Genomic DNA, 277,107 nt, shown 5'->3' on the forward strand with positions numbered 1-277,107 from the left:
AGAGCTTTCCCTTCTCAACACACTCAGCTCGAGGCACAGCCACAGCCAACAGACTGGGCATCACTTCTATTGTGCTCCACAAACAGCCCCCAGTCCTGATTTACAAACCAAACACCAGGTTTTCCTCCTGCCAGCATGAGAAAAGCCATCAGAGCTACAGAGGAAAGTTCCACCCCAGCCTGCCTCACCTACGAAAGAGGACAAAATCAAACATGTTGCTCTGGCTGCAGCCAGAAAGCTTCATCCTCCCTCTTGCCCGCAATACTGATTGCAAAGGATGAGCCTCTTCTTGCTCAACCATCACTTCGGATTGCACAAACAAAGCACCCAATTCCCAGGAAGCTGATCATCCTCCTGCTTTTCCCCTTGGCTCTTTGGAAAAGGCAGAAGCCCACCTGGCTGTTTCAAGGCAGAATCAAGGCATGAACACCTCTGTGCTCTGCCTCACCACGCGAGTGCAGTGCTAAGGACTGCAAAACCTTGGGCACAGGGGGGAGCTTGAGGGCCTTCACTGGAATTGGTGGTTTGACGTGGTCATAAGGAAACCAGCAAAGCTCACTGATGGCCCTAAGGCATCTGAGCCAATCAAAACAGCAGCCAAGTGTGAAGAAATGGAGGAACCTGCAAGAAAACACAGCGAGTTTGGCCTGCTTGGTTAGAGAAATGAAGTGATGCGGATGGGAAGAAGCAAAGCAGACACAGAGTGCACTGAAACCTACTGCTCCCCATCTCCTCCTGGATGAGGACGTGTCCTCTGGGTCAAGGAGCTCCTGAGACACAAGTTGTTCCAAGGAAGGACTGCTTTCAGAGATGGACAAACGTGTGCTTGCAGAGATCTGCTCCTAGCACTCCATCGTGCTGCACACAGAGCTGCTTGGGGAAGAGGAGCGACGAGCAGTCTGCATGAGCCCAGCAGGCCTCCAAAACCAAGGTGAAGATGCTGCCTTCCTCACACACACAAAGCAAATGCTGCAGACTCTTCCCCAGAGCCCTGGGACAAAGTTCTACTTAGACTTCACCTCAAGTTTAAGCTGACATCGGGTATCATTGTAAGAAATGACCCTGCTGTCAACCACAGAAAAGAAAGCTCAGCACTGTGCTTTGAATACAGAGCCTCTAAAGGCACGGAACCAGAAATGCTGCCTCCATTTCCAAATGGAAAGGACAGGAGAAAGCAGCATCTTGCAGACAAAGGGCACTGCAGCACCATGGCTGTGTCAGCAGCCTGCCCTCAGCCTCCTCACACCCTGCACACGCAGCAGGGCCTCGTATCCCCGCACCTCTGGAGCTCCTCAGCATCCTGGTCAGCTTTAGGCAACGTCCTGCAGCAGGCAGAAAGCCCAGCATCACTAAATGACACGGCTGATGGATGCTCTGCTTCAAAGGCAAGCTACTCCCTATGGAGAAGCCTCTGCTAATAAAATAACCCAGAACACAGCCTGTGTCAGCAGCTCTTAACCTCGGTGCCAGCAGCTTACCCCAAACACTCACAATAAAAGCCACCAGCGATGACATCTTCCTCACTCCCTCCTTTCCCTCCTCGCATACCAAAACCTCCATGTGGTTCCCAGGGAATTCGCCAACCACACTCGCAATTCAACTCAGCTGAAGAAGGAACAAAGTCTTGTTGTGTTTGTTAAAGACTTTCCCTTGAAAGGGGGAAATTCTGGTTCACAACGAATGCAATCAATGCTTTGGTAGGAAAGAGCAGCTCAGGGCATCCTGCGACTCGGAGCTGCAATGCTGAGGCCAAAGGGAACCTGAAGCTGAAGGCAGCAATGAGCTGCTGGAACATGCAGCATGGTTTGTGTGTTATGGAGCTGTGACAAACACAAGGGCACAGACAGGCAGATTTAGGAGGCCTGGAACTGAACTGGGAGAAACAAGGTGTGTTATCCTCTGCTTGGAAACACTGTGGGTATGGTAAAATGAAACATGAGTGCAGTGTCAGCCAGGACAGCGAGCAGAGGGGTACAGCAGTGCCAGTCTGGGCTGTAGGACAAATGGAGAAGGAAAGAAAGAGCTCTGCAGAACACATCAGAAAGCATTCCCTCTTTACAGGGGCTGTGGATGGTCCCCAGCAGGCTCACACTGCACCACTCTGCTCACCCTCACCCCAGCTCCCACAAGGGGCAGCAATACTCCTTCCATCTCTGCTTCCAGAGGGTCTGAGCTCAGCGAGGAACCGACCCACGTGGTGCTGCAGCCCTGGGATGGGACAGGACACGACTGCACCCAAGCAGCATCCTTCCCAGCTCCTCCTTCCCAGCTCCTCCTTCCCAGCTCCTCCTTCCCAGCTCCTCCTTCCCAGCTCCTCCTTCCCAGCTCCTCCTAGGGAGGCAGTGAGACAAAAAATGAGATCCTCCACAGCTTATAGATGCTGCTTCCAGACGAGGCAAGCTGCTGCCCTGCACACGCAAGCTGCACGTCCCTCTGCTATCCAGACCTTCATGCTGAGCTCACTGCAACGTTCCTAGAAACACACAGGCTTCCCAAGGGCTGTTTGTCCCACAAGGATAAAGCAGGCTTCCCAAGGAAGGCACTGCTGCCACGCTCCACACACAGCAGCTTCCAGCACTCCCACATTCCTTCAGCTGGGATCAAGGCAGCGATCAGCAGCATCAGTTTGAGCAAAAACACCCAGACCTCTCATAAAAGTGCATTCAGTGGAGAAGGGCACTGGGAAGAACTGGAGAGCCTGTGGGCACAGGCAGAGCAGACAGCAGGACGGCAGCGCTTTCAGCTCTGAACCATTCAGCCTCCCTCTGCTGGCCAGAGCGAACAGCACAGCACTAAGCAAGACATTTCTCGTCTGATTTCTTGGAACTACTTCTGGGCATTCTACAGAAGTGACTCTCACAGCAAGCAGCACAAAAGAACATTCAGGAGTTCCCAGACTTTCACAAGAGCTCGTCCATCTGCCTGGACAGCGAGCAGGAACCAAACTGTAAAGCAGACAAAGCTTCAGGCAAGCTGAGAGCCAAGTGAAACAACTGCAGCTTGAGTTCCAAACAAGCCAAACCCTGAGACATTTCAGCTTCAGGGGACAGGAATGCAGGACACGAATGCATCGCCACCATCCCAAGGCTGCAGCATTCACTCAGCTGCTTCCCAATGAAGCCACCAAACAGCAGTGAGAAACTCCAGCCATCCTCATAGAGCCACCAGAGAGGTCAAACTGCAGCAGAAAGAAAGCCCAACTCATTTCCTCCCTGGCGGATGTGACAGGGCAGGGGCCCTCTGCATGTAACACTGAGTCAACAGCAAAGCTGGCGTTTGCTTTGTCTATCTACAAGAATCCCTCCTTGCCTGTGAATTCCAGAGATGGATGACTAAGTTTCCTTTGAGAGAATAAATGCTTTCCTACTCAAAACTCCTGCACCGTGGGGTCACACTCCGATGCTGCACCAGGAGGAGGTTTGGGCACGCTGTGCCTGCTGCTGACCCTCAGCACACCGCAGAGAAGCTGAGCATCTCTGGGGAGGAGCCTTCAAAATGCAACTGGAGAGATGAGCAAAGATGTTGTACATTTGAACAGAACTGCTGTGTTGCCTGTTTTCATATCCTGCCCACTTTAGGGCCACTTGCTCTCCAGCAAGGCCACCCATCTGCCTCCTTCCTTCCCCCACGTCTCCCCCATTCTGTCACTCTCCCTTCTTCTCTCCCATTTCCATTCACCATTTTCATTGCTTTCATCCCCCTCCATTCTGCAGTGCTTCTCCCCTCACTGGGATCTGCCCCTTTCTCTCACTGTCAGATGCACAGCACACCACAAATCCCACTTCCTACAGCATCCCACACAGCAGATTTCGGATCGCATTCAAAACCTCAGCTGATAAAGGAGAAATCACCACTTTGGGACAGGCTGGAGAGCACATGAAACCACGTGAGGTCACACAGAGATCAAGTTCACATGTAAAACTGAAGGAGAACCTTCCCTCTGCACACCTTGCAGCGAATTCTGCCTTACAGGCTTCCTGCACACACCACAAATGCTCGAGTATCAGCTGCAGCACACGACTGCCTTTGGTGGGAATGTCTGTGCACTCAACGTTCCATGCAAACTGCATGACAAAAATGAAGAACCGAGCTGCTGAGGTGAGCAGCTGCAGCTCCTGACTCCGTTCCTCAACTGCTGCGTGGAAAATTCCCCGCTGCTGAAACTAAGGAGATGATCAGGAAACTTGGCCAGCACCCAGAAAGCTGTGCTAATGCTAATTTGTAGTGACTGTTCTGACCAAAATACGGCAGAGGGGGTCGGGTGGTTTGAACGGTCACTGAGTTTGGGTAGAATTTTCAGCCCTCCAGAGAACAGACAGAGGGGGACGGGGGGCTCTGATGTGACGCAGCCCAGCTGAGGGCTCAGCCAGGAGCAGCTCACTGCCAGCAGGAACACAATGACCTGCTCTGCATCCAGAGGGGAGCACCAGCAGTCATAGACTTAAATTGCTGCAAGGGAGATTGAGGTTGGGCATTAGACAAAGCCTTCTAACAGGAAGGATAATTAAGCACGGGGCTAGATTGCCCGGGGAGGGACAGGAACTGCTGTGCCTGAAGGTTTTACAAGCAGTGGGAAACATCTGTCACACTGATCCTGCTCGAGGTAGGGGGTGGATCAGACAGCTTGCCAGAGCCCAGCTCTGTTTCTCAGCCATTGCCCGGAGTCCCCACCGCTCTGTAAGTCCAGCATCTCTGAACCAGGAGCTGCAGGACTTCATAGAACTGAACACAACACTGACAAGTCTGGGATTTACAGCAACCCAAGGGCAAGCTGCTATGAGCTCTGCCTGCCAGGACAGCGCCCAGCTCTGGCAGCACACATTGCACCCCAAAAGGAGCTCCTGCTTGGGCAGCACACAGCCAGCCCCAAACCCACCCACCAGCCCATGCCTTCAGACCTCCCCCCCCTCTCACACACCTCCCCTTACCTTTTTAACAGTTTCCTCCTCCTCCTGGCGTTTCTCATAGTGTGAGAAGTCATCGAAGATGGACGTGGTGTGCTTGTAGGTGGCAATGATTTTCAACACCTGCTTAGCCTTTTCCAGAGGCACCTCCTGAGTGTCCCTGGAGTTGGTCACTGGTTTATTCTCGTTGTTCTCTAGGCGGATGTGCCGCAGCTGGCTGTTGGGAACGTCCTTCACAAAAATCCACCTGACATCAAAACGTCCCTTCCACTTGTCCTGGGACCACACACCCGCACACGTGTTGTAGTCCACAGCAGATTTCATTTCTGCTACTCCGCAGAAGTGACCGCTACCGTTGACGCTGAACAGTAAGTAAACGGGGCCCTTCCCATTCATGGAGCGGTAGGCAGCGTCCAGTCTCTTGTTGCCGTGCTCTGTGCTGCACCAGATGTTGTATTTAATGGAACGGTGGATATCGTCCTCAGAGTAACTCTTAATGATGAAAACCCGGCCGTGCTTCGGGTTCCAATCAAAATCCTTGGGGTTGTAGTTGTTGATGGACCTCAACTTCTCCAGCACCGGGTGAGGTTCCGAAGGAGCCGTCCCAGCGCCGGGCTGCGCCGTTGCCACCCCCGCTGCCCTCCGTGCCGTTCTGGCCGAAGGCGCCGCCGCCGCCGCGGTTGCGGGGTGCGACCCAACGCGCGGGCTGAGCTGCCGGCTGCGGGACGGGCAGCGGGGCGGGCGGCGGAGGGGGCAGAGGCTGGGATTGCTGCCCACCGGGAGCCTGGGCCGCGGGAGGGCTGCTGTTCATCTGCTGAGCCGCGGGCTGGGGGGAGGCCTGGGGGGGCTGCTGGGCCACGTTCTGCACTAAGGTCTGCGAGGGGGCTTTCGTCACCGGCCCTTTGTTATCCCAAGTTCCTATATCCATGTTGTGTTTGATCGGAGGCGGGGGAAGACTCGAACCTGCCATGCCGTTCTTGGTCTTCAGCTTGGGCTGCTGCTTAGCTGGCTTGCTAGCGATGTCAGCCCAGGACGTCGGCTTCGGGGGAGCGATCGTGGCCGGAGGCAAGCTGTTAGATGCCACCATGTTGCTGGTCATGGATCCGCTCCCGACGGCCGAACCCACAACCTTGGGGACGTTGCTGGCCACGTCCGTGCTGCCCAGCTTCAGGGCTGCCATCCCCTGGTCAATGGTGTTCATCCCCGGAGCCTTGTTGAGAGTCTCGCTGGCAAAAGCGGACTGTCCGTCGATCATTGCCCCCCCCAGGGAACTGGGGGCATAGGCATAATTGCTGCTGTAGCCGGAGCTTTGAGTGGATTGTCCCTGAGAACTGTTATTCCCCCAAGCCGAAAAGTCAATCCCGCTTGGAAAGAAGTTAAAGCCGTGCTGCCCAAGGAACGGAGTGCTGCCAAGGGCCCCTGGCTGCCCAAACATGGCATCTGGGAGGAAGTGAGGCTCCCCGTTGCTCAGCTGTCCGTAAGAGGTTAGGTAGGGCATGGGGGGATCGCCCCCCGTGGACCAGGCAGCCTCACCCAGCGAGTAGGAGAATCCAATGGAGGGGCTGTAGTAGTTTGGTAAGTAGGAATCGGACATTGCAGTGTATGCATTGTTCTGCAAGAGAAAAACGAGCACTGAACAGTTAGGATGAGGAGAACAAGCGGGCAGGGACCAGGACTAAGGGCCACCTCTGGCTTCCCGGGCCCTAGCCTTCCCACCCTGGGGCTGAGCCCACAAACAGGCCTGGCCCCAAGCACCTCTGCTGCTAGGGGCGCTCCCACAACGGCTTCGCTGCCCCCAGTACGAAGCACAAAGGCTCAGCACGCTCCTCACACTGAGATCAGAGCACAGTTTTAGTGCGCCATGCAGCGCGCACACTGGGCTGCCCAGGAGCTCCTGCTCAGCTCTGAGAACAGCACCTTACCTCACGCACGGATATCATCTTCTGCTTTTCCTCTCTCTATAAAAGAAGGCTTTTCTCACCTGGGTAATGCACGTCTCACAGCTTATTTTGCTGGGTGTTTGATGAAGGGCTTGGAGGAAGGAGGTGGAGAAGGGCAATACGGAGGGCAAAGGTCCAGTGGCACTGCACTGCCAAAACCACAAACATCCCTCGCTGCTCTTAGCACAAGCCCCTTCCTTGCACTTCCTACAGCTTTATCCTGACAATCCACAATTTGAGAGCTCCAAATACCCAAGAACTTGCAAACAAAACAGGATTTAATGCCAGAACGCCAGCTGCTCCAGCGCTGCAAGCACACACTCAAAAATACCTGAAAACAGAGAGCAGTCAGTAGTGCTGCACTGGGAGCCCTTTGCAGCACAGGGACCTCTGCAGCACAGCAAAGCAGGCTTTGGTCTCCCTTTTAACATCCAAATAGCCTTCAGGTTACGAAAACAAATGTTTAATTTTACAATTAGGAAACTCTCAGACATGACTAAGGTTCACTTACATGAAAAACATCTGTCATTCAGCATTCAAACCAACATCCCCCCGGGGAGCTGTTCAAGCCACACTAATGGACATTATCATCCAGTAACGTGAACCCGTGTGCAGACAGCCTTGTGCTACACAGCAGCTTACATGCCAACCCGATGCAGATGAGATGAAAAGTCAGCTTGGGTTCCCATTTAAGAGCCTGGCTCGCAGCAGCTCTGCTCCATTTTTTGTTGAATCACGTTTTCGTGCGCCAGGCGCAGCTCCCACAAGACTTCACACCATACTGAAGCCTATGGAGGCTCCCAAGATGGCTCTGGCCTCCTCCAGAAACAGTTTTACCTCTCCACCATCCACTGAGTCAAAGGAAAGCAACAGGTTTGGGGCTGGGCAGCCTCAGCCCTTCCAGAAAATCAGCAGGAATTATGGTAACGCTGCTCGGTTCATCGCACGACACGCTGGAAAACTTCCTGTGCTGCGTGAAGCTCAGAGTTCCTGCAGCCTTTGTTTTCCCAGGGAAGATGGCACAGAAGTAAAACTATCAACTCTTAGCAGGGTACAGCTGTAGTTTCCAATTTCTGCAGCTATGCTTTGCTATCAAGCACACCTCGCCCTGCTGCACTGGCACAAAGACTGATCGGTATGCAAATAAGCCTTTTAACTCTCTTCATTAAGACTTCTCGTGCAGTTAATTCCTCAAACTCACTATTCCTCTGCATCTGCACCTCAGACAAGGAGGGTTTAAGCTTACTGACTCCTGGAGCTGAGGAATCCCTGTGTTCCTGAGCCTTAAGAACACACAGCAATGTGATTCTGCAGGGCTGACAGCTAAGAGTCACACCTGAAACTGCAGCTCTCCAGCAAAGAGCCAAGAAACTTTACCAGGTGTCACCTGGTGTGAGCGCAGGCAGCTCAGGTAGCAGCTCTGAAAGCACCTGCATTACTCTGCAACAGTTGGCTGAGTTTAATTCAGAGCCTCAGCTCCCTCCCCCTCGCCAGAAAGGCACACGTGTGACACTGCTGTCACAGCCCAGCTCATGGGCTTGGCAGCTCCGCCATCCAAACTGAACCCCAGCTTTTTGTTTGCTGCCCACTGAGGCATCAAAGGACGGGTGAGAGCGACGGGCAACGCAGTGCAGTGAGAGAAAAGGAGGCAAAGTCACCCTCAAGTTTCACCCAACGTGAACACAGAGGTTTTCCCTCACTGCTGCTGCATTCCCACAGCTCTGCTCCCCCTCCTCAGCTGCTGTCCTTTCTCACGACACCCTGACCAGTTTGTGACACACATGCACAAGAAGAAACTCAATGTTGAGAGGTGGCCCAAAATGGAGTAAAATACCACTGGGAAAAGGAAGCAGCTCGCTTTATTCAGGGGTGGAGAAAGCAATCACACCTCTCTCCCTGTGCAACTCAGATTCAGGCCTGTGACTTGTTTTAGGGAGCTAAATAGAGCAGAGTTACTTAACGGACAGGTGGAATGCCCAAGATTGTGCAACAGCTAACAGGTCCTTACAGAGCACAAGCAAGGAAAATACCTGTTGAGCGTTTAACTGAGACAGAAACCTGCTCATATGTTCCAACAAAACATGAATCACAAGTATCTGAAACGATGCACTGACTAGGAAAAGTGATTAAAAAATACAGAAACAAAGCAGCTTTTTTTTTTTAACCAGTCCCAACAGTAAAGGGAAAAGAAGCCAAGAGAATGAACTGCTTCAGCCTTACTACAGATGTTTATCTGTAATGCTTGTAACATCTAATCAGCTGAACTCCATCTGTTGTGTGTCACTCTCCTACTGCTCACAAGACAGAGCAGTCAGCAATGGAGCTGATCTCAAACAACAACTAAAAAGTATCTGGAAACCTGGCTTTCAGGAGCTGCTCACAAACTCCTCAACTCCTAACTGAAGTTCTAAGAAAGTCCCATCAGCCCTGATGACAAGAGTGTTCTGGGAGGTGAGAAATGGAGAAAGCCCCATGACACACATTTTCTGTTTCCTTGGCAGAGACAGGAGAGCACAGATAGCATCTTCCAAATGCCTCCACAGCACGGCTGCATCTCGTGAAACAATTTCACAACGCTGCACAGTGCATCTGCTCCACAAAGAGCCACACACAAGCAAAGAAACAAAGCCAAAGCAACACAACTGAAAGACCAGAAGCAGCAATTTCAAGACAGCCAACAGCGGGCTGAACCTCAACCATAGGAAGCCCCAAAAAGGAAGACACAAGAAGTCACCAACAGCTCCAGCCCTCACCCACGAGTGCAGCTTTTGCTGGGAGAAGCACGGGGACACAAACAGGGGGCGACGAGGGGAAAGCTGGCAAGCAGCAGAGCGCAACGGGCACGGCAGAGCTCCAGCAGCTCAGCTCACTCACCGGCCGGGCCTGAGGGCTCAAGTAAGGCTCGAAGTCGTCGTCGTTCAGCCCATCCTTCTGATGCACGGAGCCGTTTTGCACTGAGGAAGAGATGCGCGGCGTTAGGAAGCGCTCAACAAGCAGCAACACGACCGACCGCCTCCTCCTCCTCCGGGCCGGCCCCGGGACCGCGCTGTGCCACCACACGGCGGGCAAAGCCAAGCCAAGCTCTCCTCCGCACACAAACTCTCCCCGTGAGCACTTTTAAGGTGGTTTTTTTTTTGTTGTTTTTTAACGTTATTTTCTCGGCCCTTTTCCCGGCTCTGCTCCCCCCGCGCCCATCCGCACCGCCCGGCCCCGTCTCACCTTTGTTGCCTTGGCCTTTGGGTCTCTGCGGAGGCGGCATGGAAAGAGAAGGGAGAGCGGTGAGTGAGGGGAGGGGCGGCCGCAGTCGGCGGGAAGGGAAGGAAGGGGAGGAAGGCCCGGCCCGGCCCGCGCCCCGCAGCTAGGCCTCAGCCGCGGCCTCGCCTAGCGGGCCAGGCCCGGAGCCACCAAGGGGAGGCCGGGGGGCGGCGGCGAGGCCCCTACCTGCTCCAGGAGGCTGCTGGCCGACATGGCTCCGCGGCGGAGCGGCTGCTGCCGGGGCGGGGCGGGGCGGGGCGGCGGGCGGCAGTGGCGGCTTTGTCCGGGAGCGGGCGCGGCGCGGCTGCTTGGCGGACTCCGACTCGCCCGCGGCGGCTGCCTGGTTGAGGCGACGCTCTAGCCCGCTCCCCCCGCCTCGCCTCTCCTTCCGGCCCGCGTCTATGGCCCAGGCCCGCCGCCTCGCGCCCACACGCGCTCCCCGGGCGTCACGCGGCACCGCGCGCGCGCCGCGCTCCCAGGCACAATGGCGTGGGGGGGGGGGGGGGGAAGGAGAGCGGGCGCGGCGCATGCCGGGCGGGAGGAGGACCGGCACAGCGCCCCCTCGTGGATGGGCGGGGGAGAGCGGGCCGTGCGGTGCGAGGCGCTCTTAAAGGGCCACGCACGCCATGAAGGGATGCGCTTTGCCAGCCCCAAAACAGCAAATCCCAAATCCTGCTACAGACATCTCTCTCGGGTCCAGCGATTCATCACCCTATGATTTAAGTTCCCTGAGCTCACTCCATCCCTACTCCGGAATGTGCAGGGGTTGCCCCCCACTCAATGCCCTCAGCCCTGCTCCTGCAGCAACCCAAGTTTCCGGGGGGAGGGAGGAAGGCAGTGATGGGGGGCCACGGTGGGGCCTTGGTGCAGGGTTAAGGGGGTGGGAGACTGCATGCAGAGCCCCTGCAAACTCAGTGCAGCAACTGCACCCACAGTGATGGGTTGCACCTGCAGCACACACAGACCCTGCACCCCTCCTGCCAGATAGGGGCCCCGAAGCCCCATAGAGGAACCCAGTCCCCCTCCCCTCCCCAGCCCGAGGAGCTTCTCTGTGCTGCACCTGCAGCTCTGTAAAGAGTAGTGCAAACTCTGCACTACTGCTGCCTCCAAACAAACCACCTGAGCCCAGTGCCGTTTTTCCTTTTAATGCAAAAAATAGCCAAACACATCTTCCTCCCCCCCTCCCCCCGCCCTCCCCAGGTGTGTTTCCTTCGCTGTTGTTTTGCTTCATTCACATTTCCAACCAAACAGCTCCCCTCACCCCCCTCCCCCCATCCAATCCCCCAGCTATCCCTATTGCCTTCTGCTGGGAAGAGGAGGAAGGAGGGACCGCAGAGGTGCACGCACTGTCCTGGCGATGCACCGCTCCTAATCCTGCAGAGAGATTATAGGAAAAAAATAATAATAATACAAAAATAAAACCACCAAACGAGTAGCGACAAGCACGGAGCGGCCCCAGCACGGAGTGTAAACGGGACCGCCCCGATCCGATCCGGAGGCCGGCGCTCCTGGAAAGCGACAGCACGACATGCTTTGCACGCCCCACCGTGGGGAGGCTGTGGTTTTAAGCTTGAGTTGTTCTTTTTGCCTTTAAGCAAGTGAAGTGATCGGAAGTGTCCAAGCAGTGTGTGTAGCACCGAGCTCAGCCAGGCGGGGAGAGGGAAGGGCAGAAGTGCTGCGGGGAGAGAAGTGCAACCCAGAGCGGGACCGGGGCTCTGCAGCTGGCGAATGTGGGCATGGGAAGGGAAAGCAAACAAATAAAAAAAAATAGAGATATAAAAACAACGTGTGTGGAGGAAAACACAGCCAGCGAAGTCAGGATTCCTGTCTTCTTCCCCCAAGCAAAAATAATAATAAAATAATAATAATAATAATAATTAAAAAAAAAATCCCAGCTGAGGTGACAGTGAAAAGTCCAAAAGAATTCCCTTCCCTGGGCAAAAATAAAAATACAAATGAGGTACCTGTGCCACCCCTTCCCGCAGTGCCACCAGCACTCAGCCACTGGCTATTGTCTCTGTGACACCAAACCATCCGGGCTGCAGCAGCCCTGGGGCAGAAGCACCACGCTCCCAGCACTGGGAGCCCTGTCCCATCCCTCCCGGTGGGGTTTTCAGCAGAGATCCAGTCTCTCCACGACCCTACAAACAGGCAGTAATGTTCAGTGCTCCGTGGAGGTGGAGCCTTTTCCAGGTCTCACGCGTTTCTCCAGCTTTTTTTTGTTTTAAAAAAAAATTATATATATATATATATATAATATGTACAGTACAATGAAAATATCCATGGAAACAAATGGGGCGGCTGGAAAGTATGCTGAACAACAACAAAAAAAGCCCAAAATAAAACAGATTCCCAACTCTTTCCCGAGCTGACGCTCGCTTTTCCCACTAGTCCTCCAAAACCACGATCTCCACGTTATGCACGTGGTGCTGGTGGTCCTCCACATCTCCTACCACTTTCTCCTCAGTTCTCAGCTCTGTTTCCAGGATCACAGCTTTGCCCTCTGACTCATCTGCATCCGCCTCGGGGTCGGGCGCCGGGTCGATCTCAATGATGGTCTGCCCGTCGTCTGAGGTGCCTTCCACAGCCTGGATGGTGGAGGTGAGGCCGGATTCCATGGCCACCAGTTCCACGGGGTTGACCACGGCCGCCACGTTGGCCAGGGCACCTCCATCCTGCATGGCAGCAGAGCTCAGCAGCGCCAGGCTGGAGGACGGATGGAGGGTGACGGTGTCGGAGGAGCTGGTCTTAGAGGAGGACACCACGGTGGCGTATCGAAAGAGCTGAGAGCCTGAAGGCAAAGTGTGGACAGTCACCGGGCTGGAGCCTTGGCTGATGGTCGCCACGGGGATGTTGCCCACTGAGAACTGCTGGCCGACGGGAGCGATGGCGATGGGAGAGATGACCGTGAACTGAGGCTGCTGGATGGGGGTCGAGGGGCTGAGGACGGTGGCAGAGGCCGGGCGCTGCAGGCGGGGTCGTTTGGGGGGCTTTGGAGCACTGACGGGCATCAGCACCACGTTCTGGATGGTTTGGGACTTGGCCTTCTGGTCCTTGGCGAGTTTCTTCTGCTCTTCCAGCTGCCGTTCCAGGTCTGCAAAGAGAACGGGGAAGCTGTGCGTGGGGCTGGGAGCAGCAGGCTGTGAGTGCTCCGAGGGGCTCCACCAACAGCCAGCCCACCCCAAGGAGGAGCAGGCACCGCTCCACACCGCTCAGCTACTCCCACTGCCAAAAGGACAGGCACTTCTGTCTCCAGGGGAAACCCACCCACGGGGAATGGACATCCCCTCCAGGCAGCAGGAACTGGTGACTGAGCACGGCTGGATCCCCCAGAAGCCAAGCCCTGTGCCTGGAACAAGGAGCAGAGCTCAGACATCCTTCTCCGCCCTCATCCGTATCAACATCAGAAGCCAAAAGCAGCACAGTAATTTCATTTATCCAGGGCAGTAGGAGACTAGAACACCCCAGATAAGACCTACAGGACACAGACAGGAGGGAGACACATCCACCAAGCAGCTCTGGGGAATCCAGGTCAGGTTATTGGCTTCAGCTCAGGGGAGACACCAGATAGCTCCACGGCGAGACAAGCAGACAGCTCAGCACCACGCAGACAAAGAGTTTTATGAGCTTGGGTGCAGCACTGCACTGCCTGCGGCTCAGATGACTGCAGCACAGCTCACAGCTAGCAGCAGCACCTATCTGCTAATGCCAGCTGAATCAGATCGTGCTTTGGGGTGCTGAATGCCCTGAGCACCTCATCTCTCCTAGGAAAGGATACGAGAAATTCCACTCAAGCCTTAGGATGGAAAGGGGTTGGTTGGGGTACATTTGTTTGAGGGCTACGTGGATTGAACAAGAATGCAAATACAGTTTGTTAGGTGCTGTGTTGAGGAAAGGTCACATTGGTTCCCAAGGGTGGGATGAGAAGCCAGGGCACTGACTTTACCTGCAAGTGTGTAAAGAAACTGTTCTTCTCCTTGCTCTGTCTGGTTTTTCCTGTTGTCCAGAACCTTCTTGACTGTGTCCATCAGGCCAAACGTGTGAGCAACGTTGTTTAAAACTGCAGCATCTGCAAGAAAAGCACAGGGGAATGAGTGCCTGAACCCACAGGGGGCCAAGGGCCTCAGTCAGGAACTCAAAAGGTGCTGTGACCAAACCAAAAACTTTCTGCTGCTTTTTGTAAAACCATTTCTGTTCTTCCACATGTGCTGGCTGACAAGGGCAGAGCCATCTCTCCTTCATCCTTCAGACATCCAAGGACTAAATAAGTTCATTCACATGATAATGAAAAGGAAACAGAGATGTGTCACCCAAGCGGCTCAAAATTGCTGCAAAGTGAAAGCATAATTTGCAATCACACAGATACAAACCAGATCTCCACCTACAAACCATCACCCCATGCAGCTGACGGTGTCATTAATGTGCCAGCTCCACCAAAAGCTGTGCTAAATTTCTATTATAATCCACTGACTTCAACCACTCACAGCTTCCAAAAGCTGCCACCTACCTGACACAAAGATTCACCAGCCCAAAGCTACATGAGAAGCAAAAAAAACATCTTGGGTAAAATGAAGTTTGAGGTTGCATGGTTGTTCTCCTCGAGCATCAACAGGCCGTGCTGCCAACCCTGTGCTCACAGGGCCACGAGCTGAACTGGATAAGGGAACGGATCCAAGTCAGAAATAAGCCTCAAAAGGGGAGGGAAGCTATTTTGAACCTGTTCCCTCATCTGGTTCAGCTCCAAAACAAGCTTTTTTGGCACAGGTGAGGATGGAACAAGAAGTGAGACTGCAAGACCTGTTTAAATTCACAGTCATGAAGAAAAAGTGTTTGAGTAACTCCAGCCCAAGCAGCACATCCAGGCAGGCTTTAACAAGCACCTGGAGCTGAGGACAGTCATCCAATGGGCTCCTCAAGCTGCCAGTCAGCATGCTGCAGGAGCAGGGCAGCACGACGAGTCCTTCTGCCTCACAGTGGGGTAAATGAATGCACCCCTCATGGTTGGGAAGGCTGAAACCACGCTCAGGCTCAGCTTACAGAGCCCAGCCGGCAGGAAGGAACTCACCATCCTGACCCAATAGCTCTACATGCCATGGCTGGACTCTTTCACTTGTTTTCCTGCAGCTCCCTTTCGAGCATTCTCCCCATGATGAGGCTCTGGCTCATCACCTACCTGTCATCTGGAAGGGAGATTGCCCCAGCCTCTGCTGGACACCTCTCAGCACTTCTTCTATCTCCTTCTGGATGTTGCACACAACCTCTTCCATCAACCCCACATCAGCTATTCCCTTCCAGAACATCAGCGTGTCCTCTGGCACAGAGAGAAGGCAGAAGTCAAACATACAAGGATTTGGCATTTCCCCACAGGACCACCTTAAACCTATGCCATGTGCAGCAAGCTTTTTGGCAAGAATAACTTTGCAAAATGACTTCTAATTTGGCCATTTGGGGTGGACAGATCCAGGAAGCAATTCATTAACAAGTTTTCAAACTGCACCAAGACCTCCAAGGCAACGTTTCGTTGCTTCTATTCATCTTCCCAAGATGCAGAGCTTAAAATCTTTTGAGGAAATTCCTCCTCAGCTTCTGTACTGATCCTGAGAGGGAGAGCAAAGCGCTGCAGCCAGAGAAGCCAAGAGAGCTGACAGGGTACTAACAAGGCTCTGCTCGCTGATGGTTGCAGTCTAGCTCTGGGCTGGCAGACATTTACATCCTCTAAATGAACAAAAACCCCACAATCCTCACTGTAACTGCTAGCAACCGATCTGAGGGATCAGCCCCAAGGTCGAGGCTGAAGTTCCACACTGCCTGCAAGTGGCTGGGAGCTCTGCTTGGCAGGGAGTTCTGGGATGGCCAAGGGGCAGTGGGACAGCTCCAGCACTACCTCAGCTCTCCTTATTTCCAGGATTTTCACCTTCAAAATGTGAGCAGAAGGAGAGAAAACACCCGAGGAGCAGCCAGAGCTTACCTGAGATCTCATCCGTGTCCTTTTTCATGCCCTCCTCAGTGGCCATGGTGACAGCAGCTGTCAGAGCAGAGTTCCACTCGATCCCCTCCTCCATGCTTTCCTCGGACAGTGCGATCTGGGTGATGCTCCCTGCCAAACAGGCAACATCAGCCCTCTCTGCAGCACCAGCCTGGAATCCCTGCTTGGCATTCCGCTCCCCTGCCCTTCTCAGGCTCCTTTTCACTCTCTTGGTCAGGTTGGTTCTGTCTGGCCTCTTTCAAACAAATCAGCTACAAGCAAGTAATGCTGTTTCTCATTGGAAGTACAATTGAAGCTCTGGGGCTTCTGGAGGGAAAACCACGTGCCCAGAAAAAACAAACTGGAGCTTTTGTAATAAAGGAGAAAGGGATCAGAATAGAGAGACAGAGAGCAAGTCTCAGCCCAGCCACCTTTCCCCTTCTGCATCACCAATAGAGTGCTCTGCACCTCAGACATACCCTTATCTCTTAGGAAATGACACAGCCTGAGTCCACGCTAGTTCATACACATGAAATGTATCCAACTTGATCTTAAGTTTTTGGATCAAATTTCAGACACCTAAAGCAATATCCAGCCACTGCAATGTTTTCTCATGTGCTCACAGAGCTTTCCAGGAGATCTTCCTTAGCTTACAGACAAGTCTGCCATCCCACCCCCCCCTCAGCCTTATATAAAAGTCACCACCCAGATGAACGATGTGGTATTCTTCTCCTTTGACCTCTGCAAAGAGATCATTTCCTGTTGCAAAGCATGTGATTAGCTGAGAATTTGTAGCTGGAATGGCAGTCAAATCAAGCCTTCAGCCACTGTACTCTATTTGCTGAGCTCCAGGTGACGTGGAACAGGCTGCCTGGAGTCACCAGCATTAGCCCATGCCATGGCTTTGTTACAGAGCCTACCATCAGCTGAGGTTGGGGTCTGCACCACGCTCTGCTGCCCCGGCATCGGTGCTCTGGCGCTGCTGATCAGGAGATCAAACTTGGTGCTTCGGCAGGTGTTGGTGCAAACCTTGTCATGCTGGTAGAAGTCGATCTGTCCCGAGTCCATCATCTTCCTGTGCAGGGAGTGGGAGAGAATCAGACTCAGCTAAAAGCTCAAACTGGAGATGAAAGGGAGTTTTCCACTTTGGCCACGGGAAAGATGGAGAAAGGGGAACCCTGTGCCATTCTTCCACACAAAACTGCACAGCTTTCAGATGGGATGCACAAGCCAACCCCCAGCTTCACACACATCTCCAGCCATCCCCTTCCCACCCCCACATCCCCCAGGTGGGGCTGTTACTACTCAGGATGAAGAATCCTGCCCTGTAGAGCAGGATCTCTCCCCCAGAGATGCTGCAGGGAACAAGAGCCCCCAGGAGGTTTCCTGACAAAGCTCCTGCTTGGGATCCTGCAATTGGACACAGTGGTGCAAGTCACCTCAGCATGATTCCTCCGAGACGGATAGCCCTCTTCCAGTCCTTTAGGGTAGACTTCCCAGCCAGGTGAACAAAATGCTTCGGGCTGATCAGTTGGTCATTGAACTGACAATGAGAGGAAAAAAAAGCTCAGCAAACTCAGAGTAGCATTGCTTCAGAAAACTGTGGACATATAACTAGAGCCAGTCCAGTTCATCTAAGCCCTTCTGCTCAGAAAGAGAAGCTGCTTTCAAATTCTTACCAGTTTTGAATGCCTAAACACATCAGTGATTCTAACTCCATGTTTGTGAGGACAGCCTGCCAGTCATTGGCATTCAAACCACACAGCCCTAGCCAGGAACAGCCCTGCAGGCTTTTGTACAGAGCATGAACCAAATGGTCTCCTTCTGTGAGAACACACAGTCATCTCAGAGATTGTTATGGGAGCTGCCTACGAAATCAAATCGACCAGCAGACACTTGGTATTCGCTTGGGCATCTGTTCCATCCTATTCCAGCACCTGAGCTCCTGGTGAGGGTCAGCCCTGGACTGCTGTCACTGCAGAGCCCTGTGACTCAGCCTCAGTGCATCAGCTGTTATGTGAGCACACTGTCAAATGGGGAAAGGTAGCAGCACGATTCCTCTTCTTGGTGCAGCCTGCTCACTGAGGAGCTGACAGGAGTGGAGTATTAGAGCACCAAGGGAAAGAAACAAGGAAGAAAAGCTCTGGCAGATCTCACTACGCATTCCTGCCTTCAGCTCCAAGTCCCTCCACGAGAGCCAAATACAACTCTGCTTTAAGCAGTAGCCAAGAAATATGAAGTGAACGAGACCTTCAGCCCTTATCCCACTCTTTCTCTCCTTCTGCTCATGCTAAAACCAACTTCAGCACCAACAATCCAGCACGCTGCAAAGGTAGAGTCGCTCAGCTCCAAGGCTCAGATGAAAAACAAACAGTAAGGAAGTGCTGTGGAGATTCAGTGCCAGTCCTGGAGAGCAGAGAAGGAATCTGCTGTGAAAACTCCATTACCTTCACGCACTTGACATTAATTCCTGGACAGACGAACTTCTTCCAGAGCAGGATGGCTTTGCTCTCCCCGCAGGTGATGGGATAGGCAATCTCAATTTCCTCGTTTGTTTCAATGGTGCTGGGGTCTGAGGGAAGAAAGGGACAGATGAAACTTGCCACCCAAGAGGCTCCAACCCCACACATTGAGAGCTGAAAGCCCACAGGCTGAGAGACCTGCGCTCTTGTGACCAAAAGAAGGGACATTCCTAGCTCAGATCAGTCCTGTTTTAGCCTTCTGTTGCTCTAACAGCAAGTGACATCTGCTTTTTAATACAAAAAGGAAGCTCGTCTATTTGGAAAAAGCAGGATCACATCTGTAAGGGGAAGGTCAGTGAGAACAACCATATGGAAAAAACGCTCCAAAATCTGAAACATGCATCTCACAGATCTCTTGGAGCCTTGGTTTCTCTAGCAGAGCCATCAGCTACGTGCTCATCAGAACTTCTCCACTGCTAGATTTTGCTAACGCTGCCAGAAGAGCCCCAGCCACACAGGAAGCACAACAGCAGTGAAGATCCAGCACCGAAGGCCAGGGGGCTTTTCCCACTGCTCCTCAGGAGGGCAGGGTGCACACAGAGCCTCTTTAGAACGCTCAACCCAAACCTGTACAGGTATTTGTTCTGCAAAGCACAGCAATCAGAGCGCAGTGCAGACACAGCCACTACCCTGACAGCCCTCCTCCCAGCTGCTAGAATCTGCACACCGAGGCTACAGCAACATCTTGGCTCCCCGTGACCCCATGGGAGCCCTTACCAAGCACTGCAAGATAGCCAGGATCTCAGCTCCAAGGCCAAGCAGTAACAGCTCTCTTATTCCAGAGCATGCCCAGACCCTGCACCCACATCCACAACAAGAGCCTAGGGAACAGCATCTGCAAGGGCAGAGCCAGAGGGAAGCCCCACGAAGCAGGGACACCTGATCAGCCCTGCAGAGCAGGGATTGCCCCACGCCACGCAGCCACTCACCGATCCCTTCCTCTAGTTTGTGTATGGTGTGCGTTTCCACGGCCACAACAGCAGCACTTGCCTCTGAGCCCTCCTGGTAAATCCTGTTGGGAGAGCATCCATGGATAAACAAGTTATTCAGATCATGGGAATTTAAGATTCGTGGAAAATTAAGATTCATAGCGCAGGGCTCAAAATCTGGCTTGTTTCTTTCCTCGAGGGACGTGCATTCTGTGCTTGATGCGGATTCAATCACAGTCATTTTTTGGCACAAAGGCACGATGACAGTCCCAGGGACCGACACAGGCAGAGGCACTGCCAGCACCACTGACACAGCCCTGCAGGACGCTTCCCTCGGCCTTTTCCTTTGATTCCTGACACAAGCAGTTACCACAACAACAGGAAGCAGAGCTCAATGGTCCAGGATTTCCCCTCCAACCCTGTGTGACATTCTGTAGCATCGGTGACTTCCCCCAGGGATCACACAGGGCTGCTGTCAGTCCCACAGCAACCCTGTTTTGCATATACTGCCAAACCAGATCCGTGTATTTCCATCCTATAGGAAGAAGTGCCTGCTGGCAGCTGCTTTAGAGTGCTGCAAGATTCCCCCCGACACCCTGGCATCATTGCATTGGAGAGGATCAATAAAAACCAGCACAGAGGTGCATGCAGATTTGCAGGGCACAGACCACCGCGTCAACCAGCTGCAATGCTGCAAAATCCCACCTGGAGCTGAGAAAGGGTGATGGGAAAGGACAGACACAGGGCTGGGCTGCCCCACACCCGCTCCCCACTGCCAAAGCCATGCAGCTGCAGTATGCAGGGGTGGCACCGTGCAGCCGCGTCTCTGCAGGACGACTTCAGCCCTCGGAGGCTCTGCAGTGCTCATACACAAAAACCCTTTTTGAGTTACGCCTGGCGAGGCTGCAGATGGTTTATTCCCCTCCGTTATCAGCACGGAGCTGGAAAATGCATTGAATTGCAGCCCCCCCTCTTAAGCGCCCCCCCTTAAACCCCAACCATCACCACGCCGGCGCTCGACTCACCCTTGCTGCACCGGCTGGAGCTGAAGGATCACTTGGGTTTTGGTATCCTCCGGGTTCTCCCCTTCGTTGTTGTCACTTGGTACAACCACCACATCACCCACCGGGACGCTCACTTCGGCATTCGCCATCTCTCACATGAAGCCCACCAGCGGGGGGCAAGCAGAAGGGGGGGCTGGACTGCAGCAGCCTCCCGAGCACCACCGCCTGTGTGCCAAGGGGGAAAAACCCTGTAAGCATCATCCCCGGGTCCCACCGCGGCACACGGCGTGGCTCCGGGCTGGCGGAGCAGCCTGAAGAATGGAAGCAGGCGTTTTAAATTCACCACCAGAGAGACAGCAGGTGCCTGTCAATGCACGCGAGGATTTCTCCCCGCCTGTCGAGCACCATTGCTGGGATCATCGCATCCGGCAGCACCGTGCAGTCAGGCGGCCACTAAAGCAGAACTTCCCCAGCTAGGGAACAGCCCAGCCCCGCAAACCGCACGTGAGGTTCTGGCAGCGGTACGGGAAGGACAAACCCCAGGGCCGGGCTTCTGCTGCAGGGAAACGCTCCGAGCATCGTGCCGGGACGGCCCCCGCTGCGGGTTGGAGCGGTGCGGATGTTGGCTGTGTTCTTACAGACTGCTTCACAGCAAAGCACAAAGGTGGTTTTGTTGCAGCGGGAGCAGCTCGGCCCCGCGCACCCGGCTCAGAGCCGCGTCCCACCGTCCAGCCCCACGGCCGAGCCCGGCTCCTCGCGGGAGGGGCAGCGTTCCCTGCGCAGCCCCCAACACCACGAGCGACGCGTCGCAGCTCGGGGCCACGCGGGGCCAAACCCGATCCGCACCGAGGAGGCGAGGACGAACGCAGGGCGCGCTGCGGCTCCGCGCCGCGACACGAGGGCAGGCGGGGACGCGACCCTCGGGACCCCTCAGCGCCCAGCCCACCCAAACCCGGGGGGGGGGCTCAGAGAGCCCGGGGACCCCCCGCGGCCACACATGGCCGAGCCCTCCGTGCCGCCTCCCCTCCCGGGGCGAGGTAACCCCGGTAACCCCGGGCCCGCTGCAAACGGCGGCGCCCCTCAGCTCGGGGCTGGGGGCTGGGGGGCAACGCGCGGACGCAGCGGGGCGTGGCCGCCCGCGGGAGGGGCGTGGCCTCGCCCCCCCTTCTCTCCCCCCCAACCCCCCCGCAGGCGGACGCAGCGGCGCAATTCCCCCCCCCCCCCCTCCACCCCCCCGCGGCGCGCGGCGCCCGCCCTCGCGCCGGCGGCGGCACGTACGGCGCGACGCACGCGCCCCCGCCCCGCCCCGTCGCGCCGCCGCCGCCACCGCCTCCGCCGTCGCGTGGCCCCTCCCGGCTCCCGTAGCGTCGCCGCCGGGTCGGCCCTTACCGTCGTCGCCCGAGCGGCCGAGTCCGGGGGCTGGGAGCCGAGGGGGGGAGGGGTGGGGGAAGCGGGGCCGGGCAGAGGGGAGCATGCGCACTGAGCGCCGCGGCCTCGGCCGCCAGCACTTCCGGCCGCCGCCTGTCTTAAAGGGGCCGCGCCGCCCCGAGCCGAGCGAGGCTCTCGGCCGCCCCCAACCGGCGGGATGCCCGCTCTGCTCCGTCCGAGTGGCGCCGAAGCTAGCCAATGGCGGCGCGGGGCTGGAGGGCGGCGGCCAATAGGAGCGAGGGGGCGGGGCGGGGCGGCCGGTGGCGGCGGCGGCGGTGGCGGCGGCGCCGGGAGGATGCGGGCGGGCGGAGGGGCGCGGGCGCTGCTCGTGCTGCTGCTGCCCCGCTGCCTTCTGATGGGAGCGCGCCCGGCCGCGGGGCAGCACGGTGAGTGCGGGCGGGAGCGGAGGCAGAACCGGGATGGACTCCCGGCGGTGCCGTCGCGCAACGGCTTCGATGTCGGTGCCGGCGATCCCGCCGCACTTTGAGGTTTCTTTCTTTGGGGGTGGCCCGTCGGTGTCCCCATTGAGATCCCCCATTGATGCTCCTGTTGAGGTCGGGTTCGGGATTTACTTTTTGGGAGGTGACCCATTGATGTCCCCGTTGGTGTCTCCGTTCATATTGCGTTCGGGGTTCACTTTTCTGGGGGGTGACCCATTGACGTTCCCCATTGATGGCGCTGCCCTTGCAGCCCCCCTTTCCCACCCTCCCTGCCCCGCATCCCATCCGGTGCTCCCGCTTTGGCCGCCTTCCCGTCCCGTCCCGTCCTGCAGTTTCCCCTCCCCGCAGGATTTGGCACGGCTGAGGGTTTGGGGTTTCGTTTCCCAGCAGATGAGTGGTGTCTCCCCCGCCCCCCCCCCCCCCCCCCCCGAGCCCTTGGGGGGCTCAGCGCTGCTCCCCCCATCCTCGTACCCTAGAGGTGCTGTCCCCCCCACACGCACATGGCAATGCACAGAGCAGACTTTGCCCGGGGTCTCCGTGCTGCTGTGAGCTTTCCAGCCGCATCCAGACACGGCTTTGTCCATTTCTGGGGCAGGAACTGAGCGCTTTGGTTGACACGACCCAGTGAAAACCCCTCTAACGCTTTTGTATCTGGATTTTGGGGGTATTCTGCCATGTAAAGCCCCTTTGTGGCGGGTGTCACTTTGAGGACACGAGGGACACAGTGGTGACTGGGCGCTGTACAGCCCTGTGGGGTTGTTTCCTCCAGATCCCCCCCCCCAAATCAGGGTCCTAAAAGTAAAGGGGTGGCACAATGATGTCTGCAGAAGGGAAACTGGGGCTGTCGTGGTCTTGGGGGCCATCCCCAGAGAGGTTTGAAAAAGGACCCATATCCCTATGGGGCAGCGCAGCATGGGGAAACTGAGGCACGGAGAACAACCCCACTCCTTTGCCTTCATTTAGGGGACGGCTGTGGCCACACAGTGCTGACAGCACAGAGTGGGACGCTGAGCTCCAGGAACTACCCCGGCACTTACCCCAACCACACGGCGTGCCATTGGCAGCTGCGGGCCCCCCCGGGCACCTCCCTCATCGTGGCCTTTGGGGACGTCGACTTGGAGTCCTCGGAGCACTGCACCCACAGCTCCCTGCTGCTGGCCGACCCTGAGAGAGGCACTGCTTATGGTAAGGGGGAAACTGAGGCAGCACAGAGGGGTGCAGATCGCGTTACATAAAGCCTTCGCTAAGGAGGGGATCAGGGGAAATCCGGCTTTTTAGCTGATTTCATCCTGAGGAGGATTGGGGGGGGGGGGGCTGGAGATAGCCAAGGCGACCCAGATGGGAGCAGATGCAGCTGCTGATTAAGTAACTTTGCCCAAACGTTTCCAGGATTTTCCTGGAGAGATTGAACAATTTGACAGCACCCGGTGGGGAAACATTTCCAGGGGGGAGAAGTGGCAGTAGGGTGGGACGGCCCCAATGGGACGGGATGGGGTTGCAGAGAGGGGGTCAGCCACGCGGCCCCATTCCCAACAGCACGCTGCCCACCCACCCAGCATTCCGGACCCCCAGCCTCTTTCAGTGCCTTTGCCATTGGGATGGGGCCAGGCAGGGTCCCACCAGTATCTGCTGCTGTCTCTGGAGTGATCCCAGCTGGTTGTCGGGAAGTGGCTGACTCAGAGCCGGCTCCTGGCTCCCAACCAGCATCACAGCCTGACCCTGCTGCCCTCCCCTCGGGAACATGCTGGGGTCCTGGGGACCGTCCCCATCCCTGGGACAACAGCAGTGCTGCTGGGAGCATCTCTGGGCGCCTGGAGATGGAAGCAATGCAGAGCAGCAGCACAGCCTGTCCTGTTGTGCCCTCCGTCCATCGGGAAGGGTGGACAAAAAGAGGTGACACCTCTTGTCCCCAGGGATACCTCTTGTCCCCATCTAGGCCTAGGGATGTCCCCAAGGAACCCATCTTCCCTGCTAAGCTGAAGTTTTAATCAGAGAGATGGAGACTGCAAATCAATGTGGATTAAATGGGTCGCTGCTCTGGGGGATTTAGGAGAAAGCTTTGGTGGCTCCTGTGGAAGGGGGACGGGTGGCAGTGGGGAGGGGATGTGGACCCATTCTGCAGCCCATCCGTGCGTGCCAGACCCACAGCCATTGCCTCAACAAGGGCTGCTGGCCCCACGGCTGCTTGCTCCATCCCAGCTGGGTGCAATTAAGAAGCTCTTAGGAGAAGCTTGCCGGGAAGCAGCAGGAGATGACCCAGCTGGAAGACGTGACGTCAGCACATTGTCACTTTGTGGCTGTGGGGACACTGATGGGGCCACCCTGAGCATCCTTCCTAGCACACACATCCGGGGAGGTGAAGCCCTCAATCCGGGTCCCTGTGTCCACTCCCGGGGACCCCAGTCCTCCCCAAAGCCCCATCCCTCCTGCAGGGCCCTATTGCAGGAATGCTGTCCCTGCCGCCCCGCTGCTGGTCACCAACTCCAGTGCCATCACCGTCCTGTTCAACAGCACCAGCCATCGCTCAGGACGAGGCCTCCTCCTGTCCTATGCCAGCTCGCAGCACCCAGGTAGGGAGGGGGGTTGTTCCTTGAAGGTGCTGAACCCCCTTGGCTGTGTCCCTGTCTGTATCAGGGGCGCAGATAGGGGTGCAGGGAGGTCTGTGCTCATCCCAGCGTGGCTCTCATTGCCCCCAGTCCCCTATAGCCCCCATTTTCCTTGCCTGAAAGCTGTGGATGTGAGAGAGGGAATGGCAGGGAACTGGGAACCCTCAGACTTGGCACCCCCAGGACAGCTGGGGCCACAGTATCAAGCTCTGCTGCAGACAGCACTGTGACCAAAGAGACACTGTACCCTGTTCCTGCAGACCCAAGGAGAAAAACCCACCCCTGGAACAGGATTTGGTTGGGAAGGGGACAGAGATGGGGGTGCCCCAGGGAGAGCTGGGTGCTGTGGGGGTCCCACACAGCCCCTCACCCTGGGGCATCCCTGCCTTGCAGACCTGATCTCCTGCTTGGTCAGAGGTACCCACTTCTCCCAGGAGCACGTCAGGTGAGCAGCTGGCCCACCAGCAGCCTGTCTGAGCAGACCACGGCTCAGCATCACTACCTCTCTCCATCAGTCCTTTCCCCATCCCACTCATCCCGTACATTTCAGTGTGTACTGCCCTGCTGGCTGCAAGGACATTGAGGGGGACATCTGGGGCAGCACGAAGGACGGCTACCGGGATGTACGTACAGAGCCCTGCTCTCCTGGGAGGCGTCCCCCGTGGGTGCCCTGCTGGGGACTGTCCCCAACAGGTGGCTGTCTGTCACCTGTCACCTCCATCCTGCTGCCAGTAGGTGGAGGGAGGACAGGTTCACCTTGGGGGGGGTCCTGGCTGCTCTGACCCCACGCTCCCTGCAGACCTCAGTGCTGTGCAAGGCAGCTGTGCACGCCGGGGTGGTCGCCGACGAGGCGGGTGGGCAGGTCACCCTGTCCCGTGAGAAGGGGATCACGCTCTACGAGTCGGCCTTCGCCAATGGGCTGCACTCCAAAAGGTGGGCACAGGGGTCCCAGCTGCCACCCCCTCAGTGTCAGAGCCCCCCAGCTGGGTTTTGCTGGGTCTTTGCCCTACAGGACCATTCCTGACATCCCCCCCTTCCCTTCTCGCAGGGGCTCCCTCTCTGAGAAGCGTCTCCTATTCCACAAAGGTATTTTCCCATGCATTCAGCCATCATTTTGGCTGCACGAGGAGGCCTTGCTGCTGTCCAGGTCCCCAGCTGTCACCTCACCTTGCAGCCTGCGGCGATGCCCTGGAGGTGGCCGCCTTCAACGCCTCATCCTGGTGGCAGGAGGTGGACAGGCTGGGGCAGGAGCGGAGCTGGGCAGCTGAGCGGGCAGCCCTGGGCACCCCCAGCCCCTCCTGGGCAGCCGAACCCAGCACCGACACTGCCTGGCTGGAGCTGGACCTGGGCACCCGCAGGAATGTCACAGGTCAGCTGGTGGATGGGGCTGGTTGTTGTCCCCATGCCGCCTGGATCACTGCTCAGTTGGGTTGTCTGTCACCTGTCCAAACTGCCCAAAGAGGCTGCAGATCCCCCCCCCCCCAAACCTGTGACTCCCAGGAGAGTTTGGGGGCTCCTCGTGCCACCCCCTGCTCTGGTTGTACTGGTGCAAATTGGGATCCGGACAGCATCGGTCCTTCGTGGCTTTTTCCTGTCCTCATTTTCTTCCTTCCCCACCGCAGCCATTTCTGGGATGAACAAGTCAATATTATGCTCTTGCATCTGGTGCCAGCGAGCGCCTTTTGTTCAGCCAAACCCGCCGCCAACGGGGGCTTTGTGCAGAGGCCGGCAGGAAGAAAATGGGGACATTGTGAGACCGGGGGCCGGAGGAGGGAGGAATGCAGCCGGGGTTTATCGGCTCCTTGGGGCAGAGTGGGGGATGTGGGTGCCCAGGAAGGAGCTCTGGGGGGGTTGGGGTGACATAAGGGCGCATCCTGCCCAACAGGGATCATCACAAAGGGATCTGCTGAGATATATGACTTCTACGTGACGTCCTACCGGGTGTCCTCCAGCCGTGATGGGAAGAACTGGAGACCCTACAGGGGCAGCAGTGGCCGGGAGGACAAGGTGGGCACGGGGGCAGCAGGGTGGGAGCAACCCTCAGCCTGCAGCTCTGCGGCCATCCCTGCCCTCCCCAGTAGGTCTTTGAAGGAAACGTGGACAGCCTCGGGGAGGTCTCCAATGCCTTCATCCCCCCCATCACGACCCGCTACCTGCGCATCACACCCCACAGCTGGCATCAACGTGCTGCCTTGAAGGTGGCCCTGCTGGGCTGCCAGATGGCACGAGTCCGTGCAGCACGGCCCTATGGTGAGCATCCCTCGTGCCCCCGGGGACCTCCAGCTCCCAATGCTCCCAGCACTGACAGCACCCGCTCTGCCCTGCAGTGCCCAGCGTCCCAAAGGAGGTCCCTGCCCACATCCCCATCCCCACCAGCCGCCCGCCTGGCCGCACACCCATCCCTGGCATCGCCCTGGACCCTGAGAAGGCAGGTGGGTGCCAGCACACAGGGGCTGATCCTCATCCCGTTGTTGGCTCTGGGCAGTCATGTTAATTGTGCAGCTCGGCTTACCCAGGGTGGGCTCTCAGCACCCAGGGGAACCAAAGGTGTGGAGGTTTCGGATGGTGGACCCAGGTGCTGATGCTGTTCTCTCTTCCCAGACTCCACACTGCTGGTGATGCTGCTCATCGGCATCTTTGTCCTCCTGTGCTCCAGCCTCCTGCTGCTGGGTTTCCTCTGCTGCAGGAGGAGGTGGGTCCCAGCCTATCTCCCCCCTCCCCACAAATCATGGGGTTTGTGGGGGGCTCTGTTAGGCTGCTGGCTTCATCCTGGTGGATGCCTCTATCACAGGCAGCCCCTCACCCGTGTTGTGCTCTCTCCCCTTGCAGGAAGCCAGCCACCGAGCTGAACTGCGGGCTCACGAAAGGTAACAACTCCCACTCACTGTGGGGGGCTCAGAGAGGTGCTGGGTTCAGGTCAGATGCAGCTGGTTGAAGGCTTGAGCTCAGGCTCCTTCCTGCTCCTCCTAATGTCCCACTCTGGGGGCACCTCCATCCCCAAGGGCATCCAGAGGTGGGGGGAGGCAGGCGTGTGATAAATGGGGGTTTCTGCTCTCTGCCCAGGGCAACCCAAGCTGGAGGCAAGCCAGGTGTGCTCCCTGGGGAGCCTGCCACCCCCCGGATCCACGCTGCCCTCCTTCCCTGTGGTGCTGGGGGACCTCAGCCAGACCCACTCACCAGGTAATGGGAACACAGTGATGGGGCAGAACGGACCCACATCCCTCCCACTGCACCCTGCTCCATCCCCTGCCTGGGATCCCGAACCTTTGCAAAGGGAGAGCCTGGGAGTGCGTGGGCATTAAAGGTGGCCAGAGGGCACTGGGGCAGAGGGAAGTGTGGGGTCTGTGCCCACCCGGGGGTGGACATGGGGCCACGTCCCTCTGTGGGGCCGTTCCCTCTGCTCCGTCCCCATCTCAGAGCTGCGTTCCCCCGCTGCAGACTACGCCGAGCCGGATGTGGTGCAGGTGAGCCCCAGCGGCCAGTTGGCCTCGTCCACCTTCAAGCCTCCCCCTGACGAGAGCTACACCCTGCCGCTGGTTGTGAGCCACTACGACGTGCCGGGAAAACACCACGAATATGCAGAGCCTCTGCCACCAGAACCCGAATACGCCACACCGTTTGGTGAACCCGAGCACGTCGGCACCCGCTGGAACCCCAGCGACACCGCAGGGCTCCCCGCCTCCCCGAGCCGTGCCGGCTCCCCAGGCTCCCCCCCAGCACGGTACGTTGCTCCCCCGTTGCAGCCGCCTGGAGTGAGCGCAGCCCCCCGGGTGGAGCGGACTGCCAGCCCCCACGGGGAGGGGCTCCCTGCGGAGGGGTCCGACGCTCAGCAGCTCGCAGACTGTCCCTTCTCTCACGTGTACCACGAGGCCTGGTGAGGCGGCAGAGAAGAGCTGCCCACCCTCGGGGATGGAGCCCCGCCCTGGGACTTGGGGGGGTTTTATACCTGAATCCGCACTTTTATTTAAATACATACATATATATATATATATATACATACATGTACGTGAGCTGCTCCGTCAGCTGCTGTGCGAGCGCGCTCACGCAGGGCTCAGAGCTGGGCAGAAGCTCGGGGCGCAAAGCGCGCAGCCGCCATTGAGAACCCGGCCCACAGAGCGCTACGGCGGCGAGCAGCGCGTGCACGCGACGCCCCGCCCCCACAGGAGCGGCTGCGGGCAGGCCCGCCTCCCATAACAACACCCCACGTGACCCCGCCCTGCCGTCCTGCTGCTCTTCGCACCGCTACCCCGGGGCGCCAGAACAGGCGGTTACCGGCGGCCCCTCCCACAAAAATTGTGCTTCCGAAATCTCTTGATGTCGATTCCGCGGGGGCGGCCGAGGCCCCCCCGTGCCACGCACGGCAGAAGCCCTTTTTAAAGGCGAGCCTCCGCGCTGCGGCCACTGAGGAGCAACAGGCTCCTCTCTAGCTCGCGGCGAGTCTCGTTGTATTTCCTCAGAAGACAGACTCGTATACGTTATTCCCTACCTTTTCCCCTTCGAATTTCACTGCGCTTTTGGCCGCTTTTGCGTCTTTTTTCCTTAAAATACCGTTTCTCCCCCCGCCCCATTGGCCTCGGAGCGCTATGCAAATCGCGCGGGGCATGCTGGGCCCCTCCCGTCCCCGCCACGACTCTGCTCACGCGCAGAGCGCCTCGTCTTCTGATTGGCGGCCCCGACAGTACTTCCGGGTGGTGCCCCAGAAGGGCATCCGGTGTGCGCGGCGAAGGGAGCGCAGCCGGCGGCGGGGCCTCGGTCCGCCCGCGGGGCATGGGGAGGTACGGGGCGAAGGGGCCGGGAGCGGTGCGGGGTGAGTGCGTGGTGCAGCCGGCCGAGCTGCAGCCGGTACCGGCGGGGCTGAGGCTGGCCGTGAGGGGCAGCGCTGGCCTCCCGTGTGCCCGGGATGTAAGTCCGAAAGCGGGACGGGGGCGCTGAGAGCTTCGTTTGATTCTAGACGCTAATTACAGCTGCGAGCGGCTCCGCGCTGCTGCGGCCCCGCTTAAGGAGCTGCGGAGGATCGTCAGGAAGCGAATCGTGGTGTTAATTGAGGCCACGCCACCCGCTGTAAGGAAAGCACGGAGCTGCCCTGCAGTGCTCCCAGCTGGAGCCCCAAACCCAGCGTCTGCTGATGTATTTCGGGGGCTGGAGCTCCTCTGCTGCGTGTTCCTATGGGTGTTCAGCCTGGAGAAGAGAAGGCTCTGGGAGGGCACAGTGCAGCCTGCCAGAGCTTGGAGGGAGATCGTAGACAGGAGAGAGAGCGGCTTCTGACGTGGGTAGACAACGATAGGACAAAGGGGAGTGGCTTTAAACTGAAAGAGAGAACTAGGTTGGGTGAGCAGCACGTCCCAAACAGCTGCAAAAGAAATTCACGGATGGAATGTGTGCTGCAGTGTGGTGAAACTGTTTCCTGTTGAGATGTTACGAGGGAATGGGTGACACGGGAAATATCTGGTGTTCCTGTAGGAATGAGAGTGATGTGGAAGAGGAGGAACAGAGAGTAGGTTAACGCTGGCTGCTGACCCCGGGAAGGCTTTGGGAAATGGCCTCTCCGTTCGCTGGGCCCACAGCAGTGGCTGATGTAATTAAAGATCTAGACACGCAGATAGCTGTAAGTAAACTGCGTGAGCTTGCCTTGAGTTGGCATGCAGGACTGGTGGGGACCTCCTCATCCTGGGTGTTTTGCCTTTGGTGATCTTAAAGGCACACAAAAGGTGCCAATAAGATCGAGAGAGAAATGTGCAAAATGACTTTATCCCAATAAAGTGCATCCTGGCCCAGGGATTCAAAGCACTGCACAGGCATCGCCTGCTCCCCTGCATGGCAGGTGAGGATTCCTGCTTGGTGGACGCGTAAATGAAGCATGGGAGCAAATGGCCTCCAGCCAGCCTCTGTGCAAACCCTGGCGTGCAATGAAACACCACTGAGGGTGCTGAGATTTGAGCATAAGGGCCTTCTGCCATTGACTGGGTTCAAACTGAGTGAGCTGGGAATTTGCTGAGAGCCCTACAGAAATGTGTCTCAACATAAATTCTTCTAGAAGAGCTCCGCAGTGCAGCAGTGCATGGGGTTGTGTTGCAGTGAAGCACTAAAACAGCCACCGTCTGAGCGTGATTTTTGTTTTCTGTATGAATTAATCCAAACTAACAGCTTGCTGTGCTGAAGGGAAGATCTCTGTTTGTAGCTGAGACAGGAGACACTCTGCTCATCGGTCTGTATGTGAGCGTATTGCATACAGCAGCTCTGGTCTGTCCATGCAGTTGCTTGCAGCTGACAGTGTGAGCAACCACAGGCACGTGGTGGTGACCCCACCATGAGATCTGAGCTGCAGGTTGTGCTGCCAGAACCCCCTCTGGCTGCCTGTTAGGTTCCCTCACTGTGGCTTTTGGTGTCCTGCTGTGGGAAGCCTCATCTGTGTTTCCTTTCTTGTCACTGCTCCTTAGAACTGGGGCTGAGCTCTGTGTTGTGAAGATGGTTCTGGATTTCAGGAGGGGGGATTGCTGCAGAGCAGGTTTGGAGCAAAGCACTGCTGGAACCGAGACCTCCAGCATAGAGAGCCTGAGCTTGGTTGTCTTCTGGTTTGGGCTTCTGCCTCCTGGGTTTGTGGAGGATGGAGAGTGACCATGAATGGGGCTCAAGCCTGCTGTGCGTTGCAGTCTGGGCCGTGTCCTTAGGGGACTCTGAGCACAGTTTCACCCTCAGAGCTGCCTGCAGTACGTGTGAAGTGGTTCAGGCAGGCCCTGCTATGAGGCTGAATGCACGCAGGACCCAGCAGGGCGAGGAGCCACTGTGGTTTCAGCATGCTGCATGCAGCTGCTGTGCTTCTCAGGGAAAAATTAGTTCCCCAGATAGCAGGGAATGTTTTCTAAACATTCCTCTTCCTTACTGTGTCTAGAGACCTGCTCTGTAAACTCTGGGTCCTGTCAGTAGCCCCCTTTGGGTCCCTGCTCTGTTTGCTGACTGTCTTCTGTTTCTCTCTGCAGTTGATCGGTTTGGGCCCCCACAACCCCAAGAAGAAGCAGGACCTTGACAAGCTTTATGATCTAAAAGCTAAAGCCCAACAGATTATGAACCAGTTTGGCCCATCTACCTTGATCAACCTCTCCAACTTCTCCTCCATAAAGCCTGAACCTGCCAGCACCCCCCCTCAGAGCTCCATGGCCAACAGCACCGCCGTGGCAAAGATGCCCGGCACTCCCAGCGGAGGAGGGCGGCTCAGTCCTGAGAGCAACCAGGTAAACTCAGCCCCAGCTGCAGGGGAGATGCTCACAGCTCTTACAACTGCTCAGCAGTGGTGAAATTCCCGATCTTTTGACACATTTGGGCTGGGAGGATGCTGCCTTCTGCCCTGCAATAATCCAGCACTCACGTGTGTCTGTTTGCCACTTGAAATGCTGAAGGTGATGAGCACTGGAGCGATGGAAATACTTCCTTTGTGTCCTGGACTCAAAATCAGTCACTGGAACGTTGCTTGCATTTGCCTTTTAAGATTTCTTATTATGCCTTTGTCCTCTCTTGCCAGCAGCCACACTTCAGCCAGGGGCATTGTAGTGCTGGTTTAGTGCAGGAGAATCAGTCATCCTGGCCTGCTGCTCTCTGCTTTCTGTTCAGAGCAGCCACTGGTGCTTGAAAATGACTCCTTAGCACTTGATGTTTCTTATCTGCCCTTCCTGAGCTGTGTCAACACGTGTGACTGGGGTCTCTGCTTTGTGGGGGAGGAGGTCTTTCGTGGCCATGCAGAATGGGCAGTTGTTTGCTGAAGCAGCTCAGTAAATGGTTCCTCTTTCCTCTCTCAGGTTTTAACCAAGAAGAAATTGCAGGACCTGGTGCGTGAGGTGGATCCAAATGAGCAGCTGGATGAAGATGTGGAGGAAGTAGGTACCAACCCGTGGCAGGGGCTGCAGAAAGAGCAGATCTGGGGTTTTCCACAGTCCGGTGGCCCTTTGCCCAAAGCTGGGAGGGTTGGTTTATATTGCACTGCCTTCAGCCATCCACGTCTCTGCTTCCCAGCGTCCAGAAAGGTTTCAGGGAAGCACAGCAAACACCCTTGAGACATCATCTTCTGAGGCTTTGTTTTCATCGTTTCAGCTGTTCAGTGCTGGTAAGAGCTCTTTTTGTCCTCGCTCTGTGGCAGATGCTGTTGCAGATCGCCGATGACTTCATAGAGAGTGTGGTGACAGCAGCCTGCCAGCTCGCGCGGCACCGCAAGTCCAACACCCTGGAAGTGAAAGATGTCCAGTTGCACCTTGGTAAGGAGCTTCCCCTCACCTGAGAGGTGGCCTCACACCCAATGCTGGGGAGAAAACACACCAGAAGATCCATTGCCCTTGTAATAAGGGGAAAATCTGCCCCCAACCCCATCCTCTCCAAGTGGGTGAGGTGTGCTGGCACGTTCTCTCTGTTCCAGAGCGTCAGTGGAACATGTGGATCCCAGGCTTTGGTTCAGAAGAAATCAGGCCCTACAAAAAAGCCTGCACTACAGAAGCTCACAAACAGGTAAGAAGCCTTCAGGAACGTGCTGAGAATCACCTGGTAGAAGCCTGGTGCAGGTAAGGTGCCTTTGGGCTCCTGGCAGTGGTGAATCTGTAGCCTCTTCCAAGTGGTTTGGACTTGAAGTAACTTCTGGAGTTTCCTCATTGGTTTGTGCAGAGGGGATTGAGTGTGGCAGCCTGGGTGGGAAGGGTTAAAAAGCAGCTGAGAGCATTTTTGGTTGTTGGAATGATGCAATGCAATGGAAAGCACGGCAGTGACAGCAGAGTAGCCAAGTCCTAGGTTGCAACAAATCAACAGCTACGGGCACAGCAACAAAGGAAAGAAGCTGCTTACGTTCAGAAGGCCTCAGGTATGCAGGGATCTGCAATGAGACACCCTCACCTCCACTGCTAACCTTTAAATGAGCTCTGGGAAGGGGTGGATCTTCCAGTCACTCAGGTGCATTGCGTGCAGCTGAGCTTCCCTGGGCTGGCCCTGCCTTGCACCGGGTGCTCAGTCACTGCTTCAAGCCATGACTTGCATTTCCACTACAACTGTAGCTTGCACAGACACCATAGGAATAATTGTAGGTCTGCAAAGGCCACAAATGAGCACAATGCTGAGAGCTTGCCCTGCCCCTCCTGGCCTGATGCTTCCTGTGCAGGTGGTTAGAAATCAAGGCAAGGCCTGGGGTTTTCTTCCCAGGATGCTAAAGAAGGACTGGAGGAGGCAGGATACCTGAGGAACTGCCTGGGAGAAGTCTTGTGGCCAGTCCTGTCTGGGATGCAGCATGTGGTGCGAGTAACCAGAACTGCCACCCTGCGTTTGCAGACCCATGCTGCATGGTGCAGAGTCACTGTGGCTGGATGTGGTGTCACACACAGGAATCAGTGCTTTACAGCAGGCTTTGGCTCAGCTTCCTTGGGCTTCTTTGTACCCACAGGCCAAGGCTGCGCTCATACACTGTGAGCAGCACAGGGCACCTGCTGTGTCCTTGTGTCACAGGTCTCAGCTGCCTGTCACCGTAAGGTTAAACAGCTGCAGCAGAGAACCTGCAGTCATCTGTGATTTCAGCTGTGACTGCAGCTGGGCAGCTGGTTTTTTCCCCCCCTTAATTTTGCTTTAACTGAACTGGGTGATTGCTTTTGAACCACGAGGCCAGAGGTGGTGCAGGAGGAGCCCTGCAGGAGCTGTTGGAGTTCATGGCTGGTATTGCAGCTCTCCTCCTGGAGCTCGGCTGGGCTCTGGTCCCTCCCCTGCTGCTGCTGCTCTGCTTTGTCACACAGCCTTTGCAGCCTGGGGGGCTGAGTGGGGACACGCAGACGTTTCCTTTTCCTCCAGGGCTCTGAGATTCAAATGGACCTGACAGACCTGTGTGGAAACAAGACAGGCAGCGCCCTGAGAGAACCCGAGATGGGTTGTTGTGCACAGCTGCTCTCAGGTCGTTTTGCAGCAACCTCACCTGAGACTCAGCTTCCCACATTCTTCTCTTTCTTCTTACAGAGAATGGCACTGATTCGCAAAACCACCAAGAAATAACGCCTGGGAAAAGCTTGAGGTGACACCGGTGCATTTTGGGATCCCTGCCTCTCACTGCAGCCTCTGCGATGCCACCCGTGGGATATTTTTGTTAATGCTTTACAGAGAAGCATATATTTTTTATTAATGGTGCAGCAATATCTGACTTTGTGAGGAGATCTGCCAAAAACATTCTGTCCTCCTTCCCCCGTAAGAGCGCAGCGTATCTCAAAGCAAAGACTTTTATTTGTGACTTGAAAGTGGTTTATCGTATAAGTGATTATCTGAGGAACAGAGCATTTGATGGTGTGTGTGGGACAGTATTAGAAGCATCTGTAGAGGTTTTTGTTTCCTCCTTCTGCCCCTCCCCGCTCCAGTACTTTGTAATGTCAGTGTTTATATAAATACTTGCGTTTGTTTTACATGAATAAAGAAATTATTAATCTAAAACCAAGGGAAAGAGGCAGCTGTGGGGCTTGCCTGGTGTCTGCGTGTGAGATCTGTGCTGGGCTTTGAGCTGATGGTCTCTGCTCTGCAGGCAGGGCTGTGCCCGCCCTGTGCTCACTGTGCCAAGGGCTCCTGATGTAGTTCAGCCTCTGCTTGGCTGCAGGTAGGAGGAAAGTGGTGGCTGTGGATAAGAGATGAGTGCATTCACAACGTGAAGAGTCACATCCCAGCATCTGTTCTGCCCCAACTGGCACACAGCAGAGAAACTACGGCTGCTGTGGGATGTGGTGGGGAGGGAAAGGGCAGCTCTGCGTGCTCCCTGCAAAGAAAGGGAGGTTGTGGACACTGCCTCACTGCGGAGCTCGCTGCTGGGGCTCCAGGGCTGCCAGCACCCACGGGTGAAACCCACTTTGTTGATACTTGAGGGCTCCGTGCAGCTGGGCAGCCCGGGGCATGCAGTAAGTGCGGCTGAGGCCGGTCTGACCGGTGCTCGGGAGGGAGAGGCAGCTCCTGGGGCACAGAGCTGCCGTCTGTTCCCAGGGCTCTGCCCAAAGCGTGGCTGGGTGCTGCTGGGCACAGGACACCATAGCATTCTCTGCTCCATAGTAAAACGGGTTTGGGACCCGAGGGCACAGGGAGGGGCTGCGCTCGCTGTCTGGGAACCGCTTTGTAAGGGGGGAGAACAGAAGAACGGGGCTCTGGCACCTCCCTTTCCTCAGGAAACGGGGCAGGCGGTGGGGTGAGCAGGGGGCTGTTTAACGCCATCACTCGCTGCTCCTCCTTCCTCGGCACCCGGCAGCGCCCAGCACCTCAACGCCCTCCTTAGCACGCGCATTTCTTCTGCTTCTCCTTCTTCGGGCACGGTGCTGGCAGCGGCACGCTGCTCTTCACCCCGTCCCACGCCTCGCACGGTGCCAGCAGCCCGCTCTGCAGCGCCCGGTAGATGGCCACGGTCAGCATCTGGAACGCCCGCGTCACATCGCTGCCGTCCTTGGCTGAGGTCTCGACGTACTGCACGCCCAACGACGCCGCCAGCCGCTCCGCCTCCCTCCTGCCCACCTTACGTTCCCCCACCAGGTCGCTTTTGTGTCCCACCAGCAGGAAAACCACGTGGAAAGGTTGGATGGTGTCTGTCACCTCCCGGTGCCACCGCCGGACGCTCTCGAAGGACGCACGGTTGGTGAGGTCGAAGAGCAGCATTGCACCCGCAGAGTTGCGGTAATAGGAACGGGTGACAGACCTGGAGCACGACCAGAGGTGGGGTGAAGGGATCCCCTTCGGTTGGAGCATCCCTGCCCCACCGCCCTGCCCCCCTACGACCAAGGAGAACCGGATCGTTCGATGTACCGATCGCCCCAGGCAGCTCCATCACAACGTGGCGCACATGGAATGGAAGCATTCCCATCTCAGATGTATTTTTCGGGGGGTGCAGCCAGCAGCACCAATTTGCTCTGTTTCCCAGTGGGACAAAAGGGAAACCAGCGCCACGCTCTGCCCATGGACTCTGGGGTGCAGGGAAGCTGCTTTGCCCTGATCCCAGCAGGATCCCCAGCCTCTCTCCCGTCCCCCTGCAGCTCCAGGGGCCCACGGGCTCCTTTGGGCCCTCTGCACTTGGATGCAGGGCTCAGAAGAGAACCCTAAAGGCCACCTGAGGGCAATGCCTTTAGCAAAGGAGACACAGCCCTAGCAGGGCGTCCTCAGGATCCCAGCCCACAGGAATCCACCTCCCCCTGCCTCCCTGCGAGCAAAGCAGGACCCACCTGAAGCGCTCCTGCCCAGCCGTGTCCCAGAACTGCAGTTTGACCTGCAGCCCCGGCTCCAACTCCACGAACTGAACGTAGAAATCCACCCCCACCGTCTGATTGACGGCATCCAGGAAAACCCCCTCGGTGTAACGCCGCAGCAGGGACGATTTGCCCACCGTCGAATCCCCCAGCATGATCACCCGGAACTGGTAATGCCACCGCGGCTCCATCGGCTCCCAGCACCCCGCACCCACTGCGTGCTGGGGCAGGCGCTGCTGCTCCTCCCTGGGGTGTGGGAGGCGTTCCTGGGGATGGGTGGCACAGAGGGGGGGGGGGGGCTGAGGATCACCTCCCACTTTGCTCAGCTCCATCCAGCTGTGGGCACCAGGGGGTGTTTGGGTGCCAGCCGTGCTGTGGGGCGCAGCCCTGGGACGCTGTGGGTCTTTAACTGATGTGGAGATGCGTGCAGAGCAGTGGGTGATTCTCTCTCAGCACCTCCTAAAGCAGAGCATCTCCCCCCTCTCCCCCCCCCCAGTCACAGCTGTGGGGCACCAGCACTTGGCAGAGCCTTTATTTCCATGCAGGAAACATTTGGTTTTGGGTGCTGACCCTTTGCCAGCACTTCAGGGAGTCCCACACTACAAAGCCTTGCCCTGCCAAGCCTCTCACCACCACTGGGAGGATGCTAAAGCACGGTCAGGAGCTCAGCCTCAACTCCACAACACCCAAAAGTTGTCTGCACAGCCCCACAAAGCCTCCACGTATCCCTGCCAGGCAGCCACGCTCACCTCTGCTGCACAGAGAGTCCTGGGGCCCCTCAGCATTCTTTAGGGAGCCTTCCATTGGAATCTCCTCGCAGCCAATACCACCAACACAACCCCCTCCTGTGCTCCAGGGCTGCACAGAGAGCTCAGAGACACACAATGAAGGAATGCAACCATTGTGGGCAGCTGTCGTGTATAAAGGTGGCTCTTGATGATTCAATATTAATGAAGTGCAAACCTGTCTTTCATGATATCTCACAATCGTTCTCCAAAGTCACTCTGATACACAGAGCGCAGATTCAGAGGAGCAGGTGGCTGCTGCTGTGACAGCCATTTCAGTCCTACAGCTGTAAGGGCTTTAGCAATGGCTCAGCCTCAGTTTATCTTTATTCCCTGGAAATCTACTGAAGCAAAATCACCACCATCTTCACCTTATGATAGAAAAAACTCATTATGCCTTGCATTCTAAGGCCAGCAGCAAAGCACTGGTCAAACTGAGAACTGGAGGTGACTTGAAGTCCTGGCTTCCATTCAGAACACAGCTCTCTCTGTGCCTGAGCCTCAGTTGCTCCAGGGTGCACCACAGGCTTTCCAGGGCGCCCCACTACTCCAAGGACTCCCCTTTGTACTGTAGGCCACAGCAGATTACACCCAGAGCTCCGTGGCATTTAGGGCACCCTACAGACCTTCCAGTGTGCCCTAAAGGACTCTCAAGACCCCCATGGTACCCAAGGCCCCCCTAGAATACCTTCAGAGCTCCTCAGTGCCCAAGCTGCTCCTCAGCACAATCCAGCAATCTCCAAGAACCACCCAGTGCTCTCCAGGAAATCCTCCAGTGCTCCCACAGCTCACCAGTGTGCTCCAGAGGCTTCCTAGAGACCCTGGAGGCCTCCCAGAGCCACACACCGTGTTCCAGGGCACTGTCACAGCTCCTCAGGGTGCCCTCAGGTGCCCCAGCAGCTTCCCAGTGCATTCTAGAGTGCAGCAGAGAGTTCATAGAGATTCCTGGAGAAATACCTCCTCACTGCTAAATAAAACACGTTGAATGATACAAGGTCCATCCATGAAGTCTTAAATTTATGGCAAGAAACAAAGGCCATTCTGTCATGCAATCATGATAATTAGTGAGCTAAGAAATACCCAGGAGAGAGTAAAACCAGCCAGCAGCCTTCGGATGCGACTGCAGGGTTTCATCACTTCCTTCCATTTGATTCTCCCATCAGGTTAGGCAAAGTTATCAGGAAGACATCCTTCAGCACTGTGAACCCACGGCCTGCCAAGCACAGAAGACCTGGGAAGCATTGCTCAGCCTTCTCAGCAGCTCTGCACCACGCTCCAAACAGGAAGAATTGCACGTGTGACCTCTGTGGAAATGGTGATCATTTATATTGCAACAAAAAAAAGTAAGTTTTAATGTGACTTTGAGTAGACAGAAAGAACATCATCCAGCAGCACTCACTGCACTCTGTAGAAGATCCTTAGCCAGCCATCAACACCAAAATACAGAGGAAAAGGAACTTCCATCTTAAAAAGGGTTTTTTTCTCTTAAATGTAACAACACCTGGAAAACATGTCAGATCCAGAGGGTCTTTCTTAAGTGTCCAGTGCAGAAAATTCCTAATAAATAAAAGTGGCAAAAGGTTCAATCCTTAGGAAGGCAGCTACTGTAGAGGAAATTTTGTGAGCTTAACACTTTTGCTTACGGAGCCGAATGACCGTAACATCATTTCTCCTTCAGAGTCAGATCTTCCTCCTTTAGGGCAAACTTTCTTCTCAAGACTTCTGCTATCAGAACAGCAGGGTCTTCCTCCTTTGCAGAACTTCGGTTTCTACACAGAAGACACAAACACAGGGTCAGGAAGGAGAAGGGGCCAGCTGCTGGCTGCCAGCCCTGACACCCGCAGCTATTTCTCTGCAGCGTTCTGTGTTGGCTTCCATCACCTGCAGCTCCTTGTGTTGGATGAAGGGGGCATTCTGCAAACCTCAGCATTCAAACCTCAGCATTTTTGGTCAGTTGTGTTCATGGCACCAAAAGCAAAATACAAATTTGCCCATTATTAACAAGCTCTGTCCCTGCAGTACAAACAAGTGCTGCTTGTTTTGTCTTTTTGTTCCTTTTCTCTTACAAACAGATCATGGAATTGCAAGGCCTATTTCAGTTTCTTAAAAGCTGTTATCTCTCATAAAGCCATTAAGTTGTAAAGCCATTAAGCTTATTTTGATTCCTTAGGGCCATGCAGTCTATCCACATGGTTTAAGACAGACTGTAAAAGTTGAAGTGCCAATATTTTGGAGGTAACTGTAGTACACAGCTGCTGTTGCTGGCCTCCAGCCTTGTGAGCAGTGTTTTATCTTAACCCACCTGGGCTGTTCACAGCCCTGCTCACCCCCTGCACCCCTCATGGGCAGATATGACACTACAAAGAGATGCTCCCCCCTGAATCGTGGGCATACAGCAGCACCAACAGGCAGGTGAATACAACAGCTGGTGCTGGGGAGCAATGGAAGGCAATGATAACAATGCTAATGCCCTCTAGCAGGACAAGAGCACAGTTATAAGGGTATTTGTTAAGATTAAGCCTAGAAAGCAATAGAGAACGTGGCTCACCCTTTCTAAAGGCTGGTGACAGCTCGAGAAGAGCACAATCTCTGAAGAGAGACATTGCCCCCTTGGCTGCTAACACTTAAATGAGGGTAAGGAGGACCCAGGGTCCAGCCCTTCCAGTCACTCAGACACACTGCTTGCACCTGAGTTCTGTCAGCCCTGCCTTCTCACCTGGTGCTCAATCACTGGTTCAGGCTGTGATCCAGCAATCCTCACACAGGTGTCTGCAATGATCTGACAAACAAAAGTAGAAGGAAAAAAAAAAAGGATGCCAAACTTTGAAAGAGAAAATAAAATCAAACTTACAAGTCTTTGCTCTGCTTCATCCTATGAATGTCTTTTAGAATGCCCATCATGTCTGCAAAACTGCTGGCCTTGGAAAGAGACACAGAATCCTCCTCATCAGGATCCTTTGGTTCTGCTTTGTAGCACTCGGATGCAGAACAGAGCATGGAGACTGAGGGAAGCTCGGGGCTCTCCAGTTCTGCCTCCTCCTCTGTGATGTCACTGATGACAAAGGATGTCGTGGATTGGAAAGAGGGTCCAAAACAATGCAAAGGAGAAGATGCATTTGAACTTCCTGGAGACAATACATCAGGGGTGAAGGAAGCAGAAGCTGAAAGAGAAAACAGGACAGGCGAAAAGATTAAATAGTATTTTATATTTTACTTTGGTTTTGTTTTCTCAAAGCAACAGAGCACAAACCAGGGGCACCACGAGCCACCCAGCCTTCTGTTATTTACAGAATAAAAGTAAGGAAATCATCACAGCCTGTGTGTTACCCTCCATGGCCACTCCATTTCTTATGGCACGGCACTGCAGCACAAGACAGAGATGTCCTTGGTTTATTTCTCACTGAAAGAACCTTCCTGCACTGAAAAAAACCCCAACAAAACAACCCTGCAGTTTAATGCCCTGACACCCGTGGCCTCAACACTACGCTTGTCAGTAGTTATTAATTGCCAGCTGAGAGATTTCTCTAACAGTGCAAAAGCAGATTGCACAACGTTTCTTTTTTGACATCCACCTTTCTGAAACGAGCCTGCTGTGCACTCCAGATCCCTGAGCTCCAGTTCAGCCCTAACCCATTCCTTCCCATATCAACTCAGAAGACACTGATCAGAACAGTTCTCACATGGCATCTGCTGAGCAGGCACGTTGCTGAGTTGAGGGCAGAGAGGAACTGAATGATTAAACGAGTTTTCTCCCATCCAGATCTCTAATCTTCCTCATCATTACTTTTGGTGAATTTTGGCCCACAGTGTGCCCAGGTGGCCAAGAGGGCCAACAGCATCCCGGCCTGCTTTAGAAATGGTGTGGCCAGCAGGAGCAGGGAGGTGATCATCCCCCTGTACTCAGCACTGGTGAGGCCGCACCTCGAGTGCTGTGTTCAGTTTTGGGCCCCTCACTACAAGAAAGACATTGAAGCCCTGGAGCGTGTGCAGAGAAGGGCAACGAAATGGTGAGGGGTCTGGAGCACAAATATGAGGAGAGGCTGAGGGAGCTGGGATTGTTCAGTGTGGAGAAGAGGAGGCTCAGGGCAGACCTCACTGCACTGTACAACTGCATGAAGGGAGGCTGTGGTGCAAAAGGGTCTGGCCTCTTCTCCCAGGCAAATGGTAGGACCCGAGGAAAGGGACAGAAGTTGTACCAGAGGAGGTTTGGGTTGGATATGAGGAGAAACTTTTTCTCTCAGAGGGTTGTCAGGCACTGCAATGGCTGCACAGGGAGGTGATGGAGTCGCCATCCCTGGCAGTGTTCAAGAGGTGCCTGGATGAGGAGCTACAAGATGTGGTTTAGTGCTTGTGGTACTGATAGGAATGGGAGGGGGGTTGGACTGGATGATCTTGCAGGTCGTTTCCAACCTTGTGATTCTGTGATTCTGTGAAAAAGAGCTTTTCTAACTTGCATGCTGGACGGCTGAGAGCCTGGGGAGGGGAACAGCAGGGAATCTGCCCTGCTCTTAATTTCTATTTCTTTGTTGCTCCGAATCAGAGCAGTGAGGGAAGGGGACGCAGCCCCTGTGAAGCACGCATCTGTGACAGCCTGACAGCCTGCAGAGCTGAGGGCAGCGCGGCTCCTCGCTCCCATGCACACAGCAGCATTCCACCACGAGCCCCACAGCTCTGCTCCACGTTCAGAGCTTCTCAGCCGCAGAGAACAGAACTGAAAATGACCAACCATCAGAGCTGTGAGGCCCTGGGGCTCCAGCCATCGGCCGCCTGCATTCCACACATCACCAGATGCAGCCCCAGCACACAGTGAGCCCTGGTGCTGAGGGGAACCTGGGACCTGTCTGCTGCTGGATGCAGGTAAGGATGGTTCTGAGCCACTGCCTCCCCCACCAACAGCTGCAGGACATCAGCTCGAGTGGTGCACGACTTTGTTTTGCTGCTTTAAAGTAATGGGAAAATTACAGATCCTTCCTTTCCTCGCAGCTGTGACACAACTGGCATCTTGGTCACTGGCCAAAATATTCTGCATACATGAGATGCAGCCTTTAAGAACTGCCTGCAGTTCAATTCCTGCAGCTCGCAGAACTGTTTGTTTACCAATGTATTCCAAGCTGTGAGACCAACTATCCCACTTTCTGACTGCTCCACAAATATATCCAAGTACTTCTGGCCTTGCTGGCTTCCACACTCAAGCAGCCACTGCAGCAACACACCTCGTGCAACTACTAGGATTTGGGCTCTAGCAAATATCTTCTCCTTTCCAGAGCTCATGTGAACTGTATGCACCCTGTATACCCACACAAGGAAGGCCATGAAAGGAAGAATGAACTCACAGCTCAGTTTCATGGCCAAAACATGAATTTTATCACGTTTCCTAAAAGAAATAATAATTAATAAAAAAAAATAATAGATCAGATCAACCACGCTCTTCCCCAAGTACTTTCTTTGTTACATAAATAGGGCTATGCTCACAACAGAAACAAGTGCTGTTGGTCTCTCCTCCCCTCACACTCATAGTCAGCTTGGCAAGAATACCCCATGAACTGCCATAGAGCAAAGTCGTTGGGATGGAACAGCCTGCAGAACACATGCAGTCACAAAGCAACACCTGGTCCTTCTGAAAAAGAAACAAGATTCCTCTAACGAAATAAATGCAGACATCTGGACAAAGAACCAGCACTGAGTTGGCATCACACCAGCAAGAGTGACAGGCCTGCTGAACAGTAACAAGTCTGCTCCCTATGGAGGAAATGACATGCTTCACTCATGCAGCCCTTCTCATTCGGCAGAAGAAAACTCCTGTGCTCCTACCTGGCCCTGCAGCGACAATTTTAGCTATCTGACTCCGAAGGTGACTCAGCTCATCCTGGAGCTCCGTCGTTCGGCTCAGTGCAGGTAAACCAGGCTTCTTCAAGGCCAGCAGCTTCTCTTCCTGCTTCCTCAGGTTGGGGACTGAAGCATTTCGCTGTATGACCGTGAAGGGACTCGGTTTCCATTTGTGTTTCAGAGGGCGAGTGTCGCTTCTACGAGACAAAGACCTGCCAGTCACTGATGGACCCGAGCCCCTCTGCAGCAGAGCTCAATCTCCCTGCCCTCCCTTGGGATGGCAAAGCAGTTCAGCACAATAAATCAAACCGTGCTCCACACCCTGTTTGGATGTGCTGTGCCATCACACCGCTGTCTCTCTGCGTTGCAAGGAATGGAAAGTCAAAGAAATCACAATCAAACAGCACAGACAAGGCGACGTGGCACAGGGACAGAAGTCTCTGTGTGCTCCCATGGCTTCAGATCCCATCCCTCCTGCTAACTGTATCCCTGTGCTGGGTGCACAAGATCAAGCACCACTTACCCATTAACTTCTGCCTCTGATTTAATCTCTCACAGGATAACTACTGCTGTTGTCCTGCTTAAAGGACACAGGTTTCACTGAACAGCACCAAACTCTCAATGTCCCAGGAAAACCAGGACTCACTTTGAGTGCACAGTGCTACAACAAGAGGCAGTGGGCACTAATTGGAACACAGGAGGCTCCATCCAAACATCAGGAAGCACTTCTTTACTGTGTGGGAGATGGAGCACTGGAATGGGCTGCACACAGAACTTGTGGAGCCTCCCTTCCTGGAGATGTGCAAAAGCCATCTGGGGTACACTGCTGGAAATCCCTGCCTGAGCAAGGGATGACCTCCAGAGGTCCTTTCCAATCTTAACTACTCTGTGATCCTGTGAGCTCAACCCTTCAACTCCCTAGGCTGAAAAATACCATGAGCTGGAGCCTTGCTCTGCTCAGATGTTTCAGTGAGTAAAACGCAGCACAAGCCCTTAATGCTTTGTGAGCATTCCTCCAGGAAACCTCTGTGTTTTTCTTGTCCCTTGAGAAAAACATCTTTGAACAGGCATCACATCAGCCCTCAAGGTGACCAGAGATCATGAGAGCAGATCAATTTCTGGCCTGTGCTACACAGAAGAAACCTCTTTATAAAAACAAGGGTCAACAGACACAAAGATGAAACCAACCTGACTCGGGCATACGTTTCTTCATCATCTGCTGCTATCCACCCAATGTCTGCCAGGGTGGGGACAGGAGGGGCATCATTTAAATAGAGCTCTGAAACATTAGGTAGAACCTACAAAGAAGAAAATCACATGAAGGTAATGGTGGTCCTGTCTCCTGAAGCCACTCTGGATTTGTTACACTCTGTCAGAGCTTTTCTCCTCTACAACAAGCCAGCCAACAAGTTTGCAACACTGTTTATCCTATGGAAATGCAGTGCTCCACTGCCAACGTGTGCCCCAGTGTTACTGTGTTCTGAGTCTAAACAGCAAAGCAGCCAAGGGATATTTGATACTGCTGAACACGCTGCCTAGGCCACGTGCAACACTTTGTCATTACACGTCCTTGACCTCAAAGAGTTACACAAGTGCTTCCATTAGCCTTCCTTACTGCTTAGGAAACAGGCTCAGCAGCTGCACGAGGCCACAACACAAAGCAGAGGTTCAGCAGCACGTTTCTGCCTTCCCAGCTACCAGCTCTCCAACTCTGCACAGGCATTACTGTAGGAGGTGCTTTCCTCAACGTTTACCAATGGTCATTTACAAGCACAGGAATTACACTAGAAGAGAAAAAAAACCTTAAAGTTAACTATGCAGCTACACAAAAGTTTTGCAAGTGTTGGTCTGCACACACCTGGTTCGTGGTTCAGCAGTTCATGAGTGACACAATGAGATCAACATGTAAAAGTAGTTCAGATACACTCCACTTATAGTAAATAAGTGCTCATCTGCACCCAGAACATGTTAAGCATATCGTCCCAGCAAACAAGCCTGCCACAAATTACCCTTATTTTTCTCTGTCTGAATGGTGTGCTGGCACTGAGCACAGACACATCAAAAATGAAGACCTGATCCACAATCTGTTAAAAGAATGGGGACTGACATCTGGAAACAGCTGCATGTACACTTCTCCAGAGGCTCTATCTCATGTCCGTAGCACGACGTCAGTTTATGCTGGCTGAAAATTATCCTGATGTTTTCTTCTACTTAGTCATGCCCCCATAGTGTGTGGTTGCCTTATTTTCATTAAGCTTTATTTATTTTTATTTTATTTATTTGAAAGAAGGAGGAGAAAAGAAGTTGCTTTGATTTGTCTTCTATGCCAGTGAGTATGGAGGGGGAATAATGTAAGGCATATCTTCCATTTGTTTGGTTGTTTTTTTGAGACACCATTGACTGAACATTGCTTCTGCCTGCAGTGTGCTTTTGGTATACAACAAGGAAGTTTCTCCTGTGGAAACTATGCTGGAGGTGTTCAAGGCCAGGTTGGATGGGGCCCTGGGCAGCCTGGGCTGGTATTGAATGTGGAGGTTGGTGGCCCTGCATGCAGCAGGGGGTTGGAGATTCATCATCTTTGAGATCCCTTCTAACCCTGGCCATTCTGTGATCCTGTGAGAATGCCTTGTTTTGCTCCCTACCCACAACCACCAAACTCCTTGTGAGCACGCTTACCTCAAAGGTGGCTCTGGGACAGGGCTTTAAAGGGAGGTTGGATCCAATCCTCCTGACGACGCTGCGCGCCGAGCCGTGGGGTTTGTTCTGCCAAATGGGGATTGTCTGAAAGAAGCCGTATTGCACAATTAATATTCAAAGTCAGCTGTCCTCTTTACGACCTATTAAACTGGGAGCTGTCATACGTTATCTGATCTCTGATTTTCGATTTGCTTGAAGATAGTTTTAATTAGGAATATGAGAACCTACCAACAGCTAAGGTTCTAATGCCATCAAACTGTGCTTTAGTCGAGCAGCGAGTCAGTTACTGAGGGGCATTTTAAACACAAGTGCACTATTTCAGGACTGAAAGCTACAAGTGTTCAGGAACAGACACTGAGCAATAGATAAAAACATGCTGAAAGGAGGAAAACCTTATGTGAATGGTCCAGAAGAAAAATGAAGCCAGAAATCACATTTAAAGGAGGTACCTTTAATTCCACGACCTTTAAAAGCAATGCTGACAGAACTGTGAACAATTCTTGAACAAAGCATCAAGTCCATTCAATGTCTATCCAAACTGAGAGCCCTCAATAACAGTCACAGGGAGAATCTCCAGAATCAGTGTTTTTGCAATCACTGGCTACTAATTAAACTGATTCAAAACAAGTTCTGTCTCTCTTTGGTTGTTCTCCCTCCCCCAGTTTTACAGCTCTGCCATTGGCGTTCTGACAGGACACTGCACAGCACCGGGCATCAAACACCACAACGAAAGCCAGGAATCCAAACAGCTTATTTTGCTCAGCTCACCACCAAACCCATTAAGAATTTATCACTGCCATTTGCTACGCGCACAAAGCCTACAAGCTAACCTTAAAATAGCAGTTACATCACTGTACTGAAAAGTCCCTGTGCTTCGAACTGAACGCCCGGCAGGGCAGCGCGCGGGGAGCGGTGCCAAGAGCACCGCGGAGCTGATGGATCGGTGATGGCGGTACTTACGGACTCCGTTGCCATATCGGGCACCGGCAGCTCGTCAGCGGGGCGGGATCAGGGCTGCGTGCTGCGGATCCCGGGGACGCGCTCCGGCCTCATGGCACGCCGCTCGGGACTGCGCCGCGGGCTTCTCGCTACAAGACAGCGGTCAGTGCGCTGCAGCGCTGCGCTCTCCCGCACCGGGGCCGCGCCAACAGCCACCGAGCCGGGCCAAGAGCGTCCCCTGCGCGCTGCCGAGCTCCGGCGGTGCCGCCTGGCCGCTGCCGGCACGAAGCGGCGAAGTCACCCAACCCGATGGAGCAGAACGCGCCGCTCCCGCCCGCCGCCCCGCCCTCACCCAGCGCTACCTGAGAGCGGAGCCGCGCCGCGCCCAGCACCGCCCCTTCACCGCCCGGAAGTAGAATGCGCACCGGAAGCGAAACTCCTCCGCGCACTTCCGCTGCGGCTCCGCGCGCATGCGCCGTGAGCCCGTAGGCAGCACGTGGGATGGAGCGCACCCCCAACACCCCACCCGGCGTTCTGCAGGCAAGGACTGAGCGAGGCTGAGCTGGTGGGATCGGTTTAAGGAACGCGGCTACAGGCGGCCCGCACAGCCCGTCACACCGAGCGGCACCGGCGCACGCAGATCCAGAGGCGGAGCAGTGCTGCTTTCCCACGAAGTGCTGCTGGCAGACATCAGCTCTGACCCGTTTGTGGATTTAAGGCCAGAGCGTCACGAAGCACAGGAGATCGTGAAAAGCAGCATCGCCCTCCCCCTTTGGAATATCACAAGCTTACTGAAAAATATAGTAAGATTACAAATATAAGAGAAAACGCTTGGCACGTATTAAAAAAAAAGTCCTCAGCTAACAGTTTCTGTCCAGAGCCCATTCACAGCAGTGGATGGAAGGTGACAGGTTGATTGGGATGTCTTATGGTTCATGAGATAACACGAGGACACTGCTGAATCCAGGATTCTCCACATTGCTCCAGGCTAAGGATGGCTGTTTGGGCTCCTGCTTCAATTCAGCCGAATGCCTTCTTGCTGTGCTCACAGCACCAGGGAGAGGGGCTCCGGTCCCTCCTCTGCCTGCTGCTCCCTAGCTTTGCAGAACTGCTCCTGTACCTGATTCCCCAAGCCTTAAGGAGACAACCCTGAGTTGTTTCAGCCACTGCTCTCTCTGGCCCCTTCTACTGCAAAACCAGTCAAAAGAGAAATAAATGGAATGAATACACGTGTGCTGCTTTGAAGTCTGCGGCTCCAGACTAAGAGGCTAACAAAAAGTGAGAAACGAACAGAAACCCTCAGGTGAAGCTCCTGCTGTAAAAGCTGTAAGAGCAGATAACACTAAAGCAGTGCTTCCCAAGGTGCTGGATGGAGGTAGGCACTGTGCTCTGTTGCTCTTGCCTTGATTCAAAGTCCCCAGAAGGCTGAGCTGCCATGGTGACTTGACTCCTGGTCTCTTTAACGCTGTCTGGAGGCTTTGACACTTTCCACAGCCACCACTGAAAGCACTGCCTGTATGTAATCCAAACCTGTAATTACTGCAGGCCACTTGGAGGGTTAGAAAAGTGTGGAACTAATGCATAGTTAAAAAGCCAATACTAGGAAACATCCCACAGGTAATTAATCTCACTTAGAGCAATTAGCTACACTACACTGAGTTGTTCAGAGGTCCATCTAAACTCAGCCTGATGACCTCCAGAGATCCCTTCCAACCTCTTCCCTTCTGTGGTTCTGTGAATCGTGACCCCAGCATCCCTTCCAGGTCCTGATGCCCAGAATGAAAGTACCCCCCTTTCCCCTAACTCTGGATTTGGTCCAACAAAACTGTGCTTCAGAGAGCAGAAAAGTATCAATTGAAAGGGCTGCTTGCAGGCATCTTTTGAAGATGGTTTGTCTCACCTATTTACAGGAATGTGCTTAAAACACCGTTTCTTTTACTTTTCCTTCCCTAAATTTCACTCACTGTGCAGTCAGCCATTGGTACAGAGGAGGAACAACTGCTCAGGGTGTTTATAGACAAGAGCAATTGGCGCTCTGTCTGAACAGTTTCCTCCCTGGAAAATGCTCCTGGCAGTTTCTTTAAAACTGGTCCATTCTAAACCATCCAAAACTCTCACATAAGGCTGAATCTCCCCTTCCTAAAGGTAACTTTATCACGGTTCATTATTCAGTATGACTTGAGAAATCAGAGCAAACATGCACTGAGTATTTTGTCACTGCTGCCGACACACTGGGAGAACAAAGCTCTCAAAACAGGTGGGGTGGGAGTAGCTTTGGTCTGAATAGGAGGGGGGCACAGTTCAGTACAGTGTCCCATTGCCTGTAGGCAACACCCTAGGACAGGTGGAGCTCACTGCCAGAGGCTCTGGCCCTTATTCCCCAAGTTAACCCATACCTGACATCTCTGAGCTGCACCACACCTCCAATGCCCCGTTCTCCACTCCTAGTTGCACCACATCAACCTCACCATCTCCATCAGCTGCAAAGACTGTGAGCGATACAGCTCTTGCACCACGTCGCTCAGGATAACCATCCCAGGAAGCTGGGAGGAGGCTACTTCAGAGATCAAGCTACATCTTCCTACTTCCACGCCTACACATTATCAGCTACAGTCCTTTACACACAGGTTGCCACTGCTGTCAAGAATGCTGTCACAAAGAACTGGGATCCACGCCACAGAGCAGCCTACAGCTCAGTGCTGCTGGCAGGAAGCTCGGCACACACCAGCTGCCCAGGGAAGAGCTTGCTGTCTGCACTGGATTCTGTGCACTCGCCCACACAGCATGGATGTGCATCATGATTGTTCAGTCATCACAGCAGTGCTGTTCTCTGTAACTCAACACACAGTCCTTGAGATCAGATGTTTCCTGGTGATGCTTGGTATGGCTGTAAAAAGAGTTTCATCCCAGAGTCTGAGCAGGAGGAGGAAGAGTATGGGGGTGGGTGGCAAGATGTATGCACAAAGAATGTTTATAGATCCAAGTGTTCTCACTCCTGTAAAAACTTTCCTGAACTCAGAAGGGCAGATGACATAAACTGGTATCACTTGGAAGTTTAGCCTTGAACCAACATCTCCAGATCATCCATGGAAAAGCCCCCGTTCTGGAACTGTCTGCATCTTAACATCAGTGCATGGCACAAAGATGAGGAAGAACTGCTGCAATCGAAATGGATGTCTGAAGTGTTTGGCCAACTCCATGAGGCATTCGGGTGCCTTTGGTTTTAGTTCTGCAAATAAGCTTTTGCTTTTTGCAGTCCTTCCTTAAGAAACTGGAGGTAAGTTGCAGTAGAAGGGTCATCAAAATTGGATGAGAAACTAAAGATACTACTTTCAACATCTTCAGGCTTCATAGAAGTAATATCCAGGAAGTAGTTGGCATTGATGTGGTGAATCTAGGAGAGAAAACAGATGAGAAGACTTTAAAGGCCAGCACAATCTCCCATCCACTGCCTTGGCCTTTAGCCATGACACAAGACTGCAACAACTCTGAAAGAATCTCAAACACTTTGCAAATGCTAATTCAGCATTGAGGATTCGGGTTTCTATTTCACAGTCAGACAAAGATGAGCAAAAGACAACGGTCCATTCTTTCCCTTGAGAGTGCTGACCCCTCATTTAGGTTAAGAAAAATACAAAGGGGATTGGGGAGAAATCACACAGGTGTGAAACTTAGCAACGAGTGCAAGTCAGCACATGGCAGCCCAGCCATGCTGACTGCTGGGGTGCATGCTATCAGACCAGCCTACATGCAAAACCAGCACATGTGTTTAAAATGTCTTCCATTCCCCAAAGGAAATAGGAGAGGGGCCCACAGAGTCCCTGTGTCATCCACAAGAACAACACACAGTCCTACAAAGCATTGAGGACCCACAGAATGGCTGAGGGAGCACGGCATTCAGGCTCTGCAGATGAGAGTACATTCAGGTGGGGAGAACCAAGGAAAACTGAAGAGATAATGATCATACCACCGTGCCATTGGGAAGGCAGATGATCATCTCCACAGGGAAGTTGTATTTTTCAAGGTGCAGGTCAGCCAGCTTGCTGTAGAACTCGTTCTCCCTGTTTGTCTGTAAAGGAACCCCAAAGAAACACACTGTATACATCGAAACTAGCAGAAGAAAGCAGGAGGAGCAATCCTAACATGAGAGCCATTCTGTAACATGGTGGCTGCCAGCATTTTCATGATCTGCTTTATTATTCCCTTGCAAGTGTCCCCCTGCCCTCACACTTCTGCTAAGCTTTTCTCCTCCAAAAACAAAATCATCCCATTACTGGCAGTTCCCAGGCACATCAACAGTCCAACCCCAGCTTTTCCCAGCATCTCCAGCTCTGTAACTGACCCCTGCTTTCAGCAAAGGCCGAGGGATAGACTCATGAGTGGGGAAAGGTGCAGACAGGAGATCCAGGAGTATTTGGTTAGTGCCTGGGTTACAGAGAAGTCAACCTGCCAATAGCACAACAAGCCCTGGACAGGGCTTAAAGCATCTGGGAGCAGTGAAACATGTGGTTTGGTTTTTTGTACCACCACCATGACAGAGTGAAAGGGATGACTGTGCTATTTTCTTAGCCAGCCTCTATCTGGTGTTTGTTCTGCCACTGGTTACTAGAACACACAAGGCTTGGAACCAAAATCCCTCATCTGCACAGGTGTGATCTCCCCTCTTCTGCCAGCACCTCTGTGCCAAGCACCACCTGCGTTCACCAGCACCAAACACAAAGAAAGCAGAGGGGCTGTGACACTCACCTGCAGCTCTTCCAGCTCCTTTACAAGTGACCAGCTGCTAATGAAGCTCTCATTCAGCAGGGCGAGGATGGGCGAACTTTCCAGGACGGTCTCCCGGAGAGTTCGCCCCGAACCTGGCACACAAAGAGGGGCACAGAGTTGTTTGCAGCTTCCAGGCTGATTATTGCCACGATTCATGCCACTGCTGAGCTGTTACAGCAGCTGCCTTAGGCTCCCCCTAACCTGGCACACGGTCTTATTTCCCCTCTGCTGACAGTTTTCCATAGCTTACTGCTTCCAGCATACACTGCTGGTAAAGAAGACTCACCAGAGCAGATCCCACCCACCTGCAAAACAGCACAAGGACCAGGGCAAGAATGTCACAGGGGCTGACAGGGCTGGTGCTTTTCAGAAAAGATCAGAGCCTGCACACTCACCCTGAGTGCCTCCTGCTTTTCACACTAAGCGGAGCAATCTGCCTGGAGAGTTTTTAAGGGCAGACAGGACAAAGATTTCCACACCTCTCCCAGATGTTTGTCCCCTCTTCTGTAGCACACAAGTTATTGGGCACATGGAGGAACAGTCTCACAGCAGCACAATTGCAGGCCCACGCCTGGCTCTGGCTTCTCCCATGCAGGTGTCAGGGACAAAGCAGAGAGCAGCGTCTCTTTAACTCTGCAGGTGCTGCCTCTACCTCAGCAGACTGAGAAGGGAAGAGGGAAGATCAAATCCACAACTTCCCCTCAACAAAGGCACCTAAATGACTGAGTCACCTAAGGCTTTTCTCTAATACATCTAATTTTACCACCGGTATCTAAGCTCTGATCAATAATTCCCCACTTCCAGCCCTTTTCTATCCAGGCATATTCAGTACCAAAATAAGTAACATAACATTTACCACTGGCTCCCTACCAGCTTCCTGACACTCAGCCCTTCTCAGACCCAGAATGAGGTACATCATTCCTCCAGCTGTTGTGGGAGAGTCCCTCACCTCAGCAGGACTGGTCATCCAGGGCACCCCACAGCAGGATTGAGTGCACCAGCTTCTTTTCTGCTTTTGCTCTCTCAAAAGCTTCTGTGAAGGGAAGATAGGAGACCTGGAGACAGATAGGAGACTTGAGAAACAAAGAACAGCTTATCCCAAATACAAAAGGGATCTGAAGGAACCAAATCTTCCACACCCCAGAGATGGCCTACAATGAGCTGCAGCAGTTCCTGTAAACCAAAGCAATTCTAACTGTGGTGCTCTCCCCGAAGGGGATTTTTATCTTCCCTCACCACAGAGTCAACACGAAGCAGGGAGGCACTTCCATGGCAAGAACAATCTCTTTTCCTGCTGACTTTCAGCTGGTCATCTTGTTACTGCTGCTCAAGTAGAACGCAGCAAGGCACAGCAAGTCTGAAGCATTAACTGTGTTACCATGTTACCCATTCCATTCCTTTAGGAAACCTTCAGGAAGATAGAATTACCCTCAGGTCTGACAAACAGCTGAGGATACAGTGAGACTGTAACAAACCCCTCACAGCAAGTGGGCTTTTATTTGCACAGCCAACTTCACACATTGCAGACAGCCTCCAGATGTGCCTCTGCAGGCTGGGAAACCTGAACTTGAGATATTTATCACAAAGTCTCATTGAAACAGCTTAAAAAATGTCTGAGAAGGACCCTGCACAGAAAATGTTCCGATAACTCAAATGAAGGGAATTTTATCACCAATTCAGCAGGTGAAAGTGAGACTTGCAAGCTCAAGGAGACAGTCAGGGGAGCATTCCTCAGCCAAGGAAGGAGTGACAGGCAGCTGCCATCTGCTCCACAGGCTATTGTCATATTAAATAGTTTCTATATATAACCCAGTGCTATAAATCACTGTAGGATGCAGCAGCATAGGGAGCACACACTGAGTTGCTCATACCACTCTGAATGCTGAGCAGGTTGTGGCCTCTGGTTTCTGCTGGTCCTCAAAGTGACTGAACATCTCAGTAAAAATGACCTGCCTCAGTGAAACATGCCAGTGAAAAGCACAGCCTGTTTCTCACCTTCTTAAATGGATACATGGCCACCTCCAGCTTCTGGGCTGCCTCTTCCCAGGAGATTTCCTGCTGCCAGGTTATCTCTTCAAACACAAACTGAATAGGCTCCCCTGAGGGATCCCTGCTGTCAATCACATTTCCATTCTCATCATAGATCACAGAGGGGATTGAGGGCCCCGTGGATTCCAGCTCCATCTGCAGGAGAAGAGGCTCAGAGTCAGATGTTGTAGATATTCAGCTATGGGTTTTTCTGTATAGCAGGACGGGATAAAGATGCAAATTAAGACTTCACAGCTCCTAATGAAGACAGAGACCCATCTATCCTGGAGCTGCACCTGAACAACCGTAGATTTGTTTTACTGGGAAATAACAAGAAGGCAACTTCATTTCTGTCAGTTATTGTTTGCCTGTGCTATCTAGATTGGAAATGCATGAGACTTGTTCATCATGTGTTGCCATCTTCTGAGTGGAGATTATTGACTGTGGCATATCAGACCCTCAAAATGATTAGAATCTGCAGAGCTAATCTTGTTCACACAGTCAGCAAAGTCCTTATGCAGTCTGTGCCTATAGGCACAAGAAAGTGCAACAAAAAAAGCTGTTCAGGAGCTGCCCTGTAGCTCAGGCTCCTGGTACAATGGAAACTATTTTCTAAGTCTGTTTTCACTAATTTTGCTGATTAAAAATAAATATGGAATCGAGTTCAGGAGAAAATGGGACTGTTCAATTCAGGTATTCAAAATTCTGACTCATGTTTCCTGTCCCAAGAACTGGGATTACCACAGAATAGAGGAATAAGCTCCCGCAGTGTCTGAATCCAGACACACTGTTGTACACACAGCCCTCTGGGCTCAGAGCCTGTGTCCAGCTCCCTCACCCCTTCTGCCTGTCAGCCAGCTCTTTAAAAATAGAAAAGTTCATGTGAGTCCAGGAGGTTAAGATTCAACCCACAGGGACCAACAGGGGGGTGTACAGTCATGTTGCTGCAAAGGACATACACAGATCAACAGAGAATATATTATTATATGGAAGCATTCAACAGAAAGCTCCAACCAGCAGGGATAACTGAGGTTATGCAGCTCAGGCACACGGCAGCACAAATCCTTGCCAAGATCCAGCATGCACACAGAGGACCGAGTGTGGTTACAGACCTGAGGCAGGTAACCTATATCCACTTCCATGTTGCTGCCTTCACTCGCTCCATACAGCCACTCCATATCAACATTCAGAGACCTGCAAGGTGAACCCAGAACGTTCAGCCACCCAAGGCTAAAGCTGTGCATGGCAAATCCTGATGTTCTTCTTCAATGGCCTGCACTGAGGCTCAGAACCTGGAGGTTCCTAGAGATCACAGTGTTTCCTGCACAGGATCAGTGATGGTGGATCCCTGCTGGCTCAGGGCCCAAACACCCACCCAACATTTCAGGCAAATGCATTCATACATTTGAGTAGCATCAGACTAAAGCAGACAGAGGTATATTTGCACATCCTTCCCTGCCAGCACTTAACTTGCACCTTCTGATCTCTCTGAACTTTTAAAAGTGTTTTTTTGGTTTTTTTTTTGGAAGCAAAAGGCTTTTTGTAAGGAGTTCTGGCAGAGCTGTAAGCGTCTGCTTGCTCTGCTGAATGTGCTGACAGAGCCATAAGGACAGAGACACCAGGATTTTAAAATGTAATTTTCTCTCCTGCCATCACAGGCAAAGAGAATTGAGGCTCCCTTCCCCTAGAACACTTCCAGCTGCTTGCCAGAGAGCAGGAATGAGCTGGTGTGAAACTACACCATAAAATGAAATGACAAGCAGAAATGTTTTGAAGCGTGTGCATCAGACTCTGCTGAACTCCAGGGCTTTCAGCCAGGCACTGAGATCATCAGGGGCTGCTGCCTCTTCAGACCCCTTCCAGCTCTCCCCATGCTCCAAGTACAAAGGGACAGTTCCTGGTGAATGAATCAGACCCTAAAATAAGTCAGGGATTCTCAGTAACTGCAGAGATGCATTTGCTGGTATTACAGGCAACTGTAAAGCTCATTTCACTCAGATTTTCCAAGGAGTTGGCTGAAAAGCATCAACTCATCCAGCTGACACCCAAGGAGCCTTTGCAGCTTACAACAAGCATTTGACTTCTCCAAGTGTCCTGGCCAAGCAGGGGCTGCAGGGACAGGGCAGAGGATCACAGCCAGCCTGAAGCAGTGCTGATAATGAAGAGGCTGCTGTCTGTCTCCAGGGCAATATCTCTAGGAAAGCTTAAACTCACCACTCCCTTGTGTCTTCCCAAGTGGCTGCAGATACCTCCCTTCTGAGCTGGTGTGGCACAGTACAGCTCAGACTTGGATTCTCATTACAGTCAGGTTATACAAAGACATCAATCCCTAGCCCCATTTACACCCTGTGTCTCCTGTGATCTCTGCCCAGCTTGTCCCTCCCTCCCTCCTCAGTCCTTGTCCTTCTCTGCCTCTCCCAGGCCTGATGCTCTCCCCTCACACCTGTTGATAAGCAGAAGTATTCCTGAAAAAACTGCATCAGATCCAGTTTAGGGAACTGATAGTTTGGTTCTACCTACAGAAAACACGACAACACTAGCAGAGAAGGATGTGCAAACAAAACAGAAGCAAACAGCAAAACTATCAGGCATAGAGCTCAGACTGCAGATTTGCCTTTCCTGTACAGGCCAGGACAACCATGCACTGCAGTGCTCTGCTCAGGGCTGTCACTGCACCCATATCTTCAAATAAAAAGAGCCCACCAGCCTCCTTCCATGCACAGTCTCCACCTCTGCTTTGTACAGGACAGGATCCCAGAGTCCCTGGGCTTCATTTACCACAACCCTCAGGTCTGTTCAGCACACAAAATAAACTGCTGTACCTCTTGTTAGGGACGAAGAGCTTAAACTCTCGCACATGGGAAGAATCCTTGGAGAGGACAATGTAACCTGTGAACTGGCCTGGGGAAAACCAGAAGGGGAAATCTGGTGGCTCGTTCAGCTGGAACTCAGCATGGATCCTGAAACGAGATGGGAGCCATCAGCTCCAGAGCTGGGAGGAAGGGATCGTGCACTGCAAACAACAGCAGAGAGAAGTGATCTGCAGGCACCAGAAAGTACAGCTGCAGGAGAGAGGTTTGGTTCAAAAAGCTTTTCATGTCACACAACAAAGAAGGTAAAACTGGAGCAGATTCCCAGGGTCAGCAGTGTCGTGGGTACTGATACCTTTTGGAAGTGGGCAATAAGTGTACATCCAGCAAGGATGAATTACATTATGAGCCCCTGAAACACAGAAACAAACTCAGATGCCCTCAGTCTGCCTTCCAGTCTAATTGGGCAAGTAGCAGTTGTATTTAACAAAGACAGTAAAACAATTCTATAGAATTCTCCTTTCCCTTGGAGAAACGCTCTGTCTCCCCTCTTCCTCCTCAGAATTTCAGTCAAACACTGCAAAGTGTGACAGCATACTGGCTGCTGTCCTGCACCTGGGCAACACCACGCATGCTGTGACCGTGGGAGAACACAGGTGCCATCTTCAGGCCTCAGGAAAACATCACACAGCTGCTCCCACCCAACTCCAGCCAGGGCACATCTCTAGTCTGGGCACAGCACTGCACACAGAGCACACACAGAGCACACACAAAGCACACACAGAGCACACACAGAGCACACACAGAGCACACACAGAGCACACACAAAGCACACACAGAGCACAAAGCACACACAAAGCACACACAAAGCACACACAAAGCACACACAGAGCACACACAAAGCACACACAAAGCACACACAGAGCACAAAGCACACACAAAGCACACACAAAGCACACACAAAGCACACACAAAGCACACACAGAGCACACGCAGAGCACACACAGAGCACACACAGAGCACACACAGAGCACACGCAAAGCACACACAAAGCACACACAGAGCACACGCAGAGCACACGCAGAGCACACACAAAGCACACACAGAGCACACACAGAGCACACACAAAGCACACACAGAGCACACACAGAGCACACACAAAGCACACACAGAGCACACACAGAGCACACACAGAGCACACGCAGAGCACACACAAAGCACACACAGAGCACACACAGAGCACACACAAAGCACACACAGAGCACACACAGAGCACACACAAAGCACACACAGAGCACACACAGAGCACACACAGAGCACACACAGAGCACACACAAAGCACACACAGAGCACACACAGAGCACACACAGAGCACACACAAAGCACACACAAAGCACACACAAAGCACACACAGAGCACAAAGCACACACAAAGCACACACAAAGCACACACAAAACACACAAAGCACACACAAAGCACACACAAAGCACACACAGAGCACACACAGAGCACACACAGAGCACACGCAAAGCACACGCAAAGCACACACAAAGCACACACAGAGCACACGCAGAGCACACGCAGAGCACACACAAAGCACACACAAAGCACACACAGAGCACACACAGAGCACACACAAAGCACACACAAAGCACACACAGAGCACACACAGAGCACACACAGAGCACACACAGAGCACACACAAAGCACACACAAAGCACACACAGAGCACACACAGAGCACACATAGAGCACACACAGAGCACACACAGAGCACAAAGCACACACAAAGCACACACAAAGCACACACAGAGCACAAAGCACACACAAAGCACACACAAAGCACACACAAAACACACAAAGCACACACAAAGCACACACAAAGCACACACAGAGCACACACAAAACACACAAAGCACACAAAGCACACACAAAGCACACACAAAGCACACACAAAGCACACACAGAGCACACACAGAGCACACACAGAGCACACACAGAGCACAAAGCACACACAAAGCACACACAAAGCACACACAGAGCACACACAGAGCACACACAGAGCACACACAAAGCACACACAAAGCACACACAGAGCACACACAGAGCACAAAGCACACACAAAGCACACACAAAGCACACACAAAGCACACACAAAGCACACACAGAGCACACACAGAGCACACACAAAGCACACACAGAGCACACACAGAGCACACACAGAGCACACACACAGAGCACACACACAAAGCACACACAGAGCACACACACAAAGCACACACAGAGCACACACACAAAGCACACACAAAGCACACACAAAGCACACACACGCTCTCTGGCACATCGCAGCCTCCTCCACTCCCCTGAGATACGCTACAAAACACAAGTTCGCTAAAGGCTGGCCCCGTGCCCTTACCTGAATGCTATGGTGTAGTAGTAGGTGCTGATGGCTTGGATACAGGCCACGGATCCTTGGGGAGCAAAGCGGGTTTTGACGAAGGGGCGCGGGTGGAACATGCTCAGAAGCCTGTGGATGATGATCTATGGCAAGAATTGTAACAGATAAGAATGACAGCACCTTGCCTATCGCAGATAACAGGTCAGATGCAGCCCCAAAACAACCCCCCATCAGATCAGCAAGACAGGAGACTTGCTGTGACTTGAAAATTAGCTTGGAGTCCTACCTAGCCATAAAATAGAGGCTTTCTTTAAAAATAAATCCATTGCCCATGTTTTTTAAAGCTATTCCTGTTGTTCACGAGATTCCATTATCCCAATTGGGTGAATGAACATGCTAAACTGATCCACGTATCTAATCAATACTCCTTAAGAGTGAGTAAGCAATCAATTAACACAGACTGTGAAGATGTATCAGCTATGTGATCAGGGACACCTATTGGGGCACCCACACTGGCTTTACAGCCAGACTAAGAAGTCATAAAGCAAAGTGGAATTCCTCCAGTCAGCCTTACAAATGACAGATACCCTGAGATGTTGCCTGCTTTCAGTTTTTACTGAAATAATTCAGTTTTTACCCCTGATTTAGAAGACAATGCTCCTGGCTGTACCCTGCAGCCCTTTTGCTGCCTTGGAAAGTCCAGGGAGACAAGCAATAGCCTTGTCCATTCAATTTATCTGGGCTATAAAGCAGTACACATTCATACAAGCCACCTCTCAGATGTATGGGAATCAAATTTCGTATCTCACCTCTTTGCCTTTGGGAGGTGGAGGGTAAAACCTGTTGTTGGAAAGATATCCAGTGAAGATGTTCAATTCGCTAGGAATTATCCACCACGGATCACCAAGATCCAGTTTATTCTTCGGAGGAAGAAAGGCTTTAAACTGTCTGGCAAGCATCACACTCCTAAGGGATGCAGGAGCAGTCCAATTCCTCAGCCCAGAAAGAGCGACGTGAGAGATCTGTTAAAAGACAGCATCAGAGCCCAGCCTTCAGCCCTCACACACACAGCAATGCTGATGGATGTAACTGTGCTTAAGAGGAGAAAGAAAAAATAATAATAATCATATTTTCAATTCTTTGCACCACCCTGAACACCATCAAATAGTTCTGTCAGCTTTCAGCTACGTGAGCAAAATGGGAGGCAGTGAACAGGGCACAACATCACTGCTTGTGGTGGAGCCACCTCTGGTGTCTGCTTCAAGCTTCCCAGGAAGAGCAGAGCATTCATTCCTTGGGACACAGTGGGGCTGAATGCACTGAAAACAATACAACACTGCAGAAAGCTGCAAGCTTCCTGGTCAAAGCACACAGCTGGACAAAAACAACGTGATGGGTGAACAAGTGGCTGCCAAAGGGCTCCAGGAAATGGGGTCACACCAGGCTGGTGGTCAATCACTGGTGGAGTTCCATAGGGCTCCATTTTAGGGCCAGTTCCCATTGTTTCAATCACTGACTTGGGTGCAGGATTTGAAGCTGAGTGAGTCTGCAGGTGGCACTGAACTGAGAGAAGATGCTGACTGTCTGTGCTCATTCCTGGTGATGCTACCAGCCCACAGTACATGGTTACACTGGTATTTCTGGCCCTACACATCCTGCAGGATACATACTCCCAAGAAACCATCTTTGCTCTTCGTCATCGTTTCCATGACCAAAGGCTGGAATTTAGCCACAATGGACAACGTCTCCCCGTTTGGATCAGGCACATCCTCTTCAAAGTCTGAGACCGGAGTAATTCCTAGACAAGGAGACAGGAATTAAAGCAGCTGTTTCCCCTCCCTCCCCTCTTAAACCATGGTGAAGTGATTATACATTTTTCCTGGCTAATCTAGGAGCACTGGGAGCTCCCCAGCAGCCACTACACTGCGTGCAATGGGGAACCCACCAGAACTTGCAGCCACACCTGGCTTTTGCTACATGACTTAAAGGGGAGCCCTTCTTCCAGTGGGTGACACTTTAAACTCCACGGCTGTTAAATACTCTCATCTAATCTAGGAGGGAAAAGACACGTGCTTCAGTCAATTCATTAAACATAAGCAAGCAACTCTGTGCATTTCAATTGTACTGTTAAGTTCTGCTGGATGTTATCATCACCCCCTGCTTGGCACCACCAAGAGACATTTGCTATGTGCTGATACAGCTCCAAACACAACCTCTCACAGCTGCTATGAGAGAGAATGCTGCAGCAAGAGAAGCATATGATTGAAATAGGATCCACTAACAGTACTGGCCTAGCCTGGGCTGAGCTGTATTTGTTGCATTTATCCATCCCAAATCTCCTATAAGCTCCAGACAAAGTAACTTACATGCTCTGCTAGGCCAGAAACGGGACCTTTAGTCTTATAAAAACTGAACTTTGTGAAAGCAGCATCTAATGCTCAAGGCTTTTCATGAGCAGTCTGTCTTCATGTAAGCAAGATCCAAAACAGCACCCAGAAGAAAAAAATGAAGACATCCCTAAAAATTGCTTGTGCTCAGTCTGTGCAGAGCGAGCTGTGCATGGCGGGCAGGAACGCACCTGTCAGCTTCTCAGCTATCGGCTTGAACTCTTCTGGGCTGAGGTACAGATCGTTGTTGGTGTCCAGAGAAGAAAAGAGAAACAGCCCCTCGCTGCCCAAAGACTTCAGCGCCACCTCCTGCATTGGGAAGAAAGGGGAAGTGAGGATCACCCCTACCTCTCCCAGAGGCACATATTCGCATTCCTTCCAGGCCACAAGCAGTGATGAAATGAACAGATTAACATCCCTTGGCAGGATTTTGCCTCCTGTGTCATGACTGGGCTAAGATTTTGGCTCCTTGCTCCACAGGTATCACTACCCACCCGTACATCAGGAACCACAACTCGACCACCTCCTCCAGACACTCCTGTAAGATCCCTGTGCCTCAGTCTCTCCCTCTGTAACACTTGGTGGGACAGCCTGTAAAGCCCACGTAAGGTGCCCCAATGGCAAACAGCAATGACGCGTTGAAATGCAAAGTCTCACTTGAAATGGCCCCAGAAAGGCTAGATTCTGATAGACTTTTCCACTCTGCAGCATTCGTTATTGATGGAAAAACAACAACGTGCAGGCAGGGTGAGAGAGCTCCACATTGCTGTGAAGGAAAGGACAGCAAGACAGACAAGTGGCATCACTCACAGCCAGCAGATCCCACCTGGCCTCTCATTTTGGGGCAGCTTCCCCTGCCACACCAATAAACACCTAAAGGACAAATACTGTCATCTGCTGTTCAGTTGTTTATTGTTTGCTGCACCATTACCATCCCCACAGCTCCTGAACTAGTTTATTTTCCTGTCTGTTACCTGCCAGTCAGAAGCAGCAGTAATGCAGCCCAGAAGGCTGTGCTCCCATCAGCTGCAGCAACAGAAGCACTTAAGAGCCTGCCAGGGTGGTTTCAGGACTGAGCAGATAAAAAAGTAAAGATACTGGAATACAAACCAGAGATCTGGACTCAGACATGACTGAATAAAGGCAGTAATACAGAACATAGAATGTGGAGAAGAGAGCATAGGAACTACGCAGCTGCAAATAGGAGTAAAGAAACATGAGGGTTATTTATCTACTGAGAGGAGCAACCCATTCAGGAATCCCCATGTTTCTAAAGCCAAAACCACACCTTTATTCCCCAGATGAATGGGGACAAACAAACACGGGGCTCTACATAACGTTTTCCTGAGCAGCTGCGCTGTTAGCTGAGAGCCAGGTGACAGGGTTATGTCGTGAAGTGCTGGACCAGGCTCCAGGGCTTGCTTGGGCATGGCACATCCTGCACCATCCTTACAGTGCAAAGTGCACAGGCTGTGCACAGTGGCAACCTCCTCTGCACAGGAGGCCATCCAGGCTGTGTGCTAAGCTCTAACGAGACAAGAGCATCCTAGGCCCATCGATGATTCCCTGCTGATGAATCTTTCAGAGCCTCCCTCTTCTTTTGCACTTCACAGAGACGGACCTCAAGGGATGGAAGGCAAATGAGCAACAAAGATTTGATCTGGTGAGACCACCTGCTGCTGTAGCTTAGGAAAACGACATGATCATTTGCTTAACAGGGCTGGAGGCAGAAAGAGGATCAGTTGTGGAGGATCAGTTATGCCCCACACATGCAGAACATTTCTGAGCAGCGAAGGCAGCAGAATATGAGGAAGGGAATGTGGGTGCCAGGTGTTAAAGACATTACCATCTATCAGTCCATAAGAATGGAGAGCATACTTCAATAACCAGAACCATGTGCTTTAAGCAAAGCTGAAGAAAAGTTAAAAACTTCGTTCTGTTCACCTTTTCTCTGATCTCCAGCACTGCCCAGTCACAACCTGCCACAACACCGATTCCAGTGCCACCAACCCCTGGCTGCCTTCACAGCCCACTGGGAGCCAACAGCACCTCAGCATGGCAACCATTGCCATCATCACCCTGGTGACCATCTCTACCACAGTGGCCTTCTCAGCCCCACGATGGAGCCCTCAGCACTGTGATCACCAGAATGTGACACCAGAATGTCAGGGATTGGAAGGGACCTCAAAAGATCATCTAGTCCAATCTCCCTGTGAGAGCAGGAGCACCTAGATCACGTCGCACAGGGATGCACCCAGATGGGTTTTGGATGTTTCCAGAGAAGGAGACCCCACAGTATCTCTGGGCATCCTGATATTAACCTTACTATGATGAAGTTTTTTTTCTCATCTTTATGTGGAACCTCCTATGTTCCAGCTTGCATCCCTTGTCCCATCACTGCATGTCACTGAGAAGAGCCTGGCTCCATCCTCCTGATGCCCTTTACATATTTATCAACATCAGTGAGGTCACCCCTCAGCTTCCACCAAGCTAAAGAGACCCATCTCCCTCCACCTTTCCTCCTACGGGAGATGCTCCACTCCCTTCATCATTATTGTGGCTCTGCGCTGGACTCTCTAAAGCAGTTCCCTGTCCTTGAACTGAAGGGCAGTGATGGACCCCTCAACCTCGTGATGGCCACCTCAGCAGTGCGAATGTCACGTCAGCACCATGAGGGACCCCTCATCCCAATGATGGCCACCTCACTGTGTGAACGCCACCTCAGCCCCACGACAGACCCTCAGCCCCATTATGGCCACTTCATACGTCCCACTCTCCCTCATCACGGACCCCCCAGCCCCGCAGCTCGCTCACTCCAGTCCAAGCGCCCCTCAGCCCGCTTTGCTCAGCTCCCACCACAGCTGCGGGGCGGCCAACCGAAGCCTCGCTTTCCCCTCAGCCCCATCGCGGATGCGCTCCGCCCTCCATTTCCGGAGCGGCCCGACCCGCCGTCCCGTTACCTGCTGCCGGGCGGCCTCGGTGTCTCGGTAATACTTCACGGCGGCCAGCGCTGCCAAGGCGGCCAGGGCCAGCGCCAGCCGCGACGGAGCCGCGCCGGGAACCGCCATGGGCCGAGCGCTCAGCGGCGCCGCTCCGCCATGGCCGCGGCGGGAGGAGCCGGGCTGAGGGAAGGGCTCCGCCCGCAGCGCGAGGCCCCGAGGGGGTGAGAGGGAAAAACGGAACTTTGTGTTTGGCAGCTGCTGTGCTTTGTCGGGTTGCTCAGGTTGGAAAAGACCTTCCGGATGATCGGATCCAACCGCAGCCTAACCGTACGTAACCCGAACAGCGCTCCGCTAAGCCGTGTCCCACAGCATCGCATCCAGACGGATTTTGAACGCGTCCGGGATGGTGACTCCACCGCCTCCCTGGGGCGCCCGTTCCGGTGCCCACAACCCTTTTGTAAAGATTTTCCTGATATCCAACCTAAACCTCCCCTGGCGACACTCGAGGCCGTGTCCTGTCAGCACGAGCCCAGCCAGCCCTGCTCCCGCTGCAATCCCCTTACAGATAGCTGAGGATACAAGCTCTGCCCTCAGCCTCCTCTTTTCCAACCTAACCCATCCCAATTTCCACAGCTGCTCATCATAAAACCTGTGCTCCTTTCCCTTTGAACAGTCAGTACAAGTTTCACTTGTGTTGCTTTCACAGGGATTGAAGGCCCATGGCCATAATGGCTCGGTCACTTTGCAGCCACAGGACAATTCTCACCTGCAGTCTGAATGGAGCTGCTGCCATCCCTGCTCCTTGCACCTCGGTCGTCTTTGGGTCCTTCCCACCACCCTCACCCTTGTTATGGACATCAGTGACACCACAAACTTTGACACACTGAGTTCTTTGTGCTCCTCTGGGTGGTTGTCACATTGCTCCTTAGCACTCGATTGGCCAAGAGGTGTATATTTATATATTTAGTCATTTTAATCTTTTCCCTATCAGTCATCTGCTCTTCCCTACATGCAGTCCTGCACTGCACTGAAATCTTCATTGCTCAGGAAGATTTAGTGCTGTGTTTTGGTGCTGCAGGGTTAGCACTGCAGGTTGGTTGAGCTCCCTAAGGGCAGCAGGAAGCAATAGCATTTAATCTTGAGAAGCTTTTGCTGTTTTGTAAGCCTTCCTAATCATTTCTGTCTAAGGAGTGTTTTGGTTAGAGAGCGAGACTGAAAGCCATGAAGAAGGCAGTGTGAGCTGCTCAAGGAAGAGGCCGGTAACCCTGAACAAAAGCCATGAGCGTGGAGTTGTGAGAAATCCCCAGGACCAGCAAAAAAAGCAGTGCGTTTTCATAGGAACAGAGTAGTGCTGCACACAGGTTTGGACTGGGAGATAAGTGGCTGGGGTGACAGCAGTGCTGGTTGACAGCAGTCTCAGTCTGAATCTATTCTGGGGTGCATTAAACACAGCACAACCAGCCACTCAAGAGGAGATTCTCACACATTTACCATTGGTCTGGCCTCACTTAGAATACTGTGTGCTGTTCTCAATTTAAAGAGGGTTTTAAGATGCTTGCATGTGTCCAGAGGAACACAGCAAAGCTGGTAAAAGGGTAGGAATGAATGTCCTATGAGAAGCATCTGAGGACAATGTGTGTGAAGCTTGCAGGAGAGGTTGAGGAATCACCTCACTGCTCTCCACAACTTTGTGAGGAAGGGAAGCATTCATCTTTCCTCCCTGTTATCAGCAGCAGGATGCACAGCATGGCACAAAGCTGTGTTAGGAGAGGTTCAGATTGGACATCAGGAATAACTTATTTACTATGAGGGTACTTAGATACCAGAACTGACTTCATAGAGAGATGGCTGTCCACGATTAAGAGGCATTTGGAGAACGCTCTTCAACGTAATTTAACTTTGGTTCAGTTCCAGGGTAGCCTGCCAGCTGGAAGGGACCTACCAACAAAGATTATTGAGTCCAACTGAAACTATTCTATTCTAAACACTATGCACTAGAATGCACCCAGTAGAATGGGGCACCCAGTAACACATAAACAGAGATTATCTACCACTCCAATCAGTGCTGTTACATCTGCATGGCAGAGGGAGGGAGCAGAGGGTTCCCTATAGAAAAAAAGTGTTCACAAAACTCTATCACTGTTTTTTGCCCCATCAGTCTAAGAGCACAGCTTGGGGGCCATGGGGAAGAAATGGGAAGAATGGAATTAACAAAGCACTGAATAATGGATTGGAATAGAGACGATGCTGATTGAGTTGGTCTCCAGTTAAGAAGCTGTGCTTTAAACTTTCCTTGACTCACCAGGTTGGACAGAGAGGCGTAGAGAGCTTTAGTTTACCTCAAATAACCTAGCAAGTGCTTTTAGAGCATAAACTATAACAGGATGAGACAGCTCTGAAACAGGATAAATATACCTGAGTGTCTGGGAAATGAGCAAGAGGTGACATGAAATGACAGACCCTGCAGATGGAAAAGGAGACCTGATGGAGTGGCTGGCAGAGCCAAAATGGTATCGTGTAGATAAGAAGCAGAGAGGCTCATTTTATAGCTGAACCATTTCCAGCATCATCAGCAAGCATATAAAAAATGACAGAGTTGAATTATTTGGTAGGAAGAAGAATGAAAGACAAAAGGTGAAGTAATTCAGGGCATCTGCTGGGAACCAATTCTCCTCAAAGGAGAACAAAACCAACTTCTGGCTGTGTGCTGCTGGTTCTTGAGATCACACATTACAGTGCTGAGGAGGAATTTCAAGTATTCAGACATCTGCGGCCCACCCAGACACCCTTGTTTCAAAGGAAATCCTCCTGATAGAGAAATAATGAGGAAGATTTGCATCATGAAAATTCACCCAGCAGGGAAATACTGTCCTGCATTCCTCTGCTCCCAGCAGGGAGAGTCCAGACAAAAGTAAGAAAAAAGAGCTTGGTAGCAGAAATGGCAAGCTTGTATTGAGCTTGTTTGGAGTAGAACAGGTTTTCTGTACTCAGAACACACAGAGCACCTCCATGTTCCAGAGTGGCATGATCTGAGAGAAACCCTGTCCTCGTTTAAATTTATGGCCTCATTCCCATAGCCTGAAACTTGGCCTGTTCTAAAGTCAAAGCGATCCTTACCTAATGGAAAGCAGCACTGAAGTCGGAGCTGTGCCCACAAATGCACAAAGTACCTGGACACAGAACAGCCCCTGAGGCAGTGAGTGCTGGTCAGCCTGCAGCCCAAAAAACCCTTTGGAAAGCAGGAAGGAACGGGGAGCATTGAAGTCTGGCTTCACATGGGGCCTCTCAAAGGGAATAAGAATTACTGAGATGCGTTTATTGCAGCTTGCGTCTCACGGTAGATGCAGTGTGACACAGAACTACACAGGCAGATGTGGGAAACACATTTCAACCTAGAAAAGGAATGGGCAGTGAAGCTGCAGTGTGAAGTTTGGTTCAGACATTTCACAAGTAGAAGAGTATGAGCCAACACCTCCCGAATTCCCATGTGCTTGCATTCCTCGCTTGCATTTTCAATCCATTCCAGCAAGTCACTCACATGGGCTCTCTAGTCAACAGCATTGACAACAGCAAAATGCATTGACAATCCTTATTGAAAGCATTCCTGATTCCATTCTAATCACCTGTCTCCATACAGAATGAAGCCACAGACCCAATGCAGTGAGAAGTAACAGCTGGAACTTTGTAACTGCCAGCTCTGGTAGCTGGAGCTCAATGCATCACACATGAAACAATCAGATATGCATTTATTTTCTGGTTTGCTTTGTCTTATTCCTCTGTACAGTCAATTGGCAACAGCCAGCTATTCTACCAGTTACTAGTTTTCATCTCCAGCACGTGATGGAGCTTTTATCAGAACTCCATTTAAAGGACATTCCCTACAGACATAAACCAGGATCACGTTCTGATGCTGAAAGTCAACACAATCATCTCAGTTCCTGAATCTGAATGCAAGAGAGGAAATAGGAAAGAACCTGGGCTGATACATTTCCTGCTAAGGTGACTCTAAAGTACAAAACACCATGCATCAACAGCATAACTGAATCACAGAATCACAATGGTTGGAAAACACCCTTAGGATCATGCAGTCTGACCATTAACCAATCCCCACCACACTCATTAAAGCACAGCCAAATCATGCACCCAACGTGGGGCATGAAAGCAGAAGGCAGGAAAGCAGCCCAAAGACACCTATCTTCCCATATCATCTCTGTTAGACATTTACAGTGAGATCTCTGGTTCGTGCATAACACCCTATTAATCTGCTTGAAGTATGAATATCGAGGGGTTTCCCATGTGGACAAACACCAAAAATCCTCCCACTCCTACCTAGAGGGAAGCACACGGAGTGGGTGCAGGATAAGAGCTGAAAGCCCAGAACTGAGGGTCCTGCAAGCATCCAAGGCTCAGGGCGCTCCAAGGAGTGAGCAGAGAGCAGAAGCATTTCAGAACAGCACCGAGGCAAACATTTCCATTACCTGCATCGCTGTAGGGCAGAAGAATCCCAGTTGTGGCTCAGGGCCGTGCCTTAGAACAGAGCTGATCCTTGGAACCAATCTTTATTCCTGCTAAAGGCAGGCACGCTTAATGCAATGCCTGTGATTAATCCACTGACTTGAGTGACTGACTGTAAGCACGGCCAGAGGTGCCTGCAGAACCTCTTTTTTTGTGACTGGTGCCAACCTCCACACGAGTGTCATGGTAAGCAAACTTAGCCATCAGTAAGCTTTACATCAACAGGCCTGAGCTGAGGAAACTCTCATTGCCAATACAGCCACTGAACTGCAACAAAGCAGCAGCTTTCCTCCCTAAGTGTGTGCGACTTTACTCATACCAACCCTGCTCACTTATGTGGAAGAGAAGAGCAGTTTTAACCCTGCACCAAGGATCTGTTCCTAAAGGAAGCCAGAAATACCCTATGGGGAGTTGTGTTTTACCTAACACTGTTGTGAGAGGCTCCAAGAGCACATGTTTCAATGTATGGAATTCCCTCGATCCATTATCAATATTATCTGGGCTCAGCTGACTTCCCAAAAATCAAATCCCACAGATAAGACAATTAATTCCCAATACGTTTATTTACCAATAACCATTCCTCTAGGCCAAGCTTGCCAGTCCACAGTGTTACCCAAGGAGCAGAGATAATATCTGATAGCCTTATTTCTCCTGGGCAATTCACAACCATGGATTTCAAAACACGTCTTTTGTTCCCACAACTTGCTCCAAGCAACTTCAAATGGGGGAAAATGCTCCAACTTGGAGCTGTGCAGCTTTGCAGGGGCCAGAAGAAAGACAGGCAGGAGCAAGCATCCCACATCCAGCCCCAAACTGCTAAGCAAGGGCTCGCAGGGACTCTGCACAGCCATCTTCTGCTCAGCCTCACACTGAAGACACATGTGGTGAACAGCAGGGACATGCTGAACAATCCAGCTTCAATTTTTTACTCACTTTTTCTCCTATTACTTCATTCCAGAAGCCAACTTACCTGGGGGTTATTTATTTTTTTGCTAGAAAATAAGGTATCAAGTAGAACTCCTGCTAACTGATAGCAGACTGCATACAAGCAATTGAAGAGCGGTGCAGATGGGAACTGCTGTCCATATTCTGGCTAGATAACACTGGAAATCAACAGATCTGGAGAAACATTCCTGAAACCAACCAGCATTGTCAGCCATCTCAACAAGCAATGTAACAAGTCTTTGGCATATGGCTTTAAAGTAGGATCAACCCAGAAATGCTTTTTATTTTACAAGACTTATATTCCATTTCACAGATTTGACTATTACAGCAGTGGAATTATTACAAGTGATTCGTAACACTTAGTTCTAAATAAAAGTAGAAAAGCACAAAAATGATAATGGAGAGTTAAATGAGATATGATGGGTGGTAAATGTGTTTTAAGAACACAGGGAAAAAAAAAAGTATAAAAATACATCAGGATAAAGAATTTTGCTGACAGGTTTTGCTTCAGTTACAGTTTTGACACCACTTAGAAAGCACAGTCTATTGAAAACTGTTAATTAGAAAGGTGATAATTCCAACGGTGTATAAAAGGCAAAAATGAAACAAAAAATGAGAGGAGGAGCGTGTGTGTGTTGTGGGGAAGTCTGTTCTATGGAAAACTTCCAGTCCTTTGGCCACTATAAAGCAAAGTCAGTGGATTTCATATAAATTCTCTGTAGAAAGGAATGTCTATGAACTGTGTTCAGTATGGCCCAGAATAAACATCTCATTATCAGGCTATTAGAGCTCCTCACAGAGGAAAATAAGGTGCTTACTTCATGGTTTCATCTTCCCAATAGAATACTGTCCGGAATTGGACTAGTGCCCCAAAATACCATTTCAGGAACAACACAAATTCCTTTAATGGAAAGGAAATGCAGTAACCTGCTGATGCTGTGGGAGCAGGGTGCTGGGCAATGGCCTCACTATTGCACGCTTGCTTTAGCTTTAAAGTTTGAGTGGTTGACTGGCAGGGGATGAGCCTCTGTGTTGAACACCCAGTCATCCAGAGACAGCACGTCATCTTCACAGAACAGAAGATAGAGGTACCTGCAGCCATCAGGGCAAGGGGAAGAAGATGGACACAAAGGCAGATTAAAAGGAGCTCAGGTGGGACGCTAAGCATGCGCAAGAGAGCCAGAATGCGATGGGGCTGCTGCTCCCAGAGTGTGGTGACAGCTTTCCTGACAGCCCACTTCATTCCCTTGCTGAAAGCTGCCATCCCCGGAGGAAGCACAGCACAATGGTGCGAGCACCTGTGCTCAGCCACCCCACAAACGCTACCTCAAGCCACCACCAGAGGCAGATGTGCAGCAAAGGAACAGCAAACCCACGGCCCAGTCAAAGCTCCCCTTTGTGCAGGGCACCAACCTGACTGAGGGGACAGCTGCCACTTAAACCATCACAGCTTCCCACTCCTTTTAGAATAGCTCGAATGGCAGGAAGAGTTCTGTAAACCTAGCACATGAGAGTCCTGCAGACTGCCTCTAAAGCAATAGCTGGTCATGAGGAAGCTACTAAAGCTCTTCCACACCCGTATCCTTGGCTCAAATTTCCCCACAGAAAGTTAAAAACTTTTCTGAATAGAGATTTATGCTGGCAAAGTTGTCGATCTTGCAAGAACTGTGGTATTGTGACATGACCTTTGTGATACCAGACTTACTTCAGAGTCTCTGCAAGGAAAAAACTCTGTTGCATGTTGTCATGGGTTGGGACCGTGGTGTAAACATCTCGGATGCCAGAAAAACCAGCCTCTACTCTGCAGTGTTTTTCCAGAGCCTGAGAAAGGAAAAGAAATCTCAGTAACACGTGACAGCATGGACCAGCACGTTAATCATGGGCTGCATTGAAAGTCCACTTTACAAATCAAATTCAGAGTTTGTAGCAGCTTCTGCCTGTCACTGAAGTTAACTGGTGGTTACTCCAGCCTGCAGGAATAAAGCTAGCTCTAATGCAATAGCAAGAGAAACATAAACTGCCTCAGCTGGGTGACTGATTGACCTTGACATTACACACAACAAAAACAGATCTCAAGTAGCAACTCCAGCTGCCTGCAGAGTCTCTTTTCCAGGGCACCAGATGAATGATGGTTCTGCCACTGAAATGCAGTCCCTGCTACAACGCAGGGCACGAGCTAGGAGGAGGTGAAGGACTTTCTGGTTGGGAAGTTGTAGAGGGAAGAAGACAATAAGACAAAGGGCAAAGCCAGGTTTGCTGATTTTCCCTGGTGAACTCGAAACCAATGGTTCAGAGCACTCCAGGTACAAGGCTGACTCCTTTTTGCAGAAAGCTGTCACATCAACATCAGGTTTTGCTGGCTGCAGCACTCTTCTCCATGAACTTCTGCTGCTTTGACTGATTACATTTGCTACAACCAGCAAAGAAGCTGCACTGAATTGAGCTATTTTGCTTACTTCTGCCCCACTGCAAATGTTTCTCAGTCCCTCACGTTTTAAGTAACTTCTACTCTTTTTCCTGACTTGAAGGAGAGATTCCTGTCAGAATCCAGCACCTAAAGGGAGTTTTCCAGCCATACCTTCACGACCTCCCAGCCCCACTGCCTGTACTTGACATCATGTGTCAGCCTCCACATGTACACGTAGCTTTCCACCACTTCTGGGCGCAGGATGTAGTAGCGCTCGCTGAGTCTGGTTGCCATGGCTTCGGTCCCAGCATCAAAACGAAAGGCTTCAGGGCCAAGTTTGGTATCTAAACAAAATCACACACAGTAATAATCAGTTTGAGCAAGCAAGTAAACAGACTTCAGGTGCTTTTATGCTGTTCAGGAGGCAGACATTTGACTCAGGCTTGCATGAGGTCAGTAGAGGAGATCAATCATGCCTGTGTACATGCGTCAGAGTTACTGCTCACAGTCTGGCTACCATTTAAGCTGAGGATGAAGTGTTTCTGAGGGTGAATACAACTGAAAAAGCAAAGACCTGGACCAGATTTGAGGGGAGAGAGCAGAGTTCATCACTGCCAACAAGGCAGGATCCAGGTGAGAGCACACAGAGAGGCTGAGCATTTCAAAGAGAAAAGTCAAACCCTGTGACTGGACCTGCCACCACTGAGACACTGATGCACTGCTCCCAGACTGGAGAGCTGTTGTTTCACAGTCACCAGTAGAGCAGATTGAGACACTGCAACTGCACTGGTGCATGGAAGCTATAAGGGGAAGCACCTGGGACCTGCAACCACTTCCTCTACCTTTCTTTCTTGTCTACTGACAGCCTTAGAAAAAGGACATCATGTGGATAGGAAAAGCTTAATCCATTTCACCGATATTTCATGAATAAAACATTGCAAGCACCTTGATTTTTTTCGAGTGCCCCTTATGCAAAGCTCTCAATCTCTCACAAACATCATCTACTATTCAAATCATGCCTTCAAGACCTACTTATATCATCATGCCACATCAGGCTTCTCTTGCTGCACCTATACACTTACCACATGGCTGTGTTTCAGGCAGTCATTTCATTTTTATACACACTTTGCACACTTTCTCTGGGCCCTCCTATCTACACAGGGATCTAATGGTGTCTGCTAGTTGTGCTATTTGCTGAGAGCACAGACACTGCACACAATGAGCCTGCAGAGATGACAGCACTGTAATCAGTGTGGGCAGGCCTGCCATTGTCCTTTTTATGCTGATGGATACTGTTAAAAGGTGAAAACTGGCTCCAGGCACTCACAGCCAGAGGATTTTTAGTTCGGGTGATTTGCTTTATTTCTCTAAGTGCTGGGGGGAAAAAAAAAAGACCACTAAAAAAAAAAACCACCTGCTTTATTTGCAAATATAATTTCAGGTTAACCTAAAGCTTGTTAGGTAAGCGTGCCAGACCACAACTGCCAATACAGTCGTGCTGATTTGGTGAAACAATCTTTGCAAACAGTGCAGACAGGATGTGTTTGACAAGGTCTTGGAAAGGTGACTGCTGCTTTTCTGCCTGCAGGCTCAGAAGAGCTACAGAGATGCTTTCAAAGAAAGGAGCAGAGTCCAAAGCAAGCTTATCTTGCTGAAAGCCCTGTGGGCAGAAAATTTACCCAGTCTCTCATTCATTGCCAGTCACTGCTCTCCCAAAGCACTGACTGATAAGCACACTGTGTAGGTGAAATACATTGTACTGGACTTGTGAAAATGAAAGACTTAACCAGTCTCTCCTTAAACAGCAGGGAAGGGATAAGTCATTTCATTTTTCCAGTTCCTATCAGCAGCTGCAGGTCTCCTGCTGGTCTTCTCAGCTGCTCTGCTCCATATACTGGGACACCTTGCAGTTAATCACTGTTAATCTCCTATTTCTGTTTGCACAGAGATGTGAAAGGATAGACTTGAACTGTAGTCTTGCTGGGAGAAGGTTAGTTCTGGGACTGTTCTGGGAGGCAGGCCTACAATTCAACTCTGGCTTCATCTCCCAGCTCTGCCACAAGGGCACACATCTGTCTCTCCCTCTGTTCCAGCCTTCTGCTATGCAACATACAGTTTTCTCTTCTAGATAAAAAAAAAGTGAAAATAAGAAGGAGGGAGGAAGATGTTGCTGATGCACCAAACTCTGTTGCAACCCTCTGCCACATGAAAACGGGGTCTCTCAAGCTGCAGACTCTTCCTTGCTAATGGTTTTCAGGCAGCCCACAGGTTTACCTGAGCGTGCGTAAGACTCATGACATGTGTTTGTAATTTCTGCAGCGAGATCCATGTAGTGTTGCTTCCTCTCTTCTCCACCATGCTCAGCTCCCAGTGCTATCATGCCCCCAGAGAAGCAAGCCAGGTGGCCCATTTTGTGGTCCAAGATGCCGCCCCTCCATTCAGCGATGTAGGTCAATCCTCCCGCAGATTTTTTGACCAAATGCTTTTCTATTGCCTAAGGAGATGAAAAGCAAGACTGTAGAAGACTCAGTGGATCAGGTGAGGAGTGAATATCAGATGAACCCAAAGACACACAACACTCAGCAGAAACAATCTGATGGACGACGTCCCCCACCAAAGACCCAGCGCTCCAACCTGCTCCTTACCTCCAGTGCATCATCATACATCTTTTTTGCTTCAGAGTCCTTCTTGTCTGACATCAGCCACGATTTGATGAGATACTCATAAAAGCTGTCTCCAAGCCCTCCAATAGAGACATGGTCTGCGGTGGGAAAGCCAAGAAAGAGCTCGGGTTCAGGACATGCAGTGTGTAGCTGTGCTAACAAGAGCAAATAACCACATCCTAGTTGCTGTCTTTTCCTTTCCTCCTTTCCAGTTTTCTCAGAAGAGTTTGGACATCACTTCTTAAGAAAGGAAGAAAGGTGGGAAGTGCAATCCAAAGAAAACCATTCCTTGCCTTTATAAAACATTTTACCAGTTCACCGAAGCCATTCGGATGCCATATTTTCCAAGTTATTGGTACTACAACTTGGAGATGCTTCTCGTTTATGAAGCAATCATCATAAATCCCCGTCCCATAAACAAAGTGCAGTGGCAGGTACTGACAGACCTCTGCCTACACAAAGCTGCCAGGTGCTGACTGCCTGCCTCAGGAAAAGGAGAGCACATGTTAGATGAGCTATAGATGCCAGAAACGGGCTGCTGCAGGGACCTCCAGGTTCTGCCATTGGTATTCCTGTCTCATAGCTGGATGGGAAAGGCTGCTGGAGCATTAAAACGATAGTGTCAGGTGTAAGGATGTGCACAGGGTATTTTTCTTCTGGAAAACTCCAATTTTCAAGGCTACCTTGTTAGATGCTTTGACCTCAGCCGAGAGGACGCTAACAAACTGCACACTGACACAGGAAGGACAGCTGCAGGTTTCTGCCTGGCAGGGAACTGCTGGATTTATATCTTTAAACCACACCACAGAGGAAAAAGCAACAGCAATTCTCTGAAGCAGCCAAGAACTCCCCTTCTTAGAAGAACAAGAGAAATTGCCCCCCATGGACTGAACAGTCCCTGTTAATTAACTGTGTCTACCTCTGTGCCTGCACGCTTCCTCATTTTAAATGTAAGCAGGTGCAGCAGAGTTTTGGAATTAGCTGCTCAGATTTTGATTTCTCCTTTTATTGTACATATCTGATGCCCCCAGGCTTGTTCTAACTGCTGTCCTGCCACTAGGAGAGATCAACAGCCACGCGTTTTCCTGACCTTAAAAGCAAACACCAGTATGTCCAACGATCCATGGAATAATCCATAGCACAACAGTGAGATCAGGCACATGGATCCAGGAGGAAAAAAAAGAAACAAAAGAGGACAGAGTATTTACAAACAACGGCTGCACGGTGCGTCTCCAAAGAGATCTCTGTGATCTTAAGTGTGTCGCTATAAAACCACCAAAGCAGGAGCTCTGGTACATAATTACTTTCCATATGGCAGCAGCTCTGCCAGCATTTCCCTCCGAGGCGCCGTGCACAAACAAATCCTTCCTTTCAGCAGGGGACTGCGCCCTGATATCCTGAAGGGAACAACTGCAGGTACAGCACTGCCTCTTCATGTAGGATTGCTGCTCAGCCAGGTCAAAGATTCGCCTCTTAAGAAAATCACTGCAATTCCAAGAAAAACATCTTCCTGCAAAGAGCTTTAATGATGAGAGAAAATGAGAGTCTGGCACCTACAGGGAACATCTCTGTGGCAGACAGCAGCTGCCTCCCCACTTTGGCCCTAATCTATCTTGCATCAGCAACGTTGTAGATGCAGAAGAGGCTGATTAGCCTTTTCTCTCACTGGAATATGAATTCAGACCACAAATGTCACATTATGAGCAACAGCCACAGCAGTCTGTGCTGTAAGTTGCCCCCATGACGTGAAAGCCTAAGAGAATGAACACCCATGCTCATTTTGTGCAAGTTTCCATCCCCAGAAAGAAATAATCAGAGGCTACTTCTAATAAGCTCTGAGCACCAGCAGGCAATGGGCCCATCTGTATGACAGTAAGGAACAGGAGTTCAGAGTTCAGCCAAATTCGCAGACAGAAATAGAGTTAATGGTAGAAAAGATGAATCCTGAGTATCAAGCTGAGTATTTTAGACATCTGAATTAAAAGCACAGCTCTTCAGTTTCCCAAGGATTCAATCACGATGAGTTATGGCAACAGCAGATCGAAGAGGCAGGCACTCCTCCTCTCAGCACCAACGAATAGCAGGCATTAGGGCTGCTTCTGGGGAGGTGTCACATCAGCTGTTGGGAATAGCACAAAGGAAGCAGCACTGCAGGGGTGAAGTAGAAGACTGGAAATTGGTTTTTCAGGTGCAACATCTCACAGCAGCTCTGCAGAGACGAATGTGGAGGGAAAGCTGAACTGCTTTGGAATGAGTGGGAAGATCAATCCTTGGGACAAACACAGAAGCCTATTTTCTTTCTTCACAGACAGAGCTGGTTTAACAGACGGCTGCACCCACTCAAGATACTTTGCTGGGACACTGCTCAGCCAATCTCTGACCCTGACCATCGCTTCCTAAAACAGAAGCACAGACCAAAATGCACCATGAGCACAAACTGATACCTACGCTGCACCCAGTTCCCCGTCACCGGGCTGAGAAAGTTGGGATAAAGGCCCTGTGGTTTCTCCACCCTTTTCAGGACTTTACGGATGTTGAGCACCTAGGAGAGATCAGAGGCAGGAACCGTGTTACTTCTCTGCTGGAAAGAAACAATGTCAGTAGTGCTCACCATCGCTGAGAGTTCTGCCACTCACCAGTGTCACCCTTGGCTGAGCACAGCCCACAGCACTGCAAACCATGCAAGCAGAACCTCATGATGTGGTTCTGCAGTGAGAGACCTTCCTGCTGCACTCCTCAGTGCTGTCCAGTTCTGTGGGATTCTAACAGTGGTCCTACAAACCCTGCAAGGCCCCAGTTCTGCAACCATCAGAAGCAGTTTCCCAGCACTGGGTCAGAAAGAATCCCAAAGGAAATGGATGGGAGGTGGAAGGTGATTTCATTTTTCAAGACAGAAATGGACAGGAGCAGCAGGGATGAGTGACTCACACATACTTACATTCACCATGTGGTCACTCCATGAGATGAGCTGGTGCCTTCAGTTTCAACAACCAACAGCCCCTTTTATATGCTCGAGAAGTTTTACACTCCAAAGCCTCTCTTGGCTTCACCCCAATTAAATCCAACAAGCCTTTCCCATAAGGGACATCATTAAATGAGAAGCAGCATAAATATTCTACTAAAGCCCACAGAGCAGCTAATATGCTCTATAAACCTTTTATAAAATCAGACAATCTGTGCGTAAAAGCTGGCTACAGACTGCAGTTGATGCTTCCAACCAAGTCGTCAGGCTGCATAATATTTACTGAATTTTTGTAGCACGGTGTTTGAATAAAGACACAGATGGATTTCATTCCTGCTAAAATCACACAAGTCTCAAGCTGCAAATTAATGAGTTGATCTGTTTCTCTGAAGTCATTTCCCACAGGATGAGCTGTTTGAGCCCCTATCATCCTACGTTTTCTCTCTCAGAGGGTATAAAGATGAATGGCTCACAAGCTCTGCAGCACACAGCAGACATGGGCAGCTCAGGGGAGTCCAATAGAAAAGTTCTGTCCTTACAACTCCACGGGTGTAAGAGACAAAGAGGAAAACATGTTACACTGGGGACAGTGGCTTGGTTTGGCTCAAAATACCACAGTTTGAACCTGGAATACAGATGCAATTCTGGCTGTCAGCGTCACATCTTCTTGCACTCGTGTTTTCAGTGCTCACTTCTCCCTTCCTTCCTTACAGGTAATGGAAAGAGGCAGCTGAAGGGGCCAGCAGCAAATGTAAATGCTCAGAGGAAACATTGGGGTTAATGCCTTACAGAGCCAATGGGTGCAATGGACCCACGAGAAGAGCTCTTAGTGACCCTTTTAGGGAGCTGGTGCATAGGATGCTCTGAGTCTTGTGACCTTTGCACCCTGCAGGATAGAAGTTTCCAAACTCACGTCCCACTCTGGAAGGTTTCTGCTCTGCAAGCTGTATTGGTGCTGGGAAGAGGGGAGAGCTGCCATGCTCCCTGCTGCAGGCAAACCAAAGTGCTGCTCTACTCCAACCCTGCCCCACAAGGATGAAGTTTCCAACGATGGGGTTGGGAGTACTTGCCTTTTCTGCAAACACTGGGTTGCCAGAGAGCTCGGTGAGGTGCAGGAATTCTAAGTGCAAGGTACCAAATTCTGCTAAGATGCTGCTTCCGGCAGATGCCCAACCCCAACTCCAACTCATGCCGCTGCAAGGAGAGAAAAGGAAGCCTTCAGTGCCAGGAAAACACAGTCAAAGCCTGAGGTCACCCCGCTGCCCCAGTGCAAACCACACCTTTCCTTCTTGTACTCCACTGCCCCAGACTGCAGCTCTGCAGCTCTCTGAAAGCTGCACAGACCCTGAAGGTGACCTCACGGCCCATGGGTCAAAATAGCCTCTGCAGGTTCTTGCTGAGGGAAGTGTGGCTGAGCTACCTCAGAAGCAGCATGGCTTTTATTTTCACTGCTCTCTGCAAGAACTGCTTGTGGTTGGTACAGATGAGGCAGCACATTTCCAGTGTTTCTGGGGGAGAGCAGCAGATAGCATCTAAAAGCCAGGCTATGAAAACAGAAGTGCTTATGTTGTTCACGAGAGGCTAAAACCAACGATCTTTCTGAGGCAAAAAAGGTTTCTCCTCCATGTCATGTAAAGAAAACCATTCCAGGTCCAGAGCAGTTTGTTTCACCTCCAGGCAAAAAAAGCTATTAGATAAGCAATATGCTCCCAGCCTCAGGCAGCTCAGTCACTCACTGCCACCCACCAGGCTTCCCTCCAGAGGGTCAGGATGCTCTATGACCAATTTTTGCTTTGAAGACATCACAGCATATTGGGTACCCCAATAACATCAGGTATTAATGGATGAAAGCGTTGTGGATGGGCTGAAAGGCTCAGAGTTCTGCCCAGAGTAACATTGGTGTGAGGGACATGTTGGAAACATCTGCTGGACCTGGCAGCGCTGTCCCTAGGATGAGTGTACTAATGAGTGTACTAATTGATCCCTAATTGCTCAGTGCTCTCTTACGTATCACCAATTTCTGCACTGAAGGCAGACTGTAACAAGTATGACCTCACGAGCAAACTGCTTCCTGAGCTAGTTTAGATGAGAGTTCAGAAGCAGCTGAATGAGGCTGTGTTAATTGCAACAGCAGCTCTCTGGGATCACAGTGGCTGACAACCCTCCCCTGGGAACTTCCACCCCAAAAAATGCAGCAAGCCACTGCCTGCAGGGACCCTGCTGCCAAGAATCCAAGCTCTGGGTGACAAATCACAGTAAAACTCAGGGAGAAGTGGTCTGGAGGAAGCAGAGCATGTCTGCTATTTGCCCTGGGGTTAAAGAACAGCCTAAAAATGACCCCGTGCAGGAAAACATTTTTTCAGCATTAGACTAGACAAACTGGATCTTCATACGTGCCCTGTTTTACAGCATCTCAGAAGAAACCACCTTTTCAAGGATCCTCATCTGCAAGACAAAGGAAGGTGCTTCTTCAGCCCCTTTTCCTTAAACACTGCCCAGTGCAGCAACACCAAAGGCGACTGTACCATCTTCCCTCAATTCAAAGCAGCAAAACGGTGCCAAGCCAAAAGAGAGACCAGGAGAGGAGGGAGATGAGGAAGGATTTGGGAACGCAGAGAGCTTAGGGAAGCTGTGAAGAAGAGGAGCCAGGGAGCTGGAACAGGAGAGAAATCAAAGCTAACACACAGTGCAGAACAGCAGCTTTTAGAAGATGATGTACTCCAGGAGCTGGCAGACAACGTGGCAATCAGACTGCCAGGATGGAAACCAATATCCTCTATGGGATACGATACTGAAGCCTGTGTGAAAACACATGGCCATAGGGAAACCCAGCACTGGGGAGGGGACAAGAGGAAAATGCCCTGTGAGGTGTAGGAACAGAGAAAGGCAGCTCGCTATAGGAAGAGGGGATGGAGATATCTCTCTATTTGGGTCCTCAAGAATTGACTTAAAGCCAACTTTTGTTTGTTTCACATTTCTGAACACCGTTCCTACCCACCTATGAAAGCTACCACCAACAAAAGCCTACACATGCCACAAGACCTGTGCTTTCGAGCTGATGAGATCTCTGCAATTAGGATCTGCTTGGAGATGTCAAACTGGTGAGGCAATCCCTTCTTGCCAAACTCTTCTGGGCTCTGGCTTGGCCCTGACATTTGGGTTCTCACAGCATCACTTCTTTGCTCAGTTTCCATTTCCCCACGCTATCTCAACCTGAATAACTCCCTCATGGCCTCTGGCTGTTCATCACGTTCCAGCACTAGTAAGACAACAGATTTAGCTCACGTCATCCTTACTGCTAAATCACTTGTCACTCCAAGCCCTCACAGCAGGTTCGTAGCCCTGATGCCAGAGCTCATGCCAGTAACATGGCGGATTGCAGGCTCGGTTTCATTCTTATTTTCTTTGCACTTAGAAAAGGTCATCAGCAAAACATTTGGGGAATGTCTAGCCAGATACAGATGGTTTCAATTGTCTTCACAAAGGGCACGGGAGGATTTGGCATTTCTGTGAAAGGTTAGTCTATGTCGAGTCCTTATCAGTTACAGAAGAAGCAAAATGTCTCCTCTGTAAAAAGAGACCAAGTCCTGGTGGCAGTGGATTGAATTTTCAGTAGAACGACATGCAGATGGAACAACCAAAGGGTGACAGTGGGATTTAAGCAATGGATCACCACGAGCCAAACATCTGACAGTCTTGCACTTCACAGATGGGAGCCAAACAGGAGATCTGGGCTGAGAGATGAGTAACGATTTTCATGGCTGCTGTTCTGAGTTTTGCAAGAGGGGAGGATGAAAGGTTTTGTTAACCCACATTTCCTGCTGTCTGTGCCTCAGCTGGCATGCAGCTTTTAGCCAGGGGAATTTGTCAGTAGGCATCAAGAACCAGTGAGCCCTTATTGGCAGGGAACAATGTCTGCTGGTGGGAATCAGAGACTGGAAGTCTAGCCTGCAAGTTTGCCTCTCTTTTCCAAGCGTCCTTCGACAAGCCATTTAACCCAGTTCTCCTAAAGCTCCCCTCCAGCAGGAGGCCACCACCTACCTGAAATCAAATGCTGTGGCAAATCAAATGCTGTTGAAGGCTACACACCTGGCTGAGTGCTGCCAGCAGGGAGAGAAGCAGAGGATCAGTATCTCTGCCCTTTCCAGCAGCAAAAAAGTCAGTCAGTCCCATCCTGTTTCTTTCCAAATCTCTACAAAAACTGAACCTGGATAAATTCATATGCATCTGATTGGGTACACTGCAAAACAGACTACAAATAACCTTTCAAAGAAAATGAGAATGAAGAAAATGCTACTGCAGCAGGGAGGCCTGCCAAGAATTAGAGGAAGAAACTGTGGATAGTCCAACATTAATAAAACACAGCTGGCTTTGAGTCACCTGCAGTCTCTGCCAAGGCACTTCTTGGTTCTGAGCTGGCAAAACAAATGACCTCGAAGAATCTGCACTAGAGGGGGGGCAGCTCTGAGAAGGTGCTGCTGCTCCTGCTTGGGTGCTGGTCTTTTACATTCAATAATAAAATGACATGCTTGTAAGGACACGTGTCTTGCCTGCCCAGATTTATGACGCCACGTGGGATACCAGTGGGAGTGTTAAAAGCTGGCAGAAGTTTCTCTCCGAGTTGCAGAGCTTTACTCTTGAACACCTGTTAAGGGAAAAAGAGAGGATCAGTGTCTGATGGACTGCTCACCAACACCAGTCACCTCGGATTCTTTCAAGCCCACCTGTTCAAACTAACCATTATAATAAACTAACAGCACTGTACACCATACAGCTCTACCACTTCACTCACAGATCCACTGCGTGATGGATGTGAACCAAAAGTGGATGGACTCAGCTGTCTACTGAAATATCCTCCAAAAACTCCGTTCTCAAGTCACCTGCCAAACCCTCAAGCTGTATGAGAGCACACAGAATGCCCCAAATACCCCAGCAACAAATTTCAGTGATCTGAACTGACCCGAAGGCTGTTCTTTTGGGACAAATCCCATGATTTTCCCAGTGTGGAAGTGCATGCTGAATTAAAATCAAAATACATCTTTCTAGGGCGAAGCCCTGTCAGATTTACAACATGTTTGTCTACCTGCTGTTAACTCTGGACACAAAAAACACAATTTCCAAGGATCAATCTTTAGCTTGCAACTCAGTTCCATGAGGGATTCATAGTTCTATGGCTAAGCTGTTCCCTTCCCATTCATAATGCCTGAGTTTTTGAGCTTTCAAATCAAATTACAGCTTATGGTGCCTTGCAGCACGAAATCATCATACATAATTATTTTGGAACAAACTGCTGTAAGCACTAATCTTTGCTCCAGAGCTTAGTCCAGATCAAGAGAAGCTTGTAGGTGACTTAAGAGATAAAACAGAAGCCTTTTACCTCTACCCCCCTCCTGTATCAGCCCAAGCTGTCACAGTAATTCCAAGAAAGAAGGAATTTACTGCTCCAAAATTACAGCACTGAGGAAACCTGAGCTCTCCTGGGGGCTATCAGCCTACTGATATGCTTACAAGGAAGTAGGGATTTGATTCAGAAGTCAAAACCAGAAGACAGGGACTTGCATTTTGCCAGGATGAACCTGGTGAGTGTATGGCAGGTGCTGCCCTGGCTGCATTTCCAGAGGTCACTGCTGGAGTTCTACGGTTTAACGTGGTTTTTTTGCTGTTGACCTGAAGCCTGCTGAAGCTGTGACTGGGCATGGCCTTGAGTGAGGGCACGAGAGAGTCTGGGCACTTTGAGAGTTTGCCCAGACAGGAATTACAGACAGAATTCATTCCTGGAAGTCATTTAAATGCAACCCAATTAACAGTGTGGCTGAAAGGATCAATGGTGCCACTTTGCAGCGATGAACCGTCCCATCCTACTAAAACACAGTCAGCATATGGCACAAGAGCTAAACTCTCATTTAATAGCCAGTCTTACAGCTCTTTCACTCACAAAACTCCCCCCATGGAGCAGAATTGTTGCTTCCTTAAGACTTCTGCAGCAAAGCAATGACCTCTTAATCTCCCTACAGCCAGATGTAAAATTCCAGTCTGGTTGCATTACAGAACAGATTACAGCACTAAGTCCTCGCCTCTGTCAGGATTGAGAGAAAGAAGGGAAGTGGAAGTGAGAGCCTCCTGCTTTAACCAGCACTGCAGGAGGAAGGCAGCACCCACGAATGGCCGCTCCATCACAGCACAGTGTGGGCTCAGCCCCAGCACCAGCACACTGCATGGAGCTGCACCACTGTCACAAGAGCTGGCAGAACATAGGAACCCTGCCTGGCAGCTTGACAGGCCCTCCTTCCCTGTGTCCCAAGGCACTTTATCTGACAAATAAATGCTGCAGACTGTTCAGACAAAGTTTGGAGCAATTGCCACTGACCAGTTGCCTTCCTTTGGTTGGAGCAGGACTCGGAGTGATGTTTGATGTAATACTGCCCACTTTAGAATACAGAGGAACAGCAATAAACACAACATCACTGCAAGTGGCATTTCAGTGGGGAGCAACGTATCCAAACTGCTCACCAACAGGAAAAGCCTGTGCAAATGAGCCATTCAAAGCAATTACACGAGAATTAAATATGAGTGGCGTTTCAATATACACAAAATCAACAGGTTTAGCCTGCTGTTATGGTGAGATCATCTGGTGCTCAGAGAAAAGCTGCTGGAGAAACCTTTCAGTTCAGTCTTGCTAACAGTGTGATACACAGAGCTGCTGGCACAAACCTCTTCTCCAGTTAAGTAGTACGCAGCCAGCAGTCCTCCGATGTAGCGGATGTTCACCTCGAACAAGGATGCTTCTCCATTCTGAAAACACAAAACGATACACCTGACTGCCAAGGCCACACACAGAAATAGCAGCTGAGGTGAGCAGACTGCAGGCAGATCCTCAAGTCCCCCAGTGCTACTGCAGCACACCTTCCCATCTCAATGCACTTTGTTCGCTCTACAGCGATAGCAGGAGCCCAAGGGGAAGAGAAGCACCCAAACTGCCCATTCATCTCCTGCTAACAATATCTAAACCAGTTAAGGAGGATTTATTGCCCAGCCATTCAACTCTGTCTTGGATTACACTTTGCAAAACTCTACCAGAGGTGTGTTTTAAAGAACAAACTGCACAGCCACGTGGAAGAACGCTCTCTACTTTTTGGTGAAGACTGCATCGCATTCAATAGACCGAAGCACTTCCTGCACAAGGAAGGTTCTGTCATTCAAGGACTCAGCCCAGTTTGCAGGATCAGAAAGGCCCACAGTGTGCATGCAGTCCTGGGCATGCTTAGGGAGAGACAAACTGCATCACAGCCATCTGCACCAGAAACAGCAGACAGAGATGGATACGGTTCACTGAATCAATCACTCAAGAGCCACTCACCTGGAACAAGTGTTGCTCTACCCACCCAACCGACCATCAGCAAATGTCAGAAGGACTGCATTCAAAACAGAACACGGGCTCCCAGCTGGTCGGTCTGCGTGATAAATGATTCCTACCCACATGCAAATGCGTAAAGCCGCAAAACGGAAAGATGTTTTGCCAACACAGCACTTTCAGTGAGCAGGGCAAAGTGAAGGGACACCCAGCCCTGTGCACCAGGCTGTTCCCTCTGCAGGCTACAAACCAGAGCAAACGCTCCCTTGAGATGACACCTGAAATGGCAGGAGGCAGTGCAGGGCACCCAGTCTCAAACTGGGCCTTGGGAGTCCCTGCCTCACTCTTTGGGACTGTCAGAGCCACTTGCACAGAACAATTTTGAATTAACCTCTCTGCTCCTCTCTGCTGGGCTTTCTGACACCACCAATCAACCCTCAGCATTCATCCTTGTCTCTGCAGATCAGCCTATTCCACAGACTAAGATTAAAAGCTTTTATGAGATCCAGATGAATTATTTCCCAGTTGATTTTGTCCCTTGTTTATCGATTTAGTAACGCTGAGAGCATCCACCCAATTTATCAAATGCAGTCTTCCTTTTATGAACATGTGAGAATGCCAGTCGTGCCCACCCACACGATGAGGCAGCTGCATGCATTTTTCTCCGTGGCAGACAACGAAGCTGGCATTCAAACAGAAAAGCTGGAGCTGTGGTTTGATTTGAACACTCTCTGTATTCCACTGATGAGATTCCATCAGCTCTCCCGGGAATCACAGAATGGTTTGGGTTGGAATCGACAGCAGTGATCATCTGTGTAGCTCTTTCCTTCAAACCTCCCCTCCTCAAACTGGGGTTGGACACAATGATCTCTGGAGGTCCCTTCCAACCCCTACAATTCTGTGATTCTGTGAAATGACTCTTAAAAAGGCTCTGCAATTAGAACTGGCCAAACACGCAGCGAGGCTTCTGTGATGCAGACGGGCGCTCCCAGTAATTGACTCACCACATTCAAGTCAAAACTCTTCTCCACCCATGTTTTTGCTTCTTGGAATTCCTCCTCCAGTTCCATGATGTACAGAGTATCTAAGGCATCTACCACCGTAGCTCCTCGAAGACCTCCTGCAGTGCAAGCAGAACAGTGTGATGAAAGCACTCTTTTTTTTGTCTCTACATGATTCTGCAGGAGCTGAGACAAGCAGGCCCTCCTAGTCCCAGCAATGGGGATCTCTGGATGGGACCCAGAGTGACCACAGCCTCGGCTGAGATCTTCTGGGAGGACCTGTGAGCTCTGCCACCCAAAAGATATTGCTCTGAGAAGTCAACTTTCAAAGGCCCGATCCTGTTCAGAAATAACCTCCAAAGAACAGCTCAAGATCCATACTCTGAACATCAGTCATGGCTGCAACCCTTGGACTTGTTTCTCAGCTCGTCTCAGACAAAACGTTCAGGCAATTCCAATTCTAACCTTTGCTCAGCTGCAAACCCCAGTACAGCCTCTTCCTAATTCAGTCCTAAGCACAGCCCTCTTCTGAGGAAAAAGAACCACGTTTGCACTGTGCAGGAGCACCAGGACGGGACTCTGATCATTGTATCCTGATGCAGTGTTCATTATCCAGGGCACAAAGTACTTTTCCACCACATCACAACCCAGGGTTTCCCATTAGCACAACACGCGAACCACAGCCTGAGCTGTGGGTGCCTCTGGGGATGACAGAGGACATGGAAGACAGCAGTTTGCTGTCTTTGAAGCTTTGCTGTCATCCCGCAGTGCAGCAGGGCCATAGCATGGTGATGTTTTGATTTGGCTCCCATCAGCTCCTTTGTCTGCCTACCTGACTTTAAAACACCACCCCGCATTCTGCCAGCAATCCCAACCTGCCCACACCAGGCTGGCACTTCTGCAACACCTTCAGTTCTACTTCAGCTGTAGTTTTGTTTGAGAAAGAAACCCAACTAAGGAACGGCTGCAGAGAAGAGAGGAAGGCAAAGGCATGTCATAAATCTTAAGTATTTGGCTTTTCTCACTAAAAAGTAACAGTGTCTGATACACATCACACCCTCACCCAAAGAAGGGCTCAGACCCTCCCATCTCTTGCAGGGTTCGTTTATGCTTTCAGCTCTCGTATCCTGTGCAAAAGGCATCCTTGCCTTATTTTGTTGATGTTACAAGCCTGCAGTTTTGACACTTTTCAGCCAGTCAGCACATCATTGCTTTAATAAAAACCCAACCAAGACTTCACTGCTCAGCTACCGATTGCTGGATTTCGGACGCTGTCTGCATGAAAAAACAGGGACTGTGGAGAAGAGATGAAGGCAGTCTCTAGAAATCCATTTATTCCTACCAGGCTTGCAAAATGTTCATCTCACTGGAGCTATCTTCCAGCATGCAATAGATGGAATCAAATAGCCACTACATCAACTGATGGTTACGAAAAAAGTCAACTGAGCTGAGGTTTGTGTGGTGTGTTTTCCAAAAGCAGCAATGAGAGCAATGCTGCAGTCAGAGCTCTCTTTATCAACTGTAATGCTTCTTCAGTATTAATGATTATGTCTTCATATATATATATATATTTATATATCAAGGAGAGAAACAGCATGGACACAAGCAAAATGTTTCACAAAGAGAAGGAAGGGCAATAGTGCCAGAGGCACAGCCTGTTACTGCGACCATTCCAATAACACTAATTGGGTCTGTTTAATTTGATGATATTCCTTCCAGGTCTCTGCTTGGACTTTGTTTCATCAGATCACGACAGAGCTCATGGCACAGTGTCCAATGGCTGGGGCTGCACTCAGCTGTCCAAGGGCAGTGCTGCACACATCCTGGCACGGTTGTTAGATCACACACACAGCCATTGATAACGGCAGGGATATTTGCTTGCTGTGCTGATTGCTTTGAGAGATGTTAAAAAAGAATCCCCTTTCACGATCTATACAATGCAATGCAATGGATATAACCAAAGGGGAAGCGGGTTTGGAAGGAGGAGGAATCAAAACCCAGCATCACTTCTGACTTTTGCTGACACTTCCCTGCCCAGCAGCTGCTTCCACCCTCATTGCACTCCGGCTGAGAGGGTTCTGAAGCACAAACCCTCACATGCAAACCTCGCAAAGGTGCCCAGAAAAGGTAGCAGTGACATTTAACAAGACTCTGTGTCTGAGTTTCTGTCTGCCTCTATGAATCTCAGGTCCTGTGTGCCAATAAAATCCTCCCACCCTGCTGATCCTGCTGCACAGCTGGCTCAGAGCAGAGCTACACCTTGCTTGGAAGAGGCAGGTCACAGCACAGCTGGTGGCCAGCAGGACAGCATGTGCCCAGTAGACAAAGCTCTGGGATCCTCATGAGCTCCTACATTGCCCCATGAGAGTGCATGGCCATCGTGAATGGGGAGGAGGAAGCTTTTGGTGGGGACCAAGGGAAAACTGGGAGCTCAGGCAGAACAAGGTGAGGCTTGCATGGAGATCACGGTATTTTTAAGTGAAGGACTTTGCAGTATGGCAGCAAGCACCAGGGGCTCTGCCTGAAGCTCCATCTGTGGGAGAATGCAGCAGCTCACGGAAGCAACACAGACATTCATCTCTATGGCCCCTCAGACTGAAGGAGGTCCCGTACCACCGCGTCCCAAGCTGCGAGCATTCGCTCTTTTATGCACGAGAAGAAAGGAGACAGCCATGTGTGCAACAAGGCTGCTCTGTTCCCACTCCCACCCACCCAGGGCGATCACCATCCATCCCCTCACTTGTGAGCACTGCCACAGCAATCACGAACAAACGTTACATTAATTAACACAACGCCTGTGAAAGGTGCAGAATGGAGCGTGCTGCAGAGAGAAGGAGGCATTGTATGTCCCCCCTGGAGCCTCTGTGGGAACACACTGTGATGTCAGCCAAAGAAGCCAGACTGTTCAACTGACACTATCTGAGAGGGGCCTTTGAAACCACCCATAAAGCCCACAGCAGCTCCTCCCAGTTTGAGGTCCATCAGCTGAATAGAAGGCCTCAGGATCCCCTGCTCCCACTCTATCCCTGACTCCTTTCTGGTGTCTGCTAGCTCAGGTACCCATTAAAGCCACCAGCAGCAGGAGTCTGCAGGACAAAGCACGCTCCCAAAGGTTCACTGTGAGGTTCAACACACACTCAGCAGACCAGAAGGGCGATGCTTTGGAAGACACACATCAAATCTCAATAAACACGGTCCCCTGGCACATGCACAGGTTTCACCCACTTGCACATCTCACAGCCCTGCTCCTTTTTCAGGCTCCCAGCAAGCCCCTGTGGGGAGGAGAAAAGGAAACAACACCCTTCTCTATGTGTGGTTTAAAGGAAGGCCATAAAAGGCAGTCAGAGGTGGAGAACACCAGCCCACCACCTGCCAAGCATGCAAAGACCAATTACAACCTGAAAAGCACTGCAAAGCACCAAGCTGGGACTTACACCAATGGTGGGAACTCAACTGCTGTTGCATCTGTGAACCTCCTTACAGCTACCCATCATCAGCAAATCAAACCCACCAACTCAGGCACAAACAGACCAGTGAAACACACCCACAACAGAAACTTCACATTTGATCATTAGCAGATTAATGAGGGTTTACATCCGACTTGGTGAAGCTTTCAAAAACCACCAGTTCCACATGTGTAATCCAATGGAAGCGACCACATCCCACCTGTCTGTGCTTACCAACCATGGGACTGCTGCTGGTTGTGCTGGGATAGGTCCAAGCGCTGCTCTCACACCACAGGAGAGCTGCTCCATTACAAAGAGGGCAGGATGAAAGTTTTTAAGAGGCAAGAAAACCTGCTGTACAGAAGGCAAAGAATCACCTCCTGTCAGCAAACCATACCCTTGGTTTTCCTCTCCTTTGGCCTCACTGCAAGCTATGCAGAACAGAACACAGTCACATCAGAGACAGCCACAAGTTTTTATACAGCTTCTTGCAGCCAAGGTGAAAACCTTCAGCTCAAAACAACCTCAGTCTCCACTTCTGCAGCCTACAGTGCAAGGTGAAGCACACAGCACTGCACAGATTTAACAGCAACTTTGTGACCAAGGAGCAGAGAGCAAAGGACAAAAGCCAGGGAAGAGGGTCAGAAGTGGATTCCGGAGAAAGAAAAATGACAAACAGACTGCAGAGCACTTGCAAAAGCATCCAGGATATTTTCAATGCGTTCCCTGAGCACCAGGAAACAAACAACAGTTCTGACTGAGTTCAGAAAGTGGTTCACCTTCCCTGGCTGTGCTGCTGCTCCATCAGTTCCACCCACCAAAGCGCTGCCTGTAAGTGAGGCAACCTCTCAGCTTGCAGGTGTTGGACCCTGAGCCTCACACCATCTTGTCAGCTGCCATCCCAAAAAAGCCCCCCTGCACACCTGTAAGTGGGAGCAGGGCCTGCGGCCTATGGCTGCTCTAACAAGGTGTCAGTGACTCACTGACAAGGGAAAAGAGGATCCTGAGGCAACAGAGTGACTCACCAGCAACAAAGCATGATTCATTCACCTCCATCCTTCCTCATAGACTCTGTGTTAAGCAGAATGGACAACAGCAGGCCCAAGGAGAGGGGACAGTTGGTGCAGCAGCTAACATTTCAGGATCTCTCTCCAGAATTGCACAAAACATTCCTGCATGCTCTCCTCCCCAGGGGATTCCCAGCTCCAAAGAGCTCTCCTAGCTAATGGACACCGCTTTGCAGTTGCACATTCAGGGGGTCAGACAGCAGCCACTAGCCCAACCAAGTGGTGGTGTGCTCCAATGGGGCATACAGGAAAGCTGAATAGGGGCTTCTTTTTCAGGGAACGTAAGGATGGAACAGAAGATAATGAATTAAGAGTAAAACCAGGTTGGATGGGGTCGTGGGCAGCCTGATCGAGTGGAAGGCGTCCCTGCCAGGGGCAGAGCAGAAGCAGGTTAAGGTTTCTTCCAACCCAAACCATGCTACAGTCACACTACTGGTACGAACTGCCACAGAGACAGATGGAAGCCCCAGATAACCTCAGCATCACAGCCACCCAGGAGGCAGTGCCAATGCACCAAGACACTACAGCAAGCCAAGAAGCTGAAGAACATTGTCTCTAAAGTGCTGGAGACAGAGCCCAGGGTGCCCTGCCATGCCATGTGGCACATCATTCGTTATGAAACTTCTCAGCGAAGAAAAATCAGCTCCTTCATTTCCAACAAAGCCATTTACAATTCTATATATCCATACAGGAATGCATTGTGCCAATGCTTGACATGAAAGGTACAAACCATGAGGAAGCCATCGTACTTCACCCTGCATACAGCAGAGTTGTGTAAGGGCTACAGGACAGAGTGTCAAAAAGCTTTCTGCTAATTTTAATCACCGAGTCTGCAAGTGAAAGGCAAGAGCAAGAGGGGATGGAACTCAGATCAGTGCAACGCAGACCCAGATCGAAAACGAAAGGCCCCGACTCCCACTGTTCCCATGTCACATCACATTTGTCAGAACAAAAATTAGTGCTGAAATCTTGTTAGGAATAAGAATTAGGATGCAGCTCTTACCAAGTATGACAAACCTGTTAACTATTCAGGCACAGAAGACTCCAGTCATTAGTGGCTATTTATTTCCACCTCTCGGAGAGTTGGCAACACAGGGCAAAACAGGGCAAAACAAGAACGAAAAATACTGAGATCTCTTCTTCTCATCATGCTGGTGGTGAAGGCTTCAAAAGATTGAACCAGCTTTGATGAACATCAGTGCCTTGTTAAAACAGCAGTCTGACAAGCAGTGGTCTCTGAGCGCTCCTTTTCTCGTTCCCTTTGGTTCTTTTTGAACATTTCTACTGCTTGGAGACCAGACTCAACGTCTGACATCCGTGTGGAGGTTTGTGGTGGCAGGGAGCCGTGGCCACACAGCATCACAAAGGATGGAAAAGACCTCTAAGATCCCCCAGTCCAACCATCCATTGACCACCACCATCCCCCCCCTAAACCACATCCCTCACTCAGTACAACATCTTGAGCACCTCCAGGGATGCTGACTCCTCACCACACAGCTTCTGGATTGTGGACAACGGCAGAATTTCTGGGGGAACCTTCATGCAGGCTTCTACACATCTCAAGGTGATCTCAGCAACAAGATCCACGGTGAACAGCTCCTTGAAAACGTGCTCTGCAGTGCACATTTACCAGTCCTCTCTGTGGGATGCTCTGGATCAGACAAAATGAATGGTTGGAAGCCTGGTCCTTCTGAGGTATTGATCTGTATTTAGGTCAGAGCTCCCTACCGGCTCTGGACCACTCTCATTATCCACTGTTATTTTTTAACCTGTAAACTTGATAGCTGTAACACAGAGTAACTTTATTTTCTTTCAGGTGAACCAAATCTGAGCAACAAGGAAGCAGCAAGGAGAGAGAAAGGGGACATGAAATTAGTTCAAGAATTAGAAATGATCTGTTCCTTAGCAGCACAAGCTTAAAAATGAAAGGTTCTTCAGGCCTTCAGACAACCTCATCTTTCTTTGCTTTCCAAATAAGGCGCTGCACCTGGACTTCACAGAAAGGAGGAGAAGAAAATAAAGGTGTTTGGCATTAAAACGAATTGCTCATCACAGTAATGGTCCTTCAGGTAGTTACTACCTCCAGTGGAAAGAATGACATAGTAAGCATCTATTGCCAACTGATCATTAAGCATTTAATACCTGGCAGCACCCAGTTTAATATTTCTCCCCCGATTTCTCCAAGCCCTTTTTGACACTTAGTGATCCTCCAACAACAGGTGACACCCCATCATCAGGCAACGCCAAATTCCCCAGTGCTCAAATCAAACTGTGTCTGCTTGTGAGTGCCACAGAGCAAGAAGTGGTTTGCCTGAGCCTCAGGAATATAATTCTCAATTCAGAAGAGCTACTGCAAATCCACTCTGTGTGTGTATTCAGTTTCCCATGGCACAGATTCTATTGCAGGCAGACTAAGTTGGCTACGCAGAGCTCAGTGGAAAATGGAAAGCAATACTTGCTCAAATGCTCCTTTGGGAAAAGAGGTTTTCTCCTTTGTTTTGGTTGTCGGTGAGCCAGCAGGGATTGCTGTGGGGAAAAAGAGGTAATTTGACAAGCAAGGAGAAATTCTGGGTAAAACAGTTCAAAGAGGTGAAAGGGAAGATGACAGCAATACCAGTGGGCAAAACACTGTTGCTCTCTTCTCTTCTGGATGCTTGAAATTAATTTCAGGCTGATTAAAGGTAACCTGATTATGTGTTATTGATTGCTTTGTCATATACCTCCTTGAGGACATGCATCATTTACACGAGGGGCCCCAACAGGCCTATTAAAATAAACACACACATTCTACCTGCAACTATTATCCATGAACTTTGAGAGATATAGGCAGCAGTTAATGAGCAGAGGCCGCTAATTGATGTTAGAATTCAAAGGTGAGACACTTCATTATAATAAAGGAGAAGGTGCCCTTCTACCTTCCCATCACACAGCCCAGAAAGCATCTATGGCCAAAGCACTGTGACAACACAAGAGGGAGATGGTCAGAGGTAAGTCAGGGCAGCACTTTCCCTCAGCAGATGAGACTCATCCTGGAGAGGCTCTGCAAAACAGACACTGCCTTTGTAGGCAAGGCTCTGAAATCTTACAGTTTGGGTTTTCACCCACAGCCCAGGTGAACAACCATCGCTTCCCATGGTGTGCTCACAGAAACGCTCTGGCCCTTAAACAAAGTCCAGTTGTGAGAGCACGCTTCAGAGAGATAAGAAATTGCCTCTTGTTTCAAACTTGGGTTTAAAAGGATTTCTTATGCTGTTCACTGTGAAACTGAATGGAAGGATCTGCAGCACCTGGACACCTGCTTTCAGACCAGATACAGTGAAGCTCTCATTACTGGTCATGAGTTGAGCTAGGTGAGCAAGGAAAGGATCTAAATACATACTGTTTGTGAATGCAGTGGGTCTGGAGAATGCACATGGTCCATTACCACATCCAGGCTGATGAGCAGAAACACACAAAGCCATTTCAACTTGGAACTATCTGTCCATATTCCTTTCTCCTCCCATTAGGGGAAAGTCACACCAAGAAGACAGCAGCTGAAAGGCTCCAAATGCTCGTCAGTGTCTTACAGAACAGGATTATGTTTCAAGATAGCCCTGAAAACTGGGAACATCTTCTGAAATAACCAGGATGCAATCCGATTGGAACACAAAGTATCTCACCCAGAGGGAAGAACAAAGCCTAAGGAACAAATGGTTAGACAGCACTCTGCAAAGAACGATGCCAGGACTACAGCAAATAACAAATTCAGCTCAAGTCAACATTGTAATGTTGCAAAAGGAACAAGCCTCACCTCAGGATGGGTAACTGGGGTTTGCTGCAAGTGATGCGTGGAAGGGCTCTTACACTCCATGCTGGTGGAGCCTCAGCTAGAACAGAATCCAGGTCAAGAAACACAGGGGCTCATGTGGAGAGTTTGGAGGGAAGCAAAAAGCAGGAGAGCAGGGTCAGACACCAGCAGGGGTCATAAAACCAAAGCATGGGGGTAGAATGGTTCTACTGAGTTCCCAACATCTGGTATCTTAGGAACGGCTTGAGAAGGGAAAGACTGAATGTTCCTTTTCAGTTGTGATTACTCACTAAGGTGGATGGGAATTGCAGGTGAGCAGGAAACCTCGTGAAGGTGCCCTCCTGGAGATGCACCAAAGCGATGCTGAAGAAAGGAAGTGCTACACAGAATGCTTTCTGATCCACACAAACCCCCAAAGCTATCTTAGTGACACAGCACACTGCAGTACAATTTTGGATGTACACAGAAGTCAGGAAATTAAAAGGGTTGGTTCCCACAGCAACCAGGATGCAGCCTGCCAAGAGAGAAGGAATGTTCCAGCCTAGTCAGAAAGTGATAATTTTAACACCCACATGGGGCAGCTTCCACTTCCAGGTGCCTGAAGGAGGGCCTCAATGAGGGCAATGCAAGTTCTCTGCTCTCACCTGTAGGGAAAAGCTTGATCCTTCGTTTCCTTGAGCCCCTGCTTTCAGGACAAAGCACAGACTGGAGTTTAGAAATCAAGGTATGACACAGAGAAATCATGATGTGAAGAGCATCACCTGGAATGCTGCGCTCATGGACCACGCTGCTCTGCAGTGCTCACTGACCGGTGCCTTCCTGCCCTCCAGCTCCATGAAGAAATGGAATTCCTATGTAATCAGACACTCAAATTAAAGCACTATGGCTAGAATTAAGCATAACTTCGGTGTCCTTCATTGCGTGGCTCTATCAGAGCAAGGATAGTCTGAGCACATTTAAATTAGTACGGAAACAATCTCTGCCTTCAGAACTCTCTCATGTAACACCTTTATTTTCCAGCACTGATCTTTTTCTCATTATTTCTATCCGGAGCTGCAAATACAGTTTCGGGGTGTAGCAGGTTGGGTTTTTTTGGATAATCAAACATCACAAGAAGGATGAATGATTTTACTAAGCCCTGAAAATCCTCCCAGTTTTTGCACACTGATGCCTCCAGCGAAGGCTAAGCAGTTTTCCTGAACTTATACAAGAAAGACATCATCCCTGGTGAGAAGAACAATCTTGAGGGCTGAAAGAGTACTTTGAAAAATTATAAAGGTCCTCAAATGAAAAATGCCCACCCCAACACACAGACCCAACTCTGAGAACACTGAAACCCGAAAGCTGATGCCCTATGGGATGATGTATCCCTGCTGATCAAGAGAGGTAAGAGACTTCCCTCCTCCCAAAAGGAGCAGGGATGAAAAACTAACAATACCAGAAATGAGAACTTGGCAAAATTACAGAAAAGGAATTTCTGCAGCAGAAACTGTTTTAAATGCAATCTCCCGAAGGCAAACAGAAAGCTGTCAAAGTTTAGCAGTAATTCGGATGAGGTTGGTAATGAAGGCGGCAAGAAACTTCAGCAACAGCACGAGAAAGTGTGTGATAAAGCAGTTCAGTTCTAAGTGGGAAATCCAGCACAGCAAAGCCAGGTCTGAACCTGTCTCATCTCTTCAGAACTTTCAAGAGTGAATTAAAAACAAAGAAAATAAATGGGTTTTCTGCCACACAATTTAGAGCTGCCCATCCCCTCTGAATAAATGAGGAAAAACCAAACACAGGAGGGTAAGATAAGGAAGCCAGAAGTCTCTGGATACTTCAAACATAAAGAGATGCCACTGAAAACATGGCTTTTAATTTTTAACTCGTTCTGCTGCTGGTGGCAACGTGTCTGCAGGTTCACCTCTGCAGCAGGAATTACATGTAGCATCCAACGTTGACACCAAGACGACCAAATGCCCTCAGCTCTTCTGCAAGACGTGTTCTTTCCAAGGCAGAGGAGCTGCAGTGTTTGTATTCAGTGCTGCATATCATCACCACCCAGCTGGCACAGAGAGGTGCCATGGAAATACCTGGGCTGGATGCTGGACGTCAGCTCAAGCCAGCTGGAAAGGCCAACCTCCACCCTGCATTTGCTGTAGGGTTGCCACCAACACCTCCATAACCCAGAGAAGCAGCAGGGCAGGCCAGCAATGCTCACTCTCAGTTGGCCGCCTTTTAATCACACGCTCAATAACTCTGCAGATGAGACAATTATTTCTGCATAATTAATGCCTGGAACGAGGCGCAAACAACACATATATGGGCAGCATTAAAAAAGAGCCTAAAGACAAGCTCGTTGTATCCTTCAATATGTTCTCCAGTTAGTGCAAAAAGGAGAAATCTGTCCCAGCCCATCCACACAGTGAGAGGAAGCTGCCTCCACAGCTCCTCTGTGCTCCTCAGCATCTTGAAGAGAGGGCCCAAAGAACGCTCTCTAAGCACAGCTCCAGAGGATTTTGTCCCTTCTGTTTTTATTTGATGCTCTATTGGCTGTTTTTCCTATTTTTCATTTGTTTGTTTGTTTCCTGATCCTCCCTTTTGCTGTTGTGACAGATCCCAAGACGCTGTCCTACTTTCAGGCCTCATTAAACTCAAAACCCTGCTCGGGGTCAATGGGAAGTTCATTAAATTCGTGAAGGAGCACGGGATGATGAACAGTTTTACTGAGGTAATGTGAAATTTGTTCCACTTCTCACCAAAAACAGATCAAACCTTTGCCATCCAAACTTTGCAGCTGTTTTCATATCCAAAGAGCTGAAGAGAGACTGCAGATGCAAGCACAGACACTGGAACGTGCAGCTGTGCTTTGCATCTTAGGCCAGGACTCGTCCCCCAACTTTGCTTTTATTTTCTAAGACTTAAATCTCAGTCTTCAACTCTGAAGGGACTTGAATCTATTTGGTCCAAATCAAACGTTTTCAGGAACTGCTGAACACAGCAAAGCAGATCTGGTCCACGTCAGCCCCAGAATAAGGATGTTAACAGCAAAGGTGTTTGAAGAAGCCCACAGGACAGGATGTGACATTAATAGTGCTTTTGTTTTTCTCCTGTTTCAACTTTTCAAATGAGCATTTCAAGCTGTAATAAACACGTAAAAGCTTTCACTATTTTGGTCTGTTTTGTCTTCGAGCTCCTTCAGGAATTTTGACACAAAGAAAGAAGTTGCAAAGCGCTTAACGAAGAGCTGAACTTAATACAAATTCTCAACTGTGGGTATTCTTGGGGTGGAAAAAGAGGAAGGGAAAGAAAGAATAAACCCCAAATCACTGCTCCTGACAGAAGTGAGACTGTGTAAGTGCAGCATCTGGGCACATGCAGCCTATGCAACACAGTGCTCACTTCCCAAATCGCATTCTCCAGCCCCCCCAGTAACTGTTAACACAGCTTCTGTGCAACTTACAGACACCACAACCAGATGTAATTAACTCTTCTGCTATCTCTGCAGGAACAAAAGAGACAAATGCCTCATCTGCGGCAACAGAAGGACTTGATAGTGATGCCACAAGCAGAACCCACAGGTTTTTCCTCCCAGAGCTGTGGTTGAACTGCAATGCAGCCCTTCTTCCTCTGCCATCTCCACCACGGGATCTCCTCAGCCAAGCAGCACTGCTGCTCTTCATGTTATGAACACCGTGGGGGACACATGAAACTATTTCCTCCTTCAGACATCCACTCACACACATCTCAAGCTCCCCTAAGCTAATGAGGCTCCTACAGGAGGCTGCATGTCATACGACCCACATTAGAGAAAGGCTGGGACACCTGGAGAGCATCACGTCAGAATGAGCATGAGAACAGCACTGCAGTTATGCAAGTGGCTCACAAAGAAAAAAAGTACTTTGCTAAAGAGTAGAATTATGCAAGCAACCACATGGCATAAAGAGCCTGAAATATTCATTCACTCATTCAATATTTCATGGAATTCACATCTTGCTCAGCAGCGGAGCAATGACAGAAGAAATGCTCAGTTTGGTCAGGTCCTGATGTGTATAAACTTAAGCAAACAGCAGCATTGACAGATTTGGACCGACTTTATGTTTTAATAAACATACAGCTTGGTTTTAACATTACTCCTGGATGCGTTTGGTGCCAGATCTGCACACGGAGATGATGCAGGTTGAGCACTCTGCTTATAGGAAGGAGATTGCCAGCAAAAAGGCACGGGCAGGGAACTCCTAGCAGCATCACTTCATAAAAATGGAAGAAGCACCTCACTGCATCGCTGAGAAAGGAGTGACATGGACGTGTGACCTTAAAAACGAGACGAGTTCACAGTGAAATGGATGCAGAACTCACCAAACATGTTACCAATGTGGCCATTCTTAGTCAGAGGTCGCAGCTCATTCTTTCCCAGCGCATACTGCTTGTAGTTATCCCAAGCGAATTTCATCATCTGCAAAAACAAAAACTGAATTATAGCACTGAACTAAAAGTTTTCAGAACTTCAGTTCTGGGAAGGAATGATATTTTCCCAGATGCTGCTCGAACTGGCAGCCGACGGCTCGTTAATTATAACATCCTTAATCCTCATGGAACACTAAATGAATGGGGCTGCATTCAGCACTGTGCTGAGCGGTCTCAAATTCAGCTCTCCTGGTGCATTTCTGAAGTACTGCAGTGTTTAACACACCAAGAGCCTGCTTTTACCCTACGCCATGCAAACCAAGCTGGAATTCTGTAAACGTGCCTCAGGCTCTGAATGATCAGTGTGCACTGGAGGAGCGCTGGTGTTTTGGAATGGTCATTAAAATGGACTAAAAATGGAAGGCTGAACCTGATGCACACCTAAATACAGAGGTGTTCATTTCTGAGTTTTCACATTTCTTTATGATACTGACAACAGAAGTCAACTGAAGTGTAAACCCAGCCAACCCCTGCCCTCCTGACAGCAGAGACACGTACAGCTTTGGCAAAGAGGGACACAACGTGTCCAGTACCGAGCAAGCAGAAAAATAAAATGGTCTTTAAGGACTGCAGAGCAGCTTTCCTTCTATTAACAGAGCACTTTTACAAGGAAGAAAGAAGAGATCCGGGGCACTTGGGCATCTCCCCATCAAAACTCAGAAGTGTTTTCTTTCCAGAGGCCTGCAGATGGGCTGGGTGTTTTCTGAGGACCCCTTCCAACTCAAGCAACTCCTTCAGGGCTATATGAGCCATCCTGCCCACGCTCAGCACATGAACCTTCCCTGGAGGACTGCAAGGTTTGTGTGCGTTCCAACACACGCACCAGCACAGCTTTTCCTCTCCTCCTGCCCCTTTGGCTTCATCTCTCGGTGGAAAAAATTAAACCTCTCTTCAGCTAGGAGAGACCAGGATTTGTCAGCTTCTAAGGGCTGCTTCAAATAAAGCTCCCTTTTATAACACACAGCTCAGCTCTGAGCAAGTTCAGCCCTAGCATCTCAGTGCCCCACGTATTCTTTGACTCAGATAGCAAAGGGAAGAAGGCAGCTTCAGAAAACCAACTGCATTCTTCTCCAGCATCACTCAACAGAGTTAAAGAGTCTTCGAAAATCCTTCAGGCAAACAGGAAACGTGAGAGAACGCAACAGTTTAAAACAAATCTTGGAGTGATGCTGCCCAGCAGCTGTAACAGCATTCACTGCTGTATTTCAGGACCAGAACACATAGGTTACTTTGGTCTGAGGTTCCCATTGTCATTTCAGCTCTTGCTTTTGTCCTTCTCTCTGGCTGTGTGTTCTACAAACCCAACACAGCCTCAGGCACAGCCCTCCTTCTTCAGCACAGGCACAGAACGTCCATCTCCATGTTTCATAGCAGAATTCCACCCAGCTGCTCACCTGAAGTCATGGAAAACATGCACTGATGGACAACATTCAGACTCCCACAGTGCCAGGAAAAGGAATGGGGGACAAACCAAGTCAGCCTGGGCTCTGAGCATTGACAGGGGGTGTCAATCAGTCGCTCACATTCACTGCCCCGAGGAGAAGAAGTAATGATGGGGAAAGGAAGAAACCCTCCATAAAATGCACTTGAATATACACCAACCATCTGCCTCAGGATATTCATTTCATTTCCTATAGACTTGGTTGGTTTTTTGTCGGTTTTTTTTTCTTCAGTGGCAGCACTATTCCAAATGGGGAGCTTTCTTTCTTTACCATCACAACAGAACCAATCTGTAAGGAACCCTGGACTCAGCTTCACACTGCAGCTTTCTGCAGGAAAGTTGTTTTGTCTTCTTCCATAGAAATGACAGGGCTTGCACACAAGAAAGGAAATAGGTGGGCAACCTTTTGGGGTCATTTTTCTTCTAAATCAGAGCCTAGGAAGGACTCACCCTTCCCGCATGAGGACAGGATGTGGAAACGACTACTTTGCTGCACAGAACTCCTCACACTGTAATTCTGAGTCAGCATCATTTTAAGCCAAGTAGGAAATTTCAACTTATTTCCTTCCCTCGCCAGTTCTAACCCCTTCATTTGAGAAGGTCAGAAGGCCCTTCCTCAAAGCACACAATTAGCCCAAGCTGCATTTTTCAGGTACAAAAAGTCCCACTATGAAATGCTTCCCTGGGCTGTAGTGCCTTCAACCTTCCTGCCCTGTTCTGTCCTGCACTGCTGATCAGGCACACAGAGATGGATGAGGCTGGATGTGCTGCCTACTCATACTAAAGGGCTGTCAGTTTTCCTTTGCTCACTGCTTCTTAACCCCATGCATTGGAGAGGCAAGATGCACAACACGGCGCTTGCATTTTCCAGGACCCAGCTCTCACTTTGCTGGCAAAGTGATCCAGAAGCAGCAATTGGAAAAGTTAAAAAGCACAAAAGCATCCGTGTCATTCTGCTCCTTCTGCTTTCTGCAGTTGTCTTTCCATTGCAAATTCAGGAGTACATCTTCCAAACCACCAAAGAGATTCATCACGTTTATGCAAGTGGGGACTTCACGTTTCTAAGCTCTAAGGGGGACTGAGAAGTGCTTTGCAGGATTTTTTTCCTGCCAAGTCTCTAAGCATCAAACTGAAACAGAAGGGGATGGAGCTGAGATGTGCAAGATGGAAAACTGCATGGTACATCCTCATAAACAAGGTATATTTTATGCCTTTCTAATCATGACAGATCAGCACACATCAGCATTAACATGATGCCATTTTAGATGTGAAAAATGGCACCAGAACCACGAAAATCACAGAGACTGATCCATAATTTTAGGTTCTGTTCTCACTATGCTGCCTGCCATCTAACAGGCAGTAGTCCCAGCTTTTAGCTGATTTACAGCAGAAGCTTCCAGAATCATCACAGAATGGCTGGGGATGGAAGAGACCTGCAAAGATCCCCTTGTGCCAACCCCCAGCTCTAGGCAGATGCCTTCCATTAGGTTTCCCATCCAACACCCCATCCAACCTGGCCCTGAACACTTCCAGGGATGGGGCATCAGCAGATCCCCTGGGCAGCCTCACACCATCCTCACAGAGAGGAGTTTCTTCCCAACATCTAACTCTAAACCCCCCCTCTTTCAGCTTTTCTTTCCTCCCCTGCAGCTGCAGAAAAGCCAGCTGTCACACCAGCTCCAAATCCAGGACCTGCTCTTTCCTATTTCCTCCCCATCTCCCTGCCAGCTGCCCCACAGCCCTGCTCAGACCCTGCTATACAATCTCAGATAGATTCCCCAACTGGGTTAAAAAGATAATTTGACCGATGATAATAGATCCATAGAATCCTTAGAGTGGGAAGGGACCCTTAACAGCCATCTAGTTCCCTAGCCATGAGCAGGGACATCCACAGCCCCATTAGGTTGCTCAGAGAACATCCAGCCTAGCCTTGAAAGTCTCCAGGGACCACTTTTATCTGCTGTTTTTTTCAGTATTACTTCAGAGTTTAAAATACCCACATAAAAACCACGTTGGAAGGCAGCTAGAATTTATCTGCAAATCTGCAACAAAGCTGAGCTACCTCTCAGCTGCTTTTGCCATCGTTCTACCCAGCTTGTCCTTAAACACAAACCAAAACCTCACGTTTCCATACCCAGAGCCCCAGCCTGAGCACCCAACTGCAGCCAGGTGCTCCAGCTCCTCCTAACAGTTCTACAGCACAACTCAAACCCTTCTTCACCGAGGGACATTTATCTGCCTGTCATTTCATGCTGGACGGTAAACAGATATTCTATTTTATTTGCTTTAGTCAGGACAAAAGCAAGGCCAGCAGGCTGCTCTGCACTGGAAGAAAGGGAGAACAGCACAGAGTAGCCCAGTGCTGTTACTGTCAGCAACAAGGACAGAAATAGAACTCAAGAGTCTCTTCCTGACGCACAGTTTCTGCTAGGAAAGCTGAATGGAAGAGAGAACAGAAAAAACAGAACCAAACTAGCTCCTAATTAAACTCTTAATGCAACTAGATTTAACCATGTCAAGAGGGAAAAAAAAATAATCATCATTTGATGGGACTATCTCAGGCATTAAGACCCAGCTGGATCCAGCTGCATCTAAATCTGGAAGCATCTCAGCAAGAGCAGCTGATTCTGCAGTTACAGTCCCTTAACGAGGTGCCGGGCTGTAAGAGGATGACAATGGGTTTGAAACAAATTTGCAAGCCTGGACCAAAGCACAGGGCACCATATAGAGAGGAGAAAAGCTGTAGTCTCACCTTCTTCACTTCACAGAATCAGAGCTTATAAGAAAGCTTATAGAAACAAAAGTTACTTGTGCTCTTGGCCCCTCCAATATCACCAGCTGATTTCCTCCACGCTTCTACAACAGATCAAACACCTGATATTCCACAATGCAATCAAAGCTGATGCCGTAATAACAAAGGCAAACTTTGTTTATGAGCGTGGATAGTGACAGGACAAGGGGGAATGGTTTTAAGCTGAGACAGGGGAGGCTTAGGTTGGATATGAGGAGGAAGTTTTTCACCCTGTGGTGAGGCACTGGCACAGGTTGCCCAAGGAGGCTGTGGATCCCCATCCCTGCAGGCATTCAAGGCCAGGCTGGATGTGGCTCTGGGCAGCCTGGGCTGCTGGTTGGCGACCTGCACACAGCAGGGGGTTGGAGCTGGATGAGCATTGTGGGCCTTTGCAACCCAGGCCATTCTATGAAAAACAGCAGTGATGAAGATTCCTCTGGCCCTACGCTTAGGCTGCTGCTCAGACACTTGCTGTCAGGATGTTCAGAGGACTTGCATGAGATTGCACTCTGTGATGTACAGTTTGCACCCAGAGGAACCAACTCTCTTAGTCCCATCTGCAGTACAACAAAATGCTTTCAGAGGAAGAAGATAGCAGAATGCATAGAAGTAACAGCAGAAAGCAGGACATGCATTACCAAGAGGGTATTTTAAATTGTGAGAACATACCTATGAGCCACACCACACTGTGCAATGCTAGGCTCAGGAATTACTGCGTGTGCTGCTGTTTCCAAGAGGAAAGGTGCCATACATCCACATGAATGCCTACAAACTTTCATGCACAAAGAGGCATAGCAAGCAAATGTTTTGCCCAGCACTACTGCAACGTCGGAAACCATTACCTTTACAGGCTAATGTGATGCTTCACCTCACAAGCTTATTTTGCTAACAGTCACGTGTCAGTAGATGCCTGTCAAACAAGCAACGATTATTTCCACTGCTGCTGCTGGGGTGGATGTACAAAGGCAGGCAGGCAGAACCCGAAAGTGAGCAATGTGCTTTGTGTGATGATGTTCCATGGGTTCCTTTCTTAATTATAGGTTGGACCGCTCGGTAATGGCTTTTCTTAGTGACTACTACTTGATTCCAGCATGCTTTGAGGAATACCTGAGCAATGAGTTGGGCAGTGATTGTACTTCTACAAATGTCACCTTGAAGTTCCCCTCCGGAGCTCTGTGCATGCAGTACAAGTCATGCAGGAACCCCCCAGCTCTGCGCTGTACCCGCAGGCTGCCTTAAGGCTTCCTACATCTCAAGTTCATCCCTTCACACACACACACAGTCTTCCTAAATCCCAGTTACACGCAAAGACTACAAATTCTCTTCAGAAGTGACCAACATTCCAGATGGATTACATACAACGAGCAGCTGAACCAAGCCAGAATCCATCTGCTCCTCACCAAGTACCCCCACATTCATGGGCAAGGTGGGTGGAACCACAAACACTGAGCAAGATTGCTTTTCCAGACATGCATTACGACAAGGCAAGCCATTTTCACGTTCCCTAAAGACACCATCTGAAAGAGATTCTCATTTCTGGAGAGCCAGAGCCCAAGGGGATGCTCTAAAAGATGCTGTTGCCATCACTAATCAAAAATGGGCAGATTGCAAGGAAAAAAAAATGGCAGGGATGCTTTTATTTTCTTTCTAGAAGGAAAATAATAAAAGAAACAAAACAAAACAAACTCATCTGTAGAAGGTATCGGGCCTGTCTGTTGGACAGCCTGGGGGACAGATGTCAAACAGATGAATTACAAAAAGAAACAGAAGATACAAAGCTTTGTACTCCTGAGCTTTGGATGTGCGACCACAACTGGCGTGCGTTGTTGGTATGGAATATAATTGCCACCAGAATGACTGAACAGGGGCCAGAATCTGTGCATAAATCTGCCCCTGAGCCACACTGAAGTCAGTCAATAAAGCCTTCCATGCCCACAGCAAAAATATCCATACAGTCACTGTGAAGCATGGTTATGAAAATTACAGTGCACCAGGAGGCTCTGAAATCAGCAGCCCAGAGCTCTAGTGCAGCTGAAGCCAACATATCCAAAGTGTTTTCATATGTAAAAAGTGAAACCCGCCCTTACAATTAAGCACATCCTCTCTCAGGAAGGAGAGATTCTCAGCCTGGGACACAACAAATCGCTTTTGAACAGGAGAGAGGTGGAACTCAGCACAGGGAGCCAGGTGATAAACAGAAGTGATTTACGTCACAGCTTGAAGCGCAGCCTCAGCCAATGAGGATCTCAAATAACTGAACCTTTCCCATCCTTTAATCAGGAAAAGCAAATCACAGCTTTGAATGGAGCTTTGATCCACGCTCTAAGAAAGGAGTCCTTCTACATTGAGGGGAATAAAAAGAAAGGTTAGCACAGTCACAGGTTCACTCAATGGCTCAACACACATTTCATTATTTCCATTTCAGGACCAAGTATTTGATCTTTCCTCCCAACACTAACAAATTGTGAATTGCTTGACACACAAATGACTCAGAAGCCCAAGAAGCACAGAGTCATAAGCAGATGAGAGAGCTGAAGGAGGAAAGAAAAAAACAAAGGGTAAATACAAGAAGTACCCTGCATCACTGCACACAATGTTCTGCACTGCGAGAACTGACACAGGAACAGAAGAAACGTGTCTGAAAACTGTCTTCGTCTCAGCCCAGCCACTGGAAAAGGAGAGAAGAGGGAAGTGCAGAGCTGCTGGCACACCTGGTGCTTTATCTCACTATGGGATGGCTTAACAGGAGAGACTGGGAGGAAGAGTTGAGCTTCACCATCTCTTGCTTGATCACCTGCTGTCCATCTGTCTTTGCAGTCCTTGCTCAGAGGGACAGATTGAAGTCTTGCTGTCCTCCTCCCCTTTCAAGAGCTACCTGTGATTCGAACTTCTGAAGATAGGAACAGAGCAATTCTTAAGCATTAAGTAGTCAGTAGAGATTAGTCTAATGATTTATCAAAGGTAATAGCTAATAAAACCTACAAGAAACTCAGTCACAGCCTTCCTACAGCTTCTTGTGCAAAAGTACTTGAAGAAATTCCTAGCAAGTTTACTAGCCAGAAGCTGATAAACTCTTTCAAGAGACCCTCAGTCAACAATAAATCACACAAATGAGCTTGCAAGGACTGGATCTTTAATAGAAACCGAGTTGGTGGAGTGGATGTTAGAATGCTGCTGGCAGGATGAAGAGGAATCACTGTCACACAGCCTCCCATCACAAGAGGGACCCGGATTTGGCCCCAGCGCCATTCCAACGCTGCCTCAGTCAGCTGTCACACGAGCATCACTAACCCAGCAGGCAATGACCTCCTGCTTGTTGGAAGGCTCACAACACTCAGAACAAATGCCTGATAGATAAGATAACCAAACACAATTATGACATTTCAAGACTGAGGCACCTTAATATGGTAAGGCTTTCAAGAAAGCCAAAACAGCACCAAAAAAATCACGTTAATGCAATTAGAGAAATCAACCTGTTCTGAAGCATCGCACAGACACTACTGCGGCTCCAATTCTAAGCACAGACTGCCCAGAGCCATGCTGCTCCATAAAATGCTCTCCATAAATGGGAGTTAGGTCACTGATTTCTGCAGATGCTCTTAGAGAGGAGACGTCCTCTGGGAGGAACTGACCATACAGCCTCACTGTACAGCATCACCCCATGCAAGTATGCAAGTGCTGTTGGAGAAAGAAATGCTGTAGAATTTCTGAATCTCTTCCATCAATTATCTTTGCAGCTTCCCTCCTGCATCATTCCACACAATAACAAACAGAAAAAACACAACAGCTGAAGGAGCACCTGACAGCAACATTGCCCTCTTTTATGTTCTTTGGCGGCGAGGAAGGGAACGCTGCTCAGGACTGTCAGAACCACACGCTGGAAAGGCAGCAAACCAACAGCAAATCACTTTCCACCAAAATGCAAGTCCTGAGAACGTTTCTATTTTTGTCAATTACCTCTAGTGACAAACTGTCAAGATATTTGCGTTTAGAAGACTGATCTACCTTAGTATGTGCTTGCTAATCTGCAGCGATGCAGAATAACTGCGTGCATGGGCTCTGACAGCTTTCTCTCCCCTGGGATCTGATTATCAAAAGCAAACACATCTTTAGAGCAGCGTTAAAAGAGGCCAGCAGACAGCAAGGGGAGGCAAATGCAGGTGAGGACGAGAAGAAAAGCAAGGATGAAAGGAATTGCTGCGTAAAACAAATGGGTTTCAGTATTACCAGTCCTGGAGGACATGAAGGCACGTGTCAAACCCTAGAGCTCTACTCCAGAGGAGGAGTAGAAAAACTGACTGAATTTGGCCTGTCTCCCCATTCAAAAGGGACAAAGGACACTGTCAGGTTAAAGTATGAGGTATGCTCTGACATCAGACAAAGAAACTTTCCTTTTGTACCTGAAGAGTAAAAGAACCATTGAATCTACTTTGCCACTCGCATTTTTTTTCCTCCATCTTCGTGACTGGAAGAAAGCCAGCTTGTTCCAATGCATCCACAGACACTTTCTGGTCCAGCTGCTTGCAGTGGTTGCTCTTAAGCACTAGATGGTATTAACAGGGTTGGTATAAAAATACTTTACAGTAATGCTGTTCTCTCTCCCCACCGCTTCCTCACCTATGAGACGCACAGGAGCACGACTGCAGGAAACAGTCTGCTCTGCTTCATCCATCATCAGCAAAACTGTCAGCTCAGCTCCAACAGCAAAACCTTTATTACTTGTTATGATGCGAAAGGCAGAAACCACACAGTATGGTTTTCCCAGATCTGAGGCCGAGTTTGCAGTAGCAGCAGTCGGAGGGGAAATCATTCTGACTTTTCACTGAAGCAATTTGATCTGAAAATTGTTGAGAGTGAATAAATATGGAATCCCACTGTGGCGTTTTTGCAGTCACTTTCTGACTACAAACAGCCTGTTGTAGTTGTTGTCTTTTGAATACCTGTTATTAGCTGGTTTTTGGCACATGCTGTTGACACATACGATGTGCTATTCCCTCTGAAGCCACGCACGACTGATTACAGAACTAATACATTTTCGGGCATCAGTTTAAGAGGTGAATAATCAAAGACATCTTTAAAATTTCCCAACCTCCAACATGGGGAGGTGGTTATTTGCTTCTATGGAAGTTTTCTGCAAGAAGTCTGAGTGCCCACCTCACTCACAGCTGCACCTCGCAGGCAATCCACCAAGTGACCAACAACCTTTTGCAGAAAACAGTCCATGCAATACAGGTGCTTTCATTTTCCTTCTCAGGAAAACAACTGCTTATCGATGCCAGACTTGTCTTTATCAAGACAAATTGAACCTAAGAAGCCTACAACTCTGCTAAGTTACCCTCCAGTGCAAACAAGAACACTTACATGCACATGTCAGCTCAGCTAATTGCAGTACTTTCTCCTAACAGGCTTCAACACCTCATTTAAACTTACTAATCTACTTCCTCTCCATTCTGTACCACCATTAAAAACACAGCACTCAAAGCACAGAGTCGAAGAGGATATGTACCCCCTACTCAGAATCAATCTGCAGACAGCTCTGCTGCTCCTACTGCTGCCTAGAGCTCTCCCAGACAGCAGCCAAGTAGAAGATGCTGCAGAGGTGAATTTTACACTCCAGACAGCATTATATTTTAAGCAGAATAAAATCTAGCAGTAACACATTAGTTGGCAGTTTACACATAGCCTCAACACGACAACCACATCCTCTTCTTTGGTAGAGCACCAAGAAGTTTAGGCGTGGGGCGGTGAGGAGGACATTCTGAAATCACACCATTACCCAGGTTGGAAAAGAGCCTTAAGATCATCAGGTCCAACCATCACCCAGTGCTACCCAGTTTGCCAAACCATATCCCTGAGCACCACGGCCACACGTCTCTAGGCTGGACTCCAGCACCTCTTTGGGCAGGCTGTTCCAACACCTGAGCACCCATTGTGCAAAGAAATCTTTCCCGATACCCAAAGCAAACCTCCCCGATGCAATCTGAGGCTGTTTCATTGGGTCTTGATAAATGAGAAAAGAGACCAAACCCCTCCCTGCTACATTACTGATGAATTCCCAGGGCTTCTTGCATCACAGCTTTGCGCCTGTCCATGATTTTGATTTATAACAACCTGTTCTGGAGACAATAACTTAACACGTAGGGCTTTTTTTGCTATAAATTACTCTGCCCTTCCAACACAGAACTGCTCTTCCAGCAATTTGAACACATTTCCTGCATATTTCCTGTGCCCAAAGCTACATCATCACATTTCATTTCCTCCTGAAGAAACACTATCAGAATACCTTAAATCAATGAGTTTTTATCTTAATCACGCGTGTGCGTGACCGCACTCTTCAGTTCAATGGACTAGAATAACCTGCTGGAAGTTTTCAGTAGCCTTATGTCATTGTGCCTGTTCATCTCAAGCCAGAATGGGAGTGCTGCAATTGGATATCGCTAAGAAATCTACAGAGGAAAGAGAAACAAAAACAACCATGCATTATCACTTTTTTTTTTTTTACTTTTTTTTTTTCCCCCCTTCACTGTGGTGAAAAAACAGAATCTATAGTTCTTGGTTAACTGGGTCACGGATTGCAGTGCAATGTCTGTAAGGCTGCCAGGCTTTTACGCACCAAATGTGGGCACGGGGCCAAGCTCTCCCCTCCATCACACCCACGTCACCCTGCTGACGACGGTACCAGCCTTGTCAGGGTCTGAACGAGCACAGGCTCAGGACTGTAAGCATTGCCCTGAGGACAACTCCATCAGTACCAAGCGACAGAACAGCCTACAGGACAGTCAGCCTCAAGCCTTATTGAATCACAGAATGTCTGAGGTTGGAGGGAATCTTAAAGATCATCTAATTCCAACCCCTGCCATGGGCTGGGTGCATCCCACCAGCTCAGGCTGCCCAGGATTCCATCCAACACGGCCTTGAGTGCCTCCAGGGATGGGGCATCCACAGCTCTGGGCAGCAGTGCCAGTGCCTCACTTCCCTCTGAGTAAGGAATTTCTTCCTAACGCCAAACCAAAATCTCCCATCTTTCAGTTTAAAGCCATTCTCACTTGTCCTGTCACTATCAGACTGTGTAAGTCAGTGCCCCTCCAGCTTGTCCTCCCTTCAGTACTGAAGAGGCCACAGCGAGGTCTCCCAACAGCCTCCTCTTCTCCAAGCTAAACAAGCCTAACTCCCTCAGCCTTCCTTCATAGGAGGTGCTCCAGCCCTCTGATCATCTTCCTGGCATCCTCTGGACCCGCTCCAACAGCTCCATATCCCTCCTGTGCTGGGGGCCCAGAAACGGGCACAGTACTGCAGATGGGGCCTCACGAAGGCAGAGCAGAGGGTAAATCCTCCCCTGCCCATTGCCACCCCTCTGCTGATGCAGCCCAGGGTACTGCCAGCCTTCCGGGCTGCAAGCACACATTGCTGGCTCACATCCAGCCTTCCCCCACCAGAACCCCCACATCCTTCTCCGCAGGGCTGCTCTCAAGGAGCTCATCTCCCAGTAAAGCCTTTTCTCCGTGACCACGAAGGCGCATCCATCTGTACATCCCCACAGTCGGGCACAGTTCCATCATCTCCCACCAGCTTTCACGTTTTCAAACACCACATCTCGGGTGGGAACCTCTTCAACAACCACATAATCACGTTTCATTTTTCCCCTTGAATAACACTAAAGCTGAAATCTCCCCTTTTGCCTGAATTCAGTGCTTTCCAGCCTCACGCTGTTACATTACCCTACGTTACCCTAAGACCAAGAGGTGTGTGTGTGTGTACACAAACATCACACCTGCCAGCATGTCATGGGAGCAGCCCACAGGCAGAGATGCTCTCCCTTCTCTAACTCATCACCCTCCCTGGATGGAGAAGGGAGAATTGAAGGCGATGGGGCCTGGTTTGGGAACTGCAAGATGAGAGAGGTGAGGAGCGTGGGCTGACAAGGGATGATCAGGACAGGACAGTGGAGGGATGCATGGAGCGACTGAGTGGGCAAGGCGGTGAGCGGGACAACACAGCTGTGAGGTGAGGATGAAGCCTGATGGAGGAGGAGAAGCAAGGCTGCAAGGGTGCCCAAGGAAGGGGGATGAAGGGTAGGAGCCAGCACAGGGGACACGAGGCTCTGAGGTGAGGGCAGGGCTGGGGCACGATTCTGTGAGGAGAACGGTTCGTGCAGTCCTCACCTCTTTGATCTTCATCTTTCGGGCTCGGGTGTCGGGGTCCTGGTCGGGCCGCTCACCCCGCACCGGGTGCCGAAGGCTTTGACGGAACCGCTCGTAGTCGAAGTGGAACGGAGCTCTCGACTCGCGGGGAGCCCCGGTGCCGACCTCGGCCGGGCGTTCGCCATCGGGTCCCCGCGGGCGGGATGCCGGGGCCGTGTGTGCCGCTGGGGCGGCGTTGCGGGCTCGGAGCTTCTCCCGAAGGCGACGCGGGGCGGCGGGGCTGGCGTGGCGGGGCTCGGCGGCGGCGGGCGGGCTGCGGGGCAGCTCGGTGTCCCGCGTGGATGACGATGATGAGGAGGATGAGGAGGACGAAGAGGTGGCCCGGCGGGGCAGGAAGAGGCGTTTGAAACGAGAAGAGTCAGGCAGGAGGAAAAGGGCCCCGAAACACAGCGTGAGCAGGCCGGAGAGGAAGAGCAGGAAAAGGAACTTCTGCGGCAGCCGCAGCCCCAACGCCGCCGGCCAGCCCGGCATCCCCGGCAGCTTCCGCGGCAGCACCATGGGGTGGCGGATCGCGGCCGACGGGTGGGACCCTCCGCCGCCACCACCGCAGCGAAGGGCTCAGAGACGCGGCGCCGCGGACGCCTTCACGGGGCCGCACGTGGGTGGGTGCGGGGCGCGATGAGCCGCGGGGCTCCGCCGCTGCCCGGAGGTCCTGCGGGCGGGCGGGCGCTGCGAGGCGGGGCGGCGGCGCTGCCCGAGAGGTTCGCGGGGCGGCGGCTCAGGGTCCCCCCGCCCGGCATGAAGGCGGCGGGCAGCGCATCCCGGGGCGGACGCCGGACGGCGGCTTCCAGACTCGGCTCACGGAGAGGTGCCGGGCAGGCGCGATCCCGTCCCTTTAGGCAGTGGGTTCATGCTGCGGCATTTCTGCGGGGAGGAGGGGGGGGAAGAGCGTAAGAGCGCGTTATTTCCACGAAGGAGCTGCAGCCCCCCCGGCCGTTCCCCCACCCTCCAGCAGCACCGGTTCGCTTTCGCCCTCTCCCTCCGGGCTTCCCATCAGCCGTCGGATCGCTCAGCCCTGGCGCTCCGGCTGGGATCTCCGGGCAGGGGCTGAAGCGTTTTGTTTTGCTCAGATCCCAGCGCATCATCGCTCTCTCCAATCTCTGCTCGCTGTTACTCACATCCCCTCGCTCCCTCCTCGGGTCTACGGGAAAAGCTTAACTTTCAGACCACGAAAGCAAGCAGGAGCGTTTCCAAAACGCGCTTTAAAGCCTGTCATCACGGTGTTTTCCCCGGGGCACCCCGCTCACTCACCCCTCCGACAGATCCGAGTGACAGCGAGCGCAGCCCCGCTGCTGTCAGCGCCGACGGGCGCCGTTACATCAGGAGGAGGCACGGGGCAGCCCGCCGCTCACAAGGGCAGCTCCGCTCTCCTGCCCACCCATCGCTCAGGACGGATCTAACCGCATCGAGCCGCTCGGGGGGACTTTCCCGCCCCGTCCCTCCCGAGGAGCTCCGCCGTGCAGAGCAGCGCAGCACCGCACGCCGCCACCGCCGCTCACTGCGACAGCTCCCGCAGCCCCGCCCCTCCTCCCGCCCGCGCCCTCGGTCACCGCGCCAGCCCAACGGCCATTCGGGAGGCGGCCAATCAGCAGCCCGGATCCTGCCCGCCGTGACGTTAGCCCCGCCCATCGCCTCCCCCCGCCCTCGCTTGCTATTGGTTAACGGGTGGAACTCAGCCTCGCACATTGGTTCTTCTGAACGTCAGGAAAGCCGGGAGGCCCGCCCACTTGTTTACCACAGTTGCTGGGCTCGAAGAGGTGGCGGTGTGCGGTTGTCCCAGCGAGCCTCTTGCTGGCCGTGTGTCGGCTGCGAGTGGCGGGAGGCTCTGAGGTACCTTAGGCTGGGGGAACACGTGTGGGGAAGCGGGCGCGATGCCTGAGGGGCTGCACGACCATTACAGCCTGTCCTGGTCGAGGCAGCCCTTCAAGGAGCCTTGTCTATGGGCTGACAGCCACCTTTCTATAGACGCAATTGCTTTTTTTCGTTTCCATAAGCCCCAGATCAACTCCTACCGTGGAACACACCTGAGCCCCAAATCCTTAAATCCTCACTGTGCTCTATGCTCACCCTCAGCACGCTGCACAAACAGCAATTCAGCAAAGTCTGATGGTCACCTTGTTAGCTATCACTGAGGGCAGCAGGCTGAAATGTTTCTGCTCACACATGCTTATAAAAAGTGCACATCTGTCACGGGATGAACAGTGAGTGAAAAAAGGGCTCCCATCCAAACCCAAAGCCCTCTGAGGCTGCTGAGGAGCAGTGCTGGGAGGTGAAGGGGGAAGAGCAATAGGATGAAGGGGAAAGGTTCTAAACTAAAAGAAGGAAAGCTGAGGTTGGATGTTAGGAGGAAATTCTTGGCTATTCTTTGCTGCTCAGAGAAACGTGGGTGTCTCACCCCTGGAGGTGTTCAAGGTCAGGTTGGATGGATCTCAGGTCCCTTCCAGCCCAACCATTCTGTGCTATGACTGTAAGAGCAGCTCCCAGGAAAGGCTAAACCACAGCCACGGAAGTACTGATGTGACTAAACTTAGAAAAGCTAAAAGAGAACAGTTTGTAGGCTGCAGAGGAGCTGTGAGGAAAGAAAATCATCTGCTGTTTGCATCTTCCTGTGTTCAGGGAAACAGGAGCACGTTCCTTCCTCATGAATAACTAAAACCACAGGAGAAAAAGAAGTGCTTTGATTTCTGGGTCTAGCAGGGGCCCACGTTTTAAACTGTTCAACCAATAATTGGTTCTGCTGACATCTTCTTATTCAAAGTGCTGACGGTGCTATGAAGCAGGCAGGCAGAGCGGCTCTAGGAGGAGGATTGCAAGGAGGCTGTTGACCCAAGGCCTGCAACCACACTGCTTTACCAACCTCCTTACACCCACACGACTACCACAGGTCTTCATCCAGTCAAAATAAAAATAAGAAATAGCTCTAGTGCTTTTGGATCTCTGGTGGCTGCCCTGTGAGCCATGGACTCATCCCCCCCTCAGAGGCAAAACTGCACCTTGATGATTTGGTTTTGAATTTGCGCCATCTCCTGTGGTTTACAGGCAGGACCAGTTCAGCCTGAGCAAGGAGTGCATGCAGGCCACTTTCTCTGCATGCTGTTTTGTCTGGAGCAGCTGCTTGAGGAGTGCTGAGTGCTCTTGCTTCCCTGCCCCATAGCTGTACCAGGGAGAGGGGGTACATGTAGCTGCTCTGTTGGACAGGTTGCATGGGAGCCATGCTGAGTGCAGCAGACACTCCAAAGGCTGCTTGAAGAGCACAGGAGCTCTTTGCAAAGGATATTTTGGTTTTGCTTCATTGTACGCCTTCATAATGCAGTTCAGAAGAATGGGAGGAAACCTGAAAGCCACCTGCCAGCTCTGTTATTTTCAGGACTGGTTCAGATGAGAAGGCTTTTATAGCCTCTCGCCTTTATCAGGGACCCATTTATCAGCACTCCTCTAGGGACCATTGCTCCATGAGCTTCCATCATTCCTTCTCTGATGTCTTAACACCCAGCTTCAGCTTCACACTGAAGAGGAAAAAAAAAAAGAAGCATTTACCTCCAGATCTCTTCCCTGGAGGAGAGGCCACAAGACTGTGATTTGCCTCAGCCTCATCAAAACAAACAGAACAACAACATCCCTGCTATTGTGGTGGTCCCTTCATCTTCTTAGTGATGGCCCCAGGACCGTAAAGGTCAGGTGGCACTGCTTGCTAAGAGGATCTGGCAGCATCAAGGAGGATAAGAAAACACACAGCTGAGAACAAATCAAAGGGATAATAAAACAGTTCTGAACAAACCCAGGGGGTGTGCTGAGCTCCTCTTCTTACACAGGAGTAATAGAAAAGTTCAAGGCTTGTATTATGATTATGCTAGATTAAGATTTTTTTCCTTTGCGTTTAGCATGATGTTGTCTTGAAGGTACATGCTTACACATTAAAGCTTTTCTGAATGAGGTTAAATTATAATATCATTGCTCTTAAAAACAAAGCATTGTCTTTGAGGCAAACGTTTAATTACTTTAAAAAATTTGTAATAAGGCAAAAAGCTCAGCCTGCATGTACAAGAAGAGTTCCAGACACAGCAAAATAGTCATAAGACTGGGTGCTGAAGGAGCTAGGAGAGTGGAGTGTAATTATTGCAGAGATAGGGGTCCTGCTGTTTTGGTTCTGGTTTTTAGCAGGGCTGGAAGAAATAATTTTGAGAAAATCACTTCTTATGGCCGTAAGAAAAGAGAGAATATCTTCTTCTCTGCAAGGAGGAAGAGCACAAAGCAATGGGTAACACTGAAGGCAAAAGTTTGGCAAAATAATTATGCTCAAGCCTCCTGCCTGTCTGTTAAAGTAGGCTTCATTTCTCTCCCTCTTTTACTGTAGGAAATGGCCTCTGGCTACAGGAGAGGTTGGGATGCCTGGACTGGGCTGGAACAGCACTCATCCATAGGCAGAAAGCCTTCAACTCAGAAGAGCCATTTAACTCTGTGATTTTTAGTATCACAGCAATGACAGGTCAGAATGGGCAGGTTGAAGAGAGGCTCTGTATTGCTGGTGGGTAGCTTGAGTTAACATGGTTAGTTTTGCAAAAAATAAAACAGAGGGAAGCAAACAAAACAAACAACAACACAACCTAACCTCAAACCACTTGTCCTGACCTGCATACAGCGAGGCTGGTGTCAGTTTAAGCTACATGTAAGCTGTTGCAGCTCTCATCCCTTTATCCAGCTGTGATCAGAAAAGGGAGAAGCTGTACAGACTGGCAGGTGTGTTATGCATACAACAGCCGAAACTTTCCTGAAGTGGGGCTCATCTGCACGTGATGAGAATGAGCACAGCAATCCCTGATGGCCTGTAATCACTCAGAACAGAAGAGATCCATCTGCTATTGATTATTCCGAGGTTTTAAAAGGCAAGCAGTGAGGACACGAGGCTCCCCAGAAGCCTGGATAATTAGAAACTTTGTTACCTGCTATGTGAATGGGATTGCAGGTGCACAATACATGTAGTAGAGTGCCAGCAGAGTCTGCTTTTACCTTAAGGCACAAAGCACAACAGCACTGTTAGGTTATGTTATGTAACGATGCATTGCTGGGATTGGTTTGGTAGGAGCTATTCTAAAAGGCACCAGAAAGGCTAAATTGTAACGTTAGACCGTGGCAATGCCACCAGAGCAGTACAGATAGACACCCAGACCCAGCCAACAGCACTGCTTCCCTCCTACAACAGCATGGAGTACCAACCTGTGCACGGTACAAGAAAACCCACACATAAAACAGCTGACAAAGATGGAGTAGGGTACTTCAAATGCACGGTGCTTTGGAGCTGCCTTCCTCTACCTCCCCCTTAAATGACTGTGTTGTCACCTGTTGATCATCTCATGCTGCTGAGGAGCAGGCTGGCAGGCTGAAAGTAAGGAAGGAAATTCATTATTTCTAAGCAGGACCTGCTCAGACTCACTGTCACACGTTACAGATGTTGGGCAGAAGCACCCAGAGCTCCTCATTGGTTTTTAGTTAGGCTGACGTTCTGTATCCTGAACTTTGCTCTGAGGCTGCTGTAGTTTTAAGCTTGTTTGCAGCTATCTCTGTGACTGCTATGTCAGGTAGGAAGGAAAAAGATGCAATTCTGAGCTCAGCAGGAATGCACCTCCTCATGCAATCTGGGTAATGAGACAAGAGAACGCCTGTAACTGAACAGTTCTGCTCCAGCCTCTGCTGCCTCTTCATTACTCCTGGTCCTGAGGGACTGTGCCCTCATTTTCAGAGCATAAAAAGCAGAACTAGGAAGGCACTTGGTATCCAGGGCAGAGGGAAACACCTGTGAAATACAACGAGCTGCACTAGCTAAGATTCTCCCATTGTAATTGTAAAGCAACTTGTGTGCTTACCCTATTTAGGACCTACTTGAAGTCCTTCAATAGCTTCACTAGAATCTTCCCCCATTCTCCCATCACATCCCACAGGTGTCAGGTCAGCACAGTACATAAATGTGAGGCCACAGCAGAGCAAGCAACTCAATTCTGACAATTCCCCCATAACTCAGTCTCAATTTATACAATGCCAGCTACTAACTGGATCACAGTGATACAATCAACACAAAGCAAGGCCCACCTGCACAGCACCCTCAAAAGGAAAGGCTTTGCCCCCTCAGTGCTGCTTGTGGCCACAAACAGTCATGGCTTGCTGGTTAACACCCGCCTTACCAGCAAAGGTGCTCCCAGGTAACTGAGGACACAGCCTCTGGGATTCATTTAATTACTCTGAGCACTGAGAATATGAGCTCAGAGAAACTGTGAGTCAATAAGCTCCACCTACAGATTAGGGAAAACCTCCTGCTGGATCCTCCACCCAACGCCGCACAGCTGAGAGCTGAGACCAGAGAACTGATGGCTCAACTTGCGGTCTGCTGGCAAAGGTCAGGGCTCAGAATTTCGGTATGACTTTGTATCCTCAACATGAAATGAATGTTTCTGACTCCTGCTGTAATAAATCTACGTGAGAGTGAAGTGGATTATCTTCTGGCTCATGCATCAATCACAAAATTACAGCTTTCTGTTTAAGACCATTGAAGAGTCCTGTGATTTCATAGCAGATGTAAAGGAAAGAATGTGATTTTAAAATATGAGCCAGATCTGCAGGTCTGACATATTTTTTGCATCATTCTGCCTCCTTTAACCGCCCACCTCGCCTTTTCTTTCTTTTTGAAACTTGCATACAAAGCCAATTTGATCTGGAAGTCACTGACAGACACTACACCAAGTTCCTGTAACAGCATTTGCTTGGCATCACCTTGATGATAACCATCTTCAGAACCTGAAAGCTGTCTCCTGCGAGCCTGCTCCTTTTCATGCTTACATGACACTTCCTTACAGGTAAATCAAAACAGAAAAAGAACCCCAACACATTCTCTTGTTTCCTTTGGTGATCCACTCGTTGGCATATCAGCTGTTCTGCAGAGGCTAAATGATAAGTAACATTCCATGTGTCGAAAGATTGCCTAATTCAACAGTAATTTGCATGTTCTGCTCTGCAAATATATCATCCTTGAATTTGCAGCCTCCCCTGGGGAAAGATGCAGGAAATTATGACCCAGCAACATGCTGCACAACAATGGGAAATGAAAGACATAAAAAGCAAATTGCTGAACACGAGAAATGTCAGCACGTACAAAGCTGTGGGTTAAGATCGTCTTGTTGTGCACGTGAACACTTATTAAGTCTTGATTCTTTGCCTGAGATTTCTAAGCATGTAAACACAGTTTACTACCACAACTTAAATGATAACAACACATGAGCTTAGAGGAAGGCCATCAGTGTGTACTGGTGGGGCTTTTCTCCCAAATAAGACGTAGGGATCTTTGGAAAGCTAGAGCTGCTTCGGGTCAGAAGTGATCGAGGAGACTCAGATGAAGGGACAGTGTCCAGAAAATGACTGGGCGCAGTTTCACACCAATGGGCTTTCAAACCTCAGCTCTGGTGGAGTGACTTTGCAGGGACAGCAAATCAGAATTCTACAAGAAGAGAACACAGATGAGGTCGACTCCAGTTGCAATCTAACAGGCAGATTGCTAGCAGAGCAAACTAAGGAGCCCTTCCCCTCCCCTTGTACTTTCCCTGAACACTTTCAGGCAGAATTAACATCAGCTGAACTTGATGGAAATTCTCCAGCTTTACATGATTTAACCAGAAGGCTCCAACTCAGCTGAAAGAAAGCTCACACGAAGCGAGGATTGTAAGAGCAAGCCTGAATTCCCAACTCTCTGTGTAATGAAGCATGCTGGCAATTATTAGGTTTAGATCTTTCTGTAAGGAGAATATCGATGGGGAAAGTGCAGTGCATACAGTTGTTTATTTGAACAAATAATCCACAAAAAAAAGAAAATCAATTAAAACCCTGCACCTCTGGGACTGTCTTTGAAAGGCATGTGATGTGACTCAAGTAGAGAAGTGATCAGCCTACAATAATTTAGATGTTCCTGTTGCTATGGATACTTTTTTATATTTTTAAGTGAAGCATACCATTATAATTTAAATTTCCACTAACAACAACCAAAAAAAAGCAGCATACTAAAAGTAATAAAAAACGCCAGCGACAAAATTGTTTTATTTTTTACTGTCAAGTTTTATGCTGGTGCTGTGACAGTACACAGAAGTGATAAATTTGCCACATCTGAGGTTTAATGCTTTTACACTTCTTTTCGTGCACTGCTCTGATTGGGGCTCACACTATGAGCATGCAATGCAGGCAGCAGCCGAGTGACAGGCCTGCTGCTGAAATGTCACATTAAAATTCACGCTGTTAAACAGAAAGAGGGTTTTGTTTGAGGCAAGACCTGAGAAGAAGCAAGTTGGGGGGCTGGTGAGGCTGTTAGGAATATGGAAAGACAATGGTGCAAGTCAAATGGCTCCTGCAAAAAAAACAAAAAGGGCCTGGAGTGGCATGACCAGCAATAGGATTATTAACAGCCACGCCAGAAGCTGCCCCTGTGATTTGCAGGGAGAGGGCATTTCTGTGCTTGCAGGCAGCGACAAAACTTCATCTTGGGATGCTTTCCTTTCACACTGCTTGAGAGTGGAGTTTTTGCTGGGGATGAAACTCCTGACAGCAATGGCTGGAAAGAGAAACAACCCCCAGAAGCACAGAGTGGGAGATGTGCAGCTTGCAGAGTGGCTGAGAGCCCTGAGTGGACAGGATCACCCAGAGCTCATTTCAAAGGGGAAGAGCAGCCACATCCAGCAGCAAAACATGCTGCTTTATGTGGAACCACTGACATCGTTTCTCTGCACAGATGGCCCTGCAAACAACCTCCTCCTGTCCACTTGTTTCCAGTTGCTTACTGCTGTGCACCCAGCGAGAAAGAAAACCCAACCAGACAGGAATACAAAGTTTTCTACACATTAAAAAAGCTGTGGTTAAAAAGTCAAACCAGCACAAACACTCCAAAAAAAAAAAAAAAAAAAAAAAAAAAAAAAAAAAAAGTAGAACTTTTATTTTTCTCCATACATTCTTTTTTTTTTCCTTAAAAAATATCTACATACATATATAGCATTGTGTATATCAGCATATGCTCCTCAAACCTCTAGAAAAGAAAAGAACATCATTGTACAGAGAAAGCCTCACAGTCCATTCCTGCAATACGATTCCTTTCTTAGGGAGATGAGTGCTCCCAGAACTCAGCACAAGGTGTTTCCTACCCCCACTTCTGTTCTTTTAGCACTGCTCCTGCAATGGGCCCAGGCCCCTCTGCAAACTTGAAGCACAAGAGACTGATGCTGCACATGGCATCAAGTCAGGGGCGCAGTATTTGAGGACTGCTCTGAACACAGAACGTGTTCCCTGTTTATCCTGCAAAATCATGAACAGACGGGATGAGTTGGCTTCACAAGTCATCAACACCTTATCATGGTAAGTGGCAAATAATCAAACCTAAGTTAGTGTCACTTAGCTGTTTCCTAAGAAATTCTTAGAGCTGACCAAGATTTTTGTTTGTTTGTTTGCAAGCAGCCTTAGGAGTTACAAAGAGCTGTCTGGGGAATGAATTAGTGTTTCAAAACAAAGTTCTGAGTTACAAATCTATAAAACAGCTAAATATACTTCACAGAAGGCCACAAACACTGCAAACTGTCAGTACGACTATTTAGGATCATTAAACTTAATCTTTTAATGGGCATAAGCTTTATACCTCCATTACTTTGTTTGAATGCCAGGAGCAGATGAAGACAGCTTCCCAGCCTCATGGGAGATGCAGCTGTCAGGGGAAAAGGACCGGAGCAGCACTGACAGGGGCACCTTCTGCTCATTAAACATACAGGTATTGGTCTTGCCTAATCCAATTCCCTATGAGTCTATGAGCAGGCAACTGCCAAATGTTCCTGAAACTGTAAAAAGGCATGCACAGCCCAATCCACTTAGCAGAGCTAAGAACACAGATCTATTGTGCTACACAACCTGCAACTTCCAACGCACTTTCAGAAAACAGATTATTACTGCCTGCTGTTTTTTGCTTTTAAACCAACCGTGCAACTGAGCCTTAGTATTTCAAGTCATAACAGAAACAATACGTGTGGGCAATCAGTTTTGAAACAGCTGCAGCACTGTTGGTTTCTTTTTGGGGGGTGGGGAGGTAAAGGGCTTCTGAAGAGAAGTTACAGGCACTGCCTACTTTGCTATTTTGGACCATTACTTTCAGCTCAAGTCTTAAAGTGCAAAACTTAAACAGTCTTTGGATAAGAAGCATCAATTCACCTAAAAAGCTGGCAAAGAAAAAGCCAGAACATGTCTGGGTGATTGACAACTGAGAGGATCACATTCATAACAAAAGCAAGATCTCTGCTACCTCTTTCAGCACTGCTAGCAGCTGCTGCAACTCTCCTCCCCTCAGCCTGGGCAGGTGTGGTGTTGTTCAACAATCAGTGGTTTACTAACAGTTGTGCTTTCAACTGCATTTCCATCTGCGGACCTTTGTCTAGAAATGTGTATACACAGGAACTTTGGTGTTGCATAGTATTTGTCAGGGAGGAACAGGCACTACTGATGGCATATTGCCACCTGATACTGCAGATGCTCTACACACCTTTCAGTAATATATGTAAACTGTAACAGCTAGGAATAAATATCTTTAGGAGCATCTCATGGTTTAGATAAAAGCAAGGTAAAAAAACAATCCACGTTAGATTTCTAAAACTTTGGTCTAAGCTGTGCTGTAACTTCATCTGACTTGGTGAAGACCCCTCAGAAGAATCCCTTGTATACAGCACCTGGAAAAGCACGATTTAGTCAGTCCACAGACTTTTAGTGGTTACTCCATTGTCAGCTGTTAGATGAATTTGACTTCAAAACATGAACAGGTCATCTTTCTCGCCTGTACTTGAATCTATTTTATTCCAATCTACAGATGAGAGCATTTCTGCACTCTGGATGTCTTGAGCCGTCAGTCCTGTGTCGAGAACGTAAGGGTTTGTTCTTGACTGAGCCAGTCTAGGAGGGGAGAAAAAGAAAAAGTAAGAACACAAACGCATGCAGGTCACAGCTCAGACGCTTGATGCAACCATAATGCCAAAGCCAAACTTCAAAGTCCTCCAACTGAAAGAAGTAATTCAACAAGGGGAGAGATGACATCATTTGCAGCTCTCTCAGGTTTGTTGTTGCAGTTTTTCTGCTTGTTTATCCTAACATTACCCAAAATCCAGGGAATTTGCAGTCTGAACATCCCATACATTCACAGTGTGACACAACAGAGCCTTCTTCCTTTTCTGAGCTCTTCCTGGAGGCTGCATCATTAACTGGGATCTTATCTCCGTTGACCAAAGAGCAGCCTCAGTGACTCAGTTCAAATACTGCCTTACCCAAAGGCCAAGGGTAATGTGACAGCTCCACGCCCAGCAATGCAAAACAAAAGACTGCAACCAACACTTTAGTTAAGCAGAGCAAGGAACTGAGCTGAGAAAAATTGATGACATTACATCAACATCAAGCAGTCCCTTTACAGGTCTTGGGATGGGGTTGCCATGGAAATGGAAGTTGTAAATCATTCCCAAAACTTGAACATGACAGAAAGCTCCATTCCCTTAGGGCTAAGCAAGTCGTTTTTTCACTTGGCCATGTGCCTGTCACCCTCTACAAGCCTGCTTGCATGAGGGCATGGATACAGGATAACTCACCTGAAAGAAAACATTGCTGGATTGCTCAGTGTGCACCTCAAGGGCAGATCTTAATTTGGACTAGAAAGTGAACTAAGCCACATGACATTCTAGCCATAATCTCTGAGTGTGCTCAGGTACATCAATTCAAAACTGGTGCATTAGAGTTGCCTTGATGTGATCAAGCTGCAACAGGCACCCAGTGCAACAAACTGTCAGGGAGTTTGTCAGGGAAGGAGCACATTGCCTACAGCATTTTGCTGTTGGTTTGGGAAAGATAAGACCAAGGTACCAGGATTTGGCCAAACCTCACAGAGGGAGGAGAGTAAAGATCCCCATACCAGCAGTTGGGACCAGCACTGCCACACCTATCACAAAGGCTTGAAACAAGCTGCTTTAAACATCCCTGAAAAAACAAGGGTGGACATGCTGGCTGCTCAGGGAATCAGATTTCCTATCATACACAGCCTCTCTCCATCCTTAAAAGGTTGTCAAAATGTATGGCTTATCAGCCAGCTGCAAAGCCTATCTTTCAATTAAGAGCTGAGGTACTGATGGGGCTGCTGCCTAGGTCAGATCATGACAGCTGATTAGATTAGAAGCATTATTAAAAAACACAGGTCCCCCTGGGCTAGTCCCCAGTGGAGTGAACTTGTAAAGGGTGTTATTAGAATTACCTTGAAAATGCCTCGTCGAGATCATCATCCATTTCCTTTTTCAAAGAGATAAAAAGAGAGAGAAGTAGTTGCTAAGGGAATGCACAAAAGTGTATTTAGAGATCTGGCTCCACACTTCAGCACAGCAGACAAAAACATATATATGGACCTCTGAGCACCCAAAGCGACACTCCTATCAGCAATTTGCCTCCTTAAGCAGCCTTTATCTCACTCTCCACACAAGCCATGGCATAAAAGATGTAATTCTGGGTGGCCCAGGCTTGCTCTGAGCAGGTCTCAGGACAGGCTGGGGATGCTGCACTCCCCTTGCAGCTGTGGGACAGAGGAGGGGATTGGACCTTTCCTACTGTCTCCAGACCAGACTAATTCTACCTCACTGCCTGTAGATGCTGGATCTGGCCTGTAAGATGAAACAGATTCCCATCTGGGTCAGCCAGACCCCTCTAAAGAAGCCAGTGCCCCCCAGCTCCTTCCTTGGAAACTGCCACCATGCTCCAAGTTAAGAGCTGGTTCCAAAGCATCTGCATGCTGAGTCCTCCACCAACCCCAGCCCGCTCTGCTTTCAATGCAAAGCAGAAGATATTGTTTTGGCTGAAAGCATCCGTCTGCTCTTTATGCAGAAAAACATTTTGGGCAAAGCTGATAGGCAGCAACTTAGCACTGAGCAAAGGGAGCCACAGCTCTCAGCTCCTGCCGTGCAACTGGCACATGCTGTAGGTTTTTGCCAGGAGGATGAACCTGGACAGAGCTCAGCAAGATGTTTTGGGCACTCCCTAGGGCTTTTCTGGATCAAGAATTTGGAAAGCAACAGTGTGCCAGCAAAGGGCTGGACCTGTGTTGTTTGAAAGCAACTCTGTGATCCCTTTTACTCTGATCTGCTCTTTGAAGGGTTCCCAGGGAAAGCATTTGAATTGATGAGGGGAGAAAGGTTTCCTGTGCAGGAAGATAGCCCTCTGAGAGGGCTTTGCTACGGACAGGCTTGACTATGACCAAAATTGTATGATGCATTGGCAGATGATGTAATAAGTAAAATACGTGAACTCTACCAGAAGGGAGGATCAGAGACTGCTGATAAGCCTGCAGGCTTTGGAACTGATCTTCAGGTTTAACCTGAACAGCCTCAGGCTCAGACCTGGCAGACTCAAAAAACAGGCGCCATGCAAAGGCCATTATCATTCAACTCTCCCAAATATTAACTGTGTTTCCAGAGAGAAAACATGGCAGGGCTCAGGTCACAAATTGGGGATGGTGGGGGTTCCAAGATCAGCTCCTGCCCTGTTGGTGATGTAGCATTTTGGTGTGCAAGAAACTCCCCCATGGATGCACAGCCAGATACATCACCTAGATTCTTACTTTTCTATTACTGGTCCATGAAGCAGCTGGGCCAGATGGCTCTGGACATTTTAGAGAAGCCATCCATGTTCACAAAGCAAGACAGAGTTACAAACAAGAACAAGGGAGAACTAAGAGTAATAACAAACATTAACACAACCTGGTTTTAGTGAACAGTAAATAAAAGCATCAACACAGTGGATCTTTCTCCTGGATAGGATAGTTAGGCAGTCTCTCATTTAAGTGACAAACCATTGAGAAGCACTATGCAAGAGTAAGCAATATTCAATTATCTGACTAGCATTTTCTCACAGTGGCTTTCAATTGCTTTAATTTATTTACTGATCCTAAAAAGGGCTGTAAGTACTCACACACTAAGTGATCATTTCTAGTAGGACACCAAAACCCAGCTTGCTTGGGCAAGTCTGAGATCCTTAATAAACAGCTCAGCTGCCCAAGAGCTCCCAGAGGGTCTTGTCCAAGAGAGAGCACCAAAAGAGGACTTGGAGCACACAAGGACTGAGGTAGCATCGCTCCCTGCCAGCTCAGCAGATTCTGTGGTGCCCTGGGCAAACTTACCCACACCACGTTGTTATTTACAGAGGAGCTGGGCCCAAACATGCTGTTATCTAAATGTGTGGGGTTTTCACTGCTGGTAAGGAGCAATTTGGCAGGATCTTCTAAATCCAGCAAGTTCCCTGTGGCTGCAGCTGCAAACAGAGAAGAGAGGGAATGAGGCAGGAGAGAAAAAAATTAATACAAAACCAAGCCTTTTTTGCAGCAATTGCTTTCCCCTGAGGGGAGAAGTCAGGGGAGGCAGTGAATTCCTTTCAGCACAGCCCTGAATTTTAGTGTGGAGGAGCAGCATTCATACTGGTTAAGGCTGTGGTTTCCACCCACATAATTCAAGATGCTCCTATCAGGCACCCAAGACCCCTGAGCAGTGATGCAGAGGAGTCAGCCAGCTTGTCCCTCTATCAGCCATCAGGGAAGGCTCCTGGGTCTGTGCTTACATTCAAAACGGGTAAGGATCAGACTCTGGCAAAGCTGAGACATCCCACCCCAAAGCTTCATAGCCCAGGGCTGGGCTGGGAACAGCAACCACAGGGTGGGAACCTGGGCGACATCCTCAGCTCAGCCCACAGCTTCAATTCAGCATCCTGCAAAGAGGCATCTGTGTTCCATAGGACGAAGGGGAAATCCTGCATTGGGTGAAGAGCAGTTCATAGCCTGATGGTTGCTGGTACACCATAGGCTATGTTCTCTCAGAGAAGCCTTCAATCATCCCCCATAACCCGGTGATATGGGCAGATGCAGAAATGCCCCAGCTGCAAAGCATCAGCATGTGGCCAGGCAGACAAGAGAGCCCATTTCTATACCACTTGCAGCCTTGGACCTCATTTGTTCTGATCTCCACTATTTGTGACAGATTCCTCCAGTCCTGGGCCTTCATATGAAAGAATGAGATGCGCCAGTCTGGGATTAAGCCCAGTTTAATGCTATTTTCCTCTGTGTCAAATCCTCTTATCTCCACGGCCAGCACAGAAGGGAGATTAGCCTTTTGTCCCATTTCTCCCTGGCTATCCATCTAGCATTTCAGAGGACCCATGGCCAGACACTGAACTGTGAGAGCTTTTACCATTTATTTTATTTTCACGCAGCCAACAGAAGAGCGAGTCCTTCAGGTCCAACACAAAACCCAAATTAAACTTAGGATGTGAGGATCCATGCAAAGTTTGCAAAGACATTACAGCCAATTTGCCTCAGGCAGAAGTAAACAGATTTGGGGTGACAACAGCTGCGTATAAAGGGATGTAAGAGGTATTTAAAGGGAAGATATAAAGATCTGACAGGCAGATACTGAGTCCAGGGCAACAGCTCTGCTACAACCAAAGTGTTTGCTTCTTACTGATCAAAGCCCTCCTAGGAAAATGCCCAACCAGGGAAAAACCCCACAGACATTAGGCTGCTTCCCATCCCCAAGGCTGAAGAAAACCTTTGCTGTTGGTGACTTACATGCATCAGGGCAAGCAGAGGCAGCTGAGTTTGGGCTGCTCACCCCTTCTCCTTCCAAGATGGATCTTTCTCGTTTCTCCTTCTCTGCAAAAGAAGGAGACCCCATCACTGCCTGCAGAGCACTGTCCCACATGCCTTTTGCAAGGAGAGCTATGACTGGCCACCAGGTCTCCTCTGCCCAAAGCAGCCCAGGTCTGAGTGTGTTTTATAATCTGCTGGAAGGTAAAAGCAAAAATATCGACAGCGGTAGGGCTGTGAGGTACCACAGAGAAGCACTCAGCTCTCCAAACCCCACTTGCAAGAAAGGAGCACAGCCAAAATTCAGTCTGATTTACAAGGCTGTCTAGAGAAACCTGGATGATGTCTTAAATCATTCCAAAGATTGGACCAACCTTAACGGCAGCCTGGAAATTTGGAGCTAGAAAAACTCAAAGTCATTCCTTGAATTTTCATGTGGAATAAAGAAGGAATAAAACTCACCTTCCTTGGAGGCTTGCCAGAACTCAAATGCTATTTTGAATGCCTGAGCTACAGTGAGGGTGACTGCCTGGGCCTGAAATGAGAGTGGTTAAGCAGCACGTTAGTAGATGGGGTTTTGCTTTGCAGATTGACCTTAACATGGATCCAACCAGTCCTCTGCTCCGTGCACTTTCCCACTGCCTGGCTGTGGAGGGGTGACAAAATATTGATGGAAACAGCAACTTGCTCTATGTAGGACATGGGGCCCATCGTAGACACATCTTTAGCTGCAACAGGAAGATGGAGGAGGCAGGGAGATGGCTGTCAGAGGCATCGAGCTGACAAGGAGGGAGAGAAGCACCCCTCCCAACCACAGGGCACACAGCTCTTCATGCATCCCACACCTGAACACACTTTCAACAAACACAACCGCTGCACGGCTGCAGGCTTGTACTCATGGCTCCCTGCTGCAGGGCCAGGCTGTGCAACACCCACTGCAGAGCATCACCCACCAGAGCAACCAACACTGCCAAGGGACTCAGCACCCAAACAGCCCGGACCACACTGCTGTCATAGAACGTGCCAGAGCCAGGGAAGGATGTCCACCCATCCCACCTCAGCACTGTGCAAGACCACATGCATGAGAATGCTCTGAGAGCAGCAGGCAAAAGGCAAAACGCTGCTGGACAGGAAGCAGTCTGAGAAGCAGGAGACCTGTGAGGTCTTTCCCTTTCCCCAAGCTAAGCTGGGGCCATACAGGCTTAAAGCAGCAATTCAGGTTTGCTTTGGAACAGCCTTGAGCTGGACACACACACAGCCAGGGCTGCAGCAGGATACCTTCACCTTCAGTCCCTTCATTCCTCCCCCAGCTGGGAACTTGAGCAGCATTAAGAAGAAAAAAAAAACAGCAACCAAGCATACCTTAAATAACCCAACTTGCTTGAGATATATAAATAGTGACATAATTGCCAGTTTCATTAGGAGAAGGCAGATCTCACTGGCAGCTTAAAGTGCAAGGAGATAGCAAGTAACACAGCAAGGCTGGAATGCTGTACGAGTTTATGAAGGTACAACCTAAACAAACCCAGATCCTGGAGTGTAACCTCCAGCCCCCTGTGGTTTGGGGGGAGCACTGAGCAAATTCCTCCCAAAAGCCACGTGCTCCAGGATGGGAGAAAGAGAGGAGTCACAGCAAACCTATCTGTGCCACTTACGCCTCGCAAGACAGGAGAGCTCATCTGAATGTCAGAGCTATTTACATCTTTCATCAAAGTGCAAATGTTTTATGGTAAAAACGTAAATATGGTAATTAAGTATGAAACTCCTCACAGCTGTTTACAATTTAAGCTGTCACATCTGAATCCAGTTTAATAGACCCAGCTACTGTTGAGAATTACTCATGAACTAAAAATACAGACTAATTATATGCTGTTGACTGTTAGCAATGCATATGTTCAGGGACCCTGCCCTGGGGAAGGGACAGTTTCTGGTCTAGGAGGAGCAGGACAGCACCTTACCAGCATGACATTCATGCATTTTATAGACAAAGAAGACAAAGTATTTCTAGTTTTCGCCTGAAAAGATCTAGGAGAAATTCATTTTGGAAGGAGATGTACTCAGCTGATGTATCACCAAGGTAATTCCCTTACAACTGCAGAGTTAAATTTCAATTTGCAGAGCAAGGTTTATCTTCACCACACAAGGACAGGAGCACATGCCACAGATGGGAGATACAACTTGTAGCTTCCATTACTGTCTCCTTAGAGAAGGAACAAACTGGGCACGAGTGGTGTCACTGGCTTACCAGAGACAGATGCTCACAAGGTCCCAAGGATTGCTACTCAGGATTGCACCAAGAGGAACAGCTCCTGCAGCCTCTTGGGATGTTGCTTCCATGCTAGGAAGGAAGCAGATCTAGGCTCTTTGCTCAGGCCCAACAGGTCCCTGCAGAGGAAGGATTGCTGGGTCCGACCTGTCCCTCCTCTGCCATTTATTGCCAGACCCAGATCTTGCTCTACTTGAGATCCCTGAGGGCTTTCCCCTTGTCACTATGTGGAGACAGTGCCCAGTGACCCACTTCTCTCCCCTGCTAGCTTGCAAAGTGCTGGATCACTGCCCAATTGAGAGCCTTCCCTCCTCAAGATGCATTGAATCAGCAGGAAAAAAATCCCAGAAGCGGGTTCAAAGCAAGAACCAGACACTGGTATCTCCTTCAAACCCTCATTTCCTGGGCAACCCCATCTGGTGCTTCATCTAGCAGTTGGCACTGCAGGGAGATAGGAACTAGATGATCCTTGAGGTCCCGTCCAACCCAACCATTCTATGATTCCTGGCATGCAGTGCACTGCATATTCTAATGCATTCTTACAGGAAGGACACAACTGACTGCAAAGATGTTACCAGGAAATGGATGGGGAGTTTTGATAAACAGTGAGGAAAACAAACAAACAAACACCAAAGAAAATAGCATGGTAAGCTTAGTGCCACTGGCTAAATGCCTCCCATCACCAAGACAGCCCCAGGCTACCAGCCTTCCTGGAGACTTCCTCACCTGCCTCTCCACAGCACAGCCAGACTCCAGCAGCTCTGGGAAGTAGCTGCTAAGCAGGGAAAAGAATCCCAGAACCTGGGACTGCAGCAAGGCAGGAGGATTTCAGGTCAATTGCTCTCACCCCAGCCCCAGATCCTGGGGCCAGAAGGGCTTTTCCTCTCTGTGGGAGACTAGCTGGCTCCAGCCCTGAATTCTGCCTCCATCCTCCCTGTGTCTGCCCCATGGCAGTGCTGGGTCCCTCTGGAAACCAACTGCTTGTCCCTGGGCAGCTGTTAACTGCCTGCAAACAGGTGGTAGCACTGCATCAGGGCATGGCAGCACCGGGCGGGTGCCCTGCCATGGTCTTCAGATGAGGAAGAACCCTTTTTCACTACAACTATGCGCAAAGCTGTTATCGCAGCACTGAGGCAGCCCCTCTGCTTCTTCCTCCTAAAGCCACATCCCCATTTCTTCCTCTGAACTGACCATTTTCCGTTTGGTACAAAGGAAGGCATGGCACTCCAGGTTCTCATTGAGCTGGTTCTGGGCAATGTAGGCAAACACTTTATCGTGGATCTTGTCTGCCGTGCAGTAGGATATCCTGAAAGACAGAACGAAACGTCTTGTCTGGGGCACAGATCAACCAACCCCTCCACAAACCTGCTCCTGCACCAGGTCTGCAAGCAGCACGGCCAAGCAGGGAAGGCAGAGGGAGCACAGGAGCATTACTCAGCTTTGAGGCATCAGAGGAGTTAATGCCACTGGTTTAACTGCAAGAGATGCTCAGTGTGACTGCTGGCCACGCTGCAGCCAGCCACAGCACAGCACAAACTGTGCATGTTGCAGGGAGGTAGGAGAGAACAGAAAACATTTCACCTTGCCAGAAAAGGATAGGTTCAAGAAGGCAAGTAAAGACTCTGCAGTGTAGCAGTCTGGGACTGCCCCTAACAAATGCTCTGCCTTCAGAGACTCTGGAAATTTTTCCTTGGAGAACAAGCTTACAAAGAGAGAAAAGGACTTGTTCTTGAAGCTCCCATGTGCTTTCTTGAATCAGGGGAGGAAACTTGAAGCAGGAGCTGTCAGAAAGGCTGACATTCAGGCTCTGAGACCTATAGCAGCAGATGCATTGGATGCTCCAAGAGCCCTGACTGCAGATGAGCCCTGACCAACGGAGGCTCAGCATCTCTTGTGGGAACATCCCTGGGACAGCTGCATCCCTCCCAGTCCCCCAGCAGGGCTTATTCCAGAACACTCAACAAGGCTCTGAAAGAGCAACAGGCTGAGCAGTTCAGGGAGATCTTGTTGTGACCAAGAGCTCAGCTCCCTTCTGCAGGGCAGCATGTCCCTTGTCACCAGCCACTGCCATCTCCCAGAGACCTTCTGGACCAGGTGCTGTGGGACCAAGCACTTTGTCTGAAGGCAGTAAGCACTGGCTGGAGCAGCCCTGGACATTTAGAGCAAGGAGGCAGGTGCTAGCAACAAGCAAAGCCTCTTCCCTGGGCATGCAGGAGATCTAGCAGGTAATACTGGAGAGAGAAAACTCAACAAATAAATAGAACACTTTCACCAAAGTTCTCCTATTACCCAGCGTTGCCTTTTCAGCTCATATTTTTACTGCCCCAAAGGCTTTGCAGGGAAGGGTCTGGAACATTCAAGTTCCCAGCAGATTCTGAGACTTAAAAAGACACATTCTGTATTTCTTTACACTGCATTAGTTTCTCACTATACATGAGAACATCTCTGCTCAACAACCTGCGTTGTGTCAAATAGAGCTGAGCTGTGCTCTGGATTAGAGGCACTTGGAAGTTTACTCCTTCCTCCCACTTGTCCCCAAAGAAACATCTCCACTGTTTTAATAACTGGGACACAAGCTGTGAAAGATCACCTGCACAGACAGCTGGCTGTTTTCCTGCAAACCTCAGCGTTCAGCTCTCTATATGACAGACATTAATTTTCAGGGAAAACAGAACTCACACTCATTTCTGGAGTAAGCCAGTTATAACCACGAGGCCTTTTGCAGCAGCACACCCAGTGACACATGCTGAGTTCTGGCTGCTGCCACCTTGTCCTGCTGCCTGCCCAAGCACCCGACCCGGGATGCTCAGACCCAGCATCTCCCTGGTAAGTAAAACTGCCAAACAGAAGACAGTGGAGGTGTAGAGGATCTCCCTGGAAAGGGTACTGGGGAGTGTAAGGGAATGGCCCCCATGTACACAGATCCCAGCTTTCACTCCTTCCTGCCAGCAGCTCTGGGAAGCAGCATCAGTCCCCACATCAACTTCAGCCAACCAAATCAAAGGGATGCTCATTAACAAGCACTGATGGGGAGGAACAGCTTTATTGCTGGCTGTGAAGAGCAGAATTTAAGGCAGCTTCTGAACATCTGAGGCCCACAGCTCTGCTCACATGAGGTTTTACACCATGCAGCAATACTGGTTTTGGTGCGATCACGCTCAGGGCTGCTTCACTCAGCTCCATTCTTTAGCAGCAGTTTCATCTCTGAGGGAGGTAACTGTAGTTGATGCTTAATAAGCAAGTAGGTTAATAGTCCTGCTAGAGAGTGCCCCAGCCTCGAGCTCCCCTTGTCACATTTAGCAAAGTGGCAAAGCATGTGAAGGACAGAAAGTGGAGTGGGAAAGTGGGAAGAGTGAAAGGAGAATGGACAGAGGTGATGGAAATGGACAGATCTGAACTTAGCTCTGCTCCTCCAAACCTGCATCTGACTCCAACCACGTACTCTTTGAAAATATACTTACAAAATCCAGGATTGAATATGGGATAATCCAGTCTCGCCCTCCCCTCCCACACTGGCATTAGATCTCAGCAGCTGCCTAAGCCCTGCTCTTTGTCAGAGTGATGTCAACATTAGAGGCAAAAAGCAGGGCGTGCAGCAGCCAGCCCCAGAGCTTGCATCCTCATCTGTTCAGCAGTGCTCTGACCATCCTCATATCCACCTCCTGCCCTTACCTGCTTCAGCACTTCTTCAACAGTGCCACACGTGGCCACGAGATGCTTAGTACAATCAGCAGCACGGCCACCCAAAACATTTGGGATCATCACATCTCTCCTTACCCCACTGCTGGACACACTTAGCACAGGAGACATCTGTTTGTCTTAAATTCAGCAACACGTTGCTTTGCTTTAGGATGTGATGGCCACAGAGACGTCAGCTCAGGCCTGAGTGGAGGTCAGAGCTCAGATGCCAGCACAGAGTGGCTCCTCGCTCTGGGCACAAGCAGAGAGGAGGGCTGAGGGCAGGGTGTCCCACAACACACCTGTATATGGAGACGTTCTCAATCAGCTCGTTAGTTCCACTGTCATTTAGCACGATCCCTCTGGGCGAGACTTTCAGCGTAACTTTCTGCAGTTTCTTTCCACTTGCTTTTGCCTTTGGAAGGAATAGAGGGAGGGGAAAATTACAGGCTTTAAGCAGAGATATCCAAAGCTCTACCAGCACAACCGACCAGTCACTCTAAATAGACAAGAGATACTACTAGCAGCCAGTAGCACTGCAGCCAGGTATGATAAGGCACTTAAATGCTTCCTTCCCTTCTGCAGCAATTAATGCTTAGTGAGACAAGGATGTTTACTCCATACAGTGGGGAGGAACCAGTCCAGCCCCTCCACAAGGACATCATTAGCACAAAACCACAGCTGCTCTGGCCAAGCTATGCAAAGCTGTGAGTGCTTGGTGGAACCCGTGGGAGTTTTCCCTCTAGGGACAACTCCAGAGCCGTGGGGGCAACTGTGCAAACTCAGGGAATCAGGAGGGTACCAGCCCTTGTGGGAGCTGTGCTGACAGCAGGGCAGCCCTGCAGGATGTGGGATTGCAGGCAGCCAGCTCTGAGATGCACTGCCACATCCTGTTCAAGCAGCAAGGCATCCTCTGCACCAAGAACAGGATGCTAGCTTAAAAAATAATGACTCAAGTGCCACTTTCTTTTATTTACTACTCTTCTGCTTTCAGGAGTTAGGCTACACACAGCTTATTGCTGATTCTCTCCAAAAAAATATCCAACTCATTGCTGCCCAAAGACCAGAACCAACGTGAGGTCACCAGAGTGGTGCCAGATGGTGAGTCCTGCCTCCAGGGATGGGCTGAGCCCCGGGGGATTTATTTAAAGGCTCCATTCTCACTCTCAGAGTGGATGTCAAGGGCTCTGCCAGCATCTCCCATTTCACGTGAGCATTCCCCTCCCTTACAGCTCAGCATAAATCAGGAAAGGATCCGTCATTACCCAGCACAGTTCATCACTCTATTGTGTCTTATGGCAGTTAGCAGCACTATTGTGTCTCTGACTCATTCAGTTTTATAATGGATTAAAGAAGCATTATTTTTACTTGCACAGCCCAGTGAGCAGGGGCACTGGAGAGGCTCTATTACAGGACAGCTGCAAATCGGTGCCTCTTGCACCAGAGATTAAAGCAGGATGGGTGGCTGTACTGTCTGAGAATTGCAGCAAACTGTGCTGCTCTCTTTTCCCTCTTAGGTCTCCAAATCCTGGGAAAGAAAACTCAAAAATGCATACCAGGCACAGGCCCAGAGCTTGGTCACGTGCTGGCAGCACTCAACACTGCCTCTGTCCTCCATGAAGAGAGCCTGATGTTCCCAGGTCACAGCTTCCTTCCACATCCAGGGTCAGCCAAAATTATCAAGCAGCACCAGAACCCAGACACACAAACAGCTTCTGCAGCACAACCCCCCACAGACCACAGCTGGCCTGAAAGGCTTCCCAGTGCTGCCCTGCATTTCTACCTGCTGTGCCAGATGCTGCGGAGAGGCCCTGCTCACCTCGGTGGGTGCAATTTGCAGCCCTGACGCTCCCAAGTCTGCAGACAGAGCGCTTTGCCTCCAGATTTGCAGCTTTTAAAATCATCCCCAAGTGACAGAAGGTGACGTGGGCCTATTCTGCAAAGTTCTGCATCTGCAGATACTCACAGTGGCAACAATCCTTTTGACAGCAGCTGCTGAGAGCTCCTCACCCTTCGGCTGCTCCACCAACGTCATGCCCAGGTACTTGAGGTTGAACAGCACCCCTTCCAGCAGCGTCTCTCGGGTGTCGGTCCAGTTCTCCGGGAGCTCTAATGAGGCAAGAAAGAGGACCTTAGGGTCCCAGACACACAAGAAAAGCTTGCTGGGTGGGCGCTGCATTTTGCTGGCCGGCTGCAACTTGGATTTCACCAGGTGCTGGTGGAGTGTGACAGACCTGTCCTGGCACCGCCTGCAGCCAGGGGTAACTCAGGCAGGGGAGGAACCAAGGAGAGCAGCGTGGGAACCACAGGGCTGCAGACAGGAGCCGCCAGGCTGGATGCACACGAACAGGCTGCACCGCAGGCAGCGTGCGAAGACGGACAGGTGCCGCCCCGCAAACAACGCACACGCGAGCTGTGATGCAGCACCCCGCGGCCGGCGGGCAGCAGCGGTGAGCGAATCCAGATCCCTGCAGCTCAGGTGCTCTGCAGCCCGACCCTGCGGGCGGCCGCACGGCACAGCTCGGGAGGGCGATCCGCCTCACCTCGCGCAGCCGCCGGCCCGGAATCCCTACAAACAGGAGCAGGGACGGGAAGAGCCAGGAAGTTCGCCTAGGCGCCTTCCCATAGGGCGCTCCTTACAGCGCCGATCCTCACAGCCCGCAGAACAGCCCGACCCGGGCGGCGCCTCGGACCCAAAGCGCCGATCCCTCTCCCCCCCACCCCCCCACGAGCCGGGAGCAGAACCGGGCCCGAACCCCGCGGGCTGCGGTGCGGGAGCGAAGATGGGGAAGGGAAGGAAGGCGAAGGGAGGGCGCGGGGCGGCTCTCACTCTGGTGGCGGCCGCCGGCCCAGGGCGGTTTGGTGACGCTGGGGCTGCGCAGCAAAGCGCGTCCCGCAGAGCGCAGCGCGTCCATCCCGCCGCGCCACTTCGGCAACTTTCGCTGCGCTCCGCGCGTCCGGGGGCGGGGCGTGAGGGGGGGGGGCGGCACAGCGCGGCGGCGTGACGTTACGTTACGCAGAGTGACGCAACGCGACGCGACGTGACGCAATGACGCAAAGCGACGTGACGTGACGTAATGACGCGAGGCGACGTGAGGCGCTTGGAGAGCGCAGTCGCTCCGGGCGTTCCGCCGCTCAGTGCCGCTGCGGTTCAGTGCAAATGGATTCTCGCCCCTTTTTCCCCCTTTCCCATAGAGCCATGCAGGCCGGGGTTGTTCTTTTAGCACTAAGCGGTTGCAGACGTGGCTGCGCTCCGATGGCAGCCAGCGCAGGCTCTGAGGTGAGGCGATGGCGGCCCGTCTTTATGCTTTATCCCGCATTCACGTAGGCTGCAAAAGGTTCTGCACTGGATCTGCTAACAGCGGTAACCCCACAGGGAAAAGAACGCAGCCGAGGCCGAATACCGGAACCTCAGCACTGACTGCAAAAGGTGCCGAAGGAGGCAGCAAAACGGGGAACCTCAGCACAAAAAAAGGTCAGTGATGCCATTTCGTGTCCACAGAATGGCCAGGATTGGAAGGAACCTCAAGGATGATGAAGCTCCAACCCCCTGCCACACGCAGGGCCACCAACCTCCACATTTCACAGCAGCCCAGGCTGCCCAGGGCCCCATCCAACGTGGCCTTGAACACCTCCAAGGACGGGGCATCACAGCCTCTCTGGGCAGCTGTTCCAGCACCTCACCACTCTCATAGCAAAGAACTTCCCCCTGACATCCAACCTCAATCTTCCCTCCCTCAACTTCAAACCATTTCCCCTTGTCCTGCCGTTATCCCCCCTTTCAAAGAGTTCTGTGCAACAATGGGAAACTTCCAGCAGTGGTGAGTGGTGGTGAGGATTACAAAGGATGAGCCAAAAATGCAGTAGACAGCAATGTGCACACCTGGCTGAAGTTCCAAGTTTATCCCAGAATAAAATATCTGTGCTGGAAATGATGAAACTTTAATACTTTTACTGCCTTGTGTGTCCTGCTTCGTTGTGTTTGTTTGTTTTTTAAATGAGCTGCACCAATTAGCAGGAAGCCTTAACAAAAAGCCTTTCAGAAGCCCTTTGTCTTTCCGACTCCCTGTTTGCAAACCCAGTGTTGAGTTTATTCTGCTCCTCCCCATTGTTTTGTTTCCCATCCTTTCAACCCCCACCCTCAAAATCATCTGCAGCCCTTTGGATGTCAGCAGTGCCAACGTTTCTTCTACCAACCTACAGCACACATTTTAACTCAAACCTTTCTGCAATTTCAAAAACTCCTTCAAAACCTCCTTGGCACAACGGCTGAAAAAAATATTCAGCTCTGTTTAAGTTTGCACACATGAGGTGATAGAAAAAAAGTAATAATAATAAAAAACCAGAACTGCAGCTTTTATTAGCCAGCTTTACAGTCTCTTGTATACAGTACATTGCACAGCTCTGCCTTCACAACGCTTCCTGGGTTAATATTGTGCCTTTTGTGATGCTGTATCATCAAGGCAAGTTACAGAACACTGCTGAGTTTATATCGAAATAAACAGAAGATGTAACCTTGGTTTATGATGAACATCCAAATTACCATGTACAATTTGCAGCAGACTCTGTAATGAGCTTGATATAAAGCTAGATGACAGCGAAGGGGGGAAAAATAGTTTAAACTATCAAGTTTCCTCTTGAAATGTCTTTTCCCAAGGCACTGTGAACAAGACTGTCAGCAGTTCTCAATGACCAGAGACACCAACGGGAGCATAAATATTTCACACAACAACCACGGTCGCATCCTCACCCATTTCCTCCTGCTTTCCCTTAAGCAACACCCCTGAATTTGGTTTGGTCCTTGGACGGGGGAATTAATTTCTCTTCCTCAACGCCTCCTATTTGTATTTAACACATCTATCAATCAAAGCTTTGTTGGATTATTTAACCCTTTCACTGTCAAAACAAAAGGTTTTTCCTCACTATTTCTCAATGAATCTGATTGGCAAATTCAACTCGATTGTTGAAAAATAAAAACAACGGGAGAAGAAAGGGTTCAAAATCAAGCAAAGCCCTGTATTTTCAAGAGGAAACCATGCACAAGTACATAAGAAGGCAAAATTGGCTACTTGAAAACCAAGAATCGTTTTTAATGCATTGGCCAAGGAAAATAAATTGCAAAGTTCTGTGAGGTTTCTAAAAATTTACAAGAAAAACTGATGGGCAGTTCTAGTCGATCAGATGGGTTTTTGTTTGTTTTTTCTCCTGTTTTAATGACAACAAATAACAGTCTCACACGATACAATTTCATCTTGGACTGCAAGAGACACTCCTGTGTGAAGCCTTCAGCACGGCGACGTCGCCGGGCAAAACCAGAGTTGGCATTCATTTCTTCATGGGCTGATAAACAGAGGCATTGGGATCGAGTCCAGAAGGGCTGGTCTCCACAAATTTGGAAGAGTAATGTGGGGAAACGGGGCTGAGCGTGCTGGTGGCTGCGGTGTAGGTGATGCTGGGCATTACTGCCATCACTTCGGCAATCTTCTGTTTGAGCTCCTTGATTTCCTGATCTTTCTGAATGATTTGCCCTGAAATGGCAAAGAGCGTCGCTGAGAAACAGCTGCACCTTCTCACCTTTCTCCATCACCTGTGATGAGCAGCTGAAGCCAAACGCCACGAAGGGATTTGGCTTTTTGATCTGCTAACAGCAAAAGCAAAAGACAGAGGGTGCAGCTGCCCCTCTGTGTCAGATGCTTACAGCACCACGTCACACCGTCACATCTAATATTCCGTTTTGCACTGTTTGGATCCACAGCTGCACGGTGCCAAAATGATTTTGATCCTGCACTGTCCCATTTGTCACAGCCACCCCATGGGGGGTCACTGAACACGTTATTCTCCTGATTCCCAAAGCTGTCCACACCATTTCTCTACACCCCCTGCGTTCCACACCACCCCCACACTCACAGACTCATGATTTATGTAACAGCATAAAGAGCACAGAAAAAAAAGGATTCTCATTGTAAGAAAGCCTTCCTGCAAACGAACTCCTTCGAGGAAATTCCACAGCTACTGAACCAAGACTTTACTTCCTTTGGCTCCAGGGCTCCCAGCTAACAGACAGCCCCGCAGGTTAAACGCTGGCTCCAAGCTCCCCCTGGTGGCACTGCAACACGGACACCTCTCTGCTTACCGACAGGGGGACCTTTGGGTTTTTCCCCCCCCCCATTTCGGTCTATTTGCTTCAGATCGAGGGCCGGTGCCAACAGACAGCGCTGCTATCTTATCTTCTGGCTCTTTCAAAGATCTCCAGCTTTGAGGAAACCATTTATAAAAAACAGAGGACATCCCAAGACGGCTTGGATTGGGGGGGGACCCCAGGATTCCCCATCTCCAACCCTCCCCACCACTCTCTGTTACCTTGGGCGATCTCAAGCTGCCGTTTCGCGTCTCCTAACGCCGAGAAAAGATCCAGCTTGATCCGCGTCTCTGCGCTCAGGCTGTTCTCTAAGTGCTGCGTTTTATCCTGCATGGCTGAAAGTGCTGACATCAACACCTCCGTATCCTTCTCGTTTTCCTTGTACTTCCTCAGTTCCTGTAGGAGCAATGAGGACAAATATTCCTGTAGGTTTCACGGATGAGCTGGACTGAGAAATCTTTCCCTTTCTTACAAGCACGCTACTGGGCCTGGTATTAATACAGTCAAATTAAAATGATGGTTAATTGAGGACGCTGTAGTATCACCTGCAGTAATTACACATGACCATCACACAAGTGATTAAAGCCATACTGTACAAACAGCAGCTACAGTGCAGTGAGCAGGTCCACAGAATGAACAGATTTGGAAGGGACCTCGAGGATCACGGAGCTCCAACCCCCCTGTGCCATGCAGGGCCACCAACCTCCACATTCAATACCAGCCCAGGGCCCCATCCAACGTGGCCTTGAACACCTCCAGGGATGGACGGGGCATCACAGCCTCTCTGGGCAGCTGTTCCAGCACCTCACCACTCTCACAGCAAAGAACTTCAGTCCCGTTTCCCTGCTCCTCAGCTCCTTGCTGTCTGTGAGACCTTTCACCCATCCCTCCCAGCTGAGAGCTGCACAGAGCTCTTCTGCAAGCACAAAGAGCCAAGCTGTGGAATATGAAAGCAGCTGGAATGGGGACAAAGCCCTTACCAGGAAGTTTGAAGCTATACTAAATAAAGACTGACTGCATTGTAAGCTATTTCAGTTGTCTGATGGGAGGGACTTCTTCATCTTTGCGTGCTTTTCACATTTAACCAAACTGATGCAAACCCAGAAATGTAGAGAAGTGAAAAGGAGGGAGCAATTATTGCATGGAAGTCAGTCACCTTGTGGTTGGGAATGGCTATTTCTAGATGGTTGGGGTTTTTGTTGTTGAATTCCTTACTTGCCAACATTTAAAACAACACAGACTGCCAACAAGGCCTCACACAGGACATAAGGTGTAGTGGATGTTATGTTTTCCTCAGTCTATCCTGACCATTGGTGTGGGGAAAAGAAAATCAACCCAAATCATTTAAACACTGGAGTGGCGTGGAGCTGAGACCTGTAACCTTTCTCATCCCCATCTTCTTACAAACTCTGATGCAAGACATGCAAGAAACACATCTGAAGAGACCAATTCTTGGAGGTGTTCATTGCCTCTTGCGTAGATCCAGAGCTCTCACACCCTTGAGACTGCTTGCTGTGATGCTGCTCTAAGCCCTGGCGCTTTCTTGTTACCTGAACTTTCATTTCTAGTTCTCGTATCTGATCTTCTTTCAGCTTGATGTCAATGCTCAGCTTCTTGCACTCTGTCTCCAGCTCTCGGATGCGATTCCGTAAAGTTTCGGTACATTCTCCTCTGCAGAAAAAGCATTGAAAGAGAAGACAGTGAATAAAAGCAGGAGGCTGTGAGCCCGGGATTGCTTATTACATGACAAGTACTACCAGTATTGATGGATAAGAAAGGAAAGGTAACTTTGCTCTTTTCAGTAGGAAATTTTCCCTATGGCAACAATGAAAAACTCCACGGAGTTCCCCAATTTTACACCTTGAGCAGTGGGAAGTTGCCTGGAACGTTTATGAAGGATGGAGAACAGAAAAGCTGAAATAAAGCTTTTCAGACACTTGGATCACTGCCATCACTGTCACTTGCATCACATTTTCATGTTAAAAACCATTCCATCTTACACCTGCATGAATACTGAAATATCACTGTGCTGAGCACTGCCAGTCAGTGGCTACAGCAGCAGATTTCTGAGGAGCAACATAAAGGCCATTTTGGCCAAGGTCACTGCATGAAACCTTGATGCACAGCCCCCATGTGAAAGGGGAGGTTCTGTTTTGAGAAGACTGACCCACACAGGGCACAACAGCTCTCTGCCAGCACAGCCACTGTACAGCTGATAACTCACAGAATCACAGAATGGCCAGGGTTGGAAGGGACCTTGAGGATGATGAAACTCCAACCCCCCACCAATGCAGGGCCACCAACCTCCACATTCAATACCAGCCCAGGCTGCCCAGGGCCCCATCCAACCTGGCCTTGAACACCTCCAAGGACGGGGCATCACAGCCTCTCTGGGCAGCTGTTCCAGCACCTCACCACTCTCACAGCACAGAACTTCCCCCTGACATCCAACCTCAATCTGCCCTCCCTCAACTTCAAACCATTTCCCCTTGTCCTGCTGTTATCTTTCCAAGAGTTGATTCCCCTCCTGTTTTAGGCTCCCTTTAGGTACTGCAGGCTGCACTGAGGTCACCCCACAGCCTTCTGTTCTCCATGCTGAACAAGCCCAGCTCCCTCAGCCTGCCTTCATAGGGGAGCTGCTGCAGCCCCCTGATCACCTTTGTAAACTCAGAGTGCATTCATCATCTGAGACATCTTCTGGAGCTGATATTCCTTCTGGGGCAGAACCACACACCTTGTAGCAGCAGCAAATGCAACAGCACGTGCAGCAGTCGCTTCTTCCAACTTCTTTCTCTTCTTTTCTTCCATTAATTGTTTTTCTACAAAGGCTCTTGCCTCTTGCTCTGCCTTTAGTTTCTTCTCCAGCTGGCTGATCATTTGCTTGTCTTTCTGTTTCATTTGTACAGCATTGTGCAATCTGGAAGAAATCAGGTATGGGGTTTAGCACAGGTTTTCACTTTCTACTGTCACAAGTCCCAGGTGAGTCTTGCTTTCTTGCAAGCACCTCATACTTTGTCAAGTCTTAACACAGCATTTCCCCCTCCAGCAAACTCCAGCCATCAGCATCCATCTCACACAGCTGTACAGAGCACCTACTTGTTCTGGAGCAGCTCGTTTTCCTGCCGGAGCTGCCCGATCTCAGACCGAATTCCCCGTTCTGTGTTGGTCAAAGAACTGATCTGGCTACGCAGCTCCTGCTCGATCTGCCTGCTTGCTTGCAGGTCAGCCTTTAACTTTTTAATGTCTTGTTCCAACCTAAGACAGACAATTTTAAAAGAGGGTGTTCAGTTTAAAAGACTGCAATTCCCCGTTACCCAAAGGTCCCAGTGCATCAGACGATCAGTTCAGACATGATGCCTCTCCTTGCTGTATCATCTGTTAGGTAACTCTACACACACAGCTCTACGTACAGCTGTGCAAACCCTTCACAACCCCCATGGGAATTCTGTTCCCCTCCACCACTGCAGCACTGTGCAACACCTGATGGAATCGCCTCCTTCCCTCCATGCAGAAATGAAACTGATAAGGCTGAGAAACCCCCAGGGCTGCCAGGTGACCACAAGAGCACATTTTCGCTTTTCTCACCTCATTCAGGCTGTGTCAGTGATGCTCTGCACCCCTGAATTCTCACTAAACACAGTTGGTTTTTTCCTCCAAGCACAAAACGTACCTGCGTTCTGTTACCCATAGTTCAGGACTTGGTGAAGTTAGTTTCAATTCCTCCTGACCTGAGAGAATCTGCCATACACTTAATTGCAGCCTTAGCAAGTCATGCAAGCTTATTTGTTAATATATTTTCATCTCAAATGGGTTAAATAGAAACACCAGTTTGTAATGAGAGGCCCCCAGCTCAGCTTTGCGTTCCCCACATGTTTGAAATTAATATCTTAAGATAAAATAATGAATAAAAAGTACATTGTATATGTATGCATAGATAGAAGAAAAATCATAGTGGGCAAACAGTGACAGCACTAAGCAAATGAATGCTTCATGCTGAGGACAACAAGTTACTTCAACACCTTGAGCTCCATCGTGACAATCCGACAGCAGGAAAATGTCCTCCCTGTACGAGTTAGGAAGCCAATAATCCATCACAGGGTAAGGACCAAATGTTTCCTGCCTGGTTTCTCTCATTACAACAATCAGATCTGCCAAAATTAGTGGTAATTCATTAAAAAAAAAAGATCAGTTCCCATTTAAAAAAATAAAGAAGCGCACTTCTTGCATCCTCTGGCGTGAGCCTCGTGCTCATCTTCAGCCCCCAAATGTTCTGCTGTTAAAAAGCAAGTCTGAGCTCTTCTGTGCATACAGAGCCAATGCCAATTTCTTTGTTTCTCATTACTAGAAACACAGATATGCTTCTTTTTTCCTTCAGCACTGCTGCCTATCATTACTGCTCCCAGTAACAAAGCAGACGACTGAGCAGTCCCCTCCAAGATGGATCGTTTCCCTTACTGCCTTGGGAAGGCAAAGACAGCTCAGGCTGCTGCTTCCAGCTGTCCATCACCCACTGATGAACGCTGTGTCCCTTTGGTTACACTGCTCCATAATCACCTGGCTACAAAAACTGAAGTTCTACACGACCCAGAGTGCTTTGCTAAGAGAGCTGTTCTTTGTTTTGCCCTCGTTGCCCCTGCTGCCAACGTGAGCATGCAGCACTTCAGTTCTTCTATGGGCGCTGTGCCACTGCTAGCAGCTCCTCAGGGCGAACTTCAGGCGAGTGGACATCGAGATGAGAGCTCTCCCATCTTTGCTGTCCTGTTCAAGTGCTGTGGCCTGCATTTAAACTGGTTAGTGAGCAGTAATGCAGCTCACAAGCACAGCAAGTTCGAGTGATTGCATCAAGGAGTCGGAGGGCAGCTGATAATTGCATCTGTATTTGTGAACTGAAAGCAAAATCCAAATGTTTCAGAAGGAAAAAGAGACCCCACCACCAGATGAGAAACCAAAACCTGCCCAAGTACCACCGAGCCCCTCTGAATTCCCTGGGGATGGAAAAATCACCTGGGCATGCTTGCCAAGAATGCCCTGAGCTCTGCAATGAGCATTCTCCACATTTTCCTCGTGCCTTTCCTCCAATGACAGCCATCCAGAGCCTCGCAACACCCTGTGAGGTCGGTGAGGACCACATCCTGAGGGACACTGGAAGCTGTTTGCTGAACACCATGTGGCCACGGGAGGCAAAAGTTGGGAACAGACCCCAGCAGGCTGCCTGCTGCCTGCCTCACCCCACTGCCAGCCAGCTCTGTCCTCCCTACGAGACCACAGCTTACATCTCCCTCAGAAGACCAACTAAGAACCTAAACCCCAACAAAACCCCAACCACCCCCCAAAGCCTGGCGCCACGAGAGGCTCCTGCACTGCGTTCCAACGAAACTCACCTCACCAACGCATCTGGTTTGCTGAGCTGGTTATTGGGAATACAATTCTCCATTAAGTCCTTATGTGCACTGGGGCTCTTGCTCGGACACTTCTGCTTCTTCTCGTTCTTCGTGGCTGCTGAGGGGATGCTCCCGTTGGTCGCACTGTGGCTGCGTGGGGAGGAGTTCACAACCCCACTGACGTTCTTGTAATTTTTGGATGAGGCAGTGCATGAGTCCTCCTTTAAGAGGTTTTCTGTACTTCCCACGAGATCGTTGTTCAATCTTTTACTATTGATATGGTTTTCCATATATTCAATTTCTTGTATTTTAGAGTCTACGGGTTGCAAAATGTTGTTATTTATTCCGAGATTGTGTTTCTTAGCATCCTTGTCCTTTTCTTTCCCTTTTTCTCTATATTCTAGCTCTGGCAACGTTGCAGATAATTTTTTATTGGCTGGAATGCCTCCATTGTGCTGCAAAAGTATCGAGGAATCCATCTCAGATAATCCTTTGGCTGCAATACCAAAATAAAGAAAAAAAGTAATTAGTTTGTTAAAAATCAATCAATATTATGACACGGAGAAAAACGGTGGCGTCTACAACCATCTCTTCTGCTGAAGGCAATCATTAAGAGTCTGCTTAGCAAAAATGAAACAAACCCAAACCCAAGAAGAAAAAAAATGGGTGGCCAGCAGGGAGGGGAGGTGATTGTGCCCCTCTGCTTGGATCTTGTGAGGCCCCATCTGCAGCGCTGCAGTCAGAGCTGGGTCCCCCAACATGAGAAAGATGTGGAGCTCTTGGAGGAGCCACTGAGATGATCAGAGGCTGGAGCACCTCTATGAGGAAAGGCTGGAGGAGCTGGGCTTGTTTAGCTCAGAGAAGAGAAGGCTCCAGGGAGACTCCATTGTAGCCTTCCATTACTTGAAGGGAACATACAAACAGGAGGGAGAACAGCTGTTTGTGAGGGTGGATGGTGACAGGAGAAGGGGGAATGGTTTTAAGCTGAGACAGGGGAAGTTTAGGTTGGATATGAGGAGGAAGTTTTTCACCCAGAGGGTGGTGAGGCACTGGCACAGGTTGCCCAAGGAGGCTGTGGATCCCCATCCCTGCAGGCATCCAAGGCCAGGCTGGATGTGGCTCTGGGCAGCCTGGGCTGCTGGTTGGCGACCTGCACACAGCAGGGGTTGGAGCTGGATGAGCACTGTGCTCCTCTGCAACCCAGGCCATTCTAGGGTCAGACCAAACCAAACCAAAGGTTTCTTTCAGCCTCCTCTGGGATCACAAGGGATGAAAGCAGCAGGACCTTGAGGCGCTGGTGGAACAAAGAGCAGGAGGAGCAGCTCACCTTCCTCTGCCTCCCTCTCCTGCCGCTGCAGCATCTGCTGCTCCGGGGGCAGCGCTTGCTGCAGGAGCTGCATGTAGAACTCGTTCTCCTTCTGCACCTCTTTTTGTTTTCTTAAACGCATTTTGTAGCTGACGTAGCTTTTAAAGCCAAAGCCCAAACTGACGACAGGGTAACCAATGCTACAGGAAAAAAAAAGAGCAACTTTATTATTCCAAATGTAAATGAATGAAGTGCAAAGCTGCGAGCGCATCTGAATTACAATTTTTCACACAGTGATCCACAGAACTTTTGTGCTGTGCTATGATAAGAATGGAGAGAGTTTGTTACCAAGCTACAGCTCGTTACAGACTAATTGCAACATAAATGACTACAAGGATGCAATTGCATGGTGCATGGCAGTGCCAGCTGCTGGACAAGTGCAAGGTGCAACCGTGCATCTCTCCAGGAGGTAGCAGCCAACTGCAATCTGGTTTTGGTCCTGAGGGGCCGTGCAAACACCTGCATATAAAAATACATTGTCTTTGGCAAGCATCGTAACAAAGCACCACAACTCTGCATTTTGAACACAGCAGGCGTTCCTACACTGGGGAAAACTCCCATCTAAATGACTGCGTGAACCATGGAAGTCTTCCCACTCTTTGCTCAGTAACAGCACTGCACGATCTGCATGATCTGCATTTCTAAGTACGCTTCCAGAATGCAAGAACCATTTGCATATGCATCTGCCAGTGCTCCTTTTGTGATGCTGAGCAAAGCCAGCTGTAGCTCCAGTTTGAAAACCCTGATGACAAGCTGAGATGTCTGCATCTAATTCAGCAATAGAAAGACTTTTCTTCACAGCTCCTGAACTGTTTCTGTAACCTGAGCAGAATTCAGTTCGTGTTTAAGGGGTTTATTTGCACAGCGTGGATAACAGAAATGAAACTGACAGATGCCAAATGAATGAGGGCTGTCCCATGGAGAAATGGACCAAATACTCTGGGAACCAAAGAGGACACACATTATCCCAGCAAAGCCTTGTGTACACTACAAACCTGTGGTAGAGAAGTGCACCTCTGGATGAGAAGCATTCTTCATTAGAGAAAATCGTCTTAATGGAATACATGAATCATGAGTGAAAATATTTCTGTGCCACTTTTGCCTTCCACTCGTTACAAAGGTACAGGATTTGTAAATGGATGACAAGAGCTCCCACAAATATCACAAATACCTCCAGGACAACCACACTTGGTCAGGGTGTAACACAACGTTATGGACAGAATGCTTAAGGACAGCTGTGAGAGGGAGAATCAAACGGCCAAACCCTGAAGCAACACCCAAAGCCCCGGGTATTGACCCCTCTGGTTTAATAATAAGTGCTTAATAAGAAATGTTAATGAGCAAAGGGGACTTACCAGTGTGCTGCGAAGGGACGACAAAGGTCCACGTGGAAGTTCTTTAAATCTTTAAATCTAATTGCTGCTTCGATATAAACAAAAAGTATCCACAGTGATACTGTTGGTAGACACACACCCCTCTCTATGGAGGGGAGAGAGGGAAGGAGAGACAGGGGAAAAGAGAGAGAGAGAAACACCTCAGTACCATACGACAAGCAGCAGACATTCGACAGCCATTTTTAAAGGTTTCCAAAAGGCAGCGGGCAATTTTCAGACATTTATAAGTGGAACTGTAAGAGCTTGGGAGTTTTTTTGCTTGATAAAAGTATCTGGGATGTCTTTAAGGTGGTTCTGATCGCCTGCCTCCTTATCTTGTTTGATTGCTGTTACGAGGCACCGGCGGAAACCAGCAGAGGTGGAGCAAACTGCACAGCGCGGCACAGCGCCGTATTTAGACCAGGAATGCGAGTGGAAGGAGCTGCAGAAGATGAGCTCATGTTACAGCTGCCAACCTCGCAGCCAGAACTGCTTCCCCACCCCAAGTTCGGGATCTGCCAGGCCCAGCACTGAGCAGATGGGCCTCAGGAGCCGCTCACGGTGGAGGAACGGAGGGCACAGCACAGATCCTTCCCTGCAGCAGCCAAGCAAAGCTCAGCTCAGCTCTCAACCCTCTTGCTCAATGGAAGCCACTGCTGACTGTGTTACTGCTGCTGTAGAATCCCACAACTCAATCGCAGCTCCGTGCCCCAAACCTCATCAGGTTCCTGGCTACGCGCCGACGTCGACGTCTTGTGTGCTTATTTGGAAGCAGGTCTCCAGTTTGGAGCTGTGGGTGCTATTTTGAGGCCCTGATGTGATTTGCTTTGCTCTGTTTACTATGCTCTCTACTTTTGGTCTCTCTTGAACTGCTTCCTTCCATGCAAATTGGAAAGCTATGGTGAAATCCCTCTGCTACAAGGGATGTTCTGGGAGGTAATGCACTACCTAAATAGATCAGCACTTTCTCCAAAAAAAAAAAAAAAAAAAGAAAAAGCAAATTCCCATCAACTTAAATAAGCATGAAAGAAAGATTAATTCCTAAGGCTGCAGGGAAGCAGAGCTAAACAGCTGAAGTTCAAGCTGGGTCCATCAGATGCTGCCTTTGCTCTGAGAACAGCTTGAGAGAACGCTTCGACATCTTAACACAACCCTAAAAATAAACCCAGGTTTGGGGGTTTTTTTTAACCTATTTTATATTGGGCAGCAACTGGTTCAGAGTCTTTTCCATGAACTCCCACGCTGTCATTATTCCCCATGACTAACTTGTCAGGGAGATGACTGCTTTCACCAGCAAGCTGAGAAGCAATCCGTGCTATCCTGCAAGCTCCCATCATCTCACTGCAGGACTAACACAGAAACATTACCAGAGTCCCAAACACCAATGTCCTGGGGGACCAAAAGCTGCCTTTAAGCAAAGCAAGGTGTCTTCCTGAATTAAATGTATGGGGGTATATGGTGATATCCCAATTAAACAGCACATTAGTTGAGCAGTGGGAAGGGCATCGTATTGTTTCAGAGCTCTTGCATTTGCTCAGGACCTGTTGAGCTGTGCAGGAGTGTCCTGAAGTCAGGAACTCCTGCTCACAGACCTTCAGTTCCAGCAGTTAATCATTAAGTGAAGATTAACCACAAGATGTACAAAGAGAGATGATATCGGGCGCACACAAGGATACCAAGGGCAACAGAAAACATTTCTTACCAGTGTAAAAAGTGCCTTAAAGCAAATCTGACAAATAGAAGAGGGGTTCTGCATGTGATCAAGAATTAATTAAGATACCTATTCGAATCAGTGTGTTTAATTAAAGAACAACGACCTACCTGTGTGCCAGACATACTGTACCCACACGTACGTGCTGGCAGCAAAGAACAGCCATTGTATTGGTATGAAGAGCAGACATATTATATTTGATGTGAATGCTACGCACACAAAAAATACTGAAAAAGCCTAAAAAGAAAGGAGGGAAAGAAGAGTGTTTCAGATTATTCAGCAAACGTCACCAATGAGTCCAGCACAGAAACGTGAGCGTGATTTGTAACCAGGGCAAAGAAACTGCTGCACCGTTTGGGCTGGGGGAGATCACTAAGATCATCCAGCACAAGCAAACAGAGCAGCGTGGCTGATGGCAGGACAGATCTGTCCGTTCATGAGCCAATGTACAGCCTGAGGATATCTGTGCCCCAGCCACCCCTCCTGCAAGTCCCCAAGCTGCTGCATTTACGCCTTGTTTTGTTTGAAGATGGCTGACACGCAGTGCTGATGCAGTGCCATCATTAAGATTCCACTACAAATAAAAACCAGCAGCGTCACTGAACTCTCCCCAGGTGGTAAATGTTTAAACAGGCGAGGGCTTAAAGGAAGCTCTAATGGAGGGGGATCTAAACAAAACCCCTTATCTCAGGAATTCAAACGCTATCTGCCTGCAGGGAGCTATGTGACAGCCATGTGTTCCGCTTCCACTTGCCACAGATTAAAGAGGCAAAGTGAGAAGGAAGAGACTCGAGCACAAGTCACATCGCCACCTGGCAGCTCCTTTTGTGGAAGTGAGCATCAGGGCCACGAAATAAGCTGTGGAGCGTGGAAATGACCCTGCTGCCTCACAGGACTTCCCCACAGAGGGCCAGCAGCTCCGTGCTGTACTCACCAAGCCCTGGTATCTGAAGGAATCGTAAACGCTCCTGATGAAGAGCCAGAAGGGCCACAGATACTCAAACCTGAACTCCAGGACAAAGTCTGCTAGCAGTACCAGTGCCCACACCACCAGGAACTTCAGGTACAGGAAAGTACTGCAAAGGAAAAAGAAAAGCGATCTCACTCAGCGTTTCCAATACAAAGACTGATTAAAAAAAAGCAAACGATGGTACAAACTTAAGAACTTCTTGCTTTTAATTAATTAAAAGGTCAGGAATAAAAACTGTCGGTAACTGCAATACAGGAGAGAAGATTTCATACACAATAATTAGACCACGGGTCGCCCTCCATTAAAATCAAGCCTTGTCCAACACAGCTGACTTACGTGCAGCTGCATTTATTGTTCCAGCAGCAATGAAGGCGTGCTGCTCTGCCCAGATGCTCGGCCTCAAGCTCCCCTTTGCTCTGCAATGGATTTGCACAAAGCAAAGCCTGGCAAACAGAGACGCTGCCACAGCTGCTGTGCTCCTCTCCTGCTCTGCTCTCCCCCATCCTCGGGGCTGAGATGTTTCTGCCTCCCCCTCCTCACACCGCAGATGTTCTCTCATTGTCTGCTGAGCACGGAACCCCATGGCCAAGACCTAAAGGTGCATTTGAAGCCTTTAACTGCAGCCACTGGGAAGGGTGTTTCGATGCCGAGCTGCCAAAGGGGTGCATTTAAACATATCTACGTTCAAATTCATACATAGGGAAAAAAAAAACAACAACAAAGCAAAACACAAAAAGGGTGCATTTGCAGCACGCTGCAGCTGGCGGGGACCCTTGGGAGGAAGGCACACAGATCCCGACCACAAAGGCACGCTGACACCCCTCAAATGAGATTATGAGAATAAAACCAAGGCCCAAAGGCGGCAGCAGCCCCCCTCCCTCCCCCCGCTTTGTATCAGCCCTTCCCAGCGCTGCTTCTCCCTCTGGTGCCTCTATTGTCCCTCTGTGCCACGCGCTGATGCGCAGCCCAGAGCACAGCGTTGCTCTGTGACCCCACACCTGCAGTTCTGACACCCGCTGATGCCTAAAATCCGGGCAATCAGTTTTCTGACCCACGTGCAAAATGCTGGAGGAGGAGGATTCCTCTTTGGGGAGCAGCTTTACACCGAAAGAGGGGAACTGAGGTCAGATGTGAGCAGGAGCTCCTTTACTCAGAGGTCACACAGCAACAAAATGGAATGGAGCGGTGGTGGGAAGGGTCCTCCTCTGCTGTGCCACCAGCGGGACTCGATGGAGAGCACACAACAGAGTCAGCAGCAGCAGAGTGGGGTGTGAAATACGTCAAGGACAAGGAGTGGGAGACCAGCAGCAAGAAGTCAACTTCAATTGCTTCGACAACAACAAGCTGCCATGAACGCATCAACCAACAGCCCAAGTCCTAAGGACGTGCAGCGCCAAAGACAAAAGATGCTAACTGCAAAACGATGGCAACAGAGAGCTGAAAAGGCATAAAGCAAAGTTCTGAATGTAAACTGTGGAGACCTTCTGAGCCCCACTCACCAAGCCTTGGGTGGCTTTGGAGACCTGCACTGTTATAAGGATCACAATGCTTTTTGCACAGGTAACACCTGTAGGGAGCTCAATTCATTGTGCTTTGCACATAATATCAGCTTGGGATTCTGCAGGACAGGAAACGATGGCACCCAAAATGCAAAAAGCAGCTTCAGGGATGGGGAGGGCAGGTGCTGCATGTTTGCTGGGGAAGGTTGGCTGCATGAAGGGCAGCTGCTCCCAAACTCTTCAGCATTGCAACTCGCAGCCGCATTCACCCCTCTGTGAGCGCACTGAAGGATTGGCACAAGGGTGGGAAGATTGGTCTTCAATTAAAAAGCAAACACAAATCCTGCAAAGATTCAAGTGTGCTCATCAAGCTGTTTGCTCAGCCTAGCTGCTCTGTTTGTATCACTGCGGTGCTGCCTCCTGATAACTGTATTTACTGGGTTTGTGTAAGCTGATGGCAGCAATTAAGATAAGTTGAGTAAATAGCTACAGTAACCAGAGTAATTTTAATGATTTGGAATTCTATCGTTATAGAGACGCTGCCTGTATGTAAATCATGGGCAGAAAGTGAGGAAAAAAAGCAAAACAGAAGAAAAAAAAAAAAAAGAATAAACAAGGAATAAAGAAATCCAGGAGGGAAATGCCCCCAGCCCCATTTCCAGCCTGCAGACCAGCTCCTCTTCCTGCGGAACAACACCTCAAAGCCACCCCGTGCTTCTGCTCATCAAAGCCCCACCTGTAACAAAGGCTGAAAATCCCATTTCTGATACAAAACATTGCAGGAGAAGCTCCTGCAAGAGCCTGGCATCTCCAACAGCTCTCCACGCAGCAGCTCTGCATGCTGCCCCAACCACACTCACTCTGTGCTGCTCCACACCTTTCCCAGCTCTCCCTTTTCTCTCCCCCTCCCCACCCTGTGCCATGGGCAGCACGCGATTCCCACTGCTGACACTCAAACTGTTCCACTAAGACAAATCACCCCGCATAACAACTTCCAAGCAATCGCCGTAACGATCCGAGCGCTGCTTTCTCAACGCCGGGAGCCAAAAACAAGATGCTCCCTTCTCCCGAGCAGGGACCCACGAGGAGCAGAGCAGCACATCCCAACACCTGTCACAGCCACAGCCGCCCATCCTCCTGCACAGCAAACACCTGCAGCGCGCAAGGTTTCCACTCAGAGCACAGCCAAACCTCTGCCGGGCTGGAAGCAGAAACGGGACAACTTCCACAAGTCAGTTTGCATAGACGTTAGACCTCCGGTAAGGTTGGAGAAGGGCCATGCAGAGCACGCAGCCCAACCACTGCCCCGTGAGCGCTCTGACCGCGTCCCTCAGTTCCAAACCCGCTCCTTTCCAACCCCCCCACTGCCGGTGACCCCCGACCCCCCCCCTCCCCCCCCAGCCCTACCGGCTCACCGCCCTTCCTTCCGAGCGCTGATTTCCCCCCGTACATCACCGCACCGCCCGCACTGCCGTCACCTTTCCCCCCCACCGCCGTTACCTGCGCTCAGCCGGACCCCCCACCGCGCCCTCCTTTCCGAGCCCCGCCTCGCCTCACCTCGCCCGCCGGCTCTCCCCGCTCCCCACGTGCGGTCCGGCTGCGGGGCGGCGGTCGCCATGTCGCTCGGCCCGCTGTCAGGGCGGGGGCGGGGCGCGGCCGGGCCGGGGAGCCGCGGAGCTCCCGGCGTTACCCCCCCCCCCCCACTCCTCCTTTCCCTCCCCTCCCCCGGCCGTTCGCTACCTGCCGTAGATGCCCTCGGCGATGCGGTTCCGCTTGAGCGGCCGCCGCAGCTTGCTGCAGTCCGCGCTCCGCCGCTTCATCCTCCCGCCGCCTCCCGGCCCCGCGCCGCCCCGCTCACGGCAGCACCATGCGGCCCTCGGGTTCCTCGCGCTGCGCGGCTGCCGTCGTTTTTCTTTTTGTTTTTTTTTTTTTCTGTCTTTTTTTTTTTTAATTCTCCCCCCTCCTCTTTTTCTTTTTTTTTTTCTTTTTTTTTTTTTTTTAATAACCCCGGGAAACAAAGAAATAAAAATAATTCCTGGTCGGTCCCTCCCCGCCGCGTCCCCCCGCGCAGCCGCCGCGCAACGACCTGCCCTCCCCGACGCTGTCCAATCGAACGGTGGTGACGCAAGAATGACGGCTCTCTCGACCAATCGACGGCGGAAAAAGGCAGACGAACGGCCAAGAAGGCCTATGAGAATGCTGTACGGTTGGTCCCGCCCCGCGTCATCGAACGGCCTGCCCACGCGCTTGATTGACGGCCACGAGAGCCCATCGCAGAACAGGGATTGTGAATTGACGGCTCTTCAACCAATCGCTAAGCAGTTCTTGCTCTCCTCCCGCCTACTGTCCGTCTGCGATGGTTCCCGTCCCGTGCTGTGATTGACAGCAAGGCTGTCCAATGGGAGAGAGGAGGAAAACTCAAAGGACAGCTCAGCTATCCATTCGGAAGCGGAAAAAGGAGGGCTTAATTTCCTCTGTCACTGTAACTCTAAAGGGCCGCCCCTCATACTTGATTGACAACCTCGCTGACAAATCACTATCGTAATCCTCGGGGTGCGCTGTTCTTCCGCAACAACGCAGCCTTGTCCCGACGCCTCGCAGGATTTCGGGAAGAGAAGGGAGAAAAAAAAAAACCGAAAAGCAAACAGCGGAGCGACTGCAGCAAAGAAACACATTCAGGGGAGTGGCAGGAGAGCGGCCCAATGGCGGGGCAGGAAGGGGCGGGGCAACGCGGCCGTCCTGTCTCCGATCGGTCCAAAGACGGACGGTGTTTGGAGATGGACCAATCAGAGCCCAGGAAAGCTGCTAGCTTTCGGCCAATGGGAAACCCGTCCCTAAGGCAGGGCCTGTGGGTGGGTGGGGGCGCTCAGCCAATGGGAAGCAGAGGGGGAGCGGAACTTCCGTTGTCTCCGCCCCTTCCGGTTAGGCCTGCCTTGTCACCGGCGGCCCCGCCCGCAGTTCGTGCTGTAGCCGCGCGGGGCTGCGTGGCAAAGCGGAGTGCGAGCGGGGCTTCGAACCGCGCCTGGCTTCTTCCTCTCTGCAGGGGCCGCGTGCGGGCCCTAAGCGTTCGGACTGTGATGGATGGGCCCGGGCTGAGGAGCGCGGCCCTGCTGTGGCGTTAAAGCCTGTTCGGTTCATGGGGGAATTGGACGCAAAAAGCCCAGAATCAGCATTTACAGCGGGACAGGAGGATCCCGGGGGTGTCCTGTGCGAAAAGGCACGGGCAACGTTACAGCCTTCGGCATGTGTTCCGTCAGAGTGTTTGTGCTGCCAGGAGACTTGGTCACAAATGTCAAAAAAGAAAGAAAGAAAAAAAAAAAGGGTGATTTTGCTTATTTAACTCATGCAGAATGGTGGCTGTAGTTGTGGATCCTCAGTGTGGTTCCCAGGTGGTTGTACTGCAGATGGGAGATGGAGCACAGGCAGTCACTGCATCCATCAGCTCTGTTTGCACCTTATAGGTGTTCCAAAGCAGCTCAACTGACGTTGAGCAACATCTGAGTTTCCCAACATGGTCACCAAATCCCCCCAAAAAGGAGCTGGAAGCAGATCTTCCACAGGACATAACAGCTTCTGCCATGTAGCCCTGCTTGTGTGCCCCAAATGTTCGCTTTGGTGGCTGCTTATTTAAAGAAAAAACATGTGCCAACCCAAAGGCTGAGAACCCACAAGTTGGGTGCCTCATAGCCACGGTGTGGCAATGGAAGGTGATGCGTTTCTGAATGCAGGTCAGGTCTGGAAGCGATCAGGTTGGTTCTCAGTTAAAAGGCTGCAGTGTGTCTGGGGTTACCCAGCGGGATGTGGGTGTTGTGTTGGATCCTGCAGCTGAAAACACAACCGGAATCTCAGCTGGGCATTTCCTGAGGTAGTGGTGGAGGGGCTCAGGTCTGGATTACAGTCTGGATTACAAGCAATATAAAGGAATAATGATATTGTGTGAGCTTCAGCATCCCACTGCTGTGAGTCTGCATGTCTGCATGCTTTTCTTGCCGTTCAGCTGATACGTGAGGAGCCAAGCAGCTGGAGCACCGTGGGGATGGCATCCTGCAGAACTACATCGACCATTTGGTATGGTTCTGTTTGTGGGTACTTCTGAGTTTAGTCCATGTCAGCTAAGCTTGGGCTCCTGACGTGCACCAGATAAGGAACGTTCGTTGCCGATGCCTCTCGGGTTTTTTATCTCTCTTTTATTCCCCCTCCCCCTCCTTAACTGTTGGTTTGAGGTGACACAAACATTGTTTATAGAAGACAGTATTAAGGTGTTTGTGCCTAAGTATCATCTGGTGCACAATGCCTTCTACTTACCTCAGCTTCCGATGCAGCGTGCCGTGGCTGATCCTTTCTCTGGAAGCTGTCTTCATCGTCCTCATTTATTTTCTGTTCTCAGACCAGTATGCATTACTTCACTACACAGGTAAGACTGCTCACCTTGCTGTGAAAGGAAGGATTTTTATTTTGCACTGCAGTAGAGTTGGGATGGATGGTTTTGTGTACTGGTGAGTGAGAAGGAGAACGTTTGTGCTGCCCTTCTGCTGCCCTGCTTGTATTCTTCATCATTATTTATGTGAAAGCAAAGGCAGTCCACAAAGTCATACATGATAGAAATTGCATTGCTCATCTGTTTTCTGCTGTCTCCACGTGTATAAGTGGAAACTTCTGAGGACAGGCAGCGCTCTGAGTGCAGAACTCTGGTGAGGTCTCAGCACATGAAACAATTGTAAAACTGAATTTGAGTACGGTATCGTCTTTCTGTTTCCTTATGGAAGAGAGAGCAAGCTCTGGGTTTCTTTAAAACTAGTTCATAATGGTGCCCAGTGTTTAATAGAAAGATTTCTTAGTTAATTGTCATTTTTTAAAACCAGTCTCCTTGAATCACTTCACTGCTCTTCTGCTCTTTTCTGCCACGCAGATTTGCAGGATGTCAGCCACATGCTCATTTTTGGATTTGGCTTTTTCCTGACGTTTTTGAAACGATACGGGTTCAGCAGCGTGGGATTCAACCTCCTGATCATCGTGCTTGGTGTCCAGTGCTCCATTCTGATGGAAAATGTATCAGTTTTCCCGACAGAAAGAACAGTGGAAGATGTGTTCGGGTAATTAGTTCTTGTTAGAATTGGAATCACTGGAGCTGCTGATGGCTTTTATTCTGGTGTAATGCCTGGCTGCAGTGAATCAGCATGGTCGTTGCAGACTTTTTGGAGGGTTAGGTGCATTTTGCTGTCAGTTGTTCTTTCTTCTTTGCCTGAATATGGTCCTGACATGGAATTGTATTTTGTTTTCTTCTTTTCTTTCCTTCCTTTCGTTACAGAATAACGGGAGCTGCTATGAGCATGGTTGCTGTGGTCATCTCCATTGGAGCTGTTCTTGGGAAGATCAATCCCATGCAATCCATCGTGATGACAGTTGTGGAGATAATAGTTTTCCGTATGAGCAGATGGATCAACATGCACGTCCTGAAGGTACAGCAGTATCATTTCCAGAAACAGGAGGGAAAGTTTCACAGAGCCTTTGGAAACATTGCTGTTTCCACTGACTGATACACGAGCACACTGTGCACAGCAGAGGCAGAGCTGCGTTTAACACACAGTGTAAATGTGCTCCGAGCTCTTTGTGGATGAACTGCGTGGTTATGAGCTACAGTGAGCTCAGGTAAATTAACATGGCATTAAAAACCCACGCTTCAGTTATAAACCAAGTGACTGTTTTGACAAATTCTACACAGGGAGGTTGCATGAGTGAATTATATCAGCATCTGTGTCAAAGTTTCCTGTGGCACATGATTGGTTACAAATTTACTTACTCTACTGATGCAGGTTTCATACCATGTATGCATGATGCACGTTCACCTGTTTGGGGCATACTTTGGTCTGGCTGTCTCCTCACGTTTCCCTGAGCCATCACTAAGGGCTGAGAAGAATGGAAGTACTTCAAAATCGGACTTACTGTCAATGTTGGGTGAGGCATTTGGTTTAATGCTGGGAGAAGAGATTGCAGTGAGAGCAGGAGGAAAGCATAAGTGCAGGTTCACTGCTGCCCTCTCTCAATTAAGTTGTCTCTTTGGGGCTTGTGTGGATGTTTTGGTCAGGGATCCATGCGCTGAGGTTATGACTTGTATTTCAGTAGTGCTTAGAGTCCCTATCTGGGGCTGAAATGCTGTTTGCTACATCAAGGTGCTGCACAGTGATACGGAAATGCAGTCCCTGCCTAATGCTGTGAGTGTAAGATAAAAACCTGCTGAAAGGTGGGGAACAGGATACAGGCAGGCCTGTGATCTGCTGTCCATATGACACTGCAGTGCTGTGTGCAGTACCACGTTTCTGGGGAAGATGTTGGGACAGCAGGCAGCTCTCAGGCTGTCTGCACTGCAGAGGACAGGAATCACTCTTTGGTCACAATGAGGAAGTTGAAATGAACGCAGAAATGTGGGTTGGAAGCATCCAGAGACAGCCTATGGTAGATATACCGTGTTTGAGAGCAGGTAATAACAATTGCTTGTCTTTGTCTCCAAGGCACTCTCTTTCTGTGGGTGTTCTGGCCAAGCTTCAATTCTGTACTGGCTTCAGAAAAGAATAAATTGATCTTTAACACCTACTTAGCACTTGCAGTGAGTGCTGTGACTGCCTTTGCGTTGTCTGGTCTGACCACAAAGGATGGAAAATTCAGGATGGTAAGACACGAGGGAAAATCACGGTATGGAAAAACTTGTTCTGTTACTCTCAGTAATACATTGCAGGGTAAAATAGCTGTTCAATAAAAGCAAATCTGAGTTTTCAGCGTGGCAGTCATCATTAGGCTGCCAAGCAGAAGAAACTGTAAGTTAGAAATGGTGTTCTCTGATGGTAGCTTACAGTATGCAGAAGCCCACATCCCCTAATGTGCTGTTACACAACAAGCAATGACTGAATTTTCTCTGTGCTACTTTGTTTTACAGACTCATATCCACAGTGCAGCGCTGGCTGGTGGGGTTGCTATCGGTTATGCAGCAGACATTATCGAGTATCCCTGGATTGCAATGATTTTGGGTCTCCTTGCTGGTGTGATAAGCACGCTAGGATCCTTCTGTTTGCAGGTAACACTCAAAGCCTGAAATTCCTTTTTGTAGAAGTTCTGTAAACTTATTTTCCAGTGTGACATACCTCAAGGTAAACCTCTTTTTTGAGAAGATTAAACCTGAAGTCTTGACCAAGGTGTGGGATTGCAAGAGTCCAAAGTTAATTTCCTAACTCCAAGATAGACAGTGTCCAGTTATCAGCTTGTGTTCTTGTGTATCACTTAATGTTTTCCCTCTTCCCAGAGTTGCTTGAACCCTACTCTCAAGATTCATGATGCATCTGGGGTTCATTTCACGTTTGGTTTGCCTGCTGTGTTTGGAGCTCTTGCCCGAGTTCTTTTCTGTGTGCTGGAAATCCAGACTAAATCACCAAGGTACATAAATGTTTGCCCTTAGGTGTAATGAGTTTATCTGATCGTTACTGGAGGGTGTCCTGAGTGGAATTCTCATAAATACAGAAGGCTTGCAAGCCTTCACAGATAAATCATGTTAGGTTTCAGTCCTAAATTTGGTCCTTTATCTTCAGAGCAGTGTACAGAGGAGATGAAGGCTGGGAAAATGCCTCCTTCCCAGGTGTTTTGGGAAAGCTTTGTATGCTGTTACAGCAAGGGAGGGAAAAAAAGATGAATTTTATCCCACAGTCTTTAACATACAGGCAAGGGCTAACACCAGTCTGGACCCCCAGCTGGAAATATGCTTGGGGAAACACCACACAAAGGGCTCAATGAAGGGTGGTTCTCCATAGGATTTCATGGATCAAATCAAGCCCATGTTGTATCATAGAAGAAGTTATCTGGTTTTCTCAGCTTACACAGGAATGAATCACAGTGCAACATAACCTGGTTGTAGGCTTCTGCTCAGCTCTCTTAAAACATCCAACTGCAGCTGCATGAAGGGTTGAAAACAGTGATTGTGATGTGAGGTTTTGACAGGAGGTCCGTGCACAGGGACCACTTGGGGCAGACACATCCACAGGCTGAACGTTAGAGCCAGCAACTGTCAAAGGGGAAACACTTGTTTTGCTTTCAGCATTGGCCACGAGGTCGCAATGAGCATCGGAGCCTTCTGCTTCACCATCAGTGCTGCCCTGATAACGGGTCTGATTACAGGTAAGCAGGAAAACCACCTTTCAGTAACATCTTCCACATTTTCCTTTGGGGCAGGGGCTGTGTTTTCCCATTGCAGCTGTTGTGTGTCAGTGTCCTTTGCAAAAAGACACCGGTGTAACTGAGGTGCTAATGTGTGCTGCTGTGGATAGGGATTTATGTAGGAGAAACAGTTGGAAGCATGAGCACCCAGAACTCTTCCTGGATAGGCTCTGAAGAAGAGATGTAGTCAACGTAACCTACCTGCAACATTTTTTCATTGGTGAAATGTATTTTGCAGATGTTTAACAGCTGCCTTCAGATTACAGACATGAGATGTGTGAGGATGAAAGTACATTTATGTTTTGGTGTTGTCTTGGTGACAGAAAAATGCTACCTGGAGCTTCTCATTTTTTAGGCCAGTTGCTGCAAATCTGCCGACTTCCACTCACGTCAGCAGCTTGCAGGAGGCAGACCCAGCTCCTTTGGTTGCTGGGGTTTGGGATCATCAAGGCTCACGTGCTCCTCACATGACATACTGTTGGTTTTATGGCAGCTGCAGTTGTTCTAAAGCTGCTAATTCTGGTTTGAGGTGAAAGCTGCTGTAAAATATACTCTGAAACGATCTTATAAAATGCTTTAATCGATTGCAATTTTGCATTAGCTCAAGGGTAGGTAAGAGCTAATGAGTTCTTTAAAAAACAATCAACTAAAACAATCATTCAGTGGTTCCACGTACTGAGAACCCAAACTAACAGTGCTGCTAAGCCTGTCTGCTTTCATGTGAGAAGTTAAAGACTTTCCATGTATCCTTAGAATCTGGGAGGCTGTTTAATGGGTTTTTACCTATAAGTTTCTCTGTACTTAAGGTCAACTTGAGTCATAGGGCTCTGCTGAAGTGTTCTGTCCTGATGTGTTTTAGTCTGTGCTCCATTTGGATGTGTGTTACCAAGAAGTTACACAGCCTTCCCCTTTCCATGACATGTGTAGAGGTATATCCAATGTATGTGTTTTTACAACCAGGTTTAATCCTAAACCTCAAACTGTTGAAGCCCATCCCTGTCTCCAAGTATTTTGAAGACCAGATGTACTGGGAGGTAAGTTTCCTTTCAGTGTAAGGTTAACCACGTGGCAGTGCACACAGCAGCCATTTCAGGGTACATTTCAATGCCCCGTTTGTTCAGCTGTCTGAAGCCTGAGTAAAATAGAAATGTTCTTCAGATAGCATTCCTGGTGGTGGGCGCGTGGCTAAAGCTGTGATCTCTGTTGTGACACACAACATCCGTGCTCAGACATCCTGTGCTTCATAGACGGTCCCTTGGAATCATAGAATCATAGAATCACCAGGGTTGGAAAAGACCTCAAAGCTCATCCAGTCCAACCGTTCACCTGTTCCCAACAGCTCCCACTAAACCCCGTCCCTCAACACAACATCCAGCCTTTCCTTGAACACCCCCAGGCTCGGTGACTCCACCACCTCCCTGGGCATCCATTGCAGTGCCTGACCACCCTTTCTGAAAAGTAATACTTCCTCATGTCCAGCCTGAATCTCCCCTGCCGTAGCTTGAAGCCATTCCCTCTGCTCCTATCACTGATGGCACGAGAGAAGAGGCCGACCCCCAGCTCACTACAACCTCCCTTCAGGCAGTCATAGAGAGCAATAAGGTCTCCCCTGAGCCTCCTCTTCTCCAGGCTGAACATTCCCAGCTCCTTCAGCCTCTCCTCACCAGCCCTGTGTTCCAGACCCCTCACCAGCTTTGTTGCCCTCCTTTGAACACGTTCCAGGGCCTCAATATCTTTCTTGCAGTGAGGGGCCCAAAACTGGGCACAGCACTCAAGGTGCGGCCTCACGAGTGCTGAATATAGGGGAACAATCACCTCTCTGCTCCTGCTTGCAACACTGTTTCTGATGCAAGCCAGGCTGCCATTGGCCTTCTTGGCCACCTGGGCACACTGTCGGCTCCTGTTCAGCCGAGCATCAATCAATACCCCCAGGTCCATTTCCTCTACGCCGTCTTCCAGCCACTCTGCCCCAAGCCTGTAGCATCGCCTGGGGTTGTTGTAGCCGAAGTGCAGGACCCAGCATTTGGCCTTGTTGAACCTCACCCCATTAATGGATGTCAAAGAGGATTTTTACCAGGCAGTTCTGTGGATGGAAGGTTCTTTCTATGAAAACTCCTGGCCTTCACTGGGCGTTGAGTGCATGAACACAGAGCTTGTGCACATTTAGGTGCTGAGTGTGATCCTCTAAGAACCAGGGAATTTGGAATAAGGTTCTGCATCGCCTCCTCCATGTGTTGATTTGATGTTGATTGATAAAACGTTCTGATACAAGAATGTCTGTATTCACAGTTTCCTCATCTGGCTGTTGGATTTTGAATGGATGAACCTCAATGGAAAACTTGACCAAGATCCGTATTTGTCATTAGAGAAAATGAGTAACTATGATGAAACAGCACTTAATTATTAGCACACTTACAAAAGCCTTCCCAATGGACACGTGAAGAATCTGCAACAAAACGTCCATTATTTCTGAACAATCAGCACATATATTCACAGATGGAGAATTACAACACGTTTTCTTTTCTGTTTTGATCATTTTACCTTAAATATTTTTGTGGGATGTGTACAGAAAGCTGCTGTCGTGGCTTATCCATTAAAATGCTTGAAGCTTTTAAAGCTGTATTTAGTTCTGAAGTTTAAAAGTCCCAATCTGTGCAGCACGCATTTATTCTGATCTAGTGAAGTGCTGAAGTTCTTGTTTGTAAGTTCAATAAGTTCTGCTGAAGGCCCTGTTTTGATGGCTGAGCCAGAACTCCACACTGTGCCAGGCTGAAATCGTGTCACCAGATAAATCTGCTCTTGGCTCAGCCAAGATTTGGAAGATCTGATGGCAAGAAATGATGAGCAGAACTTGGGTTTGTGCTGGGGGGTGGCCAGCCTGGAAGATCTGGAAACGATTCCTTAAACACTGCCAGCTAAAGGCCTTACCTTGATTTGAATGAATGGAAGCAGATATTGCTTGTAGAGTGCTCCTACCTGCAGGGCTCTGTGCACGAGGCACAGCCTGCTCAGTCAGGGGATGCAGTGCAGCCGTGTTTGTAAGTGCATGGTGCTCCTCAGCTTTTTCTTCATTTCAAAATAGTTGACGTTTTTTCCTTTAACTGCTTACATAATTAAAGAAGTGGAACCTTGGCTGTTTTTATTTACTCATCAACCTTGCTTAAAAATGAAGGAATGAGGCAAACTGTAACACTGAAAACAAGAGGGGGAGTATTTGATGCTCGCTGCAATGTCTGCTGACATCTAATTTGTTCATTAGGGAATAAACAAAGCAGTTCTGCAATTAAAGGAAGCTGAGACAGAGGTCCAGGTAACTTGTAGAGGAAGTGTCACTGTTTCTTATTTCACAAAACAGCCAGCCTACTTATTAATAGTATAATCTACTTATTTATCAGCTGCATGCAGCTTTTACCAGCTGACAGTTCATTCAGCACAGCTGCCTACACCTTTATGTGCCTCCTTATCACACATTCAGCACATCACTGCCCTGGCAGTACTGTAATCCAGGCTGAACTTGTGACCTTCAGTTCCTCACATTCCAGCACCCACTGAACATAAAGACACAAAGACTTCTTCCATGCTTCTGCTGTCTTCCAGCAGGAGTGGTGGTAAGGAATAGTGTTTCATTCCTCTGTTTCTCTCACATCTCTTTGCTCCCTGATTTCTTGAGCAAGTAACCAAGCTGTGTGTAGAGGATGGGGCAAAACAGCTCCTCTTGTATCTCAGAGTTCAAATGAATACGGATCAGAAATCTCTCTTGCAGGGCCTGTCCCTGGTTTAACTCCCAGCTGAGGAGTGTTCTTCCTTCCTTTTATTGTGGTTAGGAATTAAGTTTACAGCAGGCTTTGTGGATGAGCTCCTTACAGCCAGAACCAGGACAGAACTTTCACTGTGCCTCTGCAGTGTCTGAGCAGCAGTGAGTTGTTCACTGCCCTCACCATCTTTGTGTTGAACACTCAGGGAAAAACAAGGCCCAAAGCAGCACAGCTTAACGCAGGAAAAAACACAAACCAGTCAGATTTGAAAGTGAAGAACTGTTTATATTGTCCAGATATAGGAAATACTTAATAAATATATGTTAAAAATTGGTTGTAAAGCAAGTAGGACTTGGGTTGTAAATATCATAGAAAGTGTGAAATGGTTAAATGCATTAATCTTCCACTATTCTATTTTCTTATAGCAAACATCATACAAAAGTGACTTCCATTGCTACTTGTAGCAGTTTTACAGGTCAGAAACATTGCAACATTGAAATCAATATAACTGTTCTTAAGGTTTTTTCCTTTAAAAAAAAAAATACAACCAGGATTTGTGGTGCTGTGATTTCACTTCTCCACGTTTTACCTTTAGACACCATTGAAGGGCACCGTATACAAAATGGCTTTACAAAATTTCCAGAATACAGAGTTAAAAAAGTGACACGGCCAATGCGCTTCCATCAGCGTGAGCTCACTGCCACAGGTCCTCTGTGCGGCCAAATTTGAAGACCAGTCCTCTGTTTGAAACAAGAAAGGCACGTGAGCACCTCAGGGGGCAGATTAAACACCAAATCATGTCTTCAATACGTTATTTGTGGGAGCAAGTTGTGTATTTGTGAACCCACGGCCTGCTCCTGCAACAAAACCCATGCAGGCAGATCAGTGAGTGCCCTCAGCTGCACTTTATTCACCCACATCTAGCTGCAAAGAAATAGAGCTGAAATAAAACCCAGACTGCAGCAAGCTTTGGTTTTGATCATTAAAAACCAATTAGGTAAGAAATGAACGAAGGATGAGAAGCTTACCCGAAAAAGATGAATGCATTCTGGAAAAAAACAGCAATTCCTGGGTACACGACTGTTTTCTCTAAAGGCAAACAAAACAAAACACTCTGAATTTTTCACAAGGCCTTTTCTCTTCAAAGAGACCCCATCTCACAACAGGGCCCAGCTGCTGCCTCAGAGCAGATCTGCCCTCAGACAGGTTGTTCTCTCATAGAATTAACAGAGCACTCTGCATCTTTCGCATCCGTTTCATCCTCTGACAAGATGCTTCCCTCCCATCTGTTGCCCCCACTGCAAAGTAATTTCAATGGCTTTTGTGCCTCCCCCTCACTTATTCAGCTTTCCAAATAACTGAAGCAACAATCAAAGATGTCACTCAGATCTCAGCTCATGCAGGCTGTCATTACTGTGTGGGATTGCACACCCAGTTTGCAGTGATGATAAGCCACAGAACGGAGCACTGGCATGAAATCAGTGTGCCCAGGTGTCCCTGAAAATCCCCCATGACCTGAGTAATGCCAAGACTAAAGAGAACATAAATTAGAACCCAGCCACTGTGCCCTAATGAGCATGAAATTCACTGCCAGGGCTGAGCAACAGCTTCATGTCTGCTGATGTGTCCCTGCCAAGAGGAACCTGCTGCAGTTTCTATGACTTTCTCAAGACTTGTCTTCATAAAATTACCACGTTATAAAGGAATGTATGCAGTTCTACAAGCAGTTTGCTGGCTTAATGTATAGGCCTGTGGAACAACCTGCACAAAATGAGTCACCTTAATTCTGGAAAGAGGTGTTTGCTGAGAATTCTTCCTGTATAACGAAAGCAGTTCAATTATTTCAGTGCAGTCCCCCATGTGACTCAGCCCTCTGTTTCTACTAAGGCTAACTGGAAGGTTTGTGCCCTACAAAACAGGCTGACATGAGCTTAAATAACAGAAATGGGATCTTAAAATTCCCCATATGTTAGAAAAAAGAAAAAAAAATGGATAGGGAAGAACTAGACAGGGTCAGGCCACGCTTCATGCTGTATTTTACCTTTAACGACGTATCCTCCAAACAGAATCCACATGGAAGCAATCAGAGAGCCAAAAGCCATCATAAAGCCAATGAAGAGCCAGATCCGAGCACCTTAAAAAAGACACACGGAGGTTCTGTGCCCGTCCCTGGGTGAGACACCAGCAGCTTTCCAGGTGCTTCAGTTTCAGAGCACCTGACGTGACCCACTTATGCTGTGCACATAAAGCAGTGCACAGCTGGTGCAGCATCACAGCTCTTCCAAGGGTTACTGACTGCACACCTCTTACCTGTCTGTCCCAGGCAGCCCTCGCTGTAGCTGTCGCCCCGCACTTGTCCGTTAGACACTGCATTGATCCTGAATGTGACAAACAGGATGAAAAAGGGGAAAGATAAATAAAGCAAGAAGGAAAATGTTTATAAAACGGGAGGAGAAACTTCTCAGAAACTCATTTAGGCTGTACTGCATTCGTTAGATGTATTTTATTGCTCAGACTTTGGAACGATGCTAAAACTTCAATGCACTGCTCCACTTTTCTCCACCTTTAATGCTTTGATCTGTGTGCTACTCCATTGCTAATGGCTCCTCACCACAGACAGATGCAAGGCACGTGATCCTAGGCTGCACCGAATGAAGCATGACCAGCAGCTCGAGAGAGGAGGAGTTCTCCCCTTCTGCTCTGCTCTCACGAAACTACATGCAGTGCTGCATTCAGCTCTGGGGCCCCCACCATAAGAAAGGAAGGAACCCTCTTTCACTGAGTGCAGGAATAGGACACAGGGGAATGGTTTTAAGCTAAAAGAGGAGATTTAAATGAGACGTTAGGAAGAAATGTTATCACTCAGTGGGCAACGAGGCTGAGCACTGCAGCCCAGAGCTGTGGGTGCACAGAGGCAGCGCCCAAGGCCAGACTGCATGGGGCTTTAGGCAGCCTGCTCAGAAGTGTCCCAGCTTATGGTGGGGGGTTGGACCCAGGTGATTGTTAGAACCCCTCCAACCCAAACCATTCTATATTAGCAACACTCAGACCCTGGCTTGTTCTTTTCAGTTATCTCCTGATTTAAAGAGTACATTTTAAAAAAACATTCTGAATTCCACCAGATTTCTAGGTGTGCACAGCTCTGATCAAGACGTTACACTCACATTAGGAATGCAATGGTGGCTATGACTCCACAGGCATGATATGAATGGTTGAAGTCTTCCATGGTAGGGTACTTTACAGCTGCATCTATGATTATCCACCAACCTGTAAAAAACTGTTAAAAGCGAGAGTACTATAGTTTAAAACACAGACAGAAAAGTTTTGACCAAAAAAACCATAAATTACAGCATGACTGCTTCTGCTGTCAGATTAGTTAGATACGAGCTAAACACAAACCCCATGATTCAGCTGCTTCAAGAGATCACAGAATTGCAGGGGCTGGAAGGGACCGCTAGAGGTCATCGAATCTGTTACACGCAGGGCCACCAACCTCCACATTCAATACCAGCCCAGGCTGCCCAGGGCCCCGTCCAACCTGGCCTTGAACACCTCCAGGGATGGATGGGGCATCACAGCCTCTCTGGGCAGCTGTTCCAGCACCTCACCACTCTCATAGCAAAGAACTTCCCCTGACATCCAACCTCAGTCTTCCCTCCCTCAACTTCAAACCATTTCCCCTTGTCCTGCTGTTATCTCCCCTTTCCAAGAGTTGATTCCCCTCCTGTTTGTAGGCTCCCTTTAGGTACTGCAGGCTGCAATGAGGTCACCCTGCAGCCTTCTTTTCTCCAGGCTGAACAAGCCCAGCTCCCCCAGCCTCTCTTCACTGGGGAGGTGCTGCAGCCCTTTGATCATCTTTGTGGCTCCTCTGGACCCTATCCAACAGCCCTTTCTTGTACTGGGGGTTCCGGACGTGGACACCTCCCCAGGTGCAATATTCTTAAACCCCATATAGTTTTTCTCTGTCCAGCTCTCCAGTCTGTCCAGGACTCCCTGAATGGCAGCACAGCCTTCAGGTGTGTCAGCCATTCCTCCCAGACTCTTACCATCTGCACTATCCCCTCATTAAAGTCACTGATGAAGATGTTGATCAGACCCAGCACTGACCCCAGGGAGCACCTGAGGTCTGAGCTCTGCCAGACAGTTCATAGAATCATAGAATTACCAAGGTTGGAGAAAACCCACAGGATCACCCAGTCCAATCATTCACCTATCACCAATAGCTCCCACTAAATCATATCCCTCAACACAACGTCCAAACGCTCCTTGAACACCTCCAGGTCGGTGACTCCACCACCTCCCTGGGCAGCTCATTCCACTCCTTCAGAGAAGGAGTATTTCCTAACATCCAGCCTGAATCTCCCCTGGCGCAGCTTGAAGCCATTCTCTCTCATCCTATCAGTGTTACACAAGAGAAGAGGCCGACCCCCAGCTCACTACAACCTCCCTTCAGGTACTTATAGAGAGCAATAAGGTCTCCCCTGAGCCTCCTCTTCTCCATACTGAACAATCCCACCTCCTTAACAGATCCATAGAATGGCCAGGGTTGGAAGGGACCTCAAGGATCACGAATCTCCAACCCCCTTCCCACATGCAGGGCCACCAACCTCCACGTTTAATACCAGACCAGGCTGCCCATGGCCCCATCCAACCTGGTCCTGAACACCTCTAGATCCTTCAGCTGCTCCTCATAAGGCCTGAGCTCCAGACCCCTCACCAGCTTTGCTGCCCTTCTTTGAACACTGTCTTTCTTGCAGTGAGGAGCCCAAAACTGGACACAATACTCGAGGTGCAGCCTCACCAGAGTACAAGGGGACAATCACTTCCCCGCTCCTGCTGAGCACACTATTTCTAATGCAGGCCAGGATGCCATCGGCCTTCTCAGGCACACTGCCAGCTCACATCCAGCCGAGCATCAATCAACACCCACAGCTCCACTTCCTCTACGCAGCCGCTCCACCCCAAGCCTGCAGCATTGCCTGGGGTTGTTGTGGCCAAAGCGCAGGACCCAGCATCTAAACATGTTGAACCTCATCCCGTTGGCTTCAGCCCAGCCATCCAGCCTGTCCTAGATCTGTCAGTTCTCTGTAAGTTCTCAGCCCATCTCCATTCATCCACCCCACACTCCCCAAGGCCTGCAGTAGGGATGGCAGCACCAACGCCTTGCTGACACCCGGAGGTTTCTTAGCAGCCAGCCCAGCGCAGGGGAAGGCTATGGGGTGGACTGTGGTCCCTGTGCCCCATAACCGTGTGACAGGCAGCCTTCCTTTCCATGCCCAGCACTCTGCCGTGGGGCTCGGCGCTAAAAGCCGCACACACCAGCACTCCGGCGGCGATGGACGCGATGGTGTTCCGCTTCTCCCCCCAGTCCACGCACTCCGAGCACCTCAGGCTCTCCAGGAAGCCGGACATCTTTCAATGCTCTGAGGAACGCAAGAAAACATCGCATTTCCGTCACTGGAAAAATCCACCACGGCTTTGATAGCCGCACCTCAACGCCCTCAAGCGGAGAACGGCCCGGACCCACAGCCCGGCCGGCGCCACGGGAGGCGCGGAGCCGCCGCTCACCTCAGACCTGCCGCCGCCCGACGATCCGCCGACGCGCTCAGTGCGCAGGCGCGGCGCTCAGCTGCTGCTCCCTGCCAACAGTGCGCAGGCGCGTAGCGTGCGAGAGATCGTCAAACGGGGACTTCTGCGCATGCGCCGCAGTATGAGGAGGGAGGGGGAGAAGCGGGCGATCGCGCGCAGTGCGCATGTGCAAATAGCCGGCGCCCTGCCCGCGCATGCGCTGTTCTGTCCGTTACGTAAGCGGGGAGTGACGTTCTGGAAGGTTCGCGTCCGCTCTCAGTCGGCGCTCCGTTCGCTGTTGGGGCGGCTGCGTTTGTGTGGAGCTCCGTGGGTTCGGATCGCGGCGCGTTCTCCGGGCTCGGCCGTTCGCTATGGGCGTGACTCACGAAGCGGGGCTGTCACCTCGTGCTCCGCCGTCAGAGCAGGATCCGTGCGGAGGCGGTGCGGCTGCGTGCAGCGGGTAAGGGGGGGCGAGCAGCTGCGTAGGGCCGATGGGCGGGATGGGGGGGAAGAGGGGAGTGCGGGTGCGGTGTGAATGCGGTGTTCGCTGCGGGCTGTGCTGAGCTGTGCTGAGCTGTGCTGCGGCCGGCCCTCACTCGCCGTTGTGTCGTTGCAGGAGCACCCTCGGGGCCCATGGAAGTCAACAGCGCGGATGTCCGGCGGCCCCCAGCGGTAAGCGGCCGGCTGTGGCTTCACGCAAAGCCCTGGTTGGCTTCTGAACTGAGTGTGGGAAGGCGGGGGGGGGGGGGGGGGGGGGGGGGGTATGTGGGGTGTTACCCTACTACGTGCAGTGCCCGTGACCTTGGCTTCTGTTTAGATGGACTGAGGGAGCTGGGCTTGTTCAGCCTGGAGAAAAAAAGTCTGTGGGGTGACCTCCTTGCAGCCTGCAGTACCTAAAGGGAGCCTACAAAAAGGAGGGGAATCAACTCTTGGAAAGGGGCGATAACAGCAGGACAAGGGGAAATGGTTTGAATTGAGGGAGGGCAGATTGAGGTTGGATGTGAGGGGGAAGTTCTTTGCTATGAGAGTGGTGAGGTGCTGGAACAGCTGCCCAGAGAGGCTGTGATGCCCTGTCCATCCCTGGAGGTGTTCAAGGCCAGGTTGGGTGGGGCCCTGGGCAGCCTGGGCTGCTGTGAAATGTGGAGGTTTGTGGCCCTGCATGCAGCAGGGGGTTGGAGCTTCATGATCCTTGAGGTCCCTTCCAACCCTGGCCATTCTGTGATCCTATGCAGCTTCCTTCCGTTGCTTGAGGAACAGCGCAGAGTTTAATCAGCTCTAATAGATGTTTTGATAGCCCTTATTGGCAGTAAGCAGTGAATCCAAGGTCAGTGGTTCAGCTGGCAGTCTTTGTGCATTAACACAATACTAATAATATAGGTGTACTGAGTGGGGAAGCTTGTCTTGATACGCTCCCTTAAGAAGTCACATCCTTTGGTCTCTTAGCTGTATTTTTCACAGGGTGTGTAGAATGTGTAAGACCTTAAAGATGTAGTTCAGTAGTATGATGTGGTTCTGTGGTCATTGGTCTTACTTACATAGAGCTGTGGAGGTAAAGCATGAAGTTTGTTCTGTCCTGGAAGGCAGATGTCTGTTTTGCACCTCCTGCACTTAGAAATGTTGGGAGCTTGAATATCTTGAAAACTTTGTTTGGGGTGAATAAATAGTACTAACTATCACCTTAACAGAAGTTGTGTGAAGGGTATTAAAGCCCACACAAACCTTTCAGAATTCCAGAGAGAACTACTCATGGTTTACACCAAAGCCTTCTTAAACTTTCATACAGAGTCATAGAATAATCAAGGTTGGGAGAGGCCTCTAAGATCATCCAGTCCAACCATCCTCCTACCACCAGTATCTCCTCACTGAACCACGTCCTTCAGCACAAGATGTAAACATTTCTTGACCACTTCCTGGGCAGCGTGTTCCAGAAGTCTGACCACAGAGCAGGAAATGGTGCTGCTTAAAAATGTCATGCTTAAAACATGCTGATAATTGTCAGCGTTTAACTTGAACTTCTTGTTTGTGTGCAGTGTGTTGTAATATTTGATGGTGGTGTATATGGAAATTGCTGTGTGTAAATGATTTGCTTCTCTTCTCTCCCCTGCCCAGGAACAGAGACCGGATATTGCAGAACAACAATAAAAACAGAATCGAGTTCTGAAAGTACCTGCAAGGAAAAAGTGGTGAGCAGGAAGAGCAGCGATATGGCCAACTTCATGGATGATTTGAGTCTCAATTCACCAAAGAAAACAGAGAATGGTTTGAGATCCAAGAGAAGCTGCGATAGGTCATCCTCGAGGTCATCCAGTCGGTCCTCCTGCAGCTCCCAGTCCAGTTCCAGTACGTCCTCTTCAGCTTCCTCCAGGAGCTGGAGCCGGTCCAGATCCAGGTCTAGGGATCGAAGGCGCAGATCCCGGAGGCACAGAAGATGCTCCCGTTCCTATTCCAGAAGCCGCTCGAGGTCTCGTGGCTACACGAGGTACAGGGGCAGGTACCACTCCAGGAGGTACCGCCGCAGCCCTCCGAGGCACAGGTCGCGCAGCAGGTCGTGGTCCCGTGGCAGATCCTACTACAGAAGGTCCTATTCAAGAAGCAGGTCGCGTTCGAGAGGCAGAAGAAGCTACGGGTTTGGGAGGACGGTGTATCCTGAGGCCTACAGGAGCTGGAGGAGCAGGTCACGAACAAGGTCTCGGAGTAGGTCGCCTCTGCACCTGAGTGAGAAAGGTACTGTGAGACTGGGTGCGAGCTCTTGAAAACAGGGCTGTTACGAACTAGATGAGTTGTAGTCCCTGTAGTTGCTTTATAGGGCATAAATGGTGGTAGCAAATGGAAAGGAAGTCTTGGTACATCTGTAAAAAATGTATCAAGGGGGGGAAAGCAGTAATCAGTTCAGAGCGTGTCTATATTTCAGCTGAAGCTAAATCTCCCCAGTTGAGACAAAAATCCATCTGAGTTGATGCTTCAGTGCAGAGGCAGAATAGCTGCAGGTTTTAGGTTTGGATTGAGTGTATCCGTACCTCATGTTAAAAATCAATCACCTTTTTCTTTCAGAAAAGAGGGAACTTCTGGAAATTGCAAAGGCAAATGCTGCGAAAGCTCTGGGAACAGAAAATATAGTCTTGCCTGCTAGCTTGAAGATCCGTCCTGCTGCTAAGGAGAGCAGCAGTATTAAAAAAGAACACGAAGACTCTGGGGATTCAGATGAGGTAAGTATGAACTGGAGTGTTGTGAGTGGGAAGGTGAACGCTTAAAGACTTGTGCTCTGCATGGATGTGCCACGGTTCTTTTTTCCTTACTGGGGAGTTGGCAATTACAAGTTCAGACTCCTGAACAAAGAACTGAGGTTTACCAGAATGCTAAAAAGTGCTGTAGAAACCACTGTAGACTTTGCTTTTCACTGCAAGTACGCTGGATTCTGAAGGGCAGTGCGTTGAGGGCCGGGCTGGATGGGGTCCCAGTGGCACCCAGCCCACGGCTGGGGTTGGAGCTGGGTGATCTTTAAGGTCCCTTCCAACCCAGGCTGTGCTGTGGCTCAGTGCTACGTGCAGGCTTTCCCCTGGTGCTGTAACATTAGCAAGGGGAGAGAATTGTAGTTCTTCCAACTTCTTGATGGTAGTAATTTATGGCTCATTACAGAAACTCTTTCCTTCTCGACCTAAAACAAGGAGGCTCCTTAGCAAACCTGTTATTTCTTTCTTCTTAATTTTCCTTTTCTAACAGTTAAAAGCTTTTCATGTGTAATAAACTATTTCCCAGAAGTTACATACCCAAACACACAATGCATTTTACATGCTTTATTTCTGTCTTATAGAAATCATGACTATGGTTCCAGACATGATGAAGAAAATCTGTTGGTAATTAAGGGTCTCGTGGGCTGTAGCTGCTGTGAATTCAAGGGAGGGAGAAACTTCAGCATCTTAAACTGAGCTCTAGTTTGACTGTGTTCTGTTGTGTTAATCTGATTCGTACTGAATAGAAAACAACAGTAATTGTTACATCTGTCCAATGCTATTTCAAATGGAAGTAAATTTGCTAAAGGTTTTAGACAAATGGTACAGGCATCCCTTTCATAATATATGCAATATATTCCAGATGTTGAGAGAGTACAGAAGAAGAGGCCTGCATCACTTGCAGATAAGTTTATTGTTGTTATCCAAAGCTCTGCAGGATTAACGTGCAGAACTTCATGCGACTTATTCTGACACTGCATTTCATTGTATGGCATTCCATGCTTTGAATCATTTGAACACTCCTTAAAACTGTAACTGGGGCATGGATATCAGGTCGTGTCGGGTCCTTGAATTGGCACAAGGGCCTTGATTAAAAATACTGGTTGCCAGATTGAACTCAGTGCTGATCTGTTGGCACGTTTGGTAGCTTCTGGCTACTTTTGTTGTAAATATCTGAAACAACACTGCTGGAAAGTTATTAACTTTAAAGGCTGCCTTGACTTGCAGAGAGTGGTGTATCCTCCCACTGAAGTGTTGTGTGCTTTTCTTTAGCAACCCAAGGGACTGACAGAAATCATAACCAAAAGTGGGATGGAGAGAGCAACTGCACGGAGCATCTCCTTCAGCCCTAATGTAAGTGTGCTTCCAAAGGTGGGCGTCCATCACTGATCCCTGCCCTGTCAGTCTCCACAGCAGTGATTGCCAAATCAAACACCTTAGTCATGGTAGCACTTGAAGGGTTTCACAGTTCCTTTCCTGAAGGAGTTGGATCAGTACTGCAGTGGTGTTTCAAGTGGATGTAGACATTTCTGCTCATAATGTGCCTGTGAACTTCTTGTTTCTGGCATACAGTTTTACTCTGAAAGTTGCATCTTTGGTAGTGCAGAACTGGGGTGGTTATTCAGCATTCTGGTTTAAGTGTGTTGTCAATACAAGTAAACCTCTTGAAGTTGCTGCCACTGTACATCTTTATCTTTCTAGTGCTTAACAAATGTAATTTATTTTCCAGAATACAATGGCAAAGCCAGTACAACAGAAGCCAGCGAGCCATATTGTGAAAGAACCATCAATTTCTCCAGGAAGAGAAGATGACAGAAAGGGAAGTCCCTATGGGCAGTGGGTTCCTGTCAAGAAGGAGGAGAAAAAGTTCCTCAACTTCTCACCCAAATGTACGCTGTTCCGAGCACGCTAGGAGAGCTCACTGTTGTCAGACTGCAGTGTACCAACACCTGGGTAGTGAGGTCTGAAGTTTTCTGATCAGCTTGAGGGCTTTGTTAATGTCGAGTATTTATTTTGATATCTTTAATTTTGGAATCTTAGGTTTCTCTTTCAGATGTAAAGCACAGTGATCCAGAAGCCACAGATGGAATCTTGTGTATATTTGTAAATATTTTTGTATTGCTTTAATGGACTAGAACTTAACAGGTGGGTAATCTTTTTCTAAAGAATAGCTCAGTAGCTGTTAATTTGAACAGTTAAATTACATTGTGGAACTGTTTACTTCAAGTAAATAAACTTCAGTTTTGCACTGGCATCTGCGTGTCAAGTACTGGGCTTTTATTTTTAGCTCTTCAGTGATTATTTCCAGGCTTAAGTTTCACTTAGCTAGTACTGGAAGATGTGACAAGGTAATTTGGAAGGTCATCTTGAAAACAGACCTTCATACTGCTATAGCTCCTGGCTGAGCTGTGGCAAATGGAGGCTCTGGAGGTGACTGTGGTGGAGACCCTTCTGTAAATGGAAATCTGCTGTGTGCCTGGCTGCCTGTGGAGCCATCACCATTCCACCATAATAGCTCTGTTTCTACAGAATTGAAGATACTGACACGTTTTAAATCAGAGTGAGTTTATTTAGAACGTGACACTGGAGGGGCTGGCTGCTTAGCAAGTAGAGCTTATATACAGCTGCAGGCTTACACTGTGCACATCTACTGTATTATCTCACAAACTGCTTCAGGGGCTCCACAAAGCATTTCTCTGATAAAGCTTAAAGTTGTTTGATAAATGATACCAAACTCGAGCAGGCAGAGGAGGGCTGTGCCCTGTGCTGGATATCCCAGCTCACACAGCTGTTCCTCTCTCCAAGTTCTGTTTGATCTCAGCTGTGTACTTGCCATAGAAGCGCTCTGCCTTCTTATTGAACTTGGCATTTCTCTCATTGATGTAGTCAATATCTGCATCGTCGTTGTAAGGACGCCTCCGGCTGTACTTCTCACGTTTCTCAATTCTGCAAGGCAAGCATCAGCGTTTGGAAACCTGTGGGAGGGTCTGTGCACTTACTAAGAAGTGCCACGTGTAGAAATTATCTCTTTACTCACTGCTTTTCAAGATCTGCAACCATTCTGTCAATCCCTTCCTTATCTGGCACGTGAGTTCCATGGAGGAGGCTGTCAGATGTTGGATAGAGGGCTTCACCACTGAGAACAGCAGATGAGCAGCAGTTTACAAGGTTGTTCCAAGATACAATTGATTTTTTTTTTAATTAAACATTGCAAGGCATTTAACTTCTAACTGGAGGAGTTGAAGACGCAGTGAGAACATGCTGATCCTAAACTATTAATAACATGCCTATACAAGATACAGAAATCAGCACTAAAATCTTTATTTGAATGCAGATTCTAATATCAAAGCCTGCTGAACTTTCAAAAATAAAGCACCAAAACATTAAAGTAAACAACTACAACTAAGAAATAGCAAACAACTTGTGCATCTAAAGAACTTCACACTGCCAGCAGTGCTCCTTGAAAGCAAGTAATTGGGAGGCTGAAAAGAAAGAACACCTCACAAATTGCAGTGCAATCTTCTACCTATTGAAGTAGAGAGTGGCAGTATGAGATTCTCAAGTACGTCATGCATTTCAGAATCATCTTGAAACAGTACATATGAAAACATACGTGTGCTGAAAGACTTGTTTAAGGCTTTAGTAGTCATTTATAAAGCCAGTACTGATGATCAGATGACTGAAGAGGCACTTACTACTGCTCCTTCAGCTTCTCATACTGCTCCAGGTCGGGTTTGATCTGCCTGGTCAGCCTCTGGTACTGCCGCAGCTGAGCAGCTGCATAATCTTTGGAAGAAAACAAATTGCTGTTAAGGTAAAAGCTTTTATTCCGTGATTCACCTTGAAATATTAACACAAGTTCATTAAAAACGCAGACAATTGTGTCGTTAAACATACCTGAGAATCCTAGATCTGGATTTTTCCTCTTCTTTTTCCTTTCCCACCTCTCTGCATCCTCAGCACTGATCTCTAACAGTTTAACTCGCTCGTAGTCTTCTCCCCTTGCTGCACATTCCTAACAGAGCACAAACACCGAGCAACAATACAATGTCCATAGATTAAACTCAAAGCTTATACAGATCAATCTGGTCAGCCTCTAGTGCAGAACTGATTTATAAATACATCCTCAAGAGCCTAGTTGGGTTTTCTTTGAGGGAAAGGGGAGTGAGGAAATGCAGCACAGGGTGACTCCAGCAAAAGCTCTCCAGACTCTGTCACTGAAAGGGGAGCATCACTGCGGGGTTCCAAAAAGCCACAACATGCTCTTCTTACCTTCTTCTTTTCCTCCACCTTCAACTCCCACTCCAGTCGAGCTTTCTTGGCTTCCCAGTTCGGTGGTAACTTGAGCCTTTTGTCTTCCTCCACCACTTCCTGGTGATTCAGTTTGCGAGCCTCATTCTAGGAACAAAATATTTAACACCAAAGTGATGGCGCAGAACTGTGTGAGCACAAAAATGACTACAGAAAACAAAAGCCAGATCCCAGGTGATTGAAGTGGCTCAGTGAGGGGCACGTGTGCGAGCTCTGAGCCCCGGTTCCTGATACAGCACACCAGGTAAAGCGCTGGCCTTATAAAAGGCCACAAAATCCCGCCCCCAACACGGGAAGGACCGGATCGGCCATCGGGAACGAATGCTTGAGGGGCGGCAGCGGCCGCAACCGATCCAACCAGAGCCGGATTGGAAACCGCCGTTCCCCTACTGCTTCCCCCCGTAACACCGGCAGCGCGCGTATAACCGGCCCGGCTCGTACCCGCTTCAAGTGGAGCTCTCGGAACTTCCGCAGCCGCTCTTCTCGCTTCTGCGCCGCCGCCGCCGCCGCCGCCGCCGCGCTGGGCTGCGCCTCGTCCTCCGAGCCCGAGGAGCCCTGAAACAACCCCGCTCAGCCAGCGGCAGGAAGAAAGGCCGGCAGCCCGTCCCCCAGCCCCGCGCCGCGGCCTTACCCCGTCACCGACATCCCCCAAACCGCCCAGCGCCGACACGGCCGCCGCCATTCCGCACTGCAAGTACTTCCGCTTCCGCCCCCAGCACCAACTTCCGCTTCCTCCCACAACGCGTCTCCCTTGGGTTGTCCTCGTGCGCCCCCCGGCGGGCGGGAGGTACCAGCGCCCCGGCCGGGCTGGCTCCTCTTCCTCCGGGTCGGGCGAGAAGCACGGACTGAAGGCTTCGTCACCTCGTCGTGGTGCGAGCTGGAGGGCGATCTTAAAATTCCTGCTGTGCTCCAAGCACTGATAGATGCCGGGCAGGCAGCCCTAAATTACTCTGTGTTTAATGAACACGGCTAAATCACGTATATAAACATATTCTCCTTGCTGGGGAATCAGCGGGGTGATGCAAAGCTTTGTGAGGAAGCAGCCGGTGGGTATTGAGATGCGCGCAGACAGAGCTCTGTGTGCAGCACTGCACAGCCAGAAGCTCCAAACTCCGGAAGGTTCAGAGCTGTGATACACATCGATGTCCTGAGCTCAGCCTTCCTTCCAGCAGAGGGAAACACAGCACCGGCGGTGATGGCTGTGGATGTGGAGGCGGCTCTGGTGCACACAGCCATCTCTGTTCTCTTTTAACGTCAGTTTCTGCTGTTGGCAAACTCCGGTTCACGCTGAGCGATCAAAAATATCAAACATGGTGTTACACAGCGAGGAGGAGAGGGGGGAAACCCAACGTGGTGGAAACAGCGCGTTGAAGATGAGCTGCCATCTCGTAGATGGCTCCACTGACCGCATCTCCAGTGCTTGTGCAGGAGAATCGCAGATCTGGCCCTGCTGGTGTGCCCTAATTTGGTGCTTGGCTTCAGAGGCCACATCTATCCCTACCACATGTGAGAACTGCCCACCAGTTTCAGATCATAGAGCTTTTAGGAGGATGTATCAGCAGGGCCCTACAGCTCCCCCATGAAGGACTGTCCCTCATGGAGCACCCAGGAAATGTTCTGTGACACCTGAGCCCTGGGTCGCTCCTCACCCCTTCCAAGCAGGAGATAAGAAAGGCTGAGCAGCAGGGAAGGAAGGCGGCTGAGCTCCAAAACAGAGGGGTGACCCTCTGCAAAGCAGGACTGTTCCTTTTTATTTAATCACAGAAAACCAAGTGGCTTCTGTGTGTCGTGCCGTGCCTTGAACCAGCCAGACCCCGAGCTCAGTGCAGCCCTTTTCCCTTCTCACTACCATCATGCAGTTATAGCAGAAACTCAAGAGGTTCTTCTGGCTTGAGCGCATTCACTTCTAGGTCCGACGCCAGCCCAGGGAGCCCAACTCTTGCTGCAGGTGCTGAGTGTGTCCATGGCTTGATGACACTGCTGCAAATCACAGCCTGGGTTGAAAGAGCAGGGAATGCACCCAAAGGGACGGGCCCTGCGCAGGCTGACAGTGAGTACATGCAGATCTTCTCTCACTGTCATTTACAGTTAATTTATTTTTAGATCTCAAAAATGTTTTTATTTCTCATGCGCACAGAATTGGCACTGGTTTTTTGGGTTGTAGCTGACTCCATTGTCTTCTCAAGTTATGCCTCCCCTGCAGTGCCGAAATGAAAAATTCCAGTTACACATTGTACAGGGGATGGGAGCTCGGAGGAACTGACTCATCTTGGTTATATTTGTCTTTTTCAAAGGGGAAGGTCCTGTTTGAGTGAGAGGTGCTGGGAGAACAGCATCAATTATCTGCCACCCGCTACAGCAACCCTGAGGTTGTCATTAGGGGTCCCAGGGTGCAGAGCTGGGTGCCCTCTGTGTGTGCACCCGGTGTGTTCACAGCATGGAGCTGTTGAGGTTGCTCCAGCAGTCCGGGTAGCAGCATGTGGAGCTGTTTCTCAGAAAAACAGCAGTGGCTCCAGCGTGACAGAGGCCACCACATGCTCCCCAGGATGCAGCCAAGCCTGCATGCCCTGTAGGTAGTGAGCCCTGGATCTGAGGACAGTTCCAACTCACAGGGCTTGGCTGAGTCCCGGGGAGGCTGCCGCTGCTCCTGGCGTCATGGAGAGCACGAGGGCAGAGCCCAGAAGCGTTCGTGCCATTCGTCTTCGTGCCAGAGAGGCAGAAAGGGAAGATGCTGCTGGTTCCAACTGCAGCAGTTTTTATGCAGGGAGGAAAAACACACACTGTGGCTTAAGCGAGGTGCTGCTGTATGCCCAGCTCTCTCTGCTTAGGTGGTGCTTAAAACCCTTCCATTCTCCTGAGCTGGGGCACCATGTGTTGGTCAGCATCCCTGCCTACAATGACAGCCTTGCAGTGCTGCTTCTGCCCTGTAGTGCTGCCTCCAGCTCTGTGCTTGCAGGGCTGATCTGCTGCAGCTCCCAGGGCAAAGCTGCATGTATAGAGCTGTGCTTTGGGTTTGCTGGGAGCCGGATCTACCATGCCTCGGCTTGGATGTGCATTGCTGTGGCTTTGGTGTGCTGTACCACGGTTTGTGTGTGTGTCACCACAATACAGACCCACAGCCACAATGTGGAGCTGCTGGTCAGCCCTACAGCACACGGGCATTGCTCTTGGTGTGGGCACTGTTGTGGGTTGCAGGGACAGAGAGCTGTGGGTGCCCCATCCTTGGATGTGCTCAAGGCCGTGGAAAGAGCTGTGGGCGGCCTGAACTGATGGAGGGCACCCAGCCCAAGGATAGGACTGGAGAGGCTTTGGAGTCCCTTCCAACCCAACCATTCTGCTATTCTCTGTCCTGCAGGCGACCTGTGGGGTGCAGTTCCCCAGCTGCTGCGTGCTGCATCGGTGCTGTCACAAGCAATGTGCCACATGGGCTCCTTGCGTGTCAGGAGGGAGCCATGAGCGTGCTGGGGGATGCGATAAGGCCCCGGCATGCGGTGGCGTGAGCACAGCTCTCCTGCACCATCCCAGCAGCTGCTGGAGCTGCTTCCACTTCCTGCCCGGCCCTGCACAGCGCGGCTCCGTGCTGTTCAACAGCTGCTGCACTCCATCCTGTTTCGTGATGAAAGGTGCTTTATAAGCGGAAGGACGTTCTGATGAACAGGAGGAATGATGTACAGGCAGGGCTGGTGACAAGGCTCATCCCGGACCTGGTGCTTGTGATGGGTGGCAGTGCTGGGGGAAGGATGTCCTTAGGGGTGGGAGAATCCTTCCCTGCAGCACGGGGCCAGCAGGGTATGGGCAGCACCCTGTGCCTGCAGTGTTGCTGCCTGGCCACACTGCAAAGCCCTTTGCAAGCAGGAGCATTGGGTGAAGGAGAGGAAATCAGGCCTAGAACTTGCATAGGACCAAATCAAACCTGCAAGAAAAGCATTGATTCAATGAGATGGATCCAGCAAGACCTCAATGCAGACTTGCAGTACTGGAAGGGAGCCTGCCAGTGGGAGGGAGACCGACTTTTTACACAGTCTGACAGGAACAGGACAAGTGGATGGCTTTGAACTAAAAGAGGTGATTAGGAGGTGATTGGAGGAAATGCTTTACTCAGAGGGCATGAGCTGCTGGCACTGCTGCCCAGAGCTGTGGGTGCTCCATCCCTGGGGGCGTCCATGGCCACGGATGGGGCTCTGGGCAGCCTGTTCTGGTGGAGGGCACCCAGCCCAGAGCAGGGGCTGAAACTGGATGGTCTTCAAGATCCCCTCCAACCTCAGCCATTCCGTGATTCTATGATTGAAGATAAGACTAGTCAGCATATATTTACTGATCAAAAAGGATCTAATGTGCTGCTGCATTGCACATAGACATGAGCCATGAAGAACTTTGGAAAGGGGAAAAGTGAAGACTGTTTTGTAGGGAGAAGAGAAGCTGGTTTTCTTTCAGGCCTATTCCTTTCAATCATAGACTACGGTTTGTGTCCTATTGGGTTGCAATTATAATCTTTCAGATCAGACACATAATCATTGGGCTGGAGAGCAAAAAGTACCTGGGTAATGTGCTTAACAGAAATTAACCTGGTTACGTTTGTACTCTATTGAAAATGAGAAAGTGCTGATGGTCAAAATCAATTCCTCCACAGCCAAATTACTGCAGGGCCGGCTTAGGGTTTCAGTTAAATGCTCAACCCTCAAACAATGATCCTAATTGTATTGAATTAGGCTCCTGATCATATAGTTCAAATGAAGGCGACGGTTTGCATTTGATGCTACTGGGTGGGCAAAGTGGAAGGCTCACCCCAAATGGGGAGCAGTTGGGTGAGCTGTGCCCAAAGTCCCCTTTCTTCACATTGCACCAGTCTGGGATTGAAGCTCAGGGTGGGATGTTGGGATGGAAGACATGCAGTGCAGCCCTAAGGGAGAGGGGAGGGAGCAGCAAGGCATCCTACTGCTGTTGGCCCCAGCCTGGCCACCACCTCCCATGCTGGCCTGCAGCACTCTGATGCTCCCAAAGCCCCCCTGTTGTGTCTCAGGATCCCATGGAGGTGGTACAGGAGCACCCCTTGCCTTCTACTTGCTGGTAAATCGTTTCTATGGGGGGGTGATGTTTCTTTTGGAGACTTCTTAAGTGCCTGCAGAGCGGGGCAGCTCACTGCATTGCTCAGCTCCTGCCCAGTTACATCTTTTCCCTTAAAAGCCGGAACCTTGTGGAGTTTCCTGGATGAGAGCACCTCAGTCATTAACTGTGAATTTCAAATGAAGCAGATTTACAGTATATATCAAAGAAATATGCCATTGCAGAACAGTGGAAGGGCTACAGGGCTGCTCAAGCAGCATTTCGCCCCTTTTCAGGCTGGGATTGGGAACAGCCAGCCCACGTGCTGCCCTTGAACATCCCTCATTGTGCAGTGGGATCGTGCTCTGTGCAGCCATTGCAGGAGGAACTGCTGGGCCCCACTGGGATGGGGATAACTGCGGGTCCCCATGCGGCAGCACGGATCCATCAGTGGGGACAGGTGCTCCTCTGGGGGAACACAACAAGTAGCAATTAATTAGCTGTCAGTAAGCAGAAAGGATGGGACCTGTGGTCCTACTGTTGGAATAAGGATGGGGGAGGGGGTGATGGGCAGCATGGAGAGGGCACTCCCATTGGGAAGCACCTGGGGAATATGGGACCTTGGAGTTGCTCCTCCCTGCACCCCACAGGGATCCCCAGCCCGGCCCTGAGATGCTCCAGGTTGTCCCATAGGCAGAGGTGGCTGCAGGGCTGTGGGTCGCGTCGCATCATCCTGATCGATGCACATTTTGGTGTGTGAGTTATTAGCCTGCTGTCATAAACTATCTCAAAACCACAAAAGTAAAAGAATAAATCTCCCTGTTTACCTCCTGCGCCTTGTTTTTCTGTACCAAAGTCCCTCCGGGCATCTGCTCAATATCGCGTCCTCCATACTTGTGCACAAATCACCAAGATGAAGCTGGATTTGGGGGATTTTAGCCAACTTCTGCTGGTTTCCATCACTTGATGGTATGTGAGGAACCCCTCAGCCCCTCACCCCTGATCTGTTGTTTGCAAATGAGCACTGATGTTCATTTTGATGCATTTTTGCCACCGCAGAGATTGAACTCTTCCCGTCTGATTATTGCTTTCTTGTGACCCCCCTGCATGGGAAGCACACTTCAGCTGTCATTAAATATTAAAGGGCAGCCGGTGCTGGTAAGCAGCAGCACCTCACCCTGAGCTGTGGTCCATCAGCAGCACAGCTCTCCCAGTTCTCCCAGTACAGCACACTGGGGCTGCAGTCCCTCTGCTCTGTGAGTGCTCCTTTTTGAGCTCAATGTTGGGTGCTGCTGGGATACAACAGGTGCTGACGAATGGATGACTTCTGAGACTTAGACTTCAGCCTCTAAAGTGTTAAGTGAGTGCTAAGCCTTATAAAATTACCCTTTCAGCTACTATTTCTGCACTAAAGGCTTTCGGCGACAAGATATGCCAAAGCATCTGATGAAGTAATATGTCTATTCTCATTTGTGACATTTATTATTAACAGGGAGAGAGAGGGAAGAAAAAAAAAAAGCCCAGCCAGAAAGAACTCTTAATTGAAGGACTATTGTGCCGTGGTAACTGCTATTAAATTAATCTGCTGCATTCCTTTCCACCCACACACTTTAAAACTTCCTGGTTATAATTAGAACCATTTAAAACCAATTTGACACTCCTTGGATGATGCAGTTCAGCTGCTTAATATGGTGAAACTTTGGTGAAAGGAGCAGAGGGGCTGCGGGCGAGCTGGCTTTGCTTGGCTCTCACGGAGGTGCAGAGCTGGGAGCTGCTGCATGTGTGCACGAAAAGGGTTTGCATGCAGGGAAATGCAAGCTCAGGTTCGGCCCCTCCTATGCTGGGAGTCTGTTGAGCTGTGGCCCATTCAGTGCTTTGTGGTCGTCGTGCAGGAGATGCTCGGAGCATCCTCAGCACACGGGTGCATTGCTTTCTGCTCTGGGAGGGACAATGAGTGCAGAGTGACGAATGCACCAAGATATAAAAATGCCCTGATGCAAAACCTTTGGTGCAGCTGGCTGTGGTTAGAATTCATCGGGCTGCAGGACTGAGAGGCGATGCCTGGTTTGAGGCCTCAGCTTGGGGTTGGAAACCCTCTGAGGGTGCAGATCTGGGGTTGGATTCGGGCTTCGGTGCTGGGGAACAAACAGAGGAACCGTGAGCCTGGGGGGGTCACTTCTGCAAATGTGTTCCTGCTCCGCCGCCCCGTAACCACCTGTGTGGCACCGCGTCGGTATCGGCTCCGGCAGAGCCCCGACCACCTCCAGGCACAGCCGGTTCCTCTCTGAGCCCTGGAAGATCCCTTTAGTCACGGTATCTTTCCTGTCACCTTCTGTTTCCTTCTGCATTTGGCTCTCAGCTCGGTGACATGTGTTCGCCAGCGCCGCGCTAAGCAGCTCCAGGCGCAGCTCCTTGGGACCCCTTGCTCCTGCAGCACCCACCTTGCTGCTGATCCTGTAGGCATTCGAAGGAAAAAAAAACATTATCTGCATTCCAAACACCTTCCCCCTCCCACTCTGCAGCGTGACCCACTCCCTCCCCCCAACAAAACAGCTTATTTACGCATTTGTCCACTATTTATCTGTATATATTTGTTTGCTCTCTTGCTCTTTTTTCCCAACTTTGGAAGCAGTGACCGAGCGGCCAAGGGGAAAAAAAAAAAGACAAAAAAGGCACAAAAACAAAATGAGGATATTTCTGCTACCCTGTAACTTTGCAAAAATGCTGCGTGCTTGCGCTGCTGCTCCGCGGGAGGCGTAACGAGAAGCAGTGGCTGCAGGCTGCAGCCAGCAAGGGTAAAATTAGCAGAGCTCCGCGCCGGTCGCACTCTGCATCCCTCCTCCTGGAGTGGGACGAGCTGTCTTTGTTTCCCTCTGAGCTTGGATCTGAACCAGGATCCGCGCTGTGTGTGTGTAGGACATAGCAGAGCACCACAAATTTTGGTCTTTTTGGGGACAAGGAAGGAGGGTGGGATGGTTTTAGGTGTAGCAGTCGCAGTGTGGGGCTGTGGTGCACCAGAGCTCGGGGGGATATTTCTGAGGAATGTCACGGGTTGGGCTGCAGCTCATCTATTTTATCTATATGAACATCTATTAAAGCAAATTAGGGTTAGACGTGGACAGCACGGATTCGGGAATCTGTGCTGCCGGATCGGAGGGCCCGACAGACAACTTGGCTGGAAGTGATTTAGGCGTCAAAGGGAGTAAGTCAGTAGAATAAAAACCTGATGTGTATTAGCAGGAGGATGGTAATAACCAACATGTGCTTCCCCAGGCCAGCACGTGGTTGGCAACCTGACTTAGTGGCGAGCAACCTGACCTAATGGTAAGCAACCTGACTTAGAGGTTGGCAGCTATGCCATGGCTGGGGGGTTGGAACTGGATGGTCTGCAAGGTCCCTTCCAACCCCACCATGCTCTGGTTTTCTGTCCCTGTGTCAGACATCTCAGCACATGGCTGTGATTTGGGAAGACACAGTTTAACCAACACAGGGCTCAGTGTGATAGTTAACACTGTTCCTTGTGTCCGGAGCATCCTTTGGCAACGTGGAATTAACAACCTGTTCAGAAAAGTCATTGCTTTTTAACCTGGACTCAGCTCCTTTCCACCTGCTGAGTGATGGACCCAGAGCACAGCACTGTGTTATTAGGGGAAAACAAGACCCGGCAAAACACGAGTGCCTAAAAGCAGAAGCAAGAGCGGGTCTCATCACTTGAAAGCCTGAAATGCTGAGAGCAGCTCCTTGGGAAGGCAGCAAGCTGGGCGCAGATGTGGCCATGGAAGCAGAGCACAACACTTGCTTCCTTCCTGGGAATGGAAAAGAGGGATGGGCTGAAATCAAGGAGATGTAGCAAGGAGCAGCTCTGTGAAAGATCCCTGTGATCCCACAGGGTCAGAAATGGAGCACAGGATGGGGGGTGATGTGGAGCAGAGCCCAGCACCTGAGCTGCTCCATGGGGCAATTGGGGGTTAATAGGGGTCTGCTTTGGGAAATGTGAGACTTGCTAAAGCTTCGTTGCTCTATTGCGCTGCTGTGGTGCCCACATTTCTAATGGGGTGTCTGAGCCCTGGGAAAGTTGAAGGCTGGAAAGCAGCAGAAGGGTAAAATTGGAGCTGCTGTGGGCTGTCCCATTGCTTGGGGTCATCCACTGTGGTCCCTGGGCTGGCAGCATCATGTTGGTCCCTGTCCTGCTGGGGATGGGTGCAGTCTTTGCGTTTTCCTCCCTGGAAATACCCACAAAGCTCCTCACTAACCCAATTAAGAAAAGAAAATTGACTTTTTATCTTCTGGGCTGTCTGCAAAAGGCTTGTGGACGGCTTTAAGAGGCAGCCAAGGGACATTTCTAAGCACGGAAAACGGCATAAGTAAAACAATCTTTCCCATCAGCAAACAAGAGTGCTTTATTTTGAAGCACGGACACAGTGCATTTGACAGTTCTGACTTTTAAGATGACACTTCAGGAAACGGAATGGAACTCGCAGAGCATTTTGATGTCCCTACGAGCGCAGGTTTAATGGAGAAGCTCTCCCTGAAGCTGCGCCCATCTGCTGACAGCATGCGGGGCTGAGCTGCTCTGTCAGTTGTCCAAATGTGTGTGGGGGGAGATATCAAGGAAAGAGGCTCCCTTGGCTGCTGGAAGCAGGCTGGGTGCAGGTTCACCAAACCGCCCCATTTTTGATGCAGCAGCAGTTCAGCTTTCTGCACGTTCCTGCTCCGTTTGCTCGTCTGCTCTCCTGTGATCCCCATGGGTCTCTTTCCCTTTCCTTGCATTCTTTTAAACTCCAAACCCTGGCTGGTTTTGGTGCTGGCAGGGTGTTGGTGGGGGCTGGAGAGCAGCACTGAATCCTGTGGGCTCCACTCCGTGCCACACTTGGGCAGGAGGATCTTCCCCAGCTGCCTCCGTAGGTTGGCTGTTCCCAAAGGTTGTCACCAGCGTGGTGACACTGCTGCCAGCCACCAGATTAGTTTTTTCTTTTTATGTTTCTTGACTTGGATTCTCTCCATTTAGTCTATCAAGGAAGGGAGGTGATGTTCTTTCAGTTATGCTGTGCAGGGCCCACACCTCCAGTGGGAGGGAAAGACTCTGAAAGAGGAGCTCAGCTCCTTGGTACCTGGAAGTTACGTGGAAGGGACCTCAGAGTCCCCCTGTCCCAGCTCGACTATGGGCTGGGTGTCCCCACCAGGTCGGGGCCCCATTAATCACTGCCAGACATGGGGCACCAGCAGTGCCAGCATCCACTTCTCAGCCTATCCAGGTCCCCCTGCGTGGCATCCCTCCCTTCTGTGGTGTCAGCTGCACCACTCAGCCTGGTGCCATCTGCAGACTTGCTGAGGGGACTCTCCATCCCATCGTCTGTGTCACTGATAAAGTCACTGAAGTCACCGAAGTGGACCGCTGGGGGACACCGCTTGTGAGCACCTCTGCTTGGCTGCTGAGCCACTGACCACAACCCTCTGGCCACAACCATCCAACCAATTCCTTATCCACTCAACAGTCCGCCCTTCAAACCCACACCTCTGCAATGTAGACATAAAGACGTAATGTCTTCAGTGCTTCGATCTGAGCTCCTCGGAGAGGATCAGCCCTTGCTGTGGCACAGAGGGTGATCCATCCGTGGCGGTGGGATGTGCTCTGTGTCCACAAATCCCTTCCATCCCACGTGAGGTCAACAGGAGCCAAACCTACACAACAAAGCTCTGTGCACCTTCGGTCGCCATGCCATTAAATATATATGGGGAGAAAATTAGCTTAATCAAGTCGAAACGGCATCAATTAATATTTTAGTAAAAATGTCGAACTCCAGTTTAACGCACTGGTTAAATCTCAGCTGGAAAAAACCACTGTGGTTCTCCACCGCCTTTTTTTTCTTAAACCCAGGCTGGTTTCCCCAGCCCCATCCCTGCCTACGGGGGCGATTGGAGCCACCGACCTCCAGTGGGGGTTGCTGGAGAGCATTAGCTGCCTGCAGCTCGCCGAGCTGTTTGCCCTTTATCTGAGCAAATAATTAGTAGCGGTTTAAAAAGTCCCCTTCTCCCCCTCCCTGCTCCCTTTTATAGGTACAATAATCAGATAAAATATTTCTGGAAGACTATTTACAAACTTCCCCATACCCATCAATCTTACCGTTAAGAAGGAACGGAGGAAGATCTCTAACCTCAAGAAGCTGCTAATGCAACCAAGCTATTTAATGGTGGTGTGGACTTTTTTTTTTTCCTGCTGCCATTACTATGGAATACATAATAACATCAATAATTAAATATAAATTGGATTTAATATTTTATGCTGGCGACATGTAATTTACACTCTACCCGAGAAATCAAAAGGTCATGTCTGAAGTAAAGGGAAGAAGTAGGGGGAGATGTTCGTGGAATGAGTCCTGCTCTCTTTCTGATGGGCTCCTGGTGAAAAGGAGCCTCAAGAATTTCTCCAGGGAGGGAAACAAGAGCTTTGCTTGGGGTGGAAAAGGAGAAGTGCTGGTCCGATGGCCCTTAACATGGGCTGTGCATGGTTTTCTGGCTTTGTTCATTCCCATGTCAGATTGCTTTTGATCCAGCAGTGCTCCTCAGCCTGCACTTGTTCATAGAATGGTTTGGCTGGGAAGGAGTCCTTAAAAGCTGCCTGTTCCCACTCTGCTGCCATGCACAGGGACACCCACAGCTCCATCAGTGCTCAGATCCCCATTCCCCCACCTCCAGGGATGGGGCACCACGGCCCCTCTGGGTTCCTGAGGTCCTGGCAGTTCCATGGCAATGGAGCTGTGCTTATTTGCAGTGCTACCCCCATCTTTGCTGCATCTGAGCCTCCTGGAAGAAACGCTGCTCAGGAGCCCAAAGAGATGCATAAATAATTCCAGGCTGGCAGTGCTTTGGCTGCATCGATTTTTGTGGGATTACGGTAGATTTCGACGGCTTGCCAGTGGAACAGTCTCCATTAATGCAGTGGTAATTCAGGAACTGCCTGTGTTATTTCTGGAATTTTTGAAACATTTTCTTTTTTTTTCCTTCTTTTTCCCCTTTGGGTCACCCAACACCTTGTCCAGTTTTCATGCACATAGATGGGAGTTCGCATCGGCTCTGGGCTGCGGCAGCCTGGCCTTGTTGGCTTTACATCTGTGATTGCTTAAAAGTAGGAAAAATCAAACACCTCTTATGCAGATGTGGGGTCTTGGAGCTTTCCAGTTCTCCATCTCCTTCATTCCCTGTTCTAGGAGCTGGCCAGCAGCACAGGGCTGTTTCTGTAGGATGAAGGATGGCGAGAGAGGATCCCCATCATGGCTGGGATCAGTTATTGCTCAAGGCTGTGGGCAAAGATGTTTGGGGTTTGTCTGTGCTGCCCAGAACAGATTTCTCTGCAAGTGGGGCTTCTGCTTTTTTAAAGGTTGTGCAATGCATCTGGGGAAAGCAATTCTTGATTCTTCTTCTTCTTCTGCAGGGTGAGATGGGGAAGTTGCTGGAAACCAGCACTGATGGTGGCTGCTGTCGGCGTCCCAGCGGGCACGAAGGTGGGGGAAGCAGGCAGGTGTGCTGCTGAGCTGTGGGGCTGCTTCACTCATTTTGGGGATGTGCAAGGTTTGGGGGAGCCTGAAAAACGAGATTCAAGAGTGGGTGGAGCACAAATCCCTTCAGCACACGCAAGGAGAGCTGCAAGGAGCTGAGCAAACTCATCCCAGGTGGAGTTAAAGAACCCATTGAGAGGACGGCGTGGCTGGACATGTGCAAGCAGCCAGGGGAGTCTGGGGTGGACAAAACCCATTCATGCACAGGATGGCTGTGCAATGCAAGTGTGGATAAGCGAGGCTTTCCCTGCTGGGTGCTTGGGATGCAGTGCCAGCATCCCATTTTTGGGTGTGCTTTGTCCAGGTTTAGCTGCTACCAGTGGTGAGGCACTGGCACAGGTTGCCCAAGGAGGCTGTGGATCCCCATCCCTGCAGGCATTCAAGGCCAGGCTGGATGTGGCTCTGGGCAGCCTGGGCTGGGGGTTGGTGACCTGCACACAGCAGGGGTTGGAGCTGGATGAGCACTGTGCTCCTTTTCAGCCCAGGCCGTTCTATGATTCTGTGATTTTTATGAACTGATGAAAGGAGTCTGTCCAGGAGAGAGTGCTGCCTGTGACCAAGGTGGAAAAATCCTCATCGATGCTTGTGTTAATTAATGTGTTTTCTTAATTTTAAGTCTCTGTGGCCAACTTAAATCCAGGCCTATGATAGCTGACTTTCCAGGCCCTCCAGGAGTTATAAATCTGCACAACAGTGGCTCAGAAGTGGGCAGAAAAGGCCCTGTTTAATTTGGAAAGCCACAGATGTGGCCAAAACGTCTCTGGCTTTTCACAGAGCTCCGACAGAGAAAAGGACTTTCGGAGCAGCCAAACCCCCATGGGGGCATTTTGGGAACCGTGCTGGGTGGAAGGGCCGGATCCTGCCTCCAGACGTGGGTCCAAGCACACTGCAGGCTGAGCTTTATAAGGTCACGCAGCTTTCAGCACCCTTTTATGAGGCTTTGGAGTCCAGTAGGAAAAAGAGCCACTTGTTTTTTTTTTGGTCTGGGCTAAATGGTTTTGATCAAAAGCGTGCTGTCTTTTTATGCCTCTTTCCCTCATCCAACCCACGGGGTCGATCAGCACCTGCCTGCTGGAAGAGGAAGGACCTAATGAATTGCAAAAGGACTGTACCTGTTTTCTCAGGGCTATGCTTTAGTGGGCTCTGTGTGGGTTTTTTTTTGTTGTTCCAAGCCAACTATGGAAAATCCATATAAACATCCCATTCTTGCAGCTCATGGTGCCCCTGAAAGTGGAAACACCTGGTTTCAAAGGGCAACCCTGACTCTGAATGGCTCTTAATGGTACATTCTGACTTTTATGTACGGCATAATGCAACTTGGGGCTCGCTTGCCTTGCAAAGGAAACCCTCAAAGGAAACTGCCTCTGAGGGGACACAGCAGCGACAAACTCAGTGGTGATGGCTCAGAGGAAAGCTCAGTGTTCTGTTCTGACACATCAAAATCCATGGGCTTCGTGTGCCACACCTGCTTCGAAGCCCCAAGCAACCTGAATTCTTGAAGGATGCATGCAGCAAAGTTGCACCACCATTGACGTTCTGTTATTTTCCATCTTTATTCATCCCCAGATGCAGCAGGAATGGCTCCCTTCAGGCCACTCATCACGGGAAAATGCTTTTAAGACCTTTAACAGTCGCACGCTCTATTTTGTGAGGTGCCTGGTTTATAGTCTGGGAGAGTCACTCTGATGAATGGCTTCACTAATGTTTTGCAAAGGGCCGAACTGAGTGATGGATGGGCAGGATTCAGGTCGCTGATAGCCAGTCACTTAATCTGCAATCAGCACTGTCCTGATCAATTTGAGAGGCAGCTGCCTCACGTGCAGCCAGGAGGGGATGAAGAGATCTTCTGGGATTATTGCCCAGAGAAACACAACCAAAATCAGGGCTGGGTTATCTACGAGCGTGAGATTAACCCCAGTTAAATCTGGGTTTTATCCTTTGATACCCAGGTGCAAGGATGCCAATACCAAGGGTGCTGTCATGTTATCCCAGTGCAAACCCCAGTAGTGACTTTCTGGTCATGTTTAACTGCTCATCACTGGGGGTTTGCTAGGAAAGGGTGGATGTGGCACTGAGGGATATGGTCACAGGCATGGGGTGGGTGGATGGTCTTAGTGGTCTTTCCAACCTTAATGATTCTATGATTCTCTTCCCCATCACAAAGAGAGAGTCCCCCTGGCTGGGATTATCCCTAGCAAGAGAAGTTCAGCAACTCCTTGTTTCACCAAAGCAACCTTTTGCATCATAAAGCAATTATTGCTAACGGCTCTAAGGTTTTACTTACCCTACTTGATTCGCCTTGTCACGTCCCATTAACTTCTAATTCAGCACTAATCCCTGCCCTGAAATATATAATGAAAGACATTCAAAATATATCAAAATGGCATTGGTATTGATTTATTAATGCTAGGGAATGCTGCCCTAATTGAATTTAGATCCAGGAAGTAAGTTAATGTAGCTGACAGTGATACAGGAACCCAATCTCCCCAGCGCACAGAATTATGACTTTTTTTCTCTCTTTGTTGTCAGATGGATAAATAACAAATCAATTTAAATTTCAATGATGTTGCTAAAAACAAGGCAGCACCTGGCTGGACCAATCACTTGGATGGGGCTTTAGCTGCCAGTGAAGGTCAGGGGAGTTCAGCAGGTGGTGAAGGACATCCCCAGGTTTTGCTTGGGTTTCTTGGGCTGTGCTTTCACATGGGTCCGGGTGGATGACCTTGTTGATCAGCTCTGCTGGGGCAGCAGGTAGCTGTTTTCTGCCCGTTGTCCTAACCCAGAGGGTTTGGCTTCTCTACAACCCACCTGAGCATGGTCTTGTAGGTGCTGCCAACAGGGATGCAGCTATAGGGCTGCTCTGCAGCAACGTGGGTCCCATCCCTGGTGTCTGGCTCATCTCTAGACCTGGCCTGCACAGAAACTCTTATCTTTTGGGCTGTGTGTATGCAGTCAGATCCCTTTCGGGGCAGCAGGAGCTCCATTCAGCACTGTGTGCTGGAGTCGGCCCATGGTTGTGCCTTGAGTGCTGGCTGTTAACCATTTCGTTTACACTCACCCTCAGAATAAACCAGGCATAAAGAGCTGCTGCTGATCCCACCTGGGGCTAAGCAATATTGCCATCCTGGGGTAGGGGTCCCAGAGGACCCTGCTGTGCTGACACCTGCAGTATATGCGATGCTGCTCAGGTGTGGACTGCTCCTCATTCCCCTTCCCTGTGCCATGCAGTCTGGTTATTCAGCATTGTCTTTTCATTTTTTTGTCCAACTGGCTTCAAAAATTGACCCTCTGCTTTCCCCAGAACCCCTCATTTTTGCCAAGCAGAAATACTGCAGGCTTGTGCTTGAAATCCAGCCCTGCTGGGGTTGGTATGGTCAAGAAAGCAGAGGAGCCTGAGTTAATTAAATCAACAGCTAACAGTGGAGGTTACCCACAAAAGTGAACCTTGGTGCCCCTAAAACCACTGACCAGAGAACGGCTGGAAAAAAACAAAACCACAGTTGGAGTGAAATGGAAAAAGAAGTCTTCAGCTCTATATCACTTCAGCTGGCCACAGGTATCAGAATATTAATTGCTCTTTGACTTGATTTTGCTGTGGGATTAAGGGCACATTGTGGCTTATGAAGATATTCTAGGAGCCACAAGGATGGATGCAAAATCCATCTGCGAAGCGTTTCTTCGCCTGCTGCGATGCAGGGTGCAACTGCTGCCCTTTGCCAGCATGCAGCTCCTCGTCCCCGTGCTGGGAGACACAGTCCAAAGTCCTAACATAAAAGTTAGGATGCAGGAAGATGTGTGGGGCAGTTAGAGGCCGGGCTGAGAAGCACAGTGGATTTCCATCTCCCTGCAGCAATGTCCCCCCGCCTGTAGCATCGGCTGCTGCGGCACTGAAAGAGTGGCTCAGTGCCTTTTCCAAGCCCATAAATCCACCAGATCAGAGCAGGGGGATCCAATCCAGCCCATAAGTCACGGGATGTCAAATAAAACTGTGGACATTAAAACTTTACTGCAGTGAATAGTTTTAATTTCCGGGCTATAACAGCTGTTCTGACACTAATGGCAGATGAAAGCTGTGAGTTCCCGGTCAGGGCACCCCCAGCCTGGCCAGGACGCAGCCAGGAGCATGGGCTGCTAACAATGCATCCATTTATCCCCTGAAACTTGGATCCATTAACCCCAGAGATGTTAATTACAGCAGAAATTACCTATGAAAGGCTTTGCTCAGGAGCCTGAATGTTTGCAGCCAGTAATAACTTTGCTTTTTTCCTTTCTGTAACGCTGGTGCAATTAGTTTGGGGCTGGGGGGTTGTTGAGTTATTTTCTTTTTTTTTTTCTATTTATTATAATGTTTGTCACTGATGTAATAATTAACAACTTCTGACTGTGGGCTTTGTGCCCATCACAGGGTTTGCTGCAGCCCCGGGGCCATGGAGGCGTTGGGTGTTTGGGGTCTGCAGTTGGCATGGGAGCATGGAGGTGGTAACTGGAGGGTGGATGTCTGACCCAGAGCTCTTGGGAAGAGGTGGGAGATCTCCATCCAAGCCTCTTTTTGTTGCTTCTTTCTTCTCCCCAGGGTGGAGGAGTACTGGGGGTTGGGAGGGGAGTGGGATGCTCTCCTGGCTGTGGTCTGGCTGCTTGCTGAACCCACTGTCCCCAGGAGTAGAGGTTGTATGGGGAAAGACATCACTTATGGAAGTGGGAGAAGAGTCAAGACCTTAAAGAAGAAGTAGGACACCAGCAAACCGCCTCGTCTGGCTCCATCTCAAAGTGGAACCCCAAGGGTGACTGTGCGGCGGGTGATGCTTGGGGCCAGTTCTGCACAACGGGGGTGAGAAACCCTTTGCAGGGGGCGGGGTGCTCTTGTTGTGTGTCAAAAGGAGCAGTTGGGATGGGGAAGCCATGGGGTCACAGAGTCTGTAGGGCTGGAGAACCATGTCCCAGGCTGGGAACGAAGGGAGAAGTGCGGAAAGGCCACCTCAGGGGGTGACCGCTGCTGGGAATGGCCACAGTGTCACAGGGAGAACAGAAATGAGACATCTCACAGCTGAGAGCTGCTGGGTGGCAGGCAGTGCTGTTCCACATCCCATCATTCACGGCAAGCATCCTGTTAGCTGCTGGGAAACGTGGCTACGAAAGGACCCAAAGCCCCTGGGTGTCCCCAGATGTGACACTGGCTGCTAACAGCTCAAGGGTGCAGGACAGAGGTGCTGATGCTGTTCTGCGCCCTGTAGGGCAGTGACATCTCCCCCAGGGAAGGTCAGGGTGCGAGAGCCCAGAAACCAAGCAAGACAAATGCACAGATGAATGCCCGACGTTCACTTGGTTTTAGACATCACCATCTACGATGGGAGAGCCCCCGGGGAATCTGGAGTGGAAAATGTAGTGTTCCTCATCCCAGCCCACTGCTTGCTTAATGAGCACATTAACAACAAGCCCCGCTTTATTTATATCAATCTCAAAATCTCCAAAGACGTTCCTATATATAAGCAGGGCATCAGATCCCACCCCTGTAATGGGTCATTAGTGTATTTTAAGCGAGAGAGACAAGTTTGAGTTGGCAGAGAAGAGGATCAAAAATGCTTTTATAGCAAAATGACCAAGAGTGCCTTTTTGATTGCCTCCAAACGCCCGGCGAATAAATGAATAATAGGAAAATAAATGAATAATAGATATATCAGCGGACAGGATATCGTAATGCGAGATAATAACTCACCCTATGCCCCTGCCAGAGTATTTGTTTAACAGAACAAACTGGGAAAGTCGATACAGAAGGTGTGGGGACAGGATGAAGCTCTGCTGTGCGGCAGGTGCTCTCCTCTGAGCTTTGCTTTGGGGATGCAGTCTGGACATGGACAACCATGGGATGGGGACACCCGTGGGACAAGGACACCCATGGGACACGGGCACCTATGGGATACGGACATCATAGGACAGAGACACCCGTGGGACAGGGACACCCATTGGGCAAGGACACCTATGGGATACGACATCATAGGACAGAGACACCCGTGGGACAGGGACACCCATTGGGCAAGGACACCCATGGGATGGGGACCCCCATGGGACACAGGCACCCATGGGACACAGGCACCCATGGGACAAGGACACCCTTGGGATACGGCCATCCGTAGGACTGGGACACCCATGGAACAGGGACGTCCATGGCACATGGGCACCCACAACACACGGACGTTCACAGGACACGGACACTCTCAGGACACCCACGGCACACGAACACCTGCGGCCGCCGCGGAGCCGCTTCGGAGCTCCGTGCGCTAGAGGGAGACAAAGCCCCGCGCTGCGGAGCGGGGTGCGGGGTGGGAGCCGGGTGCGACCCACGGGACGGACGTCCCCATCCCACCGCCCCGCACCGCTGGGGCCGGGTCCCTCCGGCCTCACCCTAGAGCTGCCGTGGGGCTGGGGTGGTTCTGAGGGCCGCGGGTGGGTCCGTGGGTGAGCTGAGCACCTCTGGGTGCGGCAGACGGTGTCACCCCCCCTCTCTCCCACTCCTCGCCCCAGGGTGGCACCGGGACACGCGGAGGCACCGGGCTTTCCCCCGTGGTGCGGTGCTCGGGTTGCGATCTCTGCGCCACCCCGGGTGGCCTCGGCTGCTGCTGCGCTGTGACGGCGATCGATGTCCCCAACCGCTGATGCGGCCCGTGGGGCAGCGCCTTCCGCTGATCAATAGGCATTAAGGGGGTTGGAGACGGGACCATTTGTGCCTTTGCCATCGGACAAGAGGCTCTGCAGCCAAATGGGAAGCACGGTCGGGGTTACCACGGCCAGAACGCAGCTCCCTGCTCACCAGCCCTGGTGAGGCAGTCCTGGTGCCTGAAAGACTGGAAACAGTGGGGTTGGGTTTCTGTTGGCCGGTGTAAGAGGGACTCCCTCACTGGGCAGGACAGCATCCTGCACTCAGAGCTGCTCCTCCAAGGAGATTCTCTTTCCACCCCTCTTTTTGGTTAAGCGATTAGATGTGATTTCCCTCTTTATTCTTTCCCCACCCCGTGAGGACGTGGTGTTTGCTACCACCCTCCAACCCCCCAGCTTTGTCTCTTGGGGACACGGCCACCCCACTGCTGTGCTCCCAACACTGCTGCCCCATATGTGTGGGTCAGTGCAGGGTTTCAGCTGGCCAAATGTGACAGCACTTTCTTGATTTCAAGGGGTTACACCAACTTCTACCAGCTGAGGTCTTAACCTGTTGGCTGTATCCTGTAAGGACGTCCTTTACACCTTTCCAACTGATCAGTTAACCAGAGCAGCATTTGCCAGCAATGTGTTTTATGGAATCCTGAACCTCAGGAAACCGAGATCCAGGGATTGAGTCTGCCCTGGGCTCCTTGTGTCAATTCCCCTTTGGAATCTGAGGCAGTTTTCCCACAGAGAGCACAAGATTAGTTTTGAGCCTCCACCACCCCACCCTCTGTTTCACCGTGGTTTTGTTTGCACCTTTTCTCCCCTTTTGATCTATTCCTTCCCGCTAAAAACACACTTTCTCTCCCTGAAAGATGCTCTCTTGCAGCACTGCCATCCCTCACCCTCGACCACTCAGGGACGGCCGTCAAAAAAAAAAACACCAAAAAATCACCCCGAAAATTACAACGAGCGGGTTGGGTTTTTGTTGTTTGTTTTTTGTTAGCTTCTTGTCAGCCGCAGCTGAGGCTTTCTCCTTCACTTTTCCCACTTTTGCCCGTGACCACGGGGCCAGACAGCGCCTTTCCTTTCCGAGCCGTCGCAAAGATGCTCAGCCTCTCACCTGAGCTCCTTCGCTCCCCCCGCAGCTCTGTGCAAACTCTCGTTCTGCCGACTCAGCCGTTGGCACGCCGCGATCTGAGCGCTGCGGCGGCGGTATTTGGCTCCTGGAAATAATTAAGGCGGCGAGCACACGCTCTGCTCTGCGGCATCGGGACAGGAGGGATTGGGGAGGGGGGGGTTGGACCTGGAGGCTGCTGGAGGAGGGCGGTGCGTGGGGCACGGGGCTGGCACAGCATTTTGTGCTGCTGACAGCACGGTTTGGGCCAGGTGTCAGACGCTGCCGCTGCGTTTTTGCCGAGAATATCCTCTGTGGTTTGTTTGAGGGCTGAGGGATGCAAATGAGCTCTTGCTTTAGTTTGTTTATTTGTTTAGGGCCGTGGTCTGTCTTTTCTGGCTTCTAATTTGGACTCGTCCGAGCGGCCTCATTTGCTTAGCGAGCCCATCTGTGCCAGGGCTTCAAAAAATAACCCTTTTTCTGGCACATTTTCCCTTGGCACTGAGTTCACCCAGTGGAACTCCGGGCTGCGGGCTCAGCAACCGAGCAACGCCGCGGGGAGGGCACAGGAAGCGGTGCTCCTCCTCCTCCTGCATCGCTCCCCTGGCACCCGGTGCCGGCCGTGGGTTTGAGGACACCTGGAAACGTCCCCTGAAAGACCAGGAGTGCTGTGGTCTGCAGGCAGTGCCGCCCATCTGGTGGGAGGATGGAGGAGGGCAATTGGGATGGGAGCGTTGTGAAACGCCTTGTTAGGAGCAGAGCAACCCAAAGCAGCCCGTGTTCATAGAATCACAGAGTGGCTGAGGTTGGAGGGGACCTTCAGAACCACCCAGTTCCAAGCCCTGCCGTGGGCTGGGTGCCCCCCCTCCAGCTCAGGCTGCCCAGGGCTCCATCCATGGCCTTGGGCACCTCCAGGGATGGGCGTCCACATTGGCCACCACACTGAGCATCCCACGTTCTTCTAGCCTTGCCCTTTGGGACCTCCATACTGTGACATCTGCAGGTGCTGTCCTGAAGCCGTTCCCATCCCTGAAGTTCTGTGATAACATCAACCAAGGCTTTCGTTGTCAACTAAGGGAAGTCACAATGACGTTTAACAATGTCTCTATAGGAAGGAGCTGCTCTTCAGGACCTCATCGTGTCGCATTTCATTTCAAGGAGAACCGTCCTGCATTAAGTCAGGATAGAGGGAAGAAGGCCACAATTTTCTGTTTTCCTAATAGTTCGTCCTATTGATGATAATGGCTGTGTCATTAGAAACCACAGGTTCCCCACTGTTGACATCTCCATTAATGAAGGAATCATTTCTATTTGCAGGTCAAGAGCTGTGGTTTGCAAACAGTTACGCTAATGAAGACTGTGGCATGCCCAGCCTCATCTGGCTTTGCACCAACACCCATGGAGAATTTGACCCACGCCACTGAATGCTTCTCCCAATGAGTAATTTGGGGCATATCCCCAACCCCTTTTGGGACAGCTTGTTTAGCAGCACGGGGATAGGGAGGCAGGGAGAAATCTGAGGGGAGGACACAACTTTCTCCATGATATCAGAGGATATAATTACGCAGCTCCTTCCCTCCTTTCTTAACACAAAAGAGGAATGTTCAGTTATGTGATCACAGTTTGCTGCAGTGAATTATTTAGTCAGTCTGTCCCGGAGCATGTTGTTGAAGCTAATGTTGCTTGTACTAATGTAGGAAATCATTAAAGATCAATAAAGAAATCATTAGCAGTGTGACGCCCTTACCAAACCGCCTGAGCTACAGATACACCACTTAATCCGGCCATAAAAACAGCACCATGAGCTCATTTTAATGGGTGTCAGCAAGATTGATTGACTGAGGGCAAAGGTTATAACAGCAATTTGGGAGCAGGACCGCTAATGCACTTGTAGCTCTTTGGTACACTTTAATGCAAGTTAAACAGAAAATGCCCTAGAAACCACAGAGAGTCCTTTTGTGCAGATGGTTTAAAAGACTTTAATGCAAGATTTAGGAATAGAATAGCACAATAACGCAGACAGATTTGGATTAGTTAAAGCACAGCGAGACGTAATGCCACGTGTTTGCTCAGTAATGAGGATGGGGCTGCAGTGTCGGCCCTCGCTCCGGCCACAGCGTTCCCAACAGCGTTTGGGTTACACTTGGTTGGCCCCATGCTCTGGAAGGACCCTGTGGGGCACTGAGCTCCCAGTGCCTCCAAGGTGCCCGATGTTCTTGGTGCAGAAAAAGTCCTGAAGACGTAGGAAAAGCGGTATTTGCGTGGCAGTCCTGATGGAGGGCATTGGATGAAGCAGACGAATCCCAATACCGAAGAGGGGAAATTGTGGTGGTACCAGCAGCACGTTAAAGCAATTAGTGGGCAGTGCTGCTGGGCTCCACCGTTGGATTCTGTGGTCACTCACATTTAATGAAACCCCATCCCAATGAAGACACGCCGGCTGCGACCTCCTCATCCTTCACATTGGCCACAGGCACACCACAGCGGTATCAAGAGTGATTCGAGGCATTAAGGAAAATTACTTATTGCCAGAGAGCGGGCTAATGAAAAAACACAACCCAACTGACCAAACTTAGAGAGTCTGAAATAATGGGAGTGTGGTTTTTCTTTCCTCGCTCGTTGGGTTTCAATTATTGGCGTTGGACGTAGGGATGAAGCCATCCATTAATTATTCTTTTCGTTAGAGGTTTCCTCCTTTGGGCTGAGAGGCAATTTGGGAGATGCTGCATAGGAAAACAACAAGGTGGCTGCGGTGCCTCAGTTTCCCCAATGAGGAAAACAGGAGGGAGCTTCCCAAGAGCTGGGAGGTGGAAGGATCAACCTGTGAGATCCTAGTGGTCCCAAAGGAGCCCGGTGGTCCCGATGCTCTGCCTTCCTGCTGCTCCTTGCACCTCACCTGGCCTTGGCATGGGGTCTGACTCATGGTTTGGCTTTTGCTTTCATGCTGGGCTGAGTGCAGATGCTCGCGTGCTCCGACTCCAGCTCCGTTTCCATCAAGGAAGTGTTTGTTCCCTTCCCTGCCCCAAAAAACGTCACGAAAACCCATCTCTTCTCATATATCCTCTTTCTTTGGTAAGGCTGAAATACGGGAGCAGCACAAGTTGTTCATCAATTTGCACTTCATCCTCTCTGCTGAAATTTATGGTTTTATTCCCAGGCAAGAGAAGAGCTCATATGCATATTCAAATTTCCTTTCCCTAATTATTTCTTCTTAAATTACTCTGGCACGTGCTGGCATTTTCTGTTTCGCTGTGCAGCTGTTGGTGTTCCAGACTCAAAAGAGTCACGGGTCTGCAAATGCTGCTCCAGGTACAACTTCCAGCCCCAGATCTGGAGCTCATTGGTTCGTGTTACACCCAAAAATCAACGGGACAACAAAACGTGGCACGAATATCAGCTCCTCCCCGTGACTCTGTGACCCATCACTGCACAACCCGCTGCATTTCAGTGTTTGTGTTATGCTTCCCCGGCCCCTTCCGCCCAACAGGTGACCACCACCACTCACTGCACTGTATTTCAAAATGCTGAACGTTTAATTATAAATGGCATAATAACCCATTGCTAATGAAGCACAGAGCCCTAGGATGAAGTGGATGCAGCTTGCATTAGCCACCAATTGCTCATGACAACTTAATAAAACCCTCATTATCTGCTACCGGCCAGGAGAAAGGTTAGATCCCTGTTTAATAAGTAATTCCTAATGAAAAGTGTGGGACTGGTAATCAAGGAAATGCAGCGGCCGTGGTCGTGAGTGTTTATGGGATGGGGGCTTTTTCGGTGCATTATTCCTAAGGCAGTGGCTGCAGCTGTCTGGCTGTGCACAGAGCATGGGGCTGGGCTCTGTGTGGGGCTGCTGCTGCAAAGAGGAGCATCCTGCTGGCACAGGGGGGGTCTTATTTCTCCAGCCAAGAGAGAAGAAGGGGATGAGGGACAGCAAAGTGCTGAGGAATGGGTACTTCCCATACAGCCTTGCTAGAAAGACTGATCCCTGTAGAGCGTGCAGCGCCGGCTGCTCTACAGCCCAGAGAGCTGCAGGTTTGGGGGGGGTCACTGGGAGCCACATCTCCTTCCCCTCCCACCCCCCTCCCGGTGCAATGGGGGCTGCAAACCGCCGTGGGGCCATCGGCCACCAGCGACTTCCTCAGCGCAGCGCCGACTTCTGCTTGGGGTGCGTGAGCCGCTGCCGCAGCCCCCCCAGGGCCGGAAGCTGCTGCGTGTTGTGTCTGCTCCACCGCTGAGAAAAGGCCATTTCATGAGTTTGTGCAGCAGCTTTGTCTGCCGGGGGGGGCGGGAGGGAGGCAAAAACGCCCTCCTCCGCTTCCTCCCGACCGCAGGTGATGGCGGGTGTCAGCCTGGGAGGGCAATATCCAGCTCCAGGCTTTGAGCCCCCATCCTGCCGTGCTCCTTTACCCACCTCCCCTTCATCCCTGCCGTCCCAGAGGTTTGGGGGCAGAAGTGGTGCAAAGCCATCGCTGAGCCATCCTGCATCCGCACCGGCGTCAAGCCTCAGAGGTATCCGGCTGAGGGCTGGGGCTGCTGCAGCCCTTCCTATCATTAGGGGATGCGTTTGGGGAGCGGATGCCGTGGTGTGAGCACAGACCCCATCCAGCCCCAGCACCAGGATGGTTTCACATCAGTTATCTGGGTCGCAGATAAGGTGACTTCTGGCCCGTGGCTTTGTGTCACCACAGGGTTCCTGCTGAGTTCAAAAGTGCCTGCGGGCAACGCAGGGCCCTGGGTTTCAAATCCTTTCAGTAGTGCAGAGCCAGAGCCACAGTCCTTGTTCTGGTGTGGTTCCTGGTCCTCGTGTGCTTCCTGCTCCTTGCACTGTCCCTGTTCCTTGCACTTCTCTTTGCCACTGCCCCCAAAATCCCACTTCAGCCCCCTGCAGTGCAGCCATCTCAGCATGCCTGTCCCTGCTGAGACCAGGGCAGTGCTCTGCACACTGCAGCCAGGATTCCTCTCCTGGGTGGGAAGTAGGTTCAGCAATGCAAGTTTTTACTTTCTAAATTAAAACATGAGGGGGAAAAAAAAAATTTGAGCCAAAAACAAAGCATTTCCTCCAAATCAAATGCAGGCCTCACTTTATTTCTCCCCCTTTCTGATCCACTGTGTTGAGATGGGCCATCAGTATTTTCTCCTGCAGCTCAGAAGTGCCAAGGAAATGGGACAGAGCACTTCTGGAAGTCCATGGATGGACATTTGTCTGATGTGACAGCGTTGTGACAGCACAAGTGAGGGGACACCACTGCATGCTGGCCACAGAAATACCTCCCGCATGGGTAGGAGATGTTTCTTCATTGCTGGAGGCTTTTCCATCCTTCACTTGATCGTAGAGTGATAGAATGTTTTGGGTTGGAATGGACCTCAAAAATCATAGAATCATAAATGTGTTGCGTTGGAAGGGTTCTTAAAGATGCTACAACCATAGAATGGATTGGCTTTGGGTTGGAAGCGTCCTTAAAGAGTATAGAACCATAAATGGATTGAACTAGAAGGGTTCTTAAAGATCATAGAACCATAGAATGGGTTGGGTTTGGGTTGGAAGGGTCCTTAAAGATCAAACAGCCATAATGGAATTGGGTTGGAAGGGTTCTTAAAGATCATAGAACCACAGAATGGGTTGGGTTTGGGTTGAAAGGATCCTTGAAGAGTATAGAACCATAAATGGATTGAGTTGGAAGGGTCATTAAAGATCACAGAACCATATAATGGGTTGGGCTTGGGTTGAAAGGGTCCTTAAAGATAATAGAAACATAGAATGGTTTGGGTTTGGATTGGAAGGATCCTTAAAGATTATAGAACCACAGAATGGTTTGGCTTTGGGTTGGAAAGGTCCTTAAAGATTCAAGAACCGTAGGACGGTTGGATTTGGATTGGAAGGGTCTTTGCAGCCCCTTACCCCCAACCCCTGCCATGGGCTGGCTGCCCCCCACCAGCTCATGCTGCCCAGGGCTTCATCCACAGCTTTGGGCCCCTCCATGCAGCCAACATCTCCCCACTGTGTGCCCTGACAGCTCCTTGCCTGCCGGTGCCTCATGAACATGAATGAATGAATGGTTTTTTGATATATATATATTTTTTTGTAATTTATTTTTATTTTTTACTCTCAGGTTGAATCACCTGCAGAAACAATCTGAAAATGATTCAGAACAAATTACAAGAATTCAAAACTTCAATCTCACAGCGGTTTCGTTTCATGAGGAGATCTACTGATGCCTGTGGGGAGGTGCAACCCCCAGCAGCGCACGTCAGCAGCACTCGATGGAGCCTCTGTGACCTCGCCGACGTCTCCATGCTGACATTTCCCATAGGGGCAGCCCCCTCCTGGCTCCCAGTGCAGGTCAGTGTGATGAACTGGGTCCCACTCCCAGGGACTGGAGCTGGGGGAGAGTGAAGAACCCCGCATGGCGCACACACGAGGACAGAGAGAGACCCAGAATTGTGTCTTTTTCACCCAAAAAAGTGCCATTTCAAAAGCCTGAGCTACTCCAGCTAAGGGCAAACTCAGGTTGGGAGTGCCTTAGAGCCTCCCTGCCCATCCTCCTACCTCTCCAGAGGGGACATTTCAGGTGTTTGTTGCTTTATTCAAGGCAGGGGCTGTTTCCTGCTTTGAAGAGACAGGAGAAAAAAAAAACACACACAAAAAAACCCAACCAACACCATTTTTGGATCTTTCTTTCTGCAAAGATCTGACCTCATTCTTCTGAGCAGGAGCTCCGTGCTCCGGGTCCGAGGCGCTAATTGCCACCGCCGGGCTTTGAGTTGCTTTTTTTTCTTTTTTTTTTCTTTTTTCTTTCTTTTTTTCTTTCCCCTCTCTCTTGCTCTGACTGTGACTCACCCGGCAGCGCCGACACTGAGTCCTCAGCCCAGAGAAACCGCAGTCGGAGGCAGTTTCCCACGCCCTGCTCTCGCAATGGGCTGTCAGTGGTGGATGTGCCTCCCTGCGCACGCGGACGGTTCTGCTCCCAGGTTGTTCCCATCACTAAAAGCACTCGGGAGCAGTTTCTTTTTCCCCGAAACCTCAGGGAGAGAGCCCTGCCTTCCCCTCTGAAGTGCTTCTTCAGTGCCTTTGGTTCGCAGGTTTTGCCCTAGTGTCTGTATTTAGAGCTGATCCCTGCAGCCGTGGGATCTGTGGTGCTTCTGCCTTGGGCTGAGATTGAGGATGGAGAAGGCAGGAACCCGAAATCACAGCAATTTAATGCAAATTGAATGGCAGACATCAAACATCCACCACTTCACCTGGCTGCGGGGTGTTGGTAGTTGTCCCTCCCCACGTTTGGGCACAAATCTCTTCTCATGGTTTCTTTAGGAGCTGACAGCTGCGCGTGGCAGCTGATGGATCTGACACATCTGTACCAAATTGGTGGCTGTATCTGCCCGGGGACGCAGCCAGCCCTTGGATTTCAATCAGATGCATCCCTTTGTCCCACTGAAAAGCACTGTTCTCAGTAAATGTGGGCTGCAGCAAAAGGATCTTCTTGGGCTATCAGGATAAAAAATGATCTGGAGAGGCAGATGCCAGCCCTGATTTGCCTTGGGGTCTGTAGCTTTGTTCTGCCTTTGGAAAAAGGAAAGAAGAAGGCTGCCCCCTTTGCTGGTACCTGTGTACCCAAGGGCAAGACAGGTCTATGGAGAGGGACATATAGGGAAAACAGAGCTGAATCCCTTCTATAGCATGAGATGCTGCAGTTCAGGGCTTGTCCCAGTGCCTCTAGAGCCACAGTGAGGCATTGGGCTGACCGTCCAATTTGTAATCCCAAATCACACATATGTGCCTTGAGAAGGACTTTGGTGACTCCCCAGGATCTCCTTTCTACAATTCCTGTGATGATGTTCATGGATTTTCTAGTCTTTGGGACTGTGAAGGATCAAAGTATTTCCTAATGCCTCTTTGCCCTTTGATTTGATAAGGGTGAAAGTGCGAAGTAGGATGGGATGAAGTTGGGGAGGAGAAAGGGATGAATTCAGGAAGGAGGGTGGGATGGCATGGGGGAGAAGAAAGGAATAATATTGGGAAGTAGGTTGAGATGGAGTCAGGAAGGAGGATGGGATAAAGACGAGAAATAGGATGGGATGAAGTTGGGAAGGAGGATGGGATGAGCACTGTTTCTGGGGATTCCCTTTCTCCTGTGGGTGCGTAGCCCCTGCTGGGGGGGTTGAACCCTAACCCTAACTCTGCCCACAAAGGCTGTGGGATAGCACTCAGATTTCTAGCTTCTTCAGGAATCGCCTGCTGGCACACTGCAGCCCACACTGCTCTTGGGGGCCACATCCCAGTGCTGGGACCCTCCTGAGAGCCTCACTTCTGGCCCTAGAGTGTATGGGAGACACAGCAGCTCTTCCCTGGGTGCCGGGTCAGCTGCTGGCTGTGCCCTGTGGCTTTCACACTGTAGTGAGCAGCTCTTTTTATCACAGAGGCTCTGGGGTCGGATCAATAAGTGCTGCTCTTCCCACCACTTTTGCAGATTTACAAGATGCCAAATCCCAAACGGAGCCACTTTACTGCAGGCTGGATTGTCCGGATCCATAGGGCATGTGTGAGCCTTTGAACCAGGCAGCTTCCCACGTCTGCTGCCCTACATCCGAGGCACGAGGCGGTCACGCCGCTACTTTGCTATGAGCAAAGCTGTGCTCTCTAACTAAATAAAAATGAATATGAATGCAAAAGGGTGCAAGGGCAGCTCCAGGTCTCCCTGCCAGCCTCAGACTTGGCCACCCCAGAAGCCCTCTGCCCTCCCCAGCCTGGCAGGGAGAAGTGTGGGGCTCTGCAGCTGCTCTGCTGTTTCTTTAAGAGATGCTTGTATGGGATCCAGCCATGTTCTGGGGTCAGCAGAGCAGGTTCCCATCCTGCCAGGTGTGCAGTTTGCTGTGCATGAGGAGGCAAGAGAAGAAGGAAGAAGTCTTTCCCCACAGCAGGAGATGAACCGCACACTGAGATGGGATTGGAAGAGGATTTGTGTGGATGAATCCAGGTGCTGCCCTGGTAGGGAATGGATGTGGCAACACTGTGGGACTGGAACGAGTTCAACAGAAAAAGCAGTGCAGGCTCACAGTCATCCTTTGGTCCCTGGGGCTCATTTTATCCCTGATTTAGACCTCGTGCATCCCACCACATCAGGGCTAATTGTGTGTGTGGTGTGGCTGTGCGGTGGGGCACAGACCTCGGGGCTTCTCCCATGGTTCTCCTCCTCCACACTGGTCAGCGTGGGGTTATTGCTGCTCTGCTCATCCTTCAGAGAGACGTGTGGAGTGGGAACCCACCAGCAGCTGCCTTGGTTTCCTTGGCTTCTGCAGAGAGCTCTTCTTGTGTAACGTATGCTCTAAGACCACAGACCAGACACAAAAATTCACACTGTTTGCCATAAATTGTTTGTTTTTGCATCGCTGTTTGTGAGAGGAGCCGTTAAAATGGATGAGTGATTTTTGCATGTTCCCCTTGTTATTTTGTAATGGGAAAACTCGGGGAGAAAAGGGACCTTCCTCGTGCTCTGTGGACGGGTTGAGGTCGGGCGTATTTTTAGATTCTCTCCCTCTGTGTGGTTGGATGCAGCCCCACAGGGAGCAGCCGCACGATGCCTATGGTGTGACATCACTGGGGGATGCCATCGGGCAGCTGAAGTGCTTTGTCATCACCTGGGGGTGTGATTCCCCTTTGGGGGCCATTCCCCTCCAAGTCATCCCAAGCACCCCCTGTTGCAGCTGTCCCTGCAGCTCTACTGTTCATCTCCTCCATCCCACTTTGCTCTCCCTTGTCTGACCCCACGGCTGCACCCACGAGGGCCTGCTGGCCCATGTGCTTTTTTTGCTTGCACCTGGAATCAGAGAATCAAAGAATCCCAGCATGTTTGAGTTGGAAGGGACCTCGCAGCCTATCGCCGCCGTGCTGGCAGCGCACAGGGGCTGGGGCTTATAGAGCTGAGTGCACAGGAGGACAGGGATGTGGTCCACGGAGGTGCCAGCAGCGTGTGATCCCAGGGTCGGGTGGAGGGCACTGCGTGACCGTGGTGTGACCGGTGATGGTGCAATCACCGCCCTGAGCAGAGCCGGGTGCCCGGCGGTGTGGGGCTGTGCTCTGCTTTGTGGTGCGTTCAGCTGCAATTTCTCCACTTTGCTCTCAATCCTGCGATAATGAAAGGAGAGATAAAAGCCCTGCAGGGCTGTGCTCTGGCTGATAGGGTGAGAGAGGCCCCAGGACCAGGCAGTATCCTGCAGGAGCACCCATCTCCAAGCCTCCAGAGACCCCCACATAGGCACAGGGTCTGTGCCTCAAGGCAGCACTGAGTGTCTGCACGTTGCCCCTGACTTCTGGCCCCTTCCTAAAAGCACTTTATGCATTTCTCTCCTTATTCCCTCCTTACCACAGGGCTGTGGTCCCTTCTCTGGACAATCCCCTGACCCACTGCAGATTCCCTCTGCTTGCAGCTCACCCCATAGCTCCAAGACTCGGGTGCTTTCCTTTAACCCTTTGGACGCACAGAGAAAGGAGCGACCGCGTGGCCGGTCCGTGCTGCAGGGGATCAGCAGAGCGTCGGGGTTATAATGGCAGCATTGTGCCTCTCGGCCACAGGCGCATGCAAGGGGGGTCCTGGCAGTGTGTGGCATTCGAAGAGCAGCCTGGCGCCGGCGAGGCTGAGGATGATAGCTGGGATGGAGGCGATCACATGCCTTGTTTCCCATGGCTGAAGCCACAGCCGGCATGGGGAAGGGCTGTGCTGCCTGGGCATAGCCACTAGGCAGGGGAATGGGGCAAGCAAAGCTGAACTGTGGCTTCAGGACATCTGACAGCTGCTTTGGCTAAAAGGCAGCCTTCCAAAAGGTGATGGCACACTGCAGGGCTAAGGGCGTGGATTTGTCTGCCCTCAGCCCAAATGAAGAGGGGTTTTAATCCCCATTACCCCATGCCTCGTTTTCCCACATCAAACCACCATCCCACCTCACTTGCTGCAATTGGGAAGCACCATGCATGCTGCGGTGGTGTCCTATGGACCAAACCAGCAAGTGCTGACACCCTGAGCTCTGCCTTTTGCTCAGCACCTGGGTGCACATATATGTGTGTACAGCAGTGCTGGGGCTGCTGTCCTGCAGCCCTGGGGCCGGGTTTGGTTGTGCTGTTCCCAGAGGTGAGAGCTGCGGTGCAGGAGAGGAGGACGGCTACAGACAGCCGCGGTTTTAGCAGCACCGTAGAGGAAGTTAATGGGCTGGTAAAGCCCCTGTGTCAGTGTGCTTACGGCAACCTGTTTGCAGCAGTCAGTGTCAGTTCTTTCTGAGCAGAGGAGGGTAAAACGCTGGGTTTTCTAACCTAGAAGTGCACGGCTGCTCCTGCAGCTTGCAGCACTGGGGCAGCGCTGCAGTTCCTGCACCACACGTGAGTTGGGAGGGAGCAGCAATGTCTGGAAAGTGAATGTGAAGCTTTGGAGCAGTGGGGAGGTTTGGGGTGGTGCTGCCAGCCTGGCCTGCTGCTTCTCTCTGAGCATTCGGAGGAGATCACAGAAATCACAGAATCACAGAAACAGAGATGGACCTCCCGGACTCGCACTGGGTCCTTGGCTTTGGGCAGCTGCTGGGATTGCTGCATCCCTGCAAAGCTGGGCAGCACAGTGAGCAGCTGAGGCTGAGATAAGCACTGAACCAAAGCAAAACAATCCCTTGCAGCACGTCTGTGCCTCCAGCCAGCTTGGGACTTCTCCTGTATTGCAGGAGCATGTTGGTGGGAGAGCTGCGTGCTCAGCTCTGCAGAGGAGACCATGGAAGAGATGGGTTATTTGCATGAGAACTTTTAATTGGCTCTTGTTATCACATGCCCTCTCCCAGGCTGTGCTTTGCACGTACAGTCAAAAACACCAGCAATGCCGTTTCCCTCTATCACCTTGTGTTCCTCTGTTCTTCCTGCAGGGTGGGATTTTCACCTCACTGCCGCTCCATTTCACAGCTACCAAAAAAGAATACCAAACTCCTCTTGTCAATGGATGCAACAGATGAAGGGTTTCATGTGGTTTTTGTCCTACAATTGCTTCTTATAGGTCTTAGGAGAGGGATTTTGGATTTCCATGCATTTCCATACCGGTTGCTGGAGGTGCCCATTGCTCTCACCCAAATGCAGTCAGTGCACACAATGAAGCAGTGCTGATCTCCATGACCCACACTGGCAGTGTTGTGTAGGTACAGCGTACAGACAGCAAGGGAATAACCATTGCTTTGTAGGCCACAGAATAAACCCTTACATCTGAGGGAGCAAATTGGAGCACTTAGAGCCTCACCTGAGGGGGAAATGTCCTGATTCCAAAAGGCTGGAAAAGAAATCTTAGGATAGAGACCCGTTTTTTGGATTGCAGAGGGGCAATGACCAAGGCCAGTAGCCCCAGCTGTGCCTGAGGGGCTTGGTGCTGTGCTTGTGGGGATGGCATAGTCATGATTTAGGGAAAATGAGGTGGTGGGAAGGTGACCGAGAGAAAAAGTCCCCTGCAAAGCTCCCCAGGTAGCACAGCTGATGATGTTTTGCTATGTGTGTAAATCAGAGCTCCCAGCTGGCACCTGATGAAGGGCAGAAATAGAGCCTTAAAAGCACCTCCTATCCTCGCTTTTCTCCCTTGTGACCCTACTGGGCCTTGAGCCAGATGGGGGCTGAACCTCCCACCCTTTTTCTGCATGGAAAGAGATGCAAAACCCCAAAAGCAACGCCATCAGGTCCCTGCTCTGCGGAGAGCCGTGTTTATTCTGCCGCATGTGCTTCAGATTTTTGCTTAATGCTAATTCACATAAAATCCCTGTGAAGAAGAACCACCCATCTACACATATGGAAGCAGTCTCAGCACCAGTGATTGTCTGCAAGGGCCAGAAGTCAGAAAGCACAGCTCCAAACATCGGTGCAGATGAGTGGCGAATGTGGGAGAAGAGGCAGTTAAAAGGAGAAAACCACTGCCTGTGAATGGGCCGTTACTTCAATCACCCAATTAGGAACCCATGGGCTCTCTCCTCTGTTTCTTCTCAGGCAGCAGTATGATTAATTAAAGTAAAAACATCTCGGTCTGTCGCTCACCACGAACCAACGAACGCAAGCCATAAAATTATTAGTAAAAAAGAGGAAAAAGCCCAGCCTGGTCACCACATCCACCATCAGGGCCATTGACGCCACAGATCAGGTGATGCTGCGCTCCCGACCACAACGCCGCGACTGAGCCGGGCTACCTGCACTGCTGTCAGGCTTTCCTCTTCCTCCCCGTCCCTCCTCCTCTTCCTGCAGCTGCTCGAGGAGAGCCCGACTGCAGGGTGAGAATCAGGGTGAGGGGATGGCTTCCAACGGCGTCTTCGATTCCTTCGCCGCCTACTCCTCCACTTTCTTGCGTGGTGAGTGCAGCAGGAAACGCTGCTGGGGTTGTGTTTGCTTATTGATCTTGTGGAGGAGCCAACCAGCATTGGGCCGTGCCGCAGCTTTGCTGCACATCTCCTCTCCCTTCTCCTCATCGTGGTGTTCTGTTGGCTTCCCCACGCGTTGCGCCTTGCTGTCCTTGTGCAGGTTTGCTGTGTGGTTTCCTGCCGTTTGATTTTTTCCTTTTCCCATGTGGTTGTGTTCCCGTTGGGAAATGGAGGGTCAGAAAGGAGGTTGCACTGTGCTGAGATCCACAGGATCGTTTGGGTTGGAAGGACCCTTGCAGGTCATCTGGTTCGACCTCCATGCAGTGAACAGGGACACCCAGAGCTGCTCAGAGCCCCATCCCTTGACCTGGGGTATCTGCAAGGATGGGGCAATTCCAAATGCTACTCACAGGAGTGTGAATGCTGTGCAGGCGAGCTGCTGGGCGTGCACTGGGTGATGTCTTGAGTCTGAAACCAGTGAGTGAAGGAACAGTGTGAGGAATCCAGGCTGCCCACAGCTGAGGAGCATGGCTGCAAGGCGTGCGATGAGACCTTTTTGGGAGGATGCTCAGTGCTTGTAAAGAGTTGGGCAGAGCACCGTGAGCTGCTGCCTTTTGCCATCCTGGCTTTGCAGCTGTAGTTAAGGAGTACAAGCAAAATCTTGAGCTGATCATGGCCAGGAAGAACCAGGTCCTGAGCAATGGCTCTGCAGATGGTTCAGTCGGACTGAACCTGAATAGAATGGGGCAGAGTGATCCCAAACCCGTCCCTGCTGAAGGACCAGAACAGCAGATGCTGTAATTCAGCGGGGCCATCTGGCTACGTGACAAGAAATGCATCAGACATAGACAGGATTTTGGCCTATTTCTGAGAATACCAAACATTTTGTGTGCTTTTGAGGCAGATCAATGGGGTCAGCTTGCAGAACCGAGAGGTTCCCTGTGTCCCCCTGGGCACTGAGTGTGGGACAGGGACAGGAGGAGCCAGAGTTTGGCAAACAGACACACGGACCACATCTGTCCTGCTGCCCTGCACTCAGGGATGGTGGCACTACAGATGTGTCCTTTGTGCTCCATGGAGATAATTAAAGGCAGTCCCGTGGCAAGGAAATAAGAGAAGCTTATAAGAAACATTTGCATGGCTCTTTTTAATCCGTATTTTCTGCCTCCAAAGCCAGATGAAGTAGCGCTGAGGTTTAACTGAGCTTGCTCATTCAGAAATAAAAGAGAGAGCAAGAAACAGAACGATCACGTCTTGTATGCAATTTCCATACAAATAGGAACTCATAAAAGCAATAAACATCTTTGTTTCAAACATAATTTTTATTAAAAGGGGGAGGATTAAATGACTGCTCCAAGGATGGAATATGGCCAAGTGGTTTTCTATGTGGAACTCAGAGCATCTTCTCCTGCACAGAACCGTTAAGGTTGGAAAAGACCTTAAGATCATTCAGTCCAAATGTTCACCTGCCACCAACTCTGCCCACTGAGCATGTCCCCAAGAGCCACATCTCCATGGTCCTTGAACAGGGATGGTACCCCAACACTTCCCCAAGCACCCAGCGCCAATGCATTAGCACTCTTTCAGAGAAGTCTTTCCTCACATCCAGCCTGAATCCCCAGCTTTGCGCACAGCTACGTTTGGGTGAGCACTGCAGAACAGCCATGAATGTTCACTTAAATGCCTCAGGGCTATTTTGGATTCAACCCTATTCCTATTTTTTTGTTAACTTTTCTGGTAATATCCATGAAAATGGAGGTCTGTTTGCACAAACATTGAAGGAATGAAAAGAAACCCCCAACAAAGGTATCCCTTAGTTAGACTCAAAACACTTTTTTTTGGTAAGAAAAAGTCGTTTTTTGCTCTCCAATGGAGTGGGCCATTGGGGGCCATCTGGGGAGCCTGAGCTGCATGCAGGGGCCACAAAGTCTGTGTTGTCTCCATTCATCCCCCCCCCTCCTGGGGGATGCTGTTTGCTGCTCTGACTGCCTGTCAGAGGCTCTGCCTGTTCCAAGGACACCCTGCTGGCTCGTGGCATGTCTTTATTTTTTATTTTATTATTTTTTATATGATATATTTCTGTTTGTGTGTTTTGGGGTGAGGGAACGGGTATAAATCCATTGTCTTTCGTCACCTTGTTATGATCTAACGGGGGTAGGGAGGCAGTGGCGTTTCCCTGTATTGAGAGCTTTAATTCATGATGATTTCTTAGACTTGATCTCCTCTGATACGTCGTCAGCGTTTGCGGTCCACTGTTTTGGCCGCGTACAGTTTGGGAAACAAAGAACGAGCTGTGTGTTTGGATCCACACATGGTTGGCATTAGGAGCAAGAATGTGACTTCCCATCCGAAGCAGTGAGGCTGAGCCACGGCCACGCCGTAAATATCCCCAAATGGAGCTGATAGCAGGAGCACGTGGAGCAGCCCAGTGGGATGGCCCTGGGCTCAGTCTCGTGGCTTCACGTTCCCTTTTCCTCCCGTTGCGTGCTGCATTCACACCCAATTCTTCTTACGGCCACGTCCAGCCAGGGTGGGGAGAAAATGTCATTGCTGGGGTCATGTTTGTTTGTTTGGGGTCACTGCTGGGGTCATGCTGAAAGTGGGCTGAACCAGCGCTCCCATCCCTTCCTTTCTTAGTGCTGAAGTCCCTTGGAAGCCTTGGCCATGCCTTCGGTCAGGGTTCCTTGGTGCTGTTTTTGGTATTTTTTTTTTTTCTTTCCATTTTAAAGCTCACGCCACTTTCTCACAACATTTCCTGTCCTATGCAGAAAGCATCGCTCAGTCTGAAAGTCAATGGTGTGAGCTGAGCGCTGCTCTGCAATGCCTTCCTGGGAAACCACGCTGGATGCTGGAGCAAATGCTCTTCCCAGCCAAGTCTGGTTGGCTTTCAAGAGATTTAGTTTTAATTGTTGGCCAAAACCCATCAGCCTTGCCCTGTTTCTGGACCAACACGGATTTAGAGACAGGCTTTGTCAAGGTTGCAGTGTGCCCTTGGGGCACCTGGACCTCTCCCATTGGCCTCCAGGATCCAATGTGGTGCATAACCACCATTCATCCTGGCTTTGCCCACCCCATCCTGGGGTTGGGATTGCTGTGGGGTTGAGGGAGGCATTTTGCATTTTTCTATGCAGTAAGGTGAGAAAAATTCCTCTGTGCTCACGCAAGATGTCTGCAGTGGGAGTGGGACAGTGTGGGGGTCTCCTGGGGGGCTTCAACCGCAGCATCCTCCTTGGCTTTTCCATTTCTGAAAATGCTTTAAATTTTATTTTCTTATTTATTCTTTTTTTTTTATTATTTATTTTAAAGAGAGTGGGACAGTCAATGCGTCTGCAGTCTGGGGGTATTTTCCATAACATAAACATATTAAAAGAAAAAGAAAAGGGAAAATAAAAAGAAACAATGATTTTCCATTCCCGCTGGAAGAAGCGAGTGCCTTTGGAACATGAGGAATGGATTACACAAGCTATTGTAAAATAAAATATAAAAACAACCAAAATAGGAGAAGGCAGAGAGATTGTTTTTTAAAGAAGAAGCCGTCCTCAGTGGGGAAGGGAGACAGAAAAATGTGCTTTTTACAACAGTCCCTGTTGTGCAGGAGGGACCTGCAGGAGCCCAACCTCTGCCTTTGGGATGGCCAAATCCTGGATGGGAGGGCTGCAGGGGAGATGCTCTGGGTCCATATTTCAGTTTGGGAAGACAAGGGCTGGGCAGGGCGTTTTTTTGTCAGTTGTGTGTGTTTGTCTGCTATATCGGGCTGTGATTTCACAACACAGCATGGTTTGTGTTAAAATAGCTCCTAAAAAAGTAAAACAAAAAATAATAACATACGAAAACAAAACGGTAGGAATGATGTTAGCAGCACAGCCCTGAACCTGTACCAGCCCTTGGATCAGAGTCTGCATTGGGGCCAAGGCCCTCCCAGCTCCTTACACCCTCTGTACCTTCTGGGCATGGGGATGGGCAGATGGGCTCCATGTGCCATTGGTGCCCATGGTCACAACGTGGGGTGAGTTGGATGCTACAGATGGAAGCATTTGCTTTCTAATCCATGGGATGAAAACGTGGGTTGTTAGGGAGAGGCACGCTTGCTCCCTGCTGATCACTGCAGGGTCGTCCTGTTACCAGCACGGAGAGGATGCATGGTGTGCTGCACTGCAGATGGATGCTTGATCCCATGCATAGAAAGCTGCAGCGGTCACTTCTTTGCAGCCTGGCAGACGTGAAGCTGCAGATGCGGGCTGTGCTGTTCCCTTTAAACTCAAAGCATATGCATTGAGATCATTCCGGGATGGAGCACAGTGCCATGGTTTTGGTGACTCGAAGTCGGGAATAAACTGCTTAGTGGGGATTTGTGCCATTTTCCCTCATTAGGAGAGGGAGGAAGCGTTGACCAGGGAATTTAAAGAGTAAATCAGATGTGCTGTTCCAGGATTAAGCCCTTGTTCCTCAACTCCTTTGTACCATGGCTGCATTTTACTGCCCGCTTTCGTGCCCAATTACCTTCAACCCTATAATTAAACACCTCCTTTCATTAGAGCTGGGTCAGTTTGGCAAATCTCACAAAAGGAGTGAGCCCACCACTTTTTCCATGAGCTCAGCCCAAGTGCCAGCCTGGGCAGCAGCAGCCCCTGCCCCAAGCACGGTGGTGGGGCTGCAGCCAGGTCCCTATTGGGGTGGTGAGGATTCCTCTGGCACCATCCCCACCTCCCACATCAAAGCCCCAACCTTGAGAGCTCCACTGGCAGTAAAGTCCCAAGCATGTGCTTCAAGCTCTCCCTGCCTCTGCAGCTTACTAAGTGGCACAGCATGTCAGACCCTCATTTGCTCCACATTACTGCAGCCTGTTTGTTATTGCACCTTGAGCTGGGCACGGAGCTGCACTTCCCTTGTTTGTTTTATTTTCCCCCCTAAAATTCATGGGTCTGCTCCTTGTTAGCTCCGCTTTGCCAGCTCTCCCCTGGTGGAGCTGTGTGTGGCAGCCCCTGGGATGGCAAACTGGGGCTTCGCTGCTTTTGCAGACGCTGGGGTGGATGGAACCCATTGACACAGGCTTCTTTGTGTCATTTGGGTCTGTTTGTGTCATGGTTGCAGAGGTGTTTTGTGATGTACAAGAGATGAAGAGGGTGGTTGGGAGACCTGAAGGCGCTGAGAGCCAAATCTGTGTGCTTCAGTCCTCAGCTCTGCCACCTGCTGCTCTCCCCATTGCCTTCCTTAGGTCAATGGGGGAACAGACACCAATGAAAGAGTTCCTGGTTCTCCCAACCTGCACGGGATATCCTCAGCTTTGAGAAACAAGGTCGGACCTGACAGGCTGGAAAAAAAATGGGCTTGGTTAATGTTGAAGAAGGGAGGAGGGGAGGCACTGGCATTGCTGCCCAGCACTGTGGGTGCTCCATCCCTGGAGTTGCCCAAGGCCATGGATGGGGCCCTGGGCAGCCTGAGCTGGTGGGGGCACCCAGCCCATGGTAGGGCTTGGAACTGGAATATCTTTGAGGTCTCCTCCAACCTCAGCCATTCTGTGACTCCACGGCAGGTCTGTGATGATGGAGTGGGTTGGGATGCGCTCCTGCAATGGGGAATTCACACTCTGTGTCCCCAGACTTCGTATGCAGACATTCCACCGCCCATCCCCACCACCTCACCATGGCTGTGGCTGCGTTTCAGTGGGAGAGCAAAGCCAGTGAAACATCAAAAGCCCCAATCCTGCGAGAACGCAATCCCACTGACATAAATGGAAGTTGAGAGCGCTCGCTGTTGGCAGGGTTGGCTCATACGTGCGTGTTTGATCGGCACAGCAGATTGAAATGTCAAGAATGTGAGCCTGCTGGGGCTCGCACTGCTTTCCTTGAAGGAGCATCACCCCAACGGGAGCGGGGTGCTCCTTGAGGCCAGATACAGGCTGTGCACGGGGCAGCGGTGTGGAGCAGGTTGTGATGCTGGGGATGGCACAAACACCATCGCTGCTGCTCTGCAGATGGAAGCTGCAGCACTTGCTGGAGCCCACGAGCAACTTGTCTGGGGTCCTTGGGGAAGGCTGCGGTGGAGCTGCGAATTGAACCCAGACAACTTGCTTCCTCCGCCAATGTCTTCTCCGGGAGCCCACGCTTCCTGCCAGCGAGGGCCCTCTGTTCAGTTTTAGGAGAAAATGTAAAAATATTCTCCAAAACCACACGAGCTCTTCCAGTTTTGGAGGTTCAGGCGGTCCCTTCAGCCAGACGCAGAATGGCTCCTGCCCAAGGAAACAGCTGAGGTTGCGTTTCGCAGATAAGATCCCCGCTCTCCCCGCAGAGCTGGCTGCTCATGCGAGACCCAAAGCCACGACCGAGTTGTCTGGACAAGTTCTCCATTTCTCTGGGTTCCAGCCCTAACCTGCTGCTGAACCGCTTCGCTTCCCAGCCCGCGGCCTCGGCCGTGTCAGACAGCTGACCCAGGCAGACAGACAGCTCCAAACTGCTAAGAAACTTCTGCAAAAAGGAGCTCACTGCAGGGCTGGAGGCAGCGGTTCCCTTCCCAAGCTGCAGGAGATGGATGTGCAGCAAACGGTGACTTAACAACATCCCCTAAGCAGCGCTGCACTTGATTTGTCTGAGTTCATAGCCAGAAACCAGAAAAGTACCTTCCGTCTAGCTGTATGTTTGTGACTAATTCCATTCAGGTCAGGGGGGTTTTGTTGGGTGCCTGCATAGGGCGAGGTGCGGTCTGAGCCCGCTTTGGGGTTTCTTTTCTGCAGCCATTCTACACCATCCCACTTTAGCAGCCAAAGCAGGGGGTTTGTTGGCAATGAGAATCTCTACTAGAAATACGAACAGAGAGCGTTTGCACCGGAAAAAATAATCCGAGGAAGGAGCAGAAGCAGCGCTGCCCAAAGCCCATCGAGTCAGAGCTGTCCGACCGCAGCCCCGCTGTGACAGCGCAGTGACAGCGCAGCACCCGGCCTTATTCATAGAAGTGAAACTGGTGAATAATTGCAGAAAGCAAACCAGCCTGGAAAAAACAACAACAACAACAAAAAAAAACGGTCTGAGCGTGAAGGACAAGTTGCTATTGGAAGCAGAGGGCAGTTTTCTCTGAATGACTTCGCTGTGCGTTGGCCACTGATGGCTGTCTGAGGTTGAGCTGTGTCACTGGTGGGGAACTGCCACTGCAGAATGGCAGTCTGTGGACACGGCCAAGGGCAGGAGCTGATCCCACAGGGGCGAGGAACAATTTGTGCAGGAGAAGCTGCTCATTTTGTGCAAAAAAGGCCAATGTGTTGCAAGGAAGCGTGCAGGGCGTGATCATGGCAGTGGCATTGCAAAGGGGCTCTACGTGCATCGCCTGCCCTGAGCTATGGGGTGGCATTACTGAGCTGCTCGCCCGTGACTTCATGTCTTCCTTTGTAACTGGTGTGATCTGCAGGGAGTGGCCGAGAGCCGTGATTCTGAGTGCATGTGACATCTCCGTGGGGGTTTGGTGTGTCCCCAGTGTAGGTATATCTCCAGGTGGGACAGCCCCCTGTGCTCAGCGCCGTCCTTGAGAGGACCCCAGAATGTGGGGGTGCTGGGCGAGCAGCTCGAGCTGCAACATCGACCGGAGGAGGCAACAGAATGCAAAGAGCTGGGAGCTGCCCCTGGGGCCAAGCTGATGCTCACTGGCAGCATTCTGCTTGTGCTGCACTGAGCAACACACAGCAGAGATGTGCTGCTGCCCTCCTGTTGCACTCCTGCAGCCGGATGTGATCTGCTTGCTGCGTACCTTGCAGCTTCTTCAGGCTCCACTGCTGCAATCAGTCTGTGCTTCCTGTCTGCCACCTCTGCTTTTTTTTGCTTTGGTGGGGCTTTTCCAAACTGCTCTCTTGCTGGATGACCACCACCACTCTGTGCTCGTGCAGCTAACTGCAGCCATCTGCCTGCAGACAGGTGGGGAAACCCTCACCTGGATGAAAGCAGTTGGGTTGGGCTTGCTGACAAACCGCGTACTCCTGGAGCAGCTCCTGCAATGTGCATCCCTCCCAGCTGCTGGCTCTGTGCATCGGGGTTCTGCCCAACCCAGGCAGTAATTCCCTGCTGGGAGGGGATGGGGGAAAGCAGGTGGTGGGGGAGGAGGGCCGGACAAGGTTGAAATTCAGGGGGAGCTCTCCCATCTCCAGCACCAGGATATTCCAGGAAGGGCTTTGGAAATTAACAAGGGTATCTCTGCTGCCCAGGGGTCAGCAGGCTGAGGCAGCAGGAGCCCAGCGTGCACTGTGGAGTGATGCACAGGGCCACCACAGAGAGCTGCTCTGTTGGCCGCTTGCTTGAAGGGCTGCGGGGTGCCCACAGGGCAAGCAGAGCAGGTTCCCCATGCAATGCTGATGTCCTGCAGAGAAGCTACAGCTTAGCCATGGCATGTTTGCACCTGCCTCTAAAGCTGGTTTTGTCAAGATTTAGCACTGAGATGCTCTATTAGACCTGAGCCAAGAGAGACGAGAGTTCCAACCAGCGCCAGCTGCGCACCGCCAGCCCCCCCACCTCCCTGAGCCCCCATGTCTGCACCAATCCCCAGGGGGATTCCCAGCCAGCACAGCCCCAAGACAGCAACAGCACGGCCTGCAGTGGGGATGTAGGTGAGAGTGGGGAACGTGAGCACTTCCCAGCGGCCGCTTTCTCTCCGCTCGCATCCAACTTCCCCAGCAGCCCGGGGGGAGCACCGCACGCCTGTCTGATGCCCAACATCACAGCAGCATTGGGAAATGCGTGCAGGGAAACACCGCTGCACGCTCAGCACAGGGAGAGGGTGCTGCCCTTCCGTGACAGCCGCTCTCCTCGAGCTCACAAATCACACTGTGCTTTTTTCTTTTGCATCGGCCCCGCCGTACTTTTCTCGCCGTCATGTGCCTTTCGGTTCCGCTTTCCACCATCCAGACGTTTCCCCTTTTTCTTTCCTTTGGAATTTTTTTTACTTCTCCCCGTCGTGCTGTGAGGTTATGAAGGGCTCCAGGCAGTGCATCCATCCCATGGTTCCTCTGGTTGGGAACGGGTGAGACATGTCCTCCATCCCCATAGGGTCGCATCCCTCAAAACCCCTCCAAAACAAACAAGACCCCCCCCCCCCCCAGAGACTCCAATAGCTCTGAATGAAGCCCTGTGCTTCCAGTTGTTACCCACCTTGGGGCGTTTTTGGAGATGGGATGTCCTCAGGTGCTCCGTAACCTTTGCATGAATGGATCCTTTTCTCTGCATAAGCACATTCTTAAAGGAACATCAGGCTTTCATTCTCCACTTCAACCATCGCGCTTCTCTGTTCACTTGTTTAAATCAAGCATAAAGCTCTGACTGTTCTTTGAATATTTATGACCAGTTTTTATCTCATGCCATGCATACAAAACATACTTGATTTCTTTCCTAAAAGTTTTTTTCAAGTGCAAAGTTTTAAAAACATGTGGCTTTTATTGCAGGCAGGAATGAATAACAGCATTCCACCAGTAACCACATTAAATGGAACAGTAATATTCATATGCGTAAGGGCAAAAGCTGTCTTGTTTCCTATTTGCAGTTGAACTCTGAAATTAATTAAGAACTAAAAGGATCTGACAGTCATTAGGATCTTTTAAAGAAGGAGTGGAAGTGGCAGATGGGACCCATGCTCACAAGGCTCTGCCATGCACTATCAATAGCACCGAGGATGAGCGCCCCGGACGCGCTCTTCATTGCTGCCATTGTGGGGAGAAGAGAATCGTGGTTCTGAACAATGTAGAACGGTGCTTTCATGACTTCAGAACCACAGGATTCACGTCAATGGCCCTCGTGCTCCTCTGTGCATCACAGCCCATCCTGTCAGGGTGTGCATGGGGGTGTGGGTGTTGATGCTGCACGCGGCGCCTGCAGGACGGTGCAAGGGGAGAAGTGCATCCTGGCTCTCATTGCATGCTCTGTGCCAACAGCAGCAGCATTGCTGAGGCTGCACCCTGCAGCACAGTGCACAGCAATGACCAAAACCCTCCCTGGGCAGCGTGGAGGGAATTTCACATTGAATTTTACATTGAATTTCACATTGAATTTCACATTGAATTTCCCAAGTGATGGCATTTTGGCCCAAAACTCCCACCATTGCCTTCCTCCTCCTCCAGCTTCTCCGTGTGAGGATCCTGCCCGGTCCAAGGCTGCTGGTGCAGACAGCGAGGTGTGATGGGGTTAATGGATGTCCCCGCTCAGGTTTTGGTGACAGCTGTTGCTGTGGCAGCGGTTGCTGCAGGCTTTGGGTACCCACTGCCCCCAGGGCACAGTGGCCACGTGGCAGAGCCTGGTGCAGCCCCCCAGAGCCATCAGCAGGACGGGGCACACAGCTGGTCCCAGCCCTCACAGTGAGTTCTGTCTGGGGCAGACGCTGCCTTTTCTCCCCACAGTTTCCCCCTATTTCTTCCCCTGAGCACTGCAGCTTCCCTCCTGCAGGATCCTCCAGTTGCAGCACCCGTAATTGTCTCGAGAGAAACCCGTTTTGTCGGTGACACTCAGGGGTTAAAACTGTCACCATCGCACACCCCATTGGATCAAGCATCTGCTGTTTGATTTATGAATGAATAGCACGCTCCCTCCCTGCATGCTGCTCTCAGATCCCCATCCCTTCCCTACAAAACAGATCCAGACACCCGCATGGCCCTACTGAGCACTGTGCTCCTGAGACAGAGTTTGCGATGAATTTTTAATAGAAAGCTTCCTATAAGGCCCTGCACCCGTCAAAGTGAGAGGCTCTGCTGCTAAAAAGCAGCTCAAATGAATTACCAGCTACAGAGGAGGCTGTGAGGGAAGCAAATCCCAACAAGTAATGATTTAAAGAGCCGCTGGCCTCCCCGCAATGTGAACGGGAGCATCAGTGCCATGAGGAAGCGTGGGGCCACACAATGAAGCACTGGGTTGTGGGGATGAGTCCACCTCCATTGCTCTGAAGGGGACAAAGCCAATGGGGGAGGACAGAGGGTGGCTTTAGAGTGGCTGCTGGGGAAGGGCAGGATGCAGCAGCTTGTGCACCTGGGAATACTCGCCCCCTGGGGACCAGCTCCTGGTAGTATTTGGGGATGGCACTTACTTATATGGCACCTTGAGGACACGGAGGTGATGAAACTGGTATAAAAAGAGATTGGAGAACTTTGCGGGCAGCAGGGCTGTGTGTGGGCACTGATCTCTGTCGCATCTGTGCAAGGAAGGAACAGCAGTTGGATGGAATGAGGGAAGCACCCAGGGTTGCGTCCTCTCTCTGAACAGCATCGCCACTCCTCACTGAAAGGTGCAGTGAGTTGGGCCCGATGAAATGCATTTGCATAAAGTTTAATGAAAGGCAAGAGCCTTCTAGGGAGGGCACGCTCACCCAGCCCTGCGCACAGCCGTGTGTCACCGCACCAGCAGCTGTGAAACCCCCGAGGATTTCCCAGGGGTGTACAGAAGGGCTGAGACCCACTGCGGGATGGGGCTGCCCCATAGGACATGGGCTGCCCTATGCGAGCTCCCTGCCCTATGTGAGCACGTCAGCCCCACATCGGGTGCTCAGGCCTTTCCTGGCCACCCATGGATGGATCATCTTCTCACTCGGTGGCTGCTGTGTAGAGGAAGGGAAGCGGGTGGGGAGCAGGCTGGGAGGAAGGGGCCGAGGTGACGCACTACGGGTTGTGCTCTGCAGGGATGTGGGCTTTTAGGCGGAGCCACTTTAAAGGCAGGTTCCCAGCAGGACAGGAAAAAAAGAGGCAGGAAAGGAAGGAAATGTAAAGCCACTAAACCTGGAACCGAGCATCGTGCTGATCTCAGGGCTGTCCCTGCACTGTGCTTCTGCAGTGATGCTCCCTTTGCCCCACTGCACCGGCTCCGTCGGTCCCGTCTGTTCCCTTTGCCCGACCGTTCCGGTGAGGGAGAACCGGTGGGAAACCTCCGTGCCACCTCTCCGCCCGCAGCCCCGGGATGGGCCCGTTGCGGGTGTGTGGAGGGGAACGGAGGACTGAGGGAAGCCCAGGACCACGGTCCCACCGCCTAAGGGCCGTAAGACGTGAACGGTAGCCAGCGAGAGCCGAACGGGGGGTTTTCCCGTGCCGGACCGCTGCCCCCTCCGCCCGCCCCGTCGCGGAACCGCGGCGCCAACGAGCGGCGCTTCGGCCTCACTGCAGCGCTGCCCGCCCGCGGGGCACTGCGCAGGCGCCGTGTGCCCCCCCCTCACGCTCACACCCTCTCCGTGCCACCCCCGGGGAATCCCACGGGGATCGGGGGGGAACAGAACCTCGGCTAAGACCGGCCCTCCCGTAACGTGCCCCGGGCTCCGCGAGGGGAGGGAGGAGGGAGAGCATTTCCCCCCCCCCCCCCCCCCCGCCTGTAAACAGGGGTAGAAAATAGCGCTGAGCGCAGCGGTGCGCGGGGAGCTTTCCCCTAAAAAGGGCAGGAGAGCTGCGGGACGGGGCTTAACGGGGCGAGGGGACCTCCGCTCCTCCCGCACTGCTCCCTATTATTAACAGAACGTCTTAAAAAAAAAAAAAAAAGAAAGAAAAAAAAAAGCAAACAAACAGAAAAAAGCAAACACGGGGTTATTTTTGTTTTCGTTGCCATCCTCGGCTCGGCTCTGCAGGATGGGAGCGCGGCTCGGGCCCCTCCACGCGTTGCGGTTTGGGGAGAACAACGTTGTATTCGTTTACGGAGGAGCTCAGGGAAAGAAGTTTTAAAAGAAAAAAAAAAAAAACAACAGAAGGGAAGTTGTTTTCTGCACCGCTCCCGACGTGCCCACAGCCGCGGACCGCCTCGCCGGACCCCCCCAGACAGGGGCAGACGCTCCGTGCCGCCCCCCGGGGCTCCCCCCACCCGCCCCCGGCGCGTTTCTCCTCCCGGTTCGGCGTTGCCACGAAGAGACCGACGGCTCCGTTTTGTTCCCGAATACGCGGTCGCTCCGCTAACGACTGCGGTGGGGTCTGGCCGTGCACACTCCCACAGAGCGCTGCGGACGCCCCGGGACCGCCGTACAGTGGAGACGGTGTCCAGAGGCGGAGAATAGCGGCTCTCCCCGCCCCGCGACGGCTGAGCTGCAGCGGGGGCGCGGCCGGTGAGCGGCCCCTGAAACCCCGACGTGCGCTCCCTCAGCCCGTACGCACCGACGGGGCGGGACTCGGTAAGGCCGGGCCCACTTTAAGGGAGGCGACGCCCCTTTCGGCGCTGCCCACACCCCCCTGCCTCCCGGGAGCCGGGCGGGGGGGCAGGGGGAAGGCCCCCCATTGGTGAGGCTTCCCGTCACTCACGGCCGGCCCGCCCCCCCACCGGGGCCGGCAGTAAATACGGTGCCGGGCGGCGCGGCGGCACTGGGAGTTGCTGTCGGGGCCGCCCGGCGGAGGGGAGCAGCCTACAGCCCGGCCGCGACGTGGCTGTGCCGGGGCTCCGCGTTGCCGTTCCCCGGACGGGGCGGGCGGGACAGCGGCGAGGCCGCCGCAGGCGCTCCCCGGGGCCGGGAACGAGCAGCCCCCCGCACCGCCCCGCCGAGAGTGGGGATCTACCGGGACGGGGCCCGGTTGCTCGCGGCGAGCCCCGCCGCTCTCCTCACAACCCCCGGCCGCGGCGGCGGCTCCTTGACGCCCTCCGTTGTGATGCGTATTCCCGTAGATCCGAGCACCAGCAGGCGCTTCACACCCCCCTCCACGGCGTTCCCCTGCGGTAAGATGGGAGAGAACAGCGGGGCGCTGGGGGCCGCCGCCGCGGGCGGTCGGGCGCGGCCCGAGGTGCGCTCCGTCGTGGACGTGCTGGCGGATCACGCCGGCGAATTGGTGCGCACCGACAGCCCCAACTTCTTGTGCTCCGTGCTGCCGTCTCACTGGAGGTGCAACAAGACGCTGCCCGTCGCCTTCAAGGTAAGGGGCGACCTTCTTGGGGGGGGTCGGGGCTCCGGGTGCCGCTCCCCTCTCTCGCCGCTTTCCCTCCTTCTCGCTTTAACTCGCTCCTGACATCAGCTTGAGGGGAGCCGCTCTTATTATTTTTAATCAAGTCTCCGCGTTGCCCTCCGGTCACGGCATCTAAGATATTTCGTACAGTTAGGAGCTCTCAGGCAACTTTGAAGTGTAATGAGAACGGAGGTTAATTACCTTTCCGGGAGAGAAAGAGAGAGAGAGAGAGGCAGGAACGGGAGAGCCGAGCCGCGAGCGGAGGGCGAAGCGCCGCAGCGGCTGCATCGCGGTGCGTTGGGACGGGTCGGCCCGGGCCGGGGATGAGGAGCGGGGCTGGGGGCGGTTCCGAGGGACCCTGTGGGATGGGGGGTGGTCTGCAGTGCGGGGCTGCAGCGCTGGGCCCGGCCCTGGTCGCGTTCCTCCGCTGCGCCCCGAGTTCCGCAGCGCAGTTCTGTCGAATCGAACCTCCTCAGACAGCGGCTCCTCGCTGCTACAGGGCAGAGCCTCTGCACTCTGGAGCCCCTCGCTGCTTTCAAACCTCGATTCTAAGCTCGCTTGTCCCTTCCCCTTCGTTTTCTTTTCTTTTTTTTAATCTATCATCGGGAACTCGAATTGCTTTTGGTTTTGCTTTGTGTTTGGGGACGATCTCGAGGGGAGGGGAGCCGTGAAGCGGTTCGGCTCAGACCTCGGTCACCTCAGCCTGAATTCCCCTCGTCCTGCCCTCAGGTCGTGGCTCTCGGAGACGTCCCCGATGGGACGGTGGTGACGGTGATGGCGGGGAACGACGAGAACTACTCCGCGGAGCTCCGCAACGCCTCCGCCGTGATGAAAAACCAAGTGGCGAGATTTAACGACCTCCGATTTGTCGGGAGAAGCGGCAGAGGTAGGTGTCGGCCGTCCTGTTTGGGCTTTATTTTCTTCCAGGGGAAAAAAAAAAAAAAAGGAAGAAAGAAAAGGGGGTAAAGAAAGCTCTCTATTTTTTTTTATTTAACGGCGTTTTTTTCGCAAACCGACGGAGGCGGCTGTGTTGCTGCAGGGTGTGCAGGGAGGAACCCCCCCAACCCCGGCTCCAAAGTGATTCCTCAATGGGTCGTTCGGGGCTGCGGCGGTGCTCCGCTCCTCCCTGAGATGTTCGGTTGGGGGAAGGGGCAAGAAAAAAAAACCTCATTGCGAAGCTTGCGTGTATTAAAGCAGCCCCTGGCCGGTGCGGGGCTGAAAGCCCCGATCTCAGTGCTGCGGAATTGAGGGAGATGCGGTGCGGTGTCGGAAGAGGGGGAGGCTCGTTGTTGGCTGATGGAAACGGGGCGGTGCGGTTCTCCTGGGAAGAGCGGTGTCCTGCGGGTGGGGTTGCGGGGAGATCTGTTCTTAACGCCGTGGGAGATGCGGGAGCCGGGCGGGAGAGGCGCACTTGTTTTCCCCGTGCTGTATGGGAAAGCAGAAGGGCGATGTTACCTTCTGGCTCTGTCGTTCAGCCCCGCACCGATCTCAAGGAATGGTTTGTGACAGCAAACCATCCAGGAAATGAATCTGTGCCATCTCCAGAGCAGGACGAATCCCCTGCAAACAGCTGGAAGGAAATCCTTCCCCCCTCCCAGCCGCGTCCTACCTGAATTCCCGACAGCGTCAATAGCATTTCAGCATTTCATCACCAATAAAGGCTGCAGACTGAGCCACTTAATTCACTCCGAAAAGGAGAGAAAAAAAGCAGAATGCTACACATTAATGGCCATCTGGTAGCATTTTCTCCATCTCTGGATGTACACATACGACGTCGGATATATTTTGACTTCTCTGCATTAATTAAAAGCAGTGATGTTAGGAATTATTTGCATGTAATAACTGTTTACTTGTTCCTCTTTATGAAACTTGAATAGTTTACATTCTTTCATACATTTCCTTTTTCCTGTTGGCTCCTTCTCCAAGTTGCCGTTTCTTTAAAAACTCCCCGCTTAACTGCTTGCAGGTTGATGGGCGGAAAATGTTTTTTCTTTTATGAATTAAGCTTTCATTTCTGCAATCAATTATTCCCTTCGGCTCTTTTCTTTCTGTTTTTTGTTGTTGTTTTCTTTTCTTTTTTTTCTTCCCTCGGCTCTGCCTTTGGTTGCATTGGGAACCTTCCTGCTCTGCTGTGCCGTGTTGGAAGCGAGCAGTTTCCACATCTCTCCTTCCTCCCTCTGGTCCTCATTGCACCTTGAGAAGGAGCAAAGATCGGGGCTGTTTTCTTCCCTTATTTCGGTCGGTGGTTGGGCTGTGCTCCCCCTCAAACCGAGGGGCTCTGAGGGGTATTTAATGCTCAGAATCGTTCCGGTTGGGTTTTTATCCCGGTTGCCGCTCTTACCTTCCTGTTTCATTCCTACAAGCCCGGCTCCGGCTTTGTTTCTATCGATGGAATTTAATGCCCGGTGTTTTGTTGGAGCAGAGCTCTGTGTGTCCGTTCGTGTAAATGCTGTGTGTGAAAACACCCAGGGGGTCACAGCGAGTTCTGTGCCCTCAAATCGGCCCCGGGAGGTTCTCGATTTGCGAACTTTGAACGGTTCTGGGCGTTGTGTTCGCACCGGGGGCAGAAGCAGGAGCAGATCCTTCCCCTCCCCATCGCCATCTGCATCTGTAGAACAAAAGGAAGGGACCTCGAGCACTTGGGGGGGTGGGGGGGATGTTCGCTGTGCTCCAACAGCCTGCCTTGCTGCTCGTACGGCGGTGTCCAAACGAAAGCCAGGGTTAGAGGGGGGGGGGTGGGGGGGTGCGGTGCCCCCCGGGGAGCCCCATTGAGGGGCCGGGGTGCGGGACGGAGCTGGAAGCGGCCGTCGGGGCCGGGAGCGGTGAATGGAGGTGGAGGAGGAGGAGGAGGAACGTCAGCCCGGGTTTCCCGAGAAGGAGAGAAATGAGTTCAAAACGGTGCTGAGTAATAATGGTCGTTTTCAATTCGTGGGAGGGATTTTTTGAGAGCCGGTAGAGAGGCAGGAGGGTCGCGGCCGTGGTTGTGTGAGAGGACGCCAAAAATGCGGGGAAAAGATCACCTGGAGGAGCATCCATTTAACGGCAACAACCAAAAATAAAAAGGAATAATAAATAAATCCGAGCCGGCAGAACCAGCACGGAGCTGCAGCTCTGCTCGGGGACTCGCAACCAACCGATGCCTTTCTCCACGTGGAAATACCTCCTAAAATCATGTTCCTTAATAACCCTTACCTTTACGCTCGGGTTCCACAGCTCCGCTCCCGTCGGCTTTTTTGCGGACGCGGTTTGTGCGGATCCCGGCGCTCCGGTGGGGCTGCGGAGCGCGTCCGAAATGAGGGGAGAAGGGGGGGAACTTGAGGGGGGGGGGGGGGACACAATTCCTCCTTATGTAGAGAATGAGCTGAAGGCGCTGCTTGGTGCTGTTCTGCGGGTTGGGATGTTTGCAGTGCCGCTTCTGCTGAGTGTTCTCAAGACGATAATAATAAGAATAGATGGAAGGAGAAATTATTATTATTGATTATTATTATTATCTCCTTCTAGCTATATGAACAGCCATTATTATTATTATTATTATTATTATTATTATTTGCTGTGGGTGTTCTCGGGTCCATCCTTAGCATCAAACGGTGGCTGGGATCTGAGAAACCTGAACCAGGGGAAGATGGAGCGGGGGAGGCTCTCCCTGCAGGGCTGAGGGCGATGCGTGGCTTCTTTTGGGGTGAATTCTGCTCACCCTTCAGCTCTGCAGCACCCGATGCCTTCGTGATCCTGCAGTGGGTGCTCAGGGGGGGGGCTCAGCTTGAGCTGCTCCCTTGCAGCCCCCGTGGACCCAGAGGGCTGCAGGTGCTGTAAGGTGCACAGGGTGGGAGCAGGGCAGGGTGGGGGGTGTATGGCTGCTGCTATCTTCCCATCCCCTCCCATTCTGCTGGGGCTGCGCTCCCGAACCTGGCTTTAGAGAGCATTTATTCCTTGCCTCCTCCTGTTTATGTATTTTTTCCCCATCATTATTATTTTTTTTTAATAATGAAAGTAACGAGCTTGGTGCTTGAATAGCATCACTGCAGCCCCCTATGATGATGTGTGGAATGTCTCCTGGCAGCAGGTTCCTGCTCCCTGCCTGCATGGGGATGGAGAGAGGGGCACAGGGACAGCATCTCCTAGGCTGGGGGTCACACAGGGGGGCGCTGCTCCTGGCTGAGTGAAGCTGGGCTGGGTTCAGTGCCCATTTATGCTGCAGCTTGGTGTGGCTTTACCCATCATCTGTCACACCTGCAGAGGTGCCTTGCTGGCATATTGCTCCTGAGGAGCGTCTTATGGGCACCAGGACCCAAACCTGGCCCTGGGGAAGGTGGGGAGTGAGGGGGGGTTGGGGTCCAGTGTCCAGTGCTGTGTTTTGGGGCCGAATTCCTGTGGGGGGAAAAAGGAATTGTCTGGGTGGGGAGGCACTGGTAGGCTGCTGTGGGTGGGAGGATTGATATGGGGACAAAGGGCTGTCCAGGAAGGTCAGGGCTGTTCTAAGCCAGTCCAGGCCTCTTTGTTGCAGCAGTGGAACCCTGGCAGAGCCAGCCAAGCTTTGTAGCTCAGCAATAACATCCCTGAAACGAAACGATGAGTGTTGGAGTTTGGTGTATGTGAATATTTATGTCTGAGCACGCTCCAGCAGGAGCGATTTGCTTTCAAAGGAACCAAACCCACGCGAATGTCCTCTTTTCTTATTTTTCCCTTTACCTTTGCTTAGGAAAAAGCTTCACCCTGACGATCACAGTGTTCACCAACCCCACCCAGGTCGCTACGTACCACCGAGCCATTAAAGTCACTGTAGATGGACCCCGGGAGCCACGACGTGAGTTCTGTGCTTTGTTTGGCATGGGAGGGATTTGGGGGTCCCAACAGCAGGAGGGATTGGGTTGCCAGCAGCCTGAGCTCTCCTCATTCATAGGGGAAGGACACAGCTTCGTTAGCAGCATGGAGCTAACGAGGTGCTGGTGCACTGGGGGTGTGCAGGGTGTTGCAGGTTGGGGGTGTTGAGGTGGAATTGCTGCTCCCCAATCCCACAGGCTGCCCCGTGCCTCCTGCCTGCCTGTGGGGCATCTGCTGCTTGCTGTCAGTTTTACTTTCAGGTTGCACAGCCTGGCAGCGTGGTGGAGAATGAGAAAAAACAAGCAGGCAGCTCAACTGCAGAACCACCCCTCTGTGTGATTGGGGTGCAGGCAGTGGGGCTCTGTGTTCCATTTGTGGGGTCGGGGTGGTTGGAGCTCCCCACTCTCAGAGGGGTTGGGAGTGAGCAGCACTCTGTGTGCCCTCATCCCGGCCCCGCCAACCTCCTGCTCACCCAGCACCACCCCGGGGACATAAAGCACAGTTTATTCACTTTGCGTGTAAAGCTGTCGGTGCCCAAATGGAAGGGAAGCAGTTTGATCCCTTCTAAACATGCTTCAGAAAACATTTTCTGTTGATGCTGTCACTGGGCCATCGGCACCCCTTGATGTCAGGCCAGGTTGAGGCTGTTCCCTCTGTAAGAGGGTTTTATTTGCATTGCTGCTTCTTGATTTTTTTTTTTCCTCTCCTTTTTCTTTCTTTTTCTTTCTTTTAATTATTTTTGTCTTTGCTCGTTTTTAATTTTGGAGCCTGGGGTGTTGGGGGGTCCGTTGTGAGCCTGCAGGGTTGAGATGCTTGTTTGCAAAGCTGGCACCCAGGATGCGCAGCGCTGCTGGGTTTGGGTCGGTTGGTTCTTAGAACCAAAGCACAGCCCTGCAGGTGGAGGGTATTGCAGGTCGTGGTGGGTGCTGTAGAACCCGAGGACAGGCAGTGTGGAATTGCACAACACCTCCAGCTCAGGAATAGAAACCAAGCAGGCCTCCTGACTCCTGCTCAGCCCCTTATCTGCTGCATCAGATTGCCTTTCTAATAATAATAATCATCATCACCATCACAGGGAATATATAAATAATAATACACGGTGAGATAGTTACTACTCTTAGCATTTGGTTTGCTCTGATTTCACCGATACTCCGCGCTCACCAAACCCCAGCTGAATCACAGCTGCTCCTCCTCCTGCATTTCAACACACGGGCCAGCCGCCGCCGATCTTTAATTTAAAGGCTCTGATATGGAGGCACACTGGGCAGGAGCTGTGGGTTTGAGCTGTGGGTTTTGAGCTGTGGGCAAGCTCTCCCGGCTCTGTTTGCGTTGGTGCCGTGCCTTCGTTTGGCACAATTAGCCAAAACCTGCCATGGAGCAGCCTGCCCTGCCTCTCGCTTGGTTTGCCTGAGGGATGCTGTCCTGGGATGCAAGGTCAGCGCTTTGCTGCTGTGCTTTTGGCTTTTTCTGATCTGCATACCTGTGCTGGAGATGTCGGCTCCTTAAGGAGGTCTGCGTGGTGTTCACGTGTCGGTTGTGCTTTTGTCTTGTGGGTTAATTGCATAGAGTGGCTGAGGTTGGAGTTGACTGTAGAGACCACCCAGTTCCAGCCCCCACCATGGGCTGGGTGCCCCCATGAGCTCAGTCTGCACAGGACCCCATCCCTGTGCCCCCACAGATTGATGACCTGAGCAGTTTAGGCCTAAGTTGTCTTTTGTAGGGCTTTTTTGGGTCTCCTTTTCAGAAGATTGTAAACTTGTAGGCAGAAAAGGGAATTCACCTATGTTCAATTTGAGCCATGTTTGGTGAAAATCCAGTCTATGGTGGGGAGATGGGGGGTAGTTTTCTCCTTTCATTATACTCATTGCTTTGCATTTTTGAATGAACCTGCCACTAAAACTAAAACAAAAAATCCTTTTGCCCCTCCCTTCCTCCCCATCCATCCGTGTGCAGCTCAGCGATGTGGAACTGCTGCCTGCAGAGTGGTTTGGGCTGGAGATGTCAGAGGTGGTTTTCTGGCCCGGCTGCCACTGGGGGGCTCTGGCACAGCACCCTCTGCTCAGCACTGCTCACCTGGAGGAGCCCCAGGGCTTTGGCTGAGCACCAAGGCTTCCATTGCCCTCCCTGCTCAGCTTTGGGAGGTGAGAGCAGCCAGCAGGGCTTGTGGTTATTTGTATGGTGCAAGTACTTCATAGATGAGTGTATCTGTGTAGATGTGCAACGTGCATATAGGTGACAATGTGCTTTTTGGCCCTTCTTGGCAGCAGTGTCACAAATGAGAGGGACGTGGACGTTGGGTGCAGGAGCAGCGTTGGGACTGGGGAGGGGTTGTTGTGACCGTGCAGAAAAGCATCCTTCATATGGAAAGAATTGGCCATTTGTCTTGGGATCCTGGGAAAGCCCTGGGCATCATCTTCTCAGATGCAGTGAAATTCTTCCAGCAAATGTTCTCGTGGGGTTTTTGGCCAGAACCGTGACTCCTCTCCGTGCCCCACCTCTGAGCTTCCCATTCATCTTCCACCCCTGTCCCATCGCTTCATCTCAGCCCTTGAGCAACTCTTTTCACTAAAGCTGTGCCCAGAAAACATCTGAGGAGTTGGAGATCAAGTTGAGTTGGGTGAGAAATGATGGCAAACCAGGCTGCAGCTGGAGCTCATGGCAGGGCTGGGGGGCACCAGGCTGGGCGCTGGGACCCACGGCTCTGAGCCCACAGAGTCCTATGAACTCCCAGCGCTGCCTTGGCCCCGCTGCCTTTGCTCCATTCTTTCTCTTGCACCCTGCTTTGCTGCGGGTTTGATCTGCAGAGGACATCTTTATTTTTGTGGAGTTGACACCTTAGCTCTAAACAAATGGCGTGTCAGGTGCCGAGTGTTGACATACTCTGTGCAAACAGGAAGTAATAAAATATTTGAGCTTCCTGTGGAATTTCCTTCTCTCCCCCCCCCTCTCTGCAGCTCTCCATTTAGCAGAAACCCGACTTTGCTGCACTGCAGTCCTCGTGCAGAGGCTCTCCCACCCACAGGAGGCAGAACGTGGAGGAAGGAATAGCTGGGAGCTATGCAGGGCTGTTTAGTCTATTCCTGGATAAATGAGAGCATCTCCAGGGCCTCCCCTCACACCTCTCTGTTGGCTGCCTTCCCTTTCCCCTTCCTCCAGCTCTGTCCTCCTCCTCGCTGTCACTTCTTGCCAAACCTTTCCACTTCCTCCTCTCCTCCCCTCTCCTGCCCATCTCCTGGGAACTCTTTGCAAGCTCCTGCTTTCTTCCTTCCAGTGTCTTTTCTAATATTTTTTTTTTGCTGCTGTTTACCCTTTCTTAACACCCATTCCCCCAGCTTTTTACAGCGCTTTCAGCCCTTAACCCCATGCTTTCCCTTCCTACCCCATCCTGACCACCATGGTGAGGAGTGAGGAGAACCCAAGCAGAATGGATCACCCAGCACACACGTGTGCAGCTGTGTCACCAGGAGCACACCCATCCTCAGGCTGTGCGTGCTGGAGAGGTGGGGATGCTCAGAGCCCTCTGCTTCCCTGCTGAATGCTGGACCACTTGGTAGAAGGTCAGGAGAAGCTGGGGGATGGAGATGTGTTCTATTTATTATTATTATTATTTTATTTAATCCCTCCCCCAGCAAAAAGCACGTAGGGATGGAGCAGGGTGCTCCATCCACCCTGGGCACCCATGTGCTTTTTGCTCTGCAGCTTCATGCTCTCTTCTCCTGCACTGATGGGCAGGAAAGCGAGGACAGGCAGGGCAACACATGGGGCTCCCTCATCCTACTGACCCCAGTACACTGTGGGGCCATGCTGGATGTGTGCACTGACAGCTCTGAACACAAGGGATGGGCTGCAGCCTCAGCCCCAGCTCCCCACACGCCCGTAGCTTCTCACCTCCCACGTTTCTGAGCCATTTCCAAGAACGCTGGGTTTTTCTTTGATGTTCTCAAGAGCCTGGCTGAGGGTTTCCCTTCCCTGCCTGTCCCCTGTGTGCGACGTCAGGCTGAGCTGCAGCCCAGCCACGTGCTCTCAGCTGCGAAATGGAAAGCTTGTAGTCTGCAGGGGGTGAAAACCCTCCTTCCTGCCCCTTCTCTGTGCCTGAGCGAGGTGTTGGTGGAGGTGTTGGTGACCCAGGAGGGGGGGGTTGGGGGTGTGAGGTTGTACTCCAGCAGCCCATGCGTTGAGGGGCTCATGGCTGCAGGCAGAGGTGGGGAAAAAGGTCCCCCAAAATAGAGGAAAGGCTGAGCTGGGAATGGGGAGGATCTGCCCAAAGGGGCAGTGGGTGCCTCCAGCCCCATTTCTTCTAGCGGTGGTAACAGCGCACACCAAGCTGCCCCAAAAACACCACCCACCCTGGGAAGCCCCTTTGGTGCTTTTCTTATTTATTGTCTCCCAAGATCTGAATTTTTTTTTTCTTTTCCAAATTCTGGTGAATCTGTTCTGAGGGGTTTTGCCTTTGATTCTCAGTGAGTCCTCCAGTTTGAGGCAGGGAGGAGGAGGGTGTCTGGGGCTGTGCTGGTGAGGACAGCCATCCCACATCCCCCCCAACCCCCATCCCCACAGCTGCAGAGGAGTCAGATTTGCATCTAGAGACAGCAAAACCAGCAGCCTGCTTGACTCAGGAAAGGGAAGCAATGCTCTTCATTAGAATAAGCTCTCTGTAGAGACCCCAGTGTGATGGTAACAACTTGAGCTGCCAGGTGTCCCTATAGGATGTGCTGCCCTAAGCTGAGCCCCTGTCCCCCCACATCTGGGGCTGTGGGTGCACCCCTTGTGTTGCCTTATGCTGGGGCATAGCTGCATTGTGCCAAGCTGACTCTTTACACCCTATCTTCGTGCCTTCATGGCTTAAATGCCATAAGAAGTACAAAACTGCAATAATCGTACAGTGGAGGTGGTTGTTTGTGTGCTGACTTCTAGTTTTTGAAGTCTGGTGAAATTTCTGACTCTTTGGCAGTTCCTTTAACAAAGAGCATCTCTTTGGGACTTCCCTTTATCCAGGCAAAAAAGAGAAGCAGAAGGAAAAAAAAAAAAGAGGGAAAGATCATCCAGGAACGTTCTGATTACCTCTGAGAAATGCAGATTGCTTCTCTGCTTGCATTTAGGCTGGGCTGTGAGCTGGGTTGTACGACTGCAGATCTTTATCTTGGCAAAGAGGGTTTCTCATGGGGATGCGTGAAACTTGAATTTGAGCTGTCCTTGCATTGCCAGCCAGGCTTGTTGCTGAACTGCTCCCATGGGGTGATAGTTTGGGGTATTCTGAGGGCCTTTTGTGTTTTTCCTCTGCTCCTCCTTAGCAAAATATAAATGAACAAATGTTTCCCAGTTTATCTGGGAACTGTTTAAATAATAATAATAATAATAATAATGGACAAAGCAGAAATATAAAAGAGGAGAAAAAAAATAGATGACCTCAACGCTTCTGGGGCAGTTCTTTGCCTACTGTAAAATCGCTTTAATTTGTTCTAATTTCAAGCGCGGTGCTTAAGCTGTGCCAATTTCCCACCTCTCCTGACCCTGGGGAGGAAGAGGAGGAAATCCTTAGTGACCATTTCCTGCTTCCACTCTGACCCTGGGTGCGTGGCGGCCGCCTGGTGCTGCCTCTGCTCCATTCCTGGTGGGGTTTTTGGCTCTCTATTCCCACCCCCTCCCAACCTGGAGGAGCAGAAGGGGCTCTGGGCACGTTGTGGCATTGGTGGAGAGCCCCTTTTTGCCTCTTCAAGTGGAGAAACATGAAAGCAGGCGCTGGGCTGATGGCAGCACAGTGGTGTGTGTCCCAAAGGCTCTCCCAGTGCCCCCTCCTTTGGGGCTGTGCTGGGGGTGCAAGGAATCAGTGCAAAGCTCCAAGCTGCCGAGTTCATGCAGGAGTCCCTGCAGATCAGTACTTGCTGTGGAGCAGGGTTTCTCTGTTTGTATTCCCATTGCTAATGTGTTTTGATCCCAGCGGGTAAATCCGAACCCTTTGGTATCTGCTGAGACCATCCAGGGCATTGTTTTCTTGCAGAGGCAGTTCGGGACTGCTGTTGATACATGCATGGCAGGCAATTATGTTAAACTACCTCCTCTAATTTCTTATAGGCACTGCTACCCTGTTAACCCCTTCTGGGCAAAGGCACGAGTCAGGGTTCAGCTCGAGGGGTGGCAAACACTGAGTGGAGCACTGCAGGGACCTCAGCCCTCCCAGGAGGGCAATGTCCCCCGGCTGCAGGTTTGCATCACCCATTCCTGTAACCCAGGCCTTGAAAGAAGCAATAACAAAGCAACCCAAATTACACGGGCTCCGGTAAATTGGCTCCTCTAATTATTTTATTTGCTGCATGTAGTGCGTTCCACCTCTGCTTTTATAATCACCCGGCGCATAATAACTGCAAAATCATTTCACTTAAAAACGACCGATATTTTCTAAGCAAAGCAGCATCGGGAGGCAGAGCAGGGAAATTATTTTTTGCTCCTGGTGTACAAAGAATCTTTGTTGAGATTGGTTGCAACACCTCCTGCTTTTGATGGCTTCGGAAAACCCCAGGCTGTAGGAGAGCATAACCTGATTCTGCTCCGGGTTTGCGAAAGACAGAAAGGATTGGGATTGGAGATGAGGGCATCGATATTGAATTTGGAAGAGATTGTAGGAGAGCAGAAGGAGCATCTGATGAATGGGGAATGTTTGGGGAGCAGAGGTGTGGTGAAGGATGCTTCCAGAAGCATCGGTGGTGGTTCAGATGTGTGCAGGGATTGTACAGATAAATAGCAAAATGCATTTCTGCTGGATGTGGCTGTGTGAGTCCATGCTAAGAGATGAGCTGGGATGGGGCAGGAGGGGATGTGTGTGTTGGGACACACGAGGACCAAAGAGGAGTGTTTGTATTGAGGATGCTGTGAACTTTGCAAAGGGGTGAAGGAGTGGGAGCACAGTGTGGACATGGGGGCTGTTGGTGAGGATGGTTGAGCTGTGTGTTTATTGACACAGTGCAGCCCTGCTCCCCATGGGCAGGATTTGGGCAGGATTTGCAAGCTCAGGAGGACAGCGCAAAGGGTTGGCGATTGAAAAGAAAGTCAGTGCTAAAAGGCAAGTTTCATTTCAGGGAAGATAGCAGCTGAAGGACCCAAACTATCAAACAAAACCACAAGATCGCATCAGATATCGGGGCAGGACACGTCTCGTTTCTCCCTCTCAAAGGGTTTATCAGCACAACCAATCGTTTCAATGATGTGGCAGAGGAAGGAAGAGGATTTGACTCAGAGTGAGATGAAATTGAGTTCCTAAGACCCCACTCTCCACTGACCCATCACCTGTTCTGAAATCTGGCAGAGATAAATCATATCCTGCAGCGGAAGGGGCTTCGATGCTGTTTTGTATGATTTTATCTTTACTCTTTCCAGCGAATCTATGCACCAAGTGGTAGAGAGAGGAGCAGCCAGAAATGAGGGGCAGCCCGGTGCTGCAGGCTCCAAGTCATGGCACCAGGGATGTTGGCAGCGGGATGCAGCCCAAGCTGTGCTTCCCTGTCAGGGCTGCTGGTGTGGGAACACAGCTCTGCTGCTGTTTCCCTGGAGGAGCACTGTGCAGAGCATTAAGGGAGCCACGCAGGTAACGTTGCTTTGGGGCTCTCACGGTGTTGCATTGAGAGTGTTGGCAAAGCTCGACAGGAGCTGTAATTATCCAACATACCAGCCAGTCTCTGGAGATGGAGCTCAGAGTTCAGTCCTGGGATTGGGGGATATTAGCATTCAAATGTCAGGGCTCTGCTCCAGCTCTGTCCTAGGGCAAAGGGGAAACCCAAGGCTCAGTATCCTCAAACCTTGGGAAAGTTTGGATCTGATCTGTGTGGTGTTATTGGGAGTGCAGGACCGGCTGGGGAGAGCTGCTGCATCCAGTCGGCTGCTGCCTGGCCCTGCAGCATCAGGCACATCTCGTATGCATTAGCTGTAACACTGCACATTCCTTGCACGGATTTGAACCCAGCAGATGATCCTCCCTGTCCAGGGCACAGTATCCTAATCCTAACCAGTGTCACCCAAAGGAATTTGATGTGCTTGCCCTAATGGAACAGGTTATTAGATGGGAAAAACCAGCCATACGGGTACCACACAGGTTCCATTTCGAATTGTTAGATAGCAGGCATTAACTCACTGCCTGCTGCAAACTGGCAGAACTCCACTGATCTGTGCGCTGACAGCTAATGTATGCACTTGGAAATCTGATCTCAGACTCGACTGAGGCAATACCAGCTGGATGTGCTTGAGATCTGTCTGCTTCCTCCCCAGCACCCAGCCTTGAAATCTTTGAATTGGGGTTTTTTTGCCTAATTCCGTGAGAACTGGATGGCAGCCCATAGCTGAGCTCTGCCTTCCTGGAAGTGGGAGCAGAAGCAGAGAGGGAGGGTGGTGGGGTTTTGTTTTGTTTTGCTTTTTGCACCTTGCTATGAAAGCTGCAGGATTTCCCACAAACGTGCCGGGTGAAGTTTTCAGTTCTTCAGTCAAGACCTTTAAATCCCTCCTGATCCACCCTGCAGCCTCAGAGCCAGATTTTTCTCAGGGGTGTTTAAGGATGGGAAGACCTGGTGAACTTTACCCTGTCTGCTGCTGAGATTCCCACCAGCTTTACCAGCACAGCAAAGTGTTTCAATACCTTTGCACATCCAGACAGGATCAGTCCTCCTGTGCAAACCCTAGGAGTGGGGAGCCCATGTCCCTCAGGGGTCCATACTAAACCTGCACAGAGATTTGGGAGTGATGCTCCTTTCAACCTGACCATGAGCCGCAGCTCCTGCATCGTTAGGAGCTGCTGGAAGTCCCATCCAAGATTTGTTTTCCTCTCAGAGGGCTGAGTTTGGGGGTGTGCTGGTGTCAGCAGGGCTCCAAAGCACGATGGGGTTTATCGGAAGCTGTGTGCTTGCGTGGCCTCCTGTCACGGGGTGGGCAGGGAGAGAGGCAGAGGCGAAGCCAAGGGACCAACCCACAAGTGAGAGGAGATTAGGGGCTTGCAAACCAGCTAATCAATACCAGCCTGCATATAATGAACATCTCTCCCACTGCTGCAGCTTCAGACAGTAAAAACCCACTGTAAGTGCAACGTATCTCCGTGCTTCCTGCCAGCTGGCTGTGAGCCAGCGTGTTTTCTTCAAAAAGAGGGATATTTATTTTCAGCCTTTTAGAGGCAGCCAATTCATCTCGGACCACCACTGGCTAAAAAAGCTTTAGAAATTAGCAGCTTCTTTTTCTTTTTCTTTTTTTTTTTTTTTTAAATTTTCTCCCTTAAATATTATTTTCCTTTCGTTGTTGGAGTCGGTGTAAATCCTCTGCGTTGCGACACTGCCCTGCTCTCAAAGCTGGAGGAAGACAGTAGCAGCAGTGTCTCATGAAAGCCAGAGGAAACCAAAGCAGAGCCTCGCCGTGACTGATTCTCTTTCCAAATGGCGTAAGCAGGCCGACTTCAGGCATGTGAATAATGAGTTATCTGTGCTTGACTTTGTTAGGCAGCAGAAGAGATGGTCTCTGCGAACGTTTTCCTCTTTTCCTCTTAGCAGTGGGCTGGTGCTGCTGCTCACCAGGGCTCTGTGGAGCTCCCCGTCCTCTTCTCCCATCCTTTGGTGGCTGTGTGCTTCTTGGCTGGGCATTTCCCATGGCGAGCCTCGAGCTGGAGTTATGGGTGAGGGCTGGAGGGGCACTCACCTCCTGCACTGTAGGTATGCAAAGATGAAACCTCTGAGCCCTGTGCTGCGAGGGACAGCCCTGATGTTCCCATAACGCAGGTGCTTCTCATGTGGCTCGTTCCCAGAGCTCATGCTGGGACTTGAGGCTCAGACTGGGAAAAAATTCAACCCTCTGTAAAGGATTGGAGCATCTCTCCAAAGTACCTCTTTTGAGGGCTTCGGGAGGGATGTGAAAGGTGTTTTTGTGCACTGAGATGGAGTTTTATCCGCTGCTGGTTGCTTTCTTCCAGTCCATTCTCGTGGACGCGTAGAGGCTGAGCTGTTAGGCTGCATGGCTGCTCCTTGGTTGGGCTGCAGAGAAAGGAAGCAGGTGGGTGCTGGTGGCCGTGCTGGGCCTTGCAGTGCAGGTGGCTGTGCTGGTGGGCACGCAGTGGGCTCTACAGCTGCTGGAGCTCAGCTGGAGTAACCACAGCACATCCCAGCTGAGGCGTTCTGCCCTGGCCGTGCTACTGTCTCCTGGTTCTCATCTCCTCCTCAGTGGAGTAAAGGAAATGATCTGCAAATGCGTGTGTTAATGAACAGCCCCCACTCTGAGCTGAAATGCTCTGTGCTTCCTTTGCTCCAGCTTGCTGCCAGTGCTTCACAGCAAGACGCCCGGGGAGGGACAAGCCACTTCCCACCATCTGCTCCCCTTCCTCTGGTAGCACAGGGCTGCACTCTGCCCAGCCCCTGCCTCTCCTGGCCATGGCTCCATCTGCCCCCACATGTAGAGAAACCCAGGGCTGGGCTCCCCAGCATCTGTATTGGGCCAAAACCAATTGAGCAGCACTGACAGTTTGGTATCATTCACGCTATGAAGGTCCTGGAGTCCCTTTTCTACTTTTGGTCAGCTTTGTATTTGCATCTGGGGAAGCAGGGTGCTTTGCTGGGCGCTGCAGACACCCCTGCATCCACGAGAGGTTGCTCTGTTGGCAAGTAGAGTAGGGTCTGTTTGGTGTTTGGAATCTTTCAGTGCAGAAGCATGCCTTTAAATCAGCTTGGAGGGCCTGAGCTTCGGTGCAGCGCTGGCTTTTTGCTGTCAGCTTTCCAAGAAAAAACCCCAAACTTCCAGGATGCACCCTATTACTGGCCTAAGTGTCACAGCTCTCCCAGCTGGGAGGTGTTTGGTGGGATTGCTTGTTTGCTGGGCTGATGCAGATCGCGTTCTTACGCCAGGATTTGAGGTGGTCTGTCCAAATTTGCACGTCATCACGCTGAGTATCAGCGTTAAATGATTCAGGGCGCTGAAGCCTCCTCTGACTGATTTCTTGGGTTGAGGTCTGACGCTGTTTGAAGTCAATTGAAAATCCACCCACTGACTTCAGGAGGCTTTGAGTCAGTCCCTGGGTTAAGCTCGAAACCACCTTCCTTTTCTCTAAGGTATGAGCTATTGTTCATTTGACGGCACTGGTTTCCTCTACATGTCAGCTGTGGGCAGATGGGGAAGGGCTTTTAATGAAGCCAACCGCTGCAGAAATAAAAAAGCTCAGGTTGTTCTGATGAAAGAAACCCATTAATAGCAATTCTCTCTTGCGTGACAAAGTCTGACGTCCCCAGCTCTCAGTGACAAGCAGCAGGAAATGCTGGGGAGACAGCTTGTACCGAGCAGGGCTGGTAGTCCGTGGGGCTGCTGGTTTTTAACTCATTCGCTTCCTTTTTCTGTACAACACAGTGCTGTCCCAGCTCAGCCCCATGGATGGAGGTAGGCATGGACAACACGCACTGGGGAGGGCCTGGGGAAGCTGGCCAGGGTGTGAGCCCCACTGCTGCTCACCTCCTACACCAACCCCAGTGTTTGCTTTGGCTTACATCCACATCAAGTTTTCTACATTATTTTTTATCAAGACAGCCTTAGGTTTGGTGTTTTTTTTTTGCCTGCACACAAACCCTGTTCCAAAGGACACTGCTGTTTACTGGAGGCAGCACAGGGACTGCAGTGCAGCACAGCGTGGCTGCGTGAAGCCCTTGGTTCAGTCGTGCAGCTGAATAATGCTCAAATGCATTAACAACATCACTTGATTTACACTTCAGGGTTTTCTGTCATGTCCCAAATACTGCTGCAGGATGGGATTTTGGCTGAGGTAGGGGCAGATAATTACATTTCCATTGAATTTCTGTGCAGCTTCGTCTTCGCAGTCCTTTTGGCTCCTCTGTGAAGTTATGCCTGAGAGAAGTGCTAGAGGAAAAACTTATTTCCACCTATTTTTCTTCTTGTGCGTTCAGATGAGATGTGGCCCGAGCAAGACACCTCATTGCACACCCATCTCTTCCCCATATGCTCCTTATGTCTCCCAGGACCCTCCAATAACATGGAGATGCCTGAGGTCTTGGGGCACAGGGAGATGAGATTCTGGTGAGGATTTGAGGTTTCCTTGGTTTACTTCACACAGTAAACCAAGCAGGGAATTGCGTTTTCAGAATACCACCAGGTTTTCCTTTCTGCTGGGAGCCCTTTTGGAGCATCTTGCTCTGTGGCATCAGCACATTGGCACTGGGGCTGGAGCTGTGCATGGGAACAACGTGGGGACATCAGAGAGCAGGGCTGGAGCTGATGCTGGAGTCAGGGCTGAGCTTCCCAGAGGCTCCACAAGCCTGGGAGCGCATCCCAAGCCAATCAGAGGCAAGATGGGGAGATACCAGATGCCAGGCTGAAGGAGGGGAAAGTCTGGGGACCTTCTGTGACTTTGCTATGAGCTGACACCGTGCTCACGCCAAGCAGATGTGGGGCCCTTCAGCTTCGTGCGGCTGTAACTGAGGCTGGAATTCAGCCCAGGGAGAGCGAAGCCGTTCGGCAATGATTAATGTAGTAAAATGGGAAAGTTATGTATCAAGTGTATTTCATGCGCCTCTTGCCTCAGGCCTATTAGCATAAATTTAATAATTATTATTGCCCCGTTCCAGCAGCTGCTACCTAAGGAGCTGGGAGCTCTTTGCAAATGCTCGTTAGCTGCTGCTTTAGGGCTGGGAGAAGAGGAACAGAGCGAAGCAAAGCGGTGCCATGGGCAGAGCAGGGCAGGGGCTGCTGTGGGACAAGGGGCTGTCCTGGGTGCATGGAGGAAATGCTGTACAAAACACAACCAAGCATTTCCCTCACTGATTCCCCAGTTGTGGAGGCAGGGGGCTCCTGCTGTGCTCCACCCACCAAAGGGGAACGGGTTGGACACCATCCTCTCTTATCACCTTCCAGGGCACAGACAAAAGCTAGAAGACCAAACCAAACCCTTTGCTGACCGCTACGGGGAACTGGAGCGGCTGCGTCAGTCCATGAGGGTCACCCCCACAACACCCAGCCCCCGTGGATCCCTCAGCACCCCGAGCCACTTCGGGTCGCAGGCTCAGACTCCTATCCAAGGTAAGGCTGGCGTGCATCTCCAAGGTTGGGGTTGGGATTTTGTTCCTGGGAGCCTCCTCACACCCATGGGGTGAGCAGATGGCTGCTGAGCTGCACGCTCCAGTGGTTTCACCCAGTAAAACCAAGCAGTTCCAGTCGGAATGCTGGGAGAGCAAAGCAATGTGCTTGGAATCCAGTCACTCCTTTGATATGAAGGCGCTGTGCAGACGGTTAAGCATCAACTATAAAGGGTGTATTGCACTTTACATGCTAATCCAAATGGTTTCTTATCTTGTTGAGCTGTGTTGATGCCAAGCCCAGCAATCCACCGCCTTGTTCCAGCCTCATTCCCCACATGTATGCACACCTGCATGGGCGCACGCGCAGCCTTTGCTCTTCCCATCAGTGCTATCAGTGGCACTGAGCCCTCAGGTGTTCCGTGTGTCTGCCTGGCAGCTACCAGGAAAGAGGTTGGGGCTGCAGCCTGCCCATCCTGTGTGCTGGAGTTTCGTCCCCAAGGTGTAGGCGCTGCATGTGAAGCGATCTGGCTGCTTTGCTGCACTGCTCGGCACCGCTGTAATTAAGAGAGCTGTTCTCTCATCTGCACAGTAGCCCCGAGTTCCCTCCCGTGTGTTTTTAATCGTGGTGTTGCTTTCCTTTGAGAATCTGCAGAAGTACAAGCAGAGATCTATGGGGTATTATTGAAGCGATGCGGGCTTTGAGTTTTGGTGTGAAATCGTCTCCCTTGGAAGGGTTGGGGCTGAAAGTCTCAAAAGCCCCAGAGCTGCGCTTTCAGAAGTGATGTAGATGTTTGATGACCTCAGTTTTGTTGGCCAGGGGGTTGGCAGAGGCACCAAGATATGTTAGAAAATGTCACCTGAATTGTAAAAGCCGATTAGGGTTTTCCTCCCAACTCCAAATGACAATGAAAGTTTAATTTATTTCTCAGTCTATGCTTGGAATTTCCAATGATAGCAGCGCGGTTTACGAGAAGAACATTTTGTGTAGGATTATCACTTGATTTTTGTTTAAAAGAAGAGAGGCTGAGTTTTATAGACTCATCTCATTGGCTGTACAATAGAGATTCTTTGGAGGAGGCTGGGAGGGAATAGTTTAAATTAGCACAGTCCCTTGTAGTGCCAGAAACCCAGAGAGCATCATTTGGAGCAAAGAATCAGGTGATGACACAAATGCAGAAAGAAAAATGGAACGGGCCACGAGTCACCGCCTGGGCCAGATTCCCAAATGTCAGTGACAGCAGGAGTGGAGACGCACAGAATTAGCCCATCCCAAATGGTTCCTGCAGAGCACATCCAAAGGAGGACCAGGAATGCTGCAAAGCTGCGCTTCGTGCGCGCTCCGCTCTCGGCTCTGCTGCTTCCAAATTGGAGGAACCGTCTTAAAAACCAGGAGCAGAATCGACTCGAGTGATTTTAATCTCAGCCTTTTGACACAGCGCTGGCTATAACCAAGCAGAATAATAATCATTAAAAAAAAAACCCAGCCCTCTTGCTCTCACACACACAGCTTATTCACAAAGATCGTAATTTTTACCCGAGCAAGTGGAGGCTGCCCCATGCCAAGAACAACACGGGAGTTAACAGGCCTGTAATTCTCACGACTTGGCACATTCTCAGGTAACACACACGAGAAGCTGATTAGCAAAAGCATAACGAGATGCTGGTTAGGAGGGATGGATGAGGCAGGCTGAAGTTTACCAGTCCCTGCTGTCTCTCACTGGGTGCTGCAGGTCCTCCTGTCCCCATCCTCTGTAACCTGGTGACCTCCCGGTTCTGCTGACCCAGTGCACTGTGTGAGCGATCCCTGATCTGCTTGTGGCCAAACTGATGAGCTGGAATGCTCCAAATAGCCTCAGCCACCGAGGGGCAAGCAGAGCCTGGGTCCTCAAGCAGGGCACGTGGAGGTTGCGAGGCAGAAAGGAGCTCAGGAGATGGGGTTTGTCCGCTGAGGTCCTTTGGAGATGTTTGCTCTGTCTTCCCCTGTGCTGCAGTGGGATCACATCAGGGGCACTGGTGTAAATGGGAAAGGAATTGGCCCTCAGCCATTCGCAGACTTTGGGTGCAGCAGCTCCTGGGGGTTATAAATATCTCCTGCAAAGTGCTCACAGCGATGCTGAGCATCTCCCAGCAGCACCAGTGCCCACTGCCCAGGGTCAGTTCATTGCAGAGGCTCCAGCCCTGCTTTGCCCCTTGCAGCTGAGCGGGGAGCCATTTGTTCTGATGGAACAGACGTCTGCAGCCCTGAACGCGCCGGGTTTGTTGGCCACATCCACTGTGCAGGGAGAGAAAATGAGAAACCCAGTGGGCTGGGCAGAGCCATTGGCATCCACTGAGGGTTTGGCCCAATTTTCCCCCAGTGAGGTCTGGGAAATCTGAGGTTTTGAAATCCTGGCTCTCCCATCTCTGCAGTGAGGCACCATACTGTCATTAGGACAGCCTGAAATGGTTCCTGATTACGGGGCACGCGATGCCAGAGCCTTGCGTGCTGGCTTCATTGCCACTGTTGTCTTCGAGCTTTAAATAAAATTTAAAAAAATATATTAAAAAAAAAAAAAATCAAGTAGCTCTCAAAAGTGAAGCGAGATGTTAAAGGAACTTGCTGCTGGCTGCCTCTTGGGCCCCTTGCTCTGGGGAAGTGGGCTGCTGACAGGCACATCCTTTGGGAGCACCCAGACAGCCCTGCAGCCTCGCTGCCCTGCCTGTGCTCCAGCAGCTCCATCTGAACCACTTTATTCCCATTGCAACAGAAGAGGACCGCCCAGGCAGCCGGCTCCTGCCTGCTGGCCTCGTGCTGGAAACATCTCCAATTGCTCAGGAGGAGTTGTGTGCGTTGTTCAGCAGCACAGAGGGGCCTTGGGTACAGGGGGCCAATTGCAAAGTGATTTTGAATATGATCTCTGCAGTACTAGAGTGAGCTGTGGTGACGAATGCACTGAACATCTTCATGTTGCTGCAGCAAAACCGAGCTCCCCTGACCTCACAGCACCGTAAACGTCTGCTGGATGCTTTTGCAGACTGCATCCCTCCCTTCCCAGCCTTGGTGCCTGCTGGTGAACAGCCTCAGCTCTCATCTGGATGCTGCCCAGTAGAACCAGTTGGGTTTGTGATCCGTTTCTCAACAACCCATTTCTCAAATGCAGTGTTTTTAACACAGGCTGCTCAGCAGCAGAGCACTTCATATGCAGTTCAAGTAAAATCTCTCTCTCTCTCCCATTCTTTCTTTTTAAATATACATTTTAAAGTATTAGATTACTTTTAAGCAGCTTCTTGGCATAGCCAGCGAGTGCCCCATTGTTTCCGAAATGCAACGTGGCTGCTCTGAGGTTAAGTCCTGAATTATGGGCCCAGCAAATACACTGAATTGCTGCTTCCTAATCCCTGTCCAGATCGACTTATGGTTTCTTTAAAATATCCGTTTCTTAATGGATAAAAACATTCTACCGTGGGCAGAGGCTAAATTGTTTCCAAAGGAAGCCAGGCAAGCATTAGTGGGAAGAAAACATATTGTGGGATTCGGCTTCAGCCTCGGAGGAAGGAACACTGCAAGGATGGCTTCCGGGCTCCGAATGCACCCATGTCTGTGCAGCTCCTCTGCTGTGTGATGGGTGCTGGGGCTGATGGTCAGAGGGGCTCGGGTTGGGAGCATCCCACGCGCTGTGGGTGCAGGCAGAGCGGTGCAGGCAGGGTTGTAAATCCTGCTGCTTCCTTTTATGTCATCAGGGCTTGTTTTAATGTCGTTGTTGGGTTGGTTTTTATTATTTGTAGTGCTCTTTGAATGCAGGTAAAGAACAGAGTGCAGGGAAGCTGCTGGGGGGTCTGCAGTGTGGGCTGTGCTCCTGCTCGGCCCACCCACCCGTGCCAATTAGCACTGTTAGCTCGTTAGCTGGTGGCTCAGCCGTGCGGGGCAGTGCGGGGATGGTGAAGGAAGGGGGGCTGGGGGGCAGAGAGGACAGGCAGCAGGCTTGTTTAGTCTAGCATAGGGCAGGCTGGGAGCAGAGCGCGTTGCTCTGTAAATACATCCAGGGCATAAACAGCAGGGATGGGGAGAGCTGATGTAAGCAGTGGTGGCACAGAACAGGGGGGGCTCAGCCGGCTGGAAGGGGGGGAGAAGAGGGCAGGGGGAGGGCAGTGAGGGGTACAAACGTCCTATGGACCTCAAAGAGTTGTGAAGGGGGGGAACTGGGGGCTGCCCCCAGATGGAGCAATAGGGGGGAGTGGGGGGGGGAAGCAGAGCTGTGCTGCAGGGTGCTGGGCTTGCAGTTAGAAAAGCAAGAAGCAAAGGTGCTGGGTGATCTCGAGGTGGTGCCTGGCGATAAGCGCCGTGTTTGGGTTCGGGTTTTTTTTTTTGTCAGGCTCTGCAGAGGAAGTATTTGCACCGGCTTTGTGCTCTGCTTCGATCAGATACAGAACAATTGCTCTATGGGTGTGTAACAACGGATGCTGTTCACACCCTCATTTATTTTTTTTTTCTTTTTTTCTCAACACCTCCCCCTTCCCCCCCCCCCCCCCCCCCCCCCCCCCCCCCAAAATAAAACCCGCTCTATTTTCTGCGGGGTGAGAGGAAGAGGCCGTTTTCTTTTTTAGTTGGCTCTGACTGGGAAACAAATGAACTTGTTCACATGTGTGACAGAGCCGTGGGAGCGTGGCTGTGTGTGTGGGTGGCAGGAGAGCAGTGCTTGTCTAGAGATGAGCTGGATCCGGGGGGCTCAGTGCACCCCATCCCCCTTCCCCTGCAGCGCTGCTTCTCCCCATCCTTGGCCACTGCCCCGTTGTGCTGGGATGGAGCCCTGGGAGCAGGGGAAGGAGGCAGAGAGAGGTCAGAAAGATGCCAAAAAACCATCCAAGCATCATAGAAAGGATGGGAGAAAAAAGAGCAGGAGGTGTAGATGGGGAGAGGATTTCTGTCCCCGCTCCGTCTCGCGCACGACTGCATATTATATACATGAGCATAAAATATCATTAGTGTTTACATTGTCGTCAATCATCATGGCATAAGGCAGGAAAGGAGCTTGCTTTCCCTCGGGCTAAATTTTTCATGACAATTTTGCAAGGCACGTATATGCATATAAATAAAGCAGTGATATTTGGCCAGGCTGCAGATATTTATGTGTTCTGTACACACGGAAAGTTCCACGTTATCAGGTTCCCTTCAGATTCCCTTTATTCTCTCTGCGTGCCACACGCTATATGGATTTGTGGCTGCTGCCTACGCTCAAGCTCTGTTTTATTGCTGACCTAAGGGAGAAACCATTGCACCTTCTCCACATCTCCAAAGCAGGGACCAGAGAGCGGTCCCTGGGGGGATTTGGAGTCACTCAGGTTCCATGCATCACATTGCTTTGGCTCCACGAGCCTCCCAAAACTGCTGCAAGCACCCACCGGCCCTGACCCAGTTCAGTCCACATCTCCTCCGAGGTGAAAGCAGAGCTGCTGTGACACCTGAGAGCGGTTGTGATATCAGCAAAGGGGCTGAGGGTCTGTTTCCATCGGGCTTTGTGAGCGGGGGGATATGGGGTCCCCTCACAGTGCTTATTGCAGCTGCACAATTACATAGCAGGGTGTGCCCCGGCCTCGCGGTCCCCTGGGCAGCACGGCCCTAACGAGGAGACAGTGGCATTACTAATCAGGGCTTTGACCTTTACATGGCTTTTATTTAATACACATTCCTCACTTCCCCAAACTCCCATCCAAAACATTGACATTTCCGCTGATAGATTGGGTCAGATTTTGGAGTAGTTGGGGGGGCTCAATTCCTTCTTACAATGGTTAAATTCTTACAGCTAAATGGGCTTATTCAGTTAGTGCAGCAGCTGGTGCGATTTCGAGAAGAAAATAAACATTTCCTTCAAATATTTTGATTGGCAACTGGACAACTGAAATACTCAAAGCTCGGATTGCCAGGGCCCAAAAAAGCAAATGGGGGTTGGATGGCGAGCGAGCAGAGCACACTGCATGCACCCTGCGAGGCTGTGCTGGGATGGGGACAACCCTGGGGATGGGAACAACCCGACCTGACTTTTGTCTGCTATGCCAAAGGGGCAGAGGGTGCAGCTTCCCCTGGGGTTTGCATAGCCGTAGCTGGAGGGCTGCTTTATTGCTGAGTGAAGAGAATGCGATGAGTATTACGGCCATTCTCCACCTAGGGTTGTCCCTAAGCCCCCCCCTCCCCCAGGAGTCCCTCTTCGGACGAGGGGAATAGGGGCGGCTGTCGGATCTGAGCTCAGCCCCGACGGCGCATCCCCGACGTGGGGAGCGGGTCGGAGCTTCTGTTCGCCCGGCGGCCGCCCGGCTCCCTCTAGCGGCCCCTCCGCCTCGGATCGCGGCCCCGTCCCTCTGCCTGCAGTCGGACCGACAGCCCATGGCTGCTCCCTGCTCTGCGGTGCGACGGAGGCCAGCGGGGATGGGAAGCCCGAGAAGCCCGACCGGCCGCTGCTGCCGCTGTCCGAGCGTCCCGGAGCAGCTCTCGTGGGGTTGGGATAGGTGGGGGATAGCAGAGAGATGGAGTTTTGTTCTGGGGTACCTTCAGCCCAAAGGTGAAGATGAGAACGCGGCTGTAATTAGCGCTCTCACACTCTTGTGTCCCAATTAGCAGCAAGTACCAGTTGCCAAGTGTTGCAAATTCTGGCCAAGACAACGGAGCTTTTAAAGGACCCTTTGAGTGTGGCGGAGCAGAAGGGAAATGTGCCCTGAGCACCCGTGTTTTATTTCCATCTTCTGGAGTATCATTTATGGGTGTGTGGGAGCCAACAGAGCAGCACGGTCTGATTGCTGGGGGCCATCATTGTCTCTGGGGCAGCAGCTGAGCATCACTGTGTTTTGGGGGATTTGGAGCCCATGTGCTTTGCAGCAGTGCAGCTTTGCACTGGGACAGAGCATCCTGCAGGCAAACCAGAGTGTGAAACCAACTCGGTTTGTTCACTTGTGGGTGCTTTTCCAGCCAGCCCCAAGCACACAGCCCTCAGAGCAGTGCGCAGAGGGGCGGCAGCGCGTTGCAATTCGTGACGGCTTTGAGCTGCTCCTCTCTTATCTCACACCAAAGCTGCAGCCATGTTCCCCACGCAGGCATTCCTCCTTTCTCCTGCGTGGAGCCTGCGTGGGAAGTGGGCACTGCCTGCTCCTCTGAGGGCTGCAGGACTCACCCAGACCAGGAGGGGTGCAAGTCTGATCTCCCCCCATCTGCACCAGCAGCGTGAGCCGCAGACTTTGCTCAGCTAGAAGGAAGCAGCTGGGGTGTTTTTTTCCTGGGGAAACACTGCAGGGATTTCCCCATAGTTTGGAAGAGCGTGTCTCGTCCTGCAGAGCACGGGGAGGAGGTGAGCCTGGAGAAAAAGTCACTACGGCCAAAGGCCATTCTGATCCCAAAGCAGCGAGGTGCAGCTCCCTGCCTTCAGTGAGGGAAAGCTGCCTCCAGACGGCCCACAGCTCTGAGCTCCGTGTGCCAGCTGTACTCTCTGTGCTGGAACTGCTCTTCCTGGAGGTTTTTGTTTCACGAGCGGTGTGGAAAGGCTGAGAAAAGTGCACTGGTGGCATTTATGGCCGTGCCCTCCTGTACAGCCTTTGCCAGAGCTTGGTGAGGGCTGCTGAGCTGCGGGGAGCAGGATTTCTCATCTTCCTTGGAGAGCAAAACTCTCTGCCTCGAGAGCCCCCTGCACAGAGGGCTCCGTAAGGAAAAGGTCTCATGGCACCAGGGGTGGGCACAGAAAACCTCTCAGGTCCCAAAAGGAGCTGCTGGTGTGGGCTCCCCTTCCCTCTGGGTTTCCTGCAAAGGAAGGACCCGACAGCACTGGGCTGTGCCCCACTGTGCATCCATACCCCCTTAGAAGGGAGCTGGGCAGCATCTCCCACACTGACCCAGGGCTCCCTTCCCCCAGCAGAGTAAAGCCTGAACTTCTCACTCTCTTTATCCTCTTGGATGGAGAAAAATACACAGAACGAAGCGAGCGAGGGGGATGTTGTGGCTCCTAGCTTGGGAGTTTTCAGCCGTGTGTTTATCAGCTCCATCCCCTGATGGTATCAGCACGAACAGGCCACCCACAAGAAGGCTCAGCAGCCCAGTCTGGGCTCCAGCTTTTCCTCCCTGGCTCCGTGTGTGCGTGTGTACACAGCATGGCTATCTGGGGAGCGGCCGTCTGGGGCTGCATCCATCTATTTACTACACAGCTGATGTAATGGCTAAACATTTCTTTTTCTTTCTTTGTTTATGAGGTGGGTTTTGTTGTTGTTGTTGTTGTTTTTAATCTACCAGAGACTAATAGACCCCGGGAGGAGTCAGCTTAGTCGTGTCCCTTCTTGGATGGGAAACAACAAATTTCAGGACAGGAAATGGGAACGACTCAAACAAGATGGGTTCGGGGTTTTTGTATTTAAGTCTCCCAGCTCTGATCCCCAGCAGATCCTAGAGACGTTCTTTCCCTCTGGCTTTAATTCCTCGCGCAGAGCGTGGCTGCAGCACCAGCTGCACGCTGCCAGCGCGGCGCTCTGACCGCCCGCTCTCTCCCTGCACCCCACAGGCACATCAGAGCTGAGCCCCTTCTCGGACCCACGGCAGTTCGACCGCTCCTTCCCCACGCTGCCAACCCTCACCGAGACCAGGTTCTCCGACCCACGGATGCATTACCCCGGCGCCATGTCAGCCGCCTTCCCCTACACCGCAACCCCTTCAGCCACGGGCATCGGGGGCATCAGCATGACCAGCATGCCCACCACCACGCGTTTCCACCACACCTACCTGCCTCCTCCCTACCCCGGCTCCACGCAGAACCAGAGCGGACCCTTCCAGACCAACCCCTCTCCCTACCATTTGTACTACGGCACGTCGTCGGGTTCCTATCAGTTCTCCATGGTGGCGGGTGGCGAACGCTCCCCCACCCGGATGCTCTCTTCGTGTACGAGCGCCTCGGCGGGGAACAACTTAATGAACCCCAACCTGGGCAATCAGAACGACGGGGTGGATGCGGACGGGAGCCACAGTAACTCACCGACAACCATGACGACTACTGGGAGGATGGATGAGTCGGTTTGGAGACCCTACTAGGAAGGAGGAGGGCAGCTGGGCACCGAGAGCTTTAACCGGATCGGCCGCCGCGACGTTACTCCTTTCCCATCGAAATGATGCCGAGGGAAAAGGTAAACCAAAGTCTCCCAAACCAAAAGCAAAGCAGGAGGAATCCTCTACACATAACCACGGGCAAACATCAAGCAAAGCTGGGCCGGGACCTACGTTACATTTCAAGATGAACGTCCACAAGGCTTGAATTTGTCGCTTGATGTGGTTCCTTTCATATGGTTTTAATATGTGGATTGTACATAGGGAAAAAAAGATGCGTGGATTCAGATGTTTGTTTACTGCCGAACACTTCTCGGTCATCTCACTTGCACCCTCATCCCCACACAAAGCATTCAGGAGTCAGGGAAAGCTCGCCCTTCTGCAAAGCGCTCCAGAGACAAGAGCAGGAAATCATCCGAGCCATCTCTGTGCCGAAGCACAAAGACTGAACTGAAAAAAAAAGGAAAAAAAAAAAAAGGAAAAAAAAAAAGGAAAAACCTTTGTCTCCTCTCATTCCCTCCCAGCAGTGTAGGGCTGCTGCCCAGCAAAGAGCTCTGGTTTACAGCACAAGTTACAGGCTGTGTGTCCCTCGTGGGTCGGCATCAGCCACGCGAACGGGAGCTGTGATGGGGCTGTGATTATTCCTTGCTGACGACAGAGGCTGTATTGTTCATTTCTGTGCATTGTCGTCGTTTTTTAAGCAGTAGCGTGGCTGATCCCGTGCCCGGCAGGCCCTCCCCTCTCCTCTATGTTTACATATGAGATGTACTTTTCACACGATGCGTTGTGTTTTGTTTGCTCTCTCGCCTTGACCTCACCGTTCAATTCTTTGCTCCTCTTAGCAGATCTCAGCGATGATGATGATGGTGGTGTGTGACGTGAAGGCGGTGTTGGGGGCAAGCCGAGATGTGTGAGATGCAAGTTCCCGGCTCGTGAGCTGCTGTGGGGCTGGGAACCTTTGGCACTGTGCTGCCGTGGGTCTGTGGGTCTTCCTTTGATCCTCTCTGAGTGCCTGCACACGCAGCTGGTGGCAAAGCGTCCTCCTTCTGCTGTGATTCTTTCCTGTGTTTTCACCAGGAGCGGATCGACACACGAGGACTTGTTTTATTAAGCAACGACCGGCACTTACCAGCGTGTGCTGAAAGCACCAACTGAGATCTGGAGAAAGGAGCGCTTCCTACTCAGCCCCTCTCATGGTGGGAAGGTCGTGAAGCAGTGCCAGCTGCCATCCCACATCCCCTCCTTTCCTCCAGGTGTCTCGGGGTGCTGGTGTCGGCTCAGCAGCTGAAGGACTGGCACTCAGAGTCACTGTGGAACCTTTGGGGGCTCTGCCTGAGCTCCAGCACACACCATGATTCCATCCATTCCCACCAGTGCTGGGTTGGTGGTTGGACACGATGACCTGGGAGGTCTCTTCCAATCTTAAAGAATCCACGACCCTCATTGTGCCTCTTTGTGCATGAGCACAAGAAAACATAAACCCAGCAGCTGCCCCCCCATCCTTCCCTGCTGAATTTATGCCCTTATGGCCGCAACACCTCTTGCCAAATCTCAGTTGGTAGCTCATCAGCAATCAGTTCTAATTGCACTACCATGTAGAGATGGGAGCGAGGCGTCCCTGTTTAGTCGGAAAGCTGCGATGACCACTCAGTGAGTTAAACATGCAACAAAAGAAACAACTCTTCTATAAGATTCATCCCACCCCCAAATCCCTTCCCCAGCAAAACTGCAACGTTCACGTCCTTAAGCAACAGCAGGCACCTTTGGGTGCTCCCAGCTGGAGAAACTGGACCGGAGCAGCCTGTGTTTGGATGCATTTATATTGATCATCCAATCGCACCACTGATTGAAAGCACAAGCAAACAAGGCATTCGTAGGACTAGCTTAATTTATGACTGTTCGTAGTGAATTAAAAAGAAAAGCAACGATGTTGTTTTTATGACATATTGTCATGTGAAGGCGTAAATATACGCACCTCTATGGTATGCAGATGGTCACGAGACAGGCCAATGTTTTTTGCTTTGCACTATAATTTGCTTTTTTTTTTTTTTAAAGAAAAAAAAAAGAAAAAGAAAATGCACAATTGCTTGTACAGTATGAACCCCTTTGTCCGGCTCAAAGAATATTTAACTATAAAATCTAATTTTTGGTCATATTTGTTATAATAATATAATTCTTAAATGTGTTGAAGGATCCGATTCTTAAGAATGCTTCTAATACTTGTACATGCAGGGTAAAATGACAACGAAGAGCTAAGGAGATGAGAACAGAGATCGCTGTAGATAAAGAAGGCCAAAGCTGTTGTGGTGGTTCTTTTTTTTAATGGTGTCTTACAATGGACATTAAAAAGAAATGCTAGCGATACCAAATAATGTGGTTGTTGTGTAACGTACCGGCCCTACTTGAAGGCAATGCCCTCTATTTAATATGTAGCCCATCTTTTTAACCTGTAGCACTTGTCACTGGGGTGGGGGGAGGTGGGGGGGGGGGGGGGGGTGAGGAGGGGCTGCTCCTGGTGAAGTCATTGGGGACGTCGCTGCTGCGTTGGCTTCCAGAGGGTGGCCGGGTTCCTCCTCACCGTTGGTACGAAGCCATAGCAAAGTGGTCAGTTCTGCTTTTCCATTATTGGTGTCGATGTTCTTATCCATTGTACATGATTATATTGTCAGGCCTCCGTGTAATCGTTTTAATGGTTTTCCATGTGGAATAATAAACGTACGGTTACAAGTTCCCGGTGCCTCCCCTCTGCTCACTCCTCACCCGCGGCGCTGTGTTCTTCCACACCAAACCCTGAGCACAGCTCCTCTTTGAATGGCAGCGTTGTCTCCCTTCTTATAAATCACTTCCCCAAAGCTTTTATGCGATGCAGGGCAGGTGGGATGGAGCCCGCCTTGGTGCCGTGCCACAGGGCCTTTCCCTCATCAAACCATCAATGAGCCTTGTGCAGGGCAGCAGCCAGTGCCCCACAAGCACAGTCCTGTCCCTTTGAAGCAGTGGGGCCAGATGTGAGGAGCCCTCGGACCTCTGACCCCCATTGGGTGCCATCACCCATCACCATCACCATCGCCCATTGTCCATTGCCCATCACCATCTCTCATTGCCCACCCCCTGTCACCCATCCCCCCCCCCACCCACTGACCCCATTGACTGCCCACCACCCATCACTCACCTCTCATCTCCCATCGCCCACTGCCCATTGCCCATCACCCATTGTGTGCTGTACCACAAATAGGGCTCCAGCACAGATCCCCCTGCATGCCCATGCCAGGGTGACTACTCCCCCAACACCTGCAGCTCAGCATCTTTCCCATTGCCAAACCAAACCCCGTGTCCCTGGAACCCATCACCTCCCCAAACCCCAAAATCTAATGCCATGTCCCTGGTACCCCATCACCTCCCCAGGCCCCAAATCTAATGCTATGTCCCTGGATCCCCATCACCTCCCCAGACCCCAAATCTAATGCTATGTCCCTGGATCCCCATCACCTCCCCAGACCCCAAATCTAATGCTATGTCCCTGGATCCCCATCACCCTCCCAGCCCCTTTCTGCCCCACAGGGCCATGTCACTGGGGTGTGAGTCTCAGTGCCACCCCAAGCCCTCGGGCAGCAGCACACACCGGTTCTGCAGCAGCTGCGTAGGGCACATTTAACTGCAGCCCAAGCTTCCCCCGAAGCGCACAGCGTGCCGCTCCACACGAGGGCTGCAATTTAATCACAGACACTGTTTCTTATTGAAGTCATGCAAACAAAGCCAACTGCATAACTGTTCATCCCCTGACAGCAGCAGGGCGGGACGCGGGGAAGGTGTTTTCTCTTGGGCTGGGCCGGGAGATCACAAGGCTCTGCATTAAAATACACTCTCACTCTGCACATCTGTGCACTCTGCACCCTTGGCTCAGCTCTACAAAGGCAATGTGCTGTTGGGATGCTGACTCCTCCATTGCCATCAATGGGAGCAGCCCGGCTGCAAAGAGACAGGGCAGGGCAGGATGGGGAGCTGGGGTGTGTGACCCCATGTTAGGCATGGAGAGAGCAGGCAGTGTCTGGGGTAAGGGAAGGTGATGGGGCAGCAAGGAGTGTGTGTGTGTGTGTGTGTGTGTGTGTGTGTGTGTATGCAGTGCCCAGAAGGTACCCGTGGGCACACACCTGCCTGTGTGAGCAAAGCACACACATGTGACGAGGCATGTCCATGTGGTAGGGGACACATACCTGGCAGCACCACCACCTTGCCACCCCCAGCAGCTCTCTGCCACTGCCCAGCACCTCCTGGGCACTCGGTTTCTTGCAGGGCTGTGCATCCAGCTATGGACATCACTGCTTATTGCGTGGCCCATCCTGCCCAGCCCTGCTGGAACCGTGGGGCAGCCGCCCCAACGCACAGAGCGGTGGTGTCCATGGCTGCACCATGCAGCAAAACAGAAGGGATGGAACAACATCAGTGGCCCTTTGGGGATGGATAAATTGCAGCCTGGAGCGGGTTGGTGTCCCCACCTCCTCCAGACCCTCCCTGGCTCCCATCCGGCCCCTGGCTCTGCTCCAGAAGGAACATTTTCACCAGCGCTGCCCAGCAGAGGATTTCCTTTCCATCGGAGCGACTTGCAAAGCCCCCCCAGCTCCCTGGAAGCACATCTATGTAATTCTTTAAGATGGGTTTGGCACGGGGATGGGTCCCGAGGGCCGCTGCCCGTCGCCGTTGGTGGGTTTTGCTGCTTCTGGAGGTCGGCAGAGCTGGGAACACCCGGGTTTGTTCGCTGCCTGCCGCGAAATCGATACCGTGATTTCATTTCTCAGTCGTAAATGAAATGAGCTGTAAAGCCAAGGTGGGTGTTTGAGCCGGAGTGAAAGAATGAATTGTTCTAATGGGGGGACGTTAACGAGGGGATTAAACATGCTGCAAAAGCCAGGGGGGGTCTGCGGTGCTGTAGGGCCCCCCTGGCCACGCACCCCCACTCCCCCAGCTCTGAGAGCACCCCGACAGACCCCCAGCAGTGAGGCTGCCTTATCTGTAAACCCCGAACCAAAAAGCACAGTGAGAGCCCTATCAGGATGCTAGGAATGGCAGCCAAGTTCCCCCCATCCGCCCCTTCGGTTCCGTTGTGTTCCCCTGGAAATCCCCGCAAAGAAAAACACAGGGGCACGAAAAGTTTGGTTTTCATTAAACCTCGAATGTGAGCGGTTCTGTGGCCTTCAATGGGGCTTTGATTCCTATAGAGGATGGAATGTTTTCGGAACGTTTTTAAAAAATGTTCCCCACCTTCTCCATCCTCTATCTGCAGAGAGCTGCGGGTTTGCTTCGCCCCCCACTGCCCTCAAGACCCTCTGCATGGAAACCCCATTGGATCTCATGGTTTGGGGTGGTTCTATGCTTTCTTTTGCAGTGCAAGAAAAGAACTCTCATCGACCTGCATTGTGCACAGGGGGACCTCAGGGCCATTCTGTACCTGGGGGTCCACGTTTCCATCTGCTCTCAGCATCGCCCATCCCTGCCCGCTCAGTACTGGAGTGCAGCACCTGGTGCCAGTCCAACTGGTTGTGCTGGTGCTCACCTCCTCTGAATCCTCTCCTCCTTTCTACCCTGATCATTTCCAAAGGCAGAGGAGGACACACGAGGGAGGTTTTAAGAGCCTCCTCACCCAGTGATGGGAGAGACATCAGCAACTGCAGCTCTGCAGGTGGACTTTGCTTTACATTTTGACTCGTGGCATCATTTGGGCAAATTCTGACCCCTTAAACACAGTGTTTGCTGCATTCCTGGGTGCTGTCTGAGGGCTGGGAGAATGCACAGGTGCTTTAAACCTTTACTCCTTATCCTCCAGTTCAGGAATGGAAATTATGGGATCATTTATGGAATGCTTGGCTTGGACTTCTCCCTGGGACAGCAGTGGGCAGTAAGCACTGCTCCTGGCAGCCCCACAGCACAGCCCCATAGCCCCATAGCACAGCCCTCCAACACAGCCCCATGGCACAGCCCCATAGGACAAGCCAATAGCACAGCCCTACAGCACAGCCCCATGGCACCGCAGCACCATTCCATCCCAGCTGCTCAGTGCTGAACACCCAGAGCCCAGTTGCAGCTCAGCCCACGTGCTGTAACTCATTTCTTTCTGCCACATCAAGATACCACGGATCTGAATCAGCTGTTTTTACAGGAGAGGATTACATTATTATTTTTTTTTCTTTCGCATTTGCCAACAAAAGTATTAATAGGTTCAGCTCTGCAGATGAAAAATGAGGGCTGGAAGGAAATGCAGCACGGTCCCCAGGTGAGGGCTGTGGGTCACGCTGGGGGCTGTGAGTCCGGGTCAGTTGGAGCACAGAATGAACATCAGTGGCACCACTGGCAGCTTTGCATCCCATCTGCTGGCCAGAGCCCAGAGCTCTTCCTTTCCTTTGAGGTCTCTCCTTCCCCACATGTGGGGCTGCTCTGTCATTTTGCTCAGGGAGAGCAATAGGTGCCCAGTCCCAGCGTGATGAGCAAAACCACAGGAGAAATAAACATCTGATTAAAAAGGAAAAGAAAATAAGGGAGAAAAAAATAAAACAAGTCTCAGTACCAGTGTTTTTTGGTCCAGGATTTTGGAGTGGGTGCAAATCTGAGCCGGCCTTGTCCCTATAACAGAAACAAACCTTGGGCTGAGCCCAGGTGAACGGAGGAAATTCCAGTCTCCCTTTCAAGCTCTTTGCCACCATAGAAAGGAGCTGAAGCTGCCAGAAAGTTAAAGAATTCACCATTGCATGGCTTATCCCTCCCGAGCACCATGAGCCCCTCCTGCTCTGAGCACATCTCTGATGCTGGACACACTGATGCCCGCACCTGGTGCCAGCAGCAGAGCCAGCACTCAGCATGGAGGAATGCAATGCACCTGCAGAAGCACTCCCACAGCATTCAGGAGCAAATGGGCCACGGCTGCAATAGACCCTGTGCACCTGTGGTGCAGCATGAGAGCACAGAGGGAGATGAGCAGATGCAAGCTGTCCTGCACTGGCCTCTATGCAGCCAGGAGGAGGATGGGGAAGGTGCAAGCTCAAGACCACATTGTGGTCAGCTCTTATGGCACGTGGTGATGCTGTCCCACCTCCCCACAGCTTTACCCCCAGCACAGGGATCAGAAGGATGTGGGATGGGCAGAAGGGAGCCATGGGGATGTGGTGCAAACTGCCCTGCATGGGAAGAGGGCCCGTGTTAGCACCAGCACTGGAGAGGGGAGAGGAGGAGGAAAGGACCAGAACCAAAACCACACAGCGATGGTTTGTGGGAACGGTTTGCTTTGACCACAGGAAATGGCACACGTGTGTGAGCTGCTGCCACGGGACAGATGGGAGCATAGGGGCACAGCGAAGGGATGCACAGACTGGGCACTGAGCAGTGCCTCCCTGCTCCTCTCCCCAAAAGGAGCAGCACTGCTGCTGCCCACAGAGATGTTTCCCAGGAGCTCTCCTGGGGCAGCCGTACCTGAGATGGGCTGCGTGGTGATGGAGCGGCACCAGGCTGCGTGCGGGGCTTTGAAATGCAAAAAGGCAGAGAGGTGTGTTGTGTTGGTGCAGCTCCGCTGTGGTCTGAGCCTAACAAAGTGCACAATGCAAACGGGCTGCGACTGCTGATCGGCAGGCAGATGCAGAGCAAGAGGCATCTCGCATGTAAATCGTATTTACCACTAATTAAATGCACAAAGAAGATTTTTTTCCGGGCATTCAAGGTTGCTGCTGCAAAGCCTGAGCGCCCACACACGCACACACCCATCGCCTCTGCAAAATGACAGCTCTTTTTGCACACGAAGCAGTTCCTTTCCACGTGCATGGATTGGGTGAGCGCCCACTGGGACGCTGCTCTGCGCTCCCTTCCCTGATGGGATGTCATGAGGACACATCCAGAGGTGGGGAGATGGGAGAGATCTTGGGTTCTGACAGCAGCTGGTTGGAGGGGACAAGTGCAACAGGGCCCATCTCCCAAGGAAAACCAGCTGCGAGGTTTGGTGTGTTGGCTGTTCTGCTGGCACCCAACTGGAGGAGGCTGCGTGCAAGCCAGTGTGGGGGCACACTATGGGCTGTGAGCCCAGCAGCAGCCCCTGCTCAGCTGGGCACCAACACGGGTGCTGGAGGGATCTGTTTCTGAGCAGCTCTTGGGGCTGCCAGGGAGAATCATAGAGTTACTAAGGGTGGGGAAGACCTCAGAGATCACCAACCCGCCATGACACCAAATAGAACAATAGAATCACTGAGGTTGGAGAACAGCTCCATGATCCTCTCATCCAACTCCAACTCATCCCACCACGAGCCTAAATAGAACCATAAGATCATTAGGGTTGGAGAAGACCTCCACAATCCCCAAGTCCAACCCCAACCCATCCCACCACGACCCTAAACAGAACCATTCTTCTCCAACCATGAAGATTGGAGAAGACCTCTGAGATCTCCAACCTCAACCCATCCACATCGACCATGTCTCTAAGAGCCACACCTCCACGTTCCTTAAACACCTCCAGGGACCCCAGCACTCCCTGGGCACCCAGTACCAACACACCACCACTCTTCAGGAGAATGTTTCCTATCACCCAACCTGATGCTCCCTCGGTGTGATGGGGGCCATCACCTCCCACACCGCGCAGCAGGCAGAGCCTGGCAGCGAGCTGATGGGATCATAGAGCAGAGGAAAGCTGGGGGTCCACGAGGAGTTGTGCAGCATGCTGTCACACGCTGGGTTGGAGGCAGCTGGCCTGCAGGACTCAGTATGGATACAAATCATTTGCTGAGTGCCCAGCACCCGTGATCCCAAAGAGGGGAGAGGAGGGAAGCGCAGCCCTCACCCTTACGCAAGAAGCAGCGACGCCGCAGGCTCAGCAGGACAGCTCTGGGGAGAGATTGCATTCCAGTGGATGGTGAGGGGGAAATGTGGCATCCAATGGGCTGTTTGCAAAGCCTGCTCCACCCAGGGGAGATGCAGGGGGCACCGACACAGGGCTGTGTTTCACAATGCTGTGTGCCCCCCACCGCCCACATTCAGGGCGAGTTTGAAATCTAGATGTCGGCTTTGTATCTCCTGCTCATCTCCGGCTGAAGCATTCCTTCTTGTTTACTGGTCCTCTCCCAGTCACAGGATCCCAGTTGGGAGCAGGAGCCCTCGTTTCCTAGGGACATCTTGCATTCATTAGGACATGTTGTTATTGACTTACAAGGCTGCTAATTCTCAAGGTCCAATTTAGCCCTCAAAACCACTAACATGTGTGCTGGGGTGTTGCTACATCACAGTGCTTGGCCGAGTGCTGCTCACAGAGCTGGCACAGATGAAGCCCCGACTTGCAGCCGTCTCCCCAGCGGGGCTGAGATTTGACTCCTCAGTGCTGGTGTACTGAGCTCCGGCCTCGTACATGATACGGCTCCACAGGTCTGCTTAGGACGTGGTTGCTGGAGGAGCTCAAATATTGGGAGCGATATACAGGGCAGAGTGGCCAAGGTGCCAAGAGACCCATTGGGGTGAGCTTGATACTTGGTACCCCATAGAACCACTTGGAAGAGACCCATTAGGGTAAGCGTGTTGCCTGGAGTCCCGAAAGACAGCTGGAGCCCCATAGAACCACTTGGAAGAGCCCCATTAGGGTGAACATGATGCCTGTTGCCCCATAGGATGCCTGGAGCCCCATAGAACCACCCAGCAGCCGCAGTTGAGCATCTTCTCCAGGCGAATTCATGTGGCTGAGACGGTGCCTCCACCGCAGATGAACTGCAGCAGTGACCACAGATGGGCTCCACGTCTGCACCCAGCATTCAGCAAAACAGGTTTCCTTAACTCCCCATCTCGAGGGATTTCTCCCCACCTTTGGTACCCAGCGGGGAGGGGCAGGCTCCTCACTTGCCTCCCAGCGGCCCCACTGACTATATATAGCGAACCCAAGCTCCCAACCGGAGCCCCCGGGGGCTCTGACTCACGCACAGAGGTGGATGAAAGTCGGTGGCTGCGGCAATTACAGCCCCCAGCTGCAGCCCCACCCGGCGAGGTGCAGCCCCCGCAGCGGCGGTGCCCGAACCGCACCTGGAGCAGCGCCTGCACCGCCGTGTTTACGGATGGGGAATGAAAGTGGTGCTGGAGTGACTGCTGGCTGCGATGGCGGAGAGACGGCGCAAGGGGTGCGTGGGGTCACGGCGTCGGGAGGGCTGGGGAACTTCTCTCAGATCACCAACCCCAACCCCAACCCATCCCCAGTGACCGTGTTCCCACGTGCCACACGTCCACGTTCCTCCAGCACCTCCGGGGATGGTGATCCCACCGCTCCCTGTGCCAACGTATTGTCACGCTCTGGGAGCAGAAATTGTTCCTAATATCCAACCCAACCCTTCCCTGCTGCAACCATCAGCTCTCATCCGGTGTAAAGGATCACCCAATTGCCACAGCATCATCTGAGTTGGAGGGGACACTTGAAGGCCCTTGGGTCCTGCTCCCTGCCACGCACCAGGACACCCACAGCTCTGCCAGTGCTCAGACCCTGCAATGCAAGCAGGGGGTGCAGGAAGGAAAGAGGGACCTGCCAGCCTGACGGCAGCCTTACTGCTGAAGGAGTGCAGCTCTGTGTGGTTTTGCTCCACCACCACCATCACAGGGCCCTTCTGCAGAGCTCTCCTGCTTCTCAAAGCAGCTCACCCCATGGGCGTGCACAAGCACAGCGCACTCTTCCCTTGGCCTTTCATCTGCCCTAATAACATGCCTGCTGTGGCACCTATAGAAACTTGCTTGTAGCAAAGAGAAAGGGCTTGTCCAGGGCCACAGAAACGATGTGAGGGATGGAACAGCTGCCCGCAAGGACAGGCCCTGAGGGTCCCCTACAACTCCAATGATCCCATGATAAAACAAGCATCCACCCTCTCTGCGTATCAGTGGCTGCGGCAGAAGAGCCCACCCCACAGCGTGTCAGGGTTTCCCTTCTGCCCCTCTGACAAAGGGCAGACTCAGCCCCAGAGGGCACTGCAGCCACCCCAGAGAAATCTGTCCTGGAGTCACTTTCTGCCCTGGGGGACTTTTGCTGCATTCGGCTCCTTGAAGCCTCAGGGTGGTCAGGGTGCTGTGGTCAGAGTGCTGGGGGGGCACACAGTGCTCTGGCCGATACAGGACCCCCCCCAGCCAGCCAGGGATGGGACAGACACAAGAGGGGCAGCTGCCTGCAGGAGGGCAGCTCAGAGCTGGTGCTGCCAGGGAGACGTCGGAGCAGGGAAAGCACACGGAGCGTTATGCACAGTCTTGCCTTCATGCCTGGAGGAAGAGAGCAAAGCCACTGAAACCAGCGGGGCCGAGTGTGAGGTTTGTAGGCTGGAGCTGTCTGTAGGAAGGCTTTGGCCAGGCTTTGGGGAGGTGATCTGCCTGACATCACTGTGCTCGCTCTTACCCAGCACATGGTGCAGCCAAAGCCCGGGGCAGCAGAGCCCAGAGCTGTGAACAGAGCCCTCTCCATTCAGTGCTGATGGGAAGGCAGTGCCTCTGGTGTGGAAACCCAAAGATGCCCACCATCCACCACCGGTGGTCTCTCACCCGACGTGCTCCCCACTGAGCATTGCTCCTTGCTGCAGGAGGCACTGGGTGCTGAGAACAGAACAGAACGGGGCCCAGCAGGCAGTGGGACACATTGCCACGTTTTGCAGTGCCACACCATTACACTGCAGTGATCTCCGTGCAGAGATGAGCTCAGGCTGGGCAGAAATCAGCATCGCAGCGAGGGCGTAAATGAGGCGATGCTGAGCATCAGTTCCACTTTCCCACCATCAAGGTTCCCATTTGCTCACAGAAGCATTCCCAGGAATCACTCCCTGTTTCTCTCTGGGAACTCAGGCTGTTTGTTTCTCCACTCCTGATAAAGCCTTCCAGCCCCAACCTCAGCGTTGGAGTTACAACAAGGCATCGCCTTTCCTCATCTATCGCACCAGACAACATGCCCAGGGACAGCACACCGGGGCTCTGTCCTGGCCCTTTTGCTGAGTGCAAGAGATGCTTTGCCCTCTGCATGCACCAAAAGGGGCGCATTGCTGAGCTCAGCTCCACCAGGAGGTCCTCAGGAGCGGTGCTTCACCCCCGGTCGGGTCGCAGCTCCCGGCTGCCCTGCAGTCAGGGCTGTGTCAGTGCAGCGCCCGCAGCCGTAACCCGGGGGGACCCCCAACGAAGCAGCAGAGCTCAGCTATTCCTGGGAACCAGTCGCAACTTGCCTCAGTTTCAAGGCCTCCTCTTATCTTTTGCAGCAACTCATTGTGAAATCTCACCACTGGAGATGTTAACAGCCAAGATTTATGGCTTCTGTAGTTTCCCTTTAATGGCTTCAGCTGGGGAAGCGCTGGCGAAGGATGAAAGATGCTGGCACGGGATGGATGTCAGGAGAAGACTTCAAAGGCTCCCAACACACCGAGTCGCGCTGTGATACTCAGGATCCTTCTTAAACCCATCCAATACTCAGCAACCTCTCCCTCCTGAGCTCAGCCACAGACCCACAGCCCAGCAGCCGCAGCTCAGAGCTGAGCTCAGGGCAGGACTGACCCAGGAGCACGGTTCTTATTGCCTACAGAGCATCGCAGGCTGGTACCCTTCTCCTCTCCCCAGACATCCCCAAATCTTCCATGCTCTGCTCCCAGACTCTATGAAGCACCAACCAGCTCTGACAACGTGGTGATCCTTGCCCAGCAGTAAGAAGGATCCAAGGGCAGTGGAGCTGGTCTGGCACATGCTGTGGGGCATGTGGGGAATGCAGGGCAGGGGCCAGCAGCCACCCCATCCCACAGTGCAGCACTGCTCTCCTTGTGGATGTGGCACACAAGAATTCATTAGAGCAGCCTTGTCCCGTGGCAAATTTTCCTGCATGGTTGATTCCGGTTCTAAGTCCAGAAAACACTCTGAAAGGTGTTAAAACTCATTGCAGTGGGCTTAGAAGTGGGCTAGAACCCACGGCAATGGTTTTAGATGTGGGGCAGAACCCATCGCAGTAGGCTGAGAGATGGGGTAGAACCCGTTGCAATGGGTTAAAATGGGGTAGAGGCCAGAGGAACGGCGATGCCTGCGGTACGAGCTGCGGCACAGGGGATTCTTCAGCAAGTGGGAGCAGCAAGACAAAGAGCCACAGCCTCCCTGAAAACACCAACTGCAGGAACTCCCAGTCCCCGTAAGAAATATTGCCTGAGGAAATTAAAATTAAGAAGAGCTGAAGCAGCACACGTCTGCCTACACCTTAAGCCCACGCACACCAGCAGGAGCTGCAGTAACGCCCAGCGTTCTCCCACCCCGTGTCCCTGTGACCCACACGTTCATTTGTGATGCCAACCTGCACTCACACGGCCCTCCATGCTGTCCCCAAGCCCCAGATTCATGAGTCCAGCACTGCTCCATCATGCAGGGCTGCTTCAAACGCACCCAAAGTGCGAGCCCATGTTTATGCTTCAGCCCAACTCTCATGGAAAATCCCATCAGTGAGCCGTGGTGTTGGTAGGAAAGCAGAGAACAGAAGTGGCTGTGAGAAGGGCATGGACAGAAAAGGCCATTTCAAACAGCACAGCCTCCCAACTCTTCCCCATATTACTTCAATCAGACTCCTTAAAATAAGAATTCCATCTGCAGACCGACAGTCATCTCCCAGGTCCTGCCAAGCCCTTTGCCGTAGGCAAAGCGGTTGAGACGTCCCTTAGCATCAATTCTGTTTGTTTATTTATAAAGTTCACGTTTGATCTTTGTTTAGCAACCGTTTTCATCTCTCTGTCCAGTGGTAAGAACACAGCAGCTCTTCTCCTGACTCAAAAGAATCATGAGTTCTCTTTGCTGGCTCTGGAAACCCTCCAGCATCAGCTCTGAATGCAGCAAGACCGAGTGCATCCGGAGCAGCGTAGCACTGCTTACCTGCAGACCTTCCTTTTCCTCTCCCAGTTAAGACAGGCAGCTCTTTACTCTTCACATCTTTTCCTGCTGAGCACAGCAGATCACCCAAACCCAAGCACTTGGACATAAGTGCTCTAGGGGAATCCTGCTGTTGCAGAGAACAAACTGAAGTGAAGCCCTATGGCAGCAGCTCCCAGATGCCTGGGATTGCAACGTCAAACCACTGTGAACCATTCACCCTTTTCCAATACCATTTCCTGCTTTAGGTTGGATGAAAACTACCATCACCATCCCAGACCCAATGCCATCCTGGACCCATCACCATCCCAGACCCATCACCATTGACTCATTGCCAAGGACCCGCTGCCTTCCCAGACCCAATGCTGCCATGGACCCATCACCATCCCAAGCCTGTGACTCACAGAGCACTTTGGGAACCACTACAGTCAAACACAGCCCCAATCTGTGAGTCACTGCATCCGCCCTTTCTCCTGGAGACTTGGAGACTGCAAAGACATTCAGACACTCAGCTCATGCTCAGCCTTCCTTGTAACGAGTGTCCAAAAGCCCTCGGGCAACCACCTCCAACCAGTTCCCTTTCCATCCCACTCAACACAAAGGTTTGCCCGTTTTCCTTTCTCCTTCCATAGGAATCTCAGCTGCCCTCAGACAAGCTGCTTTATTCCTACACCAAGGAGGACCCTGCAGGGCTTCCTTGGCTTTTTTCAGCTGCATTTTGTTGGTTTGAAGAAATAACCAGAAAACTGTTTCTGGATTTTTCCATGCTGCAATTAATATTACTGAAGTGTTATGAAAACGGATCGGTTCCACCTCTTTGCCATAAAAGGTCACGCGAAACGTGTCACATGAAAGGTCTTAAAACAGTTTCCAGTGAAAAGCATGAAGGCCATCAGTTAATTGGAAGCAGCAAGTTATAATTAGACGGAATATTTAGCACTAACATCTTCTTCATAGCTCAACCCCATCCCCTCTCAGTGTGTAACATGAGGACCTTGTTCTCCCACCTCGTGCTCCATGTGGTTCTGTGTGCATGTGAGCAAACCCAAGGCCTGCAGATCTCACTGCAAAACCCTGCTCTGATCACAACCCCTGCTGTCAGCACATCCATACTGTGCCATAGGGATGGAATCCCACCAAGGGCTTAATGGCTCCACTTCCTTTGTGTGCCTTGCTTACCTGCACATGCTCTCACTCAATATGGCATCGCAGACTGTGGGCTCTGGGACGTCACCTGGATTCCACAGGTTTCCTTTCAAAAGGGAAAAAGTCAGACTTGAATGAACCTCAGATGCTCACAAGACAAGCGATGATGGGACGATGCTCCCAAGTTCCACCCCTGGCTGCTGGTCTCTGCTCCATGCACCCACCTACACCCAGACAGGGACACCCAGTGTTGACCACAACCAGCTCAGACATACCTACAAAGCACAAGGCAGTAAGGGCTGAAACGTGGGCTAAGAGCACTGAAAGTCACAGTCTGTGATGTCTGCAGACACGAATTCAGCTCTTGAGGCGGTGACTCGGGTGCAAGAAAGTTGGAAATAATACTGAAAATCCGTTACAATTGTCACGGCCATCAATTCTTCCAGTTTAACTTTGAAAATGTGGTATCCTGGAGAGCAACGAGACACATTTAAATTCTTAAGAGTTTCCCTGTAAGAATGTGGGAAACAGAGGGGGGGGCACAAATCTTCTCCAAGTTTCTGTAGGAGAATACTCAACTTGTCCTACTGCTCTGCTAAGAGGCACTGCAGCCAGCAGTAATGTGAGCAGCAGAGTGCATTCCACCTGAAGCAGCACTGAAAAAACAAAGATTGAGAGCTGAATCCACTCAGACCTTGCCCAGCAGTTCAGGGCACTGCATTCACGTCCCAGCTTACGCACACCACAAGTCCTCAATAACAACAGAAAGATCTGCTTGGTAGTGAAAATATAATTTTATTTTTAACAATAGCTGCCAGCAGTACACTGGGATATCTGTAAAAGATGTTCCAGAGAGTGAAGGACAGAAGCAAACTACAACAGATCGGATCAACTCTTCAAGTATTCCCCATGCCCTGTGCTGGGAGCCTCCATAACCCATCCTGCTCCGCTCCCCCCTCCCTCTATGAACACAGCATAAGTTAGTGGCACGGGTTCTGAGGCAGATTAAACATTTTGCACTGGGGATAAAGCTTTCTTCTGAAAAAAAAAAAGAGAAAAAAAAATGTTAATGGGATGCATTCAGATCGTACTCTGAGTGGCAAAGGGTGGAAAAAAACTGTTGACTGCACTTTGCCACTTTTTGTTCTCCACTGAGATAGGCATCAGCGGGTTTGGCGCAGGCATCTCCCATTTATTCATGTCTGTGCTCCTTTGATATGAAATGCTAATTTGCTACTTTAGCATAAAAACTCGATTACATCTCTCCTCTTATCATGGAACGACATGCAGCTCTCCATGGGTTCAGGCATGCCCGCCGCAGGAAAAAAAACCACCAATTTGATGGGAAAATGCAAACGTAGGAGAGCTGTGGCTGCGCCTGTCCACGAGGGCCATTGACACAGACCTGCAGGAGCTGCAGGCAGGCAGGAGAGCTGCAGGGAGCACAGAACCTTCCAGAAGCTCCCATGGCTCTCGGTCAACCCGCAGCTGGGGATGCATGGGGAATCTCTCAGAGAAGGAAAGTTTTGTTACGAGGAAAAGGAAAGAAAATCATGCGTGTACTCTCCTATGTTCTCCCACACAAAACCAGATGGGTTTTCTGTTCGGGGAACACAAGTCACCTGTTTTAATGGAAAATTCAGAGCGTTTCAGCTCGGGATTAGAGCAAGTTGCTCAGCGTGCTAATACATGCAGCCAGCTTGCAAACTGGAATGCCTACTTGAAAGGGTAACTGCTTCAGAAGGGGCTAGGAGCATCATTTTAAATTTAAACAGGGCTAGATTAATTGCTGTTTGATGAAATTAAAAATGCATTCAAAGATCAGATTGTAAACAAGTTGACAGAAGTCAAGAATTTACATAGTTATGAAAGGGTTTTTTTTTTTTGTTTTTTTTTTTTTAATTAATGTCGGGCTGCTGATTGGGGCCAGATGAAAGCGCTCTGCCCACACCAGACGCGAAGGCTTCGCACCACCCAGCGATGCACAGAGCTCACCTGGGGGAGAGCAGCGCTGTGCCCCACTGAGCTCTGCTGAAGCCACAAGGGGTTTATGGCCAGCTTCTGCCCCAGCACCACTCAGCTGTGCCTAAGGAGCCAAGAGGACACTGGGCCCTTCCACAGCTGTCACACATTCTGGAATGACCAACCTGGCACTTGCTTGAATTGAGTCCCCAAAAGAAAGGCTCCAATGCTCAATGCTGCAGTGTGAGGACATAAAGCATACATTCCTTGCAGCAAGAGCCTCAGCTTTGTTTACAAGCGTTCAGACAGCATCATTAAAACACTTCATGCTGAATATAGCGTATTGCAATGGTCTGAAGATTGCCTGGAAAGCAGGGAGAATATATTATCAGAATATATTATCATTACAAGGCAGCACGCTGCTGCTTGAGCAGGTTTGGCAGTTGTGTGCGTTGAGGTGCAGGCAGCACGCACAACAGCAGCTGCACAGAGCTGCTCCATGCTGACATGCATGCAGGTGTGCTGAGTGCAATGGCCTGCTGCTCTCAGAAAGAGCCTCAGACAGCACCAAGGGCCGACTGGGGCTTTAAAGGGGAGCTCAGAATGTAACAAACTGCTGGCATCCCTTCCTATTCTCTGTTTTGAAGGGTTAACCGTACGAGCAAGGAGCGCCACAACAACCTTTTCCAACTCTACATCAACACAAATGCTGTTATCTGACAAAAGAAGTCATCCCTTTTTCTACATCTCACACTGCAGCACAGACTGAACCCCTACAAAGGATCATTATGGCTGAGAAACTGCATTCGGGGTGAGAATGTGACATCAGAACACAACAACTAAGAAAGGGCGACAGTTAATTCTTCCCAACCAGGTCGCTCTGCAGGATTTTCTTTCTGTGCCTGAACACTCCTGTAATAAGTCACAGTAAGGTCTAAGTGTATCTATGGTTTTCTAGAAGGATGTGTAACAGGCCTTCTAATTGCCTTTACACTGCAGTTCTAGCTCTAGGAAGGCAGGACAAGGCACCACAAGCCACGTGTACAAATGCACATCTCTCACTCTACCTCTTCTACATCAAGCTAATGTCACGAGTAGATAAAGTAGCAAAAGCAGGATGCTTAGAAAAGTTGGGCTTACCAAAAATAATAGTGTATAAAAGTGTGAGGGCCTTTGTGTTATTGCAGAATGGCAAATATTCCAAGGACAACCGACCAGGAATAGCACTTTCCAGCTTTTGAAATCAGTTAAATACAAAAGTAGCTTTACAAAAAAATAGGCATGTAAGTCTAGTGTTCTTTGGAGTCGTTTATGGTGGTCTCTTAAAAATAACCGAGCCGTTTATTCCATGCACCAAAATCATTCATCTGAAACAAGAAAACTATTTCCCCACTTTAGAAATACTCAAAAATTGGTTCTTAAAAAAATTGCAGTGCTATTCCTCAGTGTTGCAGTAGAAAGATTAGGTATAGTAGTGCAACGATTATGATCATGCAAAGCTGCAATCCAGATGCACAGAAAGCAGTTCAGGTAAGTTTAGTGTACAGGACTGGATTCCACGCACCCTTTTTTACAGGAGTAACTAACAGATATCCTTTCAGATTAAAAAAAAGAAAAGGGAACGCTATAATTTAAGGCAAGTGTTATCTTTAAAGGTCACTTCAGCTTTCTTTAGGACAAACAGAACATCAAACAGCTTACAAAAGTTCCCAGAAAGACTCCGACTCGAAGGGCTCTCAGCGTTCAGTTTTGCATCGCCCATCATTGCACTGCTACCCACACGTACAGCAGCTGCTCATTGCTGATGTTGACACATTTTGCCTCTGACAGCAAAGATCTGTAAGTAAATATCACCAGAAAGACCTATACAAAATAAAGGCTCTGAACTACCAAAAAGAAAGCCACTTGAAATGCTTAAGGTGAACAGATGGCAAGCATCCAATTCTTTTGGTTTCGTGATGTTAAAAGGGCATCCTGACAGCTATATTCATGTGCTGCAACTCAGAATTTGGGATAAGTGTGAGCTGTCAACTGCTTTGCTGTTGTTTGATCTCACCACGTTCTTGAAGACACAACTAAATGTGAACTCTGCACCATGAGCTCCTGGCTGCAGTTCACAGGCCTGGACTCAAACTCCCTGATGTTCGAGGTCATTCAAATCCAAGCTTCACGTGTGAGTCCATTCTCAATAATTCCATGACTGTGATTTCAAATCCAAGAGAATCATAATATGTATATATATATATATATAAATCTATTTTAAAAGCATTGCCAAATAGTTCTCAAATGGCTTTTCTGGAGAGTAAGCTCCCTTCTATATGAAAACAGGATAGACCAACAGGTACAGCTCGATGTGTTGCACATGTGACAACTGTGTTACAGATCTTCTGGAAGAGCAATAAATTCCAAAATACATAAATATTCCTTGTACCATACAGAAAGACAGTATCCCAGACCAATTTGTAGATGGGGACCAAATGTTTGCAAATAAAAGGAATGGGGGCAAGAGAACTCTTCATACCGAAGAACCCAATACCCCACAACAATAGTAACATAACTGCATTAATAATACGACTTGCCATGAAAAGAGGTAAGGAAAAACAAGCCTACAATTAAATCTGCAAACTTTAGGTAATTACTGTACCTGGTCTATCCACCATAACTTTGAATAACTGCAAGTTCATGCAAAAAAAAAAAAAAAAAAGAAAAAAATTGCTATCTTATATGAAAAGAGCAGTCTGTTAGAAGCTTTGTTACGGAATACGCAAGAAGTCGTCTCTTTTTGCAAGTGCTGTTTACTTAGTGAGTCTCTTGGCTACATCACTGTAAGCTATTTCAATTTCCTTGTCTCCAGGACAGGTATTGGTGAACTCATCCCTGCTGTAAGCGTTGGTCAGGTATCTCCAAATCCCCGTCATTTCCTTGGGAATCTCAAAGTTGCGATATTTTTTGGCCACCACCTGGAACAGAAGGGTTTGGTTACGAACTGCCACGCTCCAAGCACTTCTCCATCCCTCCTCATTCTCTCGCTCTGTTGCTCTTCCAACACATTCTGCAGAACCCGTCCCTCTGGGATATGCCCGGACCCGACAGCACGCTGCCTCACACAGCCTTTAATTCTGTCCTCACCAAAGTAAACACTCCTGCACCCAGGCAGAAGCTTAATCTGTGGCTCCATCTGCAGTACAAAACGTACAAAGGTCACTGGAAGCAGTGAGAAGAGACCAAGCCGCGATTACACAGGTCCACCTCCCCTCCTGCACTTACTCTGCTGCCTCCCTTCCAGCTTTCCAGACTTTTCCCCCCCCAGTTGTTACTCCCTGATCGAGTGCAACCCCCAGTTGAGCTCCCTGCATTGTTAGTACCATTCTTTTCTGCTAATATTGCACTTAAAGGTGGGATCCTACACGTGAATGGAAGGAGTTGGACTCCAGCTTGCCCCAGCCCACAGTGTTTCCCCCTCACTCAACACCCTGCAGGCCATTTACCTTCACAATGTGCAGTTTGGGCAGCAGGTTGCAGTCTGCTAGTGTCATCTCATTGCCATCCAAAAACTTGCGGGTCGAAACTGCAATATCCTCCATGCTGTTTTCATCTATCTCGTCAGGGAGAGGAGAGTTCAGGTACTCATCCAATTTCTGGAGGGTTTTCAAGAGGCCACGTTCTAAGCCTACAGAGTTAAGGAAAGAGTTAAGGAAAAAGAAACAAACTACAGCAAGCAAATTCCAAAGCAAATTAATCTTCTGAACAGTGACACCTGATCTAAAATCCAAAATCCACATCACTGTGCTCCCCAGAACAGATGGCACAGTGAAGGACTGCTGGTCCTTGCACAAATTCTGTAGCAACACCACTGCTGCTGCTGACTTGGAATTCACTTGTGGTGACTTGGAACACTGAAACAGAACTGGAATCCCTTTAAACACCACACAGATGCATGTTATCTAAAAGTTGGTTTACATATGAGCTTGCAGCACTTTAAAATTGCTCTAAGAATGTTTATTTTTGGTTTAAAAAGTGGCTTATGTCAGTTTCTTAAGACGTTTCCTAACTGGCTTAAAGTAATTAGCATTAAGCTAAGCTATTCGTTTAAACATAATCTCTTTAATGTCACATGCTCAGCTCCAAGGCAGAACTGAGCAAGAAGACGTGGAGGTTCTGCACACACAGCAGCAGAGGGCAGCAGAACCCACAGAAACAAAAAGCATTTCTCAGCAAGAGAAACACAGCTATTTGCCACCCTGACATCCACACACACCACAACACACCCCTTTATTGCCAGGGCAGAATGGTGGAATGCTGGAATACTTCTGTGTCAAACTCACTGTTTCCTCCTCGTCTTCTGCAGCAGCTGTTTTTCAACTCAACGCAATGCAAAGATTGCATGGGTTGTAAATAACACTGAGTGAACAATGCAATGTGTGCACAGTGCTGACTGCAGGGACTTACCTTCGTTAGCCTCGGGTCTGGAATTTTTGATAAATGCAGAAAATTTGGCAAAAATATCCATTCCAGCAGTGTAGGACTCAGGGTGCTTTGGAGAAAGTTTCAGGTATCTAGAAAGCAAAAATCAGAATGATGGTCACCATGTGTCAGCTGGTAGGAAATGGCATTTTGTAAGAAACAGCCCATTTCCATCAAGGTAAAGTTTTAAACCCAACATCTCAGAGGCAAACAAAAGCACACTGCTGCTTTCTGAACCAAGCATTTGCCTCGAGCAGCGTTTGAAACAACCCAAGGCAACAAGAAAAGGCTCCTTCAGCAGAGCTGTGACACAACGGAGCAAAGAGGCAAAGAATGGAACTCCTGCCTGCTTTCTGTTTGCAGGAGATTCTTCTCAAGCTCACATTCTATAGCCCCAGAAAATCACGGGCTCCAGATCCTTTAATAGAGGAGAAAGGCCTCCACACTAAAGGCAGTGCCTGCACTTTGCCACTGGCTGTAGTTTAGGACCCACACGTTTCACACTCTTGTGCTGTATAATCTCATGAGCTCAAAAAGTGCTCAGTGTCTTCAGTTTCCAAATACTGAGCATTCCTACCTCTGGGACTCGCTGTCATGTCCAATATAAAGAAATCGGATGTTAGGAAATTACTTTGCATTTGCATTTTGTAATCATCAGTTCTGTGTGATCATCCACAGTCCATCTGCTGACGAGTAAAAGAACTCCAAACTATTCCCAAAGCCTAATCTTCAATGTATGGATGCTAAAGAAGTTCCTAATTAGTGCAGGGAATCCCTCTGAGGCCATTCCATCTAATTTAAGGTGACACATTCTCATTTGAACACTTACTTTGGCGGGGCCAAAACTTCTTCCAGGAACTCTTCAATCTTGTTCACGTCTGTTTTCACTTCACCATTGTAAGTTATAAAGGGTGGATGAGTGCCTGGAGCCAAATTCTGAAGGTCTGCTGGTTTTCTGGGATGAAATACAAAGGAATACAGAAATAAGAATGGATTAGAAAAAAGGCTGGATGTTGTGTTGAGGGACGTGGTTTAGTGGGAGCTGTTGGGAATAGGTGAATGGTTGGACTGGATGAGCTTTGAGGTCTTTTCCAACCTTGGTGATTCTCTGATTCTATGATTCTAAGCTTGGGGCATCCACGACCCCACCTTTCCATGCTGCAATCCAACAGCACTGCTGGAGGTTCCCAACTTCTTGGCAGTTCAGAAAACACATCACTATTTTTCTTTGCAAAAGCAACCCTACATCTCGATTGATGTTTGATGTTTTCTTACCAACAACTCATTTCAAGTGCTTAAGAAAAGCCACTTCCTTCCTACTTTTTGGATGTTTTTTTTTCTCTCCTCAAGCCAATGGTACAACGTTGGACATGCTGGCACAGGGAGATACACAGCACTACACCCCCAACATGCTTTCTCTTTTCCAAGATCTGGACTACAGAGTTTATATATAGCGTAATCTGCAGGCAGAGATAATCCCCCCCACTCTGCACAGAGCTCCTGTGCAAACAACCAAACCTGAAAGAGCCCTGTGTAAGAATGAGCTGCATGCAAAGCTTCTGCACAAGGTGATTTTTAAATATCGTGTTTAAAAACGACACATCTGAAGCTTCCTCCAGCAAAAACATGTATGATTTACACATCATACCAGCACAGAGGGATGTATGCTGGATGATACCATGCCTTGACCCATGGGAAACAGAGAACCAAGCTTTGAACGCTTGCTGGTTTTGCTGATGTCTCTTGCTGCTGGAAGGTTTGCTCCCAGCTCCTGTTGTACCAACCCCAGCCAAACAAAGGCTCTCTGCTCCATAAGGAATTGGCTTCTCCTTCCTGCAGTGGGGCTGGAGAGGGAAGCAGGCTGGTAACAAAGGAGGTCAGCCTGAGAAAGCAGAGCTTTTGGGGACAGCACTCAAACGCTGTTAAGCAGCACAGCAACAGGTCTGCTCTGGAAATGCAGCTTTTCTTACAAGATTAAGGTCTCCTGCCACAATTTTCCCCTCCTGCCCACTGCAAGGAGGCAGCAATGGAACACGGTGTCACGGAGTACGTAAGGCAGGGCTGAGCACTTGGCTGTATGTGTAAAAACTGAATAAGAAAAAGGATTTTCATTCTTAAGACCATTAAATCCCCTGCTTTCAGCCAGGTGGCAGAAGTCAGATGTTAATACAAGGAATTAACCATTTTCAGTCAATTTTTAAGCTTCCACAAAGCACGAATTTTCACTGCCCTCTTACTTTTAGGATTTGAGGTTTGCCATCGGTGAAAGCATTAACTTTAGCTGAACACTTCATTTAAATACATTAAATATCTCTGTAACCCACAACAATTAGAGGAAGTCATTGTGGCTCACTTCCAGTTCTGCATTTTGCCTAGATAACATTCCTCACAGAGGATGTCATGTTGAAAACCAACACAGGAGGACCACCAGATTTACAGCAACACTACGACAAAACAATACCTAACTCCAGAAACAATAAACTAACCCAAAGCTCATTTTCCAAAGAACCAGAGTGCATATCCCAAGGGCTGGTATGTCGTGAGCCCCATGCAGCACCCCATATGGACTGTGTGCAGCTTTCAAAGAAAGCACAGGTTAACAAAGCACAGCCCACAGCGCTGGGTTTGACTCCCCACTTTGGGTTTGACTCCCCAGCAGACATGCAACAAACCCTGGCTTACTGCAGTGTGAAGGATCACCCTTGAAATCTAAGGGAAAGCGCAATCTCCCTTAGCAGCCAAACATGAATGAAGAATATTATAGTGATGTTCACTTCAGAGATGAAATTGGGCTGTTAAAAAAGCATTCTCTACCCACTCAAAGCAATGCCATGGCAGACAGCACCCACCCCAAAGCTTGCAGTGATGTTTGAGGTAGGAGCACAGGCTTAGACACCCAGCTATCACTAGCTAACTACATGGGCAAACTCCTTAGCATCACTGTTTGGTTACAGAACAGCCACAAGCAGGCTGTGCCTTTGCCACAAACCAGAACAGCACTCATTGTTTCAATAATTCCTTGAAGATCAGGCAAAAGCCAGCCCCACATATGACACAATCAGAGAATTGTCTGAGTTGGAAAGGTCCCTTAAGGGTCAGCAGGTCCAACTCCCACGTGATGCACACTGATGTCCAACTCTACTGTGATTTATAACTATGGCAGTACTGAAATGAGAGCCCAAAGAGCAACGTGAAGAGAGCACCAGCAGGAAACAAACCCAAACCCAATGCTGCCACCAGTTCCTAAGCAGCATTTCACGCTGCTGAAGGTGCACTCAGCCCTGGGCAGTCTTTTATATTGACTTATCTCTTTATTTAATCTTCATCTGCCAACTAAAAATGACACAATCAAGACGTTTAAAATAGGATTTCGAAACCCAACTGAATGCAGCCCGGCCCTGAGTGCTGCTACAAGCCCAACAATGCTCTCAGGCTGATTTATGTACTGTAACTCTGCTCGTCAGCAGCACAAATCAGATGAAATGCTGCTTCTGTGAAGGGAAAGAATAAAGGCTCTGTCTGAGCACACGGAGGGAAGAAACGCGTTATTTCTTCGACAGAGCTGCACTTCCCACTTTGTTTGCCCATGTGCCCATGTTGTGTCCTCACAGGAGGACTGAGGGCTGCAAAATGTTCTCTGTGAGTGCAGTGCGATGCTCAGTGCAAGTATGGAGGGGAAAAGTACATGTCACCAAGTCAATGAACCCAGACTCATTTTTTCCAGCATCCCAAGTTGTTGACTTGTGAGCTGTTACATCCAGCCCTGACCTTTGGAGCTGCACAGAGCTGCTTTTACCCTTGAGCAGAAGTCACACTGAGGCTGAAGCATGCTCTGCAAGGGAACGCTGCCTTCTGGCTAGCCAAACAAATTCAGATGCAAAAAGCACACTGCTATCCATTACTCAAGTTTGCTTTCCTATAACAGGATAAAAAAAACCACCACAGTAATTAGCTTGAACAATGGATTTGTGAAATCAGTTTCCTGTGACAACATTGGAAGTGCTAAAGCAGATCCAGCACATATCACATTCTGGTAATGCTAACAGGGGACAAACCACCATAAAACATTTCCACTCGAGCAGCTGGCATTCTGCAATGCACTGCAATGGGGTACGAAACCATGCAGAACAGTTCTGTTTGTCTCTCCCTCTTCCAAAGCTTTATTAAAGTTTACATCACCCTCTATTCAAACCTGAACCAGCCTCAGTGCTCCATCCTTCACCAGAAGATGTTCAGTGTGCAACAAAATACAGAGCTCATCTGACCTATTCCTGCACTCGTTCTGTGCTTTCCCCATCCAACCA

The 277,107-nt window shown here is 50.8% G+C and overlaps 17 protein-coding genes and 1 non-coding gene across 30 annotated transcripts in view; 6 read left to right on the forward strand and 12 right to left on the reverse strand.

Annotated features, from left to right (window-relative positions):
* YTHDF2 (YTH N6-methyladenosine RNA binding protein 2) overlaps window positions 1-10,583 on the reverse strand; it is a 12,293-nt gene extending 1,710 nt beyond the window's left edge. Inside the window, 5 exon segments of the mRNA XM_048968969.1 lie at window positions 4,929-5,525; window positions 5,527-6,516; window positions 9,719-9,798; window positions 10,064-10,088; window positions 10,286-10,583. Of these exon segments, the coding sequence (XP_048824926.1) occupies window positions 4,929-5,525; window positions 5,527-6,516; window positions 9,719-9,798; window positions 10,064-10,088; window positions 10,286-10,312 (1,719 nt within the window). The 5' untranslated portion in view covers window positions 10,313-10,583.
* Window positions 10,584-11,375: 792 nt separating this feature from the next.
* GMEB1 (glucocorticoid modulatory element binding protein 1) lies at window positions 11,376-21,965 on the reverse strand. Of its 3 annotated transcripts, none has more exons than XM_048969008.1 (10): window positions 21,909-21,965; window positions 20,541-20,744; window positions 19,516-19,598; window positions 18,512-18,636; window positions 17,504-17,607; window positions 16,985-17,139; window positions 16,068-16,196; window positions 15,273-15,410; window positions 14,046-14,168; window positions 11,376-13,193 (listed from the first exon to the last, which is right to left on the reverse strand). In XM_048969008.1, the coding sequence occupies exons 2-10, from the start codon at window positions 20,666-20,668 to the stop codon at window positions 12,487-12,489; spliced, it is 1,692 nt and encodes a 563-aa protein (XP_048824965.1). In that variant the 5' UTR covers window positions 20,669-20,744; window positions 21,909-21,965; the 3' UTR covers window positions 11,376-12,486. The 3 variants fall into 3 exon arrangements, with proteins under 3 accessions (XP_048824965.1, XP_048824966.1, XP_048824963.1); XM_048969009.1 differs by lacking the exon at window positions 21,909-21,965 and adding an exon at window positions 20,863-20,946; XM_048969006.1 differs by lacking the exon at window positions 21,909-21,965 and having other exon boundaries at window positions 20,541-20,878.
* LOC125683969 (translation initiation factor IF-2-like) lies at window positions 20,676-22,002 on the forward strand. Its single transcript, XM_048925556.1, is given in 4 exon segments — window positions 20,676-20,688; window positions 20,775-21,478; window positions 21,480-21,544; window positions 21,546-22,002. Coding segments are annotated over 4 exon segments (1,239 nt in total).
* Window positions 22,003-22,198: 196 nt separating this feature from the next.
* Window positions 22,199-29,350, forward strand: LOC125703913 (discoidin, CUB and LCCL domain-containing protein 1-like). Its single transcript, XM_048969005.1, has 15 exons — window positions 22,199-22,333; window positions 23,351-23,572; window positions 24,820-24,957; window positions 25,387-25,438; window positions 25,544-25,616; window positions 25,793-25,926; window positions 26,042-26,079; window positions 26,168-26,362; window positions 26,879-27,000; window positions 27,075-27,243; window positions 27,321-27,425; window positions 27,595-27,685; window positions 27,823-27,860; window positions 28,057-28,173; window positions 28,432-29,350. Exons 1-15 carry the CDS (start codon window positions 22,243-22,245, stop codon window positions 28,869-28,871), a joined length of 2,025 nt encoding a protein of 674 aa, XP_048824962.1. The 5' UTR covers window positions 22,199-22,242; the 3' UTR covers window positions 28,872-29,350.
* On the reverse strand, window positions 29,242-29,368 carry LOC125683980 (U11 spliceosomal RNA). The gene has a single exon (XR_007373185.1). It is a non-coding gene; the product is annotated as a U11 spliceosomal RNA (small nuclear RNA).
* Window positions 29,369-29,669: 301 nt separating this feature from the next.
* On the forward strand, window positions 29,670-35,431 carry TAF12 (TATA-box binding protein associated factor 12). Of its 3 annotated transcripts, XM_048925549.1 has the most exons (7): window positions 29,672-29,768; window positions 30,454-30,598; window positions 31,971-32,222; window positions 32,784-32,861; window positions 33,122-33,236; window positions 33,395-33,483; window positions 34,963-35,431. In XM_048925549.1, exons 2-7 carry the CDS (start codon window positions 30,530-30,532, stop codon window positions 34,996-34,998), a joined length of 639 nt encoding a protein of 212 aa, XP_048781506.1. In that variant the 5' UTR covers window positions 29,672-29,768; window positions 30,454-30,529; the 3' UTR covers window positions 34,999-35,431. The 3 variants fall into 3 exon arrangements, with proteins under 3 accessions (XP_048781507.1, XP_048781506.1, XP_048781508.1); XM_048925550.1 differs by lacking the exon at window positions 30,454-30,598 and having other exon boundaries at window positions 29,670-29,768; XM_048925551.1 differs by lacking the exon at window positions 30,454-30,598 and having other exon boundaries at window positions 29,700-29,800.
* A 109-nt stretch (window positions 35,432-35,540) lies between these two features.
* On the reverse strand, window positions 35,541-37,923 carry RAB42 (RAB42, member RAS oncogene family). The gene is made up of 2 exons (XM_048925552.1): window positions 37,185-37,923; window positions 35,541-36,664 (listed from the first exon to the last, which is right to left on the reverse strand). Exons 1-2 carry the CDS (start codon window positions 37,538-37,540, stop codon window positions 36,247-36,249), a joined length of 774 nt encoding a protein of 257 aa, XP_048781509.1. The 5' UTR covers window positions 37,541-37,923; the 3' UTR covers window positions 35,541-36,246.
* A 1,061-nt stretch (window positions 37,924-38,984) lies between these two features.
* On the reverse strand, window positions 38,985-47,917 carry MTFR1L (mitochondrial fission regulator 1 like). Of its 2 annotated transcripts, none has more exons than XR_007373179.1 (8): window positions 47,818-47,916; window positions 47,477-47,604; window positions 46,496-46,600; window positions 45,008-45,117; window positions 43,805-44,016; window positions 40,845-41,154; window positions 39,393-39,762; window positions 38,985-39,297 (listed from the first exon to the last, which is right to left on the reverse strand). XR_007373179.1 is itself a non-coding variant. In XM_048925548.1 (8 exons), the coding sequence occupies exons 2-7, from the start codon at window positions 47,489-47,491 to the stop codon at window positions 39,657-39,659; spliced, it is 858 nt and encodes a 285-aa protein (XP_048781505.1). In that variant the 5' UTR covers window positions 47,492-47,604; window positions 47,818-47,917; the 3' UTR covers window positions 39,330-39,550; window positions 39,637-39,656. The 2 variants fall into 2 exon arrangements, 1 of the variants encoding a protein (XP_048781505.1); XM_048925548.1 differs by lacking the exon at window positions 38,985-39,297 and having other exon boundaries at window positions 39,330-39,550; window positions 39,637-39,762; window positions 47,818-47,917.
* A 96-nt stretch (window positions 47,918-48,013) lies between these two features.
* Window positions 48,014-64,986, reverse strand: SELENON (selenoprotein N). Its single transcript, XM_048925545.1, has 12 exons — window positions 64,805-64,986; window positions 62,036-62,153; window positions 61,128-61,255; window positions 60,267-60,479; window positions 59,476-59,600; window positions 57,073-57,210; window positions 55,363-55,444; window positions 54,218-54,406; window positions 53,172-53,277; window positions 52,202-52,314; window positions 51,423-51,524; window positions 48,014-50,849 (listed from the first exon to the last, which is right to left on the reverse strand). Exons 1-12 carry the CDS (start codon window positions 64,910-64,912, stop codon window positions 50,679-50,681), a joined length of 1,593 nt encoding a protein of 530 aa, XP_048781502.1. The 5' UTR covers window positions 64,913-64,986; the 3' UTR covers window positions 48,014-50,678.
* A 1,881-nt stretch (window positions 64,987-66,867) lies between these two features.
* MAN1C1 (mannosidase alpha class 1C member 1) lies at window positions 66,868-113,344 on the reverse strand. The gene is made up of 13 exons (XM_048925544.1): window positions 113,064-113,344; window positions 111,774-112,676; window positions 99,272-99,368; window positions 86,634-86,749; window positions 84,990-85,070; window positions 82,829-82,923; window positions 79,349-79,472; window positions 77,765-77,858; window positions 75,299-75,414; window positions 74,928-75,147; window positions 72,825-72,997; window positions 71,952-72,067; window positions 66,868-71,338 (listed from the first exon to the last, which is right to left on the reverse strand). Exons 2-13 carry the CDS (start codon window positions 112,308-112,310, stop codon window positions 71,215-71,217), a joined length of 1,893 nt encoding a protein of 630 aa, XP_048781501.1. The 5' UTR covers window positions 112,311-112,676; window positions 113,064-113,344; the 3' UTR covers window positions 66,868-71,214.
* A 118-nt stretch (window positions 113,345-113,462) lies between these two features.
* Window positions 113,463-136,384, reverse strand: LDLRAP1 (low density lipoprotein receptor adaptor protein 1). 2 transcript variants are annotated; one of them, XM_048925546.1, is made up of 11 exons: window positions 136,242-136,384; window positions 135,378-135,520; window positions 133,714-133,826; window positions 130,925-131,039; window positions 127,930-128,002; window positions 127,450-127,533; window positions 126,013-126,143; window positions 124,102-124,136; window positions 117,897-122,762; window positions 117,027-117,189; window positions 113,464-115,318 (listed from the first exon to the last, which is right to left on the reverse strand). In XM_048925546.1, the coding sequence occupies exons 1-9, from the start codon at window positions 136,324-136,326 to the stop codon at window positions 122,618-122,620; spliced, it is 924 nt and encodes a 307-aa protein (XP_048781503.1). In that variant the 5' UTR covers window positions 136,327-136,384; the 3' UTR covers window positions 113,464-115,318; window positions 117,027-117,189; window positions 117,897-122,617. The 2 variants fall into 2 exon arrangements, with proteins under 2 accessions (XP_048781504.1, XP_048781503.1); XM_048925547.1 differs by lacking the exon at window positions 124,102-124,136 and having other exon boundaries at window positions 113,463-115,318.
* Window positions 136,385-138,480: 2,096 nt separating this feature from the next.
* MACO1 (macoilin 1) lies at window positions 138,481-153,795 on the reverse strand. The gene is made up of 11 exons (XM_048969171.1): window positions 153,591-153,795; window positions 150,316-150,457; window positions 149,492-149,618; window positions 147,653-147,776; window positions 146,259-146,437; window positions 144,932-145,427; window positions 142,647-142,805; window positions 142,285-142,467; window positions 141,101-141,221; window positions 139,772-139,946; window positions 138,481-138,939 (listed from the first exon to the last, which is right to left on the reverse strand). Exons 1-11 carry the CDS (start codon window positions 153,668-153,670, stop codon window positions 138,737-138,739), a joined length of 1,989 nt encoding a protein of 662 aa, XP_048825128.1. The 5' UTR covers window positions 153,671-153,795; the 3' UTR covers window positions 138,481-138,736.
* A 970-nt stretch (window positions 153,796-154,765) lies between these two features.
* Window positions 154,766-164,396, forward strand: RHCE (Rh blood group CcEe antigens). 3 transcript variants are annotated; one of them, XM_048969174.1, is made up of 11 exons: window positions 154,766-155,918; window positions 156,173-156,264; window positions 156,760-156,943; window positions 157,159-157,309; window positions 157,664-157,805; window positions 158,360-158,517; window positions 158,782-158,919; window positions 159,145-159,275; window positions 159,931-160,010; window positions 161,010-161,083; window positions 162,339-164,396. In XM_048969174.1, exons 1-11 carry the CDS (start codon window positions 155,887-155,889, stop codon window positions 162,363-162,365), a joined length of 1,209 nt encoding a protein of 402 aa, XP_048825131.1. In that variant the 5' UTR covers window positions 154,766-155,886; the 3' UTR covers window positions 162,366-164,396. The 3 variants fall into 3 exon arrangements, with proteins under 3 accessions (XP_048825131.1, XP_048825132.1, XP_048825130.1); XM_048969175.1 differs by lacking the exon at window positions 156,173-156,264; XM_048969173.1 differs by lacking the exon at window positions 154,766-155,918 and having other exon boundaries at window positions 155,931-156,264.
* Window positions 164,069-169,495, reverse strand: TMEM50A (transmembrane protein 50A). Of its 2 annotated transcripts, none has more exons than XM_048969181.1 (7): window positions 169,373-169,495; window positions 169,124-169,227; window positions 166,969-167,081; window positions 166,115-166,182; window positions 165,846-165,938; window positions 164,833-164,893; window positions 164,069-164,544 (listed from the first exon to the last, which is right to left on the reverse strand). In XM_048969181.1, the coding sequence occupies exons 2-7, from the start codon at window positions 169,214-169,216 to the stop codon at window positions 164,499-164,501; spliced, it is 474 nt and encodes a 157-aa protein (XP_048825138.1). In that variant the 5' UTR covers window positions 169,217-169,227; window positions 169,373-169,495; the 3' UTR covers window positions 164,069-164,498. The 2 variants fall into 2 exon arrangements, with proteins under 2 accessions (XP_048825138.1, XP_048825140.1); XM_048969183.1 differs by lacking the exon at window positions 164,069-164,544 and adding an exon at window positions 164,601-164,661.
* Window positions 169,496-169,625: 130 nt separating this feature from the next.
* RSRP1 (arginine and serine rich protein 1) lies at window positions 169,626-174,856 on the forward strand. Of its 2 annotated transcripts, none has more exons than XR_007381004.1 (6): window positions 169,626-169,832; window positions 169,989-170,044; window positions 171,482-172,096; window positions 172,424-172,578; window positions 173,465-173,955; window positions 174,332-174,376. XR_007381004.1 is itself a non-coding variant. In XM_048969176.1 (6 exons), the coding sequence occupies exons 1-6, from the start codon at window positions 169,744-169,746 to the stop codon at window positions 174,512-174,514; spliced, it is 1,179 nt and encodes a 392-aa protein (XP_048825133.1). In that variant the 5' UTR covers window positions 169,626-169,743; the 3' UTR covers window positions 174,515-174,856. The 2 variants fall into 2 exon arrangements, 1 of the variants encoding a protein (XP_048825133.1); XM_048969176.1 differs by having other exon boundaries at window positions 173,875-173,955; window positions 174,332-174,856.
* Window positions 174,857-175,159: 303 nt separating this feature from the next.
* SYF2 (SYF2 pre-mRNA splicing factor) lies at window positions 175,160-177,666 on the reverse strand. The gene is made up of 7 exons (XM_048969177.1): window positions 177,545-177,666; window positions 177,355-177,468; window positions 176,875-177,000; window positions 176,500-176,617; window positions 176,298-176,388; window positions 175,640-175,738; window positions 175,160-175,548 (listed from the first exon to the last, which is right to left on the reverse strand). The coding sequence occupies exons 1-7, from the start codon at window positions 177,593-177,595 to the stop codon at window positions 175,383-175,385; spliced, it is 765 nt and encodes a 254-aa protein (XP_048825134.1). The 5' UTR covers window positions 177,596-177,666; the 3' UTR covers window positions 175,160-175,382.
* A 32,207-nt stretch (window positions 177,667-209,873) lies between these two features.
* On the forward strand, window positions 209,874-253,838 carry RUNX3 (RUNX family transcription factor 3). The gene is made up of 6 exons (XM_048969172.1): window positions 209,874-210,612; window positions 224,202-224,446; window positions 225,206-225,362; window positions 229,176-229,280; window positions 242,168-242,332; window positions 250,842-253,838. The coding sequence occupies exons 1-6, from the start codon at window positions 210,555-210,557 to the stop codon at window positions 251,363-251,365; spliced, it is 1,254 nt and encodes a 417-aa protein (XP_048825129.1). The 5' UTR covers window positions 209,874-210,554; the 3' UTR covers window positions 251,366-253,838.
* A 13,314-nt stretch (window positions 253,839-267,152) lies between these two features.
* Window positions 267,153-277,107, reverse strand: part of CLIC4 (chloride intracellular channel 4) — a 19,936-nt gene continuing 9,981 nt past the window's right edge. For all 3 annotated transcript variants that reach the window (XM_048969178.1, XM_048969180.1, XM_048969179.1), the window contains exons 3-6: window positions 273,633-273,758; window positions 272,789-272,895; window positions 271,828-272,009; window positions 267,153-271,299 (exon numbers count right to left, since the gene is read on the reverse strand). In XM_048969178.1, the coding sequence (XP_048825135.1) occupies window positions 271,135-271,299; window positions 271,828-272,009; window positions 272,789-272,895; window positions 273,633-273,758 (580 nt within the window). In that variant the 3' untranslated portion in view covers window positions 267,153-271,134. The remainder of the gene's footprint in view (window positions 271,300-271,827; window positions 272,010-272,788; window positions 272,896-273,632; window positions 273,759-277,107) is intronic.

This window comes from Lagopus muta, chromosome 23, assembly GCF_023343835.1.
Source record: "Lagopus muta isolate bLagMut1 chromosome 23, bLagMut1 primary, whole genome shotgun sequence".
In the NCBI taxonomy this organism is placed as follows: Eukaryota; Metazoa; Chordata; class Aves; order Galliformes; family Phasianidae; genus Lagopus; species Lagopus muta.

Excerpts from the sequence above, each read along its gene's own strand:
- MTFR1L (XM_048925548.1), bottom strand. Across the intron at positions 44,017-45,007 it reads GAAACGTATGCCCGAGTCAG|AAGCGACACTCGCCCTCTGA; the intron begins GTTGGTTTCATC and ends TTTGTCTCGTAG. Across the intron at positions 39,763-40,844 it reads ATGAAGCAGAGCAAAGACTT|AAACCGAAGTTCTGCAAAGG; the intron begins GTAAGTTTGATT and ends TCTTCTGTGTAG.
- RUNX3 (XM_048969172.1), top strand. The coding sequence starts at position 210,555 with ATGGCTTCCAACGGCGTCTTCGATTCCTTCGCCGCCTACTCCTCCACT. Across the intron at positions 210,613-224,201 it reads CTCCTCCACTTTCTTGCGTG|ATCCGAGCACCAGCAGGCGC; the intron begins GTGAGTGCAGCA and ends GTATTCCCGTAG. Across the intron at positions 242,333-250,841 it reads GGCTCAGACTCCTATCCAAG|GCACATCAGAGCTGAGCCCC; the intron begins GTAAGGCTGGCG and ends TGCACCCCACAG.
- TAF12 (XM_048925549.1), top strand. The coding sequence starts at position 30,530 with ATGGCCTCTCCGTTCGCTGGGCCCACAGCAGTGGCTGATGTAATTAAA. Across the intron at positions 32,862-33,121 it reads TGGATGAAGATGTGGAGGAA|ATGCTGTTGCAGATCGCCGA; the intron begins GTAGGTACCAAC and ends GCTCTGTGGCAG. Across the intron at positions 33,237-33,394 it reads AGATGTCCAGTTGCACCTTG|AGCGTCAGTGGAACATGTGG; the intron begins GTAAGGAGCTTC and ends TCTCTGTTCCAG.
- MACO1 (XM_048969171.1), bottom strand. The coding sequence starts at position 153,670 with ATGAAGCGGCGGAGCGCGGACTGCAGCAAGCTGCGGCGGCCGCTCAAG. Across the intron at positions 145,428-146,258 it reads GGAGAGGGAGGCAGAGGAAG|CCAAAGGATTATCTGAGATG; the intron begins GTGAGCTGCTCC and ends TTGGTATTGCAG. Across the intron at positions 142,468-142,646 it reads AACGAGCTGCTCCAGAACAA|ATTGCACAATGCTGTACAAA; the intron begins GTAGGTGCTCTG and ends GATTTCTTCCAG.
- SYF2 (XM_048969177.1), bottom strand. The coding sequence starts at position 177,595 with ATGGCGGCGGCCGTGTCGGCGCTGGGCGGTTTGGGGGATGTCGGTGAC. Across the intron at positions 176,389-176,499 it reads TCCAGATCTAGGATTCTCAG|ATTATGCAGCTGCTCAGCTG; the intron begins GTATGTTTAACG and ends TTTCTTCCAAAG. Across the intron at positions 175,739-176,297 it reads GAGAAGCTGAAGGAGCAGTA|TGGTGAAGCCCTCTATCCAA; the intron begins GTAAGTGCCTCT and ends TGCTGTTCTCAG.
- LOC125703913 (XM_048969005.1), top strand. The coding sequence starts at position 22,243 with ATGCGGGCGGGCGGAGGGGCGCGGGCGCTGCTCGTGCTGCTGCTGCCC. Across the intron at positions 25,617-25,792 it reads CGAAGGACGGCTACCGGGAT|ACCTCAGTGCTGTGCAAGGC; the intron begins GTACGTACAGAG and ends CGCTCCCTGCAG. Across the intron at positions 27,001-27,074 it reads GCAGTGGCCGGGAGGACAAG|GTCTTTGAAGGAAACGTGGA; the intron begins GTGGGCACGGGG and ends CCTCCCCAGTAG.
- RHCE (XM_048969174.1), top strand. The coding sequence starts at position 155,887 with ATGGCATCCTGCAGAACTACATCGACCATTTG. Across the intron at positions 155,919-156,172 it reads AGAACTACATCGACCATTTG|CGTGCCGTGGCTGATCCTTT; the intron begins GTATGGTTCTGT and ends CTTCCGATGCAG. Across the intron at positions 159,276-159,930 it reads ATCCAGACTAAATCACCAAG|CATTGGCCACGAGGTCGCAA; the intron begins GTACATAAATGT and ends TTTTGCTTTCAG.
- TMEM50A (XM_048969181.1), bottom strand. The coding sequence starts at position 169,216 with ATGTCCGGCTTCCTGGAGAGCCTGAGGTGCTCGGAGTGCGTGGACTGG. Across the intron at positions 166,183-166,968 it reads GCCACCATTGCATTCCTAAT|GATCAATGCAGTGTCTAACG; the intron begins GTGAGTGTAACG and ends TGTCACATTCAG. Across the intron at positions 164,545-164,832 it reads AATGCATTCATCTTTTTCGG|AGGACTGGTCTTCAAATTTG; the intron begins GTAAGCTTCTCA and ends TGTTTCAAACAG.
- LDLRAP1 (XM_048925546.1), bottom strand. The coding sequence starts at position 136,326 with ATGGACGCGCTGCGCTCTGCGGGACGCGCTTTGCTGCGCAGCCCCAGC. Across the intron at positions 133,827-135,377 it reads TCAAAAGGATTGTTGCCACT|GCAAAAGCAAGTGGAAAGAA; the intron begins GTGAGTATCTGC and ends TTCCTTCCAAAG. Across the intron at positions 124,137-126,012 it reads TAAATAACAACGTGGTGTGG|GAAATGGATGATGATCTCGA; the intron begins GTAAGTTTGCCC and ends TCTTTGAAAAAG.
- MAN1C1 (XM_048925544.1), bottom strand. The coding sequence starts at position 112,310 with ATGGTGCTGCCGCGGAAGCTGCCGGGGATGCCGGGCTGGCCGGCGGCG. Across the intron at positions 86,750-99,271 it reads CCACATTGGTAACATGTTTG|GAGGTCTTCGAGGAGCTACG; the intron begins GTGAGTTCTGCA and ends CTTGCACTGCAG. Across the intron at positions 71,339-71,951 it reads TTCCTTGCAGAGACTCTGAA|GTACCTCTATCTTCTGTTCT; the intron begins GTAAGTCTGGTA and ends TGATGGCTGCAG.
- RAB42 (XM_048925552.1), bottom strand. The coding sequence starts at position 37,540 with ATGGAGCTGAGCAAAGTGGGAGGTGATCCTCAGCCCCCCCCCCCCCTC. Across the intron at positions 36,665-37,184 it reads GCTGGGCAGGAGCGCTTCAG|GTCTGTCACCCGTTCCTATT; the intron begins GTGGGTCCTGCT and ends GTCGTGCTCCAG.
- GMEB1 (XM_048969008.1), bottom strand. The coding sequence starts at position 20,668 with ATGGCGAATGCCGAAGTGAGCGTCCCGGTGGGTGATGTGGTGGTTGTA. Across the intron at positions 15,411-16,067 it reads GGACACGGATGAGATCTCAG|AGGACACGCTGATGTTCTGG; the intron begins GTAAGCTCTGGC and ends TCTCTGTGCCAG. Across the intron at positions 13,194-14,045 it reads GTTTCTTTACACACTTGCAG|ACCTGGAACGGCAGCTGGAA; the intron begins GTAAAGTCAGTG and ends TTCTCTTTGCAG.
- RSRP1 (XM_048969176.1), top strand. The coding sequence starts at position 169,744 with ATGGGCGTGACTCACGAAGCGGGGCTGTCACCTCGTGCTCCGCCGTCA. Across the intron at positions 169,833-169,988 it reads GGTGCGGCTGCGTGCAGCGG|GAGCACCCTCGGGGCCCATG; the intron begins GTAAGGGGGGGC and ends GTGTCGTTGCAG. Across the intron at positions 172,579-173,874 it reads ACTCTGGGGATTCAGATGAG|CAACCCAAGGGACTGACAGA; the intron begins GTAAGTATGAAC and ends GCTTTTCTTTAG.